The following is a 269,166-nucleotide window of genomic DNA, read 5'->3' on the forward strand; positions in this document are numbered from 1 at the left end:
AACATTAAGATAATTACTTTGCAGCGGCGGGATGCGGCACTATTGTCGCGTTACCGCCGTCGAGAATGGCATTACGCCATTGTCGGCGAAGAAAGCGCGCGCGGGCTCGCTCGCTTGCTCGCGCTGCTTTGCGCGAGATGGTGCAGGAACGCGCTATTCTGTATATAACTCGCGGCGATAGCGAGGGGTGGGTGGGAGAGAGCGTTACGCTTCCGCCGAGGTGCCTCCGCTCCCATTCGAAGGGATGTTTTCCGACACACGAGAACGAGGAGGGAAGCGAGGAGGCAGCGCGCCCGGGGTTGCTGCTCTCTCTCTCTCTCTCTCTCTCTCTCTTTCTCTTTCCTTCTCTCTCTCTTCCTCTCTCTCTCTCCTATTCTCTCTGTTTCTCTCTTGTCGGCGACGCCATTAATGTAATTATTTCCATCGACTGTTCCGAAGCGCGGCCAGAGCCGGGAGAGCCGAGACTCCGATCGGCGCGGACTGCGACGATAAAAGGTGTCGTATCTTTTGGAATAATCAAATCGCGGTGACATCGCGATTTTTTGCGGGCGACAAGAAATATCAAGGGTATCCGGGCGACAAAATAGGAGGGATTGTCAAATGCAGGACATGGATACCTACAATACGTTGAATTAGGGTTTGAAATATCCTTTCGGAATATTTTTCTCTACATTCTTAGAGAGGAAACTAAACAGAGGTAAAAAAAACGTGAAAGTGTTGCATTTTTAATACATGGAGACTTTAAAATATATTCTAAAAAAATTCATTTTTACTTTAAATATTAAAAAAAAAATTAAAAGAAAAATTTTATATACATGTCTTTAATTTTGCATAAATAAGGATTTTATATACATGTCTTTAATTTTGCATAAATAAGGATCTTTAATTTTGCTTAAATAAGGATTGCGATTAATTTCTGTGCAAATGTTGTATAATATTGAAAGAATGTCAAGAGGATATAAATGACGATATCTCGCATTAATGAAACAGAAGTTTGGAAATGTATATTCCAAGTTGCTGACTTCAGTGTATCACATTGTAAGTTAGACGTTTCTTTCGAAATCCTCTTCCAAATCTCAATGTGACCATTCCAATTAGATTCTCTTTTGTAATAATAATGAATTGAGCAATTCAGAGATGAATACTTTTTAAAATTTCTATTTTAAAACTTCAAATCATGTCCTCCAAGGATACTCTGATCGAAGAAGATGGCTTCGGATTTGTGCCAAGGCCACGTGGTACGGTACCATCAAAATTATGCGGGATTGTCAGAAGGTATTGCATTACTATTGTTACATACACAGAGGAAGAAGTTTAACTTGTGTATAATTATAATCATTTTATGGGAAATTAATATTTTGAATCACAGCTAGATATATTTATTTAGATAAACATAAAATAACATGAAATATTTTCGCTTTATCAAATTTGAATAGAAATTTTTACAAAAATAAGCAGCTTAAATGATTCTCGAAAATTTGCTTTCAATTATTATTTGACCGATGACTTATTTTGACATGAATGCTCCGCGCCAGATACACTCTGACGAATAAAAACAAGGGAATTGTTCGTTTGATATCTTGGGGTGCTAGCATTCAATCGATCAAAATTCCCAATCGAGATGGAAAACTGGCTGATGTTGTTTTAGGATTTGATGATATGGATGGTATATATATATATATAAATTGTTTGCTGAAATAAATGTGCATTTTTTGAAGAATATTGGATGCGTATAAAATATTTATTGTTAGCTATTTATATTTCAAGTTTGAATTTTTATCATTGTTATTAATTAGGATACCTGAAAAACAGATATATGGGAAGTATTATTGGCCGCGTTGCCGATCACATTCCGATGCATTTCAGCAATATAATTTATCCTCCGACGACTAAAAACGAGACTAAAAAGGATAATAATTATAATAATGGCACAGTCGCGTTCGACAATGTTAATTGGCACTCGCAGATAGTGAACAATCGAGTGGTAGGATGTAATTTATTCTGCCTAAAATCGAGCGCGAGAAATAATAAAAATTTATTGCGTCTTATATTATATTCTTTGACGAGGTGATGTCACATTTGAGTCGAGCCGATAGCGAAGGCTATCCCGGAGATGTGCTAACGCAAGTTAAATACACCTGGACAGACGATAATCAGCTTCACATTAACATTCGCGCCACCAGCACAAAACCTACCCTCATCAATGTCACTAATTACTGCTTATTCAATCTCGCCGGACACGTAAGAATTAAACGTAGAGCTTTGGTTTCATCGAAAATAACAATTTTTATCTGCTAGAAAAGATTTCAAAATTCCTTTCGATAAAAATAATATATTTGAATTATACTTTCTTACAACTTAAATTTTCAACGCAATGATTTTTTTAGGTCAAGGAAAGAAATATTGCGTTAATTTAGAACTTTTGGAATTACAAAGAAATTTTATATTTTCCTTTCAGACATTTTTATATGTCATTTCAAAGAAAAAATAATTTAAAAAGGCACAAGTTAAAAAGAAGTAAAAATCAGAAAATTTAAAAGTTCAAATAGATTTAAAAGTTCAAATTTATTTTTTTTCGATCAATATTTTATTTAAATCTTCTGTTGAGACAATATCAAAATAATTCGATTGTAGGGCACCGGCTCGAAGGAATTGAAAAAACATTTCCTCATCGTCAATGCCGACAGTTGGATTTTTATGGACGTTAAAAACCATTTGCCAATCGGTATTATATCTCCGGTCGATTGTACACCCTTCGAACTGCGTTTACCAGTTCAGTTGAATCAACGTCGATTATTCGACATACCGGGTGGCGGTTATAATCACAATCTATGCATTAATAGTCCCAGTTGCTGGTGTTATCGTTTTCACGCACGGTAATTCTTTTAATTTTATTCCGATGTACTTATACATTATTTTTTCAATTAGTTTACTTCGCCAATGTATTAACATAGAATTTTGCATCCCACTTCCGGACGATTTCTTGAAGTTTATTCGAATCATCCTGGATTGCGAGTTTATACGGGCAATGAGTTGCCATATCCCGAATATGCTTATCCTCCTGATTTGAAGAATCACAAATGGGGGGGCTGCCAGGATGCGCAAGTTAATTCTTTAGAAACTAATTCTTTAGAATCGGTAAGACTGAGTCATGTTTTAAAGAAGTAAATTTCTTCATCTAAAAGGCTTTAAAGTCCAAGATTTTTTTCTAAAATTTATAATATTGTTACTTCTCTTTAAAATAAAAGATTTGAATATGTCGGCAATTGTTAAAAATATTATATATTTTAAACAGACGAAGAAAAGAGAGAAGAGAGAAGTGGAAATTTATGGTAAAGAAGGTATTCCTTATCGCCGCCATGGTGGCTTTGCTTTGTCGCCCCAAAATTATTCCAACACTATTAATGTCAAATATTACCCTTCTTGCATGTTGTATCCCGGAAAGATTTATGTGCACGATATGACTTATAAGTTTGGAGTGATTTCCAAAGATTAAAGTTTTTGTTCTCGACTTGTCTTTCAATGTTCGATTTTTCCTTTATATATATATAAAAGAATATTGTATTGAGATTAAATTTTTTTATTTCAAATTTTTGAATGTAAAACATTGACAGAGTTATTTACAGTCAGTTATATATAATGTTACAAATAGAAAAATTTACTGTTCAGATAAGAGAAAAAATGGGAGAAGAAGAAAACAATTGTATTGTCCCGAAGTCAAATAGTAAATAGTGAATGATTTAGATGGAACGAATGGTAAGAAAACTGAAAACAGGTAAACGACTGTTTAAGATCGCCATATAATCTTTTAGTTCGGACGTTCGTTCGATGCAGAGAGTTCGGTACAAAGAAGACATGCACGACTTACACACACAAACACACACCATCATGTTGTACATATGTTGCACAAAGAGTTCTGATGCACCAAATTTCGGTAATTCCTTTCAAAAGAGTAAAAGGTAAAAGAAAACAAAACTTAAAACATATTTTAAAATAATAAAAGAATTTTATAAAAGAATTTGATAAAATAATAAAAGAATTTTGAAAGGTAAAAGAAAAGAATTTTAAAAGGTATACGAGAGTTTAATAAATAAGAAAACCTAATCTCTTTTACCGAAACAAGTACGATCTTTAGATTGAAAATGCGAACGGGTTAATAAACATAAATATTTATCATAAAAACTTAAACTCAAGATTAAATTTTATTTTCATACTTAATTAACCAAAAGACTGCAATGCAATTGTATGTGTGTGTGTTTTATTTCGCGAATGTTAAAAAAATGCGGAGGTTATCAACCAGAGAAAAATGGAGTTGAAGCTATCTTTAAAGATCAACGCAAGTTGATTGAGTTGTTAGAGTTTATTATCAATTTCTTAATAAAATCCATTTATTTAGGTGTTTGTTGAATTCATCAATTTTTTATTTTCTCCCTAATAAATTTCAAAATATTATTATACGAAGGGGAGGGAGAGATCGATGTTGTTTTATTATCGATTTTTCTCACCGATAATTTTTATTTTTTGATAATTATTTGTTAGGGAGATCGGTGTTAGCATTTTTGGCATCTTTTTCTCGTAATTTCTCTCATAAATATCTGATGGCCAATATTTAATAATAATAAATAATAATAATTGATTATGAATAATTGATTACGAGGCGCGAGAGATTCTATTTAATCAATGATTTTGTTTATCACGATCGTTGCCGAGAAAACAGAGAAGTTGTTTTAAATAAACTTTATTCACATCCTATATATATAAAATATATATAATACCAGTTCTGGCATGTTCTCTAGTATTATACATAATTAAAATCGTTACTATGTATAGGCACGAAGTAATAACGTATAATCAAGCAATCGTATATATATCGGCGATATATGTCTACGAAGTCCTCTTTGAAATTTCAGCGCAGTAAAATGTACTGGTTTTGTACACGAAACTACATTCGTGCCGTATTTCTTCCGAGCTAAAATTTATAAATATATAAAGCTACATTTGTTTCTGTTTACACGCGCGTTCGCTCGCTTAAAGCTATGTATAATAATCTAGCGTTTGTACATCTCTAACGTGTTACTATACTTCTAATCAAATCGTATTATGTAACAAGTACAGGCAGTAAATCGAAAGAACGCTCTTACATTTCTTGACAAAGAGACGCGCAAAGAGTCGCTGGAGAGTCTCATTTAGGCTCTTGTCAATGAATTGTTTTTTTATTCGATGTAAGTCAGCGAATGTAAAAATCTGACGAAAAAGATAAGGCACTCGATTGGTTACATTGGCAGTGTAGATGTATCGAAGATAAACTGGCAGTCGTAAAAATAACTGTTATTGCTCGTAAATAAAAACATTTATTATCTAGCAGCTAAATAATGCGCGAGTGAACACAAAAGATTCAAAACGCTCAACGTTCCTCTCATATTTCGAATCACGTTGGTTCATTTTAAAAATTAGCTCAACGAACGACGTACATCGTGCTTTTTACAGACCGTTCCGTCATTCGCGCTCCTCCCACCTTGGCATTTCCGGTGTTTTTAATACTTTACCGTAGCTTGAAATAATTCGCGAAAAATTGACTAAAGAAAAAGCGTAACGCGCAGTGTCGGGCAGTGTTTTCTCAATTCGATTATCCTCGATCCTTCCGTTGATCTCATTCCACGACTATGAGATGGACTGTGAGTGTTAGAGGTTTTTCCCACTCCGTTCTCGTTGCTGTTGCGTTTTCGGGACGACCGTGGATCACTACGTGAAATTCGCCGGGATTTTTCAGCCGGTGCCGGAAGTGCAGGGCGGAAACGCCGCGTTCCTTGACGATCTCGAAGTGTCCGTCATTGTTGCCCCGCGCGATAGTGTAATTCATGTCCTCGCCCTGTGAGATGATGATAAAATTGGAGCTCATTTTCAATTGGAGTTTCTCAAAAAGAAGATATTAACTTAAGATTATATTTTTTTTTTTCGAAAATTACCTTGATGGCGGATTGCAGCTTGATGATCCGTGTGCGATGCCTCGTTTGACGTAGATTGACCTTAAGCACGTGCTCCATTCCGTGATGATGCCTCTTCAGCCTGGAGTTTCGTCGTTTTTTCATTCTGTTTCTCCTCGTCCTCGCCTCTTCACTGGTAAGTCTATTTCTAGTGCCTCTTCTGTGTCGCCCATTTCCATTTATCTAATTCAAAGACCCGTTTAAATCTCATTTACTCCGCTATGAAAAAAAAACAGACGTGATATACAAACCTTGCAAGAGAAACATCCTTCCGTGGAAATCGTCTTATCATCGGCCGATGGTATGTGATAAGAATCAGGATTGATCTGGAAGGTTGGCACGTTGCCGATATCTTCGTCGTAGCGTCCTTGCGACAAGGGATTAATCGTAGACAGACAGTGACCCTGCAGAAAGTTTTTATATAAAATATATTTTTAATATAAATATTCCTATATTTTTCTTCAAGACATTTTAAACGCGGCTCATTTCATTTTTTTAACACGATTGGAAAACGAACCTGTCCTATTCGCTGATAACCGGTGGGACAGCCGCAAATAAACCCGCTGGCTCCGTTTGGAGTGCATCCGAAGGCACAGGGGCTGCCGAAACATCCGGCACTTACCTTGGGAGAGAAAAGAAACACGAAGTAAAATACTACGTTTCTTAGAAATATAATTAAAATAAAAGGAAATTCACGAATGCCATACTTGCACGCAGATCACCAGATTGTTATCGAATTGATAACCGTCCGGACAACCGCATTTGTAGCCGCCAATCGTGTTAATGCAGGTACTGTCACCACATGGCGATGCGTTGCATTCATTCTCGTCGATACACTGATTGTAATAAAGGTGTTGCACAAAGCCATCCGGGCATCCGCAGCGGTAACTGCCCATAAAATTCTGCAAAAATTAGAAGCATATTCTTCAGTTAGTTTTTGTGAAAAGAAGGCGAGTCTTAAACGAAGGTGGATCTTTTCTTACGGAAACGGAAAGCATAAATAATGAATGGTCACATTATTGTATAAAGGTCAGTTCATCATTATAAGGAAAATTCTAAAGTAGTAAAAAATGGTAGAAGGAGGATAAAGTAGTAAATAATTACATGATGACTTACCTGACAACCGTGTTCACAGTTGGCATCGTCGGAACATTCATTATGATCTGTACAAAAACGCCCAGCATGGTCTAGCTTGAGGCCCCTTGGACACAAACATTGAAAACTGCCAAGAGTATTAATACATTTTCCAGGCTTCGGACAAACACCCGCTTGTTCGCATTCATTTATATCTGTAAGAAAATTATATTACAAGTAGAGGCGAGCAAATATCGTTTTATTCCCGCTCGGTCTCGACAGTCTTTACCATGGGTCTCGGTCGAACTCGGAAGTGGATAGAGTGGGGATAAAATACAGACTACCTGCTATGACGGGAATCGAGACCTTTCGATAATATTGGGGTAATATTCGGGACAGATCGAGATTTTTGATTCTCGACGGTTCCCGATGATTCTTGAAGTCGAGATGATCCGGTGTACGCAACACATTACAATAATAAATTCGAATAAAATTGCAATTTTACTTTTTATTCATTTATTTGAACAATTTTTACTAAAAATCTAAGAATTATTAATAAATTAAAATAAAAAATGCAATAAAATAAATAAAATTTTTAATATTAAATAATAAAATTTATTAATAAAAAATATTAAAATAAATAAAATTAATTAGAAAATATGATATATGTGTATATTTATATCCGAAACGTACAAAACGTAAGCAACTACTTTAATAAATTATTAAAAACTATATTAAATAAATTAATTAAATAAATAAGCAAACATAAAATATGTAATTATAAAATGAAAATATGTAATTAATAAAACATAAAATAATAAAACATAAAATATATGATTATAAATCTATATGTAATTATAAAATTAGGAAAATTTATTATTATTGTAAATTTAAGTAAGATATTATTTATTTTTATTTTAAATCAACATACAGTACAACTTTATTATTCGAATGCACATTATTAAGCGAACTTAAATAACAATCGTGACAAAATTTCTTTTTTTATTGTATATACCTGGATAATAAATATTAAGCGATCTTTTAATTTTTCAATTTTTGATTTTAATTTTTGACACGATTGTGTTACTTAAATTTGTTGAGAATAATTTAAATTGTCAAAACGTTCGATAACCTTTTTATTATTATTTTTAAAATGTATCCTTGCGCCTGAATTGCAATATTGACTCTTATTAATTCGCTTCTAGTTATTTGGACAATTATATATATAATTTAAAATATCCATATTTATTTATAAATACACTGGTAAAGAAAAGATATAAATAAAGAAAAATATCTATATTTTACATAAAATAATTATATTTGTAACAGAAATATGATTTTATTTAATGGTTTTATTTTTTCATTTAAAAATATTGTTTCTTTTAATATCTTGACCTTGTTTGAATAATCGAACGTTTAGTTACGCATATTGAAAAATATTCAGTTCAACAGTCATATATATGCCTTCGAATAGTAAAGCTTAAGTCTGTGTTATATAAAAGTAAATCATCTTTATAAAATGTCTGCGTACAATAAAGAAGAAATAATTAAGAAATTTCAAGACGGAACATTACAATTATTCCAAAAACCTATTACGGATAAAATCAGTGTCTGCTGGAATAATTTTAAGGTATTTATTTCTATACACACACACACACACACACACACACACACACACACACACATACATATTCACATTTTCAGCTCTATTTTAAACGTATTTTGTTATTAAATGTGTGCCATGTTATTAAATTACATTAATTTTTTTCTTATTTTATTACCTTTTTTATTCATAAATTTTATTTATTATTAAAAAACATTTATCTTATTAATTTTTTCATTTTATTTTATTAATAATTTTTAGATTTTAAGGCAAAGTTGTTTAAATAATTAAATAACAAAAATGCAATTTTATTCACGAATTTATTGTTATGTGTTGCGTACAACACTAAGTCGTTTCGACTTCGGTTGCTGAATCCTGAATCTTACCTACCTACCCCCACTCAATCTAACAGAGCATCGGGACTCGGGACTCGCTTGTTCCCGAGCTTCTATTCTCGATAACAGCGTTCTCGATAATCTGAGTATCGAGAATCCAATCTCGCTGACGGGAACGAGCGGGAGTGAGAGCAGATTTGCTCGCCTCTAATTACAAGAAGCAAACAGAGAGAAAGATTGCGAGTGACGAAAAATATATCCACTTATACATTTACATTAATTGTTGTTAATTAAATGAAGAGAAAAGTAATTAAGAGATTTGTAGACGAACCATGGCATGCGTCTCCTTGTTGATTGTAGCCTTCCTGGCAGCCGCAAGTGTAACTTCCTGGCGTATTAATGCAATTCTGCTGGCACAAGTGATTCCCGGTCGCGCATTCGTCCAAGTCCCTACAGCTGACACCGTCGGGATTCAAGATGAAGCCGGATGGACACGAGCAGATAAAACTGCCTTCGGTGTTTTGGCAGTTGTACTTGCACGGCTTCGGCGTTAACTCGCATTCGTTAATGTCTGCGCGATTCCATATAATTTAATTTTCAATTCAATTAATGATTATCACATATTTCGACGATTAAAGAGGAGAGCTTACCGATACATTGAATGCCAGATTTGTCGGCCTTGTAGCCTTTATTACAGATACATCTGTAAGAACCTAGAGTATTGATACATAGACCGTTTCTGCAAAGATCCGGGATGGTCTTGCACTCGTCGATGTCTGAAATTTTTTTATTTATATCGATAAGGAGCGAGATTCTCGGTCAATTGAAAATAGATAATAAAATATTGTACCTTGTCCATTAACGGAAAATCCTTTGTCCAGGCACAGTTCGTTGTAATTGTCGGAATCCCTCGACGGGCAAATTTCGCAGTGTGGCCCCCATGCGGCTCCCATAGTGCAGCAACAATCCGCTTTAGTGACCGTGCGTAATTCCGAAGTCCTGGCGGTGCATCTACCACCGATTGTTTGCAGGAAACAATAGCCGACCCTTCGGTCTGAAAGTAAAAAATAGATAAAAAATGGAATTGTAACAGTTTATATAATATTTTTATTGATTAATCTAATTGCACGATCTCTTCTCATACCGATACACGACTTCCCGTCCAAGCTCTGCTCGAAACCGTCATGACATAGACACTGATAGCTCCCCTCTAGGTTGATGCAACGGCCATGTTGACAGAGACCCGAATTAATGGCGCACTCGTTAATATCCTTGCACTCGTCCGCCATTCCTATCTTTTGGTAACCAGGCGGGCAAATGCATATGAAGGTGCCGATGAGATTTTTACACTGGAACCTGCAGTCGTTCGCCGGCGTGGCACATTCGTCGACATCTGAAAATTTCATTTATAATGCGCGCAGAATTTAATTTGCATTAAATATAAAAAATTGGAGTAAATATTTTAATATATTTTTTTTTAATTACCAATGCAATGGCGGCCATCGGGCGCCAAGGTGTAGCCATACGGACAGATGCATCGGAAAGAGCCCGGCGCGTTGTGACACCGGAAGGCGCACTGATTGCCCATCTCCAGGCACTCGTTCACGTCCTCGCAGACCTGATTGGCGCCCGGCGCGAAACCCTCGTTGCAGGAGCATTCGAAACCGCCGTCAATGTTGCGGCAGGTGCCGTTACCGCAAATGTTCTGCACGCCCAGGCACTCGTTGAGATCCACGCAACGCCTTCCGGTCTCGTCCAAGACGTATCCGGTCGGACACTCGCATCGGAACGAGCCGTCCGTGTTGATGCATTCGCCGCCGACACAAGCGTCCGGCATAAATAGACACTCGTTCAGATCGATCCCAGTGTCATCCCGTCCAGGTCCTTCCGGGCACAGCCTCTTAAATTCCTCTGGATAAACAAGATTATATCTTTCTTTTTCTAAATATTTTATATCTTTTATACATAAGTTATACAATTATGATGCAAACAATTTTTCTGATATAAAAGAAAGAAAGTACTTTTACGACAGATTCATGATTAAAAAATCTAAATTAATTTCTTAATGAATTAATTAAAATAAAATTCAATAATTTTTATTGAGAAAACTACTTTTACGACAGATTCATGATTAAAAAATCTAAATTAATTTCTTAATGAATTAATTGAAATAAAATTCAATAATTTTTATTGAGAAAACTACTTTTACGACAGATTCATGATTAAAAAAATCTAAATTAATTTCTTAATGAATTAATTGAAATAAAATTCAATAATTTTTATTGAGAAAACTACTTTTACGACAGATTGATGATTAAAAAATCTAAATTAATTTCTTAATGAATTAATTAAAATAAAATTCAATAATTTTTATTGAGAAAACTACTTTTACGACAGATTCATGATTAAAAAATCTAAATTAATTTCTTAATGAATTAATTAAAATAAAATTCAATAATTTTTATTGAGAAAACTACTTTTACGACAGATTCATGATTAAAAAACCTAAATTAATTTCTTAATGAATTAATTAAAATAAAATTCAATAATTTTTATTGAGAAAACTATTTTGGACAGGATCTTTTACCGCTATCTTCCGGCGGACATTGCTCGCAGTAGCGGCCCCAAGCCTTGCCCATCGTGCAGCAGCAGTGCTTCTTGGTCATCCCACCCTCCCGCGGAAGGGTGCATTGGCCTCGTCTATAGCTGTCGTAGCATTGTTCTTCCCTCACGTCGATGCACCTAAGCGAATTCGGTTTCTCGCTCAACTGATACCCGACCGGACATTCGCAAATCACACCGCCCTCCGTGTTGATGCACCGACCGTTTTCGCAAATGTCTCCGGTCTCCACGCATTCGTCTACATCTGCAGGGATGATTAAACAAAATTAGAATAGATTGTCTTAAAACAAGAGCTATGTATGATATGATATAATGAATATGATTTTATGATTTTAAACGTACCAACGCATCTTCTTCTGGTATGATCCAGCTCGTATCCTGGTGGACAGCTACATATATAAGATCCCATCAGGTTCTGACATTTTCCCGGAGACGGACATAATCCCGGTATCTGCAATAATTCAAAAATATTAATTTTAAGAAGCGCATTGATGTATGTAAACATATATATGTTTGTAAAAATATCGATGGATTAAATATTTTTCCTTCGTTCGTCGCTTTTTAAAAGTTTTCGATATGACCTGTCCAAGATATATTCAAGATGGTAGGTAGGGATGTATGACAGAGGGAAGATCAGGCCTACACTCAATCAACAAGTAGAACTGTCAGTAAATCTACATGACGTACCTCGTCACACTCGTCGATATCGCGACAATGCTGGCCGTCTTGAGCTAATACGTAACCATCCGCGCATTCACAGACAAAGCCGCCAATCGTGTTTCGGCATCGACCATTGCGGCATAAAAACGGCATTATTCGACACTCGTTGATATCTGAAATAAATTTGTATAATCGAAATACACAAGAAATACCAATATTTATCAAAAAAATTACAATAAAATTATTATTAAAAAGTATAAAAAGAGATTAAAAATTAGCTATCAACCCACCCGCGCAATCGTTGTTCGGGCTGAGTTTGAATCCCTGATAACACTGGCATTTATACGAGCCCAGGGTGTTGATACAAGTGCCGTTGTTGCATATATTCGGATTGCGCTGGCACTCGTCGATGTCGACGCAGTTGTCCCGGTCGCGGGTCAACGAAAATCCAACATGGCAGACGCATTGAAAGCCACCTTGCAGGTTGCTACACGCACCGTTGCTGCAAATACCTGGCCGATCATAACACTCATCGATGTCGATGCAATCACGCTGACTTGGACCGAGTTTGTAACCAGCCGGACACACGCACTCGAAATAGCCCTGCTGATTAATACACTGCGCGTTTCCGCTACAGGGATTCGGTATCTAAAATAAATGGAAGCGACATGTAAATATATATTATTGATAAATATTATTCGATATTATCGTAAAAAATGTATATTGATAATTATTATTATATATTACGATTCGAAATCTTGTTTTTAAATATCAAGGAAAATGAGATTAAATTAAGATTAAATTAAGATACTAATTAAATTAAGATTTTTTAAATTAAAATTTGTTGAAAGTTGCACCTGTAGACATTCATTCTCGTCGATGCATTGATGAGAATCTTCGTCGTAGACGTAACCGCGCTCGCACTGACACTCGAAGCTACCTGGAGTGTTCATGCATCGGCCATGGGTGCACATGGTTGGCATCAGGGCGCATTCATCGATCTCCTCGGAATGATTCGTGATCGGATTCATGATTTGACCCGGTACCAATCCGCACAGAATCTCGTGTTCACCTACGAAGAAACCATATTGATTGAGCATTATCTCGAGATGCAGGAATCGAACATGTTACTTACGAGTCCTCTCGCCGGGACATTTTTCGCAAAGAATACCCCATGCGGCTCCCATGGAGCAGCAACACAACATTTTTGTCTGCGGCTGCACCATGGGATTGAGACAATGTCCAGAATCGTAGGTGAGATAGCAAGACTCCTTCCTCATATCGACGCATTCCTCTAAGAAGACAAACATGTCACAGTTACGTCTTATAATTTCGAGAGAAAAAATTAGAATTTAATTTTATATATTTATATCACACAATTTTTTTTCTCGGTAATATAACATACCAAGTAATAATGTAATAAATTCAATGATAGTAAAATGAGATGAATATTAAGTAAATATTTTCCTTAAATTATTATTTGGTTGTATGTATACTGACTTCCTCCAGGCATCGCCATGTATCCCTCGGGACATTCGCAATGATATTTTCCTTGATCGTTGATGCAGTATCCAACGCCACATATTCGTGGGTGTAACGCACATTCGTTTATATCTGCAATAATTTTTTTTCAAATATTGAAACGCGAACAATGATCCAGAAAATTTAAAATTTAAAAGAAAATTTATATAAAAAAGAAAAAATATATAAAGAGGGATTATAAACTGAAGCATAAAATTTGGGATCGTTTGTTTCTTTTACCGATACAGCTGGTCTTGGAATCATCCAGGATGAAGCCTTCGTTACACGAGCACATGAAACTACCGAACGTGTTAGTGCAGTGTCCGTTCTGACAGATATTCTCGTGCTCCACACACTCATTGATGTCCTCCAGAATGACAGTCACACGATTCGGCCTGTATCCCGGTCCGCTAGGACACAATTGATCGTATTCCTTCGTGCCAACCCGCGGACATTCCTCGCAATTGTTGCCCCAGGCAGTACCGATGCTGCAGCAACACGTTGCCTTCGTCACCGACGTCGCTACTTCAAAGACGCACTGAGGCTTTCCGGTGCCATGTTCGTAGCCCGTAAAACAAAGTGACTCGCGTCTATCTGTGTGCATGATATAAGTAAATCAGAAATAGAAAAAAAGCGTATTTGGAAGATAAAAATATTTATATAAATTATTTTATCAGATTTATAAAAATTGATAAATCTAATAATTTTCCAATTTATTATAAACTTCAAAATTATCAAAACTCACGAGATACAAATCTAATAATTTTCCAATTTTAAATACATCAAGTTAATTTTTTAAATACATCAAAACTCAGGAGATAAAAATCTAATAATTTTCCAATTTTAAATACATCAGGTTAATTTTTTAAATACATCAAAACTCAGGAGATAAAAATCTAATAATTTTCCAATTTTAAATACATCAAGTTAATTTTTTAAATACATCAAAACTCAGGAGATAAAAATCTAATAATTTTCCAATTTTAAATACATCAGGTTAATTTTTTAAATACATCAAAACTCAGGAGATAAAAATCTAATAATTTTCCAATTTTAAATAGATCAAGTTACACTAGAGAATTTCGAAATTTTAGAATATCTAGAATTTTAAATGATTCTACCTACCAACGCAGGCATTCCCGGCTTCCACGAGCTCGTGATGCGGCGGGCATCTGCAGATGTATTTGCCCTGCGTGTTGATGCAAGTGCCATATTGGCAGGATTGCGGGCTCTCGCACTCGTCCACGTCGGTGCAGTTGCCGCCGGAATTGTCCAGTTTGTAGCCCTCGTTGCATTCGCAGCGGAACATGCCAAAGATGTTTTCGCAGCGGCCGTAGACGCACAGATTGTTAAACATATCGCATTCGTTAATATCCACGCACGCCTGCTCGCTACGCTCGTCCGGATGCATGAAGCCCATTTCGCACTCGCATCGATACGCGCCCGGATAATTCAGGCAGTGTCCGTTTTCGCAAAGCGTACTGTCCTCCGCGCACTCGTCGACGTCCTTGCAGTTGTAACCGTCGCCGCGAAAACCAGCGTCGCACACGCACTGCAAGCATCGTCGAATAAACAATAAAAATTAAATTTAAATCTGACAGGTCGTCGCAAACGTTTGTAATTCAACGGTGAGCCCCAATAAGCGGAAATCTTCAAGATACATACCTTGAAGGAACCTTCGGTGTTGATGCAGTGCGCGTTGGAGTCGCAGCCACCGTTATTGGTAGAGCATTCGTTGATATCCCAGCACTCAATCCCGTTCCCAGTGAAACCATCATGGCACGTGCATATGTACGAACCCTGGGTGTTCTGACACTCGGCGAACTCGCTGCAAGAGTAGGCGTTCAATCGACATTCGTCGTCATCGGTGCACGCTGGTCCTTCCGCTGGCTTCACCGAGTAGCCTTCCTCGCAACGGCAGTTGAAGGAGCCGATCGTGTTGTAGCATTCGCCGAATCCGCATATTTGCGGCTGCATCACGCACTCGTCGACATCTGTCAGTTTAATAATATTGTAGACGATTATACGTTATATATAATTTTAATTAATATAATTTTAATTATATAATTTTAATTATATAATTTTAATTAATATAATTTTAATTAATACAATTTTAATTAATACAATTCTAATTAATATAATTTGAATTAATATAATTTTAACAAAGTAATAAAGTGTGGATACAAGAAAAGAATTACCTATACAGGATATGCCGTCTCTTCCGGGCAGCAGACCGTTCGTGCAATTGCATGTGTAGCCACCCGGTACATTCTTGCATTTACCTCCGTTGCAGATCCGAGGATTCTCCTTGCATTCGTCCACGTCCACGCAGGTACGTCCATCCAGGTTTAAAGCGTAGCCGGTGCTGTCAGAAATATTATTCTTTTTATTATCCTGGAGATAATCTTAATTAAACATAAATTTTCTAAGAGAAAGATATAATGATCCCTCACCGGCAGGAGCAAGAGAAGCTGCCCGGCGTGTTTAGACAAATGTCCTCGCAACCGCCATTGCTGATCGCGCACTCGTTAATGTCCTCGCAGTGAGATCTGAGGCCCGTTTGCTGATAACCGTCGTCGCAGATGCACTGATAAGTGCCCATCATGTTCTCGCAAACGCCGTTCGAGCATATACCGCTGGTTCTCGAGCATTCGTCGATGTCCTTGCAGGTCTGTTTGTCGGGGCCCAGCTCGTGCCCCGGAGGACACTGACAGCTAAAGCTTCCTTCAGTGTTAATGCAGGTACCGCCGCGACACAGACCCGGCGTCTCCTCGCATTCGTTTATGTCTGAAGAGAGAAATATTTCACGTTATTCCAAGAAAATATTTTTGGATTTAAAAGATTTTAATGAAACTTTCTCTTATATTTTACCCATGCAAATCTTCATAATGTCATTGCTGCGGTAACCAGGACTACAGTCGCACTGGAAATCGCCAGGCGTATTTTTGCAGGTGCCATTACCGCAAACACCACGCATGATTTCGCATTCATCGATATCTGCAGATGTAATTAAAATTTTAATTAATTATTTTTATATAAATTAATTTTTTTCAACTTGCATCTTATTTTTCTAAAATCTTTCTCGAGGTAATACAAGAGTCAAAAAGAGATTTAAATCTTTACACCTGCCTGGCACAGGACTTGAAAAAAAGCTTTTCTCTAAAATCCAAAAAATGCGGGAATTTTTGATTGAGATATCACCTACCATTGCACTTGATGCCATGCTCATCGAGCGCAAAGCCCTGATTGCATCTACAGCTATAACTGCCGATCGTGTTTTTGCATCTGCCGTTCAGACACATCCCCGGAAATTCGACGCACTCGTTGATGTCCTGACGCTCGGTGAATCCATCTCCCCGTGGGCAAAGTTCCGCGTGGGCCGGTGTACCTGACTTGGGGCATAGCTCGCATTTCTCGCTGCCCCAGGCACGACCCACGGAGCAGCAACAGAGGCTTTTGGAGAAATGGCCCTCCACAGGATTAGCGCACTGGCCATGACGGTAATCCAGGAAGCACGCTTCCTGCCTAGTGTCGATACAAGTAGTGTCTGAAACCGGAAAATAAAGGATTAATCCTTTTAGTGCCAGGCTCATCTACGCAGTACATGCGAAGAATGCCACGGGCCGAACAAACGAGGACGATCGGCCCGTGGCATTTTTCGCATAAGTACCGAGGGCCGATATATCAGCCCGCTGACACTAAAAGGGTTAAACGCTTGAAAACTATCCATTCTGTCCTTTAGGAGAATATTTTTTTTTACTTTTGAAAAAAAAACAACGAATGACGATTCAATTAGCTTACGCGTTGTGTCCAGAGTGAGGCCGGGAGGACACTCGCAACGGTAGGAACCGTCTGTATTGACGCAGGTACCGCCGCCCTTACAAATCCCGCTATTGAGCTCGCATTCATTGATGTCGGCACAGTCTTTGCCGTCTACCTTTGCGTAACCTTTGGAACACTCGCAGAGAGAATGTTCACAAATTTCGCACGGGCTGCCCCAGGCTACCCCGACCGAGCAGCAGCACTCGGAACGAAGAGCCACTTTTGGTAAATTATTCTCGCACCGACCATCCACCATCTTGGTCCAGCACGAACCTTTTCGATTGTCTGAAACCAAAGAAAGTCAGGAAGAAGAGTCTCTCTCTATCTTTATTTTATTTTTATTTATCGATTTTTCTTGCATTTAGAAAAAATTAGAAGAAATTAATCTCGTACCTCGGCAAATGTAACCGGTGTTATCGAGAACGTAGCCCGGGAAACACTCGCATTCATAAGCTCCCACAGTATTGATGCACACGCCGTTGAAACAGACGTCCGGTCCTAACTCCTCGCACTCGTCCACGTCCTCGCACATTTGATTCTGCGTGTTGTATCTCATGCCCGTTGGACAAATGCACTGCGAATAAAATCACATGATTGACGTTCCAAGAGAGTGATTTAATTAATTTGCAACATGTAGATTAACATGTTGAAAAAATTGTGGAAATATCTATAATTAATTAACAAAATATTAAATATATTTAATATACTTAAATAATTAATTAACAGAATATTTAATATATTTATATACTTAAATAATTAATATACTTAATAAATAATTCGCTTACTTGGAAACTACCGGGTGTGTTTCGACACTGACCGCCACTGCACAAAGAATCCTCTAGTTCGCACTCGTTGATATCGGTGCATATTTTTCCCGTTGCATCAACCTCGTATCCATTGTCGCAGATGCACCGATACGTCCCCATAAGATTCTCGCATCCGCCATTGATGCAAATATTGGGATTCTGGGCGCATTCGTTGATGTCTGTGAATAATATTCGTTAACTGACGTTAAAATTCACTGAATCGAAACGAAAAAAATCTCGACTTAAAATTTTAGAGCGTTAAAATGTTTCGAAAATTTATAGGAATCTATGTATTTTGGATTTTTAGAATTTTTAAAATATTTTATAGCTTTCTTTTTGCAAAATATCAATTTTCAAGACATCCATTTATTTACCATCGCCGTTGTAAGTCATTCCAGCACCGTGCGGACACAAGGCTTCGAATTCTGGGGTGCCCGGAAGCGGACACGGTTGGCACGTGCTACCCCAGCCTAACGGCTGGCCCAAAATGACCGTGCAGCAACAACAGCTGGACTTTGTTACGGCGGTTGAGGTCGGGTTGGAGCACTGGCCGTCTCTGTACTGCGAATAGCACAGATCTCTTCTCGTATCTGACCAGCGCAGAATCATCCAATAGAAATTCAGTTTTTCATTAAACAAAATTCAATTTAATTTTTCGTCAAAATTTAAACAAGTAGATAATTAATAATCATTAGTAATCATTTAATGGAAAATTAATCTTTTTAGTGAATCACATAAGTAAAGAGCTTTTTCATTTTTTAATAAAATCGATTAGTCAATTTTTCTTTAGAAAATATTTAAAAATTGCGAAATTATCTAAAATGTAGTATAATTATTATATTATATAAAAAATAATATAAAAATAATCTCTAAAAAAGAAACATCCATATAAAAGAAGTATATATAAAAGAATTATATTTTTTAAATACATATCTCTCTTTTAATTTAATCAAAAAATGATGTAATTTAATTAATATTTATATTAAGAATAGAAAATATAAATAGTACGAACCTAAACAGGATCTGCCGTCAGGACCTAGATTGAATCCCGGGTGACACTCGCATTGAAAATTGCCTAATGTGTTGATGCAGCGCCCATTTTGGCAGGGCGAACTTATACACTCGTCGATATCTTATCGAATAAATAATAATTATATAGAAATAATTTGTTCCATATACTTTTTTCGCATATTTAAATTTTTCTGATTTTATGAAATTTTGCATAATTTTAATTTGACTCTGCGAAACCCTCAATTAAATATTTCAATTTAATTAATTAATTAATTTTTCGAGGTACTATAGTTTATTAAAACATTGAAAATTTGAAAATGCGATATTATCTTCGAAATTATTAATTATATTGATGAAATCAATACCGATGCAATGACTTTGATCGGGGCCGATCCTGAAGCCGGAATCACAGACGCATTTGAAAGAGCCCTCCATGTTGACGCATTTGCCGTGTTCGCACATTCCGCTGGTAGAACACTCATCCATGTCTACGCAGAAAGTATTGTCTCTCGAAGGAGTAAAGCCCGACTGGCAAATACAATGATAGGATCCTGGCGTGTTTTCACAACGGCCATTCAGACAGATTCGCGGATTTTCTACACACTCGTTGATGTCTAAAATAAAAAGTTCGGACAAGTCATTATCATACATATTAAAAATTTTTTCAAAAATATTTTAAACATATTAATAATTTAGAAATATATTTCTGAAATTTCCGACAAACTCTTGGCGCAAATTCTCATATAATATAATATCAGTGTAACATTTGTTTTACATTATTCTTCACCTATACAAGTATTCCTCGTCGGCGACAACGTGTAACCGTCGTTGCACTCGCATTTGAAGGATCCGTTCATGTTGATGCAATGTCCGTTGGTGCACATTCCGGTGTCTTGGCATTCGTCGTGATCTGCAAAAAATATCGTGTAATATCGTATTTTGTAGAAGCTGCTGTTCCTTCGTCGAGAAAGAGCAATCGATTACCGGTGCAGTATCTGCCGTCGCCGGAAACGACGAAGCCGTGCGGACAGTCGCAGGTGAAGCTGCCGGGTTGATTGTGACAGATTCCACCTTGACAGTAACCCAATAGACACTCGTCCACGTCCTCGCATCTGCCGCCAGGCTTCCTCGTAAATCCCGGATAGCACTCGCACTCGTAGCCTTCTTTGGTGTCGATGCACTTGCCGTCCCCGCAGATGTCCGGTCTCAGCGCGCACTCGTTCACCTCGGTGATTGACTGCAGTTGCGAGCAAAGCCTGTTGTAATCGTCTACAATTGAGTAATAACGTGGATCCTGTAGAATTGCCAGTCGCCGTAAAAGTGATCGCTTTTATCTAGCGTCTTCGTCCATTATTTCTCTCGCGAGTCTAGAGTGTCTCTCGAGGAATTGATGAATGATCAAAGTTCGAAATTTTACAAATCGAATTAAATTTAATATCGTCAAGGAAAGTGACGTTACCGTTTATGCAATTAGATTAATTTTCCCCTGAAAACGCGTACGTACCGCTGCCAGGATTGGGACAGATAAAGCATTCGTCGCCCCATCCTCTACCCATGTTTTTGCCGCAGCAACAATCCTTCTTGCTCAACCTCATCGCCAGCCGATTTTTACATTGTCCGTTACGATTTACCGCCGTGTAACACAATCCCTGTCTGCCATCTGTCGAAATAATTAGTCAATTAAAATAGAACGAGAGGCAAAACAATATGAAACTGAAAGAAGTTATATAAAATAAAGACTAGAAGATTAAAACTGGTAAAATCTTTTATTAATAACAAACTATTTACCAATGCAATATTTGCGATCCTGGCTTTGTATGAATCCCGGGTTACAATGGCAGTAATAGCCGCCGATCGTGTTTATGCATCGACCATCGGCGCAAATACCTTCTTCCTGACACTCGTCTTTGTCCTTGCACTCGTTGGTATCGAGGTCCCTCGCCTGTCCTTCAGGACACTCGCATTTAAACGAACCGGGGGTGTTCAAGCACTTTCCGCCCTGGCAAAGTCCAGGAATCGATTCGCACTCGTCGATATCTGAAGAAAATGTCATCACTCTATATTTGTTATATATTACATTAAATGATTGTATAATTAGAAAAGATAACCGTACCGATGCATTGACCCTGCTTGGTCTTCAGGTAACCCTGTTCGCAATCCAACCTAGCTGGGCACCTCTCGCAGGGGTGGCCCCAACCCTTGCCGACTGTCGCGCAGCACAATTGCCGCGTGCAAAACACGTTTGGAAGACTCGCCAAGCATTGTTCGTTTCTCACTTTGGTGTAACACGGCCCGGTTCTGGAACGTAACAGCTGTGTAACGCGAAGCAACTCGAGCGACTGCGGAAATGTACGTTTCTTACCTGAAATCGGTCTCGCAACGTCTTCCGGTGTAGCCGTAAATGCAAGCGCAACGATCTGGACCGATGCATCTCCCTTGGTTCAGGCAAGGTTCTCGGCAAATAGCTGAAATGATTTCCGATTCATTATCCTTGTGGAAATTATTATTTCACTTTGCGGGATGTATGCGTTTGACTTAAAATTTATCTCGATCCATGATATGCGTTGCAACTCACGTTCGTTGCAAAATTCTCCTTGATAACCACTGCGACATTGACACCGACCATCCACGCAGTTTCCATTTAGGCAATGAACTCTACATCTACCGGTTTCACTGCCGCGATCGCTGCCGCTTCCTGTCTCGTGCGTAATGACTGTCGACGACAAATTTACAAAGTAATCAATTTTATTTTCGACAAATCCCACAATCATCGCGCTAAAGATATTTATATATTATTAATATTTATTTATTATTTAATAATTAATAAATATTTATTTAATATTTATTAAATAATTTAATAAATAAATAATTATTAAAAATAATTTAATAAATAAATAATTATTAAATAATTATTTATTTATTAATAATTATTATCAGCTTTATGAAATGATTAAAATCATTCGATGTTATATCTCACCTTTGCTTTGTCCGTTGCCACAGGAGGATGCGACGACGCCACCTTCGCATAAACAAATATTGGGTTGTATGCATCTTCCTAGAGAACCGCAGCGTCTTATGCAAATCGCTGTAAAATATGAATGATATATTTAGGAGATTTCAAATATGCATACTTTTAAGAGTATATTGAATAATATTTTTTAACGGAATAATTATTGCACTAATTCTCGCAAGACCTAGACTATATTTATAAATGCTTTATTTGATGTTTTATTCTAATAAATATCCATTTAAAATATTAAATATTTACAATTATTTTATAATTTTAATTCGACAACAACGCTGAACCCATAAGATGTTAACCGCATAAATTAATTAACAATTAATAACGCTATCAGACACCCGGAAATTGGCGGAATGCTGATCTCGAACGAAGCGCGGCCGCGTTACCAGACAATGCGATCAGCAGGAAGCGCATAACAGGTCATTAAACCAGTTTCATTCGAGGCGGCCGTTCGTGTCGCATAAATGCCTATTTGTCCGTTACGTAATTGCATCGATCATTATCATCGACTGCGAGCAATACCGATATAATGATAGGCGGTTCCTCTCGCGCAATATTAATAACCGCTTTCTATTCTGCGAATATCTCGGAGGAGGTCGAGTCACATCAGAATATCGTAAGGATTATTATCCTCGATCGGCCTACGCTTCATTTTATTACTTCACTTTCATGTAATTAGTACTATTGGTTTATATTTTAAACTTTATTAGTTGAATGATAATTTGATCGGTGCAGTTAAATTCACTGTGAAATTTGAAGAAAACGGAACAAGTGTATTCTGTTTTTTAAACCTTTTAAATATCTGTTTTAAAACCTTAAGTTTAATTTACAAGTTAAAATTCCTTCAACTTTTATATTTTTTCTATTAATAATAATTTTTTAATTGGCTTGTTCTCATGTTTGTCTGTGACTTACGTTAATAAATTAATAAATTAATATATTATTAATATATTAATATATTAAAACTTAATAAAACGTTAATAAATTAATATATTATTTAAAACTTAACAATAAACAATGAGTAACTTGTACTTTTACTTACGAATAACGCACAGGCCCGTTTCCAGTTTCTTTGTCCATCCCGGGCAGCAGTAGTTTTTATATCTTGATCTGCACACGTTCGGCCTAGATTTTTAAATATTCGTTAGTTTTTTGGAACCACATGTTTACATAAAAATAGGTACAATGTAGATTTAATTTGATTAGTTAAAAAATTAACTTGGTACAAGATTGAAAGACAGTTTCTAAGGAAACAGTAACGCAAAACTTTTTTTGGATTTACATTCGAATAAAAAAATTGACGGTAAAATTTAAGAGAGAAGCAATGGAGAAAGAAAATCATATATTAATATATTTATATCAAAAATCCACCCCCATAATTGAATGGATTTGTCATACAAGACACAAAAAGTCTGTCTATATTTTGAAAAATTCTCTCCCGAAAGATTTATAAATTTTCGGAAACTAAAGAGTTTGCTTATCAGCCTCCAAAGTTACGCTCCAGGTTATGATTAATCACAAGTTCCTGCGGCGCCAGTTTGAAGAGGCCGCAGGCGGAAACGCGGCATTTCCGCGGCATCGTGGCACGCGCAAGAAGAGAGAAGCGAAAAAAAAGGGAAAAAAAACCAGGAAGATTGGGAAGAGAGAAAGAGGCCGAAGTACCACCTCGGAACAAGGCGGCCATTCACGTCTGGCGCCTCGTAATTAACGTCAGCTGCTATAAAATGCCGCCACTTAGGCCTCTCGACGCAATCGCGCAAACGCCAGGGCATCGCCGGCTCTCTTTATCGCGCGGGAGGAAGGCAGATAAAGCGCGATTGTTATCTAACGCGGTCTGTAGGGTTGCCCCGAGAACTTTGAACCCTAAAAGATCTTGTAAGCCCTATAATTCGTAAAAAAAAGGGAAAAAGACTCTCGGATTTCAACGCAAGATTTTTCGCGATATTAATCAAAATATATCTCACTGATATATCGAAAGCCTTGGATACTAAGATTCTCTCGCGTTCCAGCACCGATAACGTTGACAGCTCGTTTCTCGTCTCGCGGAAGGAGATTAATTGTTCTCGACGTCCCTCGCGTCCTTCTTCCTGCTCGTTTCGCTTCTGACTTTCTTACACGTCCGGTGCATATCATCCCCGCGGAGGCACATCAAATATCGCGCCTCGGTGAGGCGGATGTTTGCATACGACGATATTAAAAGCACACAGAAGCGATGGAGCAATCTTGCTCACAGTGGCCCACTAACTGCTCGAGATGTAAGCGAGTGTTTACACGCGATTACGCCGCTAAATCATCGTTCCAGAAACAAGCGCGTTACTTAAACAACAATTTGCCGTTATAAAAAATTCAACTCTCGTTCTTCAAACTCGTTTAAGAATAAATCTCTCTCCCCTGCGAGCCCCTGCTTCGCGCGATACTTTATTATCGCCATGTTTTCTCAGCGACGATATAAAATTCGGCCAAAATGCCGGTTGCCATTTCGATGATTGATCTCGGTAATTGGAAAATTACAGCGACATTCGGTAATAATAATAATAATAATAATAACAATTTTGTAGACGAGAGGAATTACATGGATGAAGAGATCGATCGTCTTGCGATCAAGAGCTTTAATGCAATTTACATGCAGATGGAGATCCGGAGAGATTGGACCCACCGTCAAACTTGTATCGCGGTCCGATCAACACGTGGCGTCCCGGCAGGGTGTAATTTTAACACCCGACTGTAATGATAGCTTAACGAGCCCTGAAATCAACGCACTCGTCGGCACCGATATCTTCATTTTAAGATCTCGGCGTGGATTTCCGTAACTGGTGGGTGTTAAATCGTATCACTCACACTTCTTTTCCCGTATTCATAATATTTATTTTAAATTAACATTTCTATAATTTTTTATATTATTTTATTATTAGAAAATTATATAATTATATAAATTATATAATGATATAAATTATATAAATGAAATAATTATATAAATTTAAAAATTAAATTATATAATTATATAAAATTATATAATGATATAAATTATATAAATTTAAAAATTAAATTATATAATTATATAAATTATATAATTATATAATTATGATTAATTATCATCCATTGACACGACGAGGAATTAATGCGCGTGTTAATGGAACGTCCTACTAAGCGACTAGCATCTAGATATCGCAGACCCAATTAATGCGAACCCAGTTAATTAGTTAACTGCCGCTTGTAAGAGTTCAATTGGAAGTGCGCTGTAATGGCTTTGAGGCGACCGCGCGAATTGCGGGCCATTAAAATTAAAGCGATCAAAAGGCGGTCGCGATTAGGAACGAGACCAAATAGCAGCCACGGCAAAAGGCAAATGTAAGCTTCGGAAACGCAAGGGTAAACTCTGAAACGATCGAGAGGCATCGATAAAGCATTGCGAATGGCGCCTAGTCATGGAGTTGCGTTAGTTAAAAGTTGCGATAGCGGTTCTAATTACCTCCACATAAAGAGCTTCTTCACTTCCTGCCGTAATATGCGACTTAAAGTTTAAACTGGTCTGAATTAAGCGTGAATAATTTTAAACGGTGATCCCGTTAGAGACTTAAAATCGACCCTACATCCTACCTTTTACCTTGTCCCATTAAACAAGATAAGAAGCAAAATGAGAGACCGGATCTCTCCTTTCGAATAAAGCATAGAAAGCATAGAATCGAAATTCTATTTTCGAAAATTTATTATTATATACATTAATTATAAATTAATTATACATGTGCAAATTTATAAATTTTTAAATATTGCACTATACATTCGAATAAATATTGTTGAAAATTTATTATATATTAATTATAAATTAATTATACATTTGAAAATTTTTAAATTTTGGTTTTTAAATTTTTCTCTATTGTTGAAAATTTATTATAAATATAAATTTTATATATTTTATTGTTGAAAATTTATTATAAATATAAATATAAATATAAATTTATTATTATTAATATAAATTTGTCTCTATTGTTGAAAATTTATTATACATTAATTATAAATTAATTATACATTTGAAAATTTTTAATATTGCACTATACATTTAAATAAACTTAAACTAAAAAAAATTGTACGATTAAATATTGCACCATACATTTAAATAAATTTACACTAAAAAAAATTGTACGATGTGAGAAGAAATATAAAGCGGAAGCTCGAGATTCGCCAGTAAATGTTAGCGTTATTCTATTACGTCCGGCGATATATATCTCGCTTACCGCGCTACCGCATTCATCATGGAGGAGCCTTCTTTCGCGATCGATCATTCTCGCGCTCGGTTCCCGGTCCGAGTTATCAATGACGATCGAAATGGCAGGCCGCGCCACGAGGCATCATTCATCATTCAGCGAAACAATAAATCGCCGACGCGATATAACCGCTCGTGCGGAGATGAGCCGGATGACGACGGATCGGTCCATCCACAACGGCGTGTGTCACGATAAAGATCCGCGGCGCGAAACGCGCATCTCGTATTCCGGGGTGCGCTTATCACACCGTCCGCGTTCTATCCGCGTTAATTAATTAACGTGGAGACGCGCGTTTATCAAACGCTGGCCAGATAATGCAGCTGCAACTCGCGCGAAAGAGGAGGAAGCGCTCGCGAAACGCGAGGGAGTTTACACCCGATGTATCTTGCATTTTATTTGTAGAGCGTTCAAGACACAAGGCAGAGAGATATGCAAATATTTTATATTTATTTTATGTTTTATATATTTATGTTTTATATTATTTAGAAAATGTAAATTAAATAATATAAAGCGTGCAAATTTGTCTAAATACTTTGAGTAGCTAGTTACTTAAAAATAGCAAGTTCGAATTTATTTATAAATTATAAATTATTTTTAAACTAGGTCACAAGTTGCTCGAGTTGAAAAGTCCTAGATGAGAATCGACAAAAAAAAGGTATCTCTTTGTCTTTACGATTTAAACGCGGTTAAACGTACCGACAAAGGAGATGTAAGCGACCGGAAGGGTTAACCAAGCTCATCGTTAATGAAGATGTATTAACGGGCATCCTGTCAGAAGCAATTAAAAGCATTGTTTTCATAGCGTTACTTAACAGGCGACGATTAAGAGACCGCCATTAATACCATAACATCAATTGAATATAATTTTAGATAGAATCTGCGTTTAATGTTCCTTCTGCGTTTCCTTGTCTTATTGCGTTGGTGTTACATTTTAATCCGAAACTACTCGAAACATGAGATTAATATTAAACTTTGGAGATGGTAAGGTAAAAGATAAAAAATGGAAAGCTGAACAAAATTGCATTCATCTTTCCTTCAACGTGCGTAAGAAGAAATAATGAAATAAATTTATTCATATTCCAAGTCATGAACGAATAAATTATATTTGCAAATATTTCAATCATTGCTATGACTAAAGATTTTATAATCGAATTATACAGGGAATATCATTTAGATAAATCAATTTTATATCATTATTAAATACACTTGATGCACGAGCGAATTAGTTTCTATCCGAGTCTCAATAAGACGATGAGCATCCATTTAGAGTCGCAGTATTATTAATATAACGATGAGATTAGTGATGGAAATTAAGCCCTGTCGAAGCCATATGAGAGAGAGATTATTTCATGAAACTAGATCCACTGATATATTCCCACGTCGGATTGGAATCGTAACATTTCGCATAATTATATGCAGGTTCTCCATCTCCTCTCTTGAAATAACTCCTTACTAGGTCACGCACGCGCGTGCATTTGTATTTGAATTGGCTGAAGAGAGAGAGAGAGAGAGAGAGAGAAATCTGAACTCATCTCTTGGGGATTCTCCAGAAGATTAGTTTAGAATTCGGACGCAAGATTGGACAGATAAATTAGCGCGTACACTGGAGAAATAATTCCGCTATTCGCGCGCATACCGTTGCCAATTGGTCACAATGGATGTACGTGTGCAGCTAATCCCGTTTATTATCCCATTTGCGCGACCGCGAAAACATTTAACGGAGCCGCGAAGGCGAGCGCGGGACTTTATCGGCGAGACTTGACTCTTATTGCGAAAAATAGGCGCTACTCGGATAGAGAATTCAACGCGTCGCTGGCGTATAACGTAACAGCCCCGATAACCCAATTAGGTGTTATCGCGCCGTTTAACTTCGCCGAGGACGCGCGACGGGATCATCGGATTCTCGACAAGATCCGCGTTGCTAGCTAGATGCCGGCTTATTACGAGAATTTCGCATTTTTCACGAGGCGATTTAACCTTTTTAAGTGACCGGGGCTGCTGATCCCCAAGGACATCGAGACACATGACGTTTCATTTCTTTGCACGTGCATCTATTTATGTGACATTTTATTGCGTAAAACTAACATATTCCGATATCAATTTTTCTATACTTCCTGGTGTTTACGACGTCAGATTTTTTTGTCGATAGAGAAAACCCGAGGTCAGGATTCCGCGGGACGATATATCAACTTTGTGATCACGTCACTCGAAGATTGGCTGTTAGGGTTGTTTGTATCATACTCACCCCACGGGTGGCACTGATTGCAGAGTGTTGTCCAGGTCCTGGGAAGGACTCGGGGTGTAACGTTGCCCCGTCGCTACCCCATCCTGGATGAATCGACACGCCAGGACGATCCAGGCCGTCAGCAGAAATAACGCGGACATCCTGCGCAAGGAACTCGCGGCTCTTCCTATTTCCGATTATCTTCCTCGACTATGCCGGATTATATCCTTTCAGCTCGCGCATCTAACGCGCATGATCCTTGATCGATCTCGAAGGATTTCTCCAAGTCGTCGCGATCATTCCACCGTCTATAAAAACGATTTATAGCTTCCTTACAACGCCCTACCGTGTAAATAATTTGTCTGTGCAATATCTAGGTTTTTTTAAATCATTCAAGAATTTTATTCGATACATATTTCATATGTATTTTAATTGCAGAGAAATTTTTTTCACGTGTATCTTATGCATTCTTTCTTCCTTTGTCATTCTTATTTTGTCCTATTTTGTGTAAATTCCTGCTGAGAAAGACAACATGCGATAATTTGCTCGTGACTGCGATGCCTTTCCGGAAACGCCAAATTAGTACGACGAGATAGAAGCAACTATCTCCTGATATAAATATCCACCATAACTGGCGTTTCGGCGCGACGACAGTTTACGATTAATTTCGCACTACTGTTGCAAATAATTTCGTTCTACACCAAAATGCCTTTATGAATTTAAATCTTTAAATTCAACTCTGTGCGTAAAGAATTCACTCTCGATTTTTAAGGATTATTATTTCACAATATTTTCGAATTGAATGTAAATTAATTATTATTATTATTAATTAATGATAATTAATTTTGTATGATCCTATATCTATTCTATAGAGATATTTATCGTTTTGATTATTAGTTTTGTTCACAATTTTAATCCGTAATTCTTTTATTGAAAAAATAGATCTCGGATAAAACCGATTTTTTTTTTAAAGAGAAAGAAAGAAGCTTTAATCGTGCCAAATATTTTTATATGTAAATGTTTCGCTCATTATTTAAACAAAAAAGAGCAGGACCAGGGAAGCCCATCAAAGTTGCGTAAATTTATTCCTGCAGAAAAAGAAGCCTTGTGCTCGCGTGTTCTATTATAAAGGAACGTATCAAGATAGCTTTCGACACCGTAATTTCAGCTTTGAGATACACCACCGTAACGAATGAGCTCATAAACTCTACACCACGGCGTTATCGAGTCTATTAAGAGCTTTTCATTACGAAGAGAAACGAAACGTTTCCTTATCCTTAACAAACTTCGTTTCACCATGAGTAAAAATCTTTTCTTTGTTATTCAAAATTTGTTTCTTATTTTGTCTTCTTTTTCTACGAGAAAGAAGAGAAATATTTCTTTTTTTAAAGAAATATAAATTTGGGAAAAAGACAAAAGAGAATTTTTAATTTCAAGAAAACAAAATTCTTGTGAATTTTTATGAAGGTTCAAAAAAATTTCAAACTTTTTTCGGACATATCTATTAAAACTATTATATCATTCTAGTTGTTTGCAAATTCACACTAACAAATTTGAAACGCGTGAGTTGGATTACGCACAATTAATCACGCGTTTAATCTCGTAATGATCTTTAATGATCACGCGTAAATAAACGCGATTAAAGGCGGCCTAAAAAATTGCTCGTTTAGGTCAGCACTTTTTGACTCGAGCTTCCAATCTAAAAATTTTTGATTCGCATCACGAATGATCGATGATGTAATGATTGATAATGTGGTATTAAATCATTGCATCTAATTGTATGGAAGTTAGAAAACAGATTTTTTTCAAAATTTTAAATTTTTTTTGAAAGTATGTTCATGTTTTAAAAATATTAAATTTTTAAAAATATTCAAGCAAAATAATGAGAGACAATCAACTACTGTTCATTTGAATCAGGGCATTGTAGAAAAGTTAATAAAGGATATATAGATATTTATGTACATTCTGAATTTCTTGATAAATAGCCTCGCGAAATTGAAAAGAGTAAACTTACAATTATTTAAGAAAAATATAAATATTTCTAAATTATATATCTCTCTTCACAAAGCGTTGCGAGTTTATTGTGCGTGTAAATTGAATATCCAGAAAACAGCAACCACATGTAAAACGTACAGGTTTTGAATACTCGTGAAAATCCCACGTCACCAAAAGTTACATAAAAGAATTTGACGATCTCCGCGAACACCTTCCGGTTTCCGGCGGGCCGAGATCGATCTTTTTGGGCCCGCTCGAGATCGATCAGTCCCACGGGAGACGGATGATGCGCCTCGACGGGACTCGACGCGAGACTGGAGCTACAGATCATAGAGTCGAGGAGAGGGCTCATCTGGGAAGGTTCTCCCTCTCTCTCTCCTTTCTCAGCATCTTCAACCATCCTTATCTGCTCTCTGTCTCTGTATCGGTCTCTCTTCTCTTCCTCCGGTCCACACATCGCCGATGTCGATCTCGTTCTCCCCCTCTTTGGGTTAAGACGACGACGATGACGACGGGCCCACCCCTTCTACTCGGCTGTTAACACCACGCGTGTGTGAAGACACGTACGCGTGTACACGCGTGTTCCGAAAGGATGCGCTCCGATGCTCGATCGATCATCAGTCGAGAATGCGATTTGCGTGAAATTGGCGGAAGTCGAGAGAGTAAGCTTCTTTTGCTCGTGTCAGTTTATTAATCGGTACTAATTTGTTTCGACGATCAGCTCGGAGAGTTGAGATTCATTTAGAATTAACAAACGTCGAGGGAATAAATCCTTCCTCGAAAAAAATTTTGCTGCTTCTTCCTGAAACTGATTTTAATATATTTCTACTTCAAAATTTTTAAAGAAAATATTGTAGATAAAATAGTTTCCCCTGATGGAAAAATTAAATTAATTCTAAATTTATTGCTAGTCGATGTATTTTGACCCTTTCACAGAAAAAACATAATGATATATCTTAAACAAATTAATTATTCGTGATTTATTCTATTTGCTTAAAGTCGATATATTTTTGATATTTTTTAATAATTATATATTTCTCAGATTAATGAAAATGTTATTGCATCTTATATATAATCTTCTTATATAATCCATTTTACTGCGAGCGCCCATATTTATCCAAGAGTTATGATAATTTATGTAATAAAGGAGCGATTGGCGAAGCTATCCCGCATGTTAACATACTTTTATAAGCTCTCTAGTTAATGTTAGATAAATTTTTACAATCTCCTCAAGTTCCGGAATTATAATGTGCTGGAATTTTCTAACAATGCGGAGCTTGATTCAGACGTTATCAAATGAGGCTACAGCTTCGATTGAGAAATCCGGATGACATTGGCCTTTGGGTTCTGTATCAAATTTAGAAGCAAGCCAACGCTTCCGGAGATTGTTTATGTAGGACATGTAATGCATTTATAATCTTACATACATATGCGGATATTTTATCGTTAATAATTGATTATAAGTCATAGGAAAAAATATAATATTCAATAGAAAATTAATTTACAAATTGCAATCTTAAAAAAATATTATCAAAATTTTATAAATTATTTTAAAATTGTTAATATATATAATTTATTAATACATAATCTACCTTTTAATGTAGCATTTAAATTTTTAATATCAAAGATTATATGGATTTTGCTCCGTTTTTTTTCATCGATATTACGTAATTGTCGCTGACGGAATTTAACGTAGTTCTTCAGGATCCTCGGACAGACTAATGATATGCGGGTGGGAATGCAGCGACGCAATAGTGTGCGTACATATACGTATACAGGGTGTCGCAGACCACCCATATCAGCCGAATATCTCAAAAACTGAGCGCGGCAGACAAAAATATTTCAGACAAAAGTTGTAAGGTTTCAAGTAACGCATTACATGGCGATATCAGTTTGACCTTGAAGAGTTATTTGAAGGTCACGTGAAGGTCACCGTCAATTTCTTAAATGGAACCCCCTATTTTTTATTGCATATTCTTGTAGCTTATCTCGAGGGCTTTCCAAAACACTATAATAAAATATTTTTTCCTCAAGTACTTTTTGAGTTATAAGGCTTGAAATCATTTCTTAATTTTACATAAACCGTAAAATATCTTGTAAAATATTCATTTTTCGATTATTTTACCTTAATACTTTTATGTACAAAATAATGAGAGAAATCAATTGGTGTAAAGAAAACACATAGTTATTTTTAAGAAAAAATATGTAATTTGCAATTAACAATTACATATTTTTTCTTAAAAATAACTATGTGTTTTCTTTACACCAATTGATTTCTCTCATTATTTTGTACATAAAAGTATTAAGGTAAGATAATCGAAAAATGAATATTTTACAAGATATTTTACGGTTTATGTAAAATTAAGAAATGATTTCAAGCCTTATAACTCAATAAGTACTTGAGGGAAAAATATTTTATTATAGTGTTTTGGAAAGCCCTCGAGATAAGCTACAAGAATATGCAATAAAAAATAGGGGGTTCCATTTAAGAAATTGACGGTGACCTTCACGTGACCTTCAAATAACTCTTCAAGGTCAAACTGATATCGCCATGTAATGCGTTACTTGAAACCTTACAACTTTTGTCTGAAATATTTTTGTCTGCCGCGCTCAGATTTTGAGATATTCGGCTGATACGGGTGGTCTGTGACACCCTGTATATAGTGGAAAAGCAAAGAGAGAAAATCGAGTATATACACACGGTTAATGGGAGCGCATATAAAGCATATTGGAGCACAACTCGGTATTCCGAGTCCGACTCGCGCGAGTCGAGAGAGAGATGACCGATAATACAGTAAAATCTGCATCCACCAAGTGTTTGTCAGCAGCGAAACTTCCTCTTGCCTGTCGCACCCACGTGGGTTCAGTTTTTTTCGATATTCAGTTATTTTCATGCTCGATATTCAATGTATTATAATATATGACAATTGGATCCTTATAATCCGACATTTTTATTAAATGAAGGTGATATTTGAATGCGCGCGTCGGAAATTTTGCATCTTTATACATGTAAAATCCTAAATTATTATTTTGTTCATTGTCAAGTTCACTGAGCTTAATATTCGACTTTTCTCATGCGAATTCCAGGCGGCAAACGAGGCGTGTCAAGCATGCCGCTATTCGTTTCTCTTGGCTTATCCGAGGAATCAAACGCTTTCTTTCATATGCAAAGTAGAGAACTCACTCCGGGGGTTCGACATCGTGTCAGATGTCGGAATAGATGCTATTTCGCAATCAAAGATTGCTTCGTGAAGATCTTATGAATGCAAGCGTGCAACTTTCGCGCTTGATATTCTTCGCGATCCGTAGTAAATTAAGAATTTCATAGTACAAAATTTTTCCAATGATATAATTAGATGCTTTTAATAATTAATTAATTAATAAAAGCATCTAATTATATCATTGGAAAAATTTTGTACTATGAAATTCTTAATTTACTGGATAATTAGATGCCTATTTATTAATTAATAATTAATTTTTATTAATTGATTATTTTATTATTGCAACATTTATTATAAACATTTTTATTATAAATATTTATTATAAATATTTTTTATCCCGAAAAAATCCTGATTAATTTGAAATATAATTCCCGAATTGAAATTCGAAACAATAGCAACATTTTATACTGGCTTAAAAGCTTACGCATTCCGAGATTAAATACCTGGATACGCGGTACTCGCGCGCGACTCGCATGAGACGCATCGATACGTCGTGATTGTAATTTGCAACGCGACAGACGAGAGATCGTCCAACACAAACATGATCGACTGTGATTACTAGCTGGACTACCGCCGATCTCGAGCCGGCAGCTGCACCTTCAATCAGCGCGTACGTTGCCGCGATGTATAATGCGTACGATAGGCTCCCGTTTCAGAAGCAATGAACTTAAAAAAAGACTCTTAGACTTAAGACGAGAAAAATAGAAAAGTAGAATGAAGACAAAAATTAAAATTAAAATTGTGGAAATTGGAAACTAAAATTGAACATCTGTTCGAAATTGCGATTGACAATAATTCTATCATTACTTAAACAAACGATTTATCGGAGTTTTCATGAGAAATGTTGAGAAGTATTCATTCCTTGCACCCGCTGTACGTCTCGAAGCAATCTCCCTCGTGTGTGGATGTCTCCTCTCGCAGTTTCATAATAATCCTGCTAGACCGCGTGGACTGGTCCCAGATGAAAAATAAGCGGGATGGATCGCCGTTACTTCTTTCTTGGGCGGCAAGAGAAGCGTCATTAAAGGCAGATCGTGGACAGTCATCAAGAAGCGAGAAGCGAGCGCGTCTCTCGCGAATGAACAGGGAGCATCGTAACGATGCTACGAAACAACATCGTAAAGCCGCACGTCCACACGCTTATTACGATTAATAGTTCAATCTATCTTCTTATTACGTCAGCGCTCTTTATTTTTAGATGTAGCGATGAATTATTGAATTAAAATATCCGCAAACATGATAAATAAATTATTGTTACTCGGCAAAATAAAGTTTTTCAATTCTTTTTCCCTTTCTCTTTGGTCCACGCTCTTTCGGATACCAGACTGTCAATGTACCTCTTCCTCGACTCGTAAACAGCATCTATCAGACTTCTTCTCTGCCAGAAATTTTCCTCCTTCTTCCTAAAGAACTTTGCATACCTTCGCAGTTGTTTGTTTATCAACTCGGCCAAGTTTTCCAAGTAATTAGAATAATTTCTTTGACTATCGACTTTGAGGTTTTGCATTTTTTCGTTATAGTTCTTCTTTTTATGATGAGGTCTTGCGACCTCATCTCTTCTCGCATACTTCGTCAGGTTTAAAGCAGGCAGACGGTGAAATCCTGGTGGTTTCAAAGTCCTACGTTGTCTCGTATGTGACAGACAGAATGCTATATCTTCGTCTTCTACTTTCGATTGTTCTATATTTTGGTTTGAAGACAGTTCCGGTTCAGATTTTAAGGCGTGCGCGTTCAGAAAGGCTTCTCGAAGTTCTTTTCCGCGTTTGAATCTACCTGGATCTTTTGACCACCAGGATTCTTTTAATAGCGTTATTTCTTGCTCCCTTTTCTTATCTTGATAAATCTAACGCAAATGCACATGTGAAGAATAAAACTGAACAAAAATAAGAAATTTAAAAATATGTTAATTCTTTAGTAACTAATATGATTTTTAAATGAGATATTTTTATTTATAATTAGATATTTTTTATTAAATTGGAATGAATAAATTGTACATACTTCTATAGCATCCCGAGCGTCTGTAACAACCTGAAGAATCCAATATGGCGGTTCTAGAGGTTGATTATTGTTCGATTGTTTCAAATCTTTTCTCGTCGTCGATGAATTTAACTTTGATGATACTTTAATCTCAGATTGCATCTTCGTTTTGAAGTTTTCTGCGTTTTTTGTCTTCGCTTGATTCGCGACAGCCCATTCAACATCTGTAAGAGGCCAACTGTTGTCAAGAACGAAAGCATCTATGTAATAGAACTTTTTCTCTTCCACTGCGTTTGTAAACTTTTCATTTAATTCTTGGTTTCCCTTCTTAGTTTTATAATTTTCATTCTTGATTGAGCATTTTAAGATAATTAAAGGTAGGAAAACTTTAGAACCACCTCTCACATCAGCCAAAATGTTATTTCCTTCATCGGTAATTTTCATTCTGACTTTCGCCAAGTTGTAAGAAGTTGTAAACCTTATCGAGATGGTAGTTCCCGAAGTCGCTTGCAGAACCCATCGCGAGATGCAATTTCTGATGTTCGGAACATAAGTACCAACTAATTCATCAACTGTGAGCTTGGGAGCTTTGATTTGCTTCTCGCCTGGTTGATAAAACATTGGGTCTCCCTTCATGGTGATTATGCGAATCGCCCAACCTAGCTCCCTGATGCGTTGCTTTTCGTTCCAGCCATAAGCAAATACCGTATAACCATCCGACAGATATTTATAGCGAGCTGGAGCCACGTGATTCACGATACGCGTTACTTCGTGCTCGTTTTGATTGTTGAAGACGCGCAATGCGACTCGAGGAAGATCGATCAGCAATTCGAAGGCCGCGAAGACAGTTTCTGCAGGTCTGGTATTCACGACGAGTCTGATAATCAGAAACCATTGTTCATGTCCGATGTTCTCGAGAGCACCCTTGAATTCTTGGATATTCAGGACATGCGCGAAATCCTCGGAATAAGGATAGAGATCGCGCAAACTGTCATGACGGTTGATGACGTTCCTCAGCAACTGACTTACGATAAATGAATCGAATAAATCAGATATCTTCAAAAGTTCCTTGCGAACCTGCATATGTAGAGTATGATCAGGATTATGAAGTTGTTTGTATCTTTTTACAAGAGCCATCTTGAAGAAGGACTGAACTATCGTGGCTGCTTTATTGCAATCAGAGATATGATTGTATGATGTTTTCATGGCCTCAAGATCTTGAAGTGTTCTCTGAGTTTTTGTCAAGTCATAGTATTTAAGTCTGATATCCGGATTCAGAAAAAATATTCTCAAAGATCGAAGGATATTTTCGAGATCGCTATCGGGAACGATTTTCCTGATTAATCGGACCTGTTCTTCTACAAAGAACTGGTGTATCAGCAAAGTAAAATTTTTATCTTCTCTCAAAAGAATGTGTTGTGAATCGGGCATGTAACTCTGATAGTAATTTCTCAACATTATTGGATAATTATTTGTTCCGAACGATCGAAAAGCTTCACAGAGACTATCCTTGATTATCTTCGATGTCCATTCTATTCTATCGGACTCTGCGGTCATCAGTTGTTGCACAGTCGCTCGATTTCCGAGATGAAAATCCGTATCAGAAGAAATGATCACTAGACTGGATTCCGAACGGCGATAAATTCGTAAGAGTTGTCTGCCAGCTTCCAGCTCTATGACGGTTGATTTATTACCGGTCGTGGAAATAATTATTGTCTGATCCGATCGATTTGATCCGAAAAACCAATTGTATTTTTCCAAGATAAGATAATCCTTTAGATGCAACTCTTCTTTCTTTTTCGACGCAGCGCAAAGATTAATCAAGAAGAATTTATTCTCCAGCGAGTCGCAGAATAAATACAAGGGTTTATTTCTAGACTTTAGAATTTCGCTTGTATTGAGAATTTCTGAAAATATTTCTATAAATATTCAGAGAGAAAAAATATCCATGTCATCTTATTGCATTCATAGAAAAAATCTGATTTATTAAAAATCTGAACTCTAGAGAGAAAAAAAATTTGAGAATTTAGTGAGAATCTAATCAGTGTAAAAAGGCCTAAAGATGAAATTTATTATTCTTCTCAAAATCTTAAAGGTGACTAAAGAACATCTTTTAAGAAGTCTGTAGTCTAGAGACAAATATTGTCTGAATAGAGCTACCAGTTTATTATATTTTGATGTCAGCATAATGAGAATAAATTTCTGAAAACTGAATTACCTGTTTTTTCCTTCTCGACTTTGTTCATGGCTTTGCGATTCCTGAGGGTTGTTTTTAACATATCCCCTATTACTTGAATCGTGCACCGAAAATACTTCAGCTTATAAAACAATTGTATTTTCGTTATGTGTGGTGCCATCATATTAAAGTCAATCCATCGACTGACATTTCCTGTTGTCTCTTCTTTCGTCGTGAATGAATCTGATGCTTTCTGAGATTTCGTTCTCCACGCAGATTTATCAGACTGCTCGATTTCGTTTGGAAAACTCGAATTTCCTGCGGCATCACTTTCGTCGCATTCCTCGAGAGGACTGATCAACCTCAAGTAACGAATCGGAACGAAATAATCGGTGGGATCGATTATATTTTGCGAAACGGCCCATTTTAACCAGCGATGCAATTTCCACTTTGCTAATGGCGGTTTTACCTCGGGAAGCAATTTAAGTTTCAAAGCTTCAATTATAATCCAAATAAAAACATCTAACAAAACAATAAAAAATGTCTTGAGATACTCTTAATATACTTTTAATAGATCTTTTCTAGAGAAAATTATTATTTTTAGACTTTTGTGATTTTTTTAACACTTTTGAGATAGTTGAACTTTTTTACGTCTTTGGGATCCAGAGGAATATCGCGTGACTGGACGACGTGAATTACGTGATCCCAGCAAGGTGACAGACCAGGTACTGCTTTGTTTCCGAGTTCTCGGGTATCGGCCAAGAGAAGGAATAACGTGATCGGTTGAGGTTTCTCGGTTTCGGTGAGTAGCCGCAAAGTTTCTCCAGGTCTCCTCGTCTTGTCGGTCATAATGCTATTCGAGCTTTCTATTCGGAAGTGTAAATAGAACGCAATAGTAATCGAAACAACAATCATAAGCATGTAAGTTGACACACTTAGGATCGTATTACCACGAGTAATTTGCGACGTCCATTCGAAATGTTCAGAATATTTCATCAGCAAGTCCCATTTATCTTGTAGCGACAAGTGTGTGATGTCTAGCGTCAAGCAAATCCAGCCTACGTATTATTAAAACTCATTTATTTATTTAAAATCTTTCGAAATTGTCGATAAGATTAATCAAGATGATTATCTGTTAATGGCAGATAATACATTTTAGAATAAATCTTATATTAGAAATTAGTAAAAATTTGAAGGTACACTTTGTTCAAAGAATGTATGTGATTTTAGTGTCTTTTTTAATGATGTTGACGAATGAAACGACGGATGGATAAACCTGTTAAACAAGAGATTGGATGGAAGTCGATGATTTCGCGGTGTTCCGTCCAGGTGAGCGAGGCAATCTTGAGCAATGCTTTGGCGAGAAGCATCGGCCACAGCTCGAAATTGTTGGAGGTGCACGGTAAAAGGGGTCTACCGCCTTTATCCACGGGTATAGTATCATCTACCAGAATACGACGCCAGCATCCCATATGATATAATCTTACAATATACTTTCCTAAAAAAAGATTGACGCCTGTTGCTTATGACATATTGATTAAGACAGAATTATTGTTTAGCGAGTTCAATTTATTGTAAAAAATTTTCTCTTGATATGGTACGAAACAAAAAAAAGAGCAACTACGTTTTAAATTATTTAAAAATTTCTGTATCACCGCGAGAACATTATATCCACCATTCGGATTTATCACTGGTCGATGTTGAATGTCCTTTCCAGCCTTGTTCAATGAATACACGTGCATCCAACCGTACCAGGGTCTGTGACTATCAGCCCAGGTGAAATTCGAGTCTTGCCCGCTGATTTCCAATCCTTCTCGGCCGCAATATTGCAAATTCTTCAGCGTGGAAATGAACCATCTTACAAACTATTGTAGAAATTACCATTATATTATTATTTTTTTGCATTATATTATTATTGTTTTAATTCTTAAGCCATTGACTTTACGCAAAATTAGAAAAATACCTCGCTATGTAATAAATGCTTGTTGTTTGTAATTAAATCAGGATATTCCACAATCGTTGTGTATACCGTCAATGGACTCTGAAGAGTATTCCACATTTGTGATTTACGTTATTACAATCAAATATAAACCTGTTACATTTTAAAGCTTAAAGATCATAATATGTGTATTAATTTAATAATTGCGTGTGTTATATCTAAAGTACGTAAATGACAATACAGTTAAGCGCTGTAAATCCTTCGCTCTTATCCATCGGTCAGGTTTCAAGGATCGTGGCATTGCGACATATTCCGTATCCAAGAATAATCCATCGGGACCATCTTTGGGAACTCCCCACTTTTCGTTGTTCAGATCGGAATCCTTCCATTCCAGCCACGATACATTTGCGACATCAGATTGATTATTTCTAGATTTTCCTGACATATTGTATGGGAAGATATCGCAAGGAAAATCATATGTAAAGCGGCATCTTCAGATGGCATATAAACATATATAAATACAATATATATGGAGTAAATATTAATACATATTAAATAATAATATTAACATCAATTTTCTGAAAAAAGTAAATATTTTATTGATCCTTTATATATTATAACATTATTATATGGACAGAATGGAATGTATAGTTATACCTCCGGTAATCGTAAATCAAAAACTCGATTAGAAGAACCTATATTCTTATGTCTATTATAACAATTATTTATTATAAAAAAAGAATAAAGTAAAATTAATTATAGTCTAAAGTATTCTAAGAAATATTTAAAAAATAATTTGTAAAAATTCTACGAAAGACCTACAAAGTCCTACATCAGCATTTATTTGTCATTTAATAGTCTCAGCAATATTTTTAATTCCTTCTCTAATCGACAAAATCAAAGTTATTCCATATTATATATACACGAGAGATTTCTCTTTAATTATAATTTCATAGCAATATATAGCAAAAGATGCTCAGTATCGATCGATTCGGTAATTAGTATATCACTACTCTTGCACTTTTGTTGAATCAATTATCAACTTATATTATTATCAATATTTCTTTCGTCTTTTGGCGCGCACGTAAATAACATCGTTGCCATTCGGTTCGTCGCTAAGTCGACATGTTAATCAGCGTGGAATTGCTTATAATTATATATACATTTGATCATTAGAACAGATGACACGCCACACTATACACATTCTCCACATTTGTTAATAATTTAGATAAATAAATCTATTTAGATAATAATACGAATTTTTTTAAAATTCCAGAGTTTGAATTAAAATGAAGAGATATACCTTGAAGGTAATTATCTTAATAATTTCGTGGAGAATAAAATGAATAAATAGAATGAATTACACTTAGTACTTGGTCAATTTTAAATAGACATAGACCTTCGCCAATAGTTATTACTTTGTTATGATACAATCAATTTTTCACAGGAATAATATTATTTGTGTAACAAATATAGAGATTTATTTAAACTTTCTTTTTCTCTTTCAGCAGATTCATTTTTTAGCGCATTGAGAATCTTTGGCACTAATTCATTAGGAGTTTCTGTCCTTATTAAATGTATAAGCAAAAAATAATATTCACACACCATTATTTTTTTCATCTATAAAGATTCGTAATTTCTTCTCTATCTAAAACTTTTAAAAAATACTTCATCCAGCGGAGAGAGTAGTTAAGTATCTTATATGCGAGAGTGAATCAAGTAAGTAAAGTGTAATTGTGCTTGTGTGTAGAATCGATGCAACCTATAATGCATTTTCCTCATTGACTACATACATTTACATAATAATGAAGATGAAAGATTTTTAAATGAGAATAAAAAAGAATCCTGCATTAAGGTAGATTTTAAAAAGCTCTAATAATAATTGAAAGCTTTATATGCCTTCGATTATAACCGAAAACTTTCGTGAATTCACTTTAATTTTTGACTCTTCCTCGCTCGATTTGTTTGTTGGTGTTATTCATTCACAATTATTTGTTGCAATCTAAAATAGTTGAAACTATTTAGATAGTGAAACTCGGCGGTACATGAATATCTTTCTTATCCATTGTCTGTATAACGTTTATGCACAATATATTTTTTAAAAAAATAATCTTGCTCTCTCGTCTTTTATATATTGAAGTGAATTGAAAAATACGCACAAAAAATATATATATGTATATAAAATAATAAACCTATGTGATCTCTGTTGAGGATGTGCGAACATTAAAAGGCCTTCCGCGTTTATCATGAACGAATGTCCGAAAATAATTCGCACCCTCAAACTGGCAGTGTTTGAGAAACCTGTTTTGCGCGCGCAATTATAGCTCCGTGTAAAACAGGCATTATAAAATTCTTGATAAAATACTAAAACCGGTGCTAGTTATACTGGCGTGTCACATAAATTGTCGAAGTCGTAGAGATCTGCAAATGCATTACATGTAACATTTTCGCGATTCCCATTTACGATTGACAAATAACTTATATATCGAACATAGCTCTCGTATTCAGTTTACTCAATGTTCGATCAAATAGCCAGATACTAACGGCAGTTATCACTAGACGGTCAAAATCAAAAAATTCATTATTGCATTGTCCTATAATGCTTTCATACAACTGATACTTTTAGCACAGTCGCTAAGCTATAGAATATTGATTATCAATTACTCACTGTTACAGACATTACAGTCTACGCGAATTAAGTCTATCTGAACGGAATCAAAGGCCTGAGTGCAAAAATCGGACGAATCCGTTATTTCGATACTTCTCAAACTTGAAGACTAAAAAAAAAAGAAAAAGAATCTTGGATGAAGAAGAAAAAGTATAGAATCTTGGAGAAAGTATTCTCGAGTGTGATAAATATTAAAGATTCTCTTCTTCAACTATCAATACAGCTGCTTGAATGTACGTTTACAACTACGAAATATTTTCTATTTGATTCTTTTAACTTTCCCTCTAACACTTAAAAAAATGTTTCCGCACTTCAAATTAGCATTGTTTGATTCCTCTAATGAAACATTTTGAATCGTTGCTTTTTTTTTAATCAGAACTGAGCTGTTTAGATAGTATCTTTTTCTATTAAGTAATCGAGATAATAGAATTGCGTGACGATAAGAAAAACGAAGAGAATTCGAGGATAGGTAGGTAAATAAGGCGAGATAATTCAGCACAAGTGGAACGTATCATGAAGATTTAAGTCACCGTTTGCTTTAGCGAGTTTAGCATGCTTTGCCAGGTCCAGAAGCTCTTTGATCCTCCATCCGTCCGGCTTGAAGTCTTTGAATTAGAGCGAATAGATCTTCCTCGGGCATAGTAGAACCCGATTGAACATTTCCGTTGGCTCTTCGACTTCTTTCCTCCTCGGCATCTTGCAACGTTGATGCAGCTGGTAGAGGACTCCGTTGGTCCTCTAAACGCGAACTCTGAAAGCAAATTCATGATTCTTGTCTTTCTCAATAAGACATTTCGCAAATACAATATGTGTTTCGATATTCATATGTATAAAAAAATAAATAATATGAAATATGATTCCTGACAATGTGCAATAAAACTTTGTAATGAAGCAATAAGAATTTCTGCATGTTAGTTGAAATTGTCAACCTGGCATCTGACGAGCATCTCGATAAAGGAATCGTCCGCATCCTGATCGGTATTCAGCCCCGGCAGATAAGGTAATGTCACTCGTTGCTCATCCATCCGTTTGCTTTGCATTCCGGCAATTAATTCTAGCAAATCCTCGCCATCTCTGCAAATGAGATATCAGTTAGTTAAAAATGTAAAGCAATAAATTGTCACGAATATATCATAATATCACTCCATCTAAGATAAAATATTTTCACGTACTTATCTTCCATATCGGATACTTCCGATGTAATCGTTCGACACTTGGAATTATGTTTTGTGTTGAGCGCGCAACGTTGATCGTCCATTCTACCCGATTGAAACCGGGACAGCAGATCGAAAAAGTTATCTTCTTCCTGAGATGGTTGCGATGCGACATTGTTGCCTTTCTCCGATACAATTTCTGATTTATCCTTTTGCTTTGTATCGGGTGTGAGCTAATGAAATAATTAGTTTTACTATTTAAAAAATGGAATTACATGTTTCAAATCAAATTAATCTTAATCTTTTCTATATAATCCTTAATCAAGTTAATACTTTCTACAATATCTCTTGATAGTGAAATATATAGCTAAATTATGTAATGAAAAAAAAATTTTGAATGGAAATAAATTGCAACAATTATAAGCCGATTTGTTTCAGTTTAATCTCACAATAGTGCGATTCTTAAAAAAAATTATAAAAACCTTTATGAGATCGAGATTGTCCATGCTTTGTCGTCTGAGCCTATATCTGCAAGGCGTAGTCGTCGGAATGTTCGATGTTGTATTTGTCGATAATTTTTGCGTGTTCACATTCTCTTTGTTATTTTCCTGCTGACTTTTTTCCAGGCCAAGAATTTTATGTAAATCGTCAATGTTCATCTGCGCGGTAGCTTGACCCATTTCATCTTCCAACTCTTTTGAGATTTGTAAATGCAGATTTGCATAATGTAGCGCTTTTTCATGATTGCCCATTGCGGCATAGGCGTTGCCTAATGACCAGCAGGCGCGTCCTTCGCCAACACGATCTTTTAGTTGCTGAGCTATACCTAAATGCCACAGATGATACTCGATGGCTGCCGAGTAATCGCGTAAAAGAGTATAAGTGTTGCCCAAAGAATAGCACGCCTGCGCTTCTACCTCGCGATCACCCAACTCTTGCGCAAGAGCTAAAGTTCTCCTAAAAATCGAACGATTTTTCTATGTATTTGAACAACAAAATGTATAATTGATTCGATAAAGTTGTAATACTTACTTGTAATGTTGTGCAGCTTTCTCGAATTCGCCCAGAAATATGTGTGAATTCCCGAGATTACTGTTGGCTCTCCTCTCGGCTGGTTTGTCGCCAAATTCTCTAGCAATTTTTAAACGTTCATTATGGTAGTAAATAGCCTGTTGGAAATCGCCCAGCAAGTAAAACGTATTGCCCAAGTTACCACACGCTCTGCCTTGTGCTGCAGAATCTTCCAGTTCTCTCACCAACTCCAAATTCTCTCTACAAAGGAAGCAAAAAGTATTAATTAAAAAAATATTATAAATAATGTATAATTGAAAATTAATGGAAAATAATTATAAAATAATCGAGATCTTACTCGTAATAGCGTACAGCCTGTTGTAAACACTGTCGAACATCTTCAGAGAACTCTCCTGGATCCTGATGACCTATTCTACCTGCCTGTTTGCCTTTAGCATGATATACATTTCCCAAATTGTACAGAGCTCTTCCTTCACTAAGCTGTGTATTAAGAAATAATAAGAATTAATAAATAATTAATTCATGGAAAATACAATCTTGGCTTTTAAAGCTTTTTTATTCTTTTTTTTTAATCTTTTATATTTTTATTAAAATTGAATAATTTTAGTTTCATGCAATACACAATTGACTTACAAATAATGTTGGAATATACCTTATCTCCGATTTCTCTGGAGATCTCTAGATGTCTCTTGCAGCATATCATAGCTTCGTCAAACTTGCCCATAACTTTCAGCGTGTTGCCCAAATTTCCACTGGACTTGGCCTCCCCCAGTTTGTCGCCCATGTTTCTGGCAAGTGTCAGATCCAACTTGTGATACTGCATTGCCTTAACATAGTCACTCAGATAGAAGTACGCATTGCCTAGCTGACTGTAAATCGCGCTTAGTATCCGCAGATCATCTGTGCCAGCTTGAATCGCTGCTTGGAAGAATGCTACCCCAGACTTACAATCGCCAGCCTTGCACAGGCGTTCGCCCTCCAATGCCAGTTCCAGGCACATGTTCCATCTCTCGCTACTCTGATAAACATTGTAAAACATTATATACCCAATATTATCTTTGACAAAAAATCTTAATCGCATAATGCATAATTCTATCCATATTAATTTGCCATACAAAGCCGGTGTAAATGTGTGCAGAGACAGAAAAAATAGACTCGACAGAGGTATGAGTCATACGTGAGAGAATCAGCGACGATAATCAGGCTCGGAGAGTTGATTCACACTCACTTGTCCCTCGGATGAGAGGTTCTCCGCGCTGGCGCTCAGAGACATCCTAACTCGTTAGGTTTTTTTCTTCTTCCTCAGAATCAAACGTAATTGTTCAAGCGTCGATTGTTGGAACGTGGGTTGCTGTTGGCTCGCGAGGCGACGATGATTGATGCTCGCATGATACTAGAGTACTCCGATTGTAAAGGAAGAATCTTCGCTCATGATCGCATCATCCTCCACCTCCTACTCCCGCGAGGGTATCCTCCGGATTTTTTTATCCTCCCGAAGCGAAGCTCCTCGACGCGAAGCGACTCTGCGACGCGTCCAAAGTCCAAATAAATGGCGCTGTTTTATAGAGAGAAATATATTACTAGGAGTGCGTTCGGAAATTCTACCTATGAGGCAGAGTTATCGTAGAGACCCTCTAATAAGAGTCATGCCATGTGATATCCAGTTTTGATTGGTCCTCTAGATCTGAGCAACTCCCGCTCATATTTGAATCAGACAAATCTTAAACTTTACATAAACATTATATTTTAGCAACATAAATAAAAAATAAACGTTTTAGAGAAACTAAACATTATGATTATTTGATTAAAATATCGAAATAATATATAATAATAAGAAATAATAAAAAATTCCTTATATTTAATCTTTATTTAATTTCATATAGAGATTAACAAAATAAAATATGAATATAAAAGAAAATAAACAAACGAAACATTAATTAAAATATTTTTTGTACCACAAAACATGAATTAAATACTTTATAAATTACAGAATCCACCCATTATCTCTTTTAATATTTTTCTCACTTTTACATCGATCGACACTCATTTTCAACGTCAAAAGACATGACGTAACTAAAAATAAAAATGTCATTTTTTTTCGTCATTTTTAAAAAATCTCTGCTCCTTTTGTCCTGACCTGTCAATTAAACGTCACTCTGTCCTCTGGGTAGCTTTCGAACACATTCCAACTAGAGTTCTAATCCCGCGCATGCGCAAAAGACCAGTCTCTGGTCCTCGTAATTTTGAACATGGCGACATGCTGCTGAAGTGGAACTTTTGTAGCGCGAGTCGTATCATCCGTACGTCGCGTTTAGCTTCTCACGTCTGGAGCAAGTTCTCGCGCGCAAGAAAAACAGGAGAGCGCGGATACGAGGCACGTTCTTGTCGAGGAACGTCTTCTCCATGAAGATCAATGTATCCGCGATCGTTCGCCGAGTGACGGGACGGCGCGTGTTGCACGGCATCGTCCTCACCTGGTGAAGATTATCGAGTGACGCAACCTCCCTACTGAGGGGTTTTCATCCCGCCGGCTTGTCGCAAGTAGATAGTCAAAGAGTGGAGTAGAGAGAGAAAGAGAGAGAGAGAGAGAGAGTGAGGATCTAAACAGGCTGAGGCTGAAATTAACGATTGCAAATCTTAGCGAGTCTTGTCCTCCCTAATTAGTTCGTAGCTTTTCTTAGCCGACGATGAGCGACAATAAGCAGGTAGGTGAAAAACCCAGTAGCGAGGTTGCTAATCGATTTGGAAGCTGTAGGGATCTGAGCGACATTGTGCCGTTGTATCCACCGCGCTTACTTTATCTGAAACCGCTTGCCAAAGTTAACGTGTCGGTCAGTCTGCCCCAACTGAAGACTCCAGGTAAAAACATCATGCGTCATACAACGGTGGCCTCCTCCATTGAGGACCATGAGCCTTATGTTTATCTTCTTTTCTCTTCTTTTTTATTTATTGCTCTTTCTTCCTCCTTTTCCTGGCTGAGAAACAGCCTTGCGATACAACGAATTGCACAACAATAGAATTGTACGATTATATCTTTTATTTATTTTAAGCTAAATTTGGAATAACACTTCTCTTTTGATGATCACTTTATAATATTAATTATTTTAATACAGTTCATTTAATATTATTTGTAAAAATGATTTATGTTGATTGTAAACAATATGATTTTGTATCTTTTTATTACTACTTAGCACCTTGTCAATATTTATTCGATACATGATAATCAATGAGTTTGACAGATGAGAGTTTTTTTCTGTCTATTGTTAATTTGGTATTAATTCTCTTCGATTCGTTGCAACAAGTTTATCACATCGTCGCAATTATATATTTGTGTTTGTGCTTTGGACAATCTCTACCAAAAGGAGAATAATGTAATATTCAACTGATGGAAGAAAATACCATGATTCCAAGTGATCCGTGCGAAGCCACGAGCACTTGTAACAGCTATAGGAAAGATAGCTTCTTACAGAAACTTAACTGCGCTATGAACAGGCAAAACAATATCAACATGGGATGTAATGGAGAAGATACGTGCACTCATCCTGCCGGACGAATTTGCGTCTCTCAAAGTGGCCAAGAGCAGCCTGGAGTTTATCCGGCTGGAAGGCGACCTGCGGGACCGTTGCAGGTTGCCAAAGGTGTTGGCCAGGTTGGATTCGCAGCGCTTGAATTTGTCCGGGTTCCTCACCACTCTCAAGGTGCGAAAGTACAGCTAAGTTTACTTTATTAATTTGGCATTGATTAAGTATAATGTCATAGTTGATGCGCCTTGGAACACATTAAAAACTGCAATTTTAGTAAAGTCAGAAAAATTGTAATATTTGATTAATTAATTATTATATTTAATTTTTTAATTAATTAAGGTCCGCGCGGCCGAGGCAAAGGACGACTTCCCTACCAGACACAGCTGGGATTCTTACTTCAGGGATGCAAAACATATGAACGAGTTGAAGCCTGGCGAGAGGCCGGATACTATCCACATTACCGGTCTGCCGGTTAAATGGTTCATCGAAGATGGTGCGAGCGTTCCAAGTGAATCGCTCATTTGTAAGATTTTCAAGAAATGGGGCCCAGTGAGAAAGATAGATGTGCCTGTCGCAGACCCCTACAGGTCCAGGATGCGGCTCGGCTCTAACATACACAAATTCAGTTACGAAGATGGCATTTTTTTCGATGCGTTCATACAGTACAACGAATACATGGATTTTGTTAGAGCAATGGATGCCCTGCGTGGCATGAAGCTGCTGATGAAGGATCAGAACTCGCTAACCGCAACAATAAAGGTACTTAGTGAAAAATACATTATCTTAACATAAATATCTTTTTATCATGTCTAACAATTCTAATATAAAAAAACATTTCCTGAAATTTTATAAATTGTAAATATAATGTGATGTGAAAAATAGTATATATTATATAAGTATGTATTGCAATAGTTTGGATTAAATAAATAAAAAATATTATAAAAAAATATATATATTTGTCGACAAATGAAATAATTTATTATGCAGGTTGATTTTGACAAGACCAAGCATATGAGTGATAGCTCAATATCGCATCGAGAATTTGAGAGAAAACGTTTGATAGCGCAGGATAATTTGGCGGCCGAGAAACTTCGAAGGAAAGAAGAGGTAGAAAAGAAGAGGCGCGAGGAACAAAAGTAAGTGCTAAAGCAAAAGAAATATTTTGCAAATAATGTGTGCGCGCACATATATAGAGAATTATATTTTTTTTATATACGATATTAAACCATTTCTATTTTAATTATAGAAAAAAAGAGGAGGCAGATTCGATAGCAAAAGTAAGCCGGCAGCGAAAGCGAGAAGAAAAACGAAAACGGAAGGTACTCACGACATATCGTAAACAAGAAGAGGACAAGGTATCAATGAAGATTGCTAGGGAAGAAAAAAAATTGATAAAAGCTCAACGACAGTTGGAAAGCATAAGATTATTAGATGAACTGTTTGACAGGATAAAGGTGAGTAACAAAGAATATGTAATAATTGTTTACAAAAGCAAATAAGAGTTATTTACGAGTTTTGTAATCATAGATAAAAGTAGAAAATAATGAGATTAAGTTGAATCAAAGTGTAAATGCTGAAACAAAGAAAGATGAAAGGAAAAACGATCAAGTGAACGAAAGTGTTAATAAACTAGATTCGGAAAACGACAAGAAAAATAAAGAGAAGCAGACCAAGAAGAAGAAAGCAAAGAAAGAAAAGAAGAAAAAGGTATGTTGTTTAATCTTACACTTGCATTACTATCATTGATTTTTATTATATGCAATGTGAAGATATTAAGAATGGCATTAATGTAACGATATTCAATTCATGTTATTGTTTATAGAAAAAGCGGAAGAAATCGCAGAAAAAACGGAAAAAAAACGATGGTTCCGATTCGGATAGCACAGAAGAGAAGACAGATGAAGAGACGAATAAGAAGAAATTCAAGAGCGTCTTGATAAAGAACGATCACGCACCTTCATCTACAGGTAATTTTGATTATATAAAATCTGATATTAATATATATAAAAATAAAAGAAGGAAAGACAATGTCATTAATTGCAGGTGCCATTGTTCCAACTGGAAATCTTCCTTATGCACACTCGTACTCTGATTCGAGGATGCCGATGTTACCGCCAATCGCGACCGGGCCATTTCACGCACTGAGAATATCATTGCCAAGGTATCCGGGAGCACAAATGTTGAGGCCACCAATGCCAGGCTATCCATTGATCCATCATCACCCCATGTTACCTATGGGAAGGGGTCGAAGATACAATCCTCGATTCGAGATGAATTCTTATGCACTGACCAATCCTTATTTATACAATGGTGAATATTATGAGTATTTTACGCATTTAGTGGATCGAGATTCACAGCGGCAGGAATCGAGAATGCGCGGACGTCGAAAATCGAGAAGTAGATCCATCTCGAAGAGGAGAACCAAATCGAGATCCAAAACGAAATCTAGAAGTGTTTCCAGGTCTCGTAGTGCGAGACGAAGCGATTCACGCTCTAAAAGTAGAAGGTCAAAATCGGGCTCTAGATCGCGATCACGTTCCAAATCGTCGCGATCCAGGAGTCGTTCTAGATCCCGCGGTCGTCGAAAATCGGCAAGTAGATCCGTCTCTAGAAGAAGGACAAGATCAAATTCCAGATCAAAGCGCAAGAGTGGCACTAGATCGCGTAGTAGATCGAAGTCGAGCTCCAGAAGACGAAGTCGCTCTAGATCCAGACGAAGATCGCGGTCTAGGAGTCGCTCCAAATCCCGCAGCAGCCTCAGGACCCGTTATAAGAAGAGACGTGGCAGAAGATCCGCCTCCGTCGTTAAAGTCACGCGAGCCAAGTCACGATCACCCAGACGAAAATCACGTAGCAGTTCCTGGTCTATGCCGAAATCCCCCGATCGGCGAAGTTGTTCTTGGTCAAGAACAGTTCCCGCAAATAACATTAATGAGCAAAACGTAAGTGAGACATCCAATAAGGGCATTCAAGAGAAAGCAACGAAGACAACGGAAGTACAGGAGGAAGCAAAGTAATGAGTTATTTATATATTATTCCTTTTTTTTTTAAGTGTAACAGAAAATAACTTTTTTTTAAATGCAGTGCTATGTATGAGAAATTTAACAAAATTGATATCAATTGCAGATTCATTTGCAATATGCGAGTGTCTTAAAAACATAAATATAATTTTTTTCTTATATACAAACTGTGTATATACAAATGATTCCATTATTATATAATCTTTTGTGGATTTTTTTATCGTTAAGTTAAACATCCAAGATGAATTTATTTGACTTATTTGACTAGGATATTAATTTCGCTTGTAATTACAAGCTTATTTCGTGAGAAACAAAATGATTATTAATTAATATGTTTGTGACGAGTTGTAGAAAGTACTTTTTAATAAGGAAAAATTATTAAGATTATCAAACTTGTATATTATTTTTTCTTCAGAAAAAAACTTTGTCTTCTTAATTGAATGGCTGCTTTATTTTGTCCTTATTATAATGCGTTAATTGTAAGGATTGAGACAGGAAATAAGAAGAAGATTCAAAACGCATCCTTCCGACTTGCAAATTTATTTGTTCTCGGCATGAAAACGCGTTGGTTCATAGACATCGTAATAGTTACATATGCGCGTTCCGTCCCATTCGTTAAATGGTGATCGATCAGCTTCGTTTTAATTACACTAGTAGTTTTCAAAGAGTATCTCGACCGGGCCCTACTTTTAACGCAGGATCGTAATTTAAATCGCTTAGTGCCATGGCGTTCGTATATTTCCTCTTCTTTAAAAATATGCGCTACGTTTCTGTCGCTGCTATTATAGTTAAATACACGTGATGTATGTACATACTTGACGCACAATCGCATCCCGCAATTACTGGCAAATTACTCGTCGCGACGCTCTTAATCACTGTTGATGTCGAGTCTAATAATGGAAGATACTTGTCGTTCTCCTCTTCTCTTCGAAACATCCTCTCGTTTATTATAAACTTACTGGGGTTATGCTTCTCTCCTCTTCTTCCTTCTTCCATTTAATTATCCCCTAAGTTGATCCTATCCTCGGAATTGATTAGATATTGACTACTTTCAAGATTCGTTGCGTGGGATTTGTTCTTTTAGATTAAAGCGACGCGGACGATAGCATCTCTCCCCCTTCGTCTTAAACTATTAATCCTTAATTATGATAATGCGCTCTCCGCGTTGACGATAATTATATTAATTACTAGCGACTTTTCTTTTGAGATACTTATCGAACCTTTTATAATGCATAGATTTGTCATCATTTACATGTCGCCGTTTAATTTACACAAGGAGAATTATGCGTCCAAATGCAACTATAATTTTTAAGTTAATTTTAAAGCTCCTAAAGATTATATATAAGCGATTTAAAAAAATAGAATAACATTTAATTCATTGAAATAATCAATTTTCGAGCAGAGTTTTTTTTAGTACTTTCTTATATTTAAATATCTCGTATAAATATTCAAACAGCAATTGTATATCGACGAGAACTGCTTTCTCTAATCAATATCGAAAGAATTATTCTCGCGGGAAGATTGGCACGCAAATAGTGATGAATGAGTGATGAAAAATAATCTTTTTCTCGTCAAGACTTATTATTATTATTATTATTTTTCCTTTTTTTTTCTCGCGATCCATAAAGCGCTATCGTCCGCGTGAATCTTTGTTAAAAGCGAAAACCTCGTTAGCGTCGTTACATCGTTCAAGTCTAGAAATCACAGAAATGCCTGATTGCTCTTCGACAATCGACATCGTTACATCTCGACATGTGTATGTTGTGACGATAGTTATAATTATATATTATACTTAGGAAACTATCTAATTAAATTACTTAAAGAGATCTCTAGAAACTGATCATCTTTCGAATTTAAAAAGCTCACAACTTTTCAAGTTATGCCTAATTTAAAGAGAGCCCAAAGATCTAATAATACACAATAATACACAATTCCAATGATTACTTTCTATGTTTCGTGGACTCAAAGTCTATATTTCTAATCATTCCCCTCCCCTCCCCCCGCATTTTAAGAAAATTTCAAATTACATAAGAGCTTTGAAGTAGATTCCAAAATAACTTTTACAAGTTTCTGCAGAGCCGAATTTTAAATTAAAGATTTTTTTTTTCTTATTAATAGATAGTTCCATCAAAGACAGAATGTCTGAGGCTCTATCGAGTTTCGTTTCATTTACAACTTCAAAAGTTGGTCAAAGAACTCGTAGATGAAAGCGGACTCGCTATCAAGTTTGGAGCATCCTGTATACATAACGTACGTATAAATATATAATTATATATATAATTATAACTATAATAAGAACAATCTTTCGATATATCGCTTATATAATTCTCGAGCAACGAGATGTAAAGTATTAACACGACACCCTGTGTGCTACTTTCTTGTGAGCTCGACTTGTCGCGAGCCGGCTCGATATCGAAAGGATACACAGAAGATGCAGCGTGGTAGAAGGAGTCTCTTTCGGGAGGATCTCCCACGTCCCTAGGTAGGATGATCGCTTCGCGAATCGCTGGTTTTTTAAGTATCGAATAGGAGTTTGATAAAGGAGACCGATCGGAGTCTGAAGATCGTTGATGACGACGCATCATTATTCGTGAGTGTGAACGTTCGATGATTGAGAAATAAGTATGTCTGAAAAAAAGTATAAAAATTTATAGGAAAGTCGTGAAAATAATTGCAACTTGATTTTCTTCAAGAACAATGATAATTTTTTTTTTTTTTGCGAAAAAGAATATTTAACGTGTTTTTTTTCCAGGATTGGCGGGCAGTATCTCTTGTATTTTTTTTCTACGCTCATTATAATAAATCTCAGAAATGTAGCAAAACTTTGCGAGAGACAGACACTCCAGGTTGCTTTTAAGCGTATTTTATTTTTACATATACCTTTCTGGAATCTCGATTGGCAGATAATATTAACGTTATGCTATCGGATATCATTTGAGTAAAGTGTTAACGTTAATACGGTATGTTGTATCGTCAGGGTATCGATCTGACATAATAACTAATGAGTTGAAACTTTGGAGAAAAATTCATAAATGTAAAGTCCCGAATATACATAAACATCTAGATTGCGAGGATTTGAGATCCTACGAGGATAAGTTCAAAGTTATAACACTGCTAAATTCAAAGTTTTTTTTAAAAGTTGAACATTTCATAATTTCTGTTGTGTAAATCGCGAGAATTTTAAGGACGCACAGTCCTGAGAGTTTTAGTTTTCAAAATTTAATCCTCAACGTTCGCTGTCTCTAATTTTTCAATATAATGAATTCAAAGTCTCGAGGATATCCGAAAAAAGCGTCGTTCACGATTTAAACAGAGGATTTTTCGAGAATCCGAGGTTTCCGAAGATACAAAATTCCGAAGATTCAAGAGTTCCCCTTTGAACCTTTGCTTTCTCTCTGAATTCTTCATCGACAAGTTTTCAGGATTTCGGTCTCTAGGATACAAAATCGCGAGGATCCTAGGCTAGATCCGGGTTAGTCCACGTGTTTAGACGACACTTGATCAAATGGGAGGTGGGAGAATAATCTGGATCTCTGGATAGTCGTTGATAGGAACGCGTTAACCGGTCGAACGTGCGCCGCAAAGTTCCGTTCGCCGCGAAGTTAATTTAGTCGTTTCATTATAGCGGAGTCTAAAAAAATATCGTTAAGTCTTGTCGTAAGAAAAGTTCGCTCTCTCGGTGTGTGCTTCGTATAGTATCAAAACCACTTTTTTTTTTTAAAGCCCTACGAGTTTCTACCGCGATGATGCACTCGCATGCCTCTTGTTTTTTTTTTAATATTTTTTTCTCTTTTTTAAACAGTGCGCGCCCTCGTCCTTTCTCTAACGAATGTGTGTGTATTTCCTTTTATACTCATATATACGTATATACTTTACTTTACCTCTGTATATATATTTTTTTATGTATATATATATACGTAATTATATATGTATGCTAATTTGTGCCTTGCCCTATGTCCGCCGTCGTAAAGTAATCGAGAGACTAGTAATTAATAGTAACAACTTACACGATATTATATATTTTAGCCAAGTTAGAATATATGTATATGGGTTTTTCTCTTTGGATATATATTTATATGTGTATAATGCTTTATATTTATATATAGACCTATTGCCCTAAACCTGTGTAGGAAGGAAACTTTCTCTAATCGTTAATAATAGTCCGTTTTGTTCCAAGATCGTGAATCTATCGATGATGTAATATCATCGTGCATGATGCGGAGATGGGAAAAATATCATAGCTATGGTCGCGCAAACAATATATATGTAAGAGCTGTAACAGCAAAAGTTTCGCAATGGATTATAAATATAGGCGCATAAATATAGATAAATATTATAAATATAGGCGTAAAATCGAATTTTAATGAGGAAAATTATGACGCAGAATATCCTGCATGCGTTAAAAATATGTGTTTATATTCGCGTGATGTTCGACGCCGATGACGAAGATGACACTCCAAGACCTCGTGATTACTTTCATACTTTGTGATTTCGAAATCTGACAGGTCGATGTGTGTTTAACGGACTCAAATCTGCAAAATTTCAATAACTCAAAGCTGTAAAAGGGCGGACAAAGAAATTTAGATTTTTGAAGAATTTTGGTTTCCAAGGATATAAGGAGTTGTTGTAGAATTCGCGTCTGGCAACGTTCAAAAGCTTCGCGAACAAGCAGACATTTATAAGGAACCAGTTCTCGTACCTGAGGATCCCGGATTAATGAATCAAGTGATGCGAATGAATTGAATGGAACAAGAATGAGATGAATCAAGTTTCTCTATCAATTGTATAGTGAAGACAATGAGACAGTATTAACAGCACAAGTATAACAACAGTGCGCGTTACGCTGCGTCTTGTGTGGGTTCTTCCAATGCTCTCAAAATGGAGAGAGAAAGAGAAAGGGAAAGAGAGAGAGAGAGAGAGAAAGAGGGAGAGAGATAGAGAGTTAGAGAGGAAAAGAGGGCTCGTTAAAAACAAGGATTCCTTAATACATGGTCGCTAGGTCACCCCCTATGTAGATTAATAGATAATACTTTTACTTTAATTAGTTGTTGGTCATTTTACGTAACAGTTAAATGGCGACAGAGCCCGCTAGGTATAATATATTGGTATAAGATTTCCATAAAGTGTGTCTCTGAGAGTTAAAACTCTACCGTTATTCATCGTCCTGTGTGACGATATAATTCGTAATAATCATAACAATAACAATCAGAAACGAATATAGATAGTAATAACCGTAATGCTCATATAAATTCGCCCGAGACTGCGCTCGCGTGCGTTTAACTGTTTTTTTTTTCACTGCTTTTTGTCTCATTTATTTCTTTTTATTTACTGTTAGTTTTTATTAACTGCGTGTAAAGATTTAAATTGATCACCGCTCTCCGGTCTTCGACATCTTCGATTTTTTTTTCACGTCTTCCGTGAAGTATCGCATCGCGCGATTGGCCCTTAAAATCGTTAACGTTAATGATGTAACTCACATCGCGCTAGAAATTATTGATCATTTTTTCGATTCTGGTTAACGAACCGTCGTGAATACCGCGTAAAAAAAGGAAGGAATCATTTATTTTTCACTGCTTTGCAGTGCACACTTAATATCCGAAAATTCGATAATTTAAAATTAAGAAGTTGAAAATATTTCAAAGTATCAAGATTTAAGATTATGAGAATTTAAGATTATGAGAAATCAATCATATATAAGAATTTAAAGTTTCAAGAATCGCGAATTCTATATTTTTTGAGAAAGTTTCGCAAGTTCCTAAGACGAATTAATATTTTGTTTTCTCTCATTCTGAATCACAATTTCGCAAATTGTTTAAAATTACATTAAGATTTAAAGTTTGAATTGATTCAAATTTCTCATTTAAATCTAATATGATAAATATTCAAGATTTTTTAACATCTCTCGAATTTCTCTAAATAGATAAATATAAAGATGAATGAAGACCTCGCATAAGATATTTATCAAGTCTGCGTCAAATTTCGAGTGTGATGAATTTTAATTAGATCTTTCTTTCTCTACAAGTAAAGAGATTAAGATACAATTCTGAAGAGTTTGTATAGAAATCTCAAACAATTCTAATCATTCTAAAATGTTAATCTTCAAAAATATAGATTCTTAACAAAATATCAATATATAATTAATTATACACATAAACATTATTCCATTTTGAATTTTAATTCACAGCACGTATAATCACATTATAAATTTACTACATTAAATTCTAAATATAATTCCAGTTAAAAATTCCAATTAATTATTTTTTTAGTTACTGAAGTAAAGTATATAAAGTTAATTGCAAATTTATTAATTTGCTTGACACTGAAATTCGACGCAGAGGGAGAGAGAAAGAGAAAGAGAGGGAGAGAGAGAGAGAGAGAAACTTTATGCAATATCTCCATATATATCCAATGACACGAAATTAATTTGTCATTAATTTTCCTCCTATCTGTGTGTGCACCCTTATATGTGTAGTTCGCGAGCAAACGCATTTTTTTCCCTCAATTATAGTTTTTTTCTCCCCTTCATCATAATATCATGTATAACTTCACTACGTCGAAGAGTTCGGTAATCATCTACATACTCAAGTTCCTTTTTTTTCTATATTACATACTATAACAATATTATCGAATCGGTGTCTATCACCTAAGAACTCGATATTGAGACTGTTTTAATTTTATGTTTTTATACTTGGCGTGGTCTTCCTGGCACCATAATGCACTTTTAAGAAATCTATATAAAAATATCGTGGAGTTGTCGTGTCCAGTGCGTTGAGTCGCGAGCGAAAGAGGAATGCTCCTTAAACTGGGCCTACAATAGATGTAGCAAGCTTTAAGTCGTAAGAAATTAATCATATTCAATTATTCTCCTTTCATTCAATTGTGATTGGTCAATATCTTACGTTTAAAGCTTATTACATCTATTACAGATCCGGTTTTAAGTAGGAAAAGAGTAGGAAAAAAGGGAAGAAAACTTAAGAAAGGGGGAAGAAATATCGGAATAATCCAAGGAAAACTGATTAAAAAGAAAAAGCAGTTGGATGTTACTCGACTGAAAACTTCATTCAGATAAAGAGGCTGACTAAATGAAAGAGTTATTTTTACGTACACGAGATAATCTTCCTATTCCGATAGAAATTCATTCTACGCGATAAAGTGGAAAAATTTCTAAATTCAAAGTATCGATCGACACGAGATAACTTCTAGAAAATAGTGTTTCATTTTATAAATAAAAAAAATTATTCGATATTTTTTACGAACTATACCAAATAGATGAAAGATAAATAGAAACGTTGTAAAAGTTAAGTGAATAGATGATAAAAGTTTACTACATTTTTCTTCGTGGAAAAAGAAGTATCTCTATGAATTCTTCCATTGTTGTATTAATACATGTAACTGCCTTAATCGATTTTGCTATCGAAAAATTTACTTGTACATAACATATTAAAAGAGTAAAAAGATTACTCGTAGTAAAACGCATAAATGTTTCCATATCAACGGTATTTTTTTTTATTTTTCGATAAGGAAACCACTTTTATCCCCGAGTGAATTTCCAATCTACTAAAAGATAGCAAAGTTCGCCAATCATCGAACAGTTTCATTTAACTCTTTTAGTTTTTCTTAGTCGACTCTCTTATCTAGATGAAAAATCTGCCCAACTGGAAAAAGGAGAGCAAAAGGAAAAAAGAAAAGAAGGACACGGTGAGAGAGGGATAGGATGAGAACGTTGTGAAAATTGTGTCTGTTTTGGTCCCGTTTCGCATTGCGATTAGCCGCGAAACTACGCTTTCGAAATGAAACGATGACGGACAAGACAAACCAGGTCCCAGCTTTATCCGCGTTAGTGAGCTTTTTCCGCGTGAGCTTTTCCTTGTGAACGGTCGAGGATAAAGGCGGCTCGACCGAATCTTATCCCTTTCACGAAATTAATTCGCAGTCTTTAATAAACGTCAATTAAACCTGAGACTCGGATGTTAATAAGTAAAATATTAAAAATGATTACAAGCTTTACACGAAGTAGATAGAAATAAAATTATTCGATTGGACTCAATTTACTCTCATAAATGTTTCTCAAAAATTTTCAAAAAACACTTTCGTCCTTAAAGATTCATAGTCAATTTCGAAAAATAAATTCAATTTAATAAATAATTCAATTTAATTTAATAAATAATTATAATAATTTCAATAATAATAATAAATAATAATAATAATAATAAATTATAATAAATTTAATTTAATAAATAATATAATTCAATTCAATTTAATAAATAATTATTTGGATTCTTCTTAATCTAATTAAGAAAACAGCAAATATTTTAAAATATTTTAAAACTTCTTAAATAAAAATTACTTGGTCATTTACTACTGAAGGGATGAGGATCGCGCGAGCCCGCCTCGTAGAGCCTCGATAGAATCTCGGTTGTCGTCGTGCACGATTATGGTTGCCTTGGCAAACCGCATCGCGCCGATGCATCGAGATCTGAACATCTTCGGGACTAATAATGTGTAGGAAAGAATAAACGCGCTGTGTTATAGCTGCGAATTACAGCAAAAATCGTATAACCGTGTCCCGGAAAAAAATCGAACTTTGTAAATCCAGATTCTTCATACATCTTTTCAGATCTGAAAAGTCTGGATTGTCCACGACCGATTGGATAGTCGCAAATTTGCATTCGGTTCTTCCCGGAACATTCTGTATTTTTGGCGCATCAGGCTTCCTTTTGTTCATCGTCTCTTCTTCGCCGAGTACTTCAAAGAAGCTTTTAGCTGTCCATTTAATCATTTCTGAAAAAACTGCAAAAAAAACGAATAGATAAAAGAGATAATTACGACAGCTGTATAGCTTATGTTTTCTTTGAACAGTAAATTATTTTTTATATATATGAGCAATCAAAAATTAATGCAGGGGTATTTGAATGGCGATAATTGTAGACATGAACGAAAAAGCCTGATGAACGCCTCCGAACGGAAAGTCGTTGGCAAATAATTACTTTCCCATTGTGTCTGGTCGATTCGTTTAATTAAGCCTACCCCCCTCGCGTCGCGCCGCGCCATCCCCGCGCGCGGTCGCGGTTCCATTATAAAAAATCTTCACCCCCTTCCTACCCTTCCCTCTTCCTTTCAGTGGAAACGTAGCCGCTTTTTGTACCCGTGCGCCATAGAGAGTACAAGAGTATTACACCTAACAATATAATATCCTACGTAACCTACGGACGTTAAAGCGGATAAGATCACTTTGCATTCTCTCTCTATTTGTTATTTCCTGGACACCCGTCAGGTTTGCGCCGGCCCTTAAAGCGCCCTTTTACGCGCCGTCTGATAAGAAAAAAAAATTTTGCAATTTTGTTGTTGTCGATTCAACCCTATCAATTTAATAATTTGCCAATGTGTAGGCCGGAAAAGGCACACAATTGGCGGAGAAATAATAGAGAGCAGGAATGTGGAAATATAATAGTTAAGGATTCCCCAAGCAATTCTCTATAAATTAAAAGTATCAGAGTAATTGCACGTCTAGCGTTAAATGTAATCCCGAGTCTTTTACGTTTGAAACATCCGTAACACTTGTAATATATTTGACTTAAACGAAAAAAATATGGATTCTCAGTTATACCCGAACGTATTAGAAATTGCAAGTTCTGCGCTTTTATAGCCGCTCTCGTTCAGAGAATGCATATACGAATGATTCATTATATATATAGGTCATTTTATACTTTACCTCGAGCATTGAGATCGGCCAGATCCTAGACTTTGAGATGCGACGTATGAGATACGAATATAACAGTCCTTTTGTAGCGCGCTTTCCGTCAGGAAGGGAAAAGGGATGGTTTACCTTAACCACGCGCAAAAGGCTTTAAGAGCCAGTTTGGTTTACCTCCGGGCTAGTCCTTGTCCGCACACGCTTCCTGTACACACACGTCATGCCTGTTCGCTCTCTTCACAAGGTATACAGAGATACAAGGTGGAGAGTTTTCTGTATGTATGTATGTGTGTGTGTGTGTGTGTGTGTGTGTGTGTGTGTGTGTGTGTGTGTGTGTGTGTATGTGTGTATGTGTGTGTGTGTATGTCGAAAATGTACATTTAATTATTAAGAAAACAGTTATTCAGGCACGCAAGTTGGGCAGGGGAGCAGCGCGCAGCTAGTGGAAGAAGCCGCGCGTACCTTGGGAGTTCCTCTCCTCCGTGTCCGTCTGAAATCGATCGAGATCGATCGACTCGATTATTCATTCTATAAAGTGTTTTTGCCAATTTTTAATTCTCTCGATCGCGCACGACTGTATCGTCTCGTAAAAAAATCCAGATCCCTTTTAATTGCGTACTTGTGTCAAAATTGACTAGCTAAGAATTATGAGGATTGGAAGGAATCGAGAAGATTGACGAAAGTAGGCGATTAAATGGATGTAGAAAGATCGATTCCTCTCGCGCATAAATACTTCAGGAATATGGTGAAAGCAAAAAGATGAAACATAACGCATACGTTTCACAGGCAGTCGTTATACTGGGTGTTAAAAAAGTCTGGATACGGTCGAATATCTCGATAAGGAAGAGTTTTACTAGAAAGTGTTTCAGACAAAAGTTGTATGGTTTCGAGGGGGACATAACATGGTACCATTGGTTTGACCTTGAAGAGTTATTTGAAGGTCACATGAAGGTCACCTTCAATTTCTTAAATGGAACCTACTCTTTCTCATTACATATTCTTGTAGCTTGCCTCAAGAGCTTTCCAAAACACTATAATAAAGTATTTTTTCATTGAGTACTTTTCGAGTTATGAGGCTTAAAATAATATTTTAATTTTACATAAGCCATAAAATATCTAGTAAAATATTCATTTTTCGATTATCTCACCTTAATACTTTTATGTACAAAATAATGAGAGGAATCAATTGGTGTAAAGAAAACACATAATTGTTTCGAAAAAAAGAAATGTAATTGTTAATTGCAAATTACATTTTTTCTTTCGAAACAATTATGTGTTTTCTTTACACTAATTGATTCCTCTCATTATTTTGTACACAAAAGTATTAAGGTAAGATAATCTAAAAATGAATATTTTACTAGATATTTTATGGTTTATGTAAAATTAAGATATTATTTTAAGCCTCATAACTCGAAAAGTACTCAATGAAAAAATACTTTATTATAGTGTTTTGGAAAGCTCTTGAGGCAAGCTATAAGAATATGCAAAAGTATATAGGGTGTCCCATTTAAAAAGGTGGAGGTGACCTTTACGTGATCTTCAGGTTACTCTTCAAGGTCAAACCAATGGTACCATGTTATGTCCCCCTCGAAGCCATACAACTTTTGTCTGAAACACTTTCTAGTAAAACTCTTCCTTATCGAGATATTCGACCGTGTCCAGACTTTTTTAACACCCAGTATATGCTGCAATTTCTTAATTCTTTCGAATCCCGTGCATCTTGCGTTTCAACGAAAGCACAACTTCTCGAGGAGAGACCCGAAGGTGCGCGCGGGACGCAAGAAGGCCCATTCTTAGACGAGTTTCGCACGAAAAACAGACGGCCGTGTTTAGTCAATCTAGTCACCGTTCTCGCTTAGAACAGCGTCTCTTTGTGATCCACGCGGCATCCGACGATTATACTTTTGCGCTAAAACAAATCGTGAAACCGAAAGAATTATTTTCCAGCGGAGACATCGGTAAATTCATGCGAATCATCGCGATACGACAATTGGATACAGCCAACGTAGAAGTGAGGAGACATTGCTCTAGACGGGAATTTTTTTCATATTTATTTGTGCGAACCTCCGGCCGACCTACGTACAACCGTAACGTACAATTTAATATACCCCGGCAGTACTATACGTCGACTATATAATATGTCGGTGATCACCGATTAGTGTCGCGGCACGGCCGCGGTCTGCGATTACGCGGAAACCGGCGTCTCGGGCCTTTTAGTACGAATGCTGCGGCTGCAGAGACGAGACTCAGCTGTGCGCCGACGTGTCCGAGCCTTGGCTGTTGCCTAACCCGCCCATGCCGGCCTGGGAGGTGAGTCTGGTGACCGACTGCGAGGTCGTGGTGGTCACCGTGGCGGAGTGACTGAGGCCGTGATGCCTGCCAGTCTCCGGCACCAGGTGAGGCGTCCGGCTGGAGACCGGCGGTAGGACCGGGCTGACCGGCCACGGGTGCAGGGACATGGTGCTGGGTGCGCTGGGCACGCTGCGCGAGTGCGGCAGGAGAGGGGAGTTGGAGAGGCTGGCGAGAGGGTGGTGAGCGGCAACGGATGCACCGCCACCGCCGGAAACGCCCAGGCTCGTGCCCGACGAGATGGTTCCTCCTCCGCCGCCGCCACCGCCGCCGGAAGCTGCCATGGCTACCGCGGTATCCGGATGGAGGAAATTACGCCGTTGCTCCATCCGCTCCGCGTGCTGAGCCAGACAGCGGGTCAGCTCTTCCGGCAGCAGCTCCAGCTGACCCTGCAGCGAAGTCAGCTTCTCCTCTAGGCCGACCAGACGGTCCTCCAGACCCACTAGACGCTCTTCCACCGCGTCCTGCCGCGTACTCATGTCCGAGACGATCTCGTAGACGGTGTTTTGCGTCTGTCGGAATAGATTAGACATTACACGTTGACGGTGTTAATATTCTTCTCTGTTTGCGGGGAAGAATGTTTGCAAGATTCTACAACTATCGTGAATAAATGCCAATAAAAAGAATATTATTAATCCTATGATAAAAAGGAACTTGAAGAAAAAATTTATTTTCGAAAAACTGCTCTGCCTAAAAAAGCTTTCAAGAGATAATCCCGTTCAATCTCTCTCCCGTCCGCTCGCTGTTGCAATATTCCGTCAGGCTTTGTAAGCGGAAGAGCGGTTTCCATCATTAGCGCTGATGATCCTTACCTTGGCCATGTCCGTTATAGTGTTGGCGTTGTCCATCAATTTGCGCTGATCCATTTTCACCTTTCTGAGTCTGAAATGTTGAGGCAGTTCCAAGATAGAATTATGCGATTACATGCGCGATTACATGCAACCTACTCGGTATTTCTGTTATCGTAACCGAGAGTACGGAATATCGACTTACGCATATATAGCTAAGAGAAATTTCCGCTGATGGGTCCGCACGCGTCCAGGATTGACGCGTTTCACCAAACGGGTGTGCTTGTAGATCAGCCACGTTTCCCGCAACACGTTCGCCGCGGCGTTCTTCAACTGCAACAGACCGGGCCATTCTTGTCAATCCATTCAGCATCAGCTGACTCTCGACTCAACGAATCATCGATACTTTATTGAAAATATCTCTCTCTCCTCTTTTGGAAGTTTTAAAAATTTTTGTTTTGGACAGCGCGATAAAAAGATCGTATCCTGCGAGGGATTATAGTCTTGTTTACATAAGATGAAATAATAATGTTGATAAATTTTTAATTGAAAATTACGACGCGCGGTATACGTTGAATTATTTAAAATATATTTGCCAAGTAAACATTATACCGTGCCATTAATCGCGTAACTCGTTAGCTGCGACAGTATTCATTATGTCACGGTTAATTAACCCTTTCAAGATCACGGGATAATTTGTCTCGAAGAATGATTAATGATCCGTTGAGAATATATATTTTCCAATTATAATTTACATTTTCGCTTTATTCTCACTTAACGAGAAAACTTTCTAAAAAGATTCTACAAATTTTTAAATCGTTAAAAGTATAGCTCTTTCTCTCGGAAAAATTGATTTGTTCGCTGCAAACTGTACACGATCGAGGGGAAAAAAATGGGTTTCGAGGATTTGACATTTGTTTTGTTGTACCGTTGATGAAATCAAATCGATTCCGCTTATGCAATGACGTGAAAAAAGCGATATGCATCCGAGGGTTAAAGCGGCGTCGATATAGTTGTGTGTATAGCTCTATGTTACCACTCCTTGATATTTGCAAGGTTTATAAATAACGCTGGCTAATAATTATTTCAGTAGCCGTGTAGTTGAAGGCTTCGATCCGGAGGTGGAGAGAGAAGCGACCGTACTTATGCTCTAGCTTAAACTCACTAGCAGACATATGACAAATTTAAATTGCACCAGGAATGGAATTATATCTCAACGTCTTTAATTAAAGACATCTTTTTGCAACATGTTGAGCAGAAATACGCAAGCACGATGGAATATATCAGAATAGAGAAGTTTACGTCTTTGCGGAAAAGAGGTTGCAAATCGCTGCATATTAACCCTTTATTCGTGACACAAGCGATCGATACATCATGATTTGCAACGAGTCACCAATGGTTTCTTCGTGAAAGAAAGAACAATATTAGAATCTACTTTTCCGGCTTCTATATTTTTAAATTCTAAATAACTCTGAATTTTTCAAATCTAAAGAGATTCGCAAGTTTATCACTCTTCTTATCTTTATGTATTCGTGTCATTATATCTTTTAACTTTTAAATCTTAATGGCAAGGTTTCCTCTAAACCAACAAGTTTGTGCACATTCTCAACTTTTAATTCTTCGCCCCAAACTTGTTTCTGAAGTTGGAATTTAAAATTAGCGAAACGTGGCGATGAATTATGGCATTTATTCTTGTTGCAAAGTGTTCTAAAAATGTCAAAATTTTTCGTGCAATAATCGGAAAGCACTCACAAGTTCAAACAGGCCTTCTATTATCAACTTTATGATTTACCCCCCCCGAGAGAGTTGCCTTTTATTTCTTTGAAAGTTTGTTGGGATTGAATCGATCGACGTCACATTCCTTTCATGATGACAATGATACATTAACTGACTTTCTCGTCTCAAGTCTCGACCTATCATCTAGATAGACGATACGATGATACTATCTACTTTGACAGGAACGCTTTCTCTTATCCTCATATGGAAGTGTGTTTGCACTCGAGTCCTTGAACTTCAACCAGACTATCGGATTCAGAATCTTTACTACACATCTGACACGATGCTTCGATTTGTATTACGGATTTTCTTTATGATTTTTGGATTTTTTTATATTTGAGAATTTTCTTTTTTTTATAAATTTATAAGAGAAACTTTTTCCCACGTGCGATAGTTTTTTCTTTTTACTTTTTTTTCGTCCTTTAATCTACTGTCTCGAATCTCAAGCATTACGATGTCAAAGTTAAGAATTCAGATTGGACGAAGGGAAGTCTGTTTTGCCTAAAGGTCAAAGCGACTTCGCCGATCGACTTCGCAGTCTGCTTATTTCCGAGGCAACCTTACTTACAGTGAGATACTTTCTTATTATATGGTTCAACCGGAAAATTACGTCGCGCTATATACACGAAGAGCGATATCCATCATGCTCTTATTACGTGCTTAATTCGCTTTCCTGATTCTTGCGGGATACCGTTGACGAATATATTTCATGCCTCGAAAAACCTAATCTAGAATAACGTTCTCCGTTTATTATAACATTTTTTTAAACTTTATACTTTCGAATTTTTCACACGTATCATCCTTTGACATTTTTATTGCGATCGCGGTTTAGATATCGCAATGAAAAAGTATCAAGAAACACTTCAAGTAAAGAAAATTGTTCAAGAGAATCTAATTTTTCTGGATCTTTTTAAAATTTCGTAAATTACAAACTTTAAAAAAGTTTCTGTCCTATTTTATTTAAAATATACTAAAATAAAATATACTAAATATAATATAATATTTTAAATATATAATAATAATAATAAAAATAATAATAATAATAATAATAATAATAATAATAATAATAATAATAAAATATATATTTATATTTATATAAAATTTAACAGCATCTCTTTTTACATATAATTGCATCTATTTATATAATTTAATATTTTGATACACACAGATAGCTCGTTTCACTTCAGAAACTTATTTGCTATGCATATCATTAAAAGTTGTTATCTTATTTAACTCAGAAACTTGCGCAGAATAAACGCATTATATAATGTATAACGCATGGTTGATTATTGCAACAATAGAGAGCTCTGATATTTGTAAAATTTTCAGTTAATACCTTGCGTAATTTAATTGCTTATTTAAACAAAAGAAAATACTATTTTATATCATCATGTTATATAAATTCTACTTCTAATCTCTCTTATTTCAGGGATTGCTTTTTATCAAATTTAACAATGTGTCATTAAAATATTACGTCATTTTAGAATGAAATTTTTCACGAAAATGATCCGGCAAACCAAAAAACTTAAATATCTCGTTTAATCCACTTACAAGTTCGATAAATGTTTAAGCAAAAAAGTTTCAATTGTAAAGAAGTTGTAGCTCATGGTAAGTGTCTATCTCTTGATTGTCGATCGATGTAGAAACGGTGAAGACCGCTATATTATATCAGCTATTATAAATTGGTATAGACCAAGAGCTCTACTGCTCTCTGTGTGAACCGAACATTCTCTCAATCGAAACCGAAAATACCTTCTAATATAATTTATAATCCATGATATTCGATTAAAGGATTCCTGCTGCATCTTGTAAAGTTTTTTATTGCTTTAAAATTTACGTCACTGTGGACTGGAATAGCATCGCAAGAACGTTTTGCTCTACAACAGTATAAAAAATTCTCCGCCATATTAAAACACTACGTAAAGGTTACCATTAACGTAAAGGCCTTGTAATTCTATGGATGAAGAGCAAGTGGTCTTACCCTTTTTGTCAATTGCGTGTCCATCATAAAGTTATGCACGTGCTTCTCCGCCCGCGTAAGTTCGAGCTTCCTGGAGACGACTGCCACCAGCAAAGCGGTGCACCCGGCGCCCTAAAAATTTGAAAAAAAGATTTTAAATGTAATTTTTAATATCTTTCTCGCTTTCGAAATTTTGGTTTTGTCTTTCGATCTAGTGTGTGTTTTCTTTCCACAAGAATATTCAAATTGCTGTCAAGAGTTGGCGGTAATTTAAATACTTTTCGCACGAAGAAATTTATTTTCAATAATATAAAACTGATTTTTGTCTTAATTATATAATTAATTTTGTAATTTTTCAAGTAACATCAGTCTCATTACTTTAATTGCAGGATTATCTGTTTCGTTGGAAAACAGAATGCTCCTACGTGAGATTACCGTTAAAAGTTAACAGCCAGAATCCCAGACCAAGCAATTTCGCACAATTTACGCGACGCTACCAGCGGATTTAACGTGCACGAGAGAAAGAAGGAAAGAGAAAGATTATTAATTAAAAGGGATTGATGGAAAAGGGGAGGCGAGGATTTTGCAATGTATTGCGATTCGTGCTCGAGACTGGATTTCCGGCAACAGCCGTCGTGCTCGCGTAGCGGAAGTTTACGAGGAATTGGCCAGCATCTCTGGAATCAACCATGCGTTGGTTAGCAGCTCGGAGATAGTTACGAATTAACAGGAGTTGCGAATTAACTCGCGGAAGTGCGAGTGAGATGCTGGACGGAAGGAAGGTGCATATAACAATCGGGAACGACTTCCCACATTCCCATGGGAGCGGCGAGCGGAAACGTGGCGTCTATTGTGTCCTTCGTCGCCTTTAATTACACAGTTGGTGCAACTATTAAAGGGATAGCGGGACGAAACACCGTGTAAATCACGACGAGCGATTTGTCAACTACTGGTATCCGAATCGCGATCGATCGCTCGCTCGCTCGCTCGCATATTACAGTCGTCCGGATTTGTAATAAAGCCCAGGTCGGGCGTGGTGCTTAACGCGAGTTACATCGAGAGTTACATGCCTGCGGAGTTCCGCGGACCTGGACATACAGATGCAGTATATTGTGTCTCTGTAGTTTGCGGTAACCTTAGTAAGGATTAACGACCATGGCGATTGATGATGCCTGTAATGTGACGCCTGTAGCGCGGTGAATTTCGTCGGGATAATTATTATACGTTAAGGATAATAAGGATAATCTTATCAAAAAATAAAATATAACAAATTATTTTCCTAAAAAAATTCTTTTTTAAAAATTCTCTCCCTCTTTCTTTCTTTCTCTCGCAAAATTTTTATCGTATGTATACATCTGCTCGGAGACGCGTTATCATGATGATCGATATTGATCGACGAAAGATGCTGCGATTGAAAAGAAGTCGTGAGATGATGCCGATTTACGTTCTGTCCTTACCATCATCCCGGTGGAGACGGCTATACCTCGACCGCAGTATGTGTTGGGCACAATGTCACCGAAGCCGACGCTCAGGAAAGTGATGGCGATGAGCCACATGGCGTTGAGGAGATTTGCGTGTTCCTCGTCGTGGAACCTGTCGTGGCAAAGCGACAAGGGGATTATTTCAACGACGAGCGAAACGACGGGGAATACAATATTTTGCTTTTATGAATCTTTAAAATCTCTTTCTTAAATCTAGAAACGTATTCTGGGTTAGAGATAATTTAGTTTCTAAAATATACTTGAAATTTAAATCTTTAAAAATATACATCATGAAGTAATTTTAAATGACATGCTCAAAAATAAAAAAATTAAAAGTACGATTTAAAAAAAAAAGCTGCGAAGGAATCCCTTTTCAATTTTGTTAACAATAAAAATCTAGAAAATTGTATATTGATTCAATAGTAAAAATTTTTAAATTGAGATTAAAAGATTATTTTAAAACATCTCTAGTTTAATCTTCTTGATATTATTTAAAAATATAGAATTTCTAAAAATCAAATCAGCTGATCCATTTTTAATAGCGGCTTGATATATTCATCTTGTTACACCTAACGTTCAATCTTTTATACGTGGGATAAGCATTAGGGCAACTATGGCAAGTTGGGGCATGAATGATAGTATTATTATACCCCCCGTGAGATTCATTATCAGACACGAGGAGGATGCGGGCGGCGTAATCTGCATCGTAAAGTGGTTTTAACGATCACATAACACAGTCCGGTCGACGTTACACGATTTCATCTTTGTTCGCATCTTTTAGAGCTCGTCGAGGGCTCCAATCTTCGTCGGGATCTGCTTGAGTCGACTCGCTCGACGAATAGGAATTGTTCAAAATACTCGTAAATGATCGTATTAAAAATTCAGTGTTCTAATACCTTTTATCCTCTCCAGGAAAAAGATGAGAATATTATAAAAAAATTTAAGACTAATGTAAATTTCTGATAAGCTTCAATAACAATAAATGTTTTAGTCACAAGAGCCGATCAGCGATGAAGAAAAACTGTTCGAATAAGATTAATCGTGTAACAAACGTGATCTCCTTCCATTTTTCTTATTCATCTCCCGTAAAATTGATCATTCGTGCTTGATGCGACGAATAATCCGTCCCATAAAAGTCCCATGGAACTGGATTATTTTTGCAGCAACATTGATTGCATGAGCGATTGTCGACCATGTACCATGAAAATCGCGTTACTGTCGTGGAAATTCCTGCTGTCACGTAGTATACACGGACGCATACTGAATAAAATACCATTCGGATTTCGTGACAATTTCCGACCCCATAATCCGAGCGTGAAACTGGCCGCGGGGCCCTCGCTTGTTTACGGCGATGCGAAAGCAAAATTATCAAATTGATCTTTTAATTTTCAATGCAGATGCAAATCCGCGACCGCAAATTCAATAGTTATTTAATTCAATAATTCTGAACCATTAGTTAGTTTACGTTAGCGAATAATGCGAGGTTATCATGTATCGTTAGCATAATTTTATAAAATTATAAGAGGAATTTAACATATTTACATAATATTAATATAAATTTATTAATTGTAACAGAAAAATATAAGCTGATGATAAAGATTATAATATAATTGACAGAATTCAAATATTTATTTAATATTATCAACAATATTAAGAGAGAATAATATAATAATAATAATAATTTAAATGAATTTATTGGAGGTAACTATTCGGTGAATTTTATCACAAATATCAATATTCCACGCCACGTGCTATTTATCATAAATAAGGGATTATCAGAATAAGAATCAAAAGATTGAAGCTTCTTTCGTAAATATCGTTTGCCAAATGGAATTTTCCACGCGATATCGACGTTTGCGATACTCGCGTATTCATACAACGTCAATGGAAACACAGTGTCGGGAAGTTGAATGTTCCTACCATTATCGGGACTATTATCATAATCGACTATCGGAAAAGGTGGAACGCGATAAATCAAATGCAAAAGCGCACGCGATTTCAATGATCGACCCCTCAAGCGAAACAATGAAACAGTCGATCGCGAATTCACAGAATCGTTCGTGGCCGGAGACTTTCGCCGGATGCCGGACAGGCAAAGAGAGATCAACATTAGCCGAGTGATAAATATTTCAGTTAAGCGCGTGGGTGGATAAAAGCCTGTCCATTAAGAAAGAACCGAAAGGTTTTATTGAGGTGACGGATATAGGAATCCTTTCTTCGCTTCTGCTTCGAGGCACCTGACGGGGTCCTTGGAGGCATCCGGCCGCCTCGATATTGCCCAGGCAAAGATTGATTATTCCTGAAATCGCGGCGTGGCTATTTACAGGGAGAATTTAATTATCAGCCGGTCTCTCCCCAGGAATCACTAAATTCCAACGGCGACCGTCAACGACCGACCCTAATCCGAGATCCTGTCTCCTTCCCTCCCTCTTCTCCCGCAAGGATACCGAGATTTACGATTACATCGCGGAATCTCGCGATGGATGGACATGCCATTAGGTCATAGATCAATCATCGCACGCAAATGAGTCGCGTTCATTCGACTGTACACGATTTCAAAATGCATTGTCAGTGTTTCTCCTCTCGTTGGTTAATGGATCGCGTGAATAATATGGAACAACTACTGTTACTTTACTAACGGAGCGAATGTGAAAAAGAAATAAAACACTGCTTCCAAAAGCTTGGAAAAGAAGCCGAAGAAAATCGAAAAAAGTAGAAACAAAAGAACCGAGAACAAAGAAAGTACTTTGGATTATTATGATAATGTCAATAGTAAAACTATCGGACGCAAACAAGTCTTAATTAATTAAACTTTGAAGTATAATTAAATGACAAATCCTTGAAATGGTTGTGTATCTGTATAATACTGAACAGATGAAAAACTTTATATAATTTTACATTAGTAAACGACTCACCTTTCGCACTGTCGCAACGTCCACGAGGCGATGATCCATAGGGAGACCATGAAGACCAGCAGCACCGTGCCGGGGCAGATGGTCATCAGAGTCTTGAGGACGAACCTGGTGTTGAAGTTGATGCGATTCAAGGCCCCTATGCTACGCGACGACGCGTCCGTGAAGAGCTTCGAGTGTAGCAGCATCACACGACAGATGAGGTAGAGCCTGAGGAACATGGGCAACGAGAGGGTGACGTCGTACGGCACCCACTTGGAGCCGATGTCGCCGTTCTTGTTTGCCAGCTTGGTCGTCCACAGGAAGTAGTACTCGCCTGGAATCGGGTGAATCGCGCAGATCGCCAGCTCCACCGAGATCTGCGCGATCCGCTGCCAGGTCATCGCGATCCGCCAGTCGTCCGCGCAGTTATCGATCATGAACAACTGTCGTCCAACACAAAAATTGACAGATTATATACTTACATGTGCATACATTCTCGTAAATCTAAGGGTGTCGTGTCTGATGCTGTTCAGCATCGACAGAGATTTATCCTTAATATATACGATTCTTCCATAACAATATTCTTGGATAGTATAAGTTATTACTTCAACTATTATGTATTATAATATTATTATAATATTATTAAAATTATTTTTTAAAATTATTTTTCAATTTCAGAAATATTATTATATTGCGTAGAATATATAATAATAGTATAGTATACAAGAAAATTTAAAAATTTAAAAATATAAACATATTTGCGAGATAAAGACTAATCAAATATTTATGAGTAATTTGCATTATATTAAAATATAATAATAATATAATATATATTATAATAGGATGAAAATTGCGCGATTATTCGACCGTTATTTATCTCAAAAATATGTATATTTAAATTTGTTAATTCTTAGGAGAATAATATGTTTGATTATAATGATTATCAATCATTGGGATGTTCATTCCAAATCGAACGTTATTGAAAAAAGTTCATTGTACCCATTCATTTCGCATGCTTGTCAAATATAAACAAGCGAATAAATTAATTATGCCGTATCGTCGCATCATCATGCGCGGGGCGTCCGTTCAAAGCGATTTTTGAGTACCTACACTGATATCGATCGCGCGAAATTACCAATCAAGAACAAAGTAAACCCGCGTATTTCGTTATGAAAGCTCGCTCTTTGAGAGCATTTGATTAATATGAATTCCAACCGCCTTGCTCGTAAACTTGATTAAAACGCTACAACACGTACGCCATTGTTTATCGCCGTCTATCTCGCTACGTAGATTCGCGTAGTTGTAACATTACACACGCCACCGCTATTTCGGCAACAAATCATCCTTAACTCGGTAACGATCCTGTCAGATCTAAACAGCTCCCGCTTAAAGGCTCCTATACACGTGCTGCTCGAGGCACGTATCGTGCGATTTGTCTCTTATCGACGCCACAAATTCCTCTTGTCACTGATCCTCGCACAGATTTTTACTTGACTTATTTTATATTCTACTTTACTTATTTTCTCCTCGATTCTCTCAGATATTCTAGCACATTTTTACTCACAGAGATTTTTTATTTTCTTCAATTTTATTTTGTTATGAATCTTGATATGGTAAATTCAAGATTCTCTTGGAAAAATTGAGGTGATAAAACGTATTTAATTTCCGATTTATTAATTTTGTATAAATTTCCTAGTTTCCTGTAAATCATCGTGATAACTTATCGCGGTATCTTGACACCAAAAACCTTTGTTGAGCGATCGCCGGGTACTCGCAACATCATAAATCATCTCTCAAGTTTTTCTGTCCTAGATACAGCGGGGGTCGGACCTCGAAATTTTAAATTTCGTCATTCCGACAATGGAGTTGTGTTCCGTCCTGAAAGTCCGGGTGATCCTTAGTGGGATACGATACATCCATCATCGTGTGCTTTTACATCTTGGCGATATCTTGTGGCTTGATACATCGCGGATACTTTCCAGCTCATATTTCTCGTCCGGCGCGAAAGATGCAACCCGCCATCGCTGTCGGCGTCCTGAATGGATTAGTATAATGCAGTGCAAGTCCATTTATCCAGAAGAATAATCCGGTAGAGACGCAGGGGAGAAGATGGTTTCGCGACAAGAAAAAGGAAAACGAGAGAAGAAAAAATCCGCTGCATCGAGAAAAACCGGAAGGGGAACTCTTGGCAATTTATGGCGATAAAGATGCCGCAAAGTTTAAAATATTAAGAATAATATCAGATTTCACATCAGTGATTTATGAATTCATAAATCCATGATATTCTAACTTCCTTAATCTTCTTTATCTAAACGCACGCGATATTATGACATCACGTGGAATTAAATGTCTTTTAAAATAAGACATTGTAACAGATAGATATTTTTTTTGACACAAGATATCAATAGGTCAATAATAACGTTCGTTAAATTTACAATTTTATAAACGCAATTTTTTTATCGATAATTTATCATATTATTTTTATCATCCAGTAAAAACTGAGAGATTATTAATTTAATATTTAATATTTGTTGTTGTTAAATTTATGGTGGAATCGAATGAAATTATTCACATCTAAGGATGCATGATTTCTGTGCTCAAGATTTGACATATCAAGAATCCGCGATAATTGCAGGGATCTGAATAGATTTATGAAGCACGAAATACGTATGTACAGAACAAGAAGTAGACGGAGAAGAGGACGATGAGAAACTTGCGTAGATGACATCGATCAGAATGACGTTTTCCCGTGAGAGACCCATTTGCTTCGCAGCGTCAGGTGAATCTCGGCAAATCTGCGCATGCAAATCCTTGATAAACGACAATCAACAGGTGCCGAAAGGTCAGCAGGCCATTAGGCTCTTAGCCAGCCGTTGCCGCAAGATTGCGTGCGCCAGCTTAGAGTAGCTAGGTTGGTCATCATCGAAAACCTTTCGCTCGTAATGTTTCCGATCGCAGACAATAAGTTGGATCGATAGTTTGCTATAGTTAAAAGTGATTTTAAACAGTTTCTCGCGAATTTAGTTTCGAAACTGATAAATGACAGATAACAGATGAGCGATTTATTATCGTTTAAATCCGTTTATGAGTTTTTCGTGTTTCTCGCTCGATTTAAACTTCAGGCGCACAAGATATTTGTTGCTAGATAATTTATAACAAATAATTGCTCGCTTCAAAGTTTTCCTTTTTAACGACAATTAACTTTGCGAATTCCATTAAACTAAGTTTGTGGAACTTGTAGGATGGCCGGTACAAACGAAAAAGTTCAAAGACTGGTTTTTTCCATTCAAACATGCAAATTGGATTCTGTAATAAATTTAGTAATATGCACAAAGTTTTATTACAACCCCAGGATTTCTGCTTCGAAATTCTCGTGAAAATCACAGAACCTGCTTCCGTCTCGAATCAACATGACGATCCTCATTATCGTATTGCAAGGATATCACGACGACGTCGGAAAGACGGAAGAGGAGAAGGCTTCGATATATCGCGCTGAAATTGCATCGCGTGACAACTGCGAGCTTGACGAGGACGTTTTTCCGGTACATTGAGTCAGGATTATCCGTTTGGGATACGGTAACGGATGTTGGCAGCATCACATTTTCCTTTTTCACTTCACGATCGACCTCGATATTCTCGGTGAAGAGACTCACAATAAAGCTCTGCTGATCTGCCATTCAAAATTAACTCTTGCATCGTTTTATCATCAAGCGACATTGACACATTTGCGCATCAAGAAGACTGATTTCTATTTAAAAAAAAACATATTAAACCGATAGTTGCAAATATTTGCTGATTATCTTTGAGTTATATTATTTTAGATCAGTAAAAGTATGTCAACGAACGACGCATTTGACAGTTCAAATATTGAATGTGTAATTTTAATTTAATTGATTTTGAAAAAACGGAGAACTGTTAGATTAAAAAATATCAAAGTAATTATATATATATTTTTTTCTTGGGTTATATTCCATAGAAGGATACATACGTACTAAATAATGCATACTTTGTAATGTTTTCTAATTTTTAAATTTTGTTTTTCGAAAATGAGCCTGCGATTAACTCGATTATGCGCGATACAGGCAAACGAGAAATAACAGAATTTATTATTTAATATTTTATACTAATATGTACCGATTTATTAATTTTATCTCATTGATAACTTTAACGAAGATTTATTTATCATCAAAAAAATCCAATGTTAAGCCCTCTAAAATTGCGACAGATAAGAGCAACATTTAAAAATTCTCGGCAAATTTACAATGCATTATTTTTTTCCGATAATTTAAACACATTGACATTTCTCCTATTATTTTAATATCAAATTTATACTTTTATACGAATTCGTTTCTTCAGAATCGCTCGGAGAAATTAGATACCAAATTACACAGCCTTTCTTCGCGGATCGCTCGGTATATAACGGAAGTTTTGGGTGTGAAGACTTGAAAGACGGTCGTAACGTCAATATTTGAGTTGACGCTTAAACGTTCGAGCTTTGCGAAGCTCGTTTCACTGTCGGCCATTGGTATCTCATTAAGACGACTTCCTATCCAGGCCGGAAGCAAGCCGAGAGCTCAGCAGAGAGACTTCCCTTCGCCGGATATTATAATGAACACTTACCGGTTCTTCTTTCTCCGCGATTTCGACGCCATTATTTTTCTCGAGCTCCGCCATTGTATCACAATCATCAGATAACTTCTTAATTTAATCGTCCATTTCGTATCAAATTAAAATCCCTCCGATGATCTCTCGTTGTATTTAAAAATTGCCAAGCATTAAAGAATCGCAGACAATCCCGGCGCACATTTTCTGTGCAATCTTGACAGGACGAAACTGTTATTTTAAAAGAGGGTCGCGGGGGAGACAGATCTACTCGCAATTTCCGCAAAGATTTCCCCAATATAAAACGAAGTAGAAGTCGGAATAAAGATTCCGCGGCTTCGCCGAGACAAATGTCTCGTTGTAAATTTGAAGTTACTCGCACGACGTTATTTATTGATCTAAACCCAAGGGTTGTTGCATATTCATTCGTTCGGCGAATACGTCGTGACTCATTCACTTGCCTAGGGTTTCAAAGATTTAAACGCAACGTGGGCCCGTCCACATAAATAATCTACTGCTGGCGATCATCCATGCCTAGCGTGCGCGATTTTGTGCGTCGACTAGATAAAATTTAATCGCGCGCACAATGTAATTGGCCTTTCATTAGCGGCGCATTAATACTACCTGCGAAATCACACGCACGCTGTCATATACAGTTTCCCCGATTTCCGCGATCGCGACCGAATGGACGGTCTAAATGGAAGGTTGTTAAATTCTGCGATCACTGAGGCGTAATGTCTGCTCGGAACGATACGCTCGAAAACGATTCACCGGAATTATTCGTCTCGATCGCGGAAATTTAATTTGTCTGTAGCTATTTATAGTTATTATATTAGAATAGTTTATGCTCAACAATTTATAGCGATGCAATAATATAATTTGGATTATAATTATGATAATATAATAATAATAATGCATAGGTGTATGTGTGTTTTAAACATACAAATATCTTCCGGCGAATATTGTGTATAAATTAGAAAAGAAAAAAAAATGGAAAAAAAATTTTATTAAGATATTTAATTTTTTCGAAATTGAAATTAAGGGGAAAAAATCTGATTTCATATTTTTAATTTAACATTACACGAGAAATCATCATCTTTTCAATTATGTGCCATGTTCTGCCTTCTATAATAAAATTATATAGCAATCACGCGAACGATTGGGTAGAATAACGATTTTTTATTTTCGAAAAAATTGAAATGATGTGGTCTTTGTACTTTATTTAAATTTAGTGAATTCAACGTCTAAATATTTTTCTATCTTATTGCTACAATTGTAATACTTTGAAATGTGCATTATACGTACCTGAACTTCTAAGGCATGGTAAGCAAATATGAGGCCAATCAGTATCACAGTAGACACAGAGATCAGGGTTTTCAGTGCTGTCGAGTAAAACGAGGCCTGAAACATACAATATTTCGCATATATCTGTGAAATTATTCTATATTTATTTTATATAACAATGTTGATTTTTTCCAAAAGATATGCGATCGACAAATACATTCAGATAAACAAATATTGTTATTTCAGCATTTCGATATCGAGAATTGTGTATTATAGGTGGTTCGAGAATATATGTAAATCTATATATCAGCGATCTAACAATCAAACTCAAACAATTGAACGTTAATTCTGAGATTTAACTGCGCGTTGATTGCTCATTCTTTATACACATGAAACAATAAAATATTAGTAGCTTTCAATCCGTGATGCAATTAAAAAAGTGCTTACAAAAAAACATGAAATCTTCCTTTCTTCTATTTTTGCATCCTAAAAAGAAATTCAAAAAAATCAAAGGACATAATTAATACTATCCAAAAAATTATTCCAAGAAGGAGGATCTGAGAGGTCCTCCATCACTAATCTTTTCTACGTCATTAAACATTTGTCGAATCGAAAGCCTCCAATAACCCGTTAATCTTTGAAATTTCGGTATAAAATGTGCACCTTATAAATCTGACATCCCAAAAACTTTCGTGTTCCTGAATTTACTGCAGTTTCCTGACATTTCGAAATTTATGAAAGCTAATTCCTACAAAGTATCGCTGTCTGTTTAGTTTCGCAAATTGTGTGTCGAGGCATCACGTTAACTTATAACGAGATCCAACTTACGTACAGTAATTTCCGCTGATCTGATCGTATTGTCAAACGCATCTGTTTTTGTTTGAACGAATTTAAGCAAGCTCGAAAGATATACGCCCGGATATTCTAAAGTTTACAGAGCGACATCACCGCTTCCCTCTCTGAAAGCAGTTCTTTGACCAACTTAAAGTTCATTTCCAAGCGTCCAACGTGAAGTATCTTTGTAACTGAGACTTATATCAAAAGACTTATATCAAAACTCGTTAGATTTACTTGCGAAATCGACCGTGGTTCAAGTTACAACAGATTATTCGCGACTGGAGGACATTGCGATGTCCAACTAACTACCGTCCTTCTCTCAATTCGCCTCTATAACGAGGAATGATGTTCGGGAGATAGCTCCGATTCCTCTTCTTGCATGTATGTAGTTTCGATATTGAAGTTACGAGTATTGAAACGGTTTATGTGATTTTCGACCAGGTGAATTGCGGATCTTAATAACAAGCTGCTTTCTGGAAGACCGATGACAATAAGCTCACTGACTGAGCAAAGCCTCTTTCGACCGTACAGCTTGAAAAGGGATTAAGGACTCGAAAAGGGAAAAGGGTAGAAGCGAAAGAGAGAAGCCAATTTGAATATCAATCTTGGCAAAATTTTCTTGGCAAAATTTTCTTTACAAATCCCAGACATGATCTCGTAAGAGATACATAAATTTAAATGATTCTATTATTATTATCCGCAAGATTACATTTGAGACAAAGATCAAGAAAGGATTCCTTTATTTTACGTAAAGGGTAATTTGTGAAATATATAAAATAAAATCTGAATAGATGAAAATATTTTGTCAAATACATACGTTGTGAAAAATTCTTAATTGTATCGTTAAATTGTCCGCTCTTTTTATTCAAGCGAAAACTTCTCTAGCGCTTCTACCGAAGCTTTCGTATCTGGTTGGGTGAGATTTCTGGTCGCCGCATAAATGGATTAAGGGATTAGGAGGCGCACCGTAAAATATGAACGCGAAATCCATTTTCGCCCGACCTTAGTTGACTTTATGAGTGCTACGGCGCTCTTGGATACGCGAAATTACTATCGTGACATTATGCGACGCGTAACAATGTCACAAGTTGTGAAATTTGCGCGTGTGCCTACCTGTCATCATTGCTGTCGTGACTCTTTCGATTAAATTTATTCAAAATTATTATACGAAGAAATTTGCTTTTTCGCCAGAAACCTCGATAAATATTGCAAAAATGAATGAATACAAAAAACTGATCGAACACAAAAAAAAAACATTAAATCCAAGTCTGAAACAAAATATTTCAGATCAGATATTAATAATAAAAAGTGCAGGAGAATATTTGCAGATATTTTTTACCTTTCCCAGAGGCGAAAAACTGAAGCTTGAAATAGGAAAGATCAGATATTCGAAAAATGAGAAGATGTGAAAAGTTGATTCGGAAAATTATCGCAGACGCGACTCTAAATGCAGATTACAATTATCCATTTCCAAACGTCGTCTGAATTTACCCCGTAAACATATTTCAATGGGATGATCCAATTATCGGTTATCGCCTCTTGAAGATGAAAACCGTAAGCTCGATGTTGCGCGCGGTTACCGTGATGCGCCGTAATAAATTTACGAGCATGATGCCAAAGGCTGGTATCGATACAACGAGACCGGCCAGGGAGAAAGGGAGAGGATTATGCCGCTGCTACATAAATTAATGCGATTGCATCTCATCAAGGCCGATTTTCCCGAGGAAACCGGTGCATTTCCATTCTCGATTATAATTTCACAGGCGGTAGCATCTAAAGGTAACGCAGAGTTTATCTATTTCTATTAAGAGAGAGAGAGAGGGGAGTATCTTTACACGAGATATCTTTAGAACCTTTCCCTTTTTTTGCTCTACTTTTTATTTATCATATCTATCTTTGTTTTATTTTCCATTTATTTATACCGGGAAAAAGCGAGGCGTCTTCTAACTTGACGTTACTCCAGCGACGCGAGAATCCGAAAGAAAAGGATTAAAAAAAAAAATAAAAATCTAAAAGGGCAAAAAACGCGGTTCAGATATTTTGGTAAAAAAAGTTTGAGAAGGTCAAGGCGCGAATAAAAACAAGCACCTGAAATGTCTTCTAAAAGTTTCGGAGACTCGCTTTCTCTCTTTTTTCTTAGACTTCCTGGCCGAATTCGAGATGCTCTCGTAACGAGGTCCCCGTTACGAAAACTAAGCGGGTAATCATCCCCTGAAAGGGGTGATCGAGGCAATTAGGGCAATATGGAGTGCCGTGCCACCCTCTCGGCGATTCCGGCATTCCTTTTTGTTTCGCATCAACGAGCCTGTGTCCTGACTTCTGGGGATGCATTCAGATCGCGCCGACACGTCCCGATGCCGATTACATTAGCTTTCGCTCCTCGCATTCATACAGAAATGGTCGGCAACGATTACGTATGTTTCTCCTGCCGACGAGATTTTCCTTCCGCGAGAGAGGCAATTCTCGCACACGATTCTCCGAGAGATATTTCTGCCCTCTTTTATCTCTCACGAGAAAAGAATCCTTTCCATCGTCGAAAATATTTTACATATACTCCATTTATTATTTAACAGCTAAATTTAATTCCTCGCAAAGTAAAATATAACTGTTTTTTCCTTCATGACAGGAGATTACTCTCGTTGTACAGGAGATTACCCAGGAATTGAACGTTTCCTTGCCATCTCGTATTTTCAAGTAAATATCGCTGGAATAACATTCGTTTAAATAATATTACGTAATGCTTTTATTTCGATGCGTTTGTAATCAAATGTATCGGATGGTGTATCATTTTTTTTTTTTTTATTTAACTTTGCTTTTATCAGCATTTCAAACAGCCGACTCTTTGATATGGATTAAAAAAAAAAATAAAAAAAGAGGAGGGAGACTATATCCGAGATTCACCTCCGTCGACGCGCGTGCTAACGCCGCGTAATATCGCGGAAATCGCGAATAAAACATTTGCCAAACATGCCGTTGGAATGCTTTCAGATTCGCACGAGGTTACTATAGCGACGGCATGATCTATTCGTGCGTGTTGCAATGTGCGCATGTCGTGCCTTCGACCGAGAACGAGCGCGAGCGCGGCGCTTCGTTTGTGTGGTCACGCCCTGTGAAATTAACCACCTTTACCGCGTTTTTTCACGTCTGTCGAAAAAAAGGCGTTAAAGTAAAACCCTGTTTCCAGGATGTCGCAAGTTTCGAGAGCGAATTCCTTTGTGTTTTTCCTGAACGCGCAAAGTACACGTGTCGCGCGATGTGTGCGAACTTTCGAACTCTGCTCGAACATTGGCATCCAGTATCAGGAAAAAAAAATAAACAGAGGGTATATACAAATGCGATAGAATAACATTGTCAAATTGGGGCAAAAATGCAAAATTTGACCCCAGAAATTAAACAAAAATTCAATATAAAATATATCTACCTGTACGAAATCGAATTTTTCAGAATCTAATATTATTTTAAATCCCTCACACAATATAATCTAAAAAATCGTAATCTTGTTTAATTTTTTTTTAATTTGATAAGATAACAAGAACCTTCAAAGTTTTGAAAACCCTAGGTTTCAGGGAAATCAGACTTAAAATTACGCAAGTATTATAGATGAAAAATGCGAGAGGAACTTGAACTTTTCATTAACGCCACCCCGGGAGCATGAAACTTTGATAATTCTTTTTATAATTCTCCAATAAAAGATATTTATCCGACAACGGAGTCATCGTGGTCTGCCATGTGTTTTGATCCCTCGAACAAGCGTACGTCGATTTATAACATGAATGGTTATTTATAGTCGGTTATTTTGGATTTAGGTTGCCTTTAGCTGTCAGACATTCATTCGACGCACGTGCGCTACACACCTTTGGAGAGATAAAAATCACCTATGGTAAAAATTGATTTTTATATACAAAATATTCGTATGATGTAAAATATTTCATCGATAAACATAAATCTAACGCGCGATTTTTTAAACGGAACTCTAATGATAATTTTTCATCGTGAATCAAGTAATGAGTTTCCGGACTCTGCGGCTTAATTTAGCAGAATTAATACTCGCGTCGTTATCCCAGTAAAAAGTAATTTTCTTCGGCTGTTTTCTTCATAATTTCCGCGGCAATAAGAAGGAAATGCCGGATAAGATTCTCTCTTCTTTGTGGCTGATTCCGGCGATACATCACGGGAATACGCTTTCGCTCCGCAGCAGATTATAAAGCAATCATCGCTCGACCTCTCCTCTTCGCTTGATACGGGGAGTCTTTTTTGTAAGTAGGTCTGACAAGGAAAAATAAGACGAGAGACTCGAGTGAACCTGCGGCGCGTTCGACGTGTCTGAAAAATTAATCCGTGACGGAAAAGACGTCTCGTTGACGTCAAAGGATCGACAAAGAAAAAGAGGATGTTGAAGGACGGGAAAGGAATCAGCCTTTGAAAAGGGAAATGATTATTCAACCCTGTTTGACTGACAAGATAAAGTTCCATCGAGGAGAAATCTGGATCGAAAAGATCTCGAGTGAAAGTTCGGACATTTAAAAGTTTCAAAACTGACGAAACTTGCGGCAAGTTTTTGCGGATATTGAAATAGCAAAGATATCGGTCCTCTCGCTTCTGTTCAAACATAAAAACACTGCATAGCTTCGAAAGTAGAAAGTGTAATAAAGATCAGAGCATATCCGAGAGAATATCCTTTCTGAAATTTTCAATTAAAAAAACCAAGCGTTTGATATTAAAGAGACTAAACACACATATTATAGATTTTATGAAGATTATTTCTCCTCTCTCTTCGAGGTTACAATTTTAAAAAGATCTAAAAGAGGTTAATCCTTAGAGAATATTAATCTTCGTTGGTGAGAATGAACTGTATCACGCGAGGGATGCCCTTTTGATATCAAAGCTCGGGAATGCCGACAAATGGTTCTCGAGGGTGAAAAATAATTATTCTCGCTCTCCGAACGATCAAGCCACCGTCACGAATGAAATTTCGCGTCGAAATTTCGTTTATCGGAAATTTCATTTGGATTCGCTGGACGACGCGTGATTTGTTACAATTTGCGTGAATGAAACGACAACGGTTGCGCATTTCGGGGGATTTGCGAATACATTGAGTAGGTTCTAAAGTAAAACTAACAGATCATAAATCAATAAACAGGTGTACGATTATCTCGGTCTAATTCTCGATTCAAGATTTAAAATAAATAGCACCTGATGTAGAATCTTTATCATATAATAAAAGCAAACATTCTTATCAACGATATTCATAAAAAATGTGACAGAAAATACAGGGCAATATGTTGAATAAATAAATGTTATCATGCTTGAAAAAGTGGGCTAACAATTTTCAGACTATTTGAAGATTTTATAAATACGTTATATTTTATATCATCAAAATATATTCCTTTAAAAAATAATATTCCTTTAAAAAATAATATAAAACTAATTATTTTCTTTTATTATAAAGATCTATTTTCGTGCGGAATGTAAAATACATGTACGAAGAAAACTTAGCGTTAATTCGCTTGAAATATCGTTCATTCTTTGCGACTCTCTCGATTACTGCTCCAAGAGGAAAATCTGTTTGCGGTTTGGATAAAGATAAAAGGAGGATGCATCGTGCCAATGGCAACTTAAGAATCGGCTTTCTCGGCGGATTTAACCCTCGAGAAACTTATCGTCGCAGAAAAGCTTGATTACGGGAGCTTAATCCTCGTGACAAGACGCGAACGCGAAGATAAACGTCGACCAAGTTTCCGAGAAATTTTCCACGGAAAATCTCTCTTCTTCAGGTCATAAAGCACTCATTCCTAAATTATCGTTTCTTTTCTTCTTAGGACTTCTTCTTAGGAACTGCGCCAAATAATAACGGCGATGAAAACTAAAAGAAAAATGCTCCGAAAAAATAGAATCGAAGAATGTAATAATAACTTATGCAAAAAATTATATATATATATATTTATTACTATTTATGAAGCTTTAAAAAATTTTCTAATTTTTTATCTTGGCTATTTTAATCTTCAGAAAATTACAGTTTTTGAAATTTGTTATTTTGAAAATATTTTGAAATTTTCTAGAATTTTGTGGATTTATGAAATTTATATTTCGAATTTCTCTGGAGCCATATAACGAGAATTTTCTCTCGAGAATTTTTAAAATTTCTAAAATTTTCATAGTTTGTAGAATTTTTCTACGTTAATCAAATTAGCAACGAAATTGATTATATCACAGAATAAGAATGAAAAATTCTATTCTGATACACAAATGGAATTCTAAAAATATGATAACAATAAAGTATAATAATAATAATAAAGTTGTTAAGTTAATACGACGTGATTTATAGATCGTACGTGAAACCTATCGATGAACTTGATGGCAGTCGAGAAGGTGGCAGAACGACATGGTGGATCCATTTGTTAATCCACCACGGTAAAAGCACTCTGACCCGTTTTTATCTCGCGATACCGGGAGGGGAACCCTAATCCTTGCATAGTACACGAAGCCCGTAACGTCCAGGCCATCCTGCCTGGAGGTCGCCGTCGAAAAAAGAAGATGCATAAAAGCCACTATCAGGCATTAGGACTGGATCGTAAGCCCTTAATAGCGCGTTCTAAAAAAGAAAGAGAAGAGAAAAAAGGGGGAAAAAAGATACCGTGGTGTTAAATGATCAAATTGAAATTTGTAGCGCTTATCATTCTTCATTTTTCTAAGAATCTAAAGGATATACTCGAAAATGAGGGACAACGTGACGCTTCGTCATTTAACGACAGACGTTAGAAAACGAGATTACAATGCAGATTGTATGCACATCAAGTCCCAACATTTAATACGTCGACAGAGTGTTTTCTTTTTCCATTCCTTCGTCGTAGCAGCTCTCGAGTTAACTCGTGACTTTTCTATTCCGCCCCGTCGGGGCTTCCCTTGACGACCTGCTTTCGCCTTCGTTACCAGTACCGCTTTATAATGACATTATATTCCTGTGGCTGCATAATTGCCGTCTTCTTCCTCCGCTTTGTCGAAGTCTTCATGTCATCCGAGTCGTTCAGGGATTTCTGCGACGACATGACGGCACAATTTATCATTCCTCACCGCTCCCTGTCACCGCGATCGATCCTCCATTCGCGAATAAGGGGAGAGGAATAATCCTGTTTATACTTATATAATTGCCAGCATTTGTTAGCTGTCACCTACATGGGTGTAAAAAGTTTCAGTAATGTACGAAGGAGATGTTTAAAAGTCCTGATTGAAATATTGCATTATCTTTTCATTTATTTTCAGTGAGATAAAAATTGATACACGTTATACATGATTTTAATTTGTGCCTCGGAGAAGAGAATGATGATTGAAAATATTTTTCCGGCTAAAATTTCAATATCTCTTTTGATAAATCTAAAATAGATTTCGCATTTTTCAGTTTTTCGATATTTAATAGCCGCGTAACCAGACCTTTTAAATTAAATTTTTGCTGCAACAAAATTTTAGAATTTTGATGAAAAATACAATTGTTATTTTTAGCAGGTTTTTCTTTTATTTTCGATCGCTCGAGGAGCTATACTTTCGCTGTGTTTGTTGAGATAAAATGTAGCTGCTTAAAACCAATGGGTCGAAAGCGAGTTGAGAGCGAATTTCAGCGAGATATAATTCGATCGCTTCTGTGCATACAAATTTTCGTACGAACATGACGGCGGTGATTCGACTTTACGACACCGCGAAATTTCTCAGCCCTCGGCGAATTTGCAATTCGATGTGCGTGCACGAGCGAACCGCAGGATCGTTCGACGGTTTTTAAACTACCGGCATCCGAATATCCGGAGAAACTAACGTTGCTACATATATCGAGTCTTGTATGCAATTTCATTGTGCCATTTTGCTCGAACATGAAGGTAACGACGAGAAAAATCAAACAATCTCTAGGAACTCATGAATTGGAAGATGTCGAGGATTCAATAAAGAGATGAAATATGGGGAATATGAAAAGACTAGAAAGTCCGACGTAGAAGAGAATTCACGCCTTCTTAGCATTATTCGGAGTTTGAACAGATGTGAGATAAAAAGGTGCAAGTGAGAATAAATTTCGACATTTTTACCCGTGAAACGCCCGACGTCTCCTCTCAAATTCGGTTAAAGAACGACGCTTTCCAGCCGATCCCCTCGCATTACTACTCCAATTCTGGGAGGGGATCTTCTCGCGGCGGGGTCAGGGGGTTGGAAATAGAAGCGATTGTCCTCGAGCTTGCAATATCGATATTGTTAATCCATCGCTATGCTCTTGGCACAGGATCAAACGGAGAGGATTGCTCGGTCAACAACGGGATTTTCGCGGTCCCTAGGGAAATTCTCGCTGGAGAACTATCCCCATTTGGAGCGGAATAAATACAGAAGTCGCGTCGAGACGAGGAGCGAAAAGACACTCTCGCGAGCTTTCGGCCGAAAGTACCCTAGGGACGAGCTTTCCCGTTCGAAAAAGGATAGGCCGGGTCAAGGCGGCCCTCCTTCGCAATCGCGATTATCGAACCGAGCTCTCGATATACCGAGGGGGATAGGACGGGAGGACTGCTCGCGCTTGTCGCCTTGAATATCCGGTCGTTATATCCGGCGCATCAACAGAGTCGTTTTTAGTCGATAAAGTTTGCGAAGGTCACGAGGTCGCGGAGACATCTCATTTAACGAAAAGTAAACTTCTCAGACGCTCATATCGAATTATAAAAGGGTAATTATATTATAGAAGGAAATATTTTTCTAAACTTACAAAGTTTTCTTTTACAACCAACTATGAAGACTATTAAAAACTATGATGCGGATATTACGCATTTTCCAATGCTTTCTTTGTCTAACTTTTCTTGCTCGATTCGAGAAATATTATGTCAAGTTGAAGCTCTCAAAGTTTGGCTTACATTAATTTTCCCGATAAATAAAAACCATTTTTCCCCTACATTGAACTTTCGTTTGAACTCGGAATTATTGCTACTCTCCGCAGTGCAGATGGAAATCGGCGAGATATTTGTGGAGAAAAATTCCCATTGTTTAAATCTACCGCATGCCGTTTTCAAATTCCGCGTGCCGGACATTCATAAGTTTCAAAATTGTTGCGGGAGAACACGGGGTGAATTTTAATAAAGCCGAATTCGCGCCAAGGGAGACGGTCTTCCTCGGCAGACGATCCTCCTCGACCCTGTGTCCTTTGATATAGTGTCATAAAAACGCGATGGTAAATTGGAGGTTTATCGATCGACGATCTTGGTCCCGATGGACCATAGTTATCATACCGAATACTCGACAGCACGCATTTCTCAAATTATTAACCCAACAACGTAAATCAATTCGATTCACTGTCCTAAATGAAGAGTCTAGTACGTGAGATAAGATAGATACAAAAAAGTAAGAGTTTAACATTCAATGGAAAGGATCTTTCTTGCTTTTCTCTTGGATTTTTTTTCGTATAATTTTCTATTAATTATTTTTGTTGATTCTCTAAAAAATGTTGACCACAGAAAATTAAAGGAGAGAGGCCAAATTATTTCACTAAAAAATACCTCTAGTTATCGCGATTCATATTTTTCTCTTAAGGATGCTTTGTATGTACTACAATCCCAGCAAAAAGTAGCTGAAAATCAATATTGACGAATATATCCACTTTTGGTGTATTTTGAGTATGAGAAATTGCGTGGAATATTACAATTTGATCTTAGCTACAGTGCAGAGATGTATTTTTTAATATTTATTGCGTTTTTACTGAAATATTCCGAATTTTGTTAATCGAAATGATTAACTTTTGGCAGAGAATTTCGCTTTGTGTCCGATACATAGCTAATTTCATTGAATTATATTTAATATCTTTTTAACCAGTTAGTACTTGTATAATATTATTTGATCAAATATTTCCTCAGTATCTAAACTACACTTTTGCAAATTTTAAACAAATTCTGAATATTATTTCCATGTGTTTTTGTCATTTGAATCGACGTAGTCATACGTTTCCCATAAGAACACATGTTAATTCGGTGCAAATTAAAATCCTTATAACTTGTGAACGCTTTAGTGAATCGATTTAAAAATTGTACTGAAGATTCTAAACATATGTAAGGACATTCTGTACAATTTTCATTAAATTCTCAATATTTTGAAAATAGGTACAAAACATCCTTAAAATTCATTTAAACATTTTCTATAAATTCCAAAGTTTCACATATTTGGCCAGACCAGAAAAGCATATGAAGCGAGAAATTTTCTCCGAATCTTTTCATTTTCATATCGATGTGTCTTGGAGTTCTTCTACTGGTTTCATTGGTCAACCGTTCCTAATGGATGTCTCATCGATTGTCAAGAGTCCTTGAATTTGCTTGTTTGAGGATATATCATTTAGATCCACGTGGCGAAGCTTGTACAAGGAAAGAGCTGTTGTTCCTGATAACGTGAGCTCCCGACAACATTGATTTCTCGCGATGAGAGACCAGGGGATGGGAAAGGATAACGATGCGAGGCGGGGAGATGGGAAAGGGGGATCAATCTACATCCTGCTAGGATTGTTCGGAGTAACGGTGAGGCAAATGCTGGTGTCGTGTATACATTTGCCGACGTCTTGGAGGTCTTCATCTCACGTCGCGAGCATTCAAGCACGAAGCTTTTCGGGTTTGAAAGGAGCCGAGACAACTGTCGGCACGATTTCCGAGAGATCTGTCTATATACAAATGTCTGGAGGATGTTTCGCGGAATTCAACATATCAAGACAAAATATGAAGAAAGAATTGTATTTTTTAAAGAACCTTTCGTAGGGATTTTTTAATAAGAGCATCAATTTTTTTTAATGAGAATCTATTTAAAAAAATCTTAATTTTTAGAGACCATTAAATATATTAAAATCCGCTGATCTTTTCTTAAAATTTTGCTCCTCTCTCATATACCTTGTAATTTATCAACTTTGGATTTCATAAAATATTAACTGTATATTCTTCGTTTTTTAAAATTTTATAATAAACCTATTAAGGGAGAAATATATCTCAATTCAATATTAATGCTTCAGCCAGCGGCAATATTCTGATTATTCAATCTCGCGAATAAAAAGAAAACATTCGGCAAGAGTAAATGGTCACGACGTACCTTCGAGAAAAGAGAAATCAACCGGAATTTCCTTCGAGTATAAAATCACATCGTCGTTTTTTTGCCCTTTTCGACGAACCAGTCGGTGCAATATTAACGCGGCTACATCGCTCTGCACTTTTCTCACGCGGTTTCAAGGGCTCTGATCGATGACGAATGAATTAACGTTTCGTCGCGGAACGATTTCGACTGGCGATAAATATTCATCGAGCCATCCCGATCTTCTACTCGGACTCGATATGGCGCGCCTTTATCATTTATCAGCGACTCTCGTAATTTATTCAGGGTGTCTCGGAGAGAGCCCGCGATAAGCAAAATGTGCAGATTGCGGGTATTTATAGATGTTCGAATGCCCCAAACACTCGTAAAATGAGCCGAATGTGTACACAAAGTGTTGTATAAAAATAGCCATCGTCTAGAAATTATCCACCATTACATTATATGTTGCGCAAATTTTTGATTAATTATTTTTCAATTTTTTTGTAATAAACAAATGATATAGCTGTGCCTGTTATTATATTCTCATCAGCATGTATTTTATAACTCATAATTTATAATTCAAATGCCATCAATTTTATTTACACGAGTAGTATAATAACGACAAATTCATTTCGAACATCGATCAACGAATATTTAAATGTCAAGTAATAAAAAGTTTGATAGTAGACTCGCAAAATTGTCGAAAAATTCGATACACGTACCACTTTCTAAAACTACTTCATCAATCGAATTTCCGACTGCTAGCCGTTTCTAATTTCTAGTTAATTCTATTGAGAATTCTTCAAATGATGGTCATGTTTGCGGTATTTTGTAAACAAGAACCAGGGGGAATTTCCAAGATCGTGCCGCGCACCTTCGGTATTTAACTTTTGAATTGCCGACGAGTTTGCTCCCGCACGCGAGCGATCCGAAGCGAATTTACGAGAGCCTCGGGCAAAGTTTGACTCATCTATTAGCGAGTCAAATGTAAATTAATTGGATGCTCGATAGTACGAGTCGCGAACGCCGAGAAACCTTGCGTCAATTATATCCAAACATTTTCACAATTGATGCGCGCGATCAGTTGAAATCAATTATTTTCTATTGGACTCTTCATCAACATTCGCAGAAAGTCGGTCTCGTTGAATCAGATGAGAAATTACAGGTTTGTCGGCTTCGATCGTTATAATATCGAATTAATGAGAAAATTTTGAGAAAACTGCGACGGAAAAAGTCAACAGTCATTTGGGGATTAGCATTTCTAACGTAATTTTATTTATTGCGTCATTCCAACTGTACTATGAATAAAATATTTTCGAGGAGCGAAACCTTGTACACAATTTTCTCTCGAGAAAAGTCACGTTTTTGCAGTTAAGACCACTTTAAACGATCTACAACTCGTGACAAATTTCTATTTTATGTGCCTTGCAATACGAGAGACATTCGAGAGGAAGAAGAGATTACACTCACACACGTAGAGAGAACAACATCGGGGAATATGTATTCTCATATATATTAAAATACACGGGGATGCACATAAAATAAAATCCCATCCCGGATTTTCCGTCGCGAATATTACACTCTATGATGCTCTTCAGGTATCATCATACGTATCATACACTCTTCATAGCTCTAGCGTAGCACTCACCTTGCTGTAAACGCCGGCGCTGGACAGCTCGTTCTCGATGACCATGACGATGATGCCGAACATGCCCATCACGAGGGCGTAGTCGCTGATGCGCTTGCGCTTCTCGAACAGGGCCTTCCGCCTGCCCAGCCGGTAGCCGACGTTGGGCTTGTGCTTGGATCCGGGCCCGATGCTGCCGCCGCCGGACTGGCCCTTGAGGGAGCCGCCGCCGCCCAGCATGCGCTCGTCCATGTAACGGGGATACTCGGTGTGGACACCCACGAGGGCGATGCCGGCGTCCTCGCCGGCACCGGCACCCCCGGCGCTACCGCATCCGGCGGCCACCCCGGCCGCTCCCCCCGCGCCGCCCCCGCCGGCCACCCCACCGCTGTTCTTCATCGCTCCCGGGATCGAGAGAGTCGACACTGGCTTCCGCAGCTGGAACAGCGAGAATAAGCGCGGTTAAGCCGACAGAAGCGCACTCGTGCATCCTCAAAATCGTTCATTTATTCTTCCCCCTCTGGAAGGTTCTAATTCACGCTAATTCACCCTTGCGACATTGAACGTGCATAAATAGCGTGTGCGTAAAGCTAGGTCTACATGTATCTTGCCAAGACTTTGGAGAGACTTTTAAGGGCTGGAAATTGAAATGTTCCAGAGAGAGAAAAGTAGGGTTTTTTTTTCCCTTCCCTTATCATTCTTTTTTCCTCCTCGCGAGTGTGACTCACGCTAACTTCGAAATAAATGGCTGTAGCTCGAGACGACTCGTCTTAATAGCGGCCACGTAGTCCTGATTTATCGAGCAAAACGTGGGCGGTCGCATAAAATCTTCCAGCCGAAGCTCCCGAGAGGGGCACGAGACGGCTTTCGATCGATGGAAATTATTCCATCTGGCCAGCCAACTGGCGATACGAGTTAACGAGTGTCTCGAACGTGCGCGCGAAATTCCATACAACGCGAGCCCCGGCTCGCGAAGCGAGGGGAAAGAATGTTTATTCAAAAATGTAGCACTTTGTCTGGGGGCTTTAAATGGGATTTTCTGTATAACAAAAAGCGCACTCTCCTAATCACGTTAACTTTTTTTCCAGCGAAGCCGGCAATGAAGTATTGAAACGTTATTGGTTGCTCTTTTTTTTTTCTTTATCGCTTGTTGTTTTTTCCGCTTCAGGCGAGCTTTCAGACGGCATAAAATAAGCATGAACTGCGAAGATTTCGCTTCGATTTTACAAAGAAAAGGCCAAAGTTGCCGCTTAAAAAGGAAAAAAAAAGAGAGGAAAAAAGTTTATCTCTCCGACTTCGTGCTAACGCTGGCGACTTGATTACTCCGAAGCAAACGTGCTCTAATGAAGGAGACTCAATACGTGTGTTTTTAGCGTCGCATGGTAAGACGAACTAAATCCCGTCTTCGTATAAAAGAAAAATAAAGCTCTAAATTAAATTACACATATTAAAGATAATTAGTATATGAAAATAATTTTAATTATATAATATAAATCTTGTATTCTCTAGTAACATTTTAGATTATTAATATTCAACGTCCAAGAGAAAAGGATTATTTTAATATTGAAAGTTTCGAGTGCTCCAAAATGAGGCTGTTTAACCTTTCGTACCTCATATATATGTCCCACCTACGAAAAAAATCATACCTTTTAAACAAATAATCCTATCGATTTCTACCTTCGCTTGTTTTAAAGAAGAAGGTTCAAGTTATATGCAAAAAATCGCGCACTTTAAGAAATGTAACGTTTACAGTACAATATAATTATCTAAACTTTGTAAAAATCAAACTTTTAGAGAATGAAGATTAACCGCATATTAATCGAAAAATCACAAAATTTATGCGCTAATTATAAACTTAAAGTTTAAAAAAAGTGTATAACAATGCTATGAATCGAACGTGTGTGTATATTCAGGAAAAAACATAATTAAAAAAATAAAATCTAAGCTCGTATTTTAAATATATTGATATTGAAGCTTTTCATAGTCGCCATCTTGAATCTGCCATTTCGAATTTAAATTTTGATGGTAAATTTGGAATCAGCACCCCCAAAAACTGTAAAACTGTTCATATGAAACACATCTCTTTTAGGAAAGCCAAGGTACGAAAGGGTTAAGTGACAAATCATAAGTACTGAATAACTGAAAATATTTCTCAATGATGCGAGGCCGCAAATTTTACCGCGCTCTTTTAAGATATTACAAAGTTATAAAAAAATACATATATTACGTATAAAAAAAATATAGCGTCGCGATTATCTCGCTCGTAATATTTTCTTGACCAAATCTCTATCTCTCCCGCGTGTCCTCCCTGCTTCGGTCCAGGATGAGCGAGAAATCTGAGCGCATCTCGTGTCACGGGAGAAGTCTGTCGTCGAGCGTCTATGTATCCCCCTGTTCGATTTCGCTCTGTATACCGGGTGTGCCGGTCGTGCTTTAATATGGAACGGAATACGGAACGGGGCGCATACACTTGCCTCTACTCAATGTATGGGGGTTATACGTACGCGACTCCATGTGCGGCCTATCGATCCCCCGCTATATTTTCCGAACGCGTTGTCTTCTATACGAGGCAGCGCGTCTTCGAGCCGATGAGTTCGAGAGCGTGGGTCTGCGTGAGTGAGTTTCGCTCAACGATGGTGCTAGAGAGATGGTGCACGCGTCCCTTTTTGCCCCATTTGCGTCACCGTGAGATTTTTTGTTAACGGATAGAAGCGCAATTTACGAGGTATTTAAAAGTGACAATCTTCCCTAGGGCGCTCTTCTCGCTCACTCGAGTCAGGTGAGAAGACTCCTTCGCGGAACCACCAGGATTTCACATAATTTATTCTTGTGTTTCGTTGCCCCGCGATATTAGTTAACTGCGGATAATCAACAGGAAGGAAGGCTCTGATGAGATACTCGCTGGAATGCACCGGCAGGGAGATTTCGCGCAGCATGACCTCGTGACCTTTCTCACCAGTCGGGAGGTTAAGGGAGGAAGACTGTGTTACTGGGGGAGGACAGAAAGGGGGATACAGGGATGGGGTGGTAGTCATGGAGACCGTCCCGAGAGGCTTCCTTAATTCAAAGCTTGATTGGCTCGGGCAATCTTAAAACTTGTATATGCTCGACAAAGTTCTCTCTTTCTCGCCCGTACTTTGCGATTACTCGCGACCGCGATAAAGAGGCACGCGAATTGCCAGCGACGTTTCCGACATTTTTCATCCCTTCCGCCCGTATCAATCGTCCAAGTTGGATTATCCCAGCTGGAAAATGCATTCACAATTCAATTGTGTAATCGTTAGAAATTAACGATTATGCAATCAAGTCGATTAAGGGCGGAATGCATTTGCTTTGAATTTATAAAAATGTAAAAAGAACTGAATCACTGGATTGTGGTACAGTGCATATGATAAATTAATAATTATATAAATAATATAATAATAGTTATAATAATATATATAATATAAAATAATATATAAAATAATATATATAATAAATAAAATAATATATATATATATAAGAAAATAATAATTATATAAATAATTATTAATAGTTATAATATTAAATATTAACAATTATAAAAAATATCAAATATTAATAATTATATAAATTAACGAAAAATATAATAATCTTGTTGAAGGCTATCATAATTTTTGTAACTCGATTCTTCTCTCTTCCTTTCCTTATTATAGTTTATTATTTATAATGTCGTAATTTATTCTCATCAAGAGATGATACTCTTGTGACATGATTCCTTCCCATGAATCGAATCGTATTAATTTCCTCCACACGTGAGCCTTTCATCTATGCTGCTTCCTCTTCTACCGTCGATGTCTAATAAAGTCAACTTTTCCTCTCGCGAAGCCGCAATCTTTCCGGCGACTTGCAGGGTGCTTTCGCGTGAGAAAAGCGATAAAACTGTCGGCCCCCGCGAAGAAACGAAGAAAAAGAGAAAGGGGACGCCAAGGAGCGAGGAAGATGGGAGGAATATGATCTTCTCGCGCGTATTTGTGAAACATTCGATACCTCGCACTCGGATTTCACACTCGGCTCGGTACATTGTCGCTGGTATTATAGTTCCAAACTGGCAAGAAAGCAGTGTTGCACATAACTGAGAAAAAGAGAGAGAAAGAGAGAGAGATGAATCAAGCGTACGGGATGAGAAAGGGGTTGGAAACGCTGGTATTTGTGGTTCAGTTGTCACACATACGCTCACACTCCTTGGATTAGTATTAAATCTGACATCTCTTCTCTCGAATCTCAAATACTCGTCTCTTAAGCTGTACATTGTAACGATTCTGGCAGATATTCTTTACACTCTTCTACCGGGTGGTTCGAAAAACTTGGATCTCTCCTTTCCACAATTATGGCATTTAAATTCATTAATTAATTAATCAATTTGTGAATTTATTAATTTATTAGAGTCGATACCTATCGAATACCTTGGTCCCTCGCGCGGAATCCATTTAGGTAATCTCGGGAAATTACGGAAAATAAATCGCAAAGAAAAATTCAACCTGTCCCTCAATAAAAATTCCACGCCGAGAGGATTAGCAAAGTTCGCAATCGGATTTCCGGATAGAACGGCCGGTTCGATCGCCGGCGCTTTGAATTTCCGCGACGCGAAATATTGGTCATGCTATATGCTCTGTCTTGGCAATAATTCACAACGATAAATGGCCGTCGTTAAACACGCTTTTGCTCGTGCATCGTAGGGAGGTTGCATAGAGTCGACTGGAACGAATCACAATAATTGTCGGAGCAGCTTCCTGACTCTCGCTCCACTTTTCGGCGATTATGTCGCACGTCCTCCCCTTCTCGCCCTCCCCATATGTCCATGTTCGCGAACATAATCTCTCTAATGGAACCGCGAGATAACGGCTTCAAAGGGGAAGGGTGGATCGGTGGTTTTGAGCGGGGAGCTCCCATAACCAGTGCGGCCAATAATTCAACAGATATCACGAATTATAGCATTATCTCTGCTCTTGTTGGACAAGCTTCATGCGCTCGTTTTCGCCTGACACTAAATCGATAAGATCCAATCGCCGGCGCGATACAGTTGTCCAATTTTTTTTCCTTTTCGGGCTTCGACCGATTGTCATACATCGCCGTGTTTTCCCACAAAATAACCCGAGCCTCGTATAATTCCTCTCGTCACCGGTCCATATCAATATTGACGAAATCAAACCCGCGGTCGTGTTTCTGTTTTTCTCTGTCTTGCTCGCCCGAGAAATTGTACCGTGCTATTATCGACGAAAAACGGGAACGTTGCCAAGAGCGAATATGCCATATTAATATTTGCTCCAACTCCACCGGAAAGAACATGTAGCCTTTTTAATAAAACGCAATTGTTTCCCCGAGTTTTCTTTCCCAGTTTTTTAGAATCCCCGTCGTTTACAATCATTCAACTTTAATTTCAAATACAATCATTCAAAGATAACAAGCGGGATAAATTTCGTATAGTTCTAGTCTCACACATGTTTGTTAGCGAGTCAGAATTATACTTTTCTCATAACGTACCTGTCGATACGAGACGATTGTCAATACGCGGCGATGATATAAAACGCGATGAGGTCATCGTTAACCGATAATCCGGGTCTCGAATTAATCCCGGACTTTAGCGAGAGATTTTCGTCGACGATTCACAACTTTATTAACTCAACGGAGAGGGAACGAATTGTTCGGGAATTATTATTCCAGCATTTCGTGTTCCGGAAATTCGGAGGAAATAGTCACGCGGATTACCGACGCACGACGCGCGGTTTAACAAAGATATTACGACGACCTGGCGCTTATTAATTTTGCCATGTGCTGTAGGAAAGCTCGGAAATTTTATCGGAGGTAACTGGCGATGAAAATTTACGTAAATCACTCGACGAAATGAATAATGAAATTAAACATTAATCATTATAACGCTTTCCTATACAGCAATAAATTGAAAACTGCAAAATTCATTGCTCGCTAAGTCTTTGGTTCATACTTTCTCTTTAATTTTGCTCCGATGATGCGTTATAATATCTGCATTAATGAACAAGAATTATGAACAAAATTTTAAATATTTTTCTCAAACAAGCGTTTAATTTGAAAATAAATTTAAAATCATGTTACCATGTTATTTATGTACCAAAGCGCTTATTTTAAAAAAGGTCCATGTAGAAACAGCGCGTATAACATGGTGTACAACAATAAATTTTTTAGTCAAATATAAATAAATTTTTTAATCAACTGTTGCAATAATTCACAGCGAGAGAGAGAGAGCAACAATTTAGCGAAATTTGTCAAATAAAAGCGTCATGGAATTACAAAGTGAGTTATTTTTTTTGCAACATCACCTGAAATAGAGTACTTGCGACTCTCGGAGAGTTGATTCTCATCTCGCGTGCAACAGAAACGATTAAAGAGTAGATAACGCGATTCGGGATTGGAAACTACGAACAATCTATTTACCGAGCGTTATATAACAAAGTTTACAGGGAGGCGGTGTTCCATGAAATTGCCGACATTATGTGGCCGCGATACACGATAAAGGATACGTGCCGGTCGCGAGCCTCTTCCTTACGCTAGAGAATCATCTTCCGGCCGGCGCGAAGCCACTGGAGGATTACACCGAAGAAGGGATGCTCGAGAAAATGTAAAGACAGCAGCCGCAATTTTCCTGACGCTTCGGTTCTTTCATATAATTCCGCGGTTATATTTTCCAGACTATTTCGCTCACGTCGCCAATACCGCATCCTTGTTTTTGCGTTTGCGGATTATCCTCCATTTCGGATTGAATTGTCCTTTGGATTATTACGTCTCCGCATCCTGTAAGATCTAGATCTTATTGACTGGAGAACACGTCCCTTCGAGAAACGACACTCGCGGAAGCTCGGGAAAATAATTACAAAGCGTTGCAACAACTCGGATCCTCGGCGAAACATCAGGATCTTCTCTCGGCCGGAGAAGATGAAGGAAAAATCCTTGTACAATCCTAGCTCGCGCGTGAAAAATTCAGAGAGGCATCGGGCATCTTAAATTCATCGAAGTGTTAAGGTTTAAAATTCGCAGTCCGTTGAATTTAAAGATTCAAGATTCCCTGTCCCTCGTATAATTTTATATCGTTAAATTGATTGGATCTCCAGCTCTTATTTGCCCTTCTTTTCTCTTAATGTCAGGTTCCTAGACCGCTTTAAATTTTCGGATGCAACGGCGCCTGCGAGTCTTTACAGTCTCTAGTCTTCCGACCGCGGTACGACATCCAACTTCCGCGTTTACGCGCGCCCCGATCTAGTCGGGGGATTAAGGGAAAAATATTCGTTCGCTCGAATGGGAAAAGTAGGGAAAGCAAAAGCAATTTTCAAGCGAGAGCTCCGCCAGCTATTGCATTCTCGTCGGCAACGCTCCCTTTTGTCGCTCCTTTTTTTATTCTCTCCGCGCCCTCCTTTTTTTTCCCTTGTTTTTACGTCGATTTTGCGGATACGTAATCGACGGTGAAATAGTTTCAACGGCAAAAGCAGGGAGGCGAGTGGAGAATTAGAAAGTATGTTTTATATTACGTCGTGAAAAAATCTCCCGTAACCGATGCATATCCGCGTTTTCGTCAGTAATTTTACAAGCGTAAGTTTACTAAGAGAAAATATTGCAACTCGAGAAAACAGAAGGAAAGCTTCGAGCTTTTTTTACGTTATCGCGCGAGAAAAATCATTTACTTTTGAAGGCAAGAAACGGTCTCTTGCACGGTTAAATCTTTGTGAAGAGAGGAGAAAGTACTTGAATCTGTTTTTCCGTTCGCATTCTATGGAAAGTCCTTCGATCAAGATTTAAAGCGCTTGCTTAAAGAACGGTATATAAGAATAAATAAATAAAAAGCGACAATAACAATTGAATATAAATGTCGCGGTATCGACGAAAGCATTCTCGACGAAGAACTCGTGTCGCCCATTGCTGAGTGCAAGTAATACCGGCGATCAATCGTCCGTAGGTCGCATTGTTAAATTTTTAATCTCGTTTATCCCGAGTCAAGGGCAAACAGAGCGAGAGAATGAGACGGCGAGCGAGAAAGACGGAAAGACAAAGAGACAGAGTTTCTTTAAATGTCTACAGTACCGTATAAAGTCATGAGCAATCTCAAATTTCTCTTTAATAAAAAAAAAAGAAACTATTACTATTTTAATGAATCGTTACAATATTAATCAAACAAATCGTGCTTTAATAAAAATTGCATATATTTTAAATTCCTCAATATTAAGTAAAATTTTAAAGTTACAATTTATAAAATATAATTTTCAATATTTTGAGAGATCTTATGCATAGCTTCTTCTTTAAATTGTCATAATTCTGAATACGAGAGTGTTTTAAAATACAACCATTCGCTAATATGACACAATTTGATGGGGAATGCGAGAAAGAATGTTTGGTATCTCGTTGATGAAGAAAGGTGAAATTATGAAAAGAATAATGTAAGAAAGTAACGGGACAGTTAATTACGTTCGCCTGAAGCAGGGAACACACAGAAGTGAGTGTATATAAGCACTTTTAACAGAGAACTCGCGTAACTCACTTGGGCACAGATAGTCGCATCTTTCAACCGGGACTTCGCTTTGCAGAATCGCGATGCTTTTTGGAGCATCGCCATGTTGAAGAATTTAATTAACTCACGATGAACAAAATTCTCATTGAGAATATGTAATTTTCTACTCATATAAATTACCTCGTCCCTTTCTCTCTCGCTCGGTCTCTTTTTGAGGACGCATGTCGAATTTACTGATTCGAGTTAAATCAGTTTTAAAAAGTAGTGTCAATTTGATTTCTACATCAAATATCGTTAAAAATATATATAAATCTTTTCGAATCGAATACATCATCTACCTACATAAATTCATTATATTTTAGAACTGATTCTTTTGATATCTGAAGGCAAGTGAAAGATATACAAAAAGAAATATATGACAAACTTATGTTAAATTAATTATAAACATTTAATTTTGGATTTTTAACTAATAATTATGTGTCTAATAAACGTTGAAACGTGTGTGATGTCTAATGTATATGAAATGATGATTGAATTACAGCTTTCTTATTTTTTACATCGACCATTTTTGTCTAGCTTGCAATAACATGGTTTATGTTTTATACATATAGTGATGAAAGAGAATTTCATTCGGAAATCTTTCCGAGCTTAACTTCTCTCGGAGAAATAAATATAAATCTAGAATTCCCTAAGACTCCTTAGAAGTTGCACATTTTTTAATTTCTAGTTTCATAGCTTTTGAAATTCTCATATTCACATTGTTGACTTATTCTCAATTAAAATTCGGTTAAAATTAAATTAGATGGTTAAAATAAAGTAAAAAGCATTAATTATAACATTTCTTGAAATATTTCTTCTAAAAAAGCTGTAAAATAAGATTTTTAGAAAATCATAGTTTTATAGAATAAACCGGCTCTTTTGAAAAATTCATGTGAATTTTCATTGAGAATTCTAGAGATAATCATTATGAAAATAATCTGATAAAGTATAAAAGAGATAATTACTGTTAAATGTAAAAGAGAAGGAATCAGAATATTTTATGTCAAAATACACATAAAAAAGTTAGAACACAAATTTATTATAATTTATGATTTAATGTAATTTTTGATATAAGACCACTTATTATTAAATAATCATTAATGATGCAACATACTGATCGTAAAAAAAGTCTACAATATTTTTTTATCTCTATAATATTTTTCTCACATCGATTTTAATGAAATCGATCTTTATAATACTTTTCTCACTTTGATACTGGGAATCAATTACCGCTAATTTTTTTCCTGGTTTAATTCTAGTAAAACCAATTTCTGTAATTTTTCTCTCCCGCTTCGATTCTAGCAAAACCAATCCCGGCGAATTTTTCTCCAGCTCCACTTGTAATAAACGAGAACCGATTCATCGGGCATTTATTTATCTTTCTTTGTACGTCGAACGAGAAAATTTCGATGTTGATGGCGTGAAAAAGCATTGCACGATAATAAAATCGAACCGGGATGTTCATTACCTTGCGATTACGTAGAAAACTTTCATGAGGATTCTGATAATCGAGAGACCGTGCTCAACGAAACGATATTGTACCTCGAATGAGAAGTATCTCTTCCCAGGCGAGCGCGGAATATTCAGCGAAGTGAATCGAAATGATCTCGAAACATTTTAGTAATTTTCCTAATCCAATTCATGACGCATTCCGTTAATTATATCTGCTCGATTTAATTGTTACATCACAATGAGAACAAAATGACTTTTTTGCACGTTAATTTGCACTACATTGATATTACTAAAATTATTTATATTAATCTTATATTAAAATTATATTTACTATTATAAATTATTTATATTAAAATTATTTTATATTAATCTTATATTAACGTTTTTACATTTGTCACAATAATTTCGATGCCGTTTATAAAAAGGTAATTGCAGTTTTTTGGAGGACCTTTTGTCAAAATTAAATTTAATGATGCAGAGTGATTAAGTTCAAGCACCAGACCATAAAATCCAGTAATATAAAAGTACGTATGAGTACACAATTCATATTTAAAACGCGAAACTTTATACCGTGTAAAACGCAAGAGTTATATTGCTATCATAAAATTTTATTCAACAGAGCGCGATTATTACGGTAAAATTTCTCACATTGTTGAAATTACAGGAAATGTGCGATTGTTCATTTCTTCTTGCGATTTCTCTTTACAAGAACAAGGATAATTTTCCTCAAGGATAATTTTACTTTGGTAAACTTCAAGAGTCGGCTATCGCAAACTAAGAGCGACCCCTTCGTCGATAAGTGTGATATTGTTTTCTCGACCCTGTTCGCACTCTATACCATCATTCTCCCTTTTGCTCCCTCCTCCTTCAATTCTCGGTCACCATCCATCCTCAATGCAGCCGGTGAAGCGAAGTGATAAAGTGTCCCAATTGTCTGATTCGTACGGTGTATGGAAGCTATTTCTTCCCCCTCGTGCTTCCTCAGTTCTCGCAACCCCCGATGCTGAGGAGCGCTAAACGTGCTCGGGGTGAAAATTCGAGTAGACGTCTGCGTGGCCGATCGACACCGGAATTAACTGAAATTCCGTCGGAATACGCGAGTCCCTTCGGTCTCTTTCATGTCTCCCTGAATCCTCCGAACATATCTGGACTGGTTATAACATTGCAATTTTATTCTTGACGCTTCACACAATGATGACGACTTTACGCACGTCCTTCACGTCGCTTCTGTTTGATAGATTACGCACATGAAATGCGGCGAACGGAATGCGAAGGAAATTTCGAGCGTGCTCTAATCACCCTCATCGCGACGATACCCAATGAAAGATGTCAGATGAAAGTTTTCGACAAGTGAGATCGGGGGAGAAGAAAGAGGGGTAGGTTAGCTCTTAGTAATTGACCTAATGTATTGGCATGCCACGCGATCTGATAATATTCGGGAAAGCCTAATTTCCAGCTGCTCGATGGAGCATGACAATCGCATTCATCACACGCAAATTGTAATCCATTTAGGAGCATTGTGAGCGAGTTTAATCGATTGTGTGAACAGAATATACAGAATGTCCTACTGAATTGTCTCGTTAAACTTCAGAGAGTTGAATGCGTAACACAACTACATTCTTCAGGGAGAGTGTGCAATTTCTTTCAAACCAAATCTTAATTTGGGACTAAGAGCAAGATATATGTGCTTCTTCCAACATCTCCGACTTAATCTAGAACTGGAACACCCTACAGCATTTCTTCAAAAGACCAAGAATCGATGATTAAAATCTAATTTCCATTAATTCCATCCTCAGCTAATCGCTCAGAGCGATTACTGTCGCTTTACCAACCTGTTTAGTGACATCTACGAATAAATTGTCCGCCTCTTCAAGTGAGATCCGCCGTTTCCGGAGTGTCGCCGGCACTTTCACGTAACTCCGATTGTTCGTCGCCGGATAGAAGCACTTGATCGAACTCGATCCGTCGCGTCGCGACGCGGGATCGTCTCACGGGCTCCGTCGAGTCGCTCATGTCTGAGTCTTCGCAACCCCGGAGCTCGAAGCGACGTAACGAGTGTAGTCGACTCGTTTAGTTTTAAAGCGCGATCGTTCGTCCCGACGATTCGAGTCCTCGTTTCATCCTCGACTCCATATCACTCGCGGTTGTCCGATTTCTCGGCAGAGACGGAAGGTCTCTCTGGGAAGGAAGGTGTAGGAGTCTGTGGTCGTCGAAATAGAATATTTTCCCCCGGAATTAGCGACGGGGGAGATCATTCGTCGTCACGTCGACGTGGTACGTCTCGTGAGCGAGCACTCGATAACCGATAACACCGTATTGATTCGACGTCCTTGCTGCAGCAACATCGCGGCGATATCGCAGCAACATTGTGCGTGATCCTCTTAGGAACTCCTCGCGACTGCGCTTCCTTCCGCAAGCCAGCCGACTGCTACCATCCTCGCATTCCTCCTCCTCCATCACGGCGGCGGCTAACACGGCCGGTTCTTTCCATGAAAACGAACCTCGTGGTCGGATGCGAGCCCAAGAAGCATTGTCCTCTTTTCGGCGAGGAAAGTGGAGCCGAGATATATATCGCGTCGCGAGTCTCGAGTAAAATGGTAATATATTGTATAGGTCTGAGAAGAAACGTTATATGACTTTAATAAACTCTTCTGCTGCGAGAAGTTAGATGGGCGCGATGTGCGTTAGGTTGTCTTGCTAATTTTTCGGAAGCTAATAGATTGAGATAATCCAGATAATTGTTTAAAATTTAAGATCCCGTATTCGAAGTGGAATTTTTAATTTCGTAGATCGAGAAAATTTACAGCTCGATAAATGATTTTAGCACCTAATTCTAAGTTCTAAGATCAATGCGAGGAATGTGGAGCTTGAGATAATTCTTGAACAAGTTCTATGTCTTATGAAGTTCTAGAAGATCAAGAATTTAATCATCATTTCTGATATCCAAATGATTAAGAATTTTTCTTTCGCCAAGATTCCAAGTTTGACGCGCAAAAAAAAAAGAAAACTGTCGAGCACTATGCGACAACTTAACGCAGATCGCAATCGACCGCCGTTAGGCGAATACAAAATTTATAAAAGCAATTTATTTCGCTCTATTTCGCGAGCAATAATTTCACACGTTCCATGACAGTAGCGTTCACGAGAGAATATCGCCGCGATATATTCTGGAATTTTATCCTCCATTCGGCAAATAAAAAACCTCTATCTCTATTTCATGTATGTACTAGCTGATATTATATAAAAAAATACGGAACATGATATATCCCTTTTAAATTCGCTTTCTACGTGAAGTTCATTAAAACGATAATTTTAGTACACATCTGCTCGTGCCTTCATCCCTCTTCGTGGCTGGCTGCTCCAAAGAATTTCATCGCGAGCAAACAATCAATTTTTAACGTAAGAATTGCGTACACGCGCCACAACTTGCTGTCGGGCAAATTTTTAATCAAGCAAATATCTTGGTCGACCACGTGGTTGCATTGCATCTTCCCACTTTGCTCTTTCATTACAGTGGAATTAATCTGCATGCCCAGAAATTATCCGGTAACGCGAGATCTGGATTATTTGAATAAAATTATTCCGCTAGATTAACCGTGGTTTCCGTCCCACGTAATTATGTATTATATGCCTCGTTTACACGATTCAATAAATTTCTTTCAAATTTTTCAAATTTAATCACGATTTTTCATCCCTGATCAGTTTCTTGTCAAGCGAAAAATATTAGCAGTTCTAGTAGAAACGCCGAATTATTACTTAAACGTGAAAAAAGAAGACTTCTGATTTCATTCGGAATCGAAAAGAAAATCATCTTCAAATTGATGGGAGCAATAATGTTGGCGAATGCGGATTATCTTCCTTTTGAAACCATCTGTATCGCAAAAATAAAAATCTCTCCTTCAAGTCGTAAAAAATAAAAAAAAAATCGTCTCGACTCAATGAATCCGACATTGGCGCAATAAGAGACGATCGTTTGCCCAATCATGACGATTTTCAGCTATGTGCTTGTGCAGCAATATTGCTCGGTCAGCCTTCTTATCGTACTTTCGGAGCCCATTCCCTTTTTTGGTATTTGTAGTTAACGAGGTAATCAAAAAGGATCTCACCGCAAATTCGGCAGAACATCGCCCGATCTAGGTAATTCGAGGGACCTTTGAGAAAATTAATGGGAGTTCGTAAATAATGTTTACGCCGTCATTATATTCTCTTTTACACGCTATACCATCTCCATATTATATTCTTTATACTCGAATATTATTCTAATAAAAATAAGTAAAAAAATATAATATAATATACATGAATGACAATATCTTTCACACAAGCATAAATTATTTATAAAAAGAAAATTAATGAACAATAGATATATCATTTATATCGACGTGTTTTCTTTATTATTTAGAAATATATAAATTATAATTCCAGAATAATTTACAATGAATGAACAATGAATTCATATGCATAAAGTGACTGCATTGTATTTAGTCATTTATCTTCTATTATATCGCGCATAGCACATTTTCATGTTAGTTCCATTAATTATACTCTATTTCTTGTTATTTTTAACGCATATAAGACTCTATATCCAACAATTTATCCGCTAGAAATTCTTTCCATTTCTGTTGCAATCTACCAAGTTATTGTTATATTATTCGACAATTAAATAATATATCGCATACATGCACACTAGTATATTATTTACTTCTATTCTCTTTCCCTATCGGATTTAATGTTATTTACGTTACATCGTATAATCCGGTTACTTCAGCCAGATTGTGTAAAGCAATATTAATTAAATGCCTATTCTATCCACCATCTATTTACTCAATTGCATTATTAAAAACCCTGTTAAATTATTCTGTTTTTTATCACGCAATTATTTTCGTATGTATTGTATATTATTTAATCGCGCATAATTTTTACTATAATATTTCGGAATTAATCAATCAGTGTTAAATTTCTTATGCGAATTGTGTATCGCTCACATTTTGTCACATCATAATTTTTTTTCTTCATTTAAGATCCTGTTTAATAAAAGTCTATTATTCTACTTTAATCTAGAACCGAGTTTAAAATTTTTTAAATATATATTTATATATTTTTATACATCTTATTTCTCGTTAGATCCATTTTATTACCTCCGTTTCAACATCCTTTCCGTTTAAACATCCCGAAAACAAGAGCTCGATGGAGGATAAAATGCCAATTCTTTCTTTATTTCCCGTGGCAGTAATAATCATTCGCTATATACGATATCCGCGTTTTCCCAACAGGACGGAATAATTTATTGCAACCAGAGTACAATCTCTCGCAGTTTCAACGATACAGGAAGGAGAGTCCCCGAGCGATGTCCGTTGCTTATATTTTTTTCCTTTCTCAACACCCGGACAAACTTTTCCAAGAGCATTCGTCACTGGTATATCTCACGAATTCACGAGTTAAGGGATCATCTTGACGAGAAGCCCTCGGAAAAACGCGCGATCGCGATCGCCCTCGTCGGATCTAAACGGGCGTCGTTAGATTTCGCGAGATTCCGTCGGATCTAGAGGAGATCTACCTCACACACGAAGGCAGTGATCGACGATCTTGATCAGCTGTCGCAGACTACGAACACTCGGTATGTGTATTTACACGCGTCAGTTTACGCACAATTAGTTTCCTCCACGTTTCCCGACCGCACGACGACGAGTTTCCCGAGGCACGCTCGCCGGCGGTGGCAGCGGCGATACTCTCGCCATCCCCGTCGTCGTCGTCGTCGTCGTCGTCGACGAGGACGATGATGTTTCGCCGTCGTCCTCTCGCGTCTCCCTGGGCGCGTCTTCCGCCGACACGTTGGCCGCGCGCGATTCAAAGCGGACGATTCTCGTGTCAATCCCGCGGCGGAATCGTCGCTCTCCACGGAGCCGCCTTTCCTTCACCCCTGCCGTCGACAACGCTCATCGATCACGGCGTCTCGTCGTCGTTGTCGTTGTCGTCCTAGTCGTAGTCGTGGTCGTCGTCGTCTCCGAGAGAGATCGATTGAAGGCGCAGCCTCCGCTTCGACGATGGATCCCGCGATTCGCGAGGAACTTGTCGCGCGCCACGCTCATCGAAAGGGGGTACGATGAAAACGGAAGAGGGGAGGGGGGGAGGGATCGCGAAAAAAGAACAGGAGGGGGTGGCAGAAGAGGAGGAGGGTGCGATCGGACACTGCCTGTGACAGGCGAGCGAGCGACGCCCGCTCCGAAAATCCGAAAGAGATACCCGCCAGAACTAGGCCCGACGATGCTGATTGGGTTTTGGGGGAGAGGGTAGACAGTTGGGGGAGGGAGAGTCGGAAAGAGGAAGAGAAAGACTGAGAACGGGGGAAGATGGATAGAGATAGAGAGAGAGAGAGAGGAGAGCAAGAAAGAGATAGAGAGAGAGAGAGAGCGCGAGGCGAGGCGAGCGAGAGAAGCGCCAGTGGTGAGCGTCCGCCCGCTGCGACGCTCCCGACAGGACTGCGTCTCACTCCCCATTTATGCCTTTCCCTCCCGCGGCCTTTCCTTTTCTCCCCCTCTCCTTCCACCCTCATCGCCGATCTCATCAGCGGCGGCGCAGCCACCCTCGCGCTCGCGCTCCCTCCCCCACGCGCCCTTCTCCATTACTCGATCACCGCACACATCGTGCGAGTAGAGCAAAACTATCCCCCGTCTACCCGTTTCACCCTCTTCTCGCCACACGTCGACTACACGCGGCATGGGGATTCGGACAAGGTAGCAAGCAGGTATATAATTCCGCCGCGTATACAAGGGTGTAAACATATTTGCGTGGCTAATTTCAACGTATTGTTTCGCTCGACGAAACAGACGAAACAAGTTGCGCGTGGAGGGTTTTAAACGCGCGCGCGCACTTTGCAGCCCCTGGCTCTCGGCTTGCGAATAATTTCCTCGCGACGGGCGTAAAGTTGCCGAATCGACTGCGTAGGATTTGCGCAAATTCGAATAAATGGAAATTAGGACGCAAACATGCACATTGCGCATCTCTTCGTGGCTAAAAGTTGAGAATCGTCGATGAAACGTAGGATCAAAGGAACTTGTATCCCGGGAAACAAGTTTAATTCGCTACACGCCTACGAATATTCACTTGTATAATTTACCGTGCATTAATTTCTCCCCCGAATCTAACATATATATGTACACACCTACATATGCACATGTGCGTATATACAGGGTGGTCCATTTAACTCTGCCACCCCGAATAATTTGGTTATTATTGATTATACAGAAAAATGTCATATGGAAAAGTTGTTGCATTTGAAGGGGGAAAATAAGTTTTTGAAGTGAATGTCATCCAAAGGTCATATCTTCTGAGATTTCGGTGGTAGCAATGTTTTTTTAAATGGAACCGCCTATTTTCTATTACATATTCTTGTAGCTCATCCCGAGAGCTTTCCAAAACACTATAATTAAGTTAGTTTTCATTAAGTACTTTCCGAGTTATGAGGCTTGAAATCATTTCTTAATTTTATATAAACCGTAAAATATTCATTTTTCGATTACCTTACCTTAATACTTTTATCTACAAAATAATGAGAGGAATCAATTGGTGTAAAGAAAGAACATAATTGTTTCGAAAAAAAAAATGTAATTTGCAATTAACAATTACATTTTTTTTCTTAAAAATAACTATGTGTTTTCTTTACACCAATTTATTCCTCTCATTATTTTGTACATAAAAGTATTAAGGTAAGGTAATCGAAAAATGAATATTTTACAAGATATTTTACGGTTTATGTAAAATTAAGAAATGATTTCAAGCCTCATAACTCGGAAAGTACTTAATGAAAACTAACTTAATTATAGTGTTTTGGAAAGCTCTCGAGATGAGCTACAAGAATATGTAATAGAAAGTAGGGGGTTCCATTTAAAAAAACATTGCTACCACCGAAATCTCAGAAGATATGACCTTTGGATGACATTCACTTCAAAAACTTATTTTCCCCCTTCAAATGCAACAACTTTTCCATATGACATTTTTCTGTATAATCAATAATAACCAAATTATTCGGGGTGGCAGAGTTAAATGGACCACCCTGTATATTACATTATTACATTATTTATATATTACATTATTTTATTACATTATATCTTGATTACATTCGCAATCTCGATTAATTATTTTTGAACTCGATATTATTTTGTATCAGGTCAACGGAATTTAGATAAAAATGCTTTCGATAAGAATAAAATAGCTTTAAATACTCTTATTACAATCAGATATTACTGAATCTGTGATTCTTGGCCAGATGTAAAATGGCAAAAGTAGGTTTAGCCGATGAGGAAGCGAGTGTCCATGTGGCACCACTTGACTCCGCCATTTATCAAAGCCAGCTGCTTCCTGAATTCTAGCGATAGCGAGTTGTGAATCGAACACACGTGGTTGGTTAAGTGTAAAAATGAAGCGCACGTGGCGCGTGTGTGTCTCGTCGTAGATATTCGCGAGAATTTTGCATTCGTTTCAAAGTAAAATTAGAGCAGGTAGCCCGCGCTCGCACTTGAACTTTCCATTTCTATTTTCTGCCAGCGATTAGTTCCATTCAAGCACTGGCTTCGTCATTTTTCTCTTTAACGAGATCTCTTCGAACATTCAATTTATCGGCGAATAAAAGAAAATAATTACGCGAATAACGCTTTGAGTGCTATACGAACGATGCTTCCGTTGGAAGTATGACGTTTAATATTCCGTTCAATTTGCACTCGCATTCGTCAGATTACGTGGAATAAGGATGAAAAATGACGCCTCTAAGAACAGTGCAATTTATATAACTTGATTATGGCTTGTGATGATCGCAGGATGATTCCTTGTAGGGCCTGCGGCAACTGAGATGTTCAAAATTCGTCCTCTCGGGCAAATGAAAGTTTGAAGAATTATAACTCAGTCAACTTTAATAAGAAGCGAAATTTGTTTCCGCGAAGCGCGGAAATCAGATGATGATGTAACAAACAATAATCTAGTCGTCAAAGTATCTCTTCCTCATTTAACATGTTTGTGTTGTAAGGGATGCGTTCGGAAAAACGAAAGAAAATGAGTCTGTGAGAACTAATTTCTCACCTTTGCCTTGACTGGAAGCTCATTACCGCTACAGAGAAACCCGACTTTGACGCGGACAAGATGAAAATCGATAATGTAGCAACGAACTTTCACCAGTGAAACGTTGCTCGTACCATACTGTACGGAACAATAAAGTGAGGTTGAATTTCGCGAATGAATAATAATATATCACATCATCGTACACGTACACCGAGGTTCTGTCACGCATGCAGCGATTGTATATGCGGTTTGCCTGCCAGAGCTTTCAGACAGGTGTCAGATTTGAATGCTTGCAATCAGTTGCGCATGCTACGTGTAATTAGTGTAATTATGGGGCAACATTCACGCCAACTCATTCGCATGTCGATCACGTTTGTTTAATACATTTCGGATAACGCGCATAAATTGTATAAATCAATAGATTAGATGGGTGCGTCCCCTCAGGAATTATTAACAATGGCACATTTCGCATGGTACGAGATTATTTGGTCCCCCGCGCAAGATTAAACATGCCGATCCAGTTGATTAATCCGCGATCCGAAAGGCAACTGTTGAACGCTTATATCTCGAAGAAAATTCTCTTCTTTTATCCCTTATTAAAATTTATTCCACTCAAAATTTCCTCCCGAATCGTCGAGATTTCTGTTTAAATTACAGTCGATTTATCATATATAATTCTCTTTCATCAGCCTATTCATTTCTATGCTGAAATATCCTGTTGTTTGTCCATTAACTAATGACTCACCATTAGTTTATCGATATTAGTCGCTATTAGTTATATACGTTTTGTATTACTTGCGCATTAATTCTCAGAGCCCTTTCATTTCCAGATTAACCTGGAATTTCGTCCATGGTACATCCTGAAATTGAGATTACACACACATATCGAAGTTGGTCTTGTCTGTTAACGAGAATCCGATAAATTCGGGACAGGCGCCAAATACGAGATAAATCGAGCGATCGAGTGGGAAAGAGAGGTTTTTTTTACCAGTGTTAATGGTTCGATGATGGATAGATAAAAGGAATATCATATAATAGACTACAGAGACCCGCTATAGAGAGGATAAAGGGAAGAAGTAAAGTCAATCTTTTTAGTCTCTTATCTCGGAAACTTAATTGTCAATTTAGGAAATCGCAACGCGGCGTAGAAAGCTGTGGATGCAAATTTCTCTTAAGCGATAACAAGACCGGTAAGCACTTTAAACTTTAATAAGTGACGACAGAAAAGCTACAACTTTGCAATAGTACTGAATCCAATGCTGAAGGGTTGATAGGGAAACGAGGAATAAATGGGACCGACACAAAGTCCACCATCATTGGTGACATTTAATAATCTGCCATTTATTTTGCGCACAGAAAACGCAAAAGTTTTTCGACAAAATGTGTTGATATGGGCATATCAGAAAAAATTTTTTCCTTTTTTTTTTTATGGTTGACACAATTTTTGTCGCTATTTTTTTTAGCGTTAATTGATTAATTGGTGATCTATTTTCAAGAGCTCCATTTTTTTAGCATTTATGATCGAGTGTCTTGTGTCGAATTTTTCCTAGGTATTTTAAATTTTACTTTTCATAGTGCAATAAGTTGTAATACTTTTCACATTTAATTATTCCGATAATGAAGACGCTTTCGTGCTCCCTACTAACTTTTTAATTTTCAACATCGAATATTCAATCTAGTCTCAAAAGTTCTAGCTTTTTAATATTTCACAAAAAAGTAAAACTTTTCCACTTTCTTAACGATGAATATAATATCTCTGAGACGGGGGGTGAGAGTATTGAACTTGAATATGGCTGCTTTGAGAAATTCCGATCCGTATTTTGTTCGAAACACCCAGAATGTGATCCAGATACGATTGGCGGACTTGACACATTTTTTTTTATTGCGCAAAGAAAGGAGAATGAAAAAAGTTTTTCCGTAGTGGGCCAAATAAATCCACGCCGTTGATCCCGCAACCTAAATTACGCCAAGTTCTCGGATCTTTAGGATTCTTCGACGACACGAAAACGGCCAATAAGGAATGTCGAAATTAGATTAGACGAAAGAATAAATACTATTCTCATGTTCGAGCGTTACTTTGACGGAACTTTTTCACAAAGATCTGTAAATTATTAAGAATTCCTTTTTCTGATTCTTTCGATCCTTAAATCTATGATTTTTTGTTGAATTTTTATTTTTTCTCAATTTTTATTTTCGAGACTTAAATTCTTAATCTCTTCTCTTAGGAGCTTTCTTTCAAACTTTTATCAATGCTTAGGTTTTTAAATTTTTAATATCACTCGCAATTTTCGCGAGAAAATATCACGATATAAAATGATGGAAAAAATTACTATTTCGAATTAATTATTAATATGTGCTACCAGTAACTACCAGTAATTACCTGTCGCTGTAGCAAAATAAAATGTGTGCGCATGTATCACGACAAGTCGTTTTATAAACGAGCTGTGACTTTTGTGTTTCACGAAACGTGACACAAATAAAAACGCTACAAACTCGAGAGAAATGTGTGGTCCAGAGGTTGATTAACTTTCACTCTCAGCATTTTCAATCGCGGACATAATTTGAGTTACGATTTAGGTCGTGTTCTTTAAATATATAATATAATAAATAGAAAAGATATAATTAATTATCAAAAAAGGAAATTATCAAAATAGAATAAATTAAAGTTTATAAAATAATTTTATTAATTACGAACAATTAATTTATACAAAAGTAAGGCATGAATAAAGAATGTAGATAAAATAAAGCAACAAAGTCTTTCTAATCTGTCGGACACAACGCTTTAGCCGTAAATGATTTTCATTATCGAGATATCGGCGAAAAGAGCCATACACAGATGCGGAGGCAAGTGCCGCAAAGAGTCTATAAAGTTTATAATTTCCATAAAAAAACCACGACCGTCGCGATTGCGCCCGGATACATCCAATAATCCTTTGCCCGACAGTCTCCCGATCCTGTTTGCGCCGGAAAAATTAGCGCGCGAAATCCTCCGCCGGTCGAATAATAAAGCCGGAATGACGCGATAAATCTGGATACGCGGATTGTTCTTATTGCACCGCGATTTGTTTCGATATGGAAAAAAAAAATAACCAGGCCACAACTCTCGCCTCGGAAAAATCGCTCTTTTTCGCCGGGATAGAAGATTCCTCGACGCGCATCTAGATATATGTCTCTTCGTTATTTTTCCCGCGTTTACAAAAGCCGGTTCATATCGCACATGTGACTTCCAACCCAATTATGATTTACGAGCTCGGCATCTTTTCATGCGGAGGACGAGAAATACGTGGCGCGCAAATATTCCAGTGCCGCACATTTTTATATAACACAAAGGAAAAGATTACACTCGTAAATCGAGGGAGAGAAGGATAAACCTAACACTCGGCTTGTGTGTTCCGTACGTGTGTACCTAGTGTCCACGGGATGTCCCAGATTCCCTTCCTCGATTCCAAATCAATTTTTCTTTTCTCGGAAAAATATAATTTAATGTTGAATTTTTTATTTTTTTATTTTTTGCACACGTAGCCTATCTCTCGAACATTAAATATCTTTGAAAGGCCTCGCGAATTGAAGTTTCCCGTAAAATTAATGGACGGTAAGAGAGTGGCATTTATTTTCGCCGTCCTATTTAAACGTAAATGACGTCGCGCGAAAATTGACACGTAAGCAACGTCCGCTCGATTATTTCAATAAAACGCCCTCATAATCGCACCTGAACCGCGAATAGGAATTTAACGAATGAACACTCTCGTATCTCGCGGATCAACGGGCGACTCGATCGCCATGCCTGCTCATGAATTTTTCAATAGGAGCTTGTTAGGCATTCCGTATAAATGTCAAGGCGATTTATATTGCTGCCGCAGATCGCGCCGCGTCGTTTTTTAATTTTCGCGTGACAGGTTGACGGGATCGATATAACGCGGTCCAGCTAATGCGTTCGAGAGCTCTAGAATCTCTTAAAGTCCCAAGACGTTAATATTCTCCGATGCACCGAACACACCAAAGACTCAGAATTCAAGGGAGAGTTTCAGGAGGGTAGTTCAAAGTTCCAAAGTTATTTATATTCTTGCGTTCCCCAAAGAGTCGTAAAATACTTGATCATAAAGCACTTGAGTTTCAGAGTTCTAAAGCGCTCTAGCTCTTTAAGTTCTATAAACACAAAATACCAAAGTTTGAAACATTCGAGCCTCGATGCGCGCAAACAAGGTACCAGTTAAGTCTAGAGATTGGACTCTTTCGAAGGACCCCGAAATTTCGCGCGATTTAATATCGTTTCGTTTTTAATTTCCCCAAGCGAAGCGAGGCAAGATCGATAGGGGGCGGTCGCTTGTTTTGCCCAGCGAGGTGTATTTCCCGCGGACTCGATATCGGGAGATATTGATATCAATAATTCATGAGGTACAATGCCGCGTTATTCAAGGGTGCACCCGTAACCAGATCCCGTGCGGATTCCGCGAGAAGCGCCATGTGAAACGGTATGTCATAGCGAAAGATTAATGTTGTCCATTATGATGATTTATGTAAGGCGCGCGATAGATCGCGAGAATAATCTCGGGCACAAGGCGTGCGTGCAGCTGTACCGAGGATACGCGAGAGCGTTGATTACGCGAATTCACGTATGTTACATCTGCTGCACGGAAACATATGCATAATTAATTGCAAGATGTTGTAGTATACATGCGTCAAAGACACGCTTCCTCAAAGGTCCAAAATTCCAAGCTTAAGTTCCAGTTAAATTAAGTTCTAAGAAGCTACATTTTTTAAAAGCACTCTAAAGTTGCAAGAATTGCATTCAATATTTATATTCGTGCGAGCGTGAGACATCTGTAGGTCTCCAAAGACTCGAAATTTGAAATATCCGAAAGCTCGAAATAGCTAAACGTTAAAATTATTTGCGCGATTGATCAGAAATGCAAGATGTATTTCGTTCGCGAAATACGCATAAATTGCCACTCGAGTTTGCAACGAAACAACTTTTTTAATCGTGCAACTTTGAGCACGATCACAGTGAAGTGATGTGTAAAAATAGGATCAAACGAAGAGGAAAAAAAGAGAGGAGAAATCGAGGAAGAGAAACGTTTGTAAACGTCATGGCGGAATTTGGATCGTCGTAAACTTGCAATTCCTCTTCTCGCGATCATTTTCTCTCGATTGTGCGGAAAAAGACGCTACGATTAAAGCAACATCAAGGTGAACGTTCGCAAAAAGTGAACGATCGAAAAAAGAAAGGGCTCCTCCTTTCGGTTTCCCTCTCATTTCTTCAATCGGATAAAAGAAAAAGAAAGATAAAAGGGGTAAAATTCCTTCCCGCAAAGAAAGCTCGTTTTCTTCTCTCTATTATTCAGGATGTTATACATCATGTCGCTTTTATCTTCGAAAAAACGAAAAGTAAAAAATATTCAAAAATATTTTACATTTTCTAAAACAAAGTCAGATTTAACTGGGCACATTTCACAAATTTTTAAAGCTAAATTTCAAAGCGCATTGTGTATTCCAAGGATTTCACAATTGCAATATTTTACAAGCTTGAAATTGCGAGAAGAGATTCAGAGAGACTCGGAGTTTGGAAAAAAATACTCGGCGATACAGAGAGAGAGCTAAAATTTTTCCACATTTCGCACGGTTCGCAAATATTATACCAAGATTGAAAGCTTTTACACGATGAAGTGTCGCGCCGGGATCGGAACGTTATTCGCATCGCGAGCGTACGTGCAATATACCACCTTCTCTGCGCGAGAATGCAAAAATAAAGCCGTTATGTGTAAACCGACGATATGAATTGCGGGCTCTGGAACGAGTCGGGACGAGGGGGGGGGGGGGGGGGTTGGACGCGAAGTCCAAAGTTTAGTTTGACGCCGAGTTTATGAAATCGCGGACGTTATCGTTTGCATCCCACCATCATTCAGGATCTCGCAGCAAATCCTCGCGAAAGGCGTCTGTGCATACTGCGTGCACAATACGTGCGCAACACGTGGGCACGAAGAGAAGGGGGGGGGGAGAGGATCCAATGCTGCTACTGAACTCGTATAAAAACGCGATGACAGAATTATCAGGCTCTGTCGTGTCGCTTAATCGCTGTTGAAGCGATTTCTATTTTTTTTTTTTTTTTGTTTTCGTTCAACAACGCGAGACTTCGACACGGATATTTGCCCTTCAAAATGTATTTTTGAAACCGTGAATCATTAAAACTTTTTTGTATAGTCGGATCAAAATAACATTTCGGTTTTCACATAATTCGAGGTCTTAAATCGAAATTTTTGAATATTTTGCATTTTTTCGATTTTTGATTCCAAGTTTTTAAACCTATGTTTCAGAAGTAAAATATTTTGATATTTTATATTTTTATATTTTTTTATATTTTTATATTTTATTTTTGAAATCACGAATCATTAAGATTTTGTACAGCCGGAACTTTAGGAAATTCAGGTCAAAATTTGAAGTTACATTTCGCTTTTTATATAGTTCGAGATTTCGAATCGGTGAAATTTTCGCATTTTGCATTCCTCGATCTTTCTGATTCTAAACTTAATTTTGTTTCAGAAATAAAACTTTGAAACATTCTCAGTCGCTTTGGATCCAGAAAACTTCAAATATACATTTGGAATTTCCAACTCTTGATTTTCATCCGATAGCTCCACAAAATCTCTTACACGATGACGAGGTTCACCGTATAATCCGCGATCGATCCACTATATTGTCCGCATTCTTCCAATTATTCGACAAGCTTCACGAGAGGACGTTGTATAATTAACAAGATACTTGTGGCACCAGCGATATAGCACGTCTACCGAAAGTGCAGCGTCCACCGAAACGCAATTCATTAAGGCGTCCCCGAAGCGAGAATTGTTATTCCGTTAACGTAACATGAATTTCCCAACGACATTTCCCCAAAGTAGATGTTGCGTTTCACGCAGCGCCGCGGGCGCCCACAAATTAACATATCCAACACTTGCGCAATATTGCACAATGAGAAATTAACTTGGTTCAAGATAGATTCGGCGAGAGAATTTAGATACTCGGGGCGTTGAAAAGCCGCGTTAAAGTGGTGTTACGGAAATACAACCGGCGAGAAATGTAACGCGACGGGTTAAAAACCCTCCTTTCCTCTTCCGCTCTCTCAATGGATCACAATGGGCGAGAACCCTCGGATAATATTTGCTACGTGCAACTTTAACCGTCATCGTTACGAGGGTCTCGTGAAAAACAGAACCCGCCGTAATGTATCGCCCAGCGCGTTTACGACGCGGATAAAACCTCGCGGTTTTTTTGCCGACCGTTATTAACGCAAAACGTGCTTGCCTGGGATTTTTCCCGCCACTTTTATCATTCACGAGAACGACGGCGGAATAAATTTCATAAATTTGAAAAGCGCGTCACGTTCTTGTCGAAAATTATGCGTGCCAAGTTAATGGTCGATATTTTCTATAAATGAATCGGGCTAATATAATATTATTATATTTATTATAGATTTTACATTTTCCGCGGCAATCTGCTGACAGCGTCAACGTTGATAAACGAAAATTCGGCTAATGGCGAACGCGTGTCATTTGATTAATTATTCGCTGCGTACGCGTGTCATTTGATTAATTATACGCCGCGTACGCGCGCGATTCGCCGTCCGCACATCCGGAAAATTCTTTCAACATTTTCCTGTCAACGGAAAAGCCCGCCGCTCGTTAAACCGGATCTGCGATCCGCATTATGTCGAATCGTGCGTTAATTAGAGGACCGTCGCCTTCGTCCCTCCAACGTATTTTCTCCCAATTACGCGGTAAACTCGCAATTCTCGAATTAAATGGAACCCGTTTAATCAAAAGTTACTAAACGCAGTTCATCGAGATCGATCCTCTGAGAATCTCAGAAATGATGTACAGCAGACCGCAAGTTTTCATCGAATAATCCCCTTAATCGCCGTTCTCCATCTACGTAAATAGCTCGCGAAATTCCTTCGAAAGCAATCGTCTTGACCGTATAACCGTCGTCATGCGTTCCCTGCCGGTTTCATTACAGCTGCTACGACGACAGCCGAGCACTGCGGCTGACACGTCGCGTGATGCACTACTGGCACGCCCGGAAAGTACACGTCGTCGTCGTCCACCGTCGTCGCGACCGCATTCCGACGACTACTTGTCGGTAGTAAAACATGTCGGCGCGGCTTTTCCCGTTTCTCATCGTGTCTGAATCCGCGAACTCGCGATACTTGATTTCCAGAGATAAATGTATTCGCGATTTACTTGATCATCGGATAAAGGTGATGGCAAACGTTCCATCAACATCTACTACCCGAGGCGATTCGAAGAAGGCAGTGTTCGGTTTGCACGCGAGTATCGAGAACTATTGCTTAATATTTAAAATTAATATATACATATTTTTTAATTTTATATGCATTGGAATTAATTTTAAATTATTATTTTTAAATTTTAAATGATGTATAATTATATACAGGGTGTCAGGGCGATCTCTTCCCAAAAAAAGCTCTTGTAGCTATAATAAAGTATTTTTTCATCGAGTACTTTTCGAGTTATGAGGCTTGAAATAATCTCTTAATTTTATATAAACCATAAAATATCTGGTAAAATATTCATTTTTTCGATTACCTTAATACTTTTATGTACAAAATAATGAGAGGAATCAATTGGTGTAAAGAAAACACATAATTGTTTCGAAGAAAAAATATATAATTTGCAATTAACAATTACATATTTTTTTCGAAACAATTATGTAATTAAAAAATATTTTATTATAGTGTTTTGAAAAGCTCTCGAGATATATAATTATACATTATTTAATTATACATTATTTAAAATTTAAAAATAAATAAAGAAATTAAAAAATAATAATATATATAAAATAAACGTATTTAAGAACTCTTCTCTGATAAAATTCTTCATTTTAACTTACTTCTCCTTGCGTGTTATATAATAGTTTAGTAAAACTTTGTTTCCTCTCGATGTATATCTGTCATAAAGATTACCGGGATTTAGGGCTCCGGTATAATCAACTGAAGCCACCGAATAAAATGCATACCGCACTATCATCCTAAGAGAATTCATCTGGCAAAAACACCAGCTTTAGTCTAGCTTCCGGCTTTTTGTTGCGCCAACTTGGTGTGTTCTAATTAGATTCTACATTCAAAATATCTCGAGCGGAATTTACACCATTAATTAGTTTCATACTTCTTCAAGTGATTCTTCTCTTCTAGAATTCTCCTTCCAACATACTCGATTGCCAGATGTATCTTTTATTAGTCTTTCCGCATTATTATTAACTTTTTATTATTACTATTTTAATTTTTTAATCGAGAAATTGTAAGAAGCAAATTTGCAATTGTGTATAAAAATTTAGATTTTTATAGAAGAATTTTTTGAACGACACATTAAATAAATTTGAACATTTTTTCAACAACTTCTCCAAAAATCTCTTTTTATTCTAAACTTAACATTTATTTGCGAAGTTTATTCTAATCAATGGAACGTAATTAAACTCTCTTATACTCATTAAAAATTCTTCTCAAATAAACACATTTATGACAATCGCCATTTCGATAATTGTTGAAAATTGCTTCAATAATTCCAAACTCGAGCACGGCTTATTCGTTCGACTCCGACGACCCGACGACTCTAAAGTTCAGAAACTATTAATAGAAATTGAGATATTCAAATAGATATATAATTTAATGATTGTCATTATCGTCGCTGATGAGCTCCCTTTATTCCGCAATGTGAAGTCCGCAATTTCGAAAGTAGTTAGTAATTACCCAATAGTCGTCTCGATAATGATAATTGAGATAGGAGTAGATATAAAACTAGTCTCATATATATATATATATATATATATATATATATATATATCTTCTCTTTCACCCTCTGTTTGTGTCACACCATCGCGACTATCTCGGATTTTCCTTCGTTTTTCTCCTTGGAACTTAAAGCCTTTATCAAAGTCGACGCTTTGCGGATAAGGACGACGCAGCCGTGGGGGCCGAGATAAAAATGGGATTTTCACAGAGAGAGAGAAAGAGAGATTGAGAGACGCGATTGCGGTGAAAAAACTTTTCTTTCTGTTAATGCATTCTCGCACAGAATATCTCGTCCGCAGGCATCGCTCCTGCCACCGCGACATTTTTTTTCATCAGTCCACTTTCTGAGATAGCGTACGTACACATCCGCGCCTCGTTATCAAACTTTCCGTCACGCTGCTGCTTCGCAACGTTAACAGAGTCGTTCCAAACGAGATCAGTAAAAAATTAGATACGTCGGGACGCAACCCTCGGACCCTTTTCGAAAGAGCGTCCTGTCTGTTCCACGAATAACGCGTTCACGGATAATCGCCGGTCGTTTCCGCCGGCGGAAAAAGTCTGAGAAGGGGAAACGTGGCGAGAAAAAAAAAACATGACGAGTGAAAAATCAGAGGCAAAAAACAGGGGACATTCGCACATCGATCGTACTTTCGAGAACCAATATCCGGCGACGCTCGTCCCGCTTCCGTCCGGTGCGTCGCACCGCTTTTCAAAATCCAGATTCGACATTTTAATAAAACGTCAATCGAGGAGCCGCAATTGGAGCCACGTCGCTCGCGTCGTCGCGACGTTGCTCGAAATAATCTGGGCGTATCCGGGTCCATTCGCGGGGGAGAGGCGTTTTTGTTCGCGAAATCACCCATGTTTTTACCGAATATCCATTCGACGGTGAGGTTACACGATCCAACATACGGCAATTTTTGCCAGATTCATGGAAGGACGTTGCTGAATCTGATCTTCGCTGGAATGCCGGGGAAAAAACGCGGCGTAAGAAGAGCGACAAGAGTTATTCCGATTAAATATTAAATTCTATTCTCGCCTTTTTCGCGCCCAAGTAACTAGCGCCTTTTTTACTCTCTCGTAAAATAATTCACGTAATATATCCGATGAATATTTTAATGAAACAAGTACGAGAGATACATAGTAAAGGACTTTTTTATCGTTTGAACGTAAATATTTTATGACATGGCTTTAGAATGACAATTTGTAATTTCGCCATAAATTTAGCATACGTAGCTTAATTAATTTAAAAGATTCTTTTAATATTAAATAGAAATTAATACGTAATTAAGAATTGATTAAAAACATATATGTATAATATAATTTCCTGTAATGTAAAATATATATAATTTAGATAAAACATGGCATATAATATTTTGTAACAGATATTAAAAGATTCATATTAAAAGCCTTGACATTACTATTAATTATAATTCAACGTAGGTATAAAAATCAACTAAAAGAAGCGTGAATCTTTTAATTAAAGAAGAAATTTTAAATATCTCTCTTTTATTTTACATAAAATCTATCACAACCGCAATCGTTGGGAAGAAATATATACATTCGTTTGATTCTGATTATAATTCAAATATAAGAATTGAAGGAAAATAAAAAGGAGTATTCTGCTATAAAATTTTTCACTTTAGTATCTTCTTCTCCATCCAGCCTAACGCTTAAAGGTGAGGTAAATGTCAACAATTTGCCGACGTTATTTTATAATTTTCTTCTGCAACGTGCATTGCTGGCGCATTGACGACTTGTCTCTCTCGCAATGTTTACGTACAAGATATGTACAATATAAGTATAAAAGATAGAGTCATGCTGCAAAATTTCGCATTAAATTTGTGCACTGTGTGCGACTACGGGGTGCTTGTTTTAAACGACGGGGGACTTGAGGGAAGATTTAACAACCATCTAGGAAATACGTTGTACTTTGTACTTTCAAGTTGGGTCGCTATCAACACTCACCTGCACTCTCTTAAACGTGGGACGACCGACTTTTTCAGATTCGTTCTATATTTATGCTCATAGTCGTCGATCATCGTCCAAGATCGATCGGCCTTTTTTCTAATCTGTGTTGTCAGCTCTTTTTCTTACGGTCTCGATTCTTACGCCCATTAAACGACACGGCTCGGATTTTTATTTTCTTAACGCTCTCCGCGAATAACCACTTATTTATTGTTTTTCATTTTGATCGATTGCAGGGATCCTGAGAGGGATCCTTCTTAGGAAAATCCAAGGATCCTTGAAAATTGAAAACCTCGAGAGTCTCAATAGTAAAAATAGCAAGAATCGGCAAAGAAGATTTGGAATTGTTATTTTTAATAAATATCATAACGAAATTATATTTTTATACATCAAATTTGTATAAATTTACTCTCATTTGAATTTATCGCAGAAATAAAAAGAATGAAAAATTCCAAAGATCTTGGAGACTCTTGGGGACTCTTTGAATTTGATATCGTTGGATAATCGAAAAAACAAAAAGCCACAAACAAAAAACTGAAAAACACACTGCGGTTTCAGTCGCGTGCGATAAGTTTGACGCGCGTTCAGCTTTGTTTATGCAATCGAGCCCGGATTAAGTCGTCTAGTCTCGTGCTCTTTGCTTGTCGGCCGGCTGACAAAAGGCTTTATGCCGTCAATCGTGGCTTTACGAGCGGATGAAAGAGCCGAATAAAGAGCGAACGAAGCGGCCGTGCCCGGCAGAATTCCGTCGACGCTTCTTTGATATACATCCACGGTGCCGTTTGAGAATGCAGGTCAGGGTTGGCGGAAGAAGGGGGACAAAACTAACTTCTCCCGGTAGTAAACCGAGCGGCGATGTGCGGAAGAAGGGAAGCATGCTGTACAGGTGACACGGAAGTACCATCTTATCCAGAGTGTTCAGCTGTGAACATCAGGTGGCTAGATGCGAGGCATTCGCACGAGGATTCTGGAATCTTAAGAGTCCCGAAATCTGCGGATATTAGAATTCCGAAATTTTCAACGGATGAAAAAGAAAATTCACAATGCAAATTTCGACAAACGTAAGAACCTTCGATGAATAAATTCGTATTCTGGGACTTTTAAATTCCAGATACTAAGAAATGCTTCGAAAAATTCAGGAATCAGAATATCTTAGAATTGTAAAACGTGACAAGTTTTCAAATTAAAAACGCAAATTTTTAGATTCTTGGATTTCGAGATTCTTAATAAACATGAAAATTCCGATAACAGAAAATATTAAATTCATACACACAATATTATCTTATCTTCATTTTTAAATTTCTGATAGATATTGGAAAAGTTTGTGGGTACTTCCGCATCATCGTGTACAAGTTGCTGATATTAACTACGTGGGTGAGAGCGTATTTTGCATGTACACACAGTGAAACGCGCGACGTATGAACGGAGGGTTCGTTCGAGGAAAATCGAGAATCGCAGATGTCCGGGAACTTCCGGAGGAAATCGTGCGTTCCATGTCCAAAACGGAAGCACACGCCATTTTCATTCAACGACCGCGTTCCTTCGAAAGTTCACTGAAATGTTTGCGAAACACGAAACTCTGCAAGTTTGCTCATGCTTGCTGTGTCTATTTGCGACAAGACACTTGTTTACGTCATAGCTATCGGAGAACATAATAAAATTGGAAAATAGATTTATGTACTTGTAATTTTTATCATCTTACTCATCTGGCATTTTTACAACAGAAGAGATCTATAAAATTTTCATTTCCTCTCGTTCTTATTTCTTCTCTCAGCTCTTACGTAAAAGTTTGTGATCGAGAGTGTTAATCTAGAAGAAATAATAATTATGTGAATAAAATTAAATATATTACTTCTTGAATAGAAAAAGAAAATTAAAAAAGCATTACTCTCTGGAAATTTATATACCATTTATATGAAATTTATACATCGAGGGCTTAAAATATATCACTTTAAATAGTAAATCTTTCGATCTGTATATATTTTTGCCGAAATAACGGAAACGATTGGGCAAAATATTACTCACGCGCGCGGAAAGCCGGTATTGAATTATTTACGGTGGCTACGCGAGGTCAGAGATATCGAGGAAAGGCTCTTTTATATCCCGCGGATAAAAATCAAAGAGTTACAACAATCAACGCGAGCGCCAGAGTCCAAAAACGTAACATTGTTGGGTCAATTCCAAACTCGATGGCATCATTTTTTATGCTGCTTCTTTATCCAAACAACAATGTTTATCGTGCGTTAATGGAGAGATACATTTTATTTCAATATTCTCACGTGTTTGCGATAAATAATATAAAAAAATATTTTAGATTATCAACAAAAAACTCAATTAAAAAGATTAATTAAGAGACCTGCGCCATCATGACTGTTTGTGTCAAATTCTTTTCAGTCTAGAATAATTTTTATCTCATTCGTACATAAAATACAATATATCCTTCAAATTTTAACGCGGTCATCACATTGACATTTCGCGAGATTTTCAGAAACGTACGAATCCTTTGTCCGATGTTATCTCTGAAAAATCATACATTTCTTAAGATAACATTCTGAGAGAAATCTCATCGGCGCCCGCGAATAAAAGGGAAAAAGGGACGTTGGGGCTTCCCTTTTAAATCGTATGCGTCGCGGGCGGAGGAATAAAAGTTTCGCGACGCCTGGTCGAGCAATCTTTCCCGACAGCTCGCATTCTTGGCGTTCACCGCGTTGCAAAATAGTCGCGGGACGAAATTTCCGCGTCCGACCGTATATACACGCGTTACACTCGGCGTCGAGGGAAGGATTTTATTATTTCTCGGGCGTCGTATTTCGCCGTTTACTACGAGAACGCACCCCCGCGCGCGTGGAATGCAAGTAAAGCGGCAGTAAAGCGCAGGTTGTAACGATCAATATTTGCCAGATGCACTTTCCTTAACGCGAACCGTGCTCGCGGGAGAACTCGCGGGATTTTACTGCCAGTTGCTTTTGTTTCTTATGGCCTCCGCATCTCTTTTTTTTAATACACACTTTTGCATAATACGTTTTTATGAATTTGTATTTAAATGTTTAGTAATCGCGGCTTCAAAAATATCTATCTCTACGAAAACTTGTGAAGTTAAATATATTCTTACGGTTTGAATAATTCCACTTTCTATCGAAAAGAGTTGTCAAATTTCGAAGATCGGCAAGCTGAAAAAAGAAACGTGGAAAGAGGAAATGAAAGCAGAGAGTATTTAACAGCTAACACATGCTCGATCACTGACAAATATATGACATGTATATAAGAGATTAAAAAACAAGTGTCTTTCGGAAAAGTTTTCTCCGTGCCTTTATATACCAATTGTTCTCATACATTGCAAATTGCGCCGTCGCTGTGGTAGTTTCTACCACGTTTTACGCGCGCGTAAATGAAATTATGGCGTTTAGAGTTTAGAGATGCTATAAAAGAGAAAAAAGCATGGCATGTGACTGTTTCTACTAGACGTCATTGTTTTTATACTCGCTCGTCAAGCATTCCCGTCGAACGTCCCGCCGATATCGTCGCCGATCGCGTTATATGTGCATGTGCATACGTTATATACAAGGCATAATCGCATACGGAGCATCCCAGGAGTCGCGCTTTCCTCTCGACTGCATTTTAAAATACAATCATAATTACGAATAAATCTCAAAGGGAAAGATATCCTTAATTTACGAGGCTCTTATATAATATCGAAGAGAAGAGAGGCAAGCGCAAAAGTCACCTGGGACACCCGTACGCGCGCATAATGCAATACAGGGTTTGATTAGCGAAAAATCGTCATCTCCCACCGTCTTGACGTAGTTGACGGTCTCGGCGGTCGCCTCGGTGAGGGCCCGGCGTAGTCGTGATCGTCGCACCTGCGACAACGTACGTGGACAGAGTACGACCCCCTGGCCGCCCTGAGAACCGGAAGCGGCTGTGCCGGGCGCCGCGGCCGTGGAAGAGGAAGGCACCGCTGCCGCCGCCACCGCCGTCGTCGTCATCGTCGACGAGGACGACTTGCACCACCACCACGGGAACTGGACGCGTTATACATCGAGATAACACGTGGTTAATAATAATTAATAATAATTATAGTAAAAACCTCTGTGTCTTTCTCCTGTCACCTGCGGCGGTCGCGGTGCACGTGGACGACGAGACAGACATCACAAGTGCAAGACAGCATAAAGACAGACACGTGGACGGACACGGGACTTCGGTTGCACCAATTATCGCGATCGTTAATTAATGCAGCTTCTCTAGCTTTAATTAGGCTCTTCTCTGTCAAAAATGACAGAGCTATTGAATTTTTGTTAATTCTGATTGCTCGTCTCTTTTTAGATTTTATAATTTGAACGATAACAAAAATTATTAAGGGGTTATACCTAGTCAGCAAGTCGAAAAAAACGTATTTTTGGGGAATTTAAAGAAAACTGTTGGGTATTTTTATTTCATCGATTCTTTATCATAATATATATCTATCAAAGTTTTCATAATTTTTTCAATTAAAAATATCGAGAAATGTAGGCACAGTAGCTATTTTCCAGAGACATCTTTTTTCGGAGGCGCTTGGCGGTGAGGAAGATTGCTCGGAGCTGGATCATCTGAAATAAAAAATTCAAAAGGATTTAGCTTTCGTATGAATTGATCTAGTCGATGAACGAAGGGATTTTAATTTTGATGAAACCTTTTTTCTTTATTAACAAAAGAACGAAAAGTTTTAACACAAAAAATTCGTATTTTTGCGTCAAATGTCTGTCACATTGTCAAAAATCAATTTTTTGTAAAATCCTTCGTTCACCGACTAGATCAATTCATACGAAAGCTAAATCCTTTTGAATTTTTTATTTCAGATGATCCAGCTCCGAGCAATCTTGCTCACCGCCAAGCGCCTCCGAAAAAAGATGTCTCTAGAAAATAGCTACTGTGCCTACATTTCTCGATATTTTTAATTGAAAAAATTATGAAAACTTCTTTGATAGATATATATTATGATAAAGAATCGATGAAATAAAAATACCTAACAGTTTTTTTTTTAAATTCCCCAAAAATACGTTTTTTCGACTTGCTGACTAGGTATAACCCCTTAATCTTGATGATTGACGAGTATCCAATCTCAAGACTCGAGTCTTGATTGATTATAACAATGATTAGTTTCTTTCTAAATCGTAGCTGTAACTAAATCTCTCTTTAAATAACAAGAATTATATATCATATTTATTTGATCGTGATAAAATGGGATTTTATTTTTAAAAATGAGTAATTCGATTTTCCGCTTACTGAATAAACGCTGTATAATAGGGAGAGACAAGATTTAATCCGGCAAAAGATGTTGGTGCAACCAGCCCGGAAATACAACAGACAGGTGACGATTTCTCTCTTTGCGGCGTAAATGGCTCGAGAGATATCTCTCTCCTTGCATTTCTTATCCTTATCTCGATTCGTCCTGACGTTGCTCGCGCGGTTCTCTACTTTTGTCACTTCTAAGCAGGCGCGTGTCATCTACACCGACTACTAACTCGGCGCTAAACTAATGGCGGTTCATAATCTACGCAAAGTCAGCAGAGAAGCAAATCGTGGGCGCGGGTGTTACTTGCTGCGAAATGATAAACACTAACCGTCTGAACGAGCACGTAACGCGATAAAAATACCGCTGCATTTTGTTACAAGCTGTATGTTTACTAAAATCAGCATCACGAAATCTACCTATAAACTTTATGAATTATGGAACTTTAAATTTAGCAACTTTTCCGTACTCAAAAAATACAACTATTACTAATTATTATTAAATTTTATCAAATTTTACTAATTATTATCAAATTTTGTCAAATTTTATTAACCCCTTCACTGTCAAGCGAAAAGAAACTTTCCGTGCCAAAAGTGTGTTGAAGAAAAAAGTTTTTAAAATTGCATGAATACGTCTGTATAAATATTATTGAAGTCGCCGAATCCGAATCTGAAGCCAGAATTACAAAATTCAAAATGGTGAATCCAATATGGCGGATCAAAATTCAAAATAATTTTGGATTTCAATAAAAATGTGTATCATTTTTGGGGTTGCAAAATCCAAAGCAAATATCAGATTTTCCAAATTGAAAATGGCAAATCCAATATAGCGGACCAGAGTTCGAACAAATAGTTGACATACATAAAGGTCGTATATTTTTCTCTTCAATTATTTTTAAATCCCGCTCTCTGCCGAACCCAGTCACGAATCGAGAATGTGGCGGTTATTGACTTCGTTTTTTTATTTTTTTTATTTCTTGAAAACTGGTATACGTTTCCACTTCTGTGCAAACAGCTTGATTTGATAATTCGTGACTCTGGATTCAGCAGATAGCGAGATTTATAAGTAATTGTAGAAAAAAGTGTACATCTTTTATGTATGGCAACTATTTGTTCTGGTCCGCCATAATAAATTTGCAATTTTTAATTTGGAAAATCTGATATTAGATTTGAATTCGGCAACCCCAAAAACGATAAGAAACCCATTTTTATTTAAACCCAAAATTATTTTGAATTTTGATCCGCTATTTTGAAGTTCGAAATTCTGATTTCAGATTCGAATTCAGCGACCTCAGAAACCTTAAAATACCCAAGGACAACCAAATCGTAATAACATGCAGTAATAACATGTTTTTTTCAAGATGCCCCTATAGGGGTCATGAAGCAAAAGTGGCACGAATTTTTTTGGCCCCTATAGGGGTCACAGTGAAGGGGTTAATTATATTCAAAATACATAATACATTTAATTAGATATTATTATTAAATTTATTTAAATAAGTTATTTCCGATTTCTCTCGCTGAAAGAGAGAGAGATGGCGTAATGCACTTATTATGATTTACTACGATAAGTTACCTATTTCGGTGCAACAGTATGGTCGGCGTGCTGAGAGTACATATCCCGGAGAGATATCAGCCCACATAAATACACGAGCTCGTGTTGCGAATGGCCGTAGGCTAGTTGCTGCGAGCACTCACTTGTTCATAGCTATCGACAAGTCAAGTAGGAGGCAAGTTGCGAACGAGACGAATAGAAAGCTTTTGTATTTCGGGACGTGCTCGATCGCCTCTCGTTATCCGCCTGATGTCTGAAGATTGTTAGTACTTTATACTTGACTTATTTCGCAAGCTTGGGGCATCTCGACTTGTTTGAAAAAAAATTTGTCATCGAACTCGTTCGACCAACTCTAAGAATCTCGCTCCGTAGACACAATTGTCCCTAATTCTCAAACTTAAAGTTGAAGGATCGTCCCCGCTCTCGGGCTCTCGGATGCCGAGTTCTAAAGTACACATCCAAACCAGTCGTGCGCTTCAAGAAGCAAACAAGTATTCTTCACGCCGGATTTACCTTTCTGCTGACTTTCGTAAACTAACATAAGGGTTTGCTAGATTAAGACTGGATGGGTCGATATTGCTTAAACAAAATTGGAGGAATGAAACGAACGACGAATGTCGGGGAGAACACTTCGAAGAAGGCTCGATGGGACTGAACATGATGAAAAAGAGAGAGAGGATGACGTGCAAATGTGATATCGAAGAGATCGCTCCGCAAACGGCGAGCCAGCTGATCCGCGCTAAGAAGTCGAGGGCGGGAAATACTTTCCCGTGAAAATTCAGAATTCTATCGTGCAGATTTACGACGCTGGATAACGACAGAAACGAATAAATGACCCCAATCTTATCGGCAATATATTTCCGCATCGTCCGCGAACCGAGAAGAACCAGCGATCAACTCAGTGGATGCTGGAAGAGTAAATTTGGTTTCGAGTTAAACCCGTCGACTTTGACGGCCGGAAGTGTGAGTCGAGTTATGCACCAAGTGTCGTAAAACTATCGCACTCTCCTCGAACCACAAACTTTGTAATAAATCTCGAATCGAAATCATCCAGTAAAAAAATCCATTTCACTCAATTTTTATATCTTAGCATTGCGTGTATTTTATTAAATAAACATTGTATTATAAAACTAGGAATTGTTTGAATACATATATTAATAAACAAAATTATTTAAATCCAAAAAAGAATAAGATTCCGGTTATTTTCATTTTTTTTTAGTCTTGCATTTAAATAGAGTATTATTCCTAGTTTTAAATTTCAACTGATTGATATGCATCACATTGGATTAGAAGAGACTTTGATATTTAAAGAGAAGAGAGACACAATGTGAGATGAGAAGAATAATCATTGTCGTTTTCTCACTTCATAATCGAAAACACTCGAATGAAGAATCGGATCACGTTCGTCCTACGGATTCTTTCAGAAAGCTGATACTCTTATTCATAGGGAATCGAATCACCTCATCACGATTTCTAGTCTTTTTTCCTATAAGGATCGTTTTTTGAATGTAATATGAGAGATCGACGTGCAATTACACACATTTTTTTGCGGGCAATCGAATCGTCGACGAGCCGCAAAGACATATTATCCTTGTCGCACAAAAGTTGAAGTAAATTAATTCATGTTTTAATTTCATCGTTCAATTGGCAAAAGAATCAGCGGCTAATAAAATCCCGCACAAAGATAAACCAGATTAGAAGACAGATGATAAATTTTGCTGCATTGTGCACGAGCGATTTTTTGCGGGCAATCGAATCGTCGACGAGCCGCAAAGACATATTATCCTTGTCGCACAGAAGTTGAAGTAAATTAATTCATGTTTTAATTTCATCGTTCAATTGGCAAAAGAATCAGCGGCTAATAAAATCCCGCACAAAGATAAACCAGATTAGAAGACAGATGATAAATTTTGCTGCATTGTGCACGAGCGATTTTTTGCGGGCAATCGAATCATCGATGAGCCGCAAAAACATATTATCCTTGTCGCACAAAAGTTGAAGTAAATTAATTCATGTTTAAATTTCATCGTTCAATTGGCAAAAGAATCAGCGGCTAATAAAATCCCGCACAAAGATAAACCAGATTAGAAGACAGATAATAAATTTTGCTACATTGTGCACGAGCGATTTTTTGCGGGCAATCGAATCGTCGACGAGCCGCAAAGACATATTATCCTTGTCGCACAAAAGTTGAAGTAAATTAATTCATGTTTAAATTTCATCGTTCAATTGGCAAAAGAATCAGCGGCTAATAAAATCCCGCACAAAGATAAACCAGATTAGAAGACAGATGATAAATTTTGCTGCATTGTGCACGAGCGATTTTTTGCGGGCAATCGAATCGTCGATGAGCCGCAAAGACATATTATCCTTGTCGCACAGAAGTTGAAGTAAATTAATTCATGTTTAAATTTCATCGTTCAATTGGCAAAAGAATCAGCGGCTAATAAAATCCCGCACAAAGATAAACCAGATTAGAAGACAGATAATAAATTTTGCTACATTGTGCACGAGCGATTTTTTGCGGGCAATCGAATCGTCGACGAGCCGCAAAGACATATTATCCTTGTCGCACAAAAGTTGAAGTAAATTAATTCATGTTTTAATTTCATCGTTCAATTGGCAAAAGAATCAGCGGCTAATAAAATCCCGCACAAAGATAAACCAGATTAGAAGACAGATGATAAATTGTGCACGAGCGATTTTTTGCGGGCAATCGAATCGTCGACGAGCCGCAAAGACATATTATCCTTGTCGCACAGAAGTTGAAGTAAATTAATTCATGTTTAAATTTCATCGTTCAATTGGCAAAAAAATCAGCGGCTAATAAAATCCCGCACAAAGATAAACCAGATTAGAAGACAGATGATAAATTTTGCTGCATTGTGCACCAACGATTTTGCGGACGTTCCATCTCCGTCGCGATTAATATTCGCTCAAAGGAGAGCGTTGAAAAATTACCGCCGACTCCTCTCCATTTACCGACATCTTGCCGCGGGGCACGGAATTAATGCGCGTAATAACCGAGTCCGCGGCGCGAAGGAACCGAGACATTGATTAAGTTTCTCTCCGCTTAATTAGCCGCGCCGCACTAATTACCGGCCGCGTATTCTGGCTTCGCGACGACGAATAATTCGGTTCTCATCACGGCCGAGTCTTCCACGACCGAGGGGGAAGAAAGTCCGATGGACCAATCGACAAAGTTGAAGAGGAGAGCATTAAAGTAACTGCGAATTCCAACGCTATCCACCCCCTCTGCCCCTCGTGCGATGGATACCAAAGCGATTCGCCGAAGACGGAAAAAGTGGCACGACGATTTACCACTCGAAGGCGAGTAAATTGCAGCCTGCAAATTCCTCGCTCGAGAAACGTTCCGTAATATTGTCTTGTTCAAGCGCGTCTCTCAAGAGGGAGGACTTTGCATAGTTCGTTACGAGCATGAAGTCAATTAATTCAGGTTAATAATAAGTTTGATGTAAGCAAGAATGACGTAACAAATTAAATAACCGAGCACGCATAAATTGGCCGTTCGACTTTTAATTACCGCTCCTGCTCTTAATTATTCAATCGCGCAAATGTAACGTGACAAGAATTGCGTCAATTAGAAGGAAATAATTTACGACTCGAATATTTTCGCGCCAAGATACGAGATACAAAATTTATTTTACGCTTTACAATCTCGACGATATTTTTGTCGCCGATTAAGAACACGGTCGGTGATCTCGCGGAATAGTTTGGAGCGTGAAACGGCTGAAAGTTATCCTTATGCAAATGCAGGCTATTATCCTTATGGGACAGACGCGAAATTAAAAGTTGTTCCGCGAGCTAATATGCGGAGCGCGCGATGAAAGATTCAAATTCGAGGCCCCGCGGGGAAAAAAGCTCACGGTCAGAATCCTTTCTGTTTAATCCCACATAATGAGAAGGAGCGGGTCCCTGGGACAAATAGAAAACCGATGCTGAATACCTGAAAAGCTCACGGAACAACGTCGAACATCTCATCGCGCTTACATGCCCTCTATTTCGCGCAATTACTTAACAATTAATTAACTAATGAAGTATAATACATGGACTCGCCGCGTTGCTCCATTTATTTATTACTCAGTTCGCACACAGCTTTTGCTCGAGAAAATTCTTAATATTAAAGAATTTTGCAATTTAATCACGAGAATTAAAGTTCTACATGAAAGTTTCCTTTAATTAAAAGCGAGCTCTATCACATTCAAATTTTTATAATTGAAAGCTGTTCAAAATTTCATTAAATTTCGCCAATTAGTTTAAAAAAATTCATTTCTGCCTGGATAATTATTTTTCCCATCTGTATAAATTCTTGCGGCGATAGAAATTAAAGTGACTCGCGAATGTATCTAGTAATTTCTCACATCCTCGCGCAGGTCTAAACAAACAACAATAACCGAGGGTTGGTCACGAGTACAATCGCGAAAGTGCCGGTGTGGTTTGTTAGGGTCAGCGAAAAGATCTCACGCCTTGGACTGCTATCAAGATACTCTTCTCCGGTCGTTAAGCAGGAGATAGAATGTCCTGGAAATTGCGCGATATTAAATATCCGACACGTAAGAATAGTACGCCATAGTATGCACTGCGAGCTGCAGATATGCATCTCGCATACCTAAAACTGTTTCTTGTCATTTTTGAATGTTAAGGCAATAATTTTCGAGTATTTACGTTGGAGAAACTCACAATGTTCGCACCTTTGAAAAATATAACTCAATTTGCAATTTTGTCTAAATAACAATTTTAAAAGTGCTGTGATCAGCGTTTTTCGCGACACGATAATTATAATATGTATACTGGTTTATGTAATTTTATATTTATTCTATAGAGTATTAAAAAGTATATAAAATTATTCGACAAAAATCTTGTTAATAATATTTATACATATGTAGAATAAATTTTTTTTTTTTTTCAAAATATTATCTATCGTAATTACTTAAATTATTTTATAATGAAAATTATTCTACAATAAAGTTTTCAGAATTATTGTTTTCTAAAGAAACAAACAATACACATACGAGTTTATCGCATAACAGACTAACAGATTGTTGTGCGTTTTTTTTTCCACACAACTAAGCAAAAGTTATAACGTCTAGATTTGGCACAATGTAAACTATTTTATATCAAAACGACGATACAAGAGAGAGAAAAAAGAAATCGAAAAATGAAAAAAATATTGCGAAAAATCGCGGCGACATCGCTTTCAAGCAAAAACACGATTCCAAGTGAAAACTCTATTTTTACAGCCGCGAAAATACACCTTCTATATTCACGTAGTTCTAAATTCATAATAAATTAAAAATATAAAACACGATCGAGAAAAACGTACGATTGCAATCGTTCACACGTGATCAAAATGCAAAAGCAAAAGTGTCGCTACACGAACATGCTGTTTCAAAACTCCCTGACATTTTGCCGATAACAAATTGTTCGACTGTACTTAATCCTTTTGCAATGAGAATAAGAAATAATTTGTATCGGAAAAACACTCGATGGTTTTGTGAGAGATTTTATAATGTATTTAGCATGTAAAAAATATAATTCCAGAGAATTGTTACGTATGTATATTAATTTATAAATACCGATAAAAAATAATAATAGAAATGCATATTCATACGTATAATGAATTCGCGAAAAGAATAAAAATCACGAGTGAATTGAAACGATTGATTGATTGAGAATGCATTTATAAAAATACAGCATGCATTATCTGTGTCGTATGTATATATTTTAATTGATCAATTTTGCATTTTCCAACAATTGCCCAACTCGTGGGAAAATGTCAAGGGGTTCTGGTCGTAGCAAATCTCCATTTCATGCATGAGAACGTATCCTGGTTGGCCAGTAGCCAAAAACACCACCAGAAGCCTCATCAGCGAAAGGACTATCACCCCGCAGGCGCGTTTCCATGCGCCAAGGAGACATAATTAAACTAACAATGTCAAGAGAAATGTTCCCCGCTATCCCTATTCACCAAGCTCCCTCCCTTCTTGGTCTATTTTTGCGACGCGAATCTCTCGTTTAATGAAGACAGAAATTTCGGTTTACGCTCTCGCTCCGAGAGGACTTCTATTTTAGAGACTAAGCAAATTACGAATATAGCCAGAAAAAAATTAGAGCGAGGCTATCACACAGTTGAGTGTCCCTCAACGAGAAAAGAAGAATTGTACAATCATATATTGTCGAGCTATTTTAAATGAAATTTAATGTAAAGATTGCTTTTAATATTTTTTATGATAATTAAAATAATGATTTTGAGAATTGCAATTATTTAGAAATATAAAAAAATAAATTCATGCATCTCTTGCAATATATTTAGATAATTTCTTTAAAATTATTTTCCTTTTCAGAATTTATTTAACTTTCATCGGAGCATCTAAAATTTACTGATAAAAAATATTTAATTATATATGTTACAATTTTTTCTATTTATTTATATTTATATACATCATAGATTTAAGAAATTAGAAAAAAATATTTCACAAGACATGTGTTTGGCCCAAAAAGAATTAAGACGCCGCCACTCAAGCTCAGGAATCCCTTCAAGAGGATTGTTTTTACAACGACTGCCATCTGTATCCGTCAGGATTTTTACGACACGAGGCAAAAAATCCAACGAGTAAGATATCGAACGTCGAGCAAACGTCGACCGTTGCGTTCTCCGCCGGTATAATTCTCTAGCTACACCACTTAAGGGTGGTTCTCTGTTGTTCTTTCCACCCTCCACCAGGTGGCGATAGGTAAACTCCACCGATAAGGGTGCAGAGAGATTTGTATCCTCGTATTAACTGCATATCGATTGGATTTCTGAATCCAAAAATCATAAATTCTTGTATTTGACAGATTTACAAATTCGTGAAGCATATTTTTCCAATTCACAAAACATTGTCTTGCTTTTTTCTAATACTTGTGTACTTAAAAAATTGATACATTTTTACAGCTTTCCGAATATCGAACTATAGATTTAAAAAATTACTAGCTTGAAAAATCCTTGAATATTTTACTTTATCGACTCAATAGATCTCGTTAAATTACAAATCTTTGATTTTGCAAGTTTTTCGAAAGAGATTTTTTTAATCCTAGAAATTAGCAAACTGACAATTTTTTGTATCCATCGTAAATCTTTCAATCCAACAGACGCAGATTTGCGTGGAAATCATAAAAAAAGGAGACCCAACGAATCAAAATGAGACACGTGAAACTTCAACAGACATCCTTATCATCGTGACAAACCATCAACCTTCCACGGATAACGATGAGATCGAGATGAGAAGAGTCGTCACGGATCTTCTTCGTAACGAAAGCAACGCAATTCGCTATTCTCATAAAGCTCACGCTGTAAATTTCGATCCTATAAAACCTGTGTATATCCTTCCTCGGCGCATCATACACTTTTACAATTCCGGACTTACGCCGGTAAATCTCTCTAGCGAGAGGGTGAAAAGAAAGCTGGCAGATAGGATGCACTGGAGAATAAAAGAGGGAGAGATCTGTCTCTCGAAACAAGTTCAAACGAATGATAAAAGAGAAAGAGAGAGAAAGACAAGAAACGTTACAATACACATTCGATACATAAACGACGCCACGAACACACAGATATGATATACGAATAGGAATGTAACGAGTGAAAAAACACCAATAAAAGAGTTGAGCAAATTGACAGTAAAACAATGACACTGAAGACACGAACAATGAAAAAGATGAGAACATATATATGAGAAAACATGCATGAAGAGAACCGGAGGAGCAACAATAAAGGACAAGCTCAAGGAAAAAGAGAGAAAGAGAGAGAAAGAGAGAAAGAGAGAAAGTGAAAAGAATTATAATTATAGCAATCTATAACTATAATTATAATTTTACTGCAATCTTTATTGCATTCTTATCTTCTGAGAATTTTTTAAAGATAGAAATCTTTACAAACTTTATCAACATCTCTTGTAAAATTTTTTATGTACCGAGAAAACAGAGAGAATAGTTATATTAAACCAAATCAAATAATACAAAAGAAGTCTAGGGAACTTGAAGAAAAATCGTTGCAAAAATGTCTATTAGATGTCCATTTATATCCAGAAAGAGATACTTAAGTAACATTGAGATATTCCATCGAGATTCGCTCTCATTCAACAAAACCGTTTACCAATTAAATACAATCTTTTCTCTTCCTCCTTCTTCACAAACTCACCGGGAAACGAAAACAAACACGAACACGAGAGAAAGGCGGGCAAATAGACACGTGTGTGGGAGTGTTATGGAAAGAGGCAGGATGGCGGTAAAAGGGGGTGAGTTCGGTGGTGCTGTACCGCGCACAGGTAATGCTCTTTGTCCATGATATAAGAATACCAATTGCGTAATAATGGCGGCGTGATTAATCGAGCGTTGATTTCCAACGATAATCTGCGTTCATTCATACGAATTTCCGCGCTTGCTCCCTTCATTTTAACTAATTGTAAGTCGCAATTAACGTGTCACATCAAGAAATATTTGCGAGAGGTAAACCGATGAAAAAAAAATTCGAATGGGATACATTATATTCATTAAATTCCCGATTAAATTCTCACCCAAAGATACCTGTCGATCAAAAGCTGGGTATTCTTGCATCACAGACACACGTGCGCACGTGCGTGTCATTAGACTCGGCCTCGTCGGCGAGGTTGGAAGCGAGGGAATGGCTGGCTAGCTTACCTGGCGGAACTGTCGGATGCCGCCATTGATCCGCAGCGAGTCGGCGGCGATGCCGGCGATCCCGTCACCTGGCTCGCGTAGCTGCCGCAGCGAGGCGGCGCTCGGCGCCGCGCCGGTGTGCAACGGGCAGCAACAGCCGGAGCAGCAACACGCGGACGCCTCCGGCTGCGAGCTCTGCCGTATTATGCGCGCGTTGGGCGACGTGGTGACCAGCACCGGCGGCGGCGGCGCCTGACACGGGCAACAGTGGTGGCCGCTCTTCACGCTCTCCCTTTGCAAAGAGAAAACCAAGCTGGTTACATCCGCTTCAAACGGGAAGAGAGGGATCTCGACCTTCTTCCTAAGATCCATCTCGAGTCTTAGTTTGATCCGGCCTCGTTTCGATATCTGGCCTTCTACGTATATTTATAATTTAACGATAAATTGATCCTTATTTCCGAATCTGTTTGTAATTTGGATTTCCGGGCAAAAGCAAAGCAAACTCGCGATCCCTCAAGAGTATTTTAACTCGATTACTTGAGACTTCTGATTTCTAGAAAAACTCTCTTTCGAGAGGATATTCCTGGTAAACATATCGGACGAGTAATCTTGTCAGAGAATATTTTTTTTGAAAACTGTATTTGGCTTTTAAAATTTTTAAATTTAATGTTAAAATTTTGACTTAATTTGTTTCCTATTCAGCTGTCAAGAGATTTTTTTTAAATTTTTTATTTTTTACTTTATTCCTATAGTAAATAAAAAATGAACTTTTAACTAAATTTAATGTCATACGCTATTTTATTTATCGACAATTTTATCCTTTTTATTCTTATTTTAAAAATTACTTGTTAGCTAATATTTAAATATGACAATATTTAGCTTGATACGATTAATAGCGAGATTATGCGATAAAAACATTAAATAAGAAAAAAAGTCGAGTTATTCGTAATTTTATTCGGAAATATGTAATATCGCTGTAATCGGCTGCTCTCGAATCGTTTATAGTCGGTATAATTTTATGGCTGGCGTGAACTATAAAGTCGAATTGATAGTCTCAAATACGCTATCCAATATTGCACATGGCCACCCGTCCGTGGACTAATTTCATTGAAAACTGCCCCACTAAATTGGTAGCATTCGTAGTGTCTCAAAGGCACTCTTCAGCCGCAGATATTTAAAATAATTATTCCGAGATATTCAGGCACCGATAATTTTCAAATCATGAGCAAAGCTTTGAATTAACAAATTTCTCTAAATTTAAACCTGAAAAATATCTCTCTTGAATTCTAACTCCAACTCTATTTTATTTTAATAAACATTTTATTTTCTAATCGATTGCAAAGATCATTATAAAGTTATAGAATAATTTCACTCATTAAATCTGTTAAAATTGAGTTCCAAGTTTATCGTGGAAAATATATAACAAATATAATCTCTTCTATTATAAATACGTCATTTCTAGGAGACCAGAGTGTGCAGGAAATTGCTGATGAAATTACTGAGATTCTGGCAAACTCCGTCTGTTGAATACGGGTAATTCAATTTTGTCGTTAGAATATGTACAGAATATGACTAGGGTTCTCTTTGTCTGAAAACACCCTAAGCCAAGAGCCTTCGGCTTTTACAGGACAAATATAGTGCGAGGCTGTCGTCTAGAGATATCATTAACCGTCGCGCCTTCGACTTTAGGTGAAAAGTGAAGTCCCTTAGCTTCTGAATGGCTTTTCGGAATAACAATGGATCTTTTATTCATGATTCAATATTTTACGTCACAAGCATAAAAGATGTGTTTACAAAGCGTATCTTTCTTAATAAATGAATATAATACAACGAAAACACTATATCGACACGGTACCATTCGGTCTCTGATCTTTTACAAGTCTTATACATTCATAAAATCTTTCAGAACAAAAAGTTTTTTTCTTGAAACTTTTGATATAAGCTTTAAATGAAAATTTTAAAATATGATAAATTTAGAATTAAAAAGTTGTGCTCGCTGTAAACATGTTCAAATCTTCTTTACTAAACTTTTTATTACAGTTTTTCAATTTTCTTAAGAATATCATTATTATCGGTGCCTCAACTCATTAGTTTTAATTGAAATTTACTCAATTTTTTAATTTCTGATTAACTTTATTTGATTTCAAACTCAATATTTAAAAATTGGAGATAAAAATGGAGAATCTAGCATCCTCCAATAGATTTTAACAACTAATAAAATCATGGTGGCTGAAAAGCGATCGTAAAATAAAGAAAAGGATCAACGCGATTTTCACGTCGGGAATTCTCAGTAACGATATTTTTTTACATGTCCTTTTTCTATCTTCCCAACAACCTTCGCGACGTATATTTCCTCCGAAAGTTCGAGCTGCAGGACGACGTAAAATTTCGCGGCTCAACTTTCGAGCCAGTGCATGAGATCATCCTAGAAATTCGCGACGGCGACAGGGGAAGGAATTTCCTTAGACCGACCAGAAGGAAAGCCCATTCCGCTTGGGCGATCCTCGTCTAAGGAAACAGAGACGTCGCATTTTTCCGAGAGCAACGCATTTCTCCGAGAAAGGACGGTGATTCTCGGCGAATTGCCGGGCGCACTTAGATAAAAGTGGCCGATTCGCGCAGCTATTTCGCGAATAGATTCTTCTCTGCGCTCCGGATAAAAATCCCTTAATCTCAGAGTCTGCCACATAATGAAAAATTAAATCGCACGCTCTAAAGATTTTTCTCCTCGCGCAGCGAATAACATTTTCATGCATTGCGAAAATTGCAAAGCCGGAAGCTCGGGACGAGATACATTCGATAAATATCGGACATCTTTTATTACGACATCTGGAAGATTAGCATTTCAGAGAGAGAGGGAGGGAGAATGACGTATCGATGCTGGATAAACAAACGGGATAATCCATGCTATTGGCATAAGAGAAAATTAAAATCATAATCGGCATCGGAAATTTGTGAAGCGAGTTTCCGTTTCGTGCTCATCTTCAATCGAAAACTCTGTCTGCGACTATTCGCTCCAATTCTATTACATTTAAACGCAAGTTCACGGCAGCGTGGCCGACTTGTGTTCGCGGAGTAGTTAAACTTTGTCAATTACGAGTCAAAACTTTCCACACGTGCTTAAACTTATACAACTGCTGTTCCTTTTTAAGCATGTGCAAGTTTTCCTGGATTAACTCCCTTGTACGTCGTAAATATAAATGTAATGCATGTATGCATGCATGCATGTATGTGTTTTATGAAATATGCTCGCCTCATTTTTTTCCTTTAGCTCGTGTTGTAGAATGAATATAAAAGAGCCACGATTATCGTTCATTTCAACGAGCATGCTTGGTTTTTAAAATTATATACCGCTATTTAACGGAAACGACAACTATAATATGCAATATGTTGCAAAGAACAATCGACTGTTCACGGTAATATTCATTTTATTAAAATTAAAAATATAAAATATAAATGTAAGCGCACTTTATACTTTATATTTCCAATTTTATTTCTCGTTAATTATGTACAAAACACGTGCATTAGTATGTAAAACTGCAAAGCACTCATTATTTTTCATTCTTGAAACAGCTGCGTAGGTAATGTGTGTGTGTTAATAAAAATCGCAAAGATTTACTTATGAAAAATAAATGCCGTATATTAATAATCGCATATAAGTATATAACCTACAGGGTGTTTCTTAATAAGTGCGAAAAATTTTAGGAGATGATTCTTTGTCGAAAATTACGGGGGATTTTTCATATAAACATTAAAAAGTTGTAATAAAAAATTGAATAGGGGTTGCTAGTTTCATCCCCTTATAATATGGGAGGCTGAAAAAAATATTAATAAATAACCTTTTTATTAGTAGAAAATATCCACCTAATTTCATTTCTTTAACTTGTTCCAAATTTGAGAAAAAAATAAGAACCTAATTTTTACCCCCATTTTTGGAGGAAAAAACCCCTTAATTTTCGACAAAGAATCACCTCTTAAAATTTTTCGCACTTATTAAGAAACACCCTGTATATATACATTTTCCTTCACTGTAGGAAATTTTACGTAAGATGCAATCAAATGTTTCTAAATATTTATTCGTTGAAAATAATTGTTAGTTTAATATCGATAATATTGGAAAGATAAACTGAACACTATCAGAATACGATATTACACACGATTCCCGACATGTTTCGATATATCATATTGTATCTTACTTTTCTCTCCCTGCGTTTATCTTTCATTTCTTTACTTTTTAGCAAAGAACGTATTTACTCCCTTCTTCCCTTATTTACTCATTTTTTTTAAGGGGTTATACCTAGTCAGCAAGTCGAAAAAAACACACGTATTTTTGGGGAATTTAAAAAAGAACTGTTAGGTATTTTTATTTCATCGATTCTTTATCATAATATATATCTATCAAACAAGTTTTCATAATTTTTTCAATTAAAAATATCGAGAAATGTAGGCACAGTAGCTATTTTCCAGAGACATCTTTTTTCGGAGTCGCTTGGCGGTGAACAAGATTGCTCGGAGCTGGATCATCTGAAATAAAAAGTTCAAAAGGATTTAGCTTTCGTATGAACTGATCTAGTCGGTGAACGAAGGATTTTACAAAAAATTGATTTTTGACAATGTGACAGACATTTGACGCAAAAATACGAATTTTTTGTGTTAAAACTTTTCGTTCTTTTGTTAATAAAGAAAAAAGGTTTCATCAAAATTAAAATCCCTTCGTTCATCGACTAGATCAATTCATACGAAAGCTAAATCCTTTTGAATTTTTTATTTCAGATGATCCAGCTCCGAGCAATCTTGCTCACCGCCAAGCGCCTCCGAAAAAAGATGTCTCTGGAAAATAGCTACTGTGCCTACATTTCTCGATATTTTTAATTGAAAAAATTATGAAAACTTCTTTGATAGATATATATATTATGATAAAGAATCGATGAAATAAAAATACCTAACAGTTTTTTTAAATTCCCCAAAAATACGTTTTTCTCGACTTGCTGACTAGGTATAACCCTTTAAAGGAGATTGCATCATTTCTGTTTCCCTACCTGGAGACACTGCGGGCCAAGTGAAGGGCAGAGGTGGGCGCGAGAGAGTCTCTTCGGTCGCACCTACATCTGTACTGATGCGACTGCCTGGAGGAGCGGCTGCCGTAGGACGCCGGCAATGCCTGTAGCTGCGACTGCTGCTGCTGGGGCTGAATCGGTTGCTGAATCTGCGGCGGGGGCGGCGGCGGCGGCGACGGCTGCGGCTCGCCGTCCAGCCGGCAGTGAAGCTCGATGTCCGGTACCGATCTGGTCGCCGGGTCCTCGTTGGTGCCGCTCTCCTCGGAGCCGCCGAGCCCGGACACGGACAGTTGCGGCGAGGCGACCAGGAAGGTTGCCCGATCCTGCCGCGTCAGCACCGGCTTGCCCTGAGACGCCGCGGCCACCACGACCGGCGGCGGCGGCGGCCTGCCGAGCAGCGCCGCCGTCTCCTCGTTACCGCCGTAATCGGTACCGGCACCATCTTCCTGCGCAACCGCGTTCCCGTTCGTGTTCATCTCGTGCCGGCTAGTAATCCGCCGCTACTTTACGTCGCCATCCCCTGGAACAGACGAGAGAGTCTTTAATCATCTCCGATTCCGATTCAAGTGTCAAGCATCAGTGGAAATTGGCGCATCGCCTTTAACTAATTTCACTTGCAAACGTCTAGTCGCTCGGGAGATCACAGATGCGAACAATAAGTCCTAATTCTAATCTTTCCTCGGGTTTATTAAAGAGCTCGAAGAAATCAAACTCGCCAGCATTTAATAAAACTGATCTTACAAATTATTTCTTCGCTTGGTTTGTTTCATCAATTTCATTCCCTGTCGCGTATAAATCATTCCCCGTCATTCATTTTCATCCTGGAAAATCAAGAATTTGATTTCCTCCGCAAGGATCGTGTCTATATATTTGTAGAATTAACGGCGAAGCACGAGTTCGAGAGATATCTACGTGAATATCGGTTTCCGGGCTGTCGCCGAATGGCACTCGTGGCAAATTTCGAATATCACCAAAAGTGTTTCGAGAGTATCGACCGCAAACGATGGCCGTGCCAGGTCCCCGGTTTGTGGCCTTTCGAGATTTCCGGCGTGAGATGCACCGACGGTGGCAGGCCGCAAGATTTGCCAAACTACTAGCATCGTCGGCCATTTAACACATAGCGGGTGATCTATTTGGGGCGCGGGACACGAGACGGTAAACGGGGCTTTACGGGGATTATTTATTTACGGCGGACGTTGCATCGAGACCGAACTGAATTAAAAACGAGAGGCAAATAAAATCGATATGCAGATCAATATTAAATGTATCTTGCTTTAATAAAAGTTTCATGTTGAATTTGGACGCCAAAAAGTGACGGTTCCGCATTCAATTTTTATCGGAGGATAACTGCTGCAAAGTGGTGTGGCTGAGAAATTGCAAAGTTGCCTCTGCTCCCATCGGGGAGTCGAGTCTCTCTTGATAATAAATTCGCGACTTTCTAGCATTCGTAATAACTTTGTTCGCCCTTCCGTTGGCTCAATTTTACACTCGGCTAATCCAAGTAAGCCGTCAACTTTGCAGGCACTTTTTTTTTATACAAAGAAAAATTTCGTCTTAACACCCGCGTGGAAAATTGGATCTCGGATCGTAAAATGGGGCCGTTAGTAAAGTAATTTCATGACGGAATACAATCGTATAAAAACCACATTAGCGCAATTAAATGATCGCTAAGCATATAAAGCGAACGATTGTACAAGCAAAATTACGACTGACGTTAAGAGCGACCATAAAAGGCGACCACCTTTATTAGAGTCACATCCTCGTTCATCTGTCTTTCGCTAAGATCTAACATCCTTTTCCACTTAATTTAATGCATTAGCGCGAAAGTCTTCCATTGTCAGCGGGACATGACCACCTAGGTAATTCCAAATTGATTAAAGATACGAAAAATATATTGTACGATATATGTAATTTATTGTTTAAATAAGTAAATCAATAATAAATTCATAAAAGCATACATTTAACATGAAATTGATGTGTATTATTTCCTGCATGTTTAATATAATTTGAAAAAATATCGATAATTGAGAATAAAAGCATCTAATTTTTATATCCTATATTTTAACTTAAATTCTGATATTTATATCCCATTTTCAAGGAATAAGAAACAAACGGTCATGTTTAGTATACGCGAGAGAATAAAGCAAAGTTTAAGTTTTCCCTGGATCAATATCCGATCCTCGAGCGACACGGTGTATTTTACACACGTAAAAGTGGTTATGGCATAAAACATGGGAGAAACCACGCAACTCGCGCGAGAGCTACGCAAAACTTATGTCCTTCTTCGTATGTTCAATTTTTCAGCGACTTCCCGCCTCTTTCGCTCGCTACTTCATCCTCGAGAGCCCTTATACTGCTCCTGGGACTCGCCGAGTAATTTTTCGCCGTCGAAATACAGGTGAGGTCGTCATCTCCGTCGTGGAGAAGGTGAAGGGTCGATATCGGTCGACACACCTAACGGACACGGAAAATTTCTCTCCAGATACGCTTTTGCGATTTCCGCGAAAATGTTATTGAAAATGGAAAATATGTAATATACAGCAATATCCCTCTCTGAGACAAACTATATCGAGCGAAAAATGACAGAGATAAATTGATAGTTTCAGAGTGATAGTTTTTAATGGGAAAATAACGAAATGTACGTTTGTATTTATTTTATTTTATATATTTTTAATCGATGAATATACGAGAGCAATTTATTGATAAAAATATTAATAAATAATGTTAAAGTAATATTTAGATTAATTAATTAAGCAACGTCTTTTCAAATACTATCCATTAATTTCTCCAACATCTCGACATTTTGTATCAAAATTCGTCGAGTTCTTGCCCCTTCCATCGCGTAAAAAGTGCAGCTTCGGGTTCCCCAGGAGAATATAAGCGTGAATAATTGAACGAATGAATGACTCACGTTATATTTCCATATGTGAGGCGGATCATGCAATCTATAGGTTAAACGAAGCTCTTGGGTGTTTCGTACAAAGAGGTAGCGCAAGCATGCACTTTCCCCTGTGACTGTCTTGTCATTCGGATGAAACGAGACACCGGATAGATAGATGGCCGGATGATTCTAGCACGCGAACACGCGCGCGTTTTGATCCCCCGTGGAATAAAGTCGAGTGACTTTATGAAAGCGATCACGAGCGTCGCTCGCGAACTCGTTAGAGTCGCCTCCGGCCTCGTAATTAGAGAGCACGGAAGAGAGAGAGAAGGAAAAAAAAGAGTGTAGTAATTTGTACAGTCGACAGTCGATGGTCGCGACCCGCTAACGAGGTGGAATTCGTCGCGCTGGTTCAACTCTTTCATTTCGATCGCGAGCTCTCGCGAGTGCCGGTTTAATAATAACGTAAAAAATCCCGAGTGGAAGAGAGGAAAATGAAAGAAAAGGAAGAAAAAAATTCAGAGCCTATTCAACGCATTAAAATGCCTTCAATATTAGAAAGTCGATTTTAAAATTGGTCGATTCAAGTTTAATGAAGGGCGTCCGACCCTTTTCACTTCGGATGATCAGTTGCGCATTAAAATAAAACAAGATTGGCTTCCCTTCGAACCTTTAGCATTATACTTTAAAATCTATTCCATATAAAAAAACCTATAATAATCCATCTCTCTCTTTTACGCGCGCTTTTTAAGTTTTCACTTGTTTATTTCCCTCGCAATCAGAGATAGATGGACCAATTCGAACAACGACAGCGCGATCTGACAATGAGTGTGCAATCGGATATCGTGCGTCAATTTGAATGACGTAGTTTGTTCCAGCCCAGAACCTCATGCATGTTGGATGCACACTTCGTTATCTAATCGGGTCGAATCTTTTAGTCGTCGTCACCGTCGGTGGCAAATAATGCAAAGCGGAAGAAAGGAACATTCGTCCGCCGACGATGGCTACTACTGCATATACGGGTTGCAATATTATCGCGAGAACGCGGACCCTTAGGCCGGGCATAGAGGCAAGCGATAAATATGAGCTGCCTCTAGGTTGGATAGATAAAGAAAACTGCTATAGGCTAGTTTAACTTCAAAAGGTTAAACTCGAGATAACATTGCAAGTGAACTTTCCGCGAAACGTAAATTTCCCGGATGACATGTTTTCGCTAAAGGAGAGAGATATATATTAATAAATTTCAAATTCATCTCTAAATAAATAATTTAATATTTCCTCTCTTTTTTAATAATAAAAAAATCGTTAAACCGGACCGGCTTTTCGTTGACGAGAAAACAAAAAGTTTCATCAAAAAGCAATTCATCGCACATTAAACACGTCGTTTGTGTCACGTGTCGCAGAGGGAAAAAAATTGCCGACATTCCGCGTTTCCCTTTATGGGTCGCGGCGTCGCGTGACGCGACCCTATGCAACGCTCGCAATAAATTAGCCTAGTCCTTAAAACTATCACACGAGCCGCGCGTCGGCCTATCGAATCGATTTCTCCGCGAGATTAACCGGGAATTAAAGTGTCAGTCATCGCAGCGCGACGACCGCCGTAAAGGTTGCGACTCTAAAGCGAGCCGCGCCAAGTAATACAACGTAAAACGGAGCTCGCACGTTTCCCCAGAGTTATGACGGACAATTGACGGTCAACCGTCGGCGTTTTACGCGCCCTTTACCGCAGTCATTTCGAGTTATGCACACTTTACCGCACGTGCCGGTTATAACGTGAACCAAAATGAACGTCTATCAAGGGCTGGTGATTTCTTCTTCCGCTTCCGACGATATTGTTGCTCATGAAATTTTTCATTTTTCAATCTTGAAAGACCTCAAATTTTGAATTCTCGATTAATCAAAATAATAATATTATTGTATTAATAATACTAATCAAAATAATAATAATAATATTGTGAGAAAAAAATTAGATAATTGAAAATAATCGCGACACAATAATTTTGCAACAAAAAGATAAATAATGGCTATTAAAGAGAATGGATATTATGCTTAATCCCTTCACAGTCCAGCGAAAAGAAACTTTCCGTGCCAAAAGTGTGTTGAAGAAAAAAGTTTTTAAAATTGCATGAATACGTCAGTATAAATATTATTGAGGTCGCCGAATCCGAATCTGAAGCCAGAATTACAAAATTCAAAATGGTGAATCCAATATGGCGGATCAAAATTCAAAATAATTTTGGATTTCAATAAAAATGTGTATCATTTTTGGGGTTGCAAAATCCAAAGCAAATATCAGATTTTCCAAATTGAAAATGGCAAATCCAATATAGCGGACCAGAGTTCGAACAAATAGTTGACATACATAAAGGTTGTATATTTTTCTCTTCAATTATTTTTAAATCCCGCTCTCTGCCGAACCCAGTCACGAATCGAGGATGTGGCGGTTATTAGGTGCTTTCCATTTACATCAAAACTCAGATAAATCTCACTTCTGTCTTTCTTCAACATTCATGTTAAAGAAGTGAGATTTATCTGAGTTTTGATGTAAATGGAAAGCACCTAATGACTTCGTTTTTTTATTTTTTTTATTTCTTGAAAACTGGTATACGTTTCCACTTCTGTAAACAGCTTGATTTGATAATTCGTGACTCTGAATTCGGCAGATAGCGGGATTTATAAGTAATTGAAGAAAAAAGTGTACATCTTTTATGTATGGCAACTATTTGTTCTGGTCCGCCATAATAAATTTGCAATTTTTAATTTGGAAAGTCTGATATTAGATTCGAATTCGGCAACCCCAAAAACGATAAGAAACCCATTTTTATTCAAATCCAAAATTATTTTGAATTTTGATCCGCCATTTTGAAGTTCGAAATTCTGATTTCAGATTCGAATTCAGCGACCTCAGAAACCTTAAAATATCCAAGGACAATCAAATCAGTAACAGTAATAACATGTTTTTTTCAAGATGCCCCTATAGGGGCCATGAAGCAAAAATGGCACGAATTTTTTTGACCCTTATAGGGGTCACTGACAGTGAAGAGGTTAATAAATATTTTGGCGAAATAATTAATTAAGGATTAATTCAGGATTTTCAGATGAAGACATACCATATTCTTGTGATTATTAAGTTGTAAATTTTGATGAACGTCTCATCTCAGCATTCTCACAAACTAAGTTGAGAAACTGTGAAACTTATTTGAAGAACACTTAAGCTTCGGGTGTGATAAAAATTTCAAATTTGCTCGACAATCTTGGATTCAACCGGCACATCTTCCAAGTTACTCTAGTTCAGAGTTAATAGGATGTGGAGACGTTACGCCTCTAAGAGTTTGGCAACTCGTTGAACATGTCACGCCCGTAGTCATTAAAATCTCCAAAGTGACCGTGAGAAACAGATGGGAACATCTGCCAGACAAACATATTCCATTTTAAATCGCTGAATATAATTCACTGAGCTTTGAAGAGGTTCTCTTAATGTCAAATAAATACTATTATTAGCATTATTACCTGCTATTACGGGTTTATTTGGTATTATTGTTTGCCTAAGTTTGGCAGAATATAATGAGATATGTCTGGATTCCTTATAAAATTATAAAATGAAACACATAGACACACACGAGAAAATTGTGTGTGTCACTTTTAAATCTGTCGAATGATAAATCGAGCAATCATTAATATTCATAGATTCTCTGACCGGAGATTTCTTGCTTGCTTATTCCTGTCGACGCTCATTAGCACACGTTTGCTTTATTCATGTGCCATCGCACGTGATTACGGCCATAGCTTCTCGAGTTCATCCGTGCCATCGTTTAATCCTCGACAATTGGATCCTCGAGATCACCAAGACCGCCTAGCAACGGCTTTGTCTACCGTATTTTCAAAATAAACTTAACCTTCAATGATTATATATATATATATGTGTATATATTGTATATATCCAATTTTGTTTCTTAGGCGGATCAAAACCTTATGAGTCCTCGAAACGGTAATAAAAATACGAATGATAATAAAAAGATGAGCACTTTAATTTTCATAAATTAATCATAGAATAAAGTAATATCCTATTCCTTTCCTTTCTACATTTTACAAAATTTCAAAAGGTTAAAAGGCTCAGACTCTTTGATATTTCAAAGTCTATATATTTGAAATATAAAAGTAAAGGCAAATTTGACCCCTTTTTAATTACGAAATTCAAATTAACTCCTATCAAACTCCTCGATATCCAAATTTTTAACTTAAAAAAATTTGCTCTAAATTTTTTTCTTAATAAGTGATATGATGTTTAATGAATGATCTGCAGCTGAAAATAAGTAATCTTCCACAAGGAATGTGCTACTTTAATTACATCATATAATATCTTGTTAAGGTTCCAGAATGGCTTTAGAGAAAGTATCACTTTACGAGGCATGACATCACAAAGGTGTACTTCACGCTTCATAAGTAGGGGTTCTTATCGTTAAAAAAGGACACAGTAAAATTACGAAAACGAATAAACCTCATTCAATGGAATAATAAAAAAAATTGATGCGTTTTTACTTTCTCAATTCTCTTACACGAAATTTCCATCTTTTGATTCGCTGTATAATAAAAAATCGTGAAAATGTCGATTCAGATTTTTCATATCCTATTTCCATATCGCAAATTAATTTTTTAGATTTTAAATTTTTTTCAACTACGCATATACACAACTTTGTTAATATTTGTTCAAAATCGTCGCATTTCAATTCTCTTCAAATCAATCTTCATGTCCAATTTTCAGTTGAGATTTTTCATCACGGTTTGTTTTCACATCACAAATTAATTTTCTGGAGTCCAAATTCTCTTTAACTATGCGTATGCATAACTCTGTTAACGTCTGCTCGAAATCGCCGCGTTTCAATTTTCTTTAAATCAATCGTCGCCAAAGTGAAAAATCAATAACCGAGATCAACCTAATTTATTTTACCGATCTAATAAATCGTGCTATCGCGAAATTGCGAGAACCAATATTCCTGTGGTCTGTCAATATTTAACTGCGCGGGGAAGATCGCATAAGGAACTGCACCATCGTGATTGGTCGGCCTTATTTTTCGAGCGGCTACGCTCTCGAGAATTGTTTGGTCGCATATACTCGGTCTCATGCCTCGTCTTGTTATGGCACGTACTCGGCAAGGGTGAAAGCAGAGGGTGAATCAAGTGCAGTAAGGTCGAGAGCGAGGAATGAAGGAGGGTACAACGTCGAGGACGAGTGGCCCTTACGAGAGGGCGCGAAGAAGTAGAAACTCCCGACGCGATCTTGACACAGACACCAACGCAATAGCGACTTATTTGCGCGTATCTTTGTACGCAACTGTTCTCGAGAAATTACAAGAGTCTGTGCACGAATAGACCTTCTCCAGGACGCGATAAAATGGCGCTTTATTCGCGACGTGTCGCGAAGGATATTCTTTTACGAGAAAAATATACAACATTCCAAGGGTCTATTAAATCATTCGGCGATCGCGCATGTTTTAGCTCTAGAAACTCCACTTTGCGTGTTTAAAAATGAGAAGAAATTGAGCAAAGTAACGCATGAAATTTATCGGTCTCGCTCTGCGTTACTCGACTAAAAATGGTCGTATCCAGCGTGTTAGATTGTCCGAGCCAGATTGGAGCAAAGCGTGCAAGGAAACTTTCTTACCAAACTTGCTTCTCTCCGAGCGTGATTGCGAAATAGTTGAATCGACATGAAACCGCGTAAAAGTTGGCGAAATTCAACACGTAAACAGCCTTCTGAGAGCGGAATTTTTTTATCAACCATTTGCAGATCGCTGAAAGTTTGCAAGGAGTTTGCTTTTTTTACAAACATGGCCGCTGCATCACGACCCAGCGAAATTGCACGAAACGCGAAACGATACAATGCCTCGCTAAGTGATTAAAAGCAGCCTCGACAATCATTTCTCGTACAATTGGGATTTCTTGAAAAGTTGCAGGCTAATCTTCGAGCTGCTGACTAACCGAAAATTGAATGCTTTACAATAGAATCTCTTCCCTTCCCTCTGCTCTCGAGACGAAATAATCGAGCGGATTAATGTCCGGGTCGATTCTCATTTAGCCGGGAATATCCAACTGTAATAAGAACGTCAATGGCGTACATGGCAGATTCTTGTCGGTAGAAAGTCATTCTCATTAGCTTGCGAGCGAAATCTAAAATCCTGCAATAAATGAGGAAATTGAACATTGTGCCATCCAGTCGCGTCTATTTTGGAACTTGATTTCACGAATGAGGGAAAAATGAAGAAGGACAAAACTCAAGTTTCTTTTATACCGTTATCGATATAAACAGGTAAAAAACCTAGGTTTACAAAACCTTTATAGTATCCGATTTCTGATGCAAAACGAGAGATAATGAAAGCGATTCTGACCATAAGTATCACTAGAACGTTTAATATTCTTTCAAGCATCTATCGTATTTTAATTTTGCAAAAATTAAACTTTTCGTTGAAATGAACGTTAAAATTGAATATCCTCTCTTTACGCAAACCGCTCGTACCGGTGCAAACCACGTCAGCCACGTCACACTATTTCGGGAGCACTCAGACGCGATGCCTTTAAATAACTATGGACGCCAACTGACGCAGAAACTGACATCGCTTAACGATAAGCGACACACCGGTGATTCGCGTTTAAAGGATTATAAACGAGCGACGAACGTTCCATGTTTCCGTTCATTTCGGATGCGGAATGAAAGAAATATTCGAGAATCAAGCCGATAAATCACAATTCTTCGCACAAGTAACATCAGAAGTCTTTGCACTCTCGAAACTGTCTGTTAACATATCGTCAAAATTTGCGCATTTTTAGATCCGTGAATTGTCTTTAAATCCTTTTAAATTCAGGATTCCAAAAAGTTTCTCATCTATTTAAGCTTGTCTGTTCTTAAACTATATACGATTTTTGTTTACAAAATAATTTTATAATTTGCCAAATGTTGAAGAATAAAATTAAGATATCGAAAATAAAATATGAATTTCTTAAATTATCTTAATATCGCTAGTAGAATAATCAAAGGATCATTAAAAAATATATATAATCGACCATTTATTAAAAATTAATTTTTAATAAATAAACAAAAATTTTGGCTAGTTTTGGTCGATTATATATATATTTTAATGATCCTTAAAATATGAATACTCCTTTTCTGACACAACCTTTTCTTGACAAACCTTGTAAACTCTCGAGCCTTCCGCATGTAACATCGAAAAGACTTGTCCGGAAATTTTAAGCCTATATTATCGTTCGATTGTACCGATTCGATGAGAAACCATGTACGCCGTGATAACGTAATTACGTCTATCTATTGACGAGCAATGCAGCGGGACAAAGTGTACGTTATCGCGACGCGTACTCCATGCGGAGCGATCGATCGCCGTGCAGTCACAATGTAGTATACACAGTATATATACGTCAAGCTTTGCTGACTAATTAATACACCGAGGATTTTGTTGGATAGACGTGCTGAATCAGGTCATCTTACTTACGCCGAGCGCTTTATAACGGAGAATTTTCTGTGAAACGAAGTTCTCTATGATGGCATATGAAAAAAGAAAAGAGCGAAAGAAAAAGAAATCATATTTTCTGTTATAAAATTTATCAAATATGCGCGAAATGTGGAAATGTCTTATAAACAACGTAAATTGCTGAGAGCGGAGGTATATCCCCGAGAAAATTAGATTCGGAGTTCTCCGCAAATTATTTATATAATGGCAAATTTTCCCTCATAGATAGAATAAAAAAGCTCTTGTCACACATTTTTCATTATTAGATCTTCTTCATTTCGCAAAAATTATAATATAAGATGTAAGCATATTTATAATATTTAATCTATTAATAAACTCCATAAATCAAATTAGTTTTAACTTATTATTCATTTATTTATTTACATGCATTTATATGTAAATAAATAAATAAACAATTTTTACATTCTTTCGCTCAAGATGTAAATTTGGAATTTAACATGAAGAGAGAAAAAAAACAGTCCGTTTCTCTTATTCATTTACGATTTAATTAACAACGCTGCGCAGAGCGAATCAACACGTACAAGTAGGAATTTTTCCTAATCAGATTTACACCGCGGATGGAAACAGCATCCATCGTTCGCCTTGACGATGCCAAATCCGGTTTATAAATAGGGGAAGGGGTGCAAAGTTCCAAGAGTGCTTTATCATCCGGATCCTGAACCGGCGTGTATAAAAATAGATGATCTCTCGACGGCGGCGGCGGCGGTGGCGGCGACGGCGATGCTTTTATACGTCGTAACGGTGCTTCCATCATCGGATCGCTAAACGCATCGCGCCGGAACGCCATTTTCCGTCCGCGTGAGCGCGGATGGGTATCGCCAGACGTATTTGCGAGATGCATTTCTGTTTCGCGCTTGTTTCTTTCCACGGTTCATATTCCGCCGGCAAAACTTCCGCCTCACGAATAGTCGGTCGTCTCCGATTTGTCACTTACCGCTCTTTTCTCTCTTTCCCTCTCTCGCCGAAGAAGCTTTCCGGCAAAAATGAAAACGCAGAATTATGAAAGATTTATCGATGATATCCGAACACTTTTTATCAGAGTTGTGCGAGAAGTAGGTAAAAAGCCGCGGATTTTATTATTATTTTATATTATTATACGCGCGTAAGTAAGGTATTTTTCACTCGAAATATATATATATAAATATAAGAAATTTTTCCTTTAAAAATGATTAAAAAATATTTTAATATTAAAATAATTAAACTTAATAATATTAAAATAATATTAAAACTTAATATTAAAATAATATTAAAATAATATTAAAACTTAATAATATTAAAATAATTAACGTATTTTTAAACGAGCAATTTGACGGAATTTTTTATTATAAAAATTATTTTATATATTTCGAAGTTATATATATCTCGGTTATACTATTCGTACTACATATTCGGGCGTACATACATACACTCCGATCATTCGAAAATCGAATGGAAAGGGGACGTGAAAAGACGCAAGGATGGAGGGCAAAGTGCTCAAGTTGTCGGAGATTCTCCGCCATTCGCCGGAAGACGTCGCCATCCCCCTTTGATCCCTTTAATTCACGATAAACGTCCGCCGCAATCCCGCGGTACGATCGGTCTTCCTTTCCGGTTGGTCGAGCCGCGGTAGAAATCGTATTCGCTCGCGAAAACTCGCATTGTGCGACTCTTTGACCGACGATCGTTTTTCCGGCTCGTCGAATACGCGCGAAAACGTACCGCGGAAATAAAAAAACGAAAGGACTGACGGAACAGGAAATTTATAGCTCGCCTTTCAGTCTGATTCTGTGCACACTGGGTGAATCGAAAAGCGTTGCCCTTTTGAAAACGGATATATTTCCTCAAGTATATATTCGTGTATATACTTCTCTTCGGTAGAAATGACATCGTAATATTATATAACAGAAGAATCATTTCTTCATTTTATTATAACTATTATTCATCGTTATTTTCCAATAATTAAAGTATTATTATTTATCCTCGCGTTAATAAATATTATGGGTGTAACGCAATTGCTTTAAATGATTTCTTTAAATGTTTCTCTCTCTCTCTTATCTAGAAATTGATTGAATCGAAGACGATGCGGGGTGCAATGTTAAGGTAACGTTTCCTTTTACCGAATTATCTTTAACAGAGAAGAGCGTAAACAAAGGAAGCCTGTTATAAGAAGAATAACAATCAGTGCACTTAGAAAAGAGACGTAATGTCCTTTCGAGAAAAGTGTACTCGATTGAATGCTATAGGATTAATGTAATGAAGCGACCGACTCAATCGCCGGAGCTAAATCTAATCAAGGCTTCGCGGATCGATCGGGAAAAGGCTTACTTGGTAAGAGGTGGACGGTAGGAAACCCGGCCTTTAGCTTGCAATTGAGAATAGGCAATTGCGAGTGTATTCTGTCGGGTCGTTGCGTACAAACGCTTAGTCAAAGCTTTATAAAGGGGGTGGGAAGGATGCGCTACCCACGATCAACAGCGCTTTTTTCTCAGCCCTCTGATGCACTGTGTAATGATGAAGTTTGTGATGAAGTTTCTCGTTACACCGATCTTTTTCTCTTTTTTTTTTTACATTTACTACAACACGGATTTTTAAAAATGTAAATCTATTTTTAGAAAACTACGATTCTAAAATTGTTTTAGAGATCAAAACTGAGTACAAAACAGCTCTTTAACCAGAAATTTCCATAATATTCGGTTCTCAAGAAAGAATTTAGAAAATTAAAATTTTTTTGAAATTTTAAAGACAATGCAAAATACAGAAAGTTTAAAAATAATATGGAAAAAAATTGCGCTATACAATTTATCAAATTTAATCTCAATTCCAAAAGCGAATTTAATCAATTAGTTGTAATGAGATGTTTTTTCGACAAACGCTAAAATATCGACGGATAGGTCGTTATCCCGTGGAAAAATGGAGTCTAAGGAGCACCTTCGGCAAGAACGCTATTTGTCAATTTCTACTTGCTCTTCGTTGAAAAAAAAAGAACCCGGCTGAGGAAGAAAGCGACCAATGATTTATTTCGGAAATGCGCGCAAAGCCGCGTTTTTCTAAGGATGCATTCTCGAACATTTCATACGTAATCGCCTCTTTTTTCGACATCTTCGCTTGTTTTCACTGAAACTTATTGGATTTACTTTATTGGATTGCTATAAAAGAATTGCGGAGATTATCTTGAACATTATTAATAGCACAGTGCAGTTTTGATAAAAAAAAGCCCATTTTTCTCATTTAAAATTCTTATAATTTACATTTTACTCAAATGCTCAAAAGAAATTGATTAGAACATTTGTATAAAATTCTTCCTAAAAAATAACATTTTTTTTGTATCAGGTGTGAATATAAAAATTAACTATATATTCTTTAAATAATTTAGGTAAATTAAATAATTAAATCAGAAATAAAAAATAAGTAGGATGTTGTCTCTTACAAAATTCTTGAAATTATTTGAAAATTACTGTCCAAGATTTCGCACTGATAATAGTTGGAAAAGAATATAAAGGATTAAATGGAGAAAGACAGAGAGACAGAGAGAGAGAGAGAGAGAGAGTCAATGATCAATGAGAATTAAAGTCTGTCGCTAGTGTCTGTCGCTGCAGCAGGGTTCGATATATGGATCTTCATTTCCTATCGTAGCCGGAGGACAGGCAGAAAAGAATAAAAGGAAGACTACAGTCGATGTTCAATGAGCCATAACATAAATCGAACAGATATAAAAGCCGATCTACAACACACGACGCAAACGACGTGCTAAGATGTCATTCAACCTCCTTTTTCTCCTTCAGAATTATTGCACTTTCATCTTGCCAACCTCAGTTTATCTTACCGCGATTTGTATATCTCGTGACTCCTCGCTCGTGTAGACAAACTCTTTCCGTATTTAAAGTATAACTGGAAGAATAAACTCGAAGATAAAGAGTGTTAACAGGAAAATTTTATTTTTTCCCCGCATATTTATAATTACTTATTTACGTCAATTATTTATATTTTTTATTTATACATCAATACATCTCTCGTTTATACTCTTGCATATAAAATTTATCGATAGAAATTTGTTGAATTTGAGGCACTTGCCAATTATGTCAAACAATTAAATATCAAAATATCGTCATATAATGTTAGGTCGAGGCGTGTTGATGAACGACTATTTTAATTAACGTGTCTCTCTTATTTCTATTTTCATTCTTTATTAATACTGGCGAGCAAGTCGCAATATTTAATGACTCGCGGACGACTGAAATTCAATCGCTACCGTTTTATTTGCGGCCGAATCGATATCAAGTCACAATTTTATGAGCCCGCTTAAACTATTTAAGGCAGTCGCCCGGGAAATATGGGACTAAGAAGTTGTTGCGCAAGGTGTATAATGTGCAATCATAATATAGCTCATGTTATATACCGTGAAATAAATGACTCGGATATTGAGAGGATGCTGAAAATTAAAAATTAAAACTTTAAAAAATGAAAGAGAATTTCCAAGAGAATCCGTCTCATCGGTCAATGTCCCGCAAACTCGAGAGGGAGGAAAACAGATTGGAAGATTTAAAACTTCACTTTTTTAAGACTCCTATCCATTAGAATGCAATAGTCCTTTCCAAATTTTTTTTTTAAATCTGATAATTTAGAAATCTAAGATTCCCTTTGGATCTCATCTTATCATGAATTTCAGATATCGAAAGTTTCAGATATCAAAGATCTAAAGCAGATTTCGCAGCAATCTGACATTAAGTAAAAACCGATAAATCTAATCTAGACGTTACATCCTCGTTAGAGTTTCAAGACTTAATCGGTCAGACCTTTAAACTTTTAAGTTCCTGCTGAGAATACGATCCCCGGAGGATTCTTAGATAACATAAGAATCTGAACATCTCGCTAAAAGATCGCCACTGTTTCAGTAATACGGTTGCATCTCTGTCTTTCTCTCTCTCTTTCCCTCTCCCTCTCTCTTTCTCTTTGTGAAAAGTTCTTCTGTCGAGTGTAAAACATTCATACGATTCCCCGGCATCGGGCCAAACAAAATTTTTCATGATTTTCGCTGACATAGAAAAAAGTAGACAAGAATACATTCATTAATTTTCACATGGGAATATTTTCCTTCGCTTCTACATATTTATTTCGCGGAGCGAAGCACAATTAAGATATTCCTATTACAAAAATATAATATTTTCATTGATACAACATTGCGCGCACACAAATATTTACAGATCGTTAACGTTTTTATTCGAGCATATGTTTATCCGCCAAGTTTTGATGCAGTTATTATCGATATCGTAAACACTCAGTTGCATAGCAATACATTTGGCGATAATTAAATGATGAAATAAGTATCGAGTAACGCCAATTGAAATCTCTGTTTCGAAAAGCGCGATTAATAAACGACCATAAATCAATATGGCGCCCGCGCGTTCGCAACACACATTTATTTAATTTTCGGCGAACAATTAAGCCATCGAGCACCGACTGAAATTGCACCGCGATTGTACCTTCGAAAAAATGGGTGCGAAGGCTCCTAACGCGAAAACGCTTTGTTCCTGCGATGGATACTTTCAATAACGCGAATTTAATTCGTCATTGTTTCATCCGCTATCTGTTTTTTTTTGTTACCATTGTAAAATATTTCAATCCAAAAAACATGAAAATTCACTGATCCTTGTATTCTATTCAGCTTCTCAAGTTCGTTAAAATGGAGGTGAGATCAACAAGAAAAATATTCTTAAAAAATGTAACTAAAAAAAGTGTAAAAAATTTATTTAATTATATTTTCGTGATCACGGATTACATCAACATTTGCTCCAATCGCATCGCGTATTATCGACTTTTTCTATATTTCGCTTTGATCGATAGATGCTAATTTTCCAGCGTTGGAAAATATCGATATTCGCGTTCGCGATGTAATTTGCCCATTTCGTTTCGATTTCATGAGTTAACAACTCATTGTGTACGAGCATCTATAATTAGGGAACATGGAAAGGGAGAATCTGAATCATTTATGCACTAGGTAGTAGAGAACCGAACGGATTGGTATATCATTGCTTAAAAAATTACCTCATTACGCCGATCGATCATCAACCGATCGATTCCTCATTGATATCCTACATCGGAAACATCTGTCTTGTATCGGAAGAGACAAAAATCAGAAGACCAGTTTCCCCGACCAATCGATACGACCAAAATACTTTGGCCTGCTATATATTGAGATTGAATGTTTCACTTTTGGGATTCCATAGATATTCGTTGCAAAGCATTTATCTCTAAAAAATCAAAATGTTTCTTAAGATTTTTAAAATATAAATATTCAAAAATAAAAACACTTTATATTTTTAAAATATTTCATATAATATATAATTTAATTTTCATAAAATAAATAAGTAAAAATTTAATTATTAATAAATTACTCGTTTACAAGATTTAATATTAGATTGTAATTTTGGCTACATGCAATTATCTAAATTAGAGCAAGAAGGCGATAAAAAAAAGTCGCCATCGGCGATCATTTAGTCTAATTTAAGCATGAGTCGAAATAAATGTTTCTACTCGACAGATTAAGCTCGCTCGAGTAAAAGCACCGTGAAATTTTCATCGGTGACATCGCGCAGGATTTAACTCGGAAAAACATCTTGCGTAATGCTTTATCTCCATCTGCCTCTTTTTCTCCATTTTTCCTTTTTTTCCTTTTTTTAAACTCGTCCCAGGATGAGCGTTTTCTCTACGTACAATCCTTATGCATAATGGTATTTTATATAGGTCGCTGGAGAGAGGACTGCTATATAAATAATAAAAATCAAGCAGCACCTGTCTGGCCCGGAAACGTCGCGTCTCGCGTATAATTTTATAACGCTGGTCTCTCTCTGTCTGAATTTCACGCAAGCTTGCCACTGAGGAACAATAAATTTCATGCCCGCGAAAATTATGGCGGTTTACGTGTATTCGAAATGCGCGTAACTATGTATTACTCCTCGACTCGCATTTCGTATGCAAAATACTGCGAACCCTCAATTGGTATATATATATATATATATATATATATATATATATATATATATATATTTATACACAAGTATAATTCCGTTCGTGAATATAAAGTAAAATTATCCACTACTAGGGCGTGTTGAATAGCTCACTGTTGCCATTTCGCTACCTCTTCTTCTCAGACCTTTCGTTATTGATTAAGCAAAATAGAGAGAAAGAAAATGGCATTATAAAATTTTATCTTGTCTTTAACATCCCACGTTTACGACGTACTCCGTAAATGCGCTTAACGGTACATTAATCCGCAGAAAATTAATTTATAACGCGCAAGAGCAACGTACACATCGTACTTGTACACATTGTACTCGAGATTGTTGCTGGATATACATTAGGAAATAAAATAATTTCACCGACTGTTTGTATAATGTTGCGTCTATTTCGATGCACGTTCGCAATCGCATAATCAATATAGAGGTACAATGATTGAACAACTTTGCGAGTTCTTGAAATGAGATTATATTGCGTTAATTAAAGAAAGATATAATTGCTTGAATAATTGCTTACTTGAATGAAGCCATTTTATATAGTTCAATCAAGAAAAATATATTCTTATGATTTAAGATTTAATTTTTCTGAATCGAAAAGAAACAATGTTAGATAGAAAATAACATTTTTAAATCAAATATTATAATTTTCTTAAAGTAGAATTAAATAATTATCTATTCTTGAGGTGACAATTATAATATTAAAATAAGACTATAATATTGTTGAAATTTAAAATTATTAAATTCTTTTAAGAAGATTATTATAAATTGTTGCGTATATACGAAACAATGAACGCGTTAGTTTAAGTATATAAGTTTTGATTTGACACTTATTTTTTTCTGTGCACAAAAACCGATCACGTTGGTTGGAAGATTTCCTGGAAATGTAATCGAATTTTGCGGAGACCCTTTTTTTCCCGCGGCGTCTCTTTTGCATCGCAGGGGATCGACGAAATTATTGACGTAGAGTGCCCTCTCGTAGTCCAAATTTTCCCTCCATTATTTTACCCCACGTCGAGTTGCACAAATATTCTTATTTATTCATGCCGCCTAGTACACGTAGAGAAGACCCTTTTCCAATTTCCAGCTATCTGGCGATCAGACATTTTTGCATTTTGCACGAACAATCCCGTCGTCGTATACCGCGTGCGAATTAAATATGTAGAAATTCAGTTTTTTTCGTATGCGGTGATAATATAAGTTTTAGTTATGCGGCTCGCGTAAACGCAGAATGTTTGCGGTGCCAGCCAACTTTTTGGGCGAATTTCGAGCGGAATGAAAAATTAATCGATTCTCCACGTCCCCGGTATGTGCGACATTTGTGAGTTTTTCCATTATAGAGCCTCTTGCTATTTGCGCTGGTCATATTCTACGTAAATTAAAATTCTACGTGTGCCGATATTAAAGAAAATTGAAAAAAAATTAGATCGACGTTATAATGCAAGGCGAGTTGTTTAACATCGTATCGTGTTTAAACATCGAAAAAATATTTTAACGTTGTAATAGCGAGAGATTATCCAAGGGATAAGCCGCGGAGAATATTAACTCGCCGCCAAGTTAACCTAACGTGTGTAAACATGTGGCAACGAGTTAACATCGATGACGTAACGGCGTACTTAATTTGCTTTAATGTTCCCACGCACATAGTAGCTCGCTAATATACGACGGATCAGATAAAGTCCGATCGATAGAATAAACGCCGCGATCGGAGCAAAACTAACCTGGCTATTTTTTTTAATTGTCCCCACAACAAGAGAGAGAGAGAGAGGGATGAGGGATGCAAAAACAACATGCAACAATCGCGAAAGAGACGAGAGGGATAGAGAATGATAGGAAAATAATAGAAAACATCGCGAAAGGGGGGAGGCGGGAACGCGGCGGGGTGATCAAAGCAAAGCGAAAATCGAGTGTCAAATTTCTATGCGAGAGATTCTAGAAATGAAAAAAAAAGGAGGGCAAAATACAGAGAAGCGGACGCGGAAAGGGGGAGGAAACACACGTGTACCGGAGAATGTCGAGCGTCCCACCCCTATCGAAAATTGCGAACGAATGCAAACGCATAACCTGGCATGCATTTTAGTTCCTCGATCGCGTCTGATTGTTTATTTAGGCGTGAAGAGCGCTGATTGGCTCATCGATAGACGGCTTATGCAAAATGGATGAATCGTCGGGAAGCAGAATAGCGTGAGAGACGTCATTATTTCGTTTTATCACGAGCTTTTCGAAAAATCCGATACACCTGATATAATTAAGAATAAATCTGATATAATTAAAATATATTTGCGAAATAATTCAAATATATTTTATATAGTAGAATTTCTTTTTTATATTTTTGTCTTTCAGAGAAATTTCGCACTAAATATTCCTACTATAAATATCTTAAACGTACGGGATTTCTTTTTACGTCATCATAACTATAACAATACAATTAAATCGTGTTTAATTTTAAACATATTTTTTTCAGATTTTCACAGAAATCTCTTTTAAATTGCTACGCTAAATTATACATTCTTAGCATACAGTATTTACATAATTATACTTCAAGCAAAATTTCATGATTGCATTAAACTTTTCTTTGCGAGCGGGGAAAAAGAACGAGGGGAAGCGCGTGAACGACAAATTTTCGACTTCAGCGATAAGTGGCATGATCGATGGCAAAAGAGCAATTGCATCGGGAAGTGGGATGAGCGAGCCAATTAAAAAACGCTCGTCGATGAAAACAAGATAAATTTCGGTCAAACATCGCCCTCTCTGGCCGCGTCGACGGGCAATTAAAAAGAAAAAACTTTGCTCCGCGGCCGGTCGTCCATGCAATTTTGCTTCTAATGACCGACGTATCAAAACAGGAAATTCGCTTTAGGATGCGGTTTTCGTGCAACAGAATAAATTTCACGGAAATTCGAGTATTGCTCGCCCGACCTCCTTCGCCTTCCTCCCTCACAAACACGATAATAACGTCGGCGCACGATAATAAAAACTCCCTGACCCAAAGCACCGGCAGATATATCGAACGAGCTAATTAAGAAAGTAATAAAGTTGGAGTAAAACGAGGGAGAAAAAAAATAGGAAGAGAGGAAACAAGAAAGAGAGCTCATCTCGACGAAAGGATGCACGATCGTATGGACGAGCGATGGAACACAAAGCAAGTAAATAAAAATACTTTATGCCCTCAAGATATTGCATAACTTTATATATTTTCTTGCGAGGGAAAACGAATGAGATGCGGCATAAAAGAAACTAAGGTACGAATGAGATACAATGTAAACACGCTCTCTGGCGTACTTGCGGGAAAAAGAATAAAGGATTGAATACGAAAGTTCAACACATGCTGAAAATGAGAATTTGAATTTCCCTTCGCGAATTAAAATCCTCATCTTCAAACTTTAGAGATTAGTCTAATTTCCGCAACGAAACTCGCTGCGGTCACGCGTCGCATATATATATATATCTCATCATCCGATTCCGGTGGAAATATTTTAAGACCTCGGAAGTACAAAGGGATTAAAATTAAACGCGGAAGACTACGCTGGACTCGAGAAATCGCCTTTAAAATTAAATCCGTCCGCCTGATGACGTGAATTACGCGCCAGGCCGCGGCGGTTCATACAATTTCAAGAGCAGCGTTAACACGGCTACGTCGTCGCACAATGGAGTTTCAGTAGTTTTCATCGCGATGGAGTCACGGAACGGTAACACATGACACGACACGTAAAGGCGACGTAATGACACGTGGCCGGTGCCTCTGTGCGCGATCCCCGTCACGATAAATCTATCGACACGCCGAAGTTATAGTGAGACCGGATTGACGCGTCGCCCGGGAAATTGAGATTAACGAAGGCAGATAACGAATGGAGTTAACGGCGTTAAGGCTTACAGGCTCGACAGAATTAAAGCACATTTCTCTGATAAAGCCACGTGAACTGTCGAAAAAGTGAGCAGTCAACAGGCGGCAGTGGATATCATGAAAGCGATCGATTCTTCAAATTATTTTTAATCCGCAAAACTAACTGTATATATTTATATTTTTTCAAATTTCTATTTACCTTACACGGTATAAATATTAAATTAAAAAAGTTATATAATATATTATTTTTTAACAAAGTTATTATTTCAAATATTATTAAATTAGAATTATTTATTTTTTAATTATTATATAATAACCGAAATAATGCGTGCCATTTCAAAGAGCATTTTTTATTAGTGTGTGTTTCCTGAAATTACTCAAAATAATAATAATAATCACATTTAGCTTATTTTACGCGGTTTATGCGTTTATTACCTCAATTTAATAATCGATTAATAGAGGCGCGAATTCTCTCTCTCTCCCTTTCTCCTTAATGCGCAGTTTATACACAACACAATTTCCGATAAATATAATTTACAACCCATACAACACCCCTAATGACCGGTAGGATTATATGAATTTTTGCATCCCGAGACATGCGAGCACGCTTAATTAATCGGCCAACTAATGAACTAAGGACATGCTGCCGGATATTACGTCGAGCTGAAAGGAGAGAGTTATTCGATCGAGATTATCTATTTGACCCTAAGGGTGATGTGTCTCAAACTACGTGACCGTCCTAAGCATCCCTAACGCTTTGACGAGCTCTGCCGAATATTTCTTACTCTACCACAAAGCGAAGGGTAGGTTAGAGGGAAATGAGCCAAAATCCGAAATTTCACCTCCGTAAGCTCAAACGTAAATTACAATGACTAAAGGATAACGACGATAAATCGCACAGGGAGAAAGGAGGGACAGATAGCGAGATTTCCTCCTCGTAATTTGAAAGTTTGTCGAAAAAGCTTATCCTGCCTCGCCTCCCTCCTAAATTTGAAACTGTCACATATTCTAAATTTCCATCCCTTAAATCGCAGGACCCAACGATACCTTTCATTTCATGAATGATGATAAAACGATTTAATCGCTTCCAGCAATAAATTTTACGAATTTTATTATAAATGAACGCTCTTCATTTTAATTAATCGATATTGATAACTTTGCTCAATTATTTATCTATCCCGTTTTAATGTCATCTGCATCTTTTTTATAAATAATATTTAATTGCTAGAATACGTGTATAATTTTGCTCAATTGTTAGCGAATGAGCAGTTTTACTCGATAAATTGAATAAATAAAACATTTAATAAAAAATATCAATTATCGATTATCAAGTTAAAAATAATATATCATTGCCGTGTTAATCTCCTCTCGCGGGATATATTTTTATATTCCTCGATGTATGAATTATGTGTATCGCGAAATATTACACATTTTAATAAAACAAACCGCAGCACTTGGCACAAAAGACATCACCGAAATTTTGTCACGCGAGGAAGAGTCATTTAATTTGGCAACACAGCCTATCGTGCCGAAATATATTTCGGCGTAATTAGAAGCGATTAATAACGGCCGCTTCCGGCGAAGCATTATGCAGTTGCGGCCTATATTTTCATCGTCCATCTTTCAATGCCATTTAATGCATTGATGGGATTTATCATGACATGTTGAAATGGAAATTAACGCCGCAGTAAAATATGGCTATTTCGAGGTCAGTCAAGTTCGAATTGACCTACAAATCCAAGACTTGCGATAATCAAAGATTTCTATTTGGACAATGAAAGATGTAAAAAATGTTTAGTAGCTTTTTCTTGTGTCTTAGGCATTTTTGCATTTTATAATTTCGAAATATCGAATATTCAAAATTTCATGTACAATTTTTGCATTCTTGAATCTTTCAAACTATAGATGATAGACTTTCTTTTTCTTCTTGCCAACTTTGAGAAATTTTTAACATTAGACCTCTGCAGATTATTCTGCCTCGTTGAAATCTTTAATATTCTCTAATGCCGGAAAGTTTGAGCGTCTTAAGTTATTGCTTCTAGGTTTCCATTACCTTGCTTCATATGTATTTCAGTGCTGTTTATTTCATTCGCGCTCCAAACCACATTGGAGTTTCGGCATCCGCCATCAACGTAGTTTATACGCCATGCACAAACGAGAATGTATATGTAACGCTTGATACACGTGACCTCGTTCGTTGAGCTTATTAATCTCAGCGATAAACTCACGTAATGAACGATTATTATTTAATGATTATTATTTAATTTATTTATTTAGGAAATTCGAGAGAAATATTTTATAACATGAGCAGTAGTAAATTTACATCATGTTCATCATTTTATAAAATAAATATAGAATATTTCAATAACGTTAACAATATTGTTTTTAAAGAGAAATGCCATTTCTATCAAACTTATCATATTTATCGATTTACTTTTGATAGTTTGACCTTTATTTCGATAATATAAAAGTTTATGTTAAATTTGATCTCTGTCAATTTAATTTTTTTGAATAACGTTATCATCTCCTAATAGAAAAATTGATTGTAATAGTGTTTCAACTTTCAACTAGTTTGTTTCCAACGCATTTTTCTTCCTCGGGGAATATTTACCACGTTCGAAGAGTCCTGACAGGATGTCGATAGTAAAACTAGGAAAATGCGCACGCGGAACGAATAGAATAACCAAGGAACATTACTACAAAATACATTTTGATATTACGTCGCATAATTTAAAATTCACGTGTAATATAAAACCGATCTTTCAAAGCGTAAGATATATGGCGATGTAAAATATACAGTACATCTCGGAATATCTAGATCTCTCTTTATAACATTTTTAATAAAAATAAATAAAAAAGTTTGTTAAAAAATCAAAATATAAAAATATGTGTATATAATATTAATATAAATAAATATTAATGTAATATAATAAATCATATATGAATATATAAATTAATACAATATAGTATAAATAATATTAATGTAAAATTATACAATAACTCTATGAAAATTCAATTTGTTGTAATATAAAGGAGCGAATATTTAGGTCCGTTCTCGATTACAATAGCTCTAATAGCGATGATACATTAAGATTCATTGATGATTTATGGCTGCTTTTTATATAATGTACAACTAGCATGATTTCGACGACCTATATTATGAGAAATAATGTTTAAAAGTGCAAGCCATAAGAGCTTTTTAATCAAGCGTATAAATTATATAATAAGCCAGAGTAATACTGAAGTATTTAAAACGCGCTATTCGCGAGATTTAAACAAGAATTGTTCGAGTCAACCATGAAAAATTTGCAACTGATTACTGAGAAATGAAGAACGTTTTGCGGCTCGTTATTTAATGTCTGCGCAAAATACGAGATGGTCAAAAATCAGTCCGGCGTATGGCATAATATCATTCGCGCGATGCCCAGATAGAAAAACTAATTACGATGCATTTCAGCCGAACGCATCGATTATCGAGAATTCATTAAGGCAGGACATTACACTTGGTCATGCGGACGAACTGTAATTATGTAAATCAAACACGCATAGAAATGCACCGCTTCGAGCTTGCACGCAACGTCGTTTTGCACGCTTGTAAAGAAAAATTATATTTTCGCAGCCACCTCTTTTTCAAATATATGTATATATATTCCAGTAAATCAGAGAAATTACACTAACATGAGTAAAAAAATTCATTTTCCATTGGTCACAAAAGGACGTAATTAAATTTAGTCGTAGATGTCGGATAAAATTAAATGGGACTACATCTTGTCAGAGAGCATATTATTATTACTTATTTTTCATATAATCGCACAGTTTCCTGATGGTATGAAACATCTTGTCACTTTCAAGACACTATCATTTGCATTATAATGCATTTCCCGACTAGAATTTGCTACAGTCTTTCCAGTTACTCAGTTATAAAATATGCAATATGGTGCCGCATGCTTACTTAGCATATTGTAGTTGCAGCGCTTTTATAAGGCATTTATATCTTGGAACTCACATCACATCGTGGAAAATGTTAACTCTCTTATTCTTAAATAGCCACATCGTTACATTTTTAAAGAATACTTGTTAAAGAATTACAATACTTTTTCAATAAAAGCTCTTGTACTTTTGCATACAAAAATCTATAAAAGCAACTTGCTTTTATGAAATTCCTCTCTCTCTCTCTAAAAATTGAATTAAATATATTTCTCGCGCATATTAATTTGCATTCGCATTTTATACATATTCTAGTCTTATTTAATAAAAATCTTTAAAAGTTTGCGTGGAAACCATCTGTTTATGCTCGATTATGCCGATTATGCTCGCCAATATTACGAATAATATTCAATTGCCCGTGAAAAGATAATTAACGTAATTAGTAGACAAAGGAAAATTATTTTATGGCAGCCGCGACTAATTGCGTTTTGTGTTGCATAAATTCTTCCGAAGAGGATTGTACCGGTTTTAAAGTAATCTGGTAGTTAGCTTCTCTTTGTCTCGTTTTCGGTCCCTCTCTCTCATTAGTAAGTCGAAAGAATTCCTGTGAAACTCTTTATTGCGGCAACATCGGTGTCGCAATTTCTATGATAATGCGAAAGTTCACAAGTGTCAAAGTTTAAAGGATTCAAAGCTTTAAAAGGTCAATGCTTTTGCACACAAATCAGTTATGTATTATTTCTACGTAAAACCATTGTACTAATTGCGAATGTTGTACAAATATTACTTCTTTAGTATAAATGTATTTTTTTAATGAACATATCTAAAATTATTCTTCACGAAAGAAATATTGTATAAACATTTTAAAATTAGTGATTGTTAAATTATGACAAGTTTTAAACAATAATAACTTTCAATATCAAGATGTAATAATTTATATAAAAAATTATTACTTGCATAAATTACTTTTGTCTCTCCCCAATTTATAAATTCATCTGTTTTTAAGGCAAAAAAATGAATAATATGGAATCGTTTGTCCCGAGAAAAATTCTCTTAATTAAAGTATTCGTAGATGAAACGAAAATTCGGTGAACAAGAACACCTCGTATACATGTTACAACCATACCGCGCGATATATCACGATTCCCTTGTTGCCTTTGGCAGTCGGCGAGTAAATGAACTTCGTGTGTACGTATACTTGGATCATATGTATATTGGGACGACGACTGATAAACGATTTATTGTGACATCGCGGTTTCCAAAGACGCATCGCCGGATCTTTAAGTGCGCGAAGGACGTCATTCGCCAATTATATCGGTCGATATGACTATAATCTGTTTAAAAATCCAGACGACGCTTAAAAATTAATACGCGAATGATGCCGTAATCTGAGTCCGAACCCGCACCCACCTAGATTATCCAGGGCATAAAAATTTAACGAATCCCCTGTGAAGAGAGACCTTTCGCTGATTACACGTTCACGTGTGTGACTGGGACACGCCGGACTACTAAAGTTGAGCTTCATCCCTTAGGGTGATACTTTATCTCGCATCTATATCCGTATTTTATCCTATAATGCTCAATACGGTACAATATTTAACGATTTTATTTAATCCTCGAACGAAAAAATAATGTTAGCAGGGGAATATGATGTGACCGCTCGAGAGAATCAATGTATATAAATTATTTACTTTTATGTAAACCCTCGTAAAATACACGAGGTAAATCATACAATAATCATGGGTATCATACGCGAGTAAAATAAAAAAAATATTCAACTAATAATAAAACTAATAATAAACTATAATAAAAAAAAAATTCAAGCAATTATTTACATAATATTTAATAATATTTGATATAAAAAAATTTAACACAATTCGGAAAATTCCTTTTACGATATATTGTTATGTCAAAATATAATCGTTCACTTTTAATATAAATTTAACACAAGTATGTAACTTGTCATTCTGCTATCCTTCTAACAATAAGTGTAAATCCATATGTCGCGGAATTGAAAATGTAAAATTTATTTGCATGTTTGAGCTATATCTAGAAATTTTTCGTTTACTCTATTATTACCGGATTACACTGTTAATGATAAGAATATTACCGCCTTCCGAAGCTAAAGGCAACGCAACACGTATATGTGTCCTCCAATTTGTAGTGTGTGCACGCGAACCTTCCATTTGCGATGCGAGCTTAACGACTTAAAGGGCTTAAAGAGAGGGTGTCCCACCGACATATCCGATGATCTTCGTCGTGTTGTATAATAACGCGCGATAGGATTGAGGAATGATCTTTCCGAGTTGCAACATGCAAAACTCGGAAATCGATAATAATAATATATTCCTTTTCAAATTATTATGCAAATCTATTATGCAAATCTCGTCTCGATCTTACATTTTATTCGCTGTTTTAACATGACACTGTATTGATTAAAATTTTAATCTGATAATTTTCCTGATTGTATCCCTCCCGTCATAAAATAGCGTAATAGATAAAAGAAAATGGTGTTTTTCGAATAGCGATGCATAGAAAAATGAAATCAATATGTGAGACACGGCTCGAAAAACGTGCCATCGCGAAAAGATCTTCGATACACATTGTTAACGATAAAAACGTAATCGCGTGTTCGTCACGATCGTCATTGCGCAGATATGGCATGAGAATCGTGGTTCAAGATACGAGAAATTCATAGAAATTCTTTCTCGCATAGTTTTATACACAGAGAGATTCCTCCTTCGAAATCTCAAAAATGTATGTTCGAAAGATACATCAAAACCACAGATACATCAAAAGTTTCCAAGTAGCAAAATTTCCAAGTTTTCAAAAGACTCAGAATATTCGATTCGTTTGCTTATAACTTGCAAACTGCAAACTAGCGCTTCGATATTTTACGTGCAGATAGATTTCCACACTGTATAAACACGCTTGTCAAAGAATTTCCTGTCGGAGGTAAATCAAAGTCCTTTATGTATAAAAAAAACCTAATTAACGATAACAATAAATCAACGTACACGCGTTAAAGCGTACGTATAAATCATTATGAAACTTTGTGCGAAAGATGTGAATCATACAGCTGTAAATTAGATAAGATGGTTGTGGTGGGAGGAAAAACAGCAGTTCTGTATCGGATTTTCGCGTGTCTTTCGTCTTTCAGCTCGCTCCCTTCTCGTGCCGCTCACTTTTTATCCTCCTCGAACATCCGGCGGACCTTTCACACGCTGAAATGAAAAAAAGGGAGCTCCCGGATATATAGCAATCACGGTAAAAATAAATCGGTGCCACGAAGTGTCGCAAAAGCGAGTTTCGTCGTTTAAATTGCACGGGATACCTCAGGAAAAAGCTACATTGGCGAGCCAACTTTTTTCGAAAATTGTTATTCCTCGCAAAATTTACCCGCAACTTTTTTACATAATTTTACACGCGGTTTAATTAGCGATTTATTAAAAGAAATTGTTCAACGGAAAGAAAAGTTAGCTAAAAACAAAATTTTTGTGATTTTTAAGCAAAATTATTTATTCGAAATAAAATTGAAAGAATCCATAAATTCAGTAAAACAAATGTTTTCCAATTCACAATAAAACAAAGATAATGTCAAAATATTCAATATGCTAATTTCTGTAAAAAAATAGTGAGAAATTTGGATATTTTTTAATCGAACCTCTTCTTTAGGAAATTTCTATTAAAACTTCTATTGTATAGGTATAATTTTCTCGTTTTTAACGCACAATTTCACCTCATACAAGAAATCTCAATTAAAAGGGGATTATAAATGTGCAAAAGAAAAATGGATCGTTAATTTTAGAATGAGACACACCCTTTATCGTGATAACTCGTGTTCGAGAGACGTGGGAGGTGTAAAGATGTATTGATAAGTGGAATGAATGGAAGTTTTTACACTCCTGTTTCTATTGTACCCTCTAGAAAAGAGAAGAGGGTTGATGCCAGTTTGATATCATTGAAACAAATGGCATATAATTTTAGGGAAAATGTGACTTTTCTCTCTCATAATAAAAGTAGATTCTAAAGGCAGACGACTATGGATTAAAAAGAGAAATTTGGATAATAGCATAATTTCGACGCTGATTTAATTTACATAAATTTGCGTGATTTTTAGATGAATAAATTAAATTTTGAATTGTTTAAATTCTTTATCAATTTGCTCAAATGTTTATTTGTGTGTGTGTGTGTGTGTCTAAAAAAATTATTATTTAAATTAAAAAATTATTATTTAAATTAATGCGAAATTAATTAAAAAAATTTTTTTAATGGAATTTATCACAGAATTATGCACTCTAAATTAATTGCGATGAATTGAAATTGAAATACCTTATCGACAATCTCTGCCATCTAGATGCAATAACCCCAGATATCATGTATCATCGGAGAGCTGCCTTTATATGTCGTTATATTTAACTTTGAGTGGTCGCCGAGCGGCAAGCGCGTCCCATAATTCTTTCTCCGATCCGTTTATCCGCGAGAATTATGCAACGCCAATTTTACGCGGTCATCTCGCGAAAGAATATTGATCCGCGAAATTGTTCTCTGCGCGAAATGAAGAACGAGATCACGTTTTAGTTAATGATATGAAAAATAATGATATAGAATTTTACCTCGAGAAATTTTTAAGAAATTAATAATTTTACGATTTAATTAATAAGACTTTTTAGCAAATTAATAATTTTAAAATTGAGAGAGAAATTTTCTTTTTTTATATAAAAAAGGAAAAAACTATGAATGAAAAGATAAGCGCAATAGTTTCGGAGTATCTGATACACATATATATTTGTTAAAGGGAAATCGATAAACGCATTCAGCATCGAGTCGTTCGGCGATAGCGCCGCCGAAATAAGTGTCTAAGGTAACCGACCTCGGAATCATTGCCAGAACATTCCCCAGTTAAATACTAACCTACGACTGCGGGTTTATTTTTCTTCGCCAGCGTATTACGTGACTTCGAGTTTCGTTCATCACATAATCAACTCTCGGCAGTCATTGATATTGATCATCTGACCCATTACCGACTTTCTCCGGCAGAAAAATAACTAGATAATAACTAAAGTAATTTTGAAATATAAATAAAAATTACACACGTCTCAATAACTGTGATTTGAATAAAAACATTCTAAATCTGAAAAAAAACAGCATTTTCCTGCAATAAAAATACATTTAAAAATATACGCTGTAATAATATTTTAAGCAAGTGCGATGAAAAACTTCATGAAAAAATTCATGATTAACTCTATAAAAAAGTAAAAAAATCTGATCAAAATAATTTCCAATGCATAGAATTTTTAATATCATGTGTTAATTTTTATTATTAAGTTGTATTCTTTCACATAATGTTTTAACTTATCATATAATCATTTTTTTAAAATTCTTTGCACATTGAATTATCCTCACAAGTACAAGTATTATTAAATAAAATTTGCATCAGTCATGCAGTATCATTAGGATTAAATATGATATTTGAATGGCAAGAAGCTATACAAACTTTTCAGATTTATTCAAGAAAGCTACATAAAGTCGAAGATGTTTAACAAGAAAAGACGGATGATCCAATACAAGAGTCCATATGGAAGAGAACTTGCTTGCCCATTTAAAGATTTTATATCCTCTAAAATATTCCTCGATAATGGAACTTTTTAACGAAAATAAAGATTGGAATGATGCGCAATTGAAGAATTTTCCAACTCGGAAAATAAGCGAATAATAAAACTTTCGAAAAAAGCGCATTTAATTTACTCTCAATTAGGATAATTAAATGCTTGAGTAATAAAACTTTTATCGGCACTTTGATTCTAATAATAAGTATAATAATATTATTTTTTACATTAAAGACAGCCGACTAAAAACAGGATTAATATTATTTTTCACCATCGATCGGTGCGACAAATGATGTTACTCCGGCACTAACGAGTCGAGTAGTAAGATTAATATTATGTTTGGCCAGTTTTTAAAACAAGTAGAGACGAAGCCACTCGCTCGCATAAAACTATAAAAATACTCCAAAGCACGAGAATAATAAATGCACACTTCTTGCCAGTCTAAAGCATCACGGGGTACATCTATCTGGTGCTGTCGCGATGGTCGAAGCTCAGGACAAAATTCGCAAGTTCCTGGAACTTCGTACAAACAACTCTTTCTTTGTTTCAAAGTGCACAAGGGAGATTAGATGGAAAGAGAGAGGGAGAGGAAGGATGAGGGGGTAGAAGCCGCGCGTGGCAGCGCAATCGGCGTTCGTTGAACCCTCTTACCTTAACGTCCCCTCGCGCCAGGGCGACGGCAGCACGCAGCCAGCACGTTCATCCCCGCGCCGCGTTGCATCGCCGCCTCTGCCTGCTCTGCCTGCTCTGCCACCCCTCGTCGTCGTCGCGATGCGGTTCTTCGCCCGGCAGTTAACCCGGTCGAATTTAAGGTGCACACGGAACGTCACGGCGCGGCGGCGGTAACATAACTCCACTGCTCGACGCGACGGGGTCGGTCACCCTCGCGCGAATGCCGCACGGCTCGCCAAAGAGAGAAAAAAATCCGGATGTACCGAGAGACCGGGATCGGGAGGGGTGAACGAGGACGGGAGGAAGAGAAAGACAGAGAGAGAGAAAGATAGAAAAACAGAGAAAGAGAGAGAGATAGAGAGAGAGGGAGAGAAAACAGAGCAGCGCGCGTGGTTGTCGGACGAGCCGGCGGCCGACGAGACACACCACGACGGACTGGAGGGTAACGTGGGCAAACGTGGTTGCCGTCGCTACGCCCTCGTGTGCCATCGGTCGGCCTCGGTACGCTCCGACAAGCCGTACGTACGTCGCGTCGCGACGCCGGGCGTCCTCAGGGCCGTCGCACCCGCCTATGGCGCCATTGGGGTCACGTGTACCGCGGCAGCACACGAAGGGGTTGCAGCGCGCGAGCGCGCTGCAATTTCCGAACCACGCGCCGCGGTCACCGGCTTTTCGGAGCGCCGCGATGTATCGATTATTGACTCCATAGCAGGCTACCGCTATTCGATTTTTAGATTTTACGACGACTACACCTGTGTGCGGGGTGTGTGCTTTAACGGAGAGATGAGAGTAAAAATAGACGGACGACGAGAATGTGTTACACGTATATGCAGCGCGCTTACGGCCGTGGAATATCTTAGATTTCAGCTCGATACACACCCCGGTAATGAGAATTTTCACGCGTACGATCCTAGAGATCCGAAAAGATATTAAAATTTCAGGAAATTAATTTTGTTCCGACGAAACGCTGGTAAAAAAGATAATAAAATATTACAGAGATAGGAAAAAAGACGACGATTCAGCAATTTTTAACAATCTTTGGAGAAAAAAGTCAAACGTTTAATAAAAATTAATGTTTCTTTTATCGTTGAAGCGATCGAAGAGATATTCTCTGATCCAGTGATTGAATTAGCCTGATTAACGCGGATTTTATGGTGAGAGCTTATTGGCTAGAAAAAATAGACGCAACAAGAATATCGCGCACGAGGATATCGATCCTCGTTCCGAACCACCTTTGCAGCCACTTTACCTCATGATTAATCTAGCAATTGCCATCTTTAATTTAAGAACACTGAAGTCTGCAACAATATTATTCCTTACTTTCCTCGAACGAATCGATTGAAGGTATTATTGCTATATCGATTTCAACAAATAGTCAGGGCATGTAGAAAAAGTCGGGGAGAAAGATATCGATCCCCTGACAATTCCAATCTTCATATTTCCAATAATTCAATTTTTTTAATAGATCCGTATAATAATATAATCCGGTCGAGTCTAAAGGAATTAATAGCGTTATATTATTTTTCATAATTGCGTTACGCGAGATTACCGATCGCTCATTACGTACTCATACACTTTGCAAAGATATAATTTTTGCGTAAAAACTTTAAAAGCTTATACCATCTCGCAAGATGATCGCAATCGCTTCGAAATACATAATTACATTTCATCAGCGTTTCTTAGAGAGCGTGTATTCTCATTATTTCGTTGACGATGTAATTCCGCCAAATTAATGCACGGCTGAGTAATTACAAGTGCACGCGAGGTCGCTGTAAGCCCGCGTGCACATCAAGGCAAGCGATTACGAGAGCGTGCCATAAATAATATTCCTCCGATGAGGCCCTGCACTATCATAGCGTAACGGAAGATTTCCCAATGGGATCCCGCGGAGCTCGAAAGACGGAATCGGCCGCAAGCATTTGCTTCATTCGCGAGTGTTCTCACTCGCCCCTGCAAACTACTGCACAAACAGACACAAACAGAGATCCATCGCGAGTTAATCCCGTCTCAACAACAATTTTCGCGATACTTCTTTTTTCTTTTCGAAATTGCCCGTGATATCGTCGTAATTCTTCTGACGCTCTTTATTAACTTTACAAGTTACAACGCGCTGCTTTATCGTCGCAACAAGTAGCGAAAGTCCGAGTATTCTCAACCGAACCAAACGTCACATCATCCTCTTCATTCATTTTCATAAGATTTTGATTGTAAAACAGATTTTAATATACTTGGAAAGTTCGTCATTTATCTAAATTTTTGTAGCTTTTATTCGATTTCTAGCTTTATATCCGATAGTAATGGTTTTCAATTTTTATTTTCAGTGTTTCTATAATTGAAGATTTAACATGAAAATGGAGATGAAGATTGGAATCGATGGCTGTCAAAATCAAAGTAGAAAATAAATTCCTTCCATTGGTTTAAATATCAGAAATATTCAGTAATGTAGATCAGGAGATACATATTTTTTTTTACAGAAATTAGCTTCATAATTTTTTTTTCTTCCGGTAAAAAAATAATTTTAATTGCATATGACATTCACAATTTTTTTTACTAGACTCTCTTTCCGGTCAAAACTCTTTAAATTTTTAATAGATTAAAATGTATTATGCGAATCACGCACAAAGAACATTTCAAACGAAGCATATTAAAATAATTAATTGCATTGCCAATTTTGCAAGTACGAGTAACAAATATCATGGTGATAATTTTGTTAGTCGACAATTTTTGAGATTGATGAGACGCGCAAATTGTGAAATATTTTCCAATTTTTATGATCAGCGTTTCATTTTATATCACGTATTTGTTTCATAAATTACTTTTGCTTCTCACCAAATATCTGACAATTTTTTTCACGATAAAAATTGTTACTCCAAATTTTCACAAAAATCGATATATCTGAGATTTATAAAATTGTGCAAAGTTTTAGCGTATATTTACTTTCACAACACAGACATCTTTTTATTTTCACCTTGATAAAAAATGTACCTGACAAATTATGCAAAAAATAGAGAATTATCAGACGAATCGATTTTTATTTATTATTCTGCGTATAGAAGTATTAAAGTAAGATAAGTGAAATGATGTGAATATATTTTACATGATATCTCTCATATTGTTATGTCATAATATCAGAATAAAGATAGACAATAAAACTAGCTCATAAAATATTCACTATTCAATGAATGGTTCGAGGAGTGACAAAGAGAATCGATATGCACAAAAGCCTTACTTCTAGTTCCATCCGAAGGGCCTATGAGAGCTTTTTCAAAAAAAATCTCGAAAATTCTCATTTGAAAAAAAATCCTGACAAAGAATCCCATCAATCAAATCTCATCAAATTCCTTTAAAATAAATTCTCTTTCAGATATCCATCATCCTTCATCCTTATTGATCAAAATGACCAGACGTGAGATATTCAAAGCGATCGCGGTAAAGGTGACATTCCATGTGTATTCGTCAAATTCGTTATTAAATTGTCATTACGAACAGTCGCTACAATATATCGACGTGTTCAATCGTCGATTTATGTAGGCCCATCACGCTTATGACAAAGGTAGACAGACAGTTCGAACTATCCACCCCTGCGAGCGGTATCGCGATATCGTGCACCTCTAACGACCGTTTCTCTTTCTCGTCGTCGTCGTCGTCGTCGTCGACATCGTTGTCGGCGTCACGGACGTCGTCGTTGCCACATGCGCGTGCGATTTGCCGGGTCGTCATAGCGACGTAAACTCAAAAATACACGCCTAGCGGAATAGATTATTGCACGTTACATAGCTGTAGTTGTGGTTAAAGTCGTAGCTAAAGCCGCGTGGACAACGCGTCGCCGATGCAACGGTACGAGCCATGTATTGTCACGGTACATTTAGCGCTAAACGTTCCTTCCCTCACGACCGTAATATTATTATTCCTTCAATTTATTGAAGGGGAGAGAAAGTTTTAACATCCGAAAAATTTTAATACCCCTTTCTTCACAATTTATCTAATTCAAAAATTATCACGCATGAATACTTTACAGGATTATTATATAGTTCGTGCTTATATTTAAAAGTAGTCGTTTAATCTTGATTTGTCATTTTAATAGGAAAAAGGAAAACTTTTATAGCAAAACGTTCCGCTTTCCTTTATTCGCTTCTAACTGAAAAGATTTCGTTATTTCTCTAAGATCGCTTCTAAAAAGAAAGTATTTATTCAAATTTTATATACATTTTGTGTACAATATAGTTGTAATGACAGAGAGATATAATTCTGTAAAATTCAGATTTTAAATTTAACTCTGCTCGCTTCTAACTGAAAAGATTTCGTTATTTTAGCATCTCTAAAATCGCTTCTAAAAAGAAAATATTTATTCAAATTTTATGTACATTTTGTGTACAATATATCTGTAATGACAGAGAGATATAATTCTGTAAAATTCAGATTTTAAATTTAACTCTACTCCTCGTCTCCTCCAAAGAAAATTCGACATATCTTTGCAGTCACAACATGCAACGAGGAAAACGAACGGCGCGGCCTCCATTGTGCGAAACTTGGGCGAAATAGGCAGACCCAGCGAGGCAAGATCACGGAAAACTTTCGACAGTTCTCGGGAAGATATACGAATCACTCTGCGAAGAAAAACTCGAAGAAAAATGAAAAGGAGCCGCTCGTTTTTCTCTCTCTCAAGTATATCGCGAGAAACTCTGCCCTGCTGAGAGAGGCGCGAATTAAGTTATTAAAAGATGCATGGAACTGCCGAGAACTAACGTACTGTCTTCTGTCAGCCGCAGATGCTTGGGAAAATGTAAAGCCGACTCTGCCTCTGGAAAATTTAAAATTTGAAAAATAATTTAATTCACTTGTGTGTTGATGAAAGCTTACTAAAATACTTGTGTCGATGAAACTTACTTGATCAACACGAGTGAATGAAATTATTTTTCAAATTTAAAATTTCTAAAATTATTTAAAAAATTTTAAAATTATTGCTTGGAATTCTGTAGTTATTTTTTTTTTAAATATATATATGTTTTCTCAAAGAATGGCATTAAATATGAATATCGTAATATGAATTTTTTCTAGCTTATTTCTGTTCTTGTTTTCTCTCTTATCTTGTAATTTTATTAGCATTTATACGCTAATTTTGCGCTGTATACATATTTGATATCTCAGACACGAATCTTAATTTGAATTTGTTGTACAATGTTATCGCTAACACTACCCTATTTCCGGCGCTAAACCTTCGACGGACATCGGTTCCCTTTGAACACGATAAATTAATACCGATGCGAGCATAGGTTCTACGATTTTGTACGGGGCGACTGCAAGTCACGCATGTATACCTGGTGGTTCACGATGTTATCGTGCTACATTTCATAAGACTAAATCACACCACGTATATTTACTAGCAACTAGCACGCTCTACTTAAAAGCATTATACAATTTAGATGCACGGCGAATGTGGTCAGAACTTGCTCCCTGGTCATAATATATACAAACTAATGTTGCTGCTTCATCTAAAACACCCTTACTTTCCAGTAGATTTTCCATTAACAAGACTTCGATTAGGTATCATTTTCTTTCATTTTCTTTACAACTTATTGACTATTGGTATACATATTCACAAGTCAACTTCTCAAACTATAAACTTTTGAGAAACTCAATTTAACTTCTTTAATTAAATTTCCATGACAAAAATAATATTTATGTTAACAACGTATGTAAAATTGAAAATTCAAAGCTCAACAATGCGAAAGAATGTAAATAATTCTAATCTAAAATTTCAAAGTTAATAAATCAAAAGTATATTCAAATCCAAAATTTGAAAATTTAATCAGGAAAGTCCTGACAAATTCAAAGAGCTATTATGAGGGGAGAAAATTAATTTTTTGAAGTGCTTCACTCTTTTTATTTTAATATTACATATTTTTCTCCATCTAAAACAATGGACTAAATCCGTCCTGAAAATTATTTTTATTATTTTATTAAAAAATTTTATTATTAAAATTTTAATTACTTTTATTATTTTATTATTAAAAATAAAATTATTATATTTATATTAAAACATTTCAATATAATAAATATATACGCATGTTTTTCTACGCGTGTATAAATAATTGATCCAAATGCGAATATTTATGATATCTGATAACGCGTGCTTTTCTTCCGCCCCCTATCCTTCTGATGAAATTGCCAGGTCCTCTGCACCGAGTCATATACATATAGAGCGATAACAAAGCGTCATGTAAACTGTATACCAGGCTGTAGGAAGCGAAGCGGGTCAGTGCTCCCCTCAGCCGTGATATCGAGATACGAGGGCGGATAGGACACACGCGAGGCATAAGGGTTAAATTCGCTTCGGGCACGTCGCAATTCAGTAGCTCATGCATTCCAAACTCTGCATATATGCGCGCTCGCGTGATTCTGCAGTCCGCAATAAGTGAATTCGCGTTTCTCTCCCCACGAGAGCTGCTCGGCCGGTGAACCTCCCCCTCTCCCCGTTACAAGTGCGTTTCGAGTATATCGATATATGTACATAATAACGATGCTCGTTAATCATTCGCAAAAGCCCTTGTGTTTGTCGTTTTGTTATTCTAAAAACAATATTCGCCATACAATCTGATCTTTGATCCTATCTCATTAACAAACATATTATAATTTGCATATCACAAGATGCACAGTGCATTTCAAATTGTCGAAAGGGAATATAATGTACTGCCTGTTTGTGTGTGTGTGTGTGCCATACACATCGACTTATTATTGATTATTATTGCCTCGAAACTAATTTATATGCGTATCTTAAAATCTCGATAGTTAATTTGAATGCCTGTTAATTACTCACCGCGTAGTGTATATTATTATCTCGTTATAATTATTCATTGCAAATAATATTCTATCTTGATGCCCATTCGATGCTTAATCAATTATTTATCACATGAGAATTTTAATTACGTTCATTACTATAAAATGAAATATCGCAAATACAAATACACTTTAATTAAATCTTGCGGCTTAATTTGGCATATAAAAGCATGAAAAATTGATCTCTTCCAAAATATGTATTTCTTGTGATCTTTGGACAATTTCCAAATTAATTTAATAATTAATTATTATAACTGTATTTTTAATATTAATTAATTCTTTTAATCCTCAATTATCAAAGAGAGTCTCTCTTTGTCTATATTTAAATATAAAAATATATTAAATACAACAAATATAACATTATGTATAATTTTATTATATTTTTTGAACAACTCAGGCTTATGTAATCATGTAGTTAAAGTTTAAAAATCTTATACATTTTACATAATTATTTTAATTTATATTTTTATTTTAAATTGTAAATATGTTTATAAAAATATATGAGTATAATCGAGAGAAATTTTCCCTCAATAATCAAATGTGACAGCACAGTTATATTGGAAATTAAAAGGGTTGAATCATCTATATGTCGCAAGATTAAATTCCACCGAGCAATATTTGCGAATAGTTGCAAACATTGATATGCTCGCGTTATAATTGATATTAAAAATAACATTTTCTATACATAGCTTGCGATATTATTTAGAAGACGTTTCATACCGATTAAGAATATGATATGCCTCAGATGTTTTTACGAATGCGATACAACTGCCAAACAACTTGACAAAAAATAAATAAATATAATTGATGTAAAGAAATGTTATCGATCTCTGTTACGTCACATCCCTCGTTCAATTTCCAATCCAACAATATGATGTAAAAAAAAAGAAGGCAAGAGAATCCGCGCATTTTATTTAATTTTTCACAAGGTTTAAAAAATTGATAACCGGGTAAAGTTAGGGGAGTAGTTTAATATAAGAGAGAGATGACATATCTCACTTTTGGACATAATTGGAAGAAGGGTGTTGGAATTATGCGGTATCCATTGTGCATTGAAATGGCTGATTGTCTACCGAATTTTTGTCTCTGTGTTAATATTTTACCGCTTTTTTTCTAATTAATTTTCTCTAATTAATTTTTTAGCCGTGTCATTTAGTAATGATAACAGCAATTTACATTGAAACGTGATATAATTAGTGAAACACGCCCGTTAAAAAAATAATTGCTAGCAAAAAAAAAGTATCATTTAAAAAATTAAATTATTATATACTTCTTATTCTTTCGAAATAAATTAATTAAGGTCAATATATTAAAAGTGGAACACTTATTTTCTATATAAAATTAAATTATTACGTTGTCTCTTTCTTTCTACTTAAAGAGAGATGTGAAAAAAATTATTAAGATTTTTAACGATTAAATGTTTGTAAAATATTGTGTGCTAATTGTTGCATTTTTTTCTAACTTTATTTTAATTTTTTATTCTTTAAATTTGATCTACTTTTTGTCGCGACTTGAGCTTTTCGAAAATAATCTATTAGGAATAGTATATCTTGCTTTAAGAGTTAATTTAATATGATGTCTATTGGAGAATTATATATCTAAATAAAAATGTACTTTTGTACACTTTAAAGTAACCTAAATTTTCCGCACGTGCTTTTATCTGCGAATGCATTAGACAAATTGAAATCAATTTTTTGTCTATCATTTCTATTTATATATGTCTTTTTCTCGTGCATCTTTCATCTAAGTACGAAGAGAGACCACACATAGTAATTTAATTTTATAAAATTGTTATTATATAACAGCTCTTAATTTATAAAAACACACGTTCGCGTGAGACCTCTCAGTCTCAGTCATATAGAGAGGGAAATGTAACGTATAATCAAGATAAAACACGGTCTTTAATTAATTAGCATAGATGAAAATTAATTTGCTAAAAATGATATATATTATATCGTTGCAAATAATATTTGATAATTCCTTACGGGATCTCACTTCATAATTACCTCATTATTCGCATCAGTCATGCGAATAACAATTTCTAATTTAATAATATTTAATTAAAATTATTTCAAATATTTCAAGATCTTAATTTTCATAAAATTCATATACCTAATGCTTTTCCGCGACGTTTACATTCTGGATAAATTTATTTAAAATTTATTTATCTTCGTTAAACAATGGGATGACATCCATCGTATTGTGATATCGCGGGTAATCTATTATTATCGATCGGTGGCGCATTAATTAGTAACGAGACGTGGAAGGCGTGATGTATAACATTTTGTGGCACAGCACAAATGCATTTCACTGCTCGCAGTCTCAATAGACATTAAATACGTTATTTGTATTACTTAAATTGAAAGCAATATGCGCAAGTCATCGGGAAATTAAATAATTAGTGCATAGAACGGAATTTATCGTTGTGTAACATTACATGTCAATCACGACTGAAAATCACTATGATATAACAATAAAAGAGATATGCGATGATAATTGCATTAACATCCATAATCGAAGGATTTCTTATAAAGACATCGCGATAAATGAAGATGTAAAGATATTTATTCAAGATAATTTAAGATCATAAATTAAATCCTCCCCGTACAAATAAGAATTAATATTATAATAAAATCAAAAATTTTGACGTAACATCTTTCCCTGTAAAACGCGTTGTTTATCATAAAATAAAAATGTAAAATGAAAATATTGTCGTTAAAAAAAGGGACATTTTTTTTTATTAAAAAAATAATAATTCTTTATTTTCCGAACAAATAATTCATGATTAAAAAGTAATAAATAAAAGTTGGCAGTTTCTATGAAAAGATGATGAAATGCACTGAGAAAAATCGTTTGATTGTACCAACAAGACGTATATGATTGAAGGCATTTTGATTAAATCAAACAAGAATTTCTAGTTATCATGATAAGACTCGATTTTTTATAACTAGAACGTTTAATAGATTTTACTATAAGGATTTGGTTAGTATTTTCTGGTTGAATCTATAAAATTTCTTGTTACATTAACTTCTTTGCTTGCCGTTAGGCGACGAGCCACTTTTAACTTAACTCGTATTCAATATTTGCCATGAAATGTATATAAAGAACTAGTATTAACCAGAGACTAGTATTAATCAGATTCATGTGGTAATTCCTACAAGAATTCTGGTTCGTCCATTTTCCAACAGACATACTGGTTGAATCTACCAGAATTCTAATTAATGCAACCAGATTTTTTTCTCAGTGTGTGTTTCGTTAAATTCGATTGAAGCTGCCTCCAATAATTCGAAATTATTCGCTTGGTTTTTCATACAGTTGAGATATTTCACGTTTTATAAAAATACATATACAGACGCATCGCATTTTCTAAATCACGAATATATCGAAATTATTAAGATTTTTCAGCGCATAATTTTATAAATGATTAAAAATGCCATTATACGTATCTCGATATTAACATCAGATTTTCATCGACAGGCGTTTAATCATGAACAAACAAACATATATTCACGCAAATATTATTGCGTGGAGATGAATCGTCGCATATTTCGATGGTCGAGATATAAAAAAAAAGTAATTACCAGTTCTCTCTTTAACGACAATTATTATTCGCGCGCAATGAATATTCCGTTATACGAAACATTAATAAATTAAAACAAACACGTGTCCCATCATCGTTTAAATATTCCGTGTTTGAGACTATTATAATATTTAAAATTTAATTACATACATATCTATTCATTTCCCGTTTACTTTTCCGTACAAAGGGAAACGACGCGATGCACGACGATCCCACAAGCATCGTACAAACATCGCAAATAAAATAAATGATAATTACACGCAAACACATGACATATGAGTAAATTTGCTCCGATCGATCGCGCCGTCCTCCTGACCCCGTCATCGATTCGTTCACGAGCGCGCATAGATGTATAGATCGATCGGTGAACCGCGACGTTAATTAGGATGGCGCGCGGGCTAATTAACAGCACATGACAGGTTCGCCCGTCGTTTCGGAATCTCGGCACTTTGTGCACGCGCAACGAGAGACGCACTCCTGATCTACATTACGCACGTGACATATGTATGTATGTACACATATACACTGTGTTCGTGTATTTGAAGATAACGGGCGGCAACATCACACGAGTCGCGTTGCGATGAAATACGCGCGACTGCGAATTTAAATTTTATTAAAATGATGACTTAACGATGAGGGGCAGCGCGAGCGACATACTTGGCATACTTTTGATGCAAAATTAAAATGCAATCATAATTAACGCGCTTTTTGACATTTTTATTTTCATTCGTCAGTTGAATTAACAGATTTTTTCCTCGCGTATATTGCTTTCAAATTTGCACTTTTCGCGTATTTCAAGTTCAGAGGAGCAGCTGCGGGATCGAGCCCTCCAGCTTTCTCGTTATTTCCGCAAAGTGAAAGAAGGGCGAATAATATTTTCCTTGCGGAGAATCAACGTTGACACACGTCGGAATCGTTGAATCATCGCAAACGAACAAAAACGCGTAATTAGACGAGACAGATCAATCGTTACAACTCACCGATCGATGCACCGCCGTTGGCTGTTTCCCGCCACCAGCATCGGGTCGAACGCTCGGCTCTCGTCGATCGGACCGGGGAAGAAATTGCACCGGGTGGTTCGAATCGTGCTGGTTGGAGCGTGCCGATAACCGGGGACGCTCTTCCCACGACGTCCCCGAGATTTATCGCACTCACGACACACGTTACGAGTCACGTTGCCGGGGAAAATCGCGGAAAACCGCGACGTGCACGCGACGAATCCCTCGTTAGGCGCGCGACGCACAGCACCGTTACGCGGTCACCTTCAGACTACGCGGCAGCGGCAACTTCTCGCGGCTTCGTCGCGTCGCGTGAGCGGGAGGAGTGGGGGAAGCGCCGACACGCCAAGCGCGAAATCAAAACACAACATTCCGGCGGTCTGTTTATCTCCACCGTAACGCGCTGTCCTTGGTATTGGTAATCGTTCGTGTATCGAGTCAAAGGGAAGGACGCGAGCTTTATGGCTACTAATTTTATACCTCTCGAAAGTGAAACCTTGAACTAAGACGACGACGGAAATCTCGATAGCGGCGGCAACTTCGCGAGATATTCCAAGCACAATCGAAACACGACATTTCAGAGGTCTGTTTATCTCTATCACAGTGTCATTCGTGGTAGTTTATTCGTGCCGGGTAGAGTCCCTAGAATATAGTCTGGCCACGGTACGTCTCATCTTATTCGTCGAAACGAAATTTGTAAATAAAATGGCGGAACTAATAGAAATTGTTATTAGACAGCTTATTAGAACTGTTATTGGGAATTGTTATTGTTATAAGGAAGCTTAATAATTGAAAAAGAAGTGAGACAAGAAAATTACAAACAATTTTGATTTATTTAAATAAGAAAATTACAACAATTGTATTCTCCTTTTATCAATTTTTAATTACAAAATAAAAAAATTAACTTTCAATAATAAATTTAAGAATTTCATTACTTCTATAGTTGAAAATTATATTTTAAGATATGATAAATGATAAAAAAATAAATATACATTAGCATTTTGAGATATGTCATTCATAAACTGCCACCATGTTTTTTCAAAACTTCTAGATACGCTCATATATATATATATTGCCGCCATGTTTTTTCAAAACTAATCGAGTGGCCAGACTCTATATTCTAGGGACTCTAGTGCCGGGTAGAAAAAAGCGACCAAGTGACGTGACTTTTATCGCTACTCCGATTTCGTCCCCTCGAATGAAGTCTCGAACCCAGACGGTGACGGTGACGTCATCAAATCTCGATGACAGCGGCATTTGTCCGTGTCGTGTCGTGTCGCGCGGGAAAGCAAGGAAGACGCACCAAGCGCGAAATCGAAACAATATTTGCCGTAGATAAATAACGTAACATGTTTATAATCGTATTCGTGTGTGTCGATGTTCAACAAGATAGAAAAGTGCGTAGACGCCGTGCGTGAATATGGAAAATGAATAGAGATCTCGGAAGAATTCGGCTGAATTCTAACCTTCAATATAATTAGCAGGTAATTATAAATTAATTATAAATTAATATATATAATATGGAAAATGGATAGAGATCTCGGAAGAATTCGGCTGAATTCTAACCTTTAATATAATTAGCAGGTAATTCTAAATTAATTCTAAATTAATATATATAATATATCACTAATAATCATTCGTGCTGAATAAAAGAAAAATTTTATTATTAGCTTTATCTCTTTGAATGAAAATAATACAATTTTTTGTCGCGACGCGCGAGAAAGAGGAGCGAGGGAAGGGGAGGGGGAGGGGGAGCGCTAGTATCAGCACAAGTGCGAAAATCAAAACACGACCTTCACATGGGTGAGAGTGATTCGGGAAGATTTTGCGACAGTTTTTGTCGGATTTAAAGAAAACAAGGATCGCATTTTTAACCCGCATTCCGAATGTTACAGCTCTATGTTTCGTCGCGGGACATTCGAGACGGTATAAATCATCCTGTCAAGTGCGTATGCGTGGTATGTGTCGAAAAGTACGTGTGGAAAAGAGGAATCTTGGAAGCGAGCCCGGCCCGTTCTCGATGCTACATTGATATAATTAATGGGTAATTATAAATAATTATGTATCGTTTATATAGTCGTTCGTGCCGAATGAAAGACAGCCACGTGACACGCTACTAATTTCGCCCCCTCGAGCTCGAATAAACATGGCAGCGGCAATTTCTCGTCGCGTCACGTTGCAAACGGAAAAAGGGAGACGCGAGGCATATTAAACGCGAAATTAAAACGCATTTCAAAACTAAACATATTTTAAAACTGGAAAAAAAGATCTAACGAAACGCGCGAATCGCGTGGGAAAGAGAGGGGAAGGATGAGGAGGGAGGAACGCGACATACAAGAAAACGAAATCAAAACGTACATTTGTATTCATATTCCGAATATATTCATGTTACAGCGCTGTGTGACATTTGAGACGAGTCATCCTGCATGTATGTAAAAGGACATGGGCACCGTACGTGAGTGTGGAAAAGAGACAAAGAGATTCTTGGAGCGAGCTCGGCCACCGGTTTTACGTCACTAGCAGGTAATTCTAAATTATTGTTCCCGAAAAGCTCTCGATATTTATTATACATTCGACGTTGCTACGCAGATGTTTGCACATTTCATTAAATAATTTATACTACAATACCGAAAATATTTATTTTATAAATATTTTATTTTGCATTATTATTATAATATCGATTGTTGTTTTTGATATGAAAAAAAGCAATTAAAAAGTAAAGAGAGAAAAAGGAAACATCTTTTCATCTATTAATAATGCGGCTTTTAATAATGCAAGTTTGTTAGACACAATATTGTCAGATGCATATCGATATTCTGTCAAGTAACGTACACGATCGAAGATATTTTGTTAAGCTCCTAAGAGACGCTTAACAAAATATCCGGGGAAAGCATAAATTCCACATGCTACTAGAAGCACGAATAGGGTGCATACAAAACAGCAGACTATTTGCCATTTATAATAGCGACAAACGACGAAACGGCACGCTCTCCACGGATTGCGAAACCAGGAGAAAGAGGTGTCAGGTCGCCTGAAAATATATGCTGATGTAACATATAATAATAATTAACAATCTAGTGTACTACTAATTAACGAATAAATTAATAAATATAAATAATAAATAATAACATATAATAATAATTAACAATCTAGTGTACTACTAATTAACGAATAAATTAATAAATATAAATAATAAATATAAATATAAATATAAATTAATAAATATAAATAATAAATAATAAATATAAATATAAATATAAATTAATAAATATAAATATAAATAATAAATAATATAATTAAGTTTAATAATTAATATTAATAATTAATATACTAAAGAGAGTATCTCTTTTTCGTGGAAGTTGTTAGAAACAAAAATTGTAAATACAAGAATATATTAGAAACAATATTTAAATTAAACGCGATGCTTCAAGATTTATAAAAAACTTCCTTTTTTTAATAATATAACTATATACAATAGAAATAAAATGGAAATCTAGTGAATTATTATTTTATTATTTTTTTGTTGATATAATGAATTATTGTTACACACATGCAATTCATGCTTAGTCGTTTGTCCAAAAAATATATAATTTATAATTTTTCTTTCAATTCGGTGCCTTTGCATTTTCAAATTAAAATAGAAAAATATAAGTTATAATTTTATAATAAAATAATTATATACAAAATAATAAAATTAGACTAAAAGAAAATAAACCTTGGAGATGGAAGATTTTGAGGCGGATCTCTTCCTCTTCCTGCCGGTTGATTGTCCGCATCCATTGCTCGCAAAATAGATATTTCCAACTCAACTTTACCCTGGGATAAAAATTATTTAGTAATCTTGTTTTAATCTTTTTTAAAATTATTTTCCTAATTATATATGTGTCTTAATGAAAAACTGTCGTAAACCGTTCTCGCTTATTGTAGCACATTTTACCGCTTGAATATATTTTCCGCTGTCGATACTGCGAGCGAATGGCCACCAAGCTCTAGTTCGCGTAACTTTAAATAAATTTATGGTTGGTTGCGGTTCAAGTAATTTCATCGTACAGTTTTTGGAGTTTGAGCTGCCCCGCGGCATTCTCGACAAGTCAAGCGTCAACTCTCCTGCAACAAGTTGATTACTTTAGAAAAGCGTAATGATTACAGGACATATCATAAATTACATTAATAAATCTTGAGTAAACTTGAGTAAACTTGATAATGTATTCTTGACCTTATATTTTCCAAGTATACGTTTTTTATTTCGAAAACTCAGTTTTTTCCCGTCAAAAAATTTAAACTCTGGAATTTTTTTAATTTTGATGCAAATTGCGTGAATTTACATATATATACAATATTCAAAGCTTATTAAAAAGTAATTAAAATAAAAATATTAATTGCAAATAAAATACAAAGTATGCGTACTTTGCATCGCGTGTCGACGATTTTTTTTAAACGTTTCTTTAATGGGAGATATCGATGAACTTTAATCACCTAGAAAATCGTCTGAAGAAAAATGATCGCTGTCCCAGACTTGCAAATAAAGTTTACAGGGCAATTTTTCCTCAGTCTCGTTTTTAGCGAAGATTGATATTCTCCTGCGAATTATCATGACATTTTCGCCCTTCGAATACGTGACACGAAACACGAATCTCCAATTAAAGTTGCCCTCGCCGGTCAGAGAGTTGTAATGAACATCGGTTTTCTGATAATCCTCGTATAGAATCCATCTAAATAATTATCGCGAGTGAGAGTTTTCTAATTCGACAATAACAAATTAATCGGCCGATTATATCGTACATTTTACTCGCGTCGTAATTAAGATTCGTTGTTTCAAAAATTTAATTGCGAAAATCATGTTACATTTTTCGCCATCATATATTTAGATTTATTACGAAAAGAAGAGCGAAGAGCGAAAAATGAATGATGTATTATTTTGCGACGATCCATCATCAATTTAATTGCTATTACATTGTGTTTCTCAAATCTCGATGTAATTTTCGGAAAACACATTTTTCACGATCTTATATATTTACAATGACATACCCCTTGACGTAAATGTCGGAACACTTCTCTCCCGTGAGAAATTGGCTTTCGACCAGCGGCACATCCTCGGTATTCCAAATGATTACGCGAATTTCATATTCCTCCGGTGTTGGAGGAGCAATGTTGACCGCAGCTTTCGGCGGCAATTGTCCGACACGAAACATATCGATCCACATTTCGAGTTTGCCCTAAAAAGATATACGCGTATGCACATATTTCGGCGGCGCGAGTGGAAAATATTGTATATTTTTTTCGGTCATTTTTTTTCGGACAAAATTGATGTTTGAAGATCCGACTTAGCTGGGAAAGTTTTCTGATCTGATACGATGAATATAGTTCGCCTGACAAAACTCGCAATGTAATATAGATATAAAGGGAGCTTTTTCTCTTGAGGAGAGAATAACGACGTCTGTATGAAAGTCACGTTTTTTTTCCCCGAAGAACAGAGTTACTTTTCGCGATGAATTGGCGTGTTTTACGTTACCTGCTCGAGACCGGGCCTCTTAACGTTGAAAAGTGGCCGTCTCTCAATGTGTTCTAATACGAGGGCGCATCCGCAGATAGGAAAATCTTGCCAAGAATGAAGCACATTTAGAGCCATACATTCTTCTCTGTCTGTCAGTGTAAGATCGAGTGTTTAGTGTAAATTCACTAATTAGTATCGAGAAACGATATATGTCGAGTAAAAAAAAAAATTATCTTTATTCTGTAGCAATATTTCTGCGCGATCTCTGTTTATTTGAAGCTCGTTTTTTTTTTGGAAAATTATTTTTTTAAGAAAACAAATAAAAAGATAAGAAATCTCTTAATGTAAATGTTTTTTAATTATAAAGTAAATATTTATACGAGTTTCACATTTTTATTATATTATTATATTATTTTTTATTATTTTATTATATTATTATATTATTATATTATAATATTATTATATTATTATATTATTATATTATTTTTTATTATTTTATTATATTATTATTTTTAATTATATTTCACGATATAAACGTTAATTTATATTATTTTTATTATGTGGAATATATATGATATTTGTGTGATATATTATATGTACATTAAATTATATATAATAATATCATTTTTAATAATTGGATCAGATAATTCTTGAACGATGAAATATTACATACTAATCTCGTCTTCGCGTTCGATCACGGCGTGAAAGGGAAATGATTTCTTGCCGATTTTAACCTCGCGTTCGCCATATTCCGGTAACGGTAGGTTGTTCCTTCTGCAGAGAAGCTCCAGAATCTGCGTCGGCCTCTCGCGATCTCTCCAGGCATTGTAACCGGTAGTGCTGTAAATACTCGCGATTCCGCAATGGGCCCGATGCCGGCTGTAGAATCGATTCTCGATGTCGATTCGCGTCTCGCCGATCAGATCGTCGGCCGTCGCGGCGTCAAAGTCCCACACTTGGATCTCTAACATATAATCCTGCGGGAAGGTTGCCTCGATCTCGAACATGCTGCCGGATAATAATGGCTTTGAGTTATTTTTTTCGCGCTATAGATTGATCTAAAGAAAAAAATTTAGATGAAATTGTCTATAGAATTTTTTACAAACTCGCGACATTTTTCAGAATATTAAATTAGATTAAACTAACGTGAATAAATTAAATTTTATTTCGTCTATCACTTTGTTATATATGCGAGAAATCATTTATTTGTCAATCATTTTCTTTTATCCTTGAAAAGGAAAGACAAGGATTTTGGTTGACAGAATAATATCACTCAAACGTAAATCGCTGTTACATTTACAATACGCTGTTACGTAGAGTAGCCGAAAAACCTGATCATGCAGTTTGGAAGCTGCAAAAAAGCCGATACGCACGGATGCACAGATGGATATCGATAAAGCATTTCCCGATAACGCCTAAAGGGAGTAAAGCTACTGCTAGACGCGCCTTCGAAAGAAGCTACGAACGGCTTTTTTGCAGATTTTACCGGCCAAACGTAGGGTTCAATTGATTGGGTATATAATTCTTCCTGTCGCTGATGGAATTTTTTCCCAGCTTTACGTAGAGATACGGGTCTGACTTGCCGCTGAGGGGATCCTTAGGCTGTAAGTTGATGCCTGCGCGAAAAGCAAATTTACCGTCGACTTGATGCCAAGGACGAGCTCCTCTGGTTTGTCGAGAAAAATATAAGGTGTGCTAGGGAAAAAACCTCCACGCATAAAATGAAAAAAGATGTAAATCATCCTTCATGTCTTTTTAATAAAAAAAGAAAATACATGAGGTGGCTAAGAGGTCACGTATCTCACGGGTTCGCTCTCGACTGCAATTTTAGATTCCTTGATAAATTTCAAGTTTACTTTTGCCACGACTTTATTAATAATTTTCAAGAGTAGATGTCTCGATAATGTAGATGCAAATTTTCTTCTCGAGAAATTCAGTATTTTTCTCTTTTATTTACTTTTTCTTTTTCGCGATGCAAGTGGTATGATATGAAGACTAACCCTTTACGACGTACAGTCTAACGAGCAGCTTAACAGGCTCTTGAGGCGGATAATCGTTGCACAGGCCATTAGCCGCGTCTCTCCCGTTTCTCGTTTTGCATGGAAGTTTGTCAGGATGCGGCCATCGGTATATAGAAATATGTCCCTGATGGAAGTCCAGATTTTCGCGTTTAAACGTAAGATTTTAATATATCATGTGCCTGAGACGTTTAATAAATTTATATGATTTGAACGTATACTTATCGCTCGCACTTATTCGTATTCAACAAATTCATAATTTTTTTTTTAAATCAATTAACCTTAAATTTGCCAGCGCAATTATCTTCAACCCGATAGTGAGTCTTGCCTCTTCTTCCGCGCCACAACTCGAAAGTGCTCAGCCGGTCCTGAAACTCCTCGAATTGCGGCTGCATCTCTAGTTCCGTGGAATAAATCTGCTTTCAGTGTCTAAGCGATCAAGTTCGGGCAAATTCATTAAAGCGTACCTTGAATGTTGCCACGAATTTACGACGAAACGTTGTCGTGATTCCAAATTCTCTATTTCGCTCTTCCTACGGAGCCAACGTGACGTACTAAATTTGCATTATCGGATGTCTCGGTTGATTGATCCTAGCCGATTCGTGTTCTACGTCATTATCGTCAGAACCGGTTCATTTATCAACAACGCGATTTATGTACAAAATTAAGAAATAAAATTAAATCCAGGGAAATTCTAGGAAAATTCAAAATTCGTGGGATTACGCGAGCTCGAATATGTGAAAATTTGAGAACCTAAGAATTTAATTTTTCGCAATTTATAATGCGACATACAAAAAAATTTAAACAATTTAAAAACCAAAACGGAGCAGAATAATTAAGCATTTAAGCTTTTAAGCTATTAAGCAGCTTAAATGTTTAAGTATCTAACTTACCGAACATTAACTTGATAAACGTCTAAATAGCTAAGCAATTAAGTTACTAAGCTTCTCAGAGTAGTGAGATATCTAAGCAATTAAATTGGTAAATCTCTAGGCAATTAAATATCTAGGTTAAATATTTAATTAATTTGATATCCAAGCTCTAATATTGAAAATTATTAAATCGAGAATTTATAAGCATATGTTTTGAGAATTAAATATTGGCGATTTTTTTATTTATTATATTAATAAATTCTCGAAAAAAGAATGAATTATAATTTTAGTAATATAGTTTCTTTTTTACTCGAACCGGTTCTCTCATCTACATACCTGAAGGGAAGCAAAATATTTACTCCACCAATCGAGAGTCTCATCATCATTGTCTCCGTAAATTTCTACTTTTTTTCTCCTGGTAAAGAACTTGAATTTCAATATCCTCTTTATAATTACAAACAACCTCTTCAGCTTGGAGAGGATGTCCGTTCCAGCCATTCTCTTATATGCAATGAGACCCTTGATCTCCTCTTTCGAAGGACTATAATCGATTGGTAAAGGTACTAGCCTCAAAAATAAAATAAATATTATATATAAAAGACATATATGCTTAGAGAATAATATAAAAAGTAATTTGTAATGATATGCGCGTATGAAAGATAATAGAATAATAAAATTGACAAGAGAAACGTAATAAAATAATATTTCTTTTTTTAATTTTCTTAAATTTTAGCTTTTTTCTTTCCGTTTTGTATAGTACCTAGAATATAATAAAAAATTGAATTGATTTTTTTTTCATCAATTTCGAATTTAATTCAATTCGAATTAAAATCTAATAAGATGCAAAAAAAGACTAGGAACTAAAGACGCAGGTAATGGTGCGTGAGTAATAATATATTATGATAGAAACTTTGTAAAGTTGTTCCATTTACATACAATAGGAAGCGCAAAAATATATGTTTAAAATGTACTATTGACGACGTTTCGATTCTGCTCTGGATCCTTATCAAAGTCAAATAGGAAAACCATAATATACCGTTTCTTTTTAATTTCTTTTTATTTTATTACATTGACTTCTTTCTTTTATTATTCAGTCAGTTGGTTTAAATAATATTATGTTTTTCTTACGCACCATCACTTGCGTCTTTGGTTCCTAGTCTTCTTTTACATCTTATTAGATTTTAATTTGAAATTGAAGAAAAGAAAAATAAATTCAATTTTTTATTGTATTCTAGGTACTATACAAAACGGAAAGAAAATAGCTAAAATTTAAGAAAATTAAAAAAGAAATATTATTTTATTAAGTTTCTCTTGTCAATTTTATTATTCTATTATCTTTCACATTTATTTTATTATTCTATTATCTTTCATCTTTATATTAATATATTATTACTTTTTACAAATTAAACCATTTTTACATATTAAAATTTTTTTTTTACTTATTCGAATTAAAAATTTATGATATATAAATAAAATAAATATGTACTAACACACTATCGCCGCCTGTCGTTCCGCTAATCGGAATTTTTGCATAAATTTCGGCTCATATATCTGCGCATCATAATCCTCCGCAGTTATTAATTGCTCCAGGAACACATGGATGTTGGGTATAATACAGATCCCTGCATACTTGAAGCAGCCGAATCCGCGGGAGTCGTAAGCCTTTATAGTGATGCTCGGGTAATAAATGTCAAGCTCCGGCATTTCCTAGATAATTTATGCTTTTTAGAGCAATTTTCCCGCTTCCATAAAGTTATTTAATTAGATTTTAATAATTCTAAACTGTCGTAATTAAAGTAACGACTTGTTATTTTTATCGAACGGATTAATCCAGTCTTTTAAAGAAAATATTAAAAAATTGTCATTAATTGTTCATTAAATTGAGCATAGTAATAATTGAGATGAGCAGCTCGCATAAAGTCTCTAATCAAATATTTTCGAGATTACCAGCTCGATTATAATGCGCGGTTCCTCAAAGTTGCTGAATCTCTTTGCGTTCTTCATCACTTCCGACTTGACGTGGATTCCAGCGCATTCCACTATAATTCTTGGTCTACGAACCGGCATACAATTTATCTTCCTCATGTCGCGAACACCCCAAAAGATCACCTCGAGCCTGTAGCTTGCCATTTTCGGTCTGATATCCGGTGGGATGCTGTAAATCTTATCTTCCGCTGGCGTATCCAATGGAACGTCCAAAATCTCCTTGTTTTCCGTCTGTGCAATAGTACACGCGTACATTTTGACGGATATGTGCGTGTTGACATAACGTGTTCTCTCAAGAGATTAAAAAATAAAACAACACATCAAATATGTATAAAATATATTGCAACGGAAAAAGAAAAGAGAGAGAGGCGACAACAGCGGATATATGTATAATATTTGTCGCGAGAAAAATCGATATAAACTCACTTCTATCAATTCGAAAGCGGCGAGAATCGAGCCGGTGCAATCTTTTCGCGGCTGAAATTCGTACCATTGTAATTTCGGTGGAAAATCGGGCGGCGAGTAAGTTTCTAGTGCGAGCTTCACTAATGGCACCGCGATACATTTGCCGCAGAATTCCTTCGTGGCCTGCATTATGTTTTTTACCCAAGTACAATATATAAATGTGGGAAAAATAGCTTTAAAATTTTTTTTAACTTCCGCTTGAAAATTGTTATTTTAAATATATTGTAAATAACGCGGAAAATATAGTTTTCATGTAAACCACATTTTAATACTACATTTTTGTTTTCTTAACGCACATTTACTATAGGTTTTTTTTTCTAAAAAAATATTGGAAAATTTATTTCCCTTACGCATAGATCCTGGTCGAAAACCTGCAGGACAACTTCGGGTGGTGACGATTTAATGTATTCATTAGTGCCATGTAGGACAATTGGGGGAAAAATTAACGTCTGATCCCAAAATGGATCTAAACTTTGCCTTATCACCTGCAAATATATCAGTGTACTTACTCTCATTTTCTTAAAGTTATTAACTTATTAATTCGTTTAATTAATTTTTCTACTTAATTGATAATAGATATATTATTTTCCAAAGAAAGAAAAATAATGACACATGTAAACTTAACTTCTTTAAATATAAATTAAATTTAATAAAATAAAACATCAAGTGCTCGTACATATGCACATAACGCATACGCAGTATGAAACACAGATGCATATCGCTATCAAAATGATATCTTCATTTAAACGTAATATGTTGCATGTGCAACATTAATCATGCTCATGTTACATCAGTCGTTTCGTCCTCGTGCGTTTCGAGTGAAATGTCATAGGAATATGCGCCGTAGAAATTTCACGGTATCATGACCGTAAATACTGGTATTGCGTATCCACGATCGCCACGCGAACTAGAATTATCGCAGTGAACGTTGATCGAACTCGCGAGAAAACCCGGGAAAGAAGAATCCGCGCGATTTATATGCAATGTGTGACATTTACCGGCGAAACTTGTACGTAACTCACTCGCGTGGAAGTCGTGTATCCCTGGAACGTGACACGTACAAAGGAGTCCGTCAAGCCGGAAGCGTCCATTCCAGGATCGAAGCGACCTTGAAATATATGAGCTCGCAACTGGAACGTCTGTAACGATTGCATTGCACATTGATTTCATTTTCACGCTGCCTATTTAGCCTCATAATATCGAACCCTATTCAACAACGCGGACAATCGTATTCTTATCTACATTCGACGTGTGATGTATGATGAATCGCGCATTTCGTAACTATCGTATCGTTCTCTCACCGAGGACCGATTGTACTCGATATACTTCGGGAAGGTATTGACGTTGGAGCCGTGATCGATCTCGTATCCCGGAGGGATCGCGCTCCAACAGGCAGCGGCGTACTTTGCGTTGCCGAGCCACAGGAAGGCCTCGATTTTACAGGCATTAGGCTCGACGCTTTCGTCGTCCTCGTCGTCCGGATTTCCGGGGAAGAGGCTGAATCGTCGGCCACATTTTGCGCCTGCCTCGGCGGCTACCTCGGAATGAATAATCTGCTCCGCGGATAGTCGCGAGTAAGCGACTCGCTTCGAGCCGGCGATCATCCAGATGAAGACGTCTGGCAGACTGTGCTGAGGCTGATTAAGGATATTGAGCTGTCATTTGACGTCGAAATTATAAAGAAAATTTTAAATTGCTCATCAGATTCTTATACAGGGTGAGTTTTTTATCTTGAGACATCGAAATATCTCAAGAAATACGCATCGTACGAAAAAATGTTTCAAACAAAAGTTGTATGGCTTGAAGGGAGCCATCAGATGGTGGCAATGATTTGACCTTGGAGAGTCATTTGAAGGGAAAGCCCTCGAGATAAGCTATAAGAATATGCAATAAAAAATAGGGAGTTCCGTTTAAGAAATTGACGGTGACCTTCACGTGACCTTCAAATGACTCTCCAAGGTCAAATCATTGCCACCATCTGATGGCCCCCTTCAAACCATACAACTTTTGTTTGAAACATTTTTTCGTACGATGCGTATTTCTTGAGATATTTCGATGTCTCAAGATAAAAAACTCACCATGTATTGCGTTTATTTTGAAAAATGTTTATTTTAAAGATGTCACTTCGAACATCTTTTTCTCGACCCGAGCAAATCGTTTGACTCACATCTTCGCACAGTTTCCGCAATTTTCTCAAGTATTGATGCCCGTGAATCATGGCGATTCTCATGTAATTGTTGTTTGGAAGTTCGCCGTTGATCTTGATCCTCTCGAGAATGTTTTCGACGCTTTTTAGACACAAGCTCGCGCGATGGCGATCGAGTTTAGTAGTTCCACCTTTCTTTTCATACTTGCCGGTATCCAATATATATAGATAGTGCTTACAGTGAGCTTTCAACGCGCGGATCGTCTCGTTATAAACCTCGAAAGCTGTCGGATTCTGCGTAGCCATGAGAGCCTCTAATTTTTCCAGTCTTACCTCCTGGGAGCGGATTAAACAATTTTTAAGATACTCGATTCACATGGAAATAGCGTCGCTTTCATGCGTCGAGAAATTCCACGATATTTTAAGATACAAGTTTGATTATTATTCCGCGCAACTAAAGGTCTTATTCTCCCTCGCAAATAAATTGGCATAATTTTAATAGTCTGACTTCAAAACGTCTATTTTTTATTAGAAACAAAATTTTAAAAAATAAAAAAATACATTTTTAAATGATGTTGCAACGAACCAAAAATTCGGCGATATATCGGAGATTATTGCTATTGTACATCCGCCATTCCAAATTTGGCCACCAAGATCTCACGTACAGACAAGGCTTTCTAGAACCCAAGGGTACATAATTATATCTGCCGTCCAAGCTGCCAGTGCCTCGCGGAACTGATTGGCTCTCGAAATTCGGTCGCTTTTTTAGCAGCTCGTTTTCTGCCAAAGTCGAGAATAGACAGAGACGATGAGTATATTTTCGTCTCACGTTCAGGGCTAAATATGGTCTCCCGAAACTCTCGCGTGACTTCGACAGTGACATTTTCCATTTGACAAATAGTTTGAAGAAGACAAGAGTCATCAACACAGTGACAAATTTTCAAAGAATTTTCAAAGATTTCATATTTTTATCGAGAACCACTGTAGAAATCAATCGATTGTCTCTCCTCTACTCCTTTAATTGCGAAAAATAAGAGAAAGATACTTGAAGCGAGTTGAAACTTTTGTTTCCAGCTACAATATTATCGTATTTAGTAAAGAAACTTTTTAAGATAGATAGAATACGGCCAACGGGAATAAAAGTTTACGTCGCACCTGATTGGTCGTCGTTATTGCTCTCAGCGCATTGGCTATGTAGAAATTGCCGATTGCCCGCGTTTCCCAGACTCAATTCGAAGCTAATCAATTTCGATCCAAATCGAGAACGATCGATCATGCACACATCATAAAGCACGCCTACCAGGAGATATTCGTCGGTCGACCACAGGCTTTTCTAGATTCCACAGTTTTCTATGAGCTTTTATCGCAACAAAAATAAAATCTCGCAAACTGAAGAAGAATCGTTCTTTAAAAATTACATGGAAATATGTTCTGTTTTATATTATTTTTTAAAATTATTTGAATTACCATAAGCTTTCAATTTATATTAAAATTCTTACTTGACACTTGCTTAATTTATTACAAAATAAAATAAAATCGCACATAAATTTTTTTTATATACAATTATTAAAATTGTTACAAGCATCACAATTACTGAGATGGCAAATTTGTTTTTCTTTGTAAGGGAATTTGCAACTGTATAAAATAACAATCGCGGAAATAAAGAATAGCAATAAATTGAATCACCTCGATAATGGGAAATGCCGAAAGTGTCTCAACCCGGATTCCCGGGGACGCTTCTGGGTCATCCATTTCAGTTTTCAACGACAAAAGTACCCTTCCGCGATACAAAGGCATTGCCATCAAACATCGTCCCGAACAACCGTCCTTCTCTACTGAGCTGGATCCGTAAAAGTGGATAAAAGACGGTCCATACGTTGGTAGGAATCCTGTTAGTGGGAAAGCTAAACGTTACCTTTCGCAATCAATGTCGCACGTTACATCACGCTCTTACGTTATTACTTCCTGGCTCTGACTTTGTCATACATCTCCGAGCTTTAATTAGATCATGTTTGGTTCAAAGAAATCTATTTACGTGCGGAAATAGTTATTCAGGCATGACGCTGTCATAGTATAGGAAAATCTATCGCGAATTTATCAGACGAAAAATTGATGGAAACCAATACAAAAATGCAATGTGAAAGATAGAGATATATTTATATCGAAATTATATTTCATCCGAAATCAGTTATCTGTTGGGCAAAATCAAGTGCGCCATTTCGCGTATTCTTGGCAATAAATTACCTGTATATTTGGCAATCTCACCGTACTCTCCGGAATTCGAAATCTTTGTCATGTCCAGGATATGAACTGCTACAACGCACGTTCGACAACTGTCGATACGGTGTTTTATAGCGATTCGCACACGATGGCAGAGAACAGGAAACATTTCCTTAAAAATGATGCCTTCGTGAAACTTCGGGGAGTAGGTTTGCCACTCCTCGCTTGTCGATCCCTAATAGAAGCATTATATTTTAGTTCGACCGAAAAGCAACATTACTCTCTAAACATTACGCTCTAAATAGATTCCTGTCGTTGTATAGTAGCAATGTGTTATATAATATACACACACACACATACATGCCCACGCGTACACGTTAAATATTTCTCTCGCAGAGAGAACTTGCGACATTTTAAATTTTCATCTCCGTGATTAAAAAGTCGAGTAATTAATTCCAGCGTACTTTCATCCCGGCGAATGATATTTGCACGTAGGGATTAATGTTCTCGAAATCGCTTTTTCTGCACAGGCTGCTCATGTCTGGCAATCCATCGGCGCGATAAACCGTGAAAATGTAACGCGCGCGTTGCCTAAAAGACAGCTTCTCGCTTCCAATAGGCAGCAATAAATTCCTGCCACGTTTATTTAAATATATTCCCACGATATTGCAGCGTAAGAGCGATTAAAATTCTGATGAGAAAGCCAGTATAAAGTAGATGTGTTAATAATATATCCATTTATATAGATATATTGAAATAAATTACCCTTCGATGTCATCTTCGCCTTCCGTTTCTGGATGCATCTTCACCTTCTCATCTTTCGCGTTCACCGTGATATTGCACTTTACGTAACCCTTTGGACCCGACGGATTTTTTGGGTCCATCAGCACGGCCCATTTATGAAAATATTGTCGGTCTACAAGCAAGAATATATTAAAAAAATATATATTTTTTAAAGCTACATTTTCTTAAAATATTTAAGATATAATTCCTTTTTTTATTTCTAAAGCAAAATTTATAGTTTGTCAATATTCTTATTTCTTAATTTTGTTAACTGTTAAATTGTTTGTTAGTCACAAAAACTACTGCCTCCTTTTAAATTAAATCTCGTATAAAGAATTTCGTCTAAAGCGAAGATTTCCCTTGTTATTTCTTATTTAAATCTTGTTTGTAACCTGGCTGTTCCCATACTGTTGCGACTTCAAAGGAAATGCTTCCATGAAACCTTCGAAGAAAATTCCTCAGGTACACGGCTATCGTGATTCTCGTGCTTAGTAGAGTGTCCAGACTACATGTGAAGTCGAATACGAAGTACTGCATGTTTTAAAGGGCAAAATATAAATTCGCAAATGGAATAGGAGCATTTTAAACGTGTATTAATACATGAGAAGATAAACATTTCTCTCGAAAGAAACATTTTAAATTATGGAACATAAATTCCAGCACACATAATAATAGTCTCAAGTTTTTAAACTTGGAAAACTAACCAAAGTACAATGTCTCAAGTATATCAATACCAAAAGAATGTAATTAGCATATCATTTCGATCACGAGATTTAAAAATTAGTTTTGGCAACCGAGTTGAAGAGGATTTAAAAATATTAATTATTCAGGAACACATGGAATAATATTGCATTGTAATTTCGAGTCGCGTATTACTTTTACATCAATCAATAGATTGTCGACAGATTGGATAACTTCACCTCGTTATAAATAGGATTATCGGTCCTCTCGCGTACCACGGTTCTTCTTTTGCGATTCCCGACTTTAACGACGACCAGTGGATTCGCATTTTGCGGCAAGTGTTTTGCTTCGAGTATAGTTATACAAACTTGGTAAATGGGAAACTTTGGTCTGAATTTCTTGAAAGGCATCGCGCACGGCCCGCAAAATCGATCGCTGATATTGGCCACACGCCAAATGTTATTTGCATTTGTTTAACTTGCCGTTTGTTTGTTTCAGAATGCATTCGAAGGCACGACGGCTGGGAATTTATACGAGGCAAAGACAATAGAAGGCGGCGAACAAAATACTACATTTTTTCAGGTATTTCTAAGATTTAAAAATTTCGATTTTAAAAATTTCGACCTCTACGAGAGAGATTCCTTTTGCAAGAATATTTTACATTTGGTTTAAAATATTATCTATTTTCAGACCGCGCGCGAAATATATTCTTTTGCGTTAAATTTTTTTTCTAAATTTTAATACAAAATTAATTTTTAAATTTTTTTAAAAATTTGAACATGTGTGATATAAAAATTACAATAGTGTTTCTATTGTAATAAAATGTCTCTTTGTTTCCTTGTATCTGTTTTGATTTATAAATTTACATATTACATCTCTCTCATATTCGAGGTATTTAGAAACAAGATAACTTATTAGCAGATATTTGGCTGCATATCATCAGTTAGTATTTACGCAAGAATATTAACTGATGATATCTTGAATGTATACTCGATCGATAGAACAAAATTTCTTTATATCTTTACCTACCGTTGATGCCTTCCATCTCGACTAAAAGTTCCGCTGTTTGCTGCTTATCTCATATAGCGGCAACAATTTATAGCATGAAAAAATCGGAGTAAATTTATTGGAAAAATGAAATGCTATAAATCTTAGTTATAAATATTAATTTAATATTTATATATATTTTATATAATTACTTTATTATATAATTATATTTATTATATTTATATATATATATAAATATTATTTATATTTAATTATATTTATATATATTATTATAATTTAATTTTTATAAAGTTTTTTGATATACGAATATTTTTTAAAATATTGCTTTGAAATTTTCATTATCTGAAAATATAAAGTTAAAAATATATAGAAATTTTGTTATTTAAAATTATCGATCTTACTGTAGAATATTACGCAATTTCACTTTTTATTCTTCGGAACTTATGCCTTGAAGTAGATTGTTTAGTTGCATGTATGCGACCAGATTGCAGCTTTTACAGATGCTGCATAAACCATATGCGATTGTCGCACTTATATTTATTGCTTTGTGGTAAAACGTTTCCGATTATCTTTCACGTTTTATTTTGTTCTAATTTTCAACTACCACGTGACAAATAAACTAGAAATGTATAAAATTTATCTATCATTTCCACATTGCTTCTTCTTCAAGGAATAAGACAGCCTGAAGTAACAAACAACATATTTTTTATTGATTGTGAGAAATATATGTTAGAAATTCGTTGAAGTATCTCTTTGAATAGGAATCAAACTAAATGACACATGTGCTATCCTATAACGATTTTTCCATAAATGGAAACTGCGCATATTCAGTTAAATAACAGTTCCTACCTCGACTTTGTGTCATACTTATCGAAGACTATCCTGTCAGGCACAAGTGTGTGCTTCACACGTCAATTTTGTGTCAGTGCGTGTAAATACAGGCCTCGCCTGACAAAGTGCTTATCCCCATTCTGACAGCAATCGAAGCGCAGTCGTAATTTAAAATATTGATGCATAATTAAACTTTAAATAGCATAATTTAACGTGAACATCTTTTCACAGAAATTAGAACGAGCTTCTTCAAACTTAACTATTATATTGTATTACCAAATTAATATATTATTAATTTCTGAATCAAATTTATAGCTGTTAATTTCACAGTAATATTTTATATTTTTTTTAATTTAAAATTTTCTATAACAAATAATTTTTCTCATTTTCCCATAAATTTAAGTTTGGAAAATAATTGTAAATTTATTATATAACCACTAACATAGCTGTACATACCATCTTTCTAACTATGTTCTCTTACAATTTGCGACTAAACTTATGAGAAACACATATAGAGGCGATTTATAACTTGCGAGGGCACGTGCCGAAACGTAGGACATGCCGTAATAATTTCCGAAATATACACCCTCCATTACACGCCCTGCTGGTTCATTCGAATCGCCTTTGCTCCCTTACACGGATCACAAACTGTGCGAAACATATCGACGACGTCCGTCGTCGATATCGTGGCGAGTCTCTCTTTATTATGGAAATCTTGCATAAAAAAAAGGAAGAAAAAGACCCTCGGGATGATAAAGGGCGAGGATCGTTAATGAGAGCGGATATGCTCGCCCACGTACGGCGCATGAAAGTTTCCCATGCGAGTTTTGCCGGGATATTAATTGTCGCGGAGGCGGTATTTGGGATCCTCAAGTTGTTTCGTTATTAAATCGTAGACAGCGATCGGGACTCTCAATCGAGATTTCGAATATAATAGGGAGGCGAGAAAAATTATCAGCAAGTTGCGTAATACAAATATTTAAAGTGCAAAGAATTTCTGAGATTTAAAAAGGCTTTAATATAAATTATGCAAGTGTCAAATGTATATTAAATAATTTCTTTATTAAAAAAAAGAATTTAATTTACGAGGAGTCAAGTATCTTGCGATAGGGATATTTGTTAGGGAATTATTCGTCAAAACCTGGCTAAGAATTTAATTTCTTAAATAAAAATAACGATTCAAGAAATTTTCTTGTTTAGAATGAAAAAATCAATAGTACTCTTTTATCTTTCTGACATTCTAGGAGGAAAGATAATAATAGTGAAATAGCAAGTTGCGTAATACAAATATTTAAAGTGCAAAGAATTTCTGAGATTTAAGAAGGCTTTAATATAAATTATGCAAGTGTCAAATGTACATTAAATAATTTCTTTATTAAAAAAAAGGAATTTAATTCATGAGGAGTCAAGTATCTTGCGATAGGGATATTTATTAGGGAATTATTCGTCAAAACCTTGCTAAGAATTTAATTTTTTAAATCAAAATAACGAGTCAAGAAATTTTCTTGTTTAGAATGAAAAAATCAATAGTATTCTTTTATCTTTCTGGCATTCTAGGAGGAAAGATAATAATAGTGAAATAATTTCAAATAGGGTCAATTATTTTAAATTCCACTCTGTACAACTTCATTATCGTGTCGCAACGTCATTATCAACTTAAATTTACCAACTCGCTTCTCTAATGAAGGCTCGGGCTACAATGGCGCAACGTGTGCTATAAAATTTTTGTCCCCCGAAAATGTGGAAAATGCGGACGGAATTATCGTCGAGCAATCGTCGCAATAACGCACGTCGGAGAGAGGAAAAAAAATTGAAAAAAAAAAAGCTAACTCTCGCGGGGGTCGAGACAAGCGTGTTAGCCGCGGGGTTGTAAGTTAACCCCGCTAACTGGTCGCGGAACACGAGCGTCCCCGATGGGGGGCCTCTCCGTCGGGGGTGTTCGTTACGCAACGAGCCCTTTGAGAGGGTCACGTGCCCGCGCGACGGACCCTTCAAGCCGATATCGTATTTGTACAACACGCACGGCCATTATTGTAATACGCTTGTTTGTGTGTTTTGCGCAGTCTTTGTACGCCTCCACCCTCTGCATGATCCGTCTCCTCTCCATCTTTTTCTCCCTTTCATATTTTCCCCATCTCTTCACTTTCCTCTCTCCTTCTCTCTTTCATTCTTCTCCTCACCTTTTCTTATTTTCTCTCTCTACTTGCCTATATTCAATATAAATGGTAGTAAAGTATTCGAGTCGCTGCTTCCTATCTTGAGTAATTTTTTTTTCTGCGATAAAATTAATTAATTAAAATTTTCTGCGTAAATTAATTTATTTTTCTATCTTATTCTTATTTTGTTTCTCTTGCACCTCCTTCTCTTTCTTCTTTGTTTATCCCTTTATCTTTTTTCCTCGTGACTCTTTGCGTTTGCCACGTTTTCGCACACTTGTCACGTAGGTTTTTATTGCGAACAGCGGGCTATTATTATTCTGTGAAACAATAAGCACTCGCAGTTTTGAAAGGGTGGACCCTCCCTCGATTCGACGGATCACGTGGGAAACGTCGTGGCTTTTTTTTCATCAGGCGCGAGTCAGCTTTTTTCTCTCGAGTATCGTGGGGATGCAAGAAGACGTCTGTCAATCGAACTTACTCCTTTCGATTCTCCCAGTCGATTTCAACGCAAATCAAATCTAGCGAAATCCATGCTATAATAATAAACAAAAACAACATTCTGCCATCGGGATCGCATTAATTCTCTGCGAATTACTTTCATCATATCTCCGACCACAATAATCTCTATTGTTAACATTGATTTCAACCGCGTTACCTGTAACCGCCGATTTAATCGAGTCGATTATAATGGCATGTCAATCGAAGCACCGCATCGAACGCGGCCTCTCCTCGCCGTCCACCACTCTTCATGGGTGGCTGGAAGGAGGCAGCCCTGGAAGTGGACCGCGCATCGTATAAATAGCGGAACATTATCCTATCTCCCGCGGTGGGTACCCGCGGCCGGGTCTCTCTCGGCTCTTTCGGCGATGCGATGTTACCCTCGCTTGCCTCTCCTTGCTTGGCACAGCTCGGCTCGGTGTCGTGCACGAGCGCCGCTCGAACGTAGATGATGGGATGACGGACCGCGGGCGTGTCCGAGTAGCCGATACCGGGCGCGTGATCGGGGGACCTCCCGGGGGCCGACCACCCTCGAGGGGCCACGAGGGTCGACTTGTTAGCCAGACACAACGGGCACTCTCGAAACTAACGGAGCGAATTCTCCTCGGCCGACGACAGCCTGCGAGCCGACAATGTTCGTGGTATATTCGTCGCAAGCTTGCGAATATTTGCATCTCTTTCTCTCGCCTCCTGTCCCCCTCTATCTTGAGCTCGCACTGAGAAAAATCGTTTGATTGTATCAACAAGACGTATCTGATAGAAGGCATTTTGGTCAAACCAAGCAGAATTTCTAGTTATCACGATAAGATTCGATTTCTTACTAGAATGTTTAATAGATTTTACTACAAGGAGTATTTTCTAGTTGGATCTATAAAACTTCTTGTTATATTAATTAAACATAGATACAGTGATGCCATTTTTATTGTAAGTTTAGTATTATTACCAAGAAAATTTGGTAAATTTAAAAAATTAATTATACTCATCTGGAAGAAATTAATCATACTCATCTGGTAATTCCTAAAGGAATTCTGATTCGTCCATTTTTTAACAGACATATTGGTTGAATCTACCAGATTTCTAATTAATGCAACCAGATTTTTTTCTCAGTGCGATCATCGCGATCGCGATGATCTATCACGTGACCCCTTCCCTGATGCGATTCGAATATACGCTTGCGATTATATGTTTTTCTCTTCACATACACATGTAAATGCAACTCTCATATTATCCTATTATTATTTGTTATTAGTGTTGTTGCGTAACTTTTATAGCGAAACTTTTGATGCGATCGTAATTGCAGAATCGTTATTATGATGGTGTACATGTTAGCCTATCTGATACTTCCAATGCAATATTGACAGCAGCCAGATGTAAAATGCAATAAAATTTATTCTCGTGACGTATTAATTATAATCTAAAGTACATCAAGAATTGCACAATCGATTTTTCTAAAATACAATTTTTTCAATCTCGCTTCTTATCTTATCCGTGCACTCGCCCGTCGGGCTGTCTGTCATTTCGTGAACCCGATGACCTGCTTTATCTATAAAGACGCGATTATTCAAGGCCGTGATGAAATATCGTTTGATTGAAACAGTAGCGCGATTGTAATGCAATTGCAATGTAAAGACAAGAAATGATTAAATTATTATTTACATAAAATTATGTAACAATTTTCTTTCATTACATTTATTTATTCCGTTATGTCTCATGTTCAGGAAATACACTTTAGATTTCATTATATGATGGAAACGAATTAACTTTCATGGCAAACTTCGTGACCACGCTCGTATATTCTTTCTGCGGTAGCGGTGCGATTAAACAAATTTTTTCAGACGATCCTCGGGTCTCCTAAGTTTCTACGAAAAAATGTGATTATTGGTCCGAACCCGAGAGCGAAACCGTGTACGTCCGGGCCGCCTTAATGAAGGTACATTCTTTTCCCGGTCGCCGATCAAGATATCCTCCGTATAAATCGAATGCTTTTCATCGGGGCTCAATCAAGCCATACGGTAGCCTAAAAAATACCACGGGGTTAGACCTCGATTAGGATCATAAAAAATTAGCAGGTCCAGCCCGCGTGAACCGCGTGACCGATTGCATCTAATGTAAAAAAAAAGAACAGCAAAAGAGATACGAAGTCGAATCGAGAAATTTAATTCAATCTTATTAGATAATCTCGCGATTTGTTCCCAAATTGACGCGATAATCGAGATGCATAAGAATTTAAACTCTTAAATTTATTGTTAGAATTTTAAAAAGTAATTTTTATTAAAAATTATATTTAAAAATATTATTAAAAATTATATTTAAAAATATTATTAAAAATTATATTTAAAAATATTATTAAAAATTACATTTAAAAATATTAAAAATTATATTTAAAAATATTATTAAAAATATTAAAAATTATATTTAAAAATATTATTAAAAGTCATATTTAAAAATATTATTAAAAATTATATTGAAAAACTAGAGTTTTTTAACATGATACAAATTTATTCATTAATAGGGAATGGAAATCTCTTTCGCTTTCTTTCATTGATGGTTTCGAATTTATGGTGTAATAAAACGCAAAGACTACCGTTAGATATATGACTCTATTTCGAGGTGGATGGAAGCATGGTAAGTCTGTCGTCGAATTAAAAATCTCCCTCGGCACGATGAAAGAGTAAGGAGGAGGAAGGAGCGAGATATACGGAAAGCGGTTCAGTCCCTGAAGTGTACCCAGCGAACGGAATGTCTTAGGAAACCGCCCACGGATATACTAACGAATCCCGGGGTCGTTATCCTCGTCTTAATTAATGGCCATTCTCGTCTCCTTCCGCGCGTCCTTACTCTCGCTCTCGTGTGTCGACGATGATAGCGCCCTGCTCTCCCCCTTTCGCTTCGAACTCCTGTTCATCCTGTCTCTCTTTCCTTCTGCTTTCTATCCTTCCCTCTTCTCTCTCTCCTTCTGTTTAACTTTCTTCTCAGCTACGCGTTTCGGGAGACTCTGGCGAGCACGCAAATTAAAGCCTCGTTAGCCGACCTACCTCGTTGCGTCCCACTGACCTCATTTCCTCCCCACTTCTGTCGCGAGCGAAAAAGATGCCGTAGGATTCGAGTCGCTCAGAGATCCGTCCTTCTGCTGAGACGAGGGGAGACGACTCGACGTGCGATGAGAAAAAGATGCAGGAGACGATACCTGAAGAGATTCATGTATTCTTCATTTTCTCCGCCTTCGAATACGCGGAATTTTTTCATATTTCTTGGAATTTCTTTTCGAAATTCTGAATCCTCTATCATTTTAAATTGTTAAGCCTTTGCATATTCCAATCTTTAACCTCCTCGATTCTTGAAGGTAGACGTCATTAAAATTTTAGCTTTTTAAATCTGGAAATATTAAAGATGTTGAATGCTTGCGCGATTTGATTCAATAGAGATCTCAATCAACTTCCTCGATCATTGATCTTCTATTTTCGCGTTCCCTTAGACTTTTTCATTTTTAAATTCTAAGATATTTAATTGGAGAAGGAAGGAAATATAGAGACGAACGTGGAGACGAAGAAAGAGATCAGACAGAATCGACGGACAAGGACGTACGCACGGAGGGGATCGAGCGAGCGAGGGAAAGAGAAGGAGAGAAGGAGAGAGAGACAGCGACGGACGAAGAGGAGGAATGGAGTAAGAGAGAAAAAAGGGTCAAACTCGTTTTCGTTTTCGTCGCTAATTAGACTCGTTAACCGCCTCTTCTGGCGTAGCAGGCGTAGCCATAACCGGGCGACTTCTCTCCTCGGGTTCCGCGGAGAGGAAGCGAACGGAAACACGGCCACTATCGATGCTCGGAGGCTAGTTTGTTCTCGTCGTCCAGTCCTCCAGGGTGCGTTCTCCTTGATCGCCCCTCACGGCTATCCGACATGCGTGCTGCATTCGCGCGAAATTGCACCTGCGATCCTCTCTGCCTTCCTTCGCCCGGCCTTTTCGCGCTGTCTCTCTTCTTCTCGCTTCGGACGTTCTCGGCGACGCGTGCGAGGGTAAACGTCTTCAGGATGGTGGTAGTGGTTGTGCCGATTGTCTGTGAATTATTTGAAATGATATCCAATTCTCATTGTGCTGTCAATTGCCATTTGTGTTGTCAATCCTCTACTTTGTTTGAGGAAAAGAGAAACGGAGCGAAAATTAGAGAAGAGACGGTCAGATAAGTCCTCTGATATTTTTTTATTAGATATTATTTAGATTATTATATCGATTTAAAGTACTTTAAAAATAATAAAAAGAATATTTTATATTTGTTTTGAAAGTATTGGTAAAAATTCACTTGCTCGGCAAATATATTGAAAGGAAACTTAAGAGAAGAAGTAAAGTGAAATATGTGACACTGATAATTAATTTCATTGTTTAAAAAATTTTTAACGATACTTAGGGAATTAACAAAAATATTAATAACTACAATAATTCGCTCAAATGATTTTGAGAAGGTACAATATTTTTGAATAATTTGATCGCTTCTCTCACGCTTTTATTTTATAGAAATTTTCGAATAATACAACACACATTTTTAAATATTATTTTACATGAATCAATACGTACAATTTAAACTTTACAATTTTATTTTAATATAATAAAATATATAATAATAGTATTCAATTTTCTCTTGTAAACGATAGTTACTTAAATTTTCAACAGAAAATAAAGTTTCTTTAGTCTTTTGAAACTTAATTTTAGATTCTTAAAATTAGAATTTACAATTATTTAACATTCTAAATTCGTACTCATCTTCATATCTTCGAATCGTTTAGCTACGCCAACTTCTATATCCTTGCTTCTGGTACATATCGATTGCGTTATCTTGTCTTGCATCTATTTCATCAATACAATCAGCCGGTTCATTCATTCAAATTCACGCCGTGGAAAATCGCGACGGTCCTGACGCGTTCATTTATCATGCGGTCTCTTCATCGTGTAACATGTTGAAAAATGATGTTTATCTCGCGGTCAACTCATGGTGCACCAATGTTCATTTTATCATCGGCCTATCAAGGATCAGAGTTGACCGCGCGGTGTCTCAATCCACTTCGTGCTAGAAAGAGAGAGAAAAAGAGAGAGAGAGAGAAAGAGAAGAATCTTGCCACCGATCCTAGTGTCGATCACGTGTACGTGCGACCCGTCAGTTTTCCAGATAGGTAACGCCGATTCTCGGTCCTCCTTTCGTCCTTTTTCACTTTGGCTGCCGAACCATTAGTCTCACATATTCCGGATGGCATCCCGGTCCAGTCCGGCGTAACCATTTCCTCTCGCCCCGAACATCGAGGGATATGACACGCCTCGTGAAACCAATCCGCACCTGTCAGCCATCGACGGTCCTTATCGGCGCCGTGATTAATTATTTTCGCGATATCTCGCCTACATTTGCCCGAGATAGTTATCCTGCGAACCAGTTGCCGGCGAATTCTCGCGCGAAATATTTGGAAATTTTTATGCTCAAAGAGTCACTTCTCGCTCTCGACTAAAGACAGAAAATTCCCTCCCCTTGATCTCTTTGCTTCGAATGGAATATAAATTCTCAAGTATTATTTTCATGAGCAGAAAATTAATTAGGTCTTTAGAATTTTATTCTCTCTCTCTTTTCCTCTCTTTCTTTTGTATAAATGTGTCTCTTAAAATTTAATCTTTGTCATTCTTATAATTTTCAGTCGCAAAATCTTATAGACAAATGTAATTTCTCCAAAATATTGACGAAATATCAAGCACTTTATTGTTGCACGGCGTAAATGCAACCACTATTGATGCATGGTGATGATGTCCTTGGCTGTCTGTATGCTGGGCGCGATGCATGATACCGTATTTCTTACATAAAGCGGACATTGACGTCCGCTACGGGGTCTAATACTCGCAGTGGGCGGCCATATTGGATCGTGATATGGGCCTGCAATTAAGTGGCCGAGTAGGCCACCCGGGCTCGAAGGAGTGCGATAAGGTGAGCTTTGCCGTGGCCGCGTCTCAGGGCTAAGCTTGACCTTCTTGCCCCCCTCCCTCCTCCTCCTCCCTTCGTTCCACGCTGCGCGCTGGTGGTTAGGTCACGATTAAGTACCGATTGGGTGGGCCTAATAACCGGGGACTGTATGCAGAACTTTCACCGAGGGTACGTCGACCCGCGACGGATCGGGAAAAAAAATCATTTTATAATCGTTTGCGTAACATTCTTCATTCTTCGACATATTTGAATTTATTCACCGCAACACAGAATTCCGAAATCTCGTTAGATGGTGCTCTAAAATAATCCAACATAAATTTATCTAATTAATTTGTCAATAAAACCTTTCTATGCTTTACTTTTTTTTCTTTGAAGATATAAATTTTTGCAAACCGTAAAATTTCGAGAAAGAGACCCTTTTATTTTAAATAAATTTTTGTAAAGGTTTGAGTTTTTAAAATTTTGATATTCATAACTTTTTGTATCTTTTAAAATCTGAAATAAAATATTTAAAATTTTGAAAATTTGATTTATATTATTTTAGATTATTTTTTCGGTCTCTTGTCTTTTAAAAATTTTAGAATCTAAATATCTCTCAGGAGCCTTTATAGAATAACTCGGCGACAAGGCTCGTCCTCGCCCTCAGCGTCTTCCTTCGATCAGATAAACGGCCGAGCCTCGGTATGCAAATCTCAAATGAACTAATGAAGATTAAGAATGGTCGCGGTAAAAGAGTTTGCCTCATTTCGAAAACATCCTTGCCCCTAACGATCCCGCGACGCCGTGCATTCTTCTGCGGGACCCACCATTGTCCATGCGCGGTTCAATAGTGTCAAGAGCTCGCAGGACCTCCTAGAGCGAACTTTGGCTGACCACGAAGTCGGATCTATCCCGCGACCGTCATCGGGATGGGACGGTAGCCACCTGAGATTATCATCTTCCACGGTAGCGATGAAGGATTCCACTTAATAGCTCGTCGAATTTTTCGGACGTCTCTCAAATGCTTCCTCGTGTCCTTTCCTAGAATCGGAATCGTTTTGTAATATTTTACTTCGGCATTACAATGCGAACCTCTTAATAAGGTTTCAAGAGTTAACGAGAGGAATATGGGCGTGAGACGGAGGGAGATCTTGGGAATGAAAGGAATCACAGAGAGGAACAATTTCTTTTATTTTTGGAGGGAGCGGAAATTTAATTGGCGAGTCTTTTATCGATGTATGCTTTGTTGAGTTTGCGTTGCAATGATATAACATATATATTAGTTGCGAAAGAATTTTATGAATCCCGCGAGAGCAGTTTTATTCTGTGCTTTACTATTAAATATTTCAACTTTAGAAGCTTTATTTAAATTAATTTATACTCGTCAATTTTTGATGTCATAATTAATTGACGAATTTTCAGACTGGGAGCTTTAATATTTCAAACAAAAAAATTTCATTTTTCTTCTCCACTGAAATTTTATTATTTCGTCAGACACAAATATTTAAATATTTTTTTTGTACATGTCTATAAGAAAAGATGGAAGGAATAGATGGAATGGACAATTACTAGGATCCTCGGTGAAATTTATTCGCGTGCATCGCGAAACAAATGCGCGCATCCAAACGCACATCATCCTTCTAAGCGGCGCTAAAACGTGAACACATCCGCCCTCGGGGTCCCTCGCCCACTCCACCACCTTCTCTCGCTTCTCTCTTCCTACCGCCAAATGAGAGAACCATACCTGAACTTATTTTCACTCCCATCCCATTCGCCAAGCTCGTCCAAGCGCGAGGTGATAAATCACCGTGCCATAAACAACCAATATTTCTCGTCGAATGTTTACCGAGTACGCTTTAAATGCCTTGTTAAAACAAACCTACGCCCGTACGAGGGGGGAACTGGACTGCGCCCTTTTTACCTTCTCCCTTCCCCCCCTCTCCCTCTCGAGCCGATGCCCATCCGACGAGTATATATCACGACCAGCGCCGACGTAAACTCTCTCCCTTGACCCCTCGCGAAACCTTCGCCTTCGGATGGGCAAGGAAGGGCGAAGGTTAAGGAACGCAAGAGGTTACTACGTGGAAGCGATACTTTATACGCGCCCGTGTGTATTTAGGGAACGAGATTACAGGAGAAAAACGACAGGTCCCAGATCGCGTAACAGTTAATAGAGTTGACTCGGTATAATTTTAATTGATAGGAAAATATATCTGAATTTCTTAAATTCGATCCCTTCATTTTGATGATAAGATCTTATTTAAATATTTATATGTATTAATTATATTTGTGCAATATTTTGAAATAAGTCAGTAAAAAATGAGTTGCAAATATAAGTTTCTCTTTCTTTTCTTTTTTTTTAATTTAAAATTTACATCTATTTTTTCGTTTCAATGCAATTATAATTTTGCAATATATATAAATGATTTAAAATTTAAATAACACTAATAATGAATAATCCAAAGGATCGATACCGGGAGAAGAAGCTCGCGCAGGTGGTTTAATTTATCGTTTGGCCGCCGCCGTTCTTCGATTCCCTCCTCTCGAGAAAAGTCACGAAGTTATGGGAAAAGGCGCGGGGTCGGGGCGTGTCCCATAGCTCATCATCGGATTGAGTTATAGCGCGTTAAAGAGCCAAACTTCTCAGAGCCCGCTCGCCACGAGGGGCCTAAAACGCCACTTTGGAACAAATCGCGCCCACGACGAAAGAAGCCGGCCGGAAGGCGAGATGAAATTAGTGATGAATAGCTCCTCGTCGATGACCTACCGCTCTCCCGCGTATAAATGCTTCGTTAAACTACTCGAGGAGGAAAAAAAATAATAAAAGAGAGAGAGAGAAGTCGAACTCGCGTATAGGAGATGAGCTGACTCGTCTTCGCACGGATTAAGGAATCAATAAGTTATTGATCTACGAGATACGCCTGTCAACAGGTTATCGAGCGGTATAGAATTTTAATGCGGCGAAGAATCAATCAAAAACTCTGATATAATCTGTTAATCCAATTGTGGCAGAATTGAATAATTCAAATAAAAAAATTACTTTGTAGATTAACCACAGAAAAAAATACAAGCTTTTAATTTTTTAAAGATTATCTTATAAATTTTTGATATTTTCATGTGTTTTAATTTTTATGAAAATTAATCGTTTTAAAGTAGATTAGGTTTAACTTAATTGTTTTGATTTATGAAAATTAATTTAAATATCTTTATCTCTAAAATTTTTAAATTTTTAAATTATTTTTCTATCGTTAGAAAAAATTTATTAACTTTTGCTTCTTTGATTTGTTTAGATTTTAAGATTTTTAAAATTTTATAACTTTGCAGTCTAAAATTTAAAACTTGCAGTTCTTTTTGATTATGAAAGATATTAAATCTTTCTTCAGTTATGATTAATTTTAATGATGAATCCTTCAGCCTTGATACTATTATATCTTTAATACATTTCACAATTCTGTAATTCATTATATTTTTATGCACGCAAGATTCATTTAATCTTGTCGACGTGTAATTTTCTATTACAGTCCTACTGATATAAATCTTTAGCGCGCTGACGGACACTGACATTTATTGGTGTCACAATCGTGCGTTCCGCTGTTTTACTTTCACGAAGCGCGTTAATAAACGGCGGATGGAAAAATGCGGGATATTTATCCATGTTCGTTTAGTGGCCGAGTCACCGGAGGCTATACACTCGTACCAGTGGAGCGTTGCTTGAAAAACACCCTGTAGACACAGCAGACATGACCACTGCTGGTTATCAACCGATCGGGAGTAAATCTCCCGACCACTGTCAGGCAGCGTTCGACAGGCACGATAGCGAATTAACTCCGGAATAAATGGTGCCTCCTAGGAGGTTCCATTCACGAAATTTCTCCCTAGCGACACGAACCCGCCGATAGAACGCATCTTTCAAGAATCGAAATCAGCCGAGCCAGAATTTGCAAAAAATAAAAAAATTAAAAGAGAATATATTTTTTAATAAATAATATTTTTTTTCCTTATCTACATTATATTTTACGTGTCGAAATTATGTTTATTTTATAATATTTCGCATTTCTATAATCGTTGTTAAATGAAATTAAACTTTAAAAATCGGAGACTTCTTCGTTAAATTTTTTAAAAACCACGTAATAAATTTTTAATAAATTAAAAATTAGGTTTTTTTAAAATTCGAGGTTTTAAAAGTTTAAAGTGACAAGAATTTCTCTCTCTTTTTTTAGCTTTCGAAACATTAAAAGCCAAAGTATCAAACATTTTCAACTCTTTACAAGAGAAATCCGAGACGTTTCATAGTTTTGAACGTTTCCTTTTCTATTAAAGACAACGTGGTCCATTCTTCGCGAAAAGTTCATGAATATTGTACTCGCCAGCGAGAGGAGGAAAGAAAAAAAAGCTTCAATTTGCATTGGCCGCCATTCTTCAGCTCCTTTGAATTCCATCGCTATAGCGACTTTTGTGCAGATCGTGCCACAATGGCCACTATCTTCTCTCCCCCGTTCGCCGGTTCGCCCGCCGGTCTCTTCCTGGAGAGAAACTCGGTGCAAACAAAGAATCCTCCCTGCGCCCGCGCGGGAGAAAAGGGCCAAAAAGACGAAAAAGGTCGATACACGAATAAGCGATGCGCCGGTTGGATAATCCGAGAAAAAAGACCGCGAAACGTGAACTCGCACTGGCGAACGAACCATCGCCCACCCCATCCCTATCCATCGCAGATAGGAGCATGTATAGGGTGGGATCTTCGGAAATCCGCCAGATTTCAGGATTTCGACGATGCAATAACGGAATAAAAATTGCAGACAACCATTTATAGTAGCACTTTTGTCAAGCAACTCGACGCGTCAGAAATATGCGGTTGCTTTACAAAACATTACAATAGTTTACATCATACGCTCATCGAAAATTTTGTGCAAAAATTTATAAATTATATCGTGAGGCTTTCTATTAAAGGGAATAATTTTACATCTTGAATCGCTAGTTTTAATATCTGAGAAATTTACAATTACTCACATGACTATATAATTAATAATTAATTTTATTGAATTTATCAAATGCGTTAAATATGTATCTATCATTAAAAATCAATAATACAAAAACGATAAATGTTTATATCTACCATATATTGGCCAATAAATATGCCAAGAATATTTTATAATTATTTATAACATTAGCCAATGTTGTTTGACTCTTGAAAAATTATATTCAAATCGTAAGCTCTCGTAAACAGCTGGAATGTCAACATTTGAAAATTGCTCTGACAACGAATTTGTTTAAGTATGATGCGAATTTTTATTTCCGACAAATTTAATGTATAGATTGATATTATATGATATTATTGATATTATTTAATATAATATATTTCTCTTGTCAGAAATATTTAATGCAAAGATTGATATTATATGATATTGTTGATATTATTTAATATAATATATTTCTCTTGTCGGAAATATTATTAACAAATCACAAATTGATAAAGTTTTTAAAACGATACGTTCAGAGTTTGATTTCCTCATTCGATTATTATCGCGCTGATATCCTTCGATAAAGAGATCGATTCAATAGCCGTTGCTCTTTCGGAAGTATATCCCTGAAGTGATTCGTTAAAGGACCAAGAAGCTCTCTTCTTTCGCGACGATTCTCTCGACGAGGATTTACACGGCCGACGAAACCGTTCGATCACGTAACTTTGGTGAATATTTGGGATCTCTGGGGAACCCGGAGAAAAAGGGTTATCTTGGTCCTGTAGGGCGCAGAGAAGAGGGAAAGGGGGAAGAAAGGCGAGCGACAAAGCAAACAAAGCGAGCGGCGTGACTATACGGTGGCCAATGGGAATCTCGCGCGAGGAGACATCGGGATCGAATCAGTTTATGCGCGACAGGTTCTGCAGAGAGAGAGATAGGGATGGGGTAAGAGGGAAGAGAGGAGACCGCGCGAAGGCAAGAGGCACACGAGGAGACAGAAGAAAGATGCGCAGGGTGAGAGGGAGGAAAAGGAAGAGAGTGAGATGGCGAGGGGCCAACCAGACCGTACACTTTGCCAACTCTCCGACCTTCTGGTTCGCCGCCATGGAGAGGCATTATTTACAACGAAGTCTCTGGTAGACAATGCCGGGTAGCCGCGGCCATCTTTCGTTCCTTTTCTGTTCCCTATATGCAACAGCATCTGCCACGATTGTCCCTTCAGGAGGCTCCTTCTCTCTCCTTCTCTTTCTCTATAAAAAAATAAATAGTATACTCTTTTAGTGCAAACTAATAAATTTTAATTTTATTCGTTCATGTTTGGTAGTTTAGGAATTGAAAGAGGGTGACATTGTATGTGTCTAAGATTGTACGTTGTAAAGAAAATTATTCTTTCCTCTTCTTTCTCTTTTTTTCGGCTATCGCATGAACAGCAGTCTATATGATTACGTTACAGTAGCTTTTGGGATTAAATAATTAGAAAAATTTTAATAAATTAATTTTTAAATATATTTGTAAATAATAGATCACGCTTTTATCTAAACGGATTTATATTTGATAGTGAAAAAAATATTGCTTTTCCTAAGTAGATTTGAAATTAGTAAAAAAAATATTAAAATGATTTTAATAATGATACTAGATTTACTTGTAACATTTAATAACTTTTATCGTATCGCATATGATATATTTCGTAGGATTTCCAATTAAATTTTTATTAATAAAAGATCGATTCCATCGTTATGTTAACAAGCGAGGCAGCAATAATGACGCATTTCGTACATCGATATTTAAATGTAAACCGCGCTCCTAATTAATCATCGCAATAAAATGGCGATTTGAATTATAAGTAGTTGGACGATAATTTGTATTCTGAAGCAGAAAGAGAGAGAGAGAGAGAAGAAAAAAGAAGATCAAATATAAAAAAAGAAAAAATATTCTCTTTTGCACTTAGAAAGGCAAAGAAACAGGATGGAATGACGTTGCCCATCCCTTCGAAGGGTCGGAATAGATCTTGTCGGAATAGATGCTCCATGAACGTCCATTAAGCATGCTCTGCGAGGAGGCCGCGAATTATAAGAACGTAAAGTGCTATGCATATTCATAGCGAGTGCTCCGACGCAGGCATATTACGCATATGTACATAAAATATTCGTTACGAATATCCATTAAATCTCTGCCGTGCTTCCTCTTCAATGCATATATAATAAATCATCGAGCTATCACGCTGGTCGTTACATTCTATTATTCGATCATCAAAAATTGTCAATCTTTTCGCTGCGAAATATTCAAATGACACCAAATCTCTCTCTCTCTCTGTTCTTTTTTTTTTTTTTATTTTAGAACCGTATTATTTTATAACAACGAATCTATAATTTTGTTTAAACTGTAAAAGGGCGGTAAATCTTTCAAAATTGATGATTCGAAACGCCGATAAAAAATTTGAGTAATTCGACTGTCGAATCATCGCGACTGGATCTTGTCTTGCATCGATCATTCTGGGAGAGCAAGAGGCCGCTGAACGTAACGGCGATCGCCGGGTCAACGCGCCCAACTTTTTCCCGACTTTATGAGCAAAAGGAACATGTCCGCGTTGCCGCGGCATCAGAGGGCCTCCGCTGGTGGGTCCAGCGGTCGCGGCACCAAAACAAGAAGGTACCGACATTTTCTTGCGCACCGACATACATTGGTAACGCGTGCTTCTGTCACCCTCTCGGCGGCCATCTGCTGCGTCTAGCGGTCTCCATCGGGTCCGCGGTCTTATCGTTAGCGAATGGAAAAACGAAAAGCAGAAAAAAGGAAATATCCTTCTTCTACGATTTCAACTGGCGCTCAACAGATAACTAGTTCTTATTATACGAGGTACACTTGAATGTATTTTTTTTGCATGTGCGGTGTTAACCGTAATTAACGCGAGCTTTTCGATAAAATCCCGCTAAATCATTACTTGTGATATTTTGAGGAGATGAGAATCTTTGATATTTTTACTAGTCTCAAAGTTTATAATTTAAAATTTTTCTGAAAAAGTTCCAAGTTCCAAAACTCCCTGTTTCCTTCCGAATGATTATTTTCTCTCACTTGCACTCTCGTTTAGCCAAACACCCTGTATATACCAGCTCAAGATGAACGCGTCTGCCGGTCTTACCGCTTTCACAACCACCCCAATAAAAACTTCTCTAGTCTCGTCTCTTGTGCACTCATCTCCCTTTACCTTTCTCTTTCTCTCCTCAGTCTCTCTCGTGGAGCAGGCGCGTTTGACATTTGACAGAACAAAAGACTATCGACCAGGCTCGTTCGAAGCCTTCCTCTTCCCTCAAAAATAGACTCGCGCGATCCTCCCCTTCGCGTCCTGTCCTCCGTCTTCTTCCCGAGACAATCCTTCTTTCTTCTTGCATTTCTCCTCCGAGCGTTTGTATGTTTGTACGCTCGCCAATCTCTCGTTGACGAGAGGAAGGGTTGAGGAGAACCGGAGGGATGCCTTTCCTGACCAACGGGCTATCCTGCGTGCACATCCAACGAGCCATCGTGTACAAATTACCGAAAATTGGTCCACTTTTTGAGCCATTCGGGTACCTTTCGACGTCTCGATGACCGCCGCATAGTTCCTCCCAATTGTCCTTCATCCACGAGACGCGTTTTTTATCGGCGCAGTTTTTATCGCGCAGCAACACGATGCTTCCCTCCGGGTGCGACATTTTTCGTCATCGGATCATTTTCGTAGTTTAATACTAATTTCAAAATCCTAGAAAATTGGGAATAATTTGCTGAAAGTTGACATCTAATTCGGATAATCGATTTCATCTGAAAAGAATTTTACATTTCCTTTAGAAATACTTTCAATTTGCATCGTATAATTTTAGGTTTGGAAGATTTTGTAAAATTGTTTAAAGAAAGTTAACATTTTTTTAAATATTTTTTTAAATTAGTTCAAAATTTGTAAAAGAAATATTTTGAAAATATTAAAATTTTCTTAGATACATATCTAATTCAATCAAAACATTTCTTTGCCGATATTACTTGCATATTTTTCGTTGCATCTTTCATTATTCGTAACATCTGAACGATCTTGCGTGTGACTTAACGATGCTTAGCTAATTAACGTAAAATTCGATTGGTCATGTGTCTGTCTGTCTCCTGACAGTCTGCGAATTTTGTGACAATCTGTTACTTTCAGCCATTACAAAGGTTAAATGGAAGCTGACAAATGCTTATAAATCATTGATCGATAATGCAATTTGTTAAACGTAAAAACAAATATACAGAAAATGTAATTTTTGATATCTTGAAATCCATGGTTGAATCTTTCAATTCAAAAATATGATTGCATAATCTAAAATTATATTATATAATCCAAAATTATACTACATCTTTAGAACATTTCGAAAAGTAAATATTAAAAATTCCCCTTGTATTTTAATAAAATAACAGTTTATCCGCGCGAGGATTCTTGCCGAAAGCATCGACCGTGCGAGTTATCTTTACCGTCAACGAGAAGGAAACACAACGAGATACTCATTTCGAACAAAGCCAAAGGCGGATCGGCGGAGAATCGGAAGACACAGACGCCAATCGCTTATATTTCGTGCCAAAAAAAGGAGAAACGGGCCTCCGCGCGCACCTGCCGCGCGGCCCCGTAAGAGAGGGTCCTCTCCTCGCCGGAGAAAATACACACGAATACACGGCTCGAAACTTCTTACTCGTCCGGCTCTCTTGCGAGTCGAGTCCACGCGAGTGTGCGCATGTAAATGCGCGGAGGTGATATTTCGGGGCCCGTCGGGGCCCGGGGGACCGACGGCCATTGTATATCCGCGCTCGCGCGCGCGAGCGCCTCCTCATTAAATATTAACGAGAGTCTCAATTTCTTCATTTCGTTGATGAGTCGCCGCGCGCCATCCGAGAGAGAGAGAGAGAGAAAGAGAGAGGGAGAGAACCCGCATATAGATTGAAAATTAACTTATATGAGCGCCGACAAAATATATACGGCATGCGGTGCACTTATACGACTCGAGAGGCCTACAATTTACACGAGGACTCGCTATGTTGGTATAACCCCTAAGTAGAACCCTCGCTCTCTCTTCCTCCTGCCAACTTTTCCTCCTATTCCTGCTTCTTCTTCTTCCTTCTCTTCGTCATCGTCGTCGTCGTATCTTCCTTTCGGCTTATCCGCCTCTGACTCGAACGCACGAACGTGAAATCCTTAAATACCTAATTTGATGCTAATTACAACTCGCACTTGCGCCTCGTGAAAGAGCAGCGAGTGTGGCGAGAAGATTCAGTCCAAGTCTATTCGGAAGATGGTGTACGGTGATGGATGATAGAGGATGTCGTTAGGTTGAATTTCTTTGATTAAATGAAGAAATTTTACATGTTTAGCGCGAAATTCGCGAATCTAAGGGCTTACATACTCGAACATTTATGATTAATACACATATTCGATCCACAAATATAAAATTTAATAAATCTAAATTAAATTTTAAGAGTCATAAATATTTGGGAATTTTTTAGCGCCAAGATTAAATAATATTAAAATTCGCAAAAGTCCCGATCAGATTTTAACTTGATTAGAACAACTTGAAACTTACCTCTTTTATCTTAAAAATTACAACTTAACTTTTCGTGATCTAATCGTCGGAGAAAGTGATGAATTAGAGAGGAGAGCAAGAGTTGCGTCCGAGTCGAGAGACGTACGTAACTATTTATTATGCGATAATAGTTGCACTCGAATGTAGCACATTAATTTGCCTATAGAGATGGAAATAATTGCTTCGCTCTTTAACATGTACACTTAATCATCGCTATGCTACATATACCTAACGTGCGACCTATCGATTCCTTTTCTCTGTCGGACATCACGTGACAAGATAAAAGGTGCTCGTAAAATATTTTGTGATTTACACTTATTTCAAGTGACAAAAGTAATTGTGATAAACGGATGGTTTATAAATTTAAAAAAATCAACGCGTGTCTTCTGTAATGTTTGGAGACATCTTGTAATCTCTCTCGTCTTATTAGCTTAATTTTTTTTTACATGATTGATAGAGTTGCATTGCCATGATGTTCACACAATACATTTCAAATTTTCGTAAAACCTCACGTATTACTCAGTCCTTCAAATATGACTTCAGATTTAAAAAATTGATTAGCTATAAAAGCTTATAATTTATCAATGATCGAATAAAAATTAAGTGAAAGGACTAGAAAATTTAGCGTCGTTGACTTGAAGAAATTTTCTGAAAATAGATGATTCTCCAATATTTCCAGATTTCAATTTTTGATATTGGAAAAATATTAAATCTACAATAGTTTTCTATGGCATTTTATATATGCTTGAGAGGTTCAAGCTTCGCGAATTCGCAACGATCTGATCCTTATTCGCAATCGTGTATACATGTTCGCGTCAAACACATGCATTGTGTTGTATTTGTGTGCGTGCGCCTCGACTGCTCGAATTCAAAGGTGACAATTTGGAGAGGAAACACGAATGCGAGAATATATAACGCGCGAAAGGCTCGATCAGAATCTCTCCGAATAATTCGCGAAAATTCGGAAACCATGTTTTTGCAAAAATATATCATGCCCTTTGAATTCCAGCAGCTCGTTAAAAAATTTCTTTCTTAGCTACGTTTTGGCACGAGCAGAGGAACGCCGTTTTTCGTTTCAAAAACTTTGATACATTTACGTCGTTAAATATAAAAATTGCAGACTCGTCTAAATTTTTATCGAGCTTCGTATGATTTGATGATTCGATTATCAGATCCAATCCTTGCCTGCGATCTCCATCTTTTAGCAATGATAAAATTCCAAAACTATATTTCCAACTTTACTTTATTTCCTATTTAATATAGGAATCATTATCGACACATTATGCGTAGTCATAATCGCGTATTTAATGTATATTTAATGAACTTTGGCCGATCGACACAACACGAAGCCGATAAAGAAATTAGTGGCGTACAAAGTTTCGTGTAGAATCAACGAGGACAAATTTAAATTGTAATAATTTCGCTACGTGATTGCACATGTATGTCATCCACGTGGATGAGTTGTTCGCGTGTGTCCCAAATAATCATACCCAATAATCATTTAATAGATCTGAATCTTTAATATATATTTCGTGTTGTGTGTATCATACAATTTAAATAATACGCAAACAAAAAGCTTTCCCAAAAACACTGATAGATTGCTAGAAATATATTTGCAAGTATTTTAAAAATATTCGGATCTTCGTGAGGGATCTTTTTATTTTTCGATTCTTGTTCTCTAAAAATTTTCAATTTCTTGGAGTACGTGAGATTGGTAATGTGAGATGTTTAGAAATGCTGAAATATGTTGTCAATAGTACACATCTTTCTGGAACACCCCCCGCATATCGAGGCTTCGTCAATAATTATCGATTAATCGCTAACGATACACTCTCTTTTTGCATACGTACCTAGATTACGCTCTTACTATCTTCGTCTAATAATCTTTGGTAATTCGGATGTGCATGGAACTATGATTATTATCACTGATTACTTAAACATAATCGTCTCTACCAGATTAGGCTGTTTGGAAAAGTCCTCCAGCGAGTCACTTTTTCTTCATCAAGTCCAGTGACATGTCCCTCTGTAAATCTCGGAGAAAAAGCCGAATGTTTAATCGATTTCACGCAAAGTTTGTTTCACACAAAACATCGGCCTTCGTGAAATTTCAGACAACTGTTTTCAAAAACAGTAAGGAACACGTTAAACTACTCAGATCGCTGTCACAATACGTCATCAACAGTCAGCCACCGTTCATCGGCGAGATCTTAAAAAAAAAAAAGAAGAAAACTATGATGGATGCACGTGTCATTCGCCGAGCTCTTCGGGATCGGTCGATTTTCGAGGAAGCGCGATAATCCCTCATCCGAGATGGCTGGAGAGACTGCTGTAAGTGTCCTCGTCCATTTCAAGCTGTCGTCAGTACAGGTCGGAGAAGGAGACCTGAGAGGAGACGCCCGAGTGCAGATGATGAAGGGCGTGCAGCTCCTCCATGGAAGTCGAGGGCATGCTGTTACTGTCGCCGAGGATGCTGGCGGCCGGGCCGACGTTGGGAGAATTGCCGGTGCTGGATGACACCGGCGTCCCGGAACAGCCGACGTTGCTGCCGGCGTTGCTGCCATCCTGCCGCATCAGATTCCGTCGCCATTTCGCTCGTGCGTTTTGAAACCACACCTGAGCAATGAAAAATCAAAGAGAGACCGTCGTGACTCGAACTGTTAATTATCGAATAATTATTCGTCAAGAATTAGCGAAGAGACGAGTAATTTATTACGTAAAATCGAAGATGACGTTGATTAGTTTCATCATACGAGAGAAAAATTGTCAGTAAAAAAAAAGAACGGAACGTCAGAGATGCTAAATTACTTTCTTAGCTATTCCATTTTCGAAATGTAAATTGAAAGGAAAATTATTTACCTGGAGGACTCTCTTGGACAGGCCAGTCTTCTGCGCGAGCTGCTTGAGATCCTTAGCATCCGGGTTTTGATTTATCGCGAAATAATTCTTCATGGTTCGCAATTGATGATGCTTGAAACTGGTGCGCATACGCTTCGTACGCTGGCTCTGGTGCACCGGTCCAGGAGAACCCACGGATGCGTCGTAAGCGGTCAGCGACTCCATCGACGAGGATAATTCCGTGGGATGCAGCAGTTCTGCAATCGCGACATCGACTAGAAAATGTCTTTTACTCGCGTCAGACATCTCACATATTTCCTCGAGATTTCTACCGCGAGATCGTTCGACACGTAACAGGCAACGAGAACGATGCTGGATGACGTAAGCTCCACGACTATCAAAAGCTTTTAAGATCTGGACTTTTAAAACATGAAACCTAAAAATCATTGAAACTCTTGGAATTTTAAAAATCTTAGAATTTTAAAAACTTGGAATTTTTCGATTATTGAATCGCTTATTTAATGAATAATCTTTCCATCCAAGAATATAAAAATCCCGACATCTGTATTCGTATATTCCGTAGTCTTCTTTAACATTCATGTATCGATTGAATGGGCGGTTGAAAAAGAATTTTAATTTTAATTTCCAGGAACTTGAGAAGTCGACCTCTTCTTTTCGTAGCGCGCGATCTCTCTCCGATCTTCTCGATCTCGCGAACATAACTGTGCTTTTCCGGTCACCTCCGGGGAAAAAAGGAAATGAACGAAATCGGTGTCGTTTACCTCGACAAGAAAAGATTCCAAAGACACTGCGGTCACTCGCGAAAACGGTTTTTCTATCTCGCCTCTTCTCTCTCGCCCCCTTTCGCGATATTTCTTTCTCTCCTTCTCCCTTTTGGCGAACCGGCGAATCGCCGTTCGTTGGGAATGGAAGTTCGGAACAATAAACAGTAATGGCGCATACGTGCTCGGGGATTTACTTCTGGGATCCCTTCTCGCCCTCTCCCCCTCGTCCACCCCGTTCGTCGACTGGAACCCGTTCTTCTTCCGATTGAATTCAATGGTTACCCTCGTCGTCTTATTTATTGGATACGTTCCTTCGCTCCGCCGGCGTGCAACAACCGCAACTGCGCACACAACGCACGTCCTCTTTCCTGCGATTGGTTTCTTTTACTTTTTTTTTTTTTTTTTATTTTCCTTCGCCATAATTCAGATAAATTCGTGCACGGTGATATAACCGCTAATTGATCAATTAAGAGCGCTTCTTCTTCTACATAGAATCGAAGACTCGACACGATAAATATTTTTTCATGCTCTTTCGAAAATATATCCTTGGCTTATAAAACAAATCATCCAAGAAAAAGTAAAAAAATTTAAAACCAATCCAATCGTTCTGTCAAAAGCTAGGCTGAAAATGACGGGCTTCTCTCTCTCTCGGCGTGATTCTGAATCGCGAATCGAATCGAATCGGAATTAGAATTTTTCCGGCGCGGTCCTTCCGATTCTCGGCGGGGCCTTTCTGTCTCCAGCAGAAAGAGGAACGGGCCCCGGCGGACAGTGACAGATAGGTATCGGCACCGGGAGATGCATCGATTGGCCGATCTGCCCGGAAAAGAATGCTGCTGCGGCCAATGCGTGGCCACCGCCAGCAGAATGGCCGGTCGGAGCACTATAATGCCGCCTGTGAGTTTCTTGCCGTGTCTGTGCGGCAGCAGGGACCCCTCTTTCTCTCTATCGCACACTCTTGTTTCTTCGTCGAGAAGCCTGTAGTCCTCAGCCTCGGCAATTTTGGCTTCTAACTCGCCCTGACAAATTGTAATCTCATTCTTAAACCGCTAAATCCGCCCACCCTCTCTTCCCCCCCGATCTCTGATGTCGGGGACTTCTCAGGATTCGTGTCGACCTTCCCTCATGAGGAAGGACATCTTCCTGAGACTCTGATTTTAAGACAAAGAAATGTAAAATATATTTTATCGAGAAAGAATAAGCAAATCCTTTCTTCATCGTTACAAGCGATGCTATATTGATTGAAATATTTAATATAATTATTTATTTTATCATGTCATGTTGGACAAATCGAACTTATATTAGATGCATTTCATGTATAAAGAATATATGTATTTCTTTTCAAAATTTATTCAAGAATAATTTATCAATCTTGATTTTATCTTTTTTGATTTTATAAAATTTATCATCAAAAGTTGAAGACAATCCGAGTATTGTTTTTCTACTTGTGTGTTGGAGGACGAGAGTGTCTCTGTCATCAGTCTCACTCTCAGTCGCGGAATAGCTCTCATCTCGTCGGCGTGTCTCCCTTTGGCGCAAAAACTGTCCCAATTATATATAAAGATAATAAAACCGAGAGAGAAGGAAGGAGGGAGAGATCTTTCTCTTGAGACCGAACGTTCACGTTCCCAGCCGCACCCGAAGCTGCGCACGCAGGACATCGTGGACAATTTTATGGCTGTTGGTCGTAAATTCCGGCCGGTAGTCTACGGGTAGAATGATCCTCGCCCTCGTCGATTATAAAATAACTGGGAATCGCGCGTGTACCGGTTTGCGGCCATCTCTTTGGCTCGCGTCCACGCCGAAACGATCGTAAAACCGGCGGGAATCGCATCGAGATGATACGATATGAGGGTGCCAGTTGACAAATGACACAAGCCGAGCGAACATAAGCTCGGCGAGATCGTCGTGTCGCCGATTTTCCTCGACTAAGCGGCCGCGGGTTGTGTCGTCAAAGTCGCGACGATTGACTTTACGATTTATATGAATCTGTTCTGGGAAAATATCCTCGTATGATCTTAAATTATCTACGATTTTTATCGAACGATGCAGCAACTCTTGTTTATTATTCACCTTAAAGAGTAAGACAACTAAAAACAAAAATTAGGATACAGGGAGAATTAAAATGCAGGAAAAATTAAAATACAGAAAAAATTAAAATACAGGAAAAATTAAAATAGAGAAAATTAAAATACAGAAAAAATTAAAATACAGGATAAATTTAAAATACAGGATAAATTTAAAATACAGGAAAAATTAAAATACAGGAAAAATTAAAATACAGGGAAATGTAAAATACAGGAAAAATTAAAATACAGAAAAAATTAAAATACAGGATAAAATTAAAATACAAAAAAAATTAAAATATAGGATAAATTAAAATACAGGATAAATTTCAAATACAGGAAAAATTAAAATACAGGATAAATTAAAATACAGGAAAAATTAAAATACAGGATAAAAACAAAAATTAAAATATAGGATGCGATCGCCTTGAGACGATAATATTTGTACATACTAAGGACACGCATATTAAATCACTGAGGGAATAAAACATCTGCTCAGCGCGCGAGAATTCGTCAAAGAATCCCGCTGGCTGCATGTCGAATGCTCCAGTTAACGAGCCGAATAATCGCGGACGAAATGAAATAACATCTGCGATTCTTGAGGGCTCGAGCAAATATTTGCGCAAAGGAGAACACCATTATGTCTCCCTCTCCTCATAACTCGGTAAATAATGCAATTCCGTCGATTAACTCGTTTGCTGTAGCATGGTACAGAGAGAAAGCGTGAACAAACGAAAGAAAAGAGTGGGTGGTCTTGTTTGCACTTTTCGGGAGTACGAAAAGCGGATATTTAGGAGTCTGGGAACTCGTCTTATCAGAAGAGGAGGAAACAGTGGCAAGAAAATCGTTCACGATCGTACAAGATCGCGGGAACATACATTGGCTTGACTCACCGAGCGCGCCAGCGGCCAGTCTCATTGTGACGGGGAGCTCGGAACCGGCGACCTCCGACAGCTTCCGCTTCCGCGGCCGGCCCTTCTGCACGGTCCCGGAAGTGGCTATCGGGCTCTGCTCGTAGTACGCCGGAAGCGGCGACACCCCCGGCGAGCCGAGGTCCTCGATGCCGGCAGCACCCCCGTAATCCCCGGCGCAGCACAGCAGCTCGTAGTGTGGTCTTGGGAGCGACGTTGCAGTTGTCAGTCGTCAAGCTCTCTGTCAAGTAGTCGATAGACGACCTGACCTCCGCGTTATGCGTCGAGTATCGATGAACGAGTTCGACTCGCGTGAACGTTAGATTCCGTGGGTCCCAACATTCGACGATGTGTTTCGTTCTCTAATAACACTATGTTTATATCCACGACTATTTTATAATTTTTTTGCGCTGCTTAATTTTATAAATATTATCTCTCTTGATCTCTCTTTAATTTCCTTAAATCGTGACACATTTTTTCCCCTTTCGTTAATCTCTTATTCTCGCATCCCACGGTATCTGCCGTCACAATTGTCTTCTCGGAACCCGAGACTCGAATCCATCCATTCCAATGACTGTCATTAAGCGACTCGACGACTGTCATTAGCACGGACGGGATGGGAGAGAGGGAGGAACGACTCGGCGCGACAAAAGCGCCTCGTGCTCCTGTCAACCTCGTCATCGAACTCGTTGATAACAAGGAGAGACGCGGCCTTTGAAGGATAGTAATGATCAGACGCTCCTGTTTCTCACCTACCTACAATACACGAGTCCGTCCCGCTGACCGAAATGGTCGCCTTTGTTCAGTGGGGTGCCGCACGAGGCGCAAGTGAAACACGCCACATGATACACCAGATCGCGCGCCCGCATCACAAGCTCCGAGGCGGAGATGCCGGCCCGACATCGCGAGCATCGCGACACCGCGAATAATCTGCGATCGGAAAATCCACCAGTTAAAAGATGCACATGTGTCATCTTTCAATGTCCCAAAAAGTGAAAATTCCAAACATAAAATAAATTAATGTCAGCTTCTTACATCGTTATTTCAATCTAATGACAATTTAATTGACAATTTAATTAAGCTTAAAAACTGGAAGTATCTTTTTTCATCTTTTCTTAAATTTTTGCCAAAACTTTAATCAAAAATAATCTGCGAATAAAAATTCCAGCAGTTAAAAAAATGCACGCGTTATCAAAATCTTTCCGAAAAATTAAAAATTCTAAACGTGTTAAATTAGTATCAACCTCTATCAATTATATCAACCTAATGACAATTTAGCTGTAATTAAGCTTAAAAATTGAAAGTATCTTTATAATTTTCCTCAAATTTTTTCCAAAATTTAAATCAGAAATAATCTGCAATTAGAAATTTCAACTAAAAGATGCATATGTTTAAAAAAAAATTGGTCAATATCCGAAAAATTGAAAATTCCAAACGTGTTAAATTATTATTAGTATCAGTCCCTTACACTGTTATATCAATCTAATGACAATCTAACTATAATTAAAAATTGAAACATTTTTCTTTATAATTTTTCTCAAATTTTTATTATAATTTAAATCAGAGAAATCACTGAAAAGCAAGATATATGTGTACGTGTTTGGGAATTTAATAATGCATTATCCGATTTGTGCGAGTGTTTGCGAATGTATTATGCGAATTCCGCTTGAGAGGTGAATTTCGTAAGCGATCGAAGCGGACCGTTCACCATTCGCGTAGACGGAAACAAAGGGCTCGCGTTGTTGCATATTGCATGGACGACGGCTGTTGAATTCCTCCCCTGTTCGCTCTAACGAACTCGCTTCTCAGCCTTTCATTCTACCCTCATCCTGAAATACCGAACGTCATCGCGTAAATCCGCGCGTGCATTATTCCATATGATATTTATTTATTTATTTATTCACAATTATTTGAGTTATACTTTCGGCCTTTTTCCAAAATCTCTAATGTTCCTAAAAATTATTAAACTCTTCAGGTTATAGAATTTCAATGTTAGTTTTTCAATATTAAAAATCTTTGGAGAATTTTGATTTATTAATATTATTTATTTTTATTTATTTTATTTATTTACTTTATTTATTTATTTATTTTATTTTAATTTTTAATTAATTAATAACTCTATAAATAAAACATTAAGATTATTTCCCCGATTCTCTAAAATTGATTTATTTTATCTTTTCAAAAATCTTTTTTATCTTCTTCCAGCAAAATAATCTTTCTTTCGGACGTGATTTCGCATGCTAACCTATAGTAATCTTCCTTGCAGTAGATGTTGCCGTCCCTGGCGAAGCAGGTGAGCTCGGCGGCCAGGGGGACCCGACAGTGACAGCAGCGCAGGCAGCCGCAGTGCCATGCGCGATCGGCCGCCCTTAGATACCAGCGTTCGGCGATCTCCCTTCCGCAGCCTCCGCAACCGAGGACACCCTCCGAGGAGCCGCCCCCGCCGCTCCCGCCGCCTCCACCACCGCCACCGCCACCGCCTTCGTTCGCGTCGATCTGCCGACTGTTTGCTCCCCCGCCGTCCCCCGGCGGAGGTGTAGCGCTCCCGCAGCCGACTTCCTTCAGCATTTCCCTGGACGCGACCCGCTACGACGCATACCGCTGCATTCTGCAAACCATTCGGCGTCCATCGCGAACTTTTATGAGCGTATCACGTCTGGATGCGATTTGAAGAATTAGTTTCATAGAAACGTCTGTAAATTTCGAGTTTAAGGCAAGTTTCTCTAAACAATATTCAACATACGTTCTTTGTTTTAGGTAATTTGTGTAATTTGTGACGAAATTTAAGACAGAGATTTGTTTCTAATTTTACATGATACAGGAAACATACTTGAGGAATTAAAATATATCAGGATATATACACATGATGTGCAGCACGTAAAATTATTTCTGCCTTAAATTCTATCATGAATTATAAATTGCCTAAATAATTCAACCACAGGCTCTTTTATTTTTGATCAATCATTGATCTATAGGTTTTACCATTGACTTTAGAATTTTTGGCGTCATAAACGTTAACGTATAATAAAATTGATTGACATTTGTATAAAACTCTGGATTTTTCTTTCTGCTATTGAAAGAATAAAACTCGAAGATCTGGGACTTTAGAATCCTTAAGAATTATGATTAGTGCAGATGCGTTCATTCAGAACACGCTGCCCAGGTGAATAAAGCTGATGAATGAACAATTCGTTATCAGCGATCTGTTAATGAACGGTTTTCTCTCGATTTTCTGATCTTCGCGATTTCGCGAATCAACGATGTCTCTCGTGTAGATAATCATCTCGAGGGAAAGGAGTAGCAAGAAATTTTTCATGAGAATTAAATTTTAACAGATCTGGATCTATTCTTGAAAATCGTTGATCTTTGAAATCAATCAAATGTGCACGAAGTAGATTTAAATTGAAACACACGTACAACATGTCCTTTCACAATCTCCATTCGAGCAATGTCGAATACCGGAAACATCGTCTCAAGCATTATTCGCGTGCAACGCAACGCCGATCACAACAACACGATTCATCGATGTTAATTAATCCATCCTTGGAAATAGCATTGTTTAGGTGAAAAGCAAAATGCACGCGGATTTGCATCGCGGCGGCGTTATGTCTGCAATAGCTCGCGGAAAGAGAGATATTTTTTTCTGATATTATCGCGTTGCCATATTTCCATAAAATCGATTCGCGATCCCTCGATAACAGAATCTCCGCAGCGAGAAATGCACGCGTGGTTACGTCAGCGAAATTGCATTTGCGCCGAAAGCATTAGCGGAATATCCAGATTGACGGATCAAATGTATATATATTTGATCAAATTGCAGTATCGTGTTTATTTGGAAATTACATCATTGTCGAATTTCTAAATTTCTCCGTTATCTAAATTATTACATGAAAGTAAATAAATTATTTTATATTAAATTATATTTTATATTACATAAAAATTTTTCTTTGGAAAAATTTAAACATTCTACAATTAAATTGTTCGCGCATGTATTTTTAATATAAAAAAATACATGATTAAACTGCTCAAATTTTATAACGTCCTGCTTTGTACATGTTTTAATAATTTACCGTATATTTGAAGCGAATGCAATCTTTGTCGAAAATTTTTTAAGCATGATTTTTACCTTGACATCTTAGTAAAGGATCTTTTTCATTTCTGACAAAGTAAGACAACCAAGTGAACACACTCCAAGACTAATGTTGCTTTGAGATCGCTTTAACTCACCTGAAATCGGTTAAACCGCCGGAGACGCGACGGCGAATTTCGCTGCTGATCGTCTCTCGTTTCTCGCTTGTCGACGACGAAGCTCTCGCGGTCAAATTTATTCCCGCTTGGCTATTTCCATCTAAATCGCGGTCACCTTGGACTCGCCGGCTTTTCCAGAGCACGCGGCGCAGTTCCAACGCCGGATATTCCGACGGTCTCGGCTGCCTCAGACTGACCAGGCAGTTGTTGCGGTCATCAATCATGCTCTGGACAAGAGAAAAGCCGCGAAAGTGCAGGAGAATAATTTCTCTGAACGAAATTTCAGTTCATCGTTTCGCGATAATTCGCGCCGCGAAAAGTGCTCGTGCAATCGCAGCAAGATTTTATCTATTCATGTGGCTTACATATTTTAAATAAAAAAAGTTCAATTGTACACTCGCGGACTGACTGCTCAAAAAAAATTGAACAATCTACATCAAATTATATAATTTAATTTATCGATTAATTTAAAATAAGAGCTAATGATTTTTCTCATATTCAATTCTTTTAACTTTTATGATTTCATTGAACAATTTTGCGAATGATATTAGCTAATTATAAAATGAAGAATTTTAAATTTTATTTTATTTAAAAATATATCAGAAAAAGAATAATAAGCTTTTTGAGTGAAGGAGGTTTGAGTAAGATCTTTGGATCTCTATTGCGGTTAGGCAAGAAAGAGATCGGGGTGGTCGCCAATATCTAAAGTGACATGTTGGCTAACTCATCTCTTACAAAAAGATATGGTTTGAATCACGGTTGCGGTTAGCAAAATCCACAAAACTTTCGTCACAAATTCGTGCCAACAATAAATTGAATCCTACACATCAACTTGGAATTTTTTCACGTTAATTTTTTCATATAAAAATATTAAAAATTTACTATAAATAAAAAGTATGACAAATAGATTATATTTTTTGCATATATTCCACCATTGCGTTGGTCCTTGTAGCCTTTTAACTAATTTTTTTTTTAATGACAAATAGATCCTGAAATTCTAAAGTCTGGATTTTTTGATGATTAAAAGATGCATATAATCTGAGACTAAACTTCAGACAGGACGTTAGATTTTTAGATTTTTAAATTCTTAGATTATGAGGTATATCTTTAGATTTTTGCAGATTTTGTTATTTGTTAAAATCCTTGGATTCTTGAATCATTTCTTCTTGGAAATTAAACGGATCCTTAGAGATGTTTGATTATTTACGAAAATTAAGCCATCATCTTGATCAGCGCGAGCCGTCGGATAATTGTATTTCTCACAATTCTGATTCTATTTACACACTAACCAGTTCATTTTCTTCTTCTAAAGCACCGCATCCTCGTTAGGTCCTTTGATCCCTTCGAGACACACCGATTCTTCCTTTCTTCGAATCTTAAGATGCGAAACATGAGCATAACACTAATCACCGTTTTGAGTTTACCCTATCACAAATTGGAGCACCCTCTTACACTTCCTTTACAATCAACAGATTCATCCGCATCAGATAAATCCACAGAGTTGGTGAGTCGAAAGATTCACGAATGACGCGGGATAAGAAATTTTTGAGCCAAAAGGACACAGCTTCTCGAACGCGAGAGACTCGGCGAGAATTTCCAGGCGGAAATCACGCGCGAAAAGTCGCGGGCGGAAAACTGGTCGCGCCGGAAACTTCCGCGAACGGGAAACTCGCGAAAGAGCCGTCGTCGGCCGGAGAAGGAAGTTCGAAGGACGCGGCGGACTCGCGATGGAAGCTGCTCCCCGTCGGCATAATATTACGATCCTGGAGAGAACGGCCACCCGGGGCCAGGGGCGGACGTCACCACGGCAGGGTAGCGGGGTTGGTGCGATCCCCTCATGCTGCGATCTCGCCGGGCGATGACGGGGTGGGGTTTTCGAGGGGTGCAGAGACGTCGGGACGCCGGGCGTCTGCGCGCTGCGCCGGCGCCTTTGCGGCTTTCCCCGTTGTCTCCCTTTCTCTCTCCTTCGCTCTCTTTGTCCTTCGCGGGAAAGTAGTTCGCTCTGTCTGTCTTTCAGCGATGGTTGTCGTTCATGTCGTCCGCGTTCCTGGTATTGGTGATAATGTTGTTTGTTCAGGTATCGCCGCGTTTCCCTCAAGGATTTCTCTTGAAACATATTGTCTTGTAATTTATTATCCCCCCTCTTCTTTCTCTCTTTGTGTATGTGTATCATTTATAATCTACTTTATCTAATCTCAATTTTATCTTCATACATTATCATCCATTATGGATTACGTAATTATTGTTATTTGAACCTGAAATAATTCGGAGATTCAAACTTGCTGTCGAATTTAAAACTTCGAATATTGAAGATTAATTGAGAGAGAAAATTAAGTTTTTCTTTTTAATTTGCAAAGATATTTTCAATCATACGATTTTTGCGAAAAGAAAATAAATTAAAATCTCTGAAAAAATCAGCTTCGTGTGAAATTACCAAGAGATGCTTGTATAGCAACTTTATTCGATTATGTTTAATTTTCCACTCTATTTCCTTCCGGTGACATCATCGATTTCGCGTGCTTCCGGAAGCGTTCCAAACTGCGCTCGAGCGACATTCATTATTCATGATTAGCCGCGACGTCTCGGTCGCAAAGCGCTCGCTCACATTTCACTCTCAATTAATTTGCAATCGGGGTATCCCAATGGGAAGAGCTCCCGGGAAGAGAAATGACGTGACACGCGAGTGGTTAGTCACGCGTCAGTCACGCGTACAGGTACAAATTATAACTTAAACGACGCCAGCTGTGGCGAAAAACGTGTTCCCGCGGCGATTTTAATATCGCCACCAATTTGTCACTCTGTCTCCTCGGGAACAGTCGACTGGAGTCGTTCTCCTAACAAGAGTTCGCTATCCCTCGCTTGAAATCACATCGAGAATTTGCATCTTTGAATATTTTTATTATGCATTGAAACTCGCGTGTTGCAAATTTTGCAAGGTACCACGAAATTCTTTAATTCTGCAGCCTTTAAATATCGGGAAAGCACTGAAAGTCTTCAGCATTTAAAATTCTGAGGTACTTGAAAGCTTGACAATTTTTAATTTCAGATTGAATTTTAAGTTTTAGAATTTAAATACTTTGAAATTTTCCCGTACAATCTATGTCTAACAAATATAATAGTTTGTGATTCGCGAGTCTGATGTATTTTCGTTCTCGCCTTTTAATTGCGGCTGAAGAAAAGACGCGCCAGTGACAGTCGGGGATAGATTGTTCGACCAGTTCTTCCGGATCTGCCTGATTGGCGCGTTCACGCTCGATGACTATATTTGACCGAGAACGACAGCGAAAGCAGTTTGAATTAAAGACACACGCTTGAGGCGAAAATTCATCGCGACGGAATCCGTGCGACAGAGTCCTTTCGCTCCTGATGTCTCATTAGGCTTATTAACAGCGGGTGGGCGATCAGCTGGCGCTACAAATCGAACCTTCTATTAACGCGCGAGTTGTTAATCTTGACGCGTCTCCACCGGTGGGTTCCAAGACTCGCGAGCTTCTTAATTCTTTAAGCAATTAATTAATCACAATAATTTGGAATGACATTTTAATTTCAATCGGCAATCATTACACACGCTGCGTGAAATTAATTAGAAATTAAAAGCTTCCCTCCTCCAAATGATGCTTTAAAAATTAAATCTGTCAGTTCTCATTATGACATAATCTGTGAGCAAGTGTATTTTTCAATACTGGTGAAAAGTTTGCCGAGAATTGCGTTCTACTTGGGGATTATTGATTGAATCAGATCCGATCTAATTCAATCGCATGTACAATTCTGAGTCAGGCCAACGCGAATGGAGCGCGCGCATAAGAAAGCTGTCATTGCGGCGAAGGAGGAGGATGCTGTCATATCGATCAGAGACTTTCTGGAGGGACAGACGGCTGGAAACGATACTAACGAAGAAGATGAAGAAGAAGCGACGGCGGTGGCAGCAGCAACCAAGCCTCGTCGGCTTATCTCCCGCTCTCGCTTCTTCTTCCTCTCGCGTTTCTCTCTCTCTCTGTCATTCTCTCTCTCTCTCCCTCCTCGCGGGGTAGACGAGGGTAAGCAGCCTCCGTCGAGGCGCAGCCCTCCGACGTCCGCTCGATATAAACTCGCCTGGTGTTGGCCAATAGCGATCACGAAACGACGAGAAAGCCGTTGCCCGATTGGGCCGAGTCGCGCCGACATCAGGGACGATGGGGAGAACCGGATGGAGAGATGGAAATACGCTCTCCCGCCAGCATCACTCGCGGATTCTGCCGAGAATGGGAGTCATCTGGTGGATGCTGACAGCAACTGGCGCTGCCCGGTGCACGGATCCGTCGTGTCTTTTTCTCTCGTCTCATCTTCAGGGCGAAACGTCAGAAGGGCACGTCGTGTTACGAATGAATGAATGAATCGAGGACATGTGTGCGAGCCGAGGGTTGCTTCCGCCGGCTCTAGTTGGCCCTGAATGGAAGGCAAAATCTCTCGATCGACGTGGAAACATCGCTCTTCCAGTCACAACTGTCGCGATCGTTGTTTCCGCAAAATTCTGCCATCAAACGTTTAGCATTAATATTACTATGATCCTCAATCACAGCTGGCTGAACTCAGCGTTGTAAAGACTATCGGATGATTATGATAATTAATTCATACAGAAATGATTCAGCATTTGTTCGGACGTCACTATGCATCTCCATCCTTCTACTCGATCTAACGTTAAGCCAATTCCATCTAAGAGTTGCGAGGAGTAGACTTGCTAAAGAGGTTGCCGCGTCACCGCGGGATCCTCGGCATCATCGATCACGGCGGAAGATGACACCGGATGTGGACTAGCGCGACCAGCGAAATGGTAATCGACCGTCGCGTTGGCGCTCTAGAGATGGCTGGCCGCTAGAAGACGGGGAACGGAACGGTACCCCGTTAGTCTCCCCGTTTCAGAGACCGAACAAAAGTGGGTCTTCCTTCCCCCTCGCCGCGCGCCGAACACGGAAAGTAATTCAAGACACCTGGCGAAGAATGGTTTTAACGGATCCTCGGCTCGCGGCCTCCACGGGAGCGTTTATGAGCGCGTGGTCCCGCGTGACGGCGACGAGAAGGAGACGCGGGGGCGGCTCTTCCCCTCTCCCCTCTGGCCTCTTCCCTAATTGCATTATGCAAAATACGACGTGCTCTCGCCGCGTTATCTCCCGGCTCGCGTAAAGACTGAATAAGTGCGAGGGTATAACGGTTAATTTCCGCGTTTTATCGCGACGTCTATCCGCACGGGGCCGGCAGGATGCCGGGCTCTCTTCCACCTGTGAATTTTTTTCGCCCGTTTACGTATGGCTCTGCACGCACGCGTGAAAGAACGAGGTGCGTAAACGCCGGAGGAGGAGGATAAACGGAACGCGCGTACACTGCCCTCGGAAATTTCGCGGCGCATCCTTCAAGCGATCAAACCTGGGTGTGAACTTGCTTCCCAGTTACGCCTGGATATTTCAATTTCCCCTTGTATATCGCGATTGTTCCCTGGCAGGATAGACTCGAATTTCGAATTTCTCCCTCAAGGAAAATTATTCTTATCTCAAATATCCTTGGTACATGGGTGATTTTTGATCAGCTTGGGGTGTCACTGATGAACTTAGGGTTAACTTCTCTAGTATCTTACAATAGATAATGGTGACATTATCTAATGAGAATAATATAATTGTAAGTACATGAAAGACACTTGCCATCCATCTCATTTTCTTCCATCGCCTCGTGAGAAAATATATTCAAATATCCTCGATACACGGGTGATTTTTGATCAGCTTGGGGTGTCACTGATGAACTTAGGGTTAACTTCTCTAGTATCTTACAATAGATAATGGTGACATTATCTAATGAGAATAATATAATTGTAAGTACATGAAAGACACTTGCCATCCATCTCATTTTCTTCCATCGCCTCGTTTCCCCAGGTATTGTTTTCCTTCCAAGTATCTTTGGCGTTATCTGGGATCTATTCTTAGTTTCGCGTCCTCACACAAGCGCTCGCTCGTTCCCCGGTTCTGCGAGAGCCTCGCTTTCTCAGAAGGTAAGAGCGAAGGAGGAAAAAGAAGAGGAGGAAGAGGAAGGACGCGGCGAGGAGGACGAGTGCGTGCGCATGAAGTGTATTTATGCGCGGCACCGTCACGTGGGTAAGGATCGTAGATTGCGAGCGGGGCCCCGGCGTCGTGTGCGTGTCGGTGAATGAGGCTGACGTGGATAAATGGCACGTTTCCCCGCGGGAGACGCGCGCCCAGGCGATCTTCCGGGCTCGGTGCAACAGCCGATCGGGAAGCGTCGCGAGGACGAGAGGAGGAGGAGGAGGAGGAGAACGACGACGACGACGACGACGCTCCTCCACGACTGGCCTCGCAAAAAGCAGCGCCGCTTGTCGTCCGGGTAATTGACGATCGCGAGAACATGCGCGCCCGTAAAAAGGACCCGCCTTTGGCCGCCTCGCTCTTACGCGGAACCTTGTCAGCTCGGGGACCCCGCGACTGTCACGCGGACTGTTCCGGTAGCTGCCACGGCCTTCCGGAGACCTAATCCTCCGGATTCTCCTGCCAATCACTGGGACTTCATATAAACTACTGTTAGTTTTTTTCGAATCGTATCTCGAAACGTTCCCAACGATAGAGATAAATGAGTATCTTTCGAATCTTATACACGGTACAAAGATATACTGTAGAAAATAAGAATTAAATAAATAAATTGAATGAAATTATAGCCGATATGAATGAAATCGCGTTAACTTTGTCCCATTGTTCGCGTAACTCATTCGCGCACGTGAGGGGAGGCGAGAGCGAGAGAGGAGAAGGAGGTAGGTCAGACCCGAGGCAGCTAAGAAGGGTTATCTGATTGGGAGCGCGCGAATATCTTCTCCGGCTTCCGGCGCCCAACCCGTGATTACCGCGTCGATTGTCTGCAAATGGAAGCTGAAAAACGCATCTCACACTCGGTAAAGGCGAACGGTGCGCACGTCAACGTCGACGAGGGATGCTCGGATGCCCGCGGATCCCACGGTGCCTCGATGCACAGTCTCGGCTCTTCGCTTTGTCGTTATTAACGTTCCGGCTTCGAGCAGAGAAAGAGAGAGAGAGAGAGAAGCTACGATTGAAATAAAAGCGTCAATTTTATTATTTCACTGCGAGCGTATCGATAGCTTTTACGATACGAAGGAGCGATAGACAAAAGCGTCTTGCTTTGAGAGAGAATAATGCAATCTATATCTTGTGATTATTTAAAACGTAGCAACAATTCAATGATTTCAACATGCTTTTGCTACTATTTCAGTCGCCTAAAAATTAAAAATTGTGCTAATTAAATTACATTGAATCCTATCCGACATCATCGTGATAGCAGACGGATTTTTATCGGCCATACCTTTGACGGAATTATTTCCGTCGGGGGGGCTTTAAATCGGAGAAATCGCTCTCGCCAACAATGCTACCGGTCGCCATCTTCGATCAGAGACGCGCGCGTTCTGTATTTCTACACACGAATAATTATACAGTGCATGTAAGATTCATGAGAGATCCGTAGATACGAGCGTTCGGCCAGGCAATGAAAACGACACGAACGAGCAGAGAGCGAGAGAGAGAGAGAGAGAGAGAGAGGGGAAGAGGGGAAAAAAAGAGAGACAGAAGGAAAGACATCCGCCGACTCTAGAATGATTCCTTTCCCGAATCGCACTTCCTTCTGTTTAAGTGAGCAAGCGGATGCTCGGCATTATCCGTCTAATATGAAACGAGACGCCTTATATAACACCGTCTAGTTTGTGTCCGGAATGCACTCGGATTTTTGTGATTCAAGTTCACACCGATTCGCGTGATACTCTGGTATACCGGTTCGTGATTAACGTTATTACATAAACAATGTGGGTGCGAGAGTTTCGCTCGAGATGAATGAAAGATTGCGGCAATTGTTGCTCTTATCGATAAATGACAGATCGTGCGTCGCGTCATCTGCAAGTAAGAAAATCTCAAAGACAGCGAATATTTTTATTCAATGAGAAATTTGATTTTAATTGAGATCCAGCGATAGGAGATATATAAATTATAGCGTCTGATTTTTCCACAAGATATAAGTATCAAAATGATATATTCTTAATTTCTATCTTTGATTCTTAAGAATCTCTGCTAAAATTTCTTGTTTAATATAATGATTTGATACAGAGATATAATCATTTGCAAGTACAAAAATCTTAAAAATAGCGAATATTTTCATTCAATGAGAAATCTGATTTTAATTGAGATCCAGTAAAGATATCAATTATAGTGTCTCTGATTTTTTTTCCACAAGATATAAATCTCAAATTGATATATTGTTAATCTCCATTTTTCTTAAGAATTTCTGCTAAAATTTCTTGCTTAATATGATGATTTAATACAGAGATATAATCATTTGCAAGTACAAAAATCTTAAAAATAGCGAATATTTTCATTCAATGAGAAATTTGATTTTAATTGAAATCCAGCGATAGAAGATATGTAAATTATAGTGTCTAATTTTTCCACAAGATATAAATCTCAAAATGATATATTCTTAATTTCTATCTTTGATTCTTAAGAATCTCTGCTAAAATTTCTTGCTTAATATGATGATTTAATACAGAGATATAATCATTTGCAAGTACAAAAATCTTAAAAATAGCGAATATTTTCATTCAATGAGAAATCTGATTTTAATTGAGATCCAGCAAAGATATCAATTATAGTGTCTCTGATTTTTTTTCCACAAGATAGAAATCTCAAATTGATATATTATTGTTAATCTCCATTTTTGATTCTTAAGAATCTCTGCTAAAATTTCTTGCTTAATATGATGATTTGATACAGAGATATAATCATCTGCAAGTACAAAAATCTTAAAAATAGCGAATATTTTCATTCAATGAGAAATCTGATTTTAATTCAGATCCAGTAAAGATATATAAATTATAGTGTCTGATTTTTTCACAAGATATAAATCTCAAAATGATATATTCTTAATTTCTATCTTTGATTCTTAAGAATCTCTGCTAAAATTTTTTGCTTAATATGATGATTTGAGAGATATAATCAAGTACAAAAATCTTAAAAATAGTGAATATTTTCAATGAGAAATCTGATTTTAATTGAAATTCAGCGATAGAAGATATCACTTATAGTATCTCTGATTCTTTCCCAAGATATAAATTTCAAATTGATACCTAATTGATTCCTAATCTCCATCCTCGATTCTTAAGAACCTCTACTAAAATGTCTTACCTAAAATATAATAATTTCATATAGATAAATCATTACCCTATTTTATTTCTCGATTAAACCGCTACACTTTTATCAAAAGCACCTATCAATCGCGAAAAATCAGAGACAGAATCAATCGTCACCGCCATCACGGGAGATAATATCGCATAATCGTGCATCATCCGAGAGTATGAATGGGTTAACCGGAACGGTCATTCTAATACACTCGGCCGTTAACCTGCGGGCCGCAGGTTCTCCCCCTCTCGCACCTAATTTACGTATTTGTTCTTGGAGCTTGTAAATCTCTCGCGCGGGGCCTTCCGCGGCAGATGAGGCGGAGGCGCCCGCCGCGGACCTCGCCAGCCAATATGGATAGGAATGCGTGACGTTACCATAATATTAATAGTTTATTTACCGAGGCCCATACGTCACACGCGCGGGTCTCGGTCGGTCCCGGGATCGAAACCCGGTGTGTATTAGTTAACGTCCGTTGCTCTCTTGCTCCGGGCGACTATCACTAAATATTCCTCTTCGCGAGGACGCTGACAGGCGCTTAGACGCTCGCGAATACATACGTGCCGGTGATTCGTACGTGTGTTCGACGGTTAATATTGATGGCGGGATGCAGAAATGAGTTAAACGATGCGAGGAGCGCATCTCGCCAAAGTAAATAACTCGCTCGCTCGTCTACTCGCCGTTATTTACGTCGTCGGGGGTAATCGAGACTGAGCTTTCGCGCGGTATCTCGAGGGCACGAGGGGGTGCAGCTGCTTCAGATTCTCTTCTCTTATCGGTGACAAGATTTTATCTCTCTGCCAAATCTGTTTCAGACAAGCTACGACGTTTCATGAAGCTATTTATAATTTTGTGCAAAAAATTATATAAAATTCTGATATGGAAATTGTAAGCTGGATATGTTTAATTTAAATATTTATATCGTAACCTCTAATAATATGCGAATTTTCTTGATTTTTCGAACTTTGATCTTTGCGGATTCTCTCATCTCAGAATCTCGATCGAACTTTGAATCGTTAATCATCAGAACCGCGTATAGGCTGTGTATTGTCTCTCGCTTGCCTCCCTCCTCTTTCTCTCATTCAATCTTCAGGACCGTACAAAAACCCACAAAACCGTCGTAACAACCTAATATTCAAAACGGCGCGCTGCGACATTAATAGACGCGTCTCCATAAATCACGGCGCGCTTTGGGCGAAAAAAGGTCGCGAAAAAGAGCGAGTAAATCCATCCCCGGTCGGGTTCGAACACGACGTCGAGATGGGAAGGAAGGAGGAGGATGGGAGAGGTGGAGAAGACGGGCAAGGGGATGAGGAAAGTAAATTGAAATAATTCTTAGCGAGAGAGGAGAATAGCCGTCGGGCAGTCCAAAGTGGAATCGGACGGGCTGGCAGGAGGAGTGCTTTAAACGCGCGAGAGGAGGCGAGCAATGGAATAGGCCTCGTGACGATGTAGCCGTAAATCGAGGCGAGTTGATGGCGCATTGATTGCCTCGCATCTCATCACGTCGGCTTGGAAAGCACAGGCCGGCCACAAGCGCTATTCCTAGTCATTCCAGTGCCATGTTTACTCGGCACTTTTGCGCGGCGCAATCCTTCCTCTCTCGCTCTCCCTTCGTGATCTTGGCTCCTGTCTATCTCGTATACGGCTCTTTCCCCCCTCTCTCCCCCCCGCCTTCCCCTTTTCTACGATTTAGAACTCTGAAAGACGCGAGGAAGAAATGTCATGACAGTTATAATAATCTCGATGAATTGAAAAGCTTTTACAAACAAAATTTCTCGATAAAATCGACGAATCCTGCATCGTCTGTTTCGTCTTTGGGCCTGAGAATTTGTTAAAAATAATGTCAAATTATTAATGTTAATAAATTGTGACATTTCTTTAATGGGAAGATGAATATGACAGAGATTATTACTCACGAAAATGATCGATAATTTCGATCCCATCATGAATACGCGAAATAATTTTGATCTCGATCGTTTAGAGATCAGAGCACTATTTATATTCGCGTCAAATTGGGAACGCGCCGGTATTAAAAAGGAGAAAGAAAGCTCTATTAGCGGTGGGAAATGAAAGGGGCTAGATGGGAGGATGAATGGGCAGAGGGGGAAGGTGACAGTAACTACCATTGCAGCTTACAGTTTCCGAGACCGGTGCCGGCGAACACATTCCCGGCAAAAAATGCCAACGCCACCCACACCGTGTCAAGACCCTCCCGTTCACGGGGCCAGAGGTTAGCTATTCATGCGTCAAGGCGCCACCGCAGAAGTTATTCGAAGCAGACCGTGCATCCCCGACACATCTAAAGGTCTCTAAATCTTCGATATCCACCAATCTAATTCTTTCCCACATTTATTTCTCTTTTTTTTCTCATCTTTCGTAGTCGATAGATATTATCATTTCTCTCCCAAAATGGCTGTTTTACCTTTAAAGAGGCATTTTATCTGCTTTCCGAAAGCTGCAAGTCATGCAAATTACAGACACCCGAAATTCCAAGGTAAAAGCTACCGAAAGGAAACAAAGTTTCAAGTGCTATAATTAAAGATTCGATGATTTAAACCTCAAACATCCAAATTGCTTCTTACGAATCTGTGACGAGTAGAAACATACATCTCGGTGCTTCGTTATCCGACTAAAAGCGTAGAATTGAATTATGCGTAGTGTCCGGAAAGTCCTTCGAGCCGCCGTCAAATAAAACTGCTCACCAAACTGCGAACCGTCCGTCCGAGCAACGAGATGATTTATCGCTTCCTCAAGACGTATCCGTAAGAAATCGAGACTGGGCGACCAGGAAGAGGGTGAGGTAACGGGGGGGATCGGCAGGAATGAGAAAAACGAGCACGAAACCCAACGAGAACGGAGAGAACGTCTGTTCGACGGTTGTTGGAAATATCGGTGCCTCGTGTTTCCGCGCAACTCGTCGCGTCTTTCTCTCTCTCTTTCGAATCGATCAGGCTTTCAGCTTGATTTATCATCCCGCGAAAGACGCGAGCGTTGCATCGGCAATGCTGTCGTTGTCGTTAGAGCCTGGTATCCGCGTCGTAGTTGAAACGTTTCGCTCCTCTGGTATGTTATAGCAGCGATATATCGCGCACGTAATCAGTTTAGAAGCTGGAGCGGTATTAATTTTGTCGAGGCGACTCTTTTCTAAGGAAGCCTTTCATGGAACCGAACGGAAGCGCTATTTTTTTGACGTAAGATCGCAAAAAAGCGCATAAAAATCCCAAGTGACGCACCCGCGATTCCCGAAAGACATTAAAATCGAGAAAAAAATCACGCGTAATTTAAAGATGAGGGGTGTCGAGATTGGCCGCCGCGTTAAACCCAAACGGGAGGAAGACGGGGGGGGAGGAGACGGTCTCCCTTAAAAATTCGAGACGTCAATATTACTGGCAGAGCCTAAATCAATGGAGCGAAAAGGTAAAATTAAATACGCAGTAAATTGTATCGTAAAGTCTTTGGTGCGCGGCAAAAAATCAGTCGCGCATACACGTCGTTAAAGCTTTATAACTCGGTTGAATGCATTTTAATTATTAGCCTCGACCTCCCCCCCTCTCTCCCCGAAGGACGAGGGACGCGTATCGCCTCGTTCCCTCGCGCTCTATCGCGCAGGATTGAACTTTCTCGCGTTTTGATTTTTTAACCGGTCTAACAACTCTAAGCTTCCAGCCCTTTCCCTCCTTCATTATACGAGTTTATATCTCTCTTTGAGATGTAATCGTTTCAATCATTTTTCAGTGAGTTGAAGATTCTCAGGCTTTACGTGTGCATAAATCTTTACAGCATTAAAATAAGATCCATATAATACAAATTTCTTTTTTTTTTTTAATCATTGCAATGATGGAAGAACAAATTGGACTCGCTATAAACGATTATAATATAAACAATCATGAACATAAAATTATTATTTTATATTATTATGATTTTATAATAATTATATTATAATTATTATAAAATTATTATTAATTATATATATTATTATTTTATAAAATTATTATTTTTTACATTTAATATAAAGGTGATTAAATTTTCTGTTTACTCCGACTTAATTTTTAACTTTAAATTTGATTTTCGATACAAAGAAATAAGGATTTTGCCTCGAAATAGGCAGCTTAAAGACTATGTCGGGGGATAATTCAATTATCGCGGAGACGCGATTCTTTTATCTCTTTCCCTTCTTGTGGTACGCCGGGAAAATCGCGCACGCTGATTAAGGGGCACGCCGTTTAGTATGCGCGAAACGGACCCACGCTGATAAATAGCTCCGCTTCTTCTAGCGGCAAAAAAGCCACGGCTAGCGCCACGACAACCCGTTCATGCCGCATACGAAACCATATGCGGAATATGGTGTTTGTTCCGCGCGTTTGTCCTCTCTTGCGGGATTCCAGACATCTCGGAGCCTGCTGGAGCAACGAGAGATTCGAGATTTGAGGTAGCACGAAGCCAGCACCTTCAACTGAAAATATCTCCTTCTTGAAAGAGGACTATTCGATTCATTTCGATGATATTTTCCCGAGGTACTTCCTATAAAAGAAGAGAGAAGCATTCCTTTTCAAAAGTATCCAGGAGATCTCTGATAGATCTCTCGACAACTCAAGTTTGAAAAAGCGTAACAATTAAACGAAATGCACAAGTGTCGATGGAAAAGGCTCTCAGTCGCGGGGTTTCACGTATATACAAAAAAAAATTGAATCTCCCAGGAATTAGAGTCGCGCACACGAGAGATTGAAACGTTCCCGGGTTACAACATTCCGTGGGGCAGAAATTCCGTAGAATTTTCGTGGCGTCTCGCTTTCTCGCCGGAAGAGTCGGCCGTGAGAGTGTCGTGGAGGCTGCGTCTCCTCGCCTCGCGTTCCTCTCTTCGTAAAAGGATCCGGAGAGATTAGAACTCGAAAAGGAGAGCTCCCCTTCTCGCTCTTCCCCGAGAGGATGGGCGTCCCGCGGTGTCGCTGCGCGGACGGATGATAAAGATGGAGCTGATATTCTCTACCCGACCAGGTCGCGCTGACGCGCGCGGCTTTCCAGCATTACGTGTAATCACCGCGAGAGTGATCTTATCGCGGCGGTAACGGTGCACGCGGTGCTAGAGAACTGCTCGTCGTAGACGAGCGATTGTGAGAAATTCGGTAGAGACAAGAGCGAGAGAGAGAGAAGGAGAGATGGAGCAATCCTTCGCGTGTGAAATGCGAGCGATCGTTTCGCCGACCTGCTTGCTAAACTAAATTCAGATGTGTGCGCTCTTTACCCATCTCTCTCTCTCTCTCTCTCTCTGATTTTAGATACAATTCAAGTTACAATATATCGTTGGTTTCTATTCCGCGCCAAGGTAAAAAGTTTACTTTCGGAGTAATCACGTATTTCCTCCCGTTGACGTCTCTCCTCTTCGCCGATTATCACTCCGATTCTTCTCCCGCAGCTGTGCGTACAAAATTTGGAAATTCCTGCCTCGCCTCGAAAGACACCGACGCGTTTCAACGGCCGTTGACGCTTAATCAGCGCGTAAAATCCGGGTCCGCCGCGGTTGACAAACTTACGAGACATAACGGCAAATACCGCCGTGGAAATTACAAGCGATTTACGAGAAAATCGTCCCCGGCCGCGATCGTGATAAGAGAAAAAAAATCACCAGGCGGTTTCGAAGGGTCTCCGGCGGACGAGAGAGAGGACGACAGAATTCGAGAGAGCGAGATCTCTCGGGCTCTCCCCGGCCACCCCGAGGAGGCAGGAGGGAGAAGGCGGCGCGGCCGGCGGTGAAGGGAGGAGATACATTACCATAAAGCCGAGAATTTTACGAGAATTATGCCCGAGAGCTCCGAATCCCCCGCGGGATACCCCGCGGCGATGGTTGTCGTTATCAAAATTCCGTCACAATGGCCACACATCAACTCGCTAACGCCCCGCGTTTTCTCTCCTACCTCCAGGCGAACGGCACATTTCGTTAGCGTCCCCCTCGTCGAGACAATTTGATATATTTCTGCGTCAATTTCCCCCTGTGAAAAGACCCCGCGGAATCCTTATGGAAAATGGCTTTCGGTCAAATGTTTCGAAACTTTGCAAAAAGATAGTTCTCAACATGTAGATTAAAAGTGTCCATGGGCATGAAGCTCTAAAAATTCGAGATTTTCAGCTACATCCAAAGTGGTAGATTTTTGAAGGAGTTTGAACCAATAAGGTTGATTTTTGGGCCAGAGCTTCGCACTTTTTCGATTGCATATTTGTATAGTTGCGGTCGAGAGCTTTCCAAAACACCCTATGAAAAGCTTTTTACGTTGGGGAAAGTGAAAGTTATAAGTCCTCAAAGTTTAAGAAACATAGGCATGTAGGAAGCATGAGAATTATCAAGACTATCTGATTTATGATTTTTTGTGCTAAGTAGCTGCCTTAATTGTGTATGTGTGTGTGTGTGTGTGAGACAGATTGAAAATATATACATGTATTTGTTATTTTATCCTCCTCTTTTTAAATACAGGCTTGGAACTGTCAATGGCAGAGTTACTTTTTTTGTTTTTTTTTTTGCTTTCTTTCTACAAAACTTTTGTATTTACTACTTTTTTGTAAAACCTTACCCAACTAAGATAAGCTACCGTTGCCGAACTTCGGAATATGCTGCTAGAAATTGAAAAATCTACCACTTTGGATGGCTGTAGCTGAAGATCTCGAATTTTTAGAGCTTCATACCCATGGACACTTTTAATCTACATGTTGAGAACAATCTTTTTGCAAAGTTTCGAAACATTTGACCGAAAGCCATTTTCCATAAGGATTCCGCGGGGTCCTTTTTAAATGGATTATCCTCGAGAAGTAGTCGACGTTGGCGTTTATTCGCGAGTAATTCGAGTTACCCGGGATTATCGTTAGCTTCTCCGACTTTTTGATTACGAATAAATGAGCGGAGATATCCACTTGCGAGGCAAACTCGAGTTTCGAGCGCAAAACTGGCGGAGGGAGGCCGAGACGGCGCGTTAAAATCGATAGAGGTAAAAAGAAAGAGGAGAGAAGACTGTGAAGCGTCCCGCATTTCGTATGCATGTTACGAAGGAGAGAAGAAGGTGCGTGCACTCGGCGATGCTTCAGGTAGCAGAACCGGCGTGCCTGCCGCATTTTGTCGCCCTCCTCCTCGTCCCCTCGTCCTCGTCCTCTCGTTCTCTCCCTCTTCTTAGCTGTCTCCCACAAAGTGAGCCCGTCAGCGAATCGTACGACGAATAATCATAAAGTCGCCGCTTTATGCCGGAATCGTATTCCGACTCTTCTCGGCTGGCCATGGATGGCCGCCGGGATTAAGAGTCGTCGGTCCTTTAATCGCGCCGAAGGATACAACGCCCTGAACCCGTTCCGGTGCCGAGGGACGGCCGGTAGGTAACGTGGACAACGACGTATGCGCGATTTCAAATTATCTCTCAAGCCGATAATTCCGCGAGCCAAGGCCGCGATCTGGCAGGTTCCGCGAGCGAAGGCGAGGTACGTTTCTGCGCGTACGTGTCTCAAATCGCCGCCGATTCCAGACGATTCAGAAAGTCGACACAGTTCCGAGGTCCGTAGTTGGCGAGCACAAAAGTTTCGCGAGTAAGATATTCCCCCCTCAAGCGTAAGAATCCTCGATCTCGATTTTACGACTCTCCTCCTCGCCGCGAAAGCAACAGCTACCTTTGCACACGTATATATACTTTACTTTCACGCAACTTCGTAAATATTCCAATTCATCCAACCGGCTGGATTCTTTCCGAGAATAAAGTCGTCGTGTTTGCGTAGCCGTGCACGTCGACGAAGCGCAGCTCATTACGAGGGGGAAGAAAGGGGGATTGGGGGGGAGGAGGTGAGCGACATCAGAGGGAAGCCGCCTCGACGTGGAAGGTGTCAAGTGGAAAAGCATCGGCGTGTTTGTACAGACGCGGGGGTGGCCGATGTCATCCCCGGTCCGTGTCGATTCGCATCGTCACCGAGCTGTCAAGTCCACACCACCCCCGCCCCCGTCTTAGCCCGCGGTCTAACGACGGCTATTACGTCGTCGGCGCAAACAATGAGCGACTTGGAGCACCCTCGAGCGAGCGAGACTGTAAATAAGGAAGCCGCGACAGAATCGGCAGAACGTTAACAAAGGCTCCGCGTGTTCCTTCTTCTCTTATTTATGGTTTATCCTGTAACCTAATGACCTCTTTACGAGTATTATCCTTTGTCTCTCGCTCGCGAGTAGCTCGATGAATTTTAGCAAAATTTTTCTACGAGAAGCTGTTTTAAATTGATAGAACTTTATTTAAAAAATGTATGTTTGACGAATTATTATCAAGAAATATATAACAATCTTGTTTGTTTCTACTGTGTTTGAAAAATATAATATATGTGCTTGAGAAAATTATAAGAGCAACGATGCAGCCAAGTTTCACACAAGTCGCTCGCGTTAAGGGGATGCCGGAGTTCTGTTTTACCGATAAAATGTTATATTTTATTTTTGTCCGAAATCTTTTTATTAGTTGCACAAAATAATAAATGCTTCTCCACGATTAAAGTACATACAGAAACAAAGCGGGAACCTCCTGATTTTATATTGAAAATTTAAAAAAAATTGAAAAATTGTAAAAAGGTCATAACAATATTTGCTTAATATAAAAGTTTTGCAGTTTGTATGCACAAAATAAGATAGGTTCCCGCTAGAGATTGTATGAAGGAATATAAATGAACTTTTAGAAATGAGTTTAGAAGCCTAATGAAAAAGATTTCGGTAAATAAACCGAAATCTTTTCCATTAGGCTTCTAAACTCATTTCTAAAAATTCATTTATATTCCTTCATACAATCTCTAACGGGAACCTATCTTATTTTGTACATACAAAGCAAATATTGTTACGATTTGACCCCAGAAGCCGATAAAAACTGTAATTTTTCAATTTTTTCTTAATTTTTAACATAAAATCAGGAGGTTCCTGCTTTGTTTCTGTATGTACTTTAATCGTGGAGGGGCATTTATTATTCTGTGCAATTAATAAAATGATTTCGGACAAAAATGAAATGTGATATTTTATCGGTAAAACAGGACTCCCCTTAAGAAAGAAATTCTACCGTCGACGGTTCACGAAACTTTTCGACAATCTGCCAAATCCTTGTCATTTCCATCACAACCGTTCTCCGCAACCTGTTTTTATCTCGCCGACATTGTTGCAGCCAGACGCTGGGACTTTTCGAAGAAATAATCGCCTCGAGAAGCCTTCGAGCGTTTTTCTCTCTTGTTTTCGAAGATGGAATAAATAATTTTGCGACGTGCCTAAAAGCCGTTTCGAGCAAAAGATATTTTGATTCAATAGAATGAACTTTACGGTTACAATAGACTTTAGAATCATCCGTCATCCGCGTAGCATTTTTAATATTTTTAATATTTCGGAATGAAGGACGCAAAAAATAGCAGAGAATTAAAATATTAAAAATAAGAGATAAATCGCGCGAGCAATAGAAGTGCATTTACCGAAATAAATGCCGATGATCTCTCGACTTTTATTTCTCTATTCGCCGCGTGTTCCACGAATCATTACGTTAATCACCGAGAAACGTCATTCGGAGGCAATCGCGCGTAACGAAGCCAATTTTGTGCCGCGCGAGAGCAGCAAGAGCGGTCGTGTGACCTACATTAGGAACGTCACGGATCCCGTGAAGAGTCTGCCGAGGATGTCCCGAGGGAGAGCGCGATGAAACCTATTCTTAACCGGCGGACATTGTTGCGGATATCGATAATCGTCTCTCCATCCGTTTTCCGAGGGGAGAGAAGGACCGGTAGTCGCCGTTTGTTTACCTATCGTAGCGGGGCACCCGGGGGGGAGCTTTGGGGTTTTCTCCGAAGGACCCACCCGGGGCCACCTCCTTCGAAATCGACGTTGCGTGCGAGGACTCTCTCTCGGCGAGAGAGGACGACAGGCGCCTCCTTTCCCAAAAATTCTCCCCGTCCGTCCGGATTCGTCTCTGCGTGCGCCGTTTCCCAGAACGAGCGGGGGAGAGAGAGAGAGACGGCGAGAGAGGAAACGGTACTAATGATACACGCGGGACACGCGGTCGATTATAGCGCGGTGCATCGCGTGCGGGCGTCTAATGTGTCGATGCCGCGCGGGTAATTGCCGCCGGTATAACCGGAAAAAGTACGGATCCCTTGTCACAGAATAGATCGGGCTCGCGGTCATAAATTTCTCTCCCTCGAGACGAGATTATTTCCAATCACAATCCTCCTCCTCCGATGCACGCGATGCTGCTTATTCGTCTCGACGTTCGACGGGCAATTTCGACCACGTTGTCCTCAGATAGCGTGAGATTATTCAGCGAATACCCTCGAGAGGGAATTAAGTATCGAGCACACACGATATCAGCTAAATGAACATTGATTTAAAATCGTTGTCTTTTTTTTAATCTTTAATCTACACACTTTGTAAAACGTTTCGACTATTTTTCAGTCGCAAACTTTATTAATAAACTGCGCGAGATGCACGATGCGGAGATTTAAGGGGAGACAGACAGTAGGCCGGACGGTAGGACAATGCGATGACTGTCAACCGATCAAGGGGAGCGACCAAGGCGCACTGAAAGACAGACGGAAAGAGAAAGAGAGAGAGACCGCTGGCTGGACCACGAAGGAATTCGCCTCGTAATACCTTCGAGCCTCCGATTATTAAACTTTCCACCGTTTCATCCCCCCTTGCCGTCCCCTGCCTACCGTGCCTCGTCAACGAGCGACTTTGGCGTCGTGCACCGAAGCGCCGAACACAGGCAGGTAGTCGCCTCCACAAAATCACTCGTATGCCCTCTCACCTCTTTTCGTGTCACCACGGATGCAGCCGGGATATTAAAAGGCAGTTTAAGGATGACTGGACGATGACTCATGACACCCCAGCCATTGGCAGGACGGCCGTTTTCTGCTTCCCTTCTCTCTTGCCTCTCGTCCTCTCTTTCGCTCTCTCGCTCCTTTTTTTTCTCTCCTTTTCCGTCTCCTCCGCCGTTCTTTCTCTTCCACGGCGAAGAAGGCAACTCGAGAGGAGAATCTTCCCGAGACCCGTTGACATCGGCCAGAATATGCCAGTCAGCGTCGCCATCGGGACCTGCGCGGTGACGTGGCAATAGCGATTTTAGACGAGCCGTGAGAGCGGATCTTCCATAAACGGAAGCTGCGATCAACGGTTTTTGTCGGATGGGCGATAGGGTTGATGGTTAGAGAGGGAACGTTTCGTAAGAACATTTCAAGATTGGGGATTTTACCTTGTTGCGACGGAGGTGGATTCTCTCGGACGAGAGGTCTAAAGTTTTGGGGCGTGAAACGTGAGAAGATCCAGAGACATAATATATTTAAACTGTTTATGAGTACGTAAAGATATAAAGCTATCACGCGTTGCTTTAAAATCATAAAAAAAAGCTCCGGAGAGCCAAAATTCAACGTTGTAGTTGATTCTTTAATTTGAAGTGTTTCGGCAAAAATTTGGAAAGCTAATCATCTTGACGTGTCAGTTAATAGAATTTTTTTAAATGTAGAATAGTATTTTTACTAAATAATTTTTTTAAATAATTTTTTTTAAAATAATTTAATTATTATCATTGAAATATTTGTCATTAAATATGTCATTAAATATTTTCATACGAAAACGTAAAAGATGGGAATATTGAAGAACACATTTAATCATGAAATTAGCTTGGGGACTTTGATTGTTATTAAATGATCTTCTTTCCAAAAAAATATTTTTCAAGGAAAACAATTTTTCAGAATTTTAAATTTCTATGCAAATCTACTAATAATGACATTTTTGCTTCAAAATTCAACGTCGATTTCATTATTAAATAAACGGTTTAAGGGATTATACCTAGTCAGCAAGTCGAAAAAAACGTATTTTTGGGAAATTTAAAAAAAAACTGTTAGGTATTTTTATTTCATCGATTCTTTATCATAATATATATCTATCAAAGAAGTTTTCATAATTTTTTCAATTAAAAATATCGAGAAATGTAGGCACAGTAGCTATTTTCCAGAGACATCTTTTTTCGGAGGCGCTTGGCGGTGAGCAAGATTGCTCGGAGCTGGATCATCTGAAATAAAAAATTCAAAAGGATTTAGCTTTCGTATGAATTGATCTAGTCGGTGAACGAAGGGATTTTAATTTTGATGAAACCTTTTTTTTTTATTAACAAAAGAACGAAAAGTTTTAACACGAAAAATTCGTATTTTTGCGTCAAACGTTTGTCACGTTGTCAAAAATCAATTTTTTGTAAAATCCTCCGTTCACCGACTAGATCAATTCATACGAAAGCTAAATCCTTTTGAATTTTTTATTTCAGATGATCCAGCTCCGAGCAATCTTGCTCACCGCCAAGCGCCTCCGAAAAAAAATGTCTCTGGAAAATAGCTACTGCGCCTACATTTCTCGATATTTTTAATTGAAAAAATTATGAAAATTTCTTTGATAGATATATAATATGATAAAGAATCGATGAAATAAAAATACCTAACAGTTTTTTTTTTAAATTCCCCAAAAATACGTTTTTTTCGACTTGCTGACTAGGTATAACCCCTTAAGAGAGATATAGAAAGAGAAGGAGAAAGTTAAAGAGTGGATCGAGGCTGCGGAGCATTATCTGAAATTGTGATCGTCGTAGTCGGATTACCAGCGAGCATTTCGGCGGGCGTTGTCGGCGATGAAGTCGGCATCGACGATCTCGCGGCAGCGGATCGAGCACCGAGAACAATTATTCCGAGGCGGCGTATCGATATCTGCAAGTAAGACCCGCCGGGGCGCGCGGCCCGTGAATCGAAACGTCTCGCTGTGGAAAGTCGGTCGAACAGTCATCTTCCTCGGGCGGCGATCGCCGCTCTCAAAGGGACCGCCCGACTCCCCTTATCTCGCGACGGGGTCAGAACGTCTCCGAGCAGACCCGGGAACGCGAGGCCCCCAACCCGAGGAACAATGACGATCTATCCGCGCGGCCACCGTGCGCCATTGTTCTTTGTTGCGGCAATGATCCGAGTGGAATATCGCGATCGGGGGTGGAGAGGAAGACGGAGGAAGAGGGAAGGAAAAGGAGACAAACCGCGATTCAAGCGCGGCATCGCCCGCGCATCCATCAAGTCCCCCCGGACCTGTTACATTTTAATCTTCGCTCGTTAGAAACGGAACGCCGAGGAGAAGCGGTTCGTTAGATGATCCGCGACTTCTTCTTCGAGCGCGCGTCGAAAACAGAAAAGTATTGTATTACCAAACGCGAGATTGTTGCAGAAATCACGAGTCCCCGGGCTGATGACGGCGATAATGACGGCTTACGAGCGACCGAGTCTTGCTCTCGAACGGAAGGAGAAGGAGAGAGAAAGAGCGCCCACGTGCAGAGAGAGCCACGTGGTATAATCACGCGGCATTGAAACCGCGTACATGTAGCTTACAATGGCGACAGGAGAGGAGAATCGGCGTCATCGTCGTTGGAGACTGCGTACCGGGATGATTAATGCGCCGCCGCAACACTCACGTCTTAATTCCGCGGCATAATGCTCTTAACGATTTTGTACGCGGGCTACGCGCGCTTTTGGTAGCTGATAAGCACGACAAGCGGCATCCGCGTTCGTTAGTCCCCGATTGTTACTCGCTTCGTGGCATCGCGCGTACATCGAACACCATCATGCGCGTCTCCCACCGGGAGAGCCTAATCGCTCGAATCGGCTAATCGCTGGTCGGTCGCGATCGCGGCCGATCGATCGATCGATCTCTTACGTCGATCCAGGTAGTCTGGATTTTTTCATTCAAGATTTATAAGAATCTGGCGAATCGCGCGAGAGATCCCTCTTGTAATAATTCATAACATTCCCTCTCATAATAATCCATGATTGCAGGATCGCGGGAACGTCTCCTACCGTCGAAAGGGGCGAGTCCTTAAGGCGCGCGCTTAAATTGATTTATAGCGAGGGGATGATGAGGCGATGCGCGACGTTAAACGCCGCTTTTACGAGCCGCCGCGCCGAACCTCCACCTTTGACTCTGATTGCGCATCATTAATCAGCGGGGTGTCTTACCGCTACCTCGCGCGAAAGGTGCTCCTTTCCATATGCGAGAAAGAGAGAGAGAGAGAGAGAGATTGAGTCCTTTCTTGGTCTAATTATATATCGAGACGCGCCTCGCGAAATTCCGAATCGTCGAGCATGATTGATGGACACTCCCTTTTCTCTCTCCCTCTCTCTCTCTCTCTTCTTCTCGTCGCGATATTCGCATTTTTCATCACCTCGTAGAGACACAACGAGACGAGTCTCGAGAAATCTTTGCCTCGAGATTGTAAACGCGGCTTAAGCGCATCAAGGATACACGTATTCTTCGTCTTCAAGAATGCGCAAAGTTGCGGATCCTCTCGAAAAAAGCCCACTTTAGATTTACAAGGATAATTCAGGATAGAATTCTATGAATACCACGGAAATATGCATACTTGAAGAAGTGAAATACATGCAAAAATACAAGCCATACATCTGAAATTACAAATAAATTCCTGAGACTCTTGAATTAAAGATCGTCTACACAAAAGCAGGCTTCGTATCTTTCGAAACAAGAGTTAGTTAGAGAATCATACACCTAGATTCCTGTCATTCCTGTCACTGTAGCCGGCGATTCCGGCGAACAATTCGTGCCCATCAATCCTTCTCGTCGCGCCGACGTGTGCTCGACGGATTAAAGCGTGTTTGATTAAATACTTAGTCGTGCTCCCGGCTAATCTAGTAGCGTTATAAGACGACGAGTGCCCGTGGCGTTCATCGGGCCGTTTGTTTGTTCGACGCCGATCCTTGTCGCTTTGTAAGGATTTGACTGCGGCGCGTAACGCTATCCGTTTGCTGCGACTCTCAAAGGATTTTGGGAGCCGTTTTGTTTGGAAACTAGACAGGTGGCATGATGGTTATCGCTCCCTTTTTCAACGCGCGATTTTTACCGGTGGATTTTTTGCTCCGACAGATTTCTATCTCCTCACTTTTGTTACATTGATCTTCTCGAATAAATTCGACCTTTTTTTCTTCTTATTTATTATCCGTCGTTTAAAATCTCAATCAAAGATCTCCGCGAATATTAATTCAATCGTCATGTTCTTATTCTCGCATATAATTGAGTCGCTGATGGAACGCGCAACGGGACCTAAACGACAACAATCGAGGATCACGACCTCGCGATGGACGTCTGTCGAAAAAAGGGGAAAAAAGGGTCGTACAGCTGATTGCGGCGACCATAAATTTGCTTAATGTCTTCATACGGCGACGATCGGAGGAAGGGTTGGAGCTGCTGGGACAAATGTCCAACATATTCTCCCCGTCTCTCTCTTTCCCTTTTCCTTTCTCGCCGCTAAAATCCACGAGGGTGGCATAATACGGCTCACAATGCGACTCGATATCGAGAGAGGGATAAACAAGCGATTTTTGCAGCCATTCGATGGCACGTACTTGACAGATCCTTTACGAGAAAATGCGATTGCACGAGACGGACTTAAATGGAATTTAATTATTTCATGAATTTTAACGAAATATTATTTTTCTCGCTTTTTATTCCGTGTTATATAACGTGAAATCCAACATTGTTTCGTTAATATCGTATGCTAAATAAATTTAGAAGAAACTTTTATGATTACAAATTAGTTGCTGCAGATGAGCACTGTTCAATTATTCAATCCTGAGGATTAATATTGTTTTTTAAATGGTAAGATGAAATGTCTACGTGAAGAAAAATCTCGCAAAATCCGCGTCTTGTAAGCATCCCCTGGATAACTCGGCGAGACACGTATAGGATACAAGGGACCAGATAGCACCGGTGTAAAAACAGGGTGGGAGAAAGGGGCGCGAGGGAAGTGCAAGCGATTCGTCACAGATATTATTTGAAGGGGCTCCCTCGTGGAGCAGCGGTACAATACAAGTCAACACGGCTGTCTGCGTAATGAAGTAGTTTCTGGAGGGTCGGTCCCGCCTAACATAGCGAAGACGAGGCCAGAGGGGAGCCAGTAATTGGGGGGTAGGCCACTCTACCCGCAACCCCCAGGGGGACGACGAAAACCCCTAACATATGCTCTCCACGACTCTCTCTTTCTCTGTTTTTCCACTTCTTTCTCCTTCTCTCGCCTCGAGTTCTTTCGCTTTTTTTTATTGAATCGAGCAATTCGACTCGCGTGTAACAGATAAATCAATGTACGCCATTACCCGAACCGCAATTGCTTATTTTTGCAGAAATCGTAATTGTTAGCCCTCAAAATTTCTCGCCGATTGTCGTTCAACTAGAGATCCCCAAAGTACCAATTATATTTCGAATTATAAACGCGAGCGAGGCGTTTTGATTTCATCGCGCTCTCGGGAATTCTTGTCGATTTACTAGAATAAAATCGGCAATATTTTCAGCCTCCTTTTCCAACAGTCACTCTTATTGGTCGCGAGACCAATTGCGGCGCCGGATAAATGTCGCTGTCGCACTCACCTGTCAGATCCACGTGTCCGTCGTGGCTTTTCCGCGTCGGGGGATGAATACGCGCTCCCCCCGCCTCCCTCCTCCTACCGCCTACATTTTTCACGTCGTATTTCCACGTGACTTCCATGTGCTCGTTAGCGTCGGCTTTGAGTGAAATCGAGAGCGTCGACGTCACTGTGGCGTAAGCGGAAAGAGAGGAAGAGAGACGAGGAGCGTCGAGGGAAGGAAGAAGAGGAGAGACAGGCGGGAGTCGAACCGTCGGCGAAGTTCCTCTCTAATTGGGGTGCGACGGCGAGACCAGCGCTCGGGGATGAAATCCCGGCTACCGTCCTCTTCAAGCACCGACCCTCTTCTTCGTGACCGATTGCGTGCCTCGCTCTATAGGATTTTCGATTGAAGACATGCTCGCAAAGAGGGGCTAAAGTTAAAAAAGAGAGAGAGAAGGAAAAATTCAAGTGTATTGCTTTACTACATTTTTTTTTACAACAGAGTTCAAGATTCCTGTTTCTTGAAGAATTAAAACTTGGAATCGTCAACGTGTATTTTTGAATCTTTGAAAACTCACGATTTTAAAATATACTATATATATAATATTATTATATATATAATAATAATATATTTTATATAGTTTCTTGAAGAATTAAAACTTGGAATCGTCAACGTGTATTTTTGAATCTTTGAAAACTCACGATTTTAAAATATACTATATATATAATTATTATTATATATATAATAATAATATATTTTATAAATAAAATATATTATTTCGAATTTAAATTTTCAAAATGATTGAAAATCATGGAAATCTCAGATTTAAAATTTGCAATTTTAGAGCTTTGCATTTTTCAAGGTTTTACATTTATCGTAAATTCGGAGCAAATTTCGAAATTACATCTTTCTTAGCATGTGTCATTAAAATTGTACTTTTTCTCTATTAATTTAAATGTTAAAAAACTTTGTCGGATGAAACAATTCTCAATAACTCGTTCAATTTATTCTTCCTTGTGGTATTTGAAACGCATACAAAAATCATTTACCACTGCACCGGTGAATGCTTAACATAAATAGCGGAAGTGATCGCATCAAGTCCACGCGTTAACCTCGGCAAAGCGTGAACGCTTCTTGCGTGTCCCTTCCCCCCAGCACGAATCACGCTCCCAGGTTCGGGTTTATTGCGTTTTGTGTTATGTTAAGCTTTCGGCGCACACAAAAGGTGCGCCGACGGTTAATGCGGGGTGACGTGTGTTTATAAATACACGACTGCCGGTGTGGAAGGGTCGTTTGGCAGCGTGTTTCGCCACCGAATCACCTATAATTGCTATCCATAATCACCATACGATTATCAATCTCCGTTCAAAGAAACGAAAAAGAGACATTGAATATTAACAATGAAAAAGTAGCTACGCAAAAAGGAAGAAAAATACAGATAAAAATGTATCTCCCGTTAGAGTGTCACTACAAACTCGATTTACAGCGAGATTTGCCATAAACAACTCGGCGCGCGTCTCCTCCCACCCCCGCGACGCGCCTAAGCTATTCCGCCATTTTCCCCGGCAGTTTGTTACATGTTGCAAAAGTCTCCTTTTATCCCGAGAAACTCGACGCAGTCTGTCGAGCCCTCCGCTTTGTCAGAATAGCCCGTTTCCCCCCCGACTTCCTTTCCTTCGCGACCCTCGCAACTCTCTCGTTCGCCCGGTTTCCACCCCGTTTCCACCGGTTCTCACCCCCTTCCCGCCCTCTTACTCCTCTCCTTCCTTCTCCCTCCTTTCGCCCGTCGAGGCTAACCTTCCTTACGAAGAGTAAAATTACCTTCGTTACGCGAAACTCGGTTCGAAACCCCAACCCTCGTATCGAACTCACCCTCTCTTTTTATTTTTAGTGCTTCTTCCCCTTTACTCTTTACGTCGCGCCTCTTTTTCCTTCTCTCAGGCGAGGCGCCACGTACAGATAGATCCTTTTTTCACACATATGGGCGTTATGGGAGGGATTTTATCGCGCCATTTTCGCTACCTCCTTCGAGCAGCCCTCGGGGATGATGCTACGAAAGTAATGGTTCCTTCAGAGACCGGTAACTCGACTCGCTACGTGACACTCGGGATTTATGGTCAGTCGTGACGACGACTTTTTATTATTTTTTATTATTTTCTGTCCATGCGCACGCGCGCGACAAGGGACGAAGGTGGAAGCGAGGTCGGGATTGTTGGGCGATGAGGGGGACGATAAGAGGGATACGCTGAGAGGTTACTTTACTACGCTAGAGAGTAGTAAGTTAGACGACATAGATCTCGTGATATTAAGAGGAGAGCGTACTGACGGATGGCTCTCGAGATTTGTATAATTATAAGAAAAATCCGACACACTTTATACATTCTTCAGGCTCTGTACAATACCTATCGCGCCACTAGCGTTGCAACAAAAGGATTCTATCTTACGGGCTCCAATTTCGTCGCGCACCTGGGGCCACGGGGGTCCCGGCTCACGATGAGAATTATTATCTTCGCGGAGATAAATGGAGTTCATTGATGAACGATCAATCGCGCGCCGAGGGGAATCATCGCGTCATTGTCGAGCGAGAGTACCTTGTCAAATCTACTACACGGAGATTTGCTACTCATATTAGGGAGCTGCAACGAGCTAGAACGGGGAGCGATCTAACGAGAAGACCGTAGAAAACGGAGCTTCTCTTTAAAATAGTTGCTTATATTTTTCAAATAGAAAATAATTTTTCTTGATATGAAAGAAATTATAAACTGTTGCTCAACATTTTTATTTTATTTTCATTAATTTTAATTAATAAAATCGTCATTGTTGATCCAATGAATTATTAATCAACTTTGACAGTGAGAGCCGATATAAGCGAGCTCTCTTGCTCGAGGATCGCGACAACAACGCTAGTTGCAACAAATGATTAGTCACGGCCGTGCGGGCGAAAGGTCCCCGTTCCATTCGTCCTCCGTTTACCCGAACGGCATCTTTTGAAAATAGCTCGGATTCCGCGGCACGCCCTGCCTTCCTTCTCTCTACGCGTCATTAGCGACCCTAAGGGCAAAAGACGTCGCCTCGGCAAGGAGCTCGGGTGAGATCACGAGCGAACCTGGCGAACCAACGGGGTTCACACCCCCGCAGACGTATCACGTGTCACCCATGCAATGAGCTGGCGCCAGGATCATCACGCGGCAGTCCGTCTCGGCGGGCTCTTTGTGGCGACCCGCAAAAATGCTCCATCTCGGGGACACACGTGCTCTCGAGGTCACTTTCATGACGCTTAAGTCACGATCAATAATTCTCGGATCCTCCTCCGATGATTGAACGAGAGATCTCGCGACAAGAATGAACGAAAGAAAATGATTTGAATTATTTTTACATTCCTATTCTATCAATCTTTCGATAATATCGCAAGGAGCGTAATTCCTTCACAAAGTCTCACTATATATTGTCATTTATCGGAGGCGTGCCCTTTCTTTCGAATAAAAAAATTGTATAGAATTATCTTTGCATTTCAGGAATATATCGAGTATCTTGTTATCACCGATAACAATCTCTCGTTGTGGAATATTATGGTTGTGGATTCTGCTCTATATTCAGTGACGATGTAATCCACTCAGTTCGACGCGACCAGTTTTATCTTTTAATTTCGACGTATCGCTATCCGCGATATTCGGTTTGTTAAATCTCAATATTTCTTCGGATGGAAATAAATCCACTCTCGAATCGAAATTAAAAAACAGCAGTGCGCTTCCCAAGAATCACTGATTCGCTTCGCGAATATTTGAAAAAAAACAATTATTCTTTACCTTTACCTGTTTAGAAGTCGATTGATATTCAATCTGCTAAAAATAGATTCTGAAAGGCAACGAGAAAATTTTCTAAATATTCCATTATGGAAATGAACGAGGGAAATTTGCGAGAAGCAATTTCGCTTCAACGGCGAATCTCCGAGGAACTGAAAAAAAGGCAGGGAGACACGCCGGACTCTCGTCTAGCATTTTATGAATAATGATCGCAAGAAACGCTCGCCGGCGTGGGCGTTCCTCGCTTTTTTTACGTTTCACTTTTACGAGTCCGTTCGGTTTTGCCAGGCGGCGAAGGCATTACACGTCCGGCGTGCATCAAGTGAACCATCACGATCCACTGGTCCGCGATCCAACGATTTCCTGCGAGAAAACGTACCTGCTTCGTATCGATCCAACAGGCTGAGAATTAATGAAACTAACCGATGAAGCAAACACGACATAATTTTTTTAATAATATCCACTAACTTTTTTTTTAAATTCTCAGATATATACTTTTTTCTATTTTCTTCTAAATTTTAAATTGTCATTTAATTAAATTTATAAATTTTTTTCATATAATACTTTTTAATATTTATAAAATATTTATATAATATTTTTTTCTTAAATATTATATAATTTATATTAAATTCCAACTTAAAATTTTTTGAATAAATTCTTAGATTATTTCATTCTCATTGTCAATTTTGTCTCCGACTTTTGCCTCATTTTCACATATTAATCTTAATCCTTGCTTTGTCGTTTCTCGCGCTTCGTCTGCTAAAATCTGCCCGCGAAGGGCACAAAAGTAGTTCTCCGTGGTCGAGAAGGCTGGAGAAAGAAGGAAGGAGCTCGCAGCAGGTGCTCGCGTTCATATTTACGACAGCCTTGACCCCCCCCAGTCGAGATCGGAATAAGTTTTCTACTCCGTTGGAAGTGCGTCTCCTCGCGTGATCCGCTCGCAATGCGCACCGACCGCATATATACAAACGTTTTCCTCCCCCTTTCCTCCCCGTTTTGCATTTTCGGACCCCGATTTATGTGTGGCCCCATGATCGGACGAATAACGATCTGTAAAGAGGTTTGTAAAGTTGGCGGGTAGCAAGAACCCCGTAGTGTGCCCCTCCCTCTCTCAATGAGATCACCAGGGCATCGATGTGGCTCATGCTTCGCGTAAAACTTTGTTAGGATCCCGATAAAGATCCCTCTCTTCAAGTTTTAAAATACGTGGCGATCTAATTTTACTCTCTAAAACGGAACAAATGTGATTTTGCGTCTTGAAGCTCAGGAATATATGACATATTTTTTTTCTGATTCACCTTACGATATCCTTAAAATAGATTAAAATATCTTATATAGTGTCGATAAATAAATAAATAAATAAAATATTATATATAAAATATATTATCGATTTTCGAATTAATTTTATTTTAATAACATTTTAATAATTTTATTTTAATAATATTTTAATAATTTAAATTATAAATCAACAATACATTCAATACTCTGCCGATGGGATATTTTGCGAGTTTGTTACATCGAAAATTTATCGAGGAACGTGTACGATAAATGGACCGAAAAGGCTTTATATCTTTGTATCATTGATGTTCAGAAATACTGGGGATGTCGTCGAGCTCACGTCTGGCCGGTCAGACGCGTGATACCGTCCTTCCTGTTGGCTCGAAAGTTTCGAAAGCCCTTCTTACCCTCTTGATCCTACTTGTTCTCCTCCCGTTCCTCGCACTCCCTGTTCTTCCCGGCGATGTTTCTCGAGATATGATCGATGATGTTGCGCCGCGGACCACAGACGACATGAAACCAGCTACTAACTTTTCTCCCCGTCGTCTTCGATCTGTCGCTTATCATCCTCGCGCAAAGAAATCTCTTTTTCTTTATTGGAATTTATTACGCTGACGTAGATAAAGATATCCTCGAATGATCAATATCCTGTCGATGAAGATATTAATGATGCTAGAGTGAATATCGATGAACAAAATAATCACTATACGTTAGCATCATTTGCGGTATAATAAAGATGATGACTATTTTGTAATTATTAGAGCATTAAAATAATTGATTTAATTAAGCATTAATTATGAACACGAGCATTTTAACTCTTTCAAATAACATTATTACTTTTATAAATTTACTAAATGAGTCTATCAAAAGTTGTTCACTTTTGTTTCTACATTAATCCGAGTTGATGGCATAATCAATAATCAAACATACACAGAAAAAAAATAAGTGTCAAATCAAAACTTATTACTTAAATTAACGCGTTTATTGTTTCGTATATACGCAACAATTTATAATCTTCTTAGAAGAATTTAATAATTTTAAATTTCAACAATATTATAGTCTTATTTTAATATTGTAATTGTCATCTCAAGAATATATAATTATTTAATTCTACTTTAAGAAAATTATAATCTTTGATTTAAAAATGTTATTTTCTATCTAACATTGTTTCTTTTCTTTTCAAGAAAATTCAATCTTAAATCATAAAAATATATTTTTCTTAATTGAACTATATAAAATGGCTTCATTCAAGTAAGCAATTATTCAAGCAATTATATTTTTCTTTAATTAACACAATATAATCTCATTTCGAGATTTCCATGTTAAAACTAAATATATTTTCAAAACAAGAATGTCCTTTTTTTCTGTGTAGATGTGACAAAAATCCTGCATTTATTTAAAAATAAATCCCCCATCTTCTTCGCAAAGGTGTTTACAGAATGGAAAGAGAGAGGCAAAGAGAGAATATAGTGGCGAATCGACGCAACAAAGTGATGGTTAAGTTTGCCCGGTCCCGGTCGAACATTTTTCGTGTCGGGCCGGTTTCTGCGCACCACCTACACGTCTTGTCGCGTGGGCCCCGAGACAATCGCCACCTACGGGCCCATTCTTCCGCCCAGCGGCGCGTGCTTGTGCAAATGCGATCGGAGATTTATGGTTTTCCTGAGTTACGGCCAATTAATTAAACCGAAAAGAAAGAGAGAGAAAGAGGTAGAGAGAACGGTAACGATCCGACGAGGCATTTTCGAAATTTTATCTTCCAGATTAGCGCGTTATTCGCAGGCAGATATCATTGATAACGTAATGAAAATGGCTGTTTCGATGAATTTAACGATCGACAAAGAATGTGTGATCGCAAAATAAATTGGCCAATTTTTATTAAATAAATTAATATTATTTATTAAATAATAAAATTAATATTATTAAGATAATTAATTAATAAAATATTAATATTATTTATTAATAACAATTTTTCAATTTATTTTACAAGGACAATTTTGCAAATATTTTTATATTAAATAAATTAATATTATTCATTAAATTAATTAAATAATAAAATTAATATTATTTATTAATAAAAATTTTCCAATTTATTTTGCGAATATTTTTATTAAATAAATCAATGTTAGACGCGATTAGAAATTCAGATTTAGTGTTTGGGTCCTTCTATCATTTAATGTTATATATAGTCTCGAGACTTGAGATTCTTTTTAAGCTCGACAATGTATTTATCTCTCGAGGGGAGAACGCATTCCTCACGACACAGTTTCGAAGTGAAACGTACGCTTCCTCCTCGAGAAAAATATCGTTCGCGCGACCTAATCGCGACGCCGTTTGCATCCTGAAGGGGATCGTCGAGTCGCCGATGATCAACGTGTATAAGGGCGCGCTACCGGGTGGGTGGTCCGACACGAAAGCGCATTACGATCGCTCCTTCCGAATGGAAGGAACAGACCGCGGTACGTCGTTTCCACGGCGGTTCATTCGCTCGTTCGTCGGATTTCGGATGTAGGCGCGACCGACGCGATGTAGAGGCGCGTGAAGGTCCGGTGACGACCTAATGAGGAACAACCGGGCTGTGCCATCTGGTTACCAGAGCCACGAGAGACTGACGTTGCCCTTCGCCCCCTCCTCTCCTCCCCACGGGAAATTAATGTGGCTCGAAAATTAATGATCCCCGGAGCTACTTCCAGGAAGAGGAAAACACGAGTTTCGATCGCGTGAACAACAGTTGCGCGTTTCGGTATCGACGATATTCAGAGAGAAAGAAAGTGAATTCTTAGGTCATTTAGAATCTCTCTCGATGATTTTTATCCAGTTACAAATAATAAAAAATCTACAAATCTCCGTGAGATGAACATGACAAGATCATTATACTCGACATCTCGTGTTGTACTTTATCACGCGAAGGAATAAAGTTTTCATAAAGGGGTACAATACAAGGGTGACATTAGTGAAAATTCGAAGATACAAGTAACGATATTAATAGCGAAATAAATTATATTAAATAAAAATTAAATAAATAAAATAAGTTAAATTAAATAAAAATTAAATAAATTAAATAAAATAAAAATTAAATAAATTAAATAAGTTAAATTAAATAAAAATTAAATAAATAAAATAAGTTAAATTAAATAAAAATTAAATAAATTAAATAAATTGAATTAAATAAAAATTAAATAAATGAAATAAATTAAATTAAATTAATGAAAAGGAGGAGGAGACAAATAACTCGCGCACATACCTCACAAATTGCATCACGATTGCATTCATGTGTATGCCCCGCGCATGTAATAAGTTTCGCGATGATTTACACGCCTCGCGCCCTAATCCGTGTTTGTTTATTCGTCCAAACAACGCAAGGAAAGACCGCGAAACACACACCCAGCCTTCCCATCCCCTCGCTCTCCCTCGCGGAGATCCCGACGTGATTTAGAGTTTCGGGTTTCGATGCACTCATCGGTCCGCACTGTTTACCATTCGCGTGGATTTATTGCCTCGCCCGAGGGAGATAGCAGGTAAATGAGCGAGAGAGGGAGATCGGATTCCGCGGGTTCTCGCGAAATTTTCCGACTTCACGCGCTCCTCTTTATTCCGTCTCGAGATATTTAAACGCTCTCTTAACCGCGGCTCTTGATTTACGAGGCTCCGTTTAATTTAATGCAAAATTTAATCTCGCCGAAATGACGTTTGTCACGAGGCGCTGTTCAATGTCGATGAGGCTTCTCGAGTCCAAGATTCCTCCACCGGGTCGAAAAACGTA

At 37.8% G+C, this 269,166-nt stretch overlaps 8 protein-coding genes and 3 long non-coding RNA genes across 28 annotated transcripts; 4 read left to right on the top strand and 7 right to left on the bottom strand.

Annotated features, from left to right (window-relative positions):
* The first annotated feature begins 1,000 nt into the window (after positions 1–1,000).
* On the top strand, positions 1,001–3,511 carry LOC145968038 (galactose mutarotase). 3 transcript variants are annotated; one of them, XM_083093229.1, is made up of 7 exons: positions 1,001–1,275; positions 1,536–1,666; positions 1,797–1,984; positions 2,068–2,241; positions 2,635–2,876; positions 2,955–3,138; positions 3,296–3,511. In XM_083093229.1, the coding sequence occupies exons 1-7, from the start codon at positions 1,178–1,180 to the stop codon at positions 3,494–3,496; spliced, it is 1,218 nt and encodes a 405-aa protein (XP_082949355.1). In that variant the 5' UTR covers positions 1,001–1,177; the 3' UTR covers positions 3,497–3,511. The 3 variants fall into 3 exon arrangements, with proteins under 3 accessions (XP_082949355.1, XP_082949357.1, XP_082949356.1); XM_083093230.1 differs by having other exon boundaries at positions 1,186–1,275; positions 1,437–1,666; XM_083093231.1 differs by lacking the exon at positions 1,536–1,666.
* Positions 3,512–4,397: 886 nt separating this feature from the next.
* Positions 4,398–31,236, bottom strand: LOC145968039 (fibrillin-1). The gene is made up of 42 exons (XM_083093232.1): positions 31,080–31,236; positions 28,968–29,254; positions 23,503–23,585; positions 22,416–22,523; positions 22,014–22,151; positions 21,801–21,903; positions 21,552–21,736; positions 21,227–21,475; positions 20,943–21,098; positions 20,423–20,707; positions 20,226–20,348; positions 19,804–20,052; positions 19,440–19,559; positions 18,802–19,017; positions 18,407–18,606; positions 18,015–18,195; positions 17,601–17,906; positions 17,005–17,346; positions 16,671–16,796; positions 16,253–16,586; positions 15,998–16,164; positions 15,465–15,793; positions 14,925–15,351; positions 14,040–14,393; positions 13,779–13,892; positions 13,414–13,572; positions 13,136–13,350; positions 12,569–12,926; positions 12,306–12,451; positions 11,961–12,069; positions 11,584–11,862; positions 10,482–10,907; positions 10,141–10,389; positions 9,847–10,050; positions 9,647–9,772; positions 9,328–9,567; positions 7,101–7,273; positions 6,692–6,886; positions 6,502–6,606; positions 6,236–6,388; positions 5,967–6,167; positions 4,398–5,869 (listed from the first exon to the last, which is right to left on the bottom strand). The coding sequence occupies exons 2-42, from the start codon at positions 29,105–29,107 to the stop codon at positions 5,651–5,653; spliced, it is 8,592 nt and encodes a 2,863-aa protein (XP_082949358.1). The 5' UTR covers positions 29,108–29,254; positions 31,080–31,236; the 3' UTR covers positions 4,398–5,650.
* A 3,220-nt stretch (positions 31,237–34,456) lies between these two features.
* Positions 34,457–40,808, bottom strand: LOC145968787 (androglobin). Of its 2 annotated transcripts, none has more exons than XM_083094576.1 (9): positions 40,496–40,808; positions 40,279–40,356; positions 39,991–40,180; positions 39,592–39,813; positions 39,266–39,373; positions 38,967–39,181; positions 38,358–38,784; positions 36,161–38,046; positions 34,457–36,005 (listed from the first exon to the last, which is right to left on the bottom strand). In XM_083094576.1, the coding sequence occupies exons 1-9, from the start codon at positions 40,697–40,699 to the stop codon at positions 35,439–35,441; spliced, it is 3,897 nt and encodes a 1,298-aa protein (XP_082950702.1). In that variant the 5' UTR covers positions 40,700–40,808; the 3' UTR covers positions 34,457–35,438. The 2 variants fall into 2 exon arrangements, with proteins under 2 accessions (XP_082950702.1, XP_082950703.1); XM_083094577.1 differs by having other exon boundaries at positions 40,279–40,407; positions 40,496–40,582.
* A 20-nt stretch (positions 40,809–40,828) lies between these two features.
* Positions 40,829–46,555, bottom strand: Pins (G-protein-signaling modulator pins). Of its 3 annotated transcripts, XM_083094589.1 has the most exons (9): positions 46,337–46,555; positions 45,761–46,126; positions 45,446–45,588; positions 45,109–45,348; positions 44,559–45,033; positions 44,095–44,309; positions 43,852–43,996; positions 43,453–43,673; positions 40,829–43,031 (listed from the first exon to the last, which is right to left on the bottom strand). In XM_083094589.1, the coding sequence occupies exons 1-8, from the start codon at positions 46,379–46,381 to the stop codon at positions 43,470–43,472; spliced, it is 1,833 nt and encodes a 610-aa protein (XP_082950715.1). In that variant the 5' UTR covers positions 46,382–46,555; the 3' UTR covers positions 40,829–43,031; positions 43,453–43,469. The 3 variants fall into 3 exon arrangements, with proteins under 3 accessions (XP_082950715.1, XP_082950716.1, XP_082950714.1); XM_083094590.1 differs by having other exon boundaries at positions 40,829–43,673; positions 45,761–46,121; XM_083094588.1 differs by having other exon boundaries at positions 40,829–43,673.
* Positions 46,556–47,337: 782 nt separating this feature from the next.
* On the top strand, positions 47,338–52,774 carry LOC145968789 (uncharacterized). 3 transcript variants are annotated; one of them, XM_083094585.1, is made up of 8 exons: positions 47,338–47,967; positions 48,601–48,806; positions 48,972–49,391; positions 49,620–49,768; positions 49,879–50,086; positions 50,160–50,339; positions 50,455–50,599; positions 50,676–52,774. In XM_083094585.1, the coding sequence occupies exons 1-8, from the start codon at positions 47,796–47,798 to the stop codon at positions 51,647–51,649; spliced, it is 2,454 nt and encodes an 817-aa protein (XP_082950711.1). In that variant the 5' UTR covers positions 47,338–47,795; the 3' UTR covers positions 51,650–52,774. The 3 variants fall into 3 exon arrangements, with proteins under 3 accessions (XP_082950711.1, XP_082950712.1, XP_082950713.1); XM_083094586.1 differs by having other exon boundaries at positions 47,830–47,967; positions 48,471–48,806; XM_083094587.1 differs by having other exon boundaries at positions 47,830–47,967; positions 48,578–48,806.
* Positions 52,174–62,377, bottom strand: LOC145968793 (uncharacterized). Its single transcript, XR_014437859.1, has 2 exons — positions 61,365–62,377; positions 52,174–54,280 (listed from the first exon to the last, which is right to left on the bottom strand). It is a non-coding gene; the product is annotated as an uncharacterized LOC145968793 (long non-coding RNA).
* A 352-nt stretch (positions 62,378–62,729) lies between these two features.
* Sk (small conductance calcium-activated potassium channel) lies at positions 62,730–186,655 on the bottom strand. Of its 6 annotated transcripts, XM_083094580.1 has the most exons (14): positions 149,741–149,870; positions 149,341–149,638; positions 147,985–148,103; positions 143,332–143,869; positions 138,314–138,584; positions 126,588–126,818; positions 92,024–92,440; positions 78,502–78,597; positions 72,616–73,037; positions 69,677–69,812; positions 68,241–68,351; positions 64,689–64,816; positions 64,508–64,577; positions 62,730–64,207 (listed from the first exon to the last, which is right to left on the bottom strand). In XM_083094580.1, the coding sequence occupies exons 4-14, from the start codon at positions 143,823–143,825 to the stop codon at positions 63,593–63,595; spliced, it is 2,991 nt and encodes a 996-aa protein (XP_082950706.1). In that variant the 5' UTR covers positions 143,826–143,869; positions 147,985–148,103; positions 149,341–149,638; positions 149,741–149,870; the 3' UTR covers positions 62,730–63,592. The 6 variants fall into 6 exon arrangements, with proteins under 6 accessions (XP_082950706.1, XP_082950704.1, XP_082950705.1 ...); XM_083094578.1 differs by lacking the exons at positions 147,985–148,103; positions 149,341–149,638; positions 149,741–149,870 and adding an exon at positions 186,210–186,655; XM_083094579.1 differs by lacking the exons at positions 147,985–148,103; positions 149,341–149,638; positions 149,741–149,870 and adding an exon at positions 174,792–175,257.
* LOC145968585 (uncharacterized) lies at positions 178,383–179,860 on the top strand. Its single transcript, XR_014437790.1, has 2 exons — positions 178,383–178,649; positions 179,291–179,860. It is a non-coding gene; the product is annotated as an uncharacterized LOC145968585 (long non-coding RNA).
* Positions 186,596–234,341, top strand: LOC145968792 (uncharacterized). 3 transcript variants are annotated; one of them, XR_014437856.1, is made up of 6 exons: positions 186,848–186,890; positions 187,338–187,711; positions 188,123–188,271; positions 188,622–188,750; positions 203,391–203,474; positions 232,721–234,341. It is a non-coding gene; the product is annotated as an uncharacterized LOC145968792 (long non-coding RNA). The 3 variants fall into 3 exon arrangements; XR_014437857.1 differs by lacking the exons at positions 186,848–186,890; positions 187,338–187,711 and adding an exon at positions 186,596–186,810; XR_014437858.1 differs by lacking the exons at positions 186,848–186,890; positions 187,338–187,711 and adding an exon at positions 187,770–187,811.
* On the bottom strand, positions 188,922–203,383 carry LOC145968786 (otoferlin). Of its 3 annotated transcripts, XM_083094574.1 has the most exons (27): positions 203,132–203,383; positions 202,604–202,742; positions 202,194–202,344; positions 201,893–202,061; positions 201,474–201,663; positions 200,895–201,097; positions 200,364–200,541; positions 199,795–199,988; positions 199,230–199,544; positions 198,364–198,699; positions 198,085–198,201; positions 197,413–197,547; positions 197,024–197,185; positions 196,559–196,828; positions 196,102–196,318; positions 194,948–195,174; positions 194,207–194,272; positions 194,021–194,155; positions 193,722–193,866; positions 193,208–193,337; positions 192,395–192,729; positions 191,740–191,870; positions 191,256–191,443; positions 190,704–190,939; positions 190,165–190,334; positions 189,943–190,043; positions 188,922–189,258 (listed from the first exon to the last, which is right to left on the bottom strand). In XM_083094574.1, exons 1-27 carry the CDS (start codon positions 203,300–203,302, stop codon positions 189,078–189,080), a joined length of 4,992 nt encoding a protein of 1,663 aa, XP_082950700.1. In that variant the 5' UTR covers positions 203,303–203,383; the 3' UTR covers positions 188,922–189,077. The 3 variants fall into 3 exon arrangements, 2 of the variants coding, with proteins under 2 accessions (XP_082950700.1, XP_082950701.1); XM_083094575.1 differs by lacking the exons at positions 202,604–202,742; positions 203,132–203,383 and having other exon boundaries at positions 201,893–202,119; positions 202,194–202,283; XR_014437855.1 differs by lacking the exons at positions 188,922–189,258; positions 189,943–190,043; positions 190,165–190,334 and adding an exon at positions 190,431–190,511 and having other exon boundaries at positions 190,635–190,939; positions 203,132–203,382.
* Positions 225,285–236,533, bottom strand: LOC145968791 (LIM/homeobox protein Lhx9). 2 transcript variants are annotated; one of them, XM_083094592.1, is made up of 7 exons: positions 235,992–236,533; positions 234,682–234,929; positions 232,700–233,062; positions 231,211–231,384; positions 230,437–230,657; positions 226,714–226,949; positions 225,285–226,470 (listed from the first exon to the last, which is right to left on the bottom strand). In XM_083094592.1, exons 3-7 carry the CDS (start codon positions 233,020–233,022, stop codon positions 226,216–226,218), a joined length of 1,209 nt encoding a protein of 402 aa, XP_082950718.1. In that variant the 5' UTR covers positions 233,023–233,062; positions 234,682–234,929; positions 235,992–236,533; the 3' UTR covers positions 225,285–226,215. The 2 variants fall into 2 exon arrangements, with proteins under 2 accessions (XP_082950718.1, XP_082950719.1); XM_083094593.1 differs by having other exon boundaries at positions 232,700–233,147.
* Between the last annotated feature and the right edge of the window lie 32,633 nt (positions 236,534–269,166).

The sequence above is a fragment of the Camponotus vicinus genome, unplaced genomic scaffold, assembly GCF_025532165.1.
Source record: "Camponotus vicinus isolate PSW18456_S1 unplaced genomic scaffold, iyCamVici1.0 SCAF_3, whole genome shotgun sequence".
Lineage (NCBI taxonomy): Eukaryota > Metazoa > Arthropoda > Insecta > Hymenoptera > Formicidae > Camponotus > Camponotus vicinus.

What these genes read in the sequence shown, in the direction of transcription:
- LOC145968039 (XM_083093232.1), bottom strand. Translation starts at nt 29,107, where the DNA reads ATGTCCGCGTTATTTCTGCTGACGGCCTGGATCGTCCTGGCGTGTCGA. An exon ending in AGCTTCTCTTGCTCCTGCCG is followed by an intron (nt 16,165 to 16,252) that starts GTGAGGGATCAT and finishes TATTTCTGACAG; the next exon opens with CACCGGCTACGCTTTAAACC. An exon ending in AGCCGGGAATGCCTGCGTTG is followed by an intron (nt 14,394 to 14,924) that starts GTAGGTAGAATC and finishes TCATGCACACAG; the next exon opens with ATAGACGCGAGTCACTTTGT.
- LOC145968786 (XM_083094574.1), bottom strand. Translation starts at nt 203,302, where the DNA reads ATGCCTTTCAAGAAATTCAGACCAAAGTTTCCCATTTACCAAGTTTGT. An exon ending in ATAATCCTATTTATAACGAG is followed by an intron (nt 202,743 to 203,131) that starts GTGAAGTTATCC and finishes TAAAACATGCAG; the next exon opens with TACTTCGTATTCGACTTCAC. An exon ending in CCGCTTTCGAATTGATAGAA is followed by an intron (nt 196,829 to 197,023) that starts GTGAGTTTATAT and finishes ACTATTGCACAG; the next exon opens with ACGGAAAACAAGGAGATTTT.
- LOC145968791 (XM_083094592.1), bottom strand. Translation starts at nt 233,022, where the DNA reads ATGCTGAAGGAAGTCGGCTGCGGGAGCGCTACACCTCCGCCGGGGGAC. An exon ending in GACGGACTCGTGTATTGTAG is followed by an intron (nt 230,658 to 231,210) that starts GTAGGTGAGAAA and finishes GTCGCTCCCAAG; the next exon opens with ACCACACTACGAGCTGCTGT. An exon ending in ACTGGCCGCTGGCGCGCTCG is followed by an intron (nt 226,950 to 230,436) that starts GTGAGTCAAGCC and finishes TCGCGATTGCAG; the next exon opens with AACTGCTGCATCCCACGGAA.
- LOC145968038 (XM_083093229.1), top strand. Translation starts at nt 1,178, where the DNA reads ATGTCCTCCAAGGATACTCTGATCGAAGAAGATGGCTTCGGATTTGTG. An exon ending in TTATGCGGGATTGTCAGAAG is followed by an intron (nt 1,276 to 1,535) that starts GTATTGCATTAC and finishes GCTCCGCGCCAG; the next exon opens with ATACACTCTGACGAATAAAA. An exon ending in TATTCAATCTCGCCGGACAC is followed by an intron (nt 2,242 to 2,634) that starts GTAAGAATTAAA and finishes ATTCGATTGTAG; the next exon opens with GGCACCGGCTCGAAGGAATT.
- LOC145968789 (XM_083094585.1), top strand. Translation starts at nt 47,796, where the DNA reads ATGAGCGACAATAAGCAGGTAGGTGAAAAACCCAGTAGCGAGGTTGCT. An exon ending in AGAAAGAAAAGAAGAAAAAG is followed by an intron (nt 50,340 to 50,454) that starts GTATGTTGTTTA and finishes TATTGTTTATAG; the next exon opens with AAAAAGCGGAAGAAATCGCA. An exon ending in TCACGCACCTTCATCTACAG is followed by an intron (nt 50,600 to 50,675) that starts GTAATTTTGATT and finishes CATTAATTGCAG; the next exon opens with GTGCCATTGTTCCAACTGGA.
- Pins (XM_083094589.1), bottom strand. Translation starts at nt 46,381, where the DNA reads ATGTCTCTGAGCGCCAGCGCGGAGAACCTCTCATCCGAGGGACAA. An exon ending in ACCTCTCATCCGAGGGACAA is followed by an intron (nt 46,127 to 46,336) that starts GTGAGTGTGAAT and finishes AATGTTTATCAG; the next exon opens with AGTAGCGAGAGATGGAACAT. An exon ending in GTATCCGATATGGAAGATAA is followed by an intron (nt 43,997 to 44,094) that starts GTACGTGAAAAT and finishes TCTCATTTGCAG; the next exon opens with AGATGGCGAGGATTTGCTAG.
- Sk (XM_083094578.1), bottom strand. Translation starts at nt 143,825, where the DNA reads ATGAACACGAACGGGAACGCGGTTGCGCAGGAAGATGGTGCCGGTACC. An exon ending in CCGTCAACTACGTCAAGACG is followed by an intron (nt 92,441 to 126,587) that starts GTGGGAGATGAC and finishes TCGCTGTTCCAG; the next exon opens with CTGCGGAAGCCAGTGTCGAC. An exon ending in ACGTTGCGACAGTGCGAAAG is followed by an intron (nt 69,813 to 72,615) that starts GTGAGTCGTTTA and finishes TTGCCACGACAG; the next exon opens with GTTCCACGACGAGGAACACG.
- LOC145968787 (XM_083094576.1), bottom strand. Translation starts at nt 40,699, where the DNA reads ATGTCAGGAAAATCTAGAAATAATCAATCTGATGTCGCAAATGTATCG. An exon ending in AGCATTTATTACATAGCGAG is followed by an intron (nt 40,181 to 40,278) that starts GTATTTTTCTAA and finishes TTTCTACAATAG; the next exon opens with TTTGTAAGATGGTTCATTTC. An exon ending in TTCCTCTGGATCCCAAAGAC is followed by an intron (nt 38,785 to 38,966) that starts GTAAAAAAGTTC and finishes TTGCTTCCCGAG; the next exon opens with GTAAAACCGCCATTAGCAAA.